This window comes from Natator depressus, chromosome 12, assembly GCF_965152275.1.
Source record: "Natator depressus isolate rNatDep1 chromosome 12, rNatDep2.hap1, whole genome shotgun sequence".
Classification (NCBI taxonomy): domain Eukaryota; kingdom Metazoa; phylum Chordata; order Testudines; family Cheloniidae; genus Natator; species Natator depressus.
Window position 1 is genome coordinate 3406432 of NC_134245.1, and position 241149 is coordinate 3647580.

The following is a 241149-nucleotide window of genomic DNA, read 5'->3' on the forward strand; positions in this document are numbered from 1 at the left end:
TCCTTGTCTGAGCGGAGCACTTCTGCAAATGGCCTGTTGGGAAGTGAAATGAACCCTCTAAAATAAAGAGCAAGACAGTGAAATGAAGAGCCAAGGGGTGCTCTTGCTTCCACTGTTTATGGGGCAAGGCTTAAGAAGCCTAAGGCCGGAATTACATGTTTCCAAAACAGGGCTGTAACCCGAAACTTCCTGACTTTCACCATGTGTGCAGTGTGAACAAAACAGCTGGAGAAGCAGTTTTTTCCAGCTGCAGCATTGGTGGTTCAGTGGTAGAATTCTCGCCTGCCACGCGGGAGGCCCGGGTTCGATTCCCGGCCAATGCAAGAGCAAGGCTTTTTTTCTTAATTAAAGTGATTGCCATGCACCAACCTAACCCTCTGTCTTGTTAGCCCTTTCCAGGGGACTGACTAAACAAATACGAAACCTGGTAAATCCCATTTCTAGCGCCATGGGGAGAGGAGCGTTCACTGACGTAGCAGCTTCAGTGTATGTGACAAGCAGTTCCTGGCCTGGGGCGTCCCTGGGACTCTGGGCCTGTCTGTGCTATGGAAGCATATCTGCAGCTCTGCCACCCGAGCGCCAGCGATGCCCCTGATGTCGATGGTGGGGGGTTTCCATCAGTGTCAATATCCCACTTCTCCAAGTGGCCTGAGCGAAGTCACTGGAAGAATTCCTTCGCTGACCTAACTGCACCTACAGCGGGGTCAGGCTGGCTTACGTACGGCGCTTGGGGTGTAAATTTTTCACACCCCTGAGTGCCGTGACTGGGTCGATCTAAATGTTGTGTAGACCAGGGCTCAGTCCTTAAACGACTGGTCCAGCCTTTCCTGCAGCCGGGATATTGGTGGCTCGGTGCAGAATTCTCGTTTGCCATGGGGGCCGCCAGCATTTGATTCCTGGCCAGTCTAGGAGCAGCCTTTTGAAATGTAAGCCAGTCTATCTGGAGGGGTGTGGGACTGCAGTGTGAAATGTACAGCCCCAGACTTCTCTTCCTAGGCTGAGGTTTTCAACCAGCTTTGCTGCTTCAGTTCATAGAATATCATAGAATATCAGGGTTGGAAGGGACCTCAGGAGGTCATCTAGTCCAACCCCCTGCTCAAAGCAGGGCCAATCCCCAACTAAATCATCCCAGCCAGGGCTTTGTCAAGCCTGACCTTGAAAACTTCTAAGGAAGGAGATTCCACCACCTCCCTAGGTAACGCATTCCAGTGTTTCACCACCCTCCTAGTGAAATAGTGTTTCCTAATATCCAACCTAAACCTCCCCCACTGCAACTTGAGACCATTACTCCTTGTCCTGTCATCTGCTACCACTGAGAACAGTCTAGATCCATCCTCTTTGGAACCCCCTTTCAGGTAGTTGAAAGCAGCCATCAAATCCCCTCGATTCTTCTCATCCGCAGACTAAACAATCCCAGTTCCCTCAGCCTCTCCTCATAAGTCATGTGTTCCAGTCCCCTATTCATTTTTGTTGCCCTCCACTGGATGTTTTCCAATTTTTCCACATCCTTCTTGTAGCATGGGGCCCAAAACTGGACACAGTACTCCAGATGAGGCCTCACCAATGTCGAATAGAGGGGAACAATCACCTCCCTCCATCTGCTGGCAATGCCCCTACGTATACATCCCAAAATGCCATTGGCCTTCTTGGCAACAAGGGCACACTGTTGACTCATATCCAGCTTCTCGTTCACTGTAACCCCTAGGTCCTTTTCTGCAGAACTGCTGCCGAGCCATTCGGTCCCTAGTCTGTAGCGGTGCATGGGATTCTTCCATGCTAAGCGCAGGACTCTGCACTTGTCCTTGTTGAACCTCATCAGATTTCTTTTGGCCCAATCCTCATATTGTCTAGGTCCCTCTGTATCCTATCCCTACCCTCCAGCGTATCTACCTCTCCTCCCAGTTTAGTGTCATCTGCAAACTTGCTGAGGGTGCAATCCACACCATCCTCCAGATCATTAATGAAGATATTGAACAAAACCGGCCCCAGGACCGACCCTTGGGGCACCCCACTTGATACCGGCTGCCAACTAGACATGGAGCCATTGATCACTACCCGTTGAACCTGACGATCTAGCCAGCTTTCTATCCACCTTATAGTCCATTCATCCAGCCCATACTTCCTTAACTTGCTGGCAAGAATACTGTGGGAGACCGTGTCAAAAGCATTGCTAAAGTCAAGGTATATCATGTCCACCACTTTCCCCATATCCACAGAGCCAGTTATCTCATCATAGAAGGCAATTATCTCATCATAGATATTAATTCATGGTGGCTGAATGCACACAAAATGGTTGCAGTTAGCTTGATCATATTCTGGGGTACACACACACTCCTCAAATCCAGGGCAACAAAATCATTGGTACCTGATCCATGGGCTGATTTTGTTTTGGACCAGGAGGGGAGAGGTCAGTGGTAAGAAGACATCACTAATCTCCTGTGATATCCCTGTGTGTTTACCTTCTATGCATCCTCACACCCCATTGGCCTCCTGCTCACTGTGTCTCTGCCCAGCGATGCCATCCCTTTAAATACCATTGAGGGGTAGTCAATGGATACCCTGAGGGAGCAGCCTGTGGGGAGGGGACCCTTACGAGTGACGTGCACTCGCTGACACACCTATCTGGCAGAATGCATTATGGGTGAGCATTTGCATAGGCAAATGAGAGCTATACTTTTTTGGAATTAATTGAGAAACTGAACAGTAACAAGTCACCAGGACCAGATGCCATTCACCCAAGAGTCCTTAAAGATTGCAAATGTGAATTTGCGGCACTATTAACTATGGTTTGTAACCTGTCCTTTAAATCAGCTACTGTACCCAGTGACTGGAAGATAGCGAATGTAACGCCAATATTTAAGAAGGGCTCTAGAGGTGATCCTGGCAATTACAGACCAGAAAGTCTAACGTCAGTATTGGGCAAATTAGTTGAAACAATAGTTGTGCAGGAGGTCGGACTAGATGATCATAATGGTCCCTTCTGACCTTAGTATCTATGAATCTATGAATAAAATTGTCAGACACATAGAAGAACATAAATTATTGCGCAAAAGTCAACATGGTTTCTGTAAAGCGAGATCGTTTCTTACTAATCTATTAGAGTTCTTTGACGGGGTCAACAAACATATGGACAAGGGGGATCCAATGGACATAGGGTACTTAGATTTCCAGAAAGCCTTTGACAAGGTCCCTCACCAAAGGCTCTTATGTAAATTAAGTTGTCATGGGATAAAAGGGAAGATCCTTTCATGGATCGAGAACTGGTTAAAAGACAGGGAACAAAGGGTCAGTCCTAGGACCAATCCTATTCAACTTATTCATAAATGATCTGGAGAAAGGGGTAAACAGTGAGGTGGCAAAGTTTGCAGATGATACTAAATTGCTCAAGATAGTCAAGACCAAAGCAGACTGTGAAGAACTTCAAAAAGATCTCACCAAACTAAGTGATTGGGCAACAAAATGGCAAATGAAATTTAATGTGGATAAATGTAAAGTAATGCACATTGGAAAAAATAACCCCAACTATACATACAATATGATGGGGGCTAATTTAGCTACAACTAATCAGGAGAAAGATCTTGGAGTCATCGTGGATAGTTCTCTGAAGACGTCCACGCAGTGTGCAGCGGCTGTCAAAAAACCAAACGGGATGTTAAGAATCATTAAAAAAGGGATCGAGAATAAGATGGAGAATATCTTATTGCCCTTATATAAATCCATGGTACGCCCACATCTTGAATACTGTGTACAGATGTGGTCCCCTCATCTCAAAAAAGTTATACTGGCAATAGAAAAGGTTCAGGAAAAGGGCAACTAAAATGATTAGGGGTTTGGAACGGGTCCCATATTGTTGGTGACACTGGGCACTACTCTAGGTAACTCGGGAGGGTGGAAGACCACGAGGGTCGATGAAGGCCTCTTGCTCTAGGCCCAGACAAACTGAGGCCCCTCTGCTCCTGGAGCTTTCTGTGACCCTGCACAACCGTGAGGAAGCTAGCACACAAACAGACAGGTTTGCACACGGCTCACCAGCCAAGGCCAGCTTCGGCCTGGGAAACATAGAGATGAGGCAGAAATGTTTAGCAAAAACCAGTAACAAATAGACCCGAATAAGGCAAGGCTCGGGCAATGCTACTGAGGAAAAACACAACCGGCTGCTTCAGCTGATTGGCTACGGTATTGTACAGGGCAACAGGGAATTGGTTGCATAAGCTTGTGTAGTGAAGTAGGCAAAGATAGAAAATGTATACTGGTATCTGCATGCGGGGCTGCAGGATTTGAGACAGCTCAGTCTCCCTGCGCCCTATTTGGAGCTCCAAATAAATCTCTCTGCTTCTCCACCCTGTTGTGGTCATTGGCGCGACGCACACCGGGCAATGAACCCAGCTGTTGCTTGCCTCGGGCACTCTGTGCCGGCAACAATATGAGAAGAGATTAAAGAGGCTAGGACTTTTCAGCTTGGAAAAGAGGAGACTAAGGGGGGGATATGATAGAGGTCTATAAAATCACGAGTGGTGTGGAGAAAGTGAATAAGGAAAAGTTATTTACTTGTTCCCATAATATAAGAACTAGGGGCCACCAAATGAAATTAATGGGCAGCAGGTTTAAAACAAATAAAAGGAAGTTCTTCTTCACTCAGCACACAGCCAACCTGTGGAACTCCTTGCCTGAGGAGGTTGTGAAGGCTAGGACTATAACAGGGTTCAAAAAAGAACGGGATAAGTTCATGGAGGTTAAGTCCATTAATGGCTATTAGCCAGCATGGGTAAGGAATGGTGTCCCTAGCCTCTGTTTGTCAGAGGGTGGAGATGGATGGCAGGAGAGAGATCACTTAGAATCATAGGATACCAGGGTTGGAAGGGACCTCAGGAGGTCATCTAGTCCAACCCTCTGCTCAAAGCAGGACCAATCCCCAATTTTTGCCCTGGATCCCTAAATGGCCCCCTCAAGGATTGAACTCACAACCCACTTGATCATTACCTGTTAGGTTCACTCCCTCTGGGGCACCTGGCATTGGCCACTGTCGGTAGACAGGATACTGGGCTGGCTGGACCTTTGGTCTGACCCCGTATGGCCATTCTTATGTTCTTATGTTCCCCCCGCCGAGGAAACTAGGTGGCTACAGCACTGGCCTCTCCAGATCTGATTGGAGATGATCTGTGTCTGATGGCGCCTGGCCCAATGACAGCGGCTACCCTCAGTGTAGCCAGCAAACCCAGACTGAAGAAAGAGAATACAATCCGGGCTTAACCTACAATGCGCCCAACACTCTGCCCAGCTCAGGCAGTGCGGTTTGGAGTGAGCTGAGAACAGAACAGGACAGAACAGGGAGGGATAGCTCAGTGATTTGAGCATTGGCCTGCTAAACCCAGGGTTGTGAGTTCAATCCTTGAGGGGGCCATTTAGGGATCTGGGGCAAAAATTAGAGATTGGTCCTGCTTTCAGTAGGGGGTTGGACTAGATGACCTCCTGAGGTCCCTTCCAACCCTGATAGTCTATGATTCTAAGACCCTGGACACGGTGAGCTGAAGACTGGGATTGCCAGACCAGTTAAAAACCCTGTTTTGTAAACCGTCTGCTTAGTGAGACAGTTTGTTGTTCCCTGTTTTCATACAAAGGTACTGGCAATGAGTTAATAACCTCAGACTAGCAGGGGGGGTGTTAAGGCTGTGAAGTTTAATTTAACTCTGGAGAGCACTGAAGACTGACATTCTTTCTTCTTCCTACATGGGTTGACAGGCAGCTCAGGAGTGAGTGAGAGTGAGACTTAGGTCTGCATCCAAGAGAGGTGACAGCTGAAAATAGTAAGTAGGTGCCCTTGAGAAAACACAGAGGGAGAATACAGCTGCAGCTACCCTTTAAAGCTGCACAGCTTCCTGTCTTGCACTGTTGTTACCCACACAATTTATGACTCCACCCCTACCCGTCTGCATGGGTACTCAGGGCGTAAGAGACCCAACATTACCCCTCCAGGGGCTCAGGGCTATACCCTTCTGTGGGTTCAGGGCTAACACAGTGGCATAGCCAGCATGGGATATTTGGGTGAGCCCCAACTTTGGGTTGGCAGGCAATTACGGGGGAGCTGGGAGGGCAAAAGGGATGGGGGGGGGGCGCACCTCCCCTCACCCCCTGCAGCCAGCCTTGCAGGAGGTGATGGATGGACCTTCTGGCCAGGGGCTCCCTGGGGCCCCAGGTGCACACCCAGCTCTGGGACGAGACACTGCTCTCTAGTGCGCATGGCTCCCAGCTCCCTTCCAGGTCCAACCGCCCCAAGCTGGGCCTGGCTCCCACAGGTGACGGCCTACCTTTTTTGAAGATCTCCTCTACCTCCGCTGCCCACCCACCCGCTCGCCCTCCTCCCAGTGGCGGATTAGCCACTGAGCCAACCCAGGGCCTGGAAAAACAGGCGCTCGTGTGCCCCAACCCAGCACTCCTGCCAGGGAGCAAGGTGGGAGCCTGGGAGCAGGGGAGTACCAGGCAGGTGGCAGAGCGGGGCAAGTGCTGGGGCCAGAGCAGAGAAGGGGTTGGGGTGGGCCTGGATGCTAAGCAGATGGGCCACAGCCTACCCAGGCCCACCCATAGCTATGCCCCGGGGCTAACACCCATTCTCGGTGGACTCAGAGCAAACATCCATTCCCAGTGGACTAGGTGCTCTACGGGTCTGCCGTGTCTTTTCTCAGTGAAAAAGTCTTCACAGTGAATATCCTTATACGCGTACAAGTATTTATTAACAATTAGCAACAAATCAACAGAATACACACGCCAAGCATCTTATGCTCATCACTCCCAACGAGACGGACATCTCTCAATGACCCGTCAGGGTCATGGCGTCTGGGCTCTGGCTTCTGCACAGTCTAGCCATGCAGGGGTTAAAAACCCTGGCAGCTTTGGTCATGCGCTGTATTCAGGAGTTAAGTTCTAACAAGCTTGTTTTCTGGCCCTCGTGATCTAGTTAACATGAGGCGCTTATCTATGCTTTAACCAATGATTTCACTAATTCATTATGTTCACTATACAGGGGTTCACATGCTGAAGACTGCCTACTCAGCAGCTTTGGTATTTTCCAAAGTTAGTAACAAGTTCTCCGAGTGTTTGTATCATGCTTCATCAGGGGGATACACTTGCAACAGCAACACCTCATCCTTTTATTGCCAGGGAAAAGCTGCAGAAACTCGTGGTTAGCGTCTCCGTTCCGGCCCATTCGCATGACTCTGTGAATTTACATCCATCCCCGTTAGTGATGCTGCAGCTGATACTTTCTATCTGTCCACCCTGTGGTACGGTCAAATTCTCTTGACTCTGTAGTTTTTGTTTCCAACTCACGGTGGCTGAGCACACAAGATGGCTGTGGGTTATGCTAAATCCATATATAAGAACGCTGTGGGTTACGTCAAGTCCAGGCCTCTCATTGCAACTGTGATCCCATCAGCAAGCCAGTCTGCCTAAAGCCCAGCATCTGTGCATTGCTTTCACCCCACAGGCTATGAACAGTGTATTACCAGCAGTTATAAGTTACTCTTTCTAGCAAGCACCTTTATTCTTAAAGTAAAAGAAATACAGGGGGGAAAAAGCAATAATCAGATAAACAACACACTGAACATACCAGGAGACATCCATCAGTCTTATTTGACCGTAGTGAGCCTGAGTCTTCCCAACCCTTCTGCAAGGGCTGGGGGCCCCCCAGGACAGAAGGTCCTGTCCATTTGCTGGGTCAGAAAGAAAGCCCTGTGCCACTTCAAGCTCATCTTTTTATACCAAAACCGCTTTGTCTCCTTGGCTCTGGAAAACCCAACTTGAACCAGTCTGTGCAAACCACTCCAGGTGCTGGTGCCTCTCTAGAGTTGTTCAGGCTCAGGGATTCACCTGAATCACCTCCTATTGTTTTTGGTTGGTTGTTTTGTTTTTCGTTCCTGGAGGAACTATGGTAACCCTGCCCCATAGCGCAGAACACAATTATACATAAACCCTTCATAGCCTTAGTACAATATGTACAATATGGTCCCCAAAGATAGTTCATGTGGCTGCAGTCTCTGTCACACCAAACACTGAGCAATGGGCATTATAAAGGCTTAGCCTATGAATTACCAAGTAACTATGATAAATACACAAAGTTAACTGCCTGGTAGCCACTTGTCATGAATATAGGGGGAAGGTAGCAACCTTTATGTATCCTTGGCAGCTGTACTGGATTGCCTTACCTGTAAAGGGTTAAACAGTTCAAATAACCTAGTTGGCACCTGACCAGAAGGACCAATGAGGAAAGAAGATACTTTCAAATCTGGGGGGGGGAAGGATTTGTTTTGTTGTTCTGTGGTTGTTCCCTCTCCGGATGGAGGGAGAAGCCAAACAGGTACAATAGTTCCTGAAATACATACCTGGAATAAAAAAACAAGGAGTATTTGTAGACCATTGGGGTGGAGGGATAGTTCAGTAGTTTGAGCATTGCCCTGCTAAACCTGGGGTTGTGAGTTCAATCCTTGAGGGGGCCATTTAGGGATCTGGGGTAAAAATTGGGGATTGGTCCTGCTTTGAGCAGGGAGTTGAACTAGATGACCTCCTAAGGTCCCTTCCAACCTTGATATTTTGTGACACCTTAGAGACTAACAAATTTATTTGGGCATAAGCTTTCATGGGCTAAAACCCACTTTGTTTTTTGGGTTTTTTTTTGCTGATACAGACTAACATGGCTACCACTCTGAAACCTGATACCTGGAATAATCCATCTAAAACCACAGAAACTGTGAGTAGGGCAAGGAAATGCATTAGGTGTTCTTTTGTTTTGGCTTGTGAATTTTCCTATGTTAAAGAGGTAGTTTCATTCCTGTTTATGTAACTGTGAAGCTGAGCCCAAAGGGAAATCCTCTGTGTTTTAAATCTTTTTATTACCCTGTAAAGTTACCTTCCATCCTGATTTTGCAGGTGTGATTCTTTTACTTTTTTCTTCATAATAAAGTTCTTTTAAGAACCTGATTGATTTCAGTGTCCTGAAGACAAAGGGTCTGGTCTGTGTTCACATTGCTAAGGCAACTGGTTGGTATATTATTCTCAAGCCGCCCCATGAAAGGGGGTGAAGGGTCTTGGGGGGGTATTTTGGGGGGATAGGGATTCCAAGGGACCCTTCCCTGAATATATTATGTAAATCACTTGGTGGTGGCAGCAATATACTGTCCAAGGACAATGAAAGGAATTTGTGTCTTGGAGAAGTTTTAACCTAAACTGGTAGAATGTAAGATTAGGGAGTCTTTCATGTGGGTCCCCACATCTGTATCCGAGTTCAGAGGTGAGGGGGAACCCTGACACCACTTCAGATTTGTATTGCATTATTCATTATTTAAAAGTGCCAGCGATGCGTTGTAATGTGCCGGCTAGGTCTGTGTAAAGCCATTATGCTATTAGTAATATGCACTGTAGGACCTGACCCTTCAAATCTTTACTCATTCACATGCATCGTCCCATGGAGATCAATGAAACTGCTCACCTGAGTAAGGTTTGCAGATTTAGGCTTCCAGTTCTCCATTCTGTGACTCCTTCATCCAAGGATCTCTATGTGTGTTCCAAATGTTAATGAATTAAACCCAACAGGCCCTCTGTGAAGTCAGTATCCTCCCCATTATCCAAATGGGAAACACTGAGCAGTTAAGGGCCCGATCCTGGTCCTATTGAAGTCAGTGGCAAAACTTCCATTGACATTAATGAGAACAGGATTGGGTCCTAAAAGTGAAATTTGTTCCTCCTACGTACGGCCCAGTTACTCCCCTCTACATTGGTGGAGTGCAAAGGGTTTAGGGAAGTGAAATCCACCCCTGCGTCCAACCTTGGAGCCAGTGAGCTGTGCTGGTGCAGAGACAGAATAGTACCCAAAGCTCCATTCAGTCACCTTCTGGGAGGTTTGGGGCTGCTGGGTGTGAGGCCCTGACCAAGCCAGTTAGTTATGCACATGTGTGAATGCTTTTCTCAATAGGGATTCACTTAACTCTGCTCCTGGTCACGGCCATTAGTTTTGTTTAGATGACTCTGACTTTAATCATTGCAACATTCTCTTGCAATTATGGGATGACCAAACAACTTTCCAAAGGAAACAGCAATAGGAGTGCCAGCCAGGAGCATGAGTGGAGATAATGAAGCAGTAAGAAGTGATTAATAAAGTGAGATGAAGTTCATTATATTTTAAAAAATCACTGCTTTGGCCTAGGGCTTTGGCTGGTGCTGAAATGTACAAATCCCTTGGAAATCTACAACTCTGGAATGTAATTACCATCGATTTCTTTAGACATCCTCTGTCTTCAGTACAGGTCTGTATTTTTTTCTTTTCCCTCCGAAGGTACAGAAGGTTTTTTAAAGCTGTTTTTTTAAAATCCACTACAATGGTCTTTTTCCAAAATGAAAGCGATGTAACAAGGCAGGATGACGAAATGGCTAAAATGGGATTTGCAGATACTGATGACAGGAAAGCCAAATATTGGGAGATTTGGTTCCTGTTAGAATAACCCACATAGCTTCAGCACTGTGAAAGACCCTTAAAGTGAGTACTAGCATAAATATAATTTACAAACATTTTAAGGGTCTTTCACACTGCCAGAGTACACAGGCCTTTCGTGTAAATGAAAATCAGCCCCAACTGAAAATAAAGACTAGCATAAACAAAGTGACAACAAAGTTAAACTATGTACCTGAGTAGGAAACAGTGCCAGTAGAAACTGATCTGTGTGTTTCAGGGCTGCAGAAGGATGCTTAAGAGCTGGTTGGCCCTGCTTACCTGAGTAAAACAATGGATCCTCCACAGCTGGAGCTTTGTCCTGCTTCTCCTTTTAAGAAAGAGTTTTAGGAGTGGGCCCTTAGATGTATGAAGACCATTCAAAACTGGGGGAAGTGGAAGAGGAGTCAAATGGATCCTCTGTTGTAACAGATCTATGGATCTTATTCATTTTAGCCCTGGATCCAGAAGCCAGTGTCAATTTAGGCACTTGGATAGGCTCTTTAGGCCCTAAGGATGGATTGGAAATAAATGAAAGATGGCCTCTTTGGGTCCTAGATAGAACATGAGGATTTAGCTGACAAGGCCTCTTGTAGGAAGAGTGCCTGCAGACAGTACTGCATCTCTTTCTTTGCCTTCCATCTGTTTAGCCAATATAACACCAGCGCACCAGAAATGTAGACAGATAAACCTGTGCATACATTTGTAAGCAGAGTCAGGATGAGCTCCACTCTGACATCTGGTGAGGAGCTGTGGCAAGTTGTGGAAAAGAACTTCAGGGGCTGATCTCATTTGCATAGGCACACCCACCCCACCTAGCATGAGCCCATAGCTGCCCAAATGGTCACTTTGGTTGCTGTGGGATCCACAGTTTCTCTGTTATTGGGGCAGGAAGAATAAATTGTTATTATCCTGATTATGTGAATCAAGGACAGTGGAACTGTATTTGGCCTTTTGTTTTGATGGAGGGACTTGCCATCAACTAAGTAGCACTCACTAGGCAAAGGACATGGGTTCCAAAACTGAGTGAATTGAGAGAGAGAGAGGTATTACTACCTGGTGGTATGGGCCCGATATGCTAATTGTGCCTCCTTTTCTCTCTCTCTCCATTGTGGAATATCAGAGCTAATTTTGATGCCATTAGGAGTCTAGTTACAGGCTGCTGAGCTGAATTCACTTCGGGCCAATGGTGCACCAGCACTGAGGTTTCCCTACTACAAGCTGAAATCATGACAGGGCTAAAATTAATTACTAAGAGCTGAAATCACGGAGTGTTGTGTTAAGCAGTGTGGGGGGCCTGAAGATACGGTGAAGAGCAGTTTGTGGGATGGCTGAGCAGAGTGATTTGTGGTACAGTTGCTAGAGTGGAGTGGGCAATTGGCTTCGGACCACGTAAGGTGCCCCTTAACCCTCCGATTTCCATCCAGGTTGGGAGGTAAGACTCTGCAGATAAACTTTCAAACTTTGGGGCTGCGCTGACCAGGGACAGAGACTTTTGGGTTGTTGGACTTTTGGGACTTCGGGTGACTTTTGGGTTGCTGGACTCAAGAACCAAAGGGAAAGAACACGGCCCAATTTGCTTGGGATAAGTTTTGCTCATGGGTTGTGTTATGAATCCCGTTGGTGGTGTTTCCCCAACATAATGCCACATTGTTTCTCTCTGTTATTAAAAGGCTTTTGCTACACTCAGACTCTATGCTTGCGAGAGGGGAAGTATTGCCTCTTAGAGGCACCCAGCGGGGGTGGTATGTATTTGTCCCAGGTCACTGGGTGGGGGCTCGAGCTGGTTTTGCATTGTGTTAGTGGAATGAAACCCCTAGATACTGAACCTGGCCCTTGTTGCTGCCAACTCTGATGGGCAGAAGGGTTACATATTCAGGTCAGCAGTATCTTTTTTCCTGTAGCAAATGCTAGTCAGGATGGAAAAAAAACCCTGCACCTCATTTGGTAATATTCAGCAGCCTGACACGTGGTTTCCAAAATTTTGTTTAATTCCTTTAAAAGATGTAAGAGTCATAATGAAAGGAAACCTTTGATAATATATTTTATCAATTAGCCCAATTTGTATAAAACTTAATGTAAGTCAGTGGAGATACACTAGGGATACATTTGACACTTACCTTTGTTATTATAGTACCTTAGATTATTAAAATCGAATAAGTTTTTAAAAATCTACTTAATTTTTACCATTTTTGCTGTATTTAATTTTTGCATTTTGTTAAGCTTGGTACAATGAAAGTAGCCAGGTTCAGTTTTGTTTCCAGCCAATACCACTTCGTCCTAATGCACTAGCATGATGTGCTGTTTGGATTCCACACACTTCAAGAGAATTTTAAAATGTAAAACAAATCTCTTTTTCAATCACAGTTAGGAGTAGGTGTAGAGTCACATTTTTTGTTTTTGTTATTTTAATGCCTTGCAGATCCATTTATGGATTGAAATAATACAACAGTATTTCAGTTCCTGCATGGTGGAAGTATCACAAGACCAGATCTTTTGTTATTTTGGCTCAAATAAAGAACTTCCTGAGGCACTTAATGTGGCTGTGAAAAATGTAAAATGCAAAGACCATGATATTCAGGTTTGCCCAAACACTGCTATTTCCAGTTTTAAGTTCCTGTGGCTTCCAAACTTTAATAAATAAATAAAATAATAAACTATTTTCTAAAAAAAATTCAGATTAGTGTAATGGGGCTATTCAATGAGTATGATTATGTTTGTTGCTGTGAGGACATGGATTTTCTATTGCCTTTTAATGGTTTGCAATTAAAGGATGTAACCTGTGCACAAGGCATTGTTTGCTGTGGCCTAGACCCCTCCTAGAAACAAGACTTTTAATCTAACAACTGGCACCTTAGACACTAACCAGTTTATTTGAGCATGAGCTTTCGTGAGCTACAGCTCACTTCATCGGATGCATAGCATATTGTGGTAACTGCAGAAGACATTATATACACACAGAGACCATGAAACAAAACTTCCTCCCACCCCACTGTCCTGCTCGTAACAGCTTATCTAAAGTGATCATCAAGGAGGGCCATTTCCAGCACAAATCCAGGTTCTCTCACCCTTCTCCCCCCCCCCCCCCCACAGACACACATACATCACTTGCCCCATAACCTCAGCCGTGCAGAACACAATGCCATCCACAGCCTCAGAAACAACTCTGACATCATAATCAAAAAGGCTGACAAAGGAGGTGCTGTTGTCATCATGAATAGGTCGGAATATGAACAAGAGGCTGCTCGGCAGCTCTCCAACACCACTTTCTACAAGCCATTACCCTCTGATCCCACTGAGAGTTACCAAAAGCATCTACAGCATTTGCTCAAGAAACTTCCTGAAAAAGCACAAGATCAAATCCGCACAGACACACCCCTGGAACCCCGACCTGGGATATTCTATCTACTACCCAAGATCCATAAACCTGGAAATCCTGGGCGCCCCATCATCTCAGGCATTGGCACCCTGACAGCAGGATTGTCCGGCTATGTAGACTCACTCCTCAGGCCCTACGCTACCAGCACTCCCAGCTACCTTCGAGACACCACTGACTTCCTGAGGAAACTACAATCCATTGGTGATCTTCCTGATAACACCATCCTGGCCACAATGGATGTAGAAGCCCTCTACACCAACATTCCACACAAAGATGGACTACAAGCCATCAAGAACACTATCCCCGATAATGTCACGGCTAACCTGGTGGCTGAACTTTGTGACTTTGTCCTTACCCATAACTATTTTACATTTGGGGACAATGTATACCTTCAGATCAGCGGCACTGCTATGGGTACCCGCATGGCCCCACAGTATGCCAACATTTTTATGGCTGATTTAGAACAACGCTTCCTCAGCTCTCGTCCCCTAACGCCCCTACTTTACTTGCGCTATATTGATGACATCTTCATCATCTGGACCCATGGAAAAGAAGCCCTTGAGGAATTCCACCATGATTTCAACAATTTCCATCCCACCATCAACCTCAGCCTGGTCCAGTCCACACATGAGATCCACTTCCTGGACACTACAGTGCTAATAAACGATGGTCACATCAACACCACCCTATACCGGAAACCTACTGACCACTATTCCTACCTACATGCCTCCAGCTTTCACCCTGACCACACCACACGATCCATCGTCTACAGCCAAGCTCTGCGATACAACCGCATTTGCTCCAACCCCTCAGACAGAGACAAACACCTACAAGATCTCTATCAAGCATTCTTACAACTACAATACCCACCTGCGGAAGTGAAGAAACAGATTGATAGAGCCAGAAGAGTTCCCAGAAGTCACCTACTACAGGACAGGCCTAACAAAGAAAATAACAGAACGCCACTAGCCGTCACCTTCAGCCCCCAACTAAAACCCCTCCAACGCATTATTAAGGATCTACAACCTATCCTGAAGGATGACCCAACACTCTCACAAATCTTGGGAGAAAGGCCAGTCCTTGCCTACAGACAGCCCCCCAACCTGAAGCGAATACTCACCAACAACCACATACCACACAACAGAACCACTAACCCAGGAACCTATCCTTGCAACAAAGCCCGTTGCCAACTGTGCCCACATATCTATTCAGGGAACACCATCACAGGGCCTAACAACATCAGCCACACTATCAGAGGCTCGTTCATCTGCACATCCACCAATGTGATATATGCCATCATGTGCCAGCAATGCCCCTCTGCCATGTACATTGGTCAAACTGGACAGTCTCTACATAAAAGAATAAATGGACACAAATCAGATGTTAAGAATTATGACATTCATAAACCAGTCGGAGAACACTTCAATCTCTCTGGTCACGCAATCACAGACATGAGGGTCGCTATCTTAAAGCAAAAAAACTTCAAATCCAGACTCCAGCGAGAAACTGCTGAATTGGAATTCATTTGCAAATTGGATACTATTAATTTGGGCTTGAATAGAGACTGGGAGTGGCTAAGTCATTATGCAAGGTAGCCTATCTCCCCTTGTTTTTTTTTCCTACAAACCCCCCCCCCAAGACGTTCTGGTTAAACTTGGATTATTGCTGTGCACATTGTAAGATGAGCTATTGCCAGCAGGAGAGTGAGTTTGTGTGTGTGGTTTTTGGAGGGGTGTGTGTGTGGGGGGGGGGGGTGAGAAAACCTGGATTAGTGCTGGAAATGACCCACCTTGATTATCATGCGCATTATAAAGAGAGGTTTCAAAGAGGGATGGGCTATTACCAGCAGGAGAGTGAGTTTGTATGTGTGTCTGTGGGGGGGGGGGGGGGGAGAAGGGTGAGAAAACCTGGATTTGTGCTGGAAATGGCCCTCCTTGATGATCACTTTAGATAAGCTGTTACGAGCAGGACAGTGGGGTGGGAGGAAGTTTTGTTTCATGGTCTCTGTGTGTATATAATGTCTTCTGCAGTTTCCACAATATGCTATGCATCCGATGAAGTGAGCTGTAGCTCACGAAAGCTCATGCTCAAATAAACTGGTTAGTCTCTAAGGTGCCACAAGTACTCCTTTTCTTTTTTCTTTTTACGAATACAGACTAACACGGCTGTTACTCTGAAACCAATCTAACAACTATTATCCTTTTATGACATTTTAAATAAGGGCTTGGCTACACTTGCGAGTTACAGCGCAATAAAGGAGCCCCAGCACACTAGCTCACTACCCGTTCATGCTGGCAAGGCAGTTAAAGCGCTCTGTCTCCACGGCTACAGGGCTGCTACTACTCCACCTCGGCGAGTGGAATAATGTTTGCTGCACCCTCGCTGGAGCGCCGCGGCGCCAGTGTGAATGAGGTGCTCTGATCAGCCTCCGGAAACATCCCATAATCCCCTTAAGTCAAGTGAAAAGGAGGACTTGTGGCACCTTAGAGACTAACCAATTTATCTGAGCATAAGCTTTCGTGAGCTACAGCTCACTTCATCGGATGCAGTACTCCTTTTCTTTTTGCGAATACAGACTAACAGGGCTGTTACTTTGAATTAAGTCAAGTGGCCACTCTTGTCATAGTTTTGAACTTGTTGTAAGAATGCGGATATGCCCTTTCAAAGCTCCATTTCTGACAACTCGCTGCTTATCTGCTCCGGGACAAAGGAACCATTACTGAGGAATGCTGCTTGCTTTGAGTGAGTGAGAGAGAGGTGGGGAGAGGGAGGTCTGCTGCTGTCTGAACTCACAAGACACTATGCTGACATGCTCTCAGTCCCATTCTCTCTCCTTCCACATACACACAACAGGTTTCAGAGTAACAGCCATGTTAGTCTGTATTCGCAAAAAGAAAAGGAGTACTTGTGGCACCTTAGAGACTAACCAATTTATTTGAGCATAAGCTTTTGTGAGCTACAGCTCATTTCATCGGATGCATACTGTGGAAAGTGTAGAAGATCTTTTTATACACACAACACACTCCCTGTCACACTCCACCCCATCCCCTACCTTTGAAAAGCATGTTGCAGCCACTTGCATGCTGGGATAGCTATCACAATGCACTGCTCTTTGTGATGATGCAAGAGTTGCTAATGTGGCCACGCCAGTGCACTTCCAGCTGAGAGTGTAAACACTCGGCAGCGTTTTCCCTGCTGTAGTCTCCGAAGGTCGATTTAACTCCCAGCGCTCTACAACTGCAAGTGTAGCCATGCCCTCAGTCATTCCAAAGGGAGTGATAAGGCTAAGATTGTCCCATTTTTCCAAAGCTGGATTTTTCAGTATTCATTCCTAAAATAAAACTCCACAAAAGAAGAAACCCAGATGTTGAAATGGGATGGAACCTGCTCCAAGTGAAGTCATTAGCTTTGACTTCTCTGGGAACAAAAATGGCTCTCTATCAGCACCGTAATGGACTAAGATGTATTCTAAGGGCACTTTTTGAGCAGGTGGGTACACAAAAGAGGGAGTGGATACACAGACTCCTTCCTTCCCTTTGTGCACCTGTTCAAGGGGCAGCCAGAACCCCACACTTCAGATTATGGGCCAGATTTACTGTGACATTTAGGCAGTCAGCAATAACATGGTCACCAGAAACGTTGGTGATAAGGTAATATTGCTGATAGAGACAGACTGATAGTCTTAGAAATCAATCTGTGTTGCACTCCATCTGCAAAGAGACTATACGCCCCCCCAGGGATTTGCTTTGACAATGATAATGATTGGGGGCCTAAAGATGCAGAGAGGCATTTTTGTAAACACCACTAAGCAGGTTAGGGGCCTAGCTCCCATGATACAATAGCAGCTTCTTTGGACTCCCACCACATTTAGTGAGTAAGCTCTTTGGAGCAAGAATTGTCTTCATTGGTGTGTCTTGTACAGCTCCAAATAAAGTTGGCACGAAAAGTAAATAACAGCAGTAAAAGACAAAACTGCAAGGGGTATGTAAAAGGGGCGCCATGACCTCCCAAGCTCTCCCTCATGAGTGAATGTGGCTCTGCAGTGTCCTGCCTCAGTTTCCCCCTGGATGAGGTAGTGAGGTCCCTGTAACAACTGGGTCAAAGAGAAGCCAAAAAGTCTACTTTACAGCAGTATGGTTCCCTTCAATAGCCTTCTGAAATGAAGACTATATATAGTAGTTTAAAGGCTCTTACCTCAGAGTCCAGAGAGAACTTCAAAGTCCCCAAAACAAAAGTATCCCGGTTCAAGCAGCAGGGGGTAGCCGTGTTAGTCTGTGTCCACAAAAACAGCGGGGAGTCCGGTGGCACCTTAAAGACTAACAGATTTATTTGGCCATAAGCTTTCGTGGGTAAAAACCCTCTTCTTGAGATGCATGTGAAGAAGAGGGGTTTTTACCCACGAAAGCTTATGGCCAAATAAATCTGTTAGTCTTTAAAGGGCCACCGGACTCCCCACTGTTTTTCAGGTTCAAGGAGCAGCTCCTTCTGCTGTAAGGCCTCAGGCTTGTCTGCTGCCTGGAGAGCTCCGCTGTCTTCCCTGCTTGCTCAGCGTCCTTCCCAGGCCCCCCCGCCGGAGAGCGAGGGACCCCCCCGAGCGCCCCCCCCCCGCCGCCGCCGCCGCCGCCGCCGGAGAGCGAGGGATCCCCGGGCGCCCCCCCCCCCACGCCGGAGAGCGAGGGACCCCCCCGAGCGCCCCCCCCCGCCGCCGCCGGAGAGCGAGGGATCCCCGGGCGCCCCCCCCCGCCGCCGGAGAGCGAGGGACCCCCGGGCGCCCCCCCACGCCGGAGAGCGAGGGACCCCCGGGCGCCCCCCCCGCCGCCGGAGAGCGAGGGACCCCCCAAAGCCCGGCTCGAGAACGGGGCTCGCGGGGCCGAGCTCCGGCGAGGCCGGGCGCGGGCCCAGAAGCCGCTTTAGAACGCGCGCGCGGCAGGACCGAGCCACTACGGAACGCCGCGGGGGGCGTGTCTCAGCGACAGGAGACGGGGCGAGCCATCCGACAGCGCGCAAGCGCGGCCGCGGCTCTGGGTGGGAGGGGCCAAGCTCCCAGGCCGGGGCGACGGGGGGGCTGAGAGCGCGGCCTCGACCGGAAGAGGCGGGGCAGGGGCTGGCTTGAGAGGGGCGGGGGCCGGTTGGGGAGCGCGACCGGAACCGGAACTGCGCGGAGTCACGTGCCCGAGCTAAGGTGGCTGCTGCCGTGTAGCGCCGCGCCCGCGACCCGCCGCCCGGGCTCCTGGGGCTCCTCCCGCTCCCGGCCGCGAGCCGACGGCGCCTGTCGGGCCCTGAGAGCCCCGTCCCCGGCGTGGAGCGGCGGCCGCCGGGCCGGGGCCGAGCCCGCTGGCGGCGGCGGGAGCATGAACCCGGAGAAGGATTTCTCGCCCCTGGCGCCCAGCGTGGTGCGGGCCCTGAACGACAAGCTCTACGAGAAGCGGAAGGTGGCGGCGCTGGAGATTGAGAAGTGAGAGCCGGGCGTGAGCGGGCCTGGGGCCGGGCTGGACCGCCGGCCTGCGCGGGGCTCCGGGGCAGCCGGGCCCTCGGGATCCGGCCCGCAGCCGGGGGAGGCGCGGGGGGGTCTGGGCGGCTAATCTTCAGGGCGCCAAGTGGCGGCAATAGCAGGAGTGAGGATTTCAGACCGCCTGGGGCTTTTGTTAAAGCCGGGTTCTCAAACTTCATTGTAGCTCAGCCCCCTTCTGACAGCAGCAATTACTTCATGTCCCCGGGGGCGGACGCCTGAGCCCAAGCCCCAGTGCTTGGGATGGAGGGGCCGAGGGCTTCAGTCCCCGGGGGGGGGGGGGTAACCTGAGCTCTGCCCCCCCGGGGCGGAAGGCAAAGCCCCAGGCCTTAGCAAGTCTAACACCAGCCCTGGCAAAACCATTAAAACGGGGTTGTGACCCACAGTTTGAGAACCACCGAGTTAAAGGACAGAGCTGTGTAAAACCTGACCCGGAAACTCCTTTCTTAAATGTATGTTCAGCATCCTCCTGAAATTCAGTGACTCTAAAGCGGGGGTTGGCAAGCCTTCAAAAGTGGGGTGCTGAGTCTTCATTTATTCACTCTCTAATTTAAGGTTTTGCATGCCAGTAATACATTTTAACGTTTTTAGAAGGTCTCTTTCTATAAGTCTATAACTAAACTATTGTATGTAAAGTAAATAAGGTTTTTAAAATGTTTAAGAAGCTTCATTTAAAATTAAATTAAAATGCAGAGCCCCTGGACCAGTGGCCAGGACCCGGGCAGGGTGAGTGCCACTGAAATCAGCTCGTGCGCTGCCGTTGGCATGCGTGCCATAGGTTGCCTACCCCTGCTCTAAACACAAAAGCATTTTCGGGAGCTTGAAACTAACCAAACAGTAATGCTCAAGTTTCGCTGTTGGAACATGGGTGGAGTGCTCAAATCAGAGCATCATGGGTGAAAAATCAGTTACATTACATAACTGGAGATTCAAAACCATAAAACCTCTAGTGATGCAATAAAGAATTTATTGCTCTGCTTGTCTTTAAATTGCTCATCAGTGTAAGGTGCTGTGCAGTGGAAACCAGAGGACACTTTTGCTTCTTGCATGGAAATGGAAATTTGTCTAGCTCTCTAAGTATTGATGTGTTCCTTTTCCATGGTGCACATTTGACAGGAAATTAAACTGTCTTAATCTTTAGGGTGCTGGGGGGTGTGTTATAGACATTTCTTATTGTGTTTTGGCTGAGATCTTATGGGGTGGTAACATGTTAAGTGCAGATGGTTACTTTGGTTCTCATTTTGTCCAGTCGTCTTTACTTCTCTGCCCACTCTACTTATTCCAGTATAAGCTTTCTTCGTGCTCTCACATATGCCTTCACTTCCCACCCCAAAGGCAGCATCATACCCTTTTCGCTTACTTTCTCAACCCTTCCAAGCAGTTGCAGTGTGTGTGGGATTTGATATCCCAGGCCTAGGTGGTAATCTTCCAAAGACTTGATTACAGTAGCATGCTTTATAATTCATGACCACCACAATTTCCACCAGTGGTGAAGTGCGGCTCTGAAGCCTGTATACTACAGAGGTAGCCAATGCTGGCAGGGCTGAGCATTGTCAATATCAAGTGTCTAGCAGCAACGCTGAAGAGAGCTCAGAAACCACATTAAGTGGGTTGTCAGAATCTAGCATGTTTAAGGACAGAAGGAGGCCTCAAAAGCTATGTCTTGCCGCTGGGGGAATGTTGCTCCACTGTACAATGCAGAAATTAATGTTGTGTGTGCAGAATTTCCTCTGCCCCAGAAATAGGCTGCAGAGCTGTTGGCTGCCACTAGGAGCTGCTGGACCCAGCAGAGCCCAACTCACAATAGAAGACAAGGCGAGGGGGAGGGAAACAGGAGGATTCCCAGCAGCTGCAGTTCCTAGTGTGGCCTGAAGGAAGGAGGTGGTGGCATGCAGGAAACTCTGGATCTCGGGGGGGGGGGTAGAAGGTGTGAGTGTCTGGGCTAGGCTGGGCTGTGGCTGGCCTCTGGGGGTGAGGGGGTATGAGTTTCTGTTCCTGCGGGGCTTCAGCTGGGCTCGGGGCGGGGGATGTGAGTGGCTGGGCTCAGGGGAAGGCCCCATGGCTGAGCTCTGGGAGGGGGTGAGAGTGGCTGGCCCACCGGTTGGGCTTGGGGGAGGGGGAAGGGCAGAGAAACAGGAACTGGGTTTTCACAGGGATTTCTTTAATTCTCTACTCCTGTTACAGACATACTTGCTGAGAGGTGTTTTGAAATAAATTACCAAAATAATTGAAACTGGTGTGATTATATAGTGTTATTGACCAATAACATTTTCAGAATTTTACAAGATTTTTAATTTTTTGATGCAAAATTCCCCCAGGAGTAAAATCTAGATCAGTCCTCCCTGCGATAGCATTTGTACTTCACAGGATGTTTTTAATGTATAAAATCGTGTCTGACTCACCTCTTTATCCCTTTTGATGATAGTTGCTACTAGCACTGCTCTGAGTATCTTAACTCTGCACTGGTCATCTCTGACACATGTTGAATTGGAGTTGTCATGAACTGGAGCTGGGGCTTTGTCTACACTGTCATTTACATCAGTGTAACTTATGTCGCTCAGGGGTGTGAATAAGCCACACCCCTTCCTCCCAGTGACCGACTTAAGTGTCGGTGTGGACAATGCTAAATGTCAATGGGAGAGCTCCAGCCGACCGAGCTACTGTTGCTCCTGCTCGTTGGGGGTGCATTAATTATGTTGACAGAGCTCAGCTTAGAGTGGCTACACCAGAGAACTAAGTGATGCAGTTGCATCTGTGCAAGTTGTAAGCTCTAGTGTAGCCATACTTAAGTGTAAGGTGGTTTCTTTTTTTTGTGCTGCTGTATTATGAATAAAGAATCAGGGGGTTGCCGTGTTAGTCTGTATCCACAAAAAGAACAAGGAGTCCAGTGGCACCTTAAAGGCTAATAGATATATTTGGCCATAAGCTTTCGTGGGTAAAAACCCACTTCCATGTATCTGAAGAAGTGGCTTTTTACCCACGAAAGCTTATGCCCAAATAAATCTGTTAGCCTTTAAGGTGCCACTGGACTCCTTGTTCTTTTTATGAATAAAGAAGGCCCTGCAAGGTTTGTAATCCTCCTCTTTCCCCACCGCCAAATATTTTCCCTTTTTTTATTAGAAATTCATGTTTTTTCTGCCACAAGGCTCTATCCTGAAAAGTAGTGAAACTGGCATTTCAAGTGTCGAGTAAAAGTTGAACTGAGAGGATGGGATTTCTAGACAGATTGCTTATTCAAACTATTTTATCAGGAATACTTATTTAATTGACAGGAAACCTTTAAGACTCTACTAAAGATTGAACAGCTCTGCCCCTTCAAATAAAAGGTCTCAATAAATCTGGCAGGGGGACCCAAAGAAATTCCATTAGCACAGCAGGGACAGCCCAGCTAATGGCTATTAACAGGCTTGGCAGAAATCAATTTTTAAAATAATTTTGACAGATCTGTTTATTTTTAGGCAGCTTTTTCCATTTTAGTTTATTTAAATGTTTATAGTTGTGGGAAATTATGGGGGATCAGAAAGTGGGGAGGGGCAGACAATAATTATTTAATGAGCGGAAACATTGAGATTCCAAAAGTTAAAGCTTTATAACCAATAAATCACAAACTTTCATAGATTCTTAGGTCAGAAGGAACCACTCTGATCACCTAGTCTGACCTGTATAGCACAGGCCAGTAAATTTCTCCAAAATATGCCCTAGCCATTATCTTTTTAGAAAAACATCCAATCTTGGTTTAAAAATTGTCAGTAATGGAGAATCCACCACGACCTTTGCTACATTGTTTCAATGGTTAATTACTCTCAGAGTTAAACATTTGTGCCTTGTTTCCAGTCTGAATTTGTCTAGCTTCAACTTCCAGCCATTGGATCATGTTAGATCTTTCCCTGCTAGATTGCAGAGCTCATTATTGAATATTCCTCATTTAGGTACTTTTAGGCTGTAATCAAATCACCCACGAACCTTCTGTTTGCTAAGCTAAATAGATTAAACTCCTTGAGTCTGTCACTATAAAAGTTGTTTTCTAATCCTTTAATCATTCTTGTGGCTCTTCACTGAACCCTGTCCAATTTGTCAACATCCTTTTTGAGCTGTGGACACCAGAACTGGACACAGTAGTCTAGTAGCGTTCGTACCAGTGCCAAATAGAGATTAATATAACCTCTCTACTTGCAGTTGAAATTCCCGTTTATGTATCATAAGATCGACTATACTGGGTCAGACCAGTGATCCATGTAGCCCACTACCCTGTCTTCTAACAGTGGCCAGTACCAGATGCTTCAGAGGGAATGAAGAAAACGGCAATTTCGAGTGATCCATTCCCTGTCATCCACTCCCAGCTTCTGGAGGTTTAGGGACACTGAGTGTGTGGAGTTGCATCCTTGATCATTAAAATATGATTTAGTCAGGGATTCTGTGACTTCACCGGATCCCTGTGACTGCTTCGGCTTCAGCTGTTAGCAGCAGGGCCTGGAGCTGTGCCCCCTCTCCCCCATGGCAGTGGGGCTCAGGCTTACAGTCCCCCGTCCCCCCGGGGGAGGGGCTCCAATTGTCATTCCTCCAGCCACTCTCCCAGCCCTGCCCCCTGGTTAAGTCACAAAGTCCACGGGCTCCTGTGAATTTTTGTTTGTTGCCCGTGACCTGTCCGTGACTTTTACTAAGAATAACCGTGACAAAAATGTAAGCTTTCTGATCATATTGGCTAATAGCCATTGATGGATCCATGAACTTATGTAACTCTTTTTTGAACCCAGTTGTACTTTGGATGAGTTCCACAGGTTGACTGTGCATTGTGTGAGGAAGTACTTACTTTGGTTTGTTTTTAAACCTGCTGCCTATTAATTTCATTGGGTGACCCCTAATTCATGTGTTATGTAAAGAGGTAAATAACACTTCCCTATTCACTTCCTCCACACAGTCATGATTTCATAGACCTCTGTCCTATCTCCCCCTTAGTCGTCTCTTTTCTAAACTGAACAGTCCCAGTCTTTTTAATCTCCCTTCATATGGAAGCTGTTCCACACCCCTAATGAATTTCATAGCCCTTCTCTGCACCTTTTCCAATTCTAATATCTTTCAGGTGAGGACAGCAGAACTGCATGCAGTATTTAACATGTGGGTGGATCATGGATTTATTTAATGGCATTATGATATTTTCCCTCCTCTACTGATTGTCGGGGACGGTTCCTGAGATTTGTCATCAAAAAAGAATGGCTCAAGTGTGGGGATCTCTCCTATGTCCTCTGCTCGGTGAAGACCAATGCAAATAATTCATTTAGCGTCTCTGCAACAGCCTCATTTTCCCTGAGTGCTCCTTTACCACCTTGATTTTCCAGTGGCTCCACTCACTGTTTGGCAGCCTTCCTTCTTCTATCTACTTACAAAAACTAACAGCTAAATTTTTTTTATCCTTGGGTAGTTGCTCTTCAAATTATTTTTTGGCCTGCCTAATTATACTTTTACACTTGACTTGCCAGAGTTTATGTTCCTTTCTATTTTCCTCAGTATGATATGAGTGTGATGGGTTATCACCCCTGGGATTCAGTCTGGGACTGGGGTCCACTGAGCCCCCTGACATACCAGCCTGGGCTCCCTCTTACACTTCACTGCTGTCACCAGCTGCAAAGCCCTCCAGCCTGCACTCTCACCACCATACATATCGGTAGGGACACACCCAGCTGCAGTTATATGCAGGCTCTCTGACCAGCCCCTGCATATGAAGGCTACAGCCAAGGCAACTCCCAGCTCCCTAAGTGCGCACCCCCTCTGGAGGGTAAACCCCAAATTATACCATCTTTTGCTGCACAGGGAACTGTACATCGTAAGCTCATAAAATTTGCCCCCTCCCTCAGTGTGGAGAGGAATATGCTACAGCCTCTTGTACGCTTCATTCCAACTCACTGGTTTAGATAAAGCAAAAACAAGTTTATTAGCTTGTTAACAAGTTTATTACCTAAAGATAGATTTTAAGTGATTACCTGGCAAATAAACAAAATGCAAACTTAGCTTAATAAATAGATTGGATATGAATAGCAGATTCTCACCCTAAGAGATGATGTGGGCAGGCTGCAGATTCTTAAGGGGCAAGACTGCACTTGCTTTAAGTTTAGAATCCGCAGGTGTTTCGTTTCACAGGCTAGAAATCCCTTTTAGCCTGGGTCCAGCACTTCCCCCAGTTCAGTCTTTGTTCCTCAGGTGTTTCTAGGAGTCTTCTTGAGTGACAAATGATGTCACTCCTTGCCTTATATAGCATGTGGCGGGAACACTTTGTTTCAAAGCTTGGTTCCCAGACTAGTCTGTGTCAAAATACTGACATCCAAAGATGGAGCCTCGAGACATGTGGTCTCATCATGTGTCCTTGAAGAGTCATAGCAGCCGTTACTTGGAGGCTGTCTGTAGCCTTCATAGGAAGGCTCACCAGGTAGGAGATAAGCTTCTAAGGCCTATTGTGTTTTCCTCATGGCCCATTGCCCTTAATAGGTCCTTCCCCACTCACTATCTAGCCTGAAAGCATCTTGTCTAGTGGGTGTTACCCAGGTGTAACTACATTTGAAAGACAGTTACATAGTCAACATTCATAACTTCAGGCACAAAAATGATACATGCATACAAATCTAATAGTCATATTAGGCAATTCATAACTTTTCCAATGATGCGTCACATGACTTATCTTGCATAAAATACATCATAATTTTGATGTATTTTACTCCTAATATCATCACTGTGAAGAATATGGGGTGCAGTGTCACAATGACTTCCAATTTTTACAGATTTCTTTTTTTCCTCTAACCATGTCTTTTACTTTGTTTAGCCAGGGCGGCATTTTTTTTTGGTCCTTGTGGTTTTTTGTTTCCGTGGGAGAAGGGGCATACATTTAGTTTGAGCCTTTTATTATGGTGGTTTTAAATAGTCTCCGTGCAGCTTGCAGACATTTCACCATTGACTGTTCCTTTTAGCTTCTCTTTAACTGGCTTCTTCATTTTTGTGTAGTTCCCCTTTTAGAAGTTAAATGCTACTACTGTGGGTTTATTTGGTATTGCCCCCCCCACAAGTGTGTCAAGTTTACTTTATAGTCTCTATTACTGAGTGGGTCAGCAATATTCACCTCTTAGCTCAGATCCTGTGTTACTCTTCGGACTAAATCGAGAATCATAGAATATCAGGGTTGGAAGGGACCTTAGGAGGTCATCTAGTCCAACCCCCTGCTCAAAGCAGGACCAATCCCCAATTTTTGCCCCAGATCCCTAAATGGCCCCCTCAAGGATTGAACTCACAACCCTGGGTTTAGCAGGCCAGTGCTCAAACCACTGAGCTATCCCTCTCCCCCCCCATCGCCTCAGCCCTTGTGGGTTCCAGGACAAGCTGCTCCAAGAAGCAATCTGACTTTAATAGCTTCTGTTTAACATTCTCCAGAGATACATTGATGGCAACTGATACTAGTGGAATGGAAACAGTGTTATCTTTTTTTCCCTAATATAGAACAGAAATGCTGAACACTTCTACCTTTTTTGCATTATTATTGATAAATCCACCATTTCTGTCTAGTAATGGACCAATACCATTGTCAGGATTCTTTGTCTTCCTAATATATTTTAAAAACTCCTTTTATTCTCTTTAAGTTTGCTCACCAGTGACTTCTCCTTATGTCCCTTTGCTTCCCTTATCAATTTTCTACAATTCCTAAATTCTGATTTATATTCATTACTATCAACTTCCCTTTCTTACATCTGATATATTATTCTTTTATGGATACTACTGTCTTCAATTGCTCTCAGAACCCAGTTGGTTTTTAACCAGCACAGCCGCCGCCTTCCATGCAGTAAGGTGCTCTTAAAAGATCCCCAATCATCATTTACATTTTTTCTGATTAAATACTTCCTCCCTGGTTATTTGTTTCATAATTGTTTTCAGCTCTTTCAAAGTCATGTCAAAATTTTGACCTTAAATCAAACTCCAAGAAGTTCTCAAGCAATATTTTTCTTTTGCCTATCTGTAAATTTGATTATTGTTGGAAATATTTTTTGTTGGTTTGTGCATGTACCATGAAATCTATGTTTATCGACATTTACCTATAAAAATCAAATGCTTCCAAGCCTGGATACGAACAAGCTCTGGGATCAAGGGTCTAATGTTCTGAGAGAAGCATGAAAAAGTGGGTATAGGGAATGCAGGCCATGGAAAATGATGCTTGGTAATGCCAACGCTCCCCCTCCTTGTTTAAATCAACATGACACTGATCTTTCTAAGCAGCTGACTTGGCTAGTGAAAGCAACTCCCCTAATTTCTCAAATATGAAATGCAGGGTGTAGGCTACTTCATGCTGGGTGTAGGCAACAAACATGAAAGCAGTCTTTTCCCCAAGGCTGTGTCTGTTGAGTGCCTGAGAAATCTTTATGGTTCCATCTTTTGAGAAGATGGACTGCATGTTTAGTCTCCGTTAAAATCCTCATTGCTTATGGTAGCTCTGTGGCCGAACTCCAGACCTTTCCTATAATTCTGCTTTTCTGCTGTCTACTGAATATCCCCTACAAGAATTGCTTATTAAAGGTAATCTATGACAAGTTTGTTTACATTTCTGGGAGATAATGCTGCTGGCTTCTTGTTTACAATGTCACCTGAAAGTGAGAACAGGTGTTCACGTGGCACTGTTGTAGCCAGCGTCATAAGATATTTACGTGCCAGATGCGTTAAAGATTCATATGTCCCTTCATGCTTCAGCCACCATTGCAAAGGACATGCGTCCGTGCTAATGAGGGGTTCTGCTCAATAATGATCCAAAGCAGTGCGGACCGATGCATGTTCCCTTTCATCATCTGAGTCAGATGCCACCAACAGAAGGCTGGTTTTCTTTTTTGGTGGTTTGGGTTCTGTAATTTCTGCATCGGAGTGTTGCTCTTAGAATCATAGAATATCAGGGTTGGAAGGGACCCCAGAAGGTCATCTAGTCCAACCCCCTGCTCGAAGCAGGACCAATTCCCAGTTAAATCATCCCAGCCAGGGCTTTGTCAAGCCTGACCTTAAAAACCTCTAAGGAAGGAGATTCTACCACCTCCCTAGGTAACGCATTCCAGTGTTTCACCACCCTCTTAGTGAAAAAGTTTTTCCTAATATCCAACCTAAACCTCCCCCATTGCAACTTGAGACCATTACTCCTCGTTCTGTCATCTGCTACCATTGAGAACAGTCTAGAGCCATCCTCTTTGGAACCCCCTTTCAGGTAGTTGAAAGCAGCTATCAAATCCCCCCTCATTCTTCTCTTCTGCAGACTAAACAATCCCAGCTCCCTCAGCCTCTCCTCATAAGTCATGTGCTCTAGATCCCTAATCATTTTTGTTGCCCTTCGCTGGACTCTCTCCAATTCATCCACATCCTTCTTGTAGTGTGGGGCCCAAAACTGGACACAGTACTCCAGATGAGGCCTCACCAGTGTCGAATAGAGGGGAACGATCACATCCCTCGATCTGCTCGCTATGCCCCTACTTATACATCCCAAAATGCCATTGGCCTTCTTGGCAACAAGGGCACACTGTTGACTCATATCCAGCTTCTCGTCCACTGTCACCCCTAGGTCCTTTTCCGCAGAACTGCTGCCTAGCCATTCGGTCCCTAGTCTGTAGCGGTGCATTGGATTCTTCCATCCTAAGTGCAGGACCCTGCACTTATCCTTATTGAACCTCATCAGATTTCTTTTGGCCCAATCCTCCAATTTGTCTAGGTCCTTCTGTATCCTATCCCTCCCCTCCAGCGTATCTACCACTCCTCCCAGTTTAGTATCATCTGCAAATTTGCTGAGAGTGCAATCCACACCATCCTCCAGATCATTTATGAAGATATTGAACAAAACCGGCCCCAGGACCGACCCCTGGGGCACTCCACTTGACACCGGCTGCCAACTAGACATGGAGCCATTGATCACTACCCGTTGAGCCCGACAATCTAGCCAGCTTTCTACCCACCTTATAGTGCATTCATCTAGCCCATACTTCCTTAACTTGCTGACAAGAATACTGTGGGAGACCGTGTCAAAAGCTTTGCTAAAGTCAAGAAACAATACATCCACTGCTTTCCCTTCATCCACAGAACCAGTAATCTCATCGTAAAAGGCGATTAGATTAGTCAGGCATGACCTTCCCTTGGTGAATCCATGCTGACTGTTCCTGATCACTTTCCTCTCGTGTAAGTGCTTCAGGATTGATTCTTTGAGGACCTGCTCCATGATTTTTCCAGGGACTGAGGTGAGGCTGACTGGCCTGTAGTTCCCAGGATCCTCCTTCTTCCCTTTTTTAAAGATTGGCACTACATTAGCCTTTTTCCAGTCATCCGGGACTTCCCCCGTTCGCCACGAGTTTTCAAAGATAATGGCCAAGGGCTCTGCAATCACAGCCGCCAATTCCTTCAGCACTCTCGGATGTAACTCGTCCGGCCCCATGGACTTGTGCACGTCCAGCTTTTCTAAATAGTCCCTAACCACCTCTGTCTCCACAGAGGGCTGGCCATCTCTTCCCCATTCTGTGATGCCCAGCGCAGCAGTCTGGGAGCTGACCTTGTTAGTGAAAACAGAGGCAAAAAAAGCATTGAGTACATTAGCTTTTTCCACATCCTCTGTCACTAGGTTGCCTCCCTCATTCAGTAAGGGGCCCACACTTTCCTTGGCTTTCTTCTTGTTGCCAACATACCTGAAGAAACCCTTCTTGTTACTCTTGACATCTCTTGCTAGCTGCAGCTCCAGGTGCGATTTGGCCCTCCTGATATCTTTCCTACATGCCCGAGCAATATTTTTATACTCTTCCCTGGTCATATGTCCAACCTTCCACTTCTTGTAAGCTTCTTTTTTATGTTTAAGATCCGCTAGGATTTCACCATTAAGCCAAGCTGGTCGCTTGCCATGTTTACTATTCTTTCGACTCATCGGGATGGTTTGTCCCTGTAACCTCAACAGGGATTCCTTGAAATACAGCCAGCTCTCCTGGACTCCCTTCCCCTTCATGTTAGTCCCCCAGGGGATCCTGGCCATCTGTTCCCTGAGGGAGTCGAAGTCTGCTTTCCTGAAGTCCAGGGTCCGTATCCTGCTGCTTACCTTTCTTCCCTGCGTCAGGATCCTGAACTCAACCAACTCATGGTCACTGCCTCCCAGATTCCCATCCACTTTTGCTTCTTCAAGAGTTCTGACAGCATGCTCCACACCCCGTCCCTACCAGATTTTGGAAGGCACTTCAGATTCTTAAACCTTGGGTCGAGCTCTAAAGAGAGGTGTGGCTCTCTTTAGAAATCTCTTGTTGGTGCCCTCTTTGCATTTTGTCAAATCTGCTGTGAAAGTGTTCTTAAAACAAACGTGCTGGGTCATCATCCGAGACTGCTCTAACATGAAATATATGGCAGCATGCAGGTAAAACAGAGCAGGAGACATACTAGTCTCCCCCAAGGAGTTCCGTCACAAATTTAATTAACACACTTCTTTTTTTAACAAGCATGGAAGCATGTCCTCTGGAATGGTGGCCAAAGCATGAAGGAGCATATGAATGTTTAGCATATCTGGCTTGTAAATACCTTGCAGTGCTGGCTACAAAAGTGCCATGCCTGTTCTCACTTTCGTACATAAGAAGCCGGCAGCATTATCACCCATAAATATAAACAAACTGATTTGTCTTAGTGACTGGCTGAACAAGACGTTGTACTGAGTGGACTTGTAGGCTCTAAAGTTTGACATTTTGTTTTTTGGGTGCAGTTACATAACAAAGTGCAATTTACGAATGTAGATTATTTTTTTTCACGAAAAATATTGCGTTATGGTACTTGTATGAGGTGAATTGAAAAATACTCTTTTTTTGTTTTTACAGTGCAAATATTTGTAATTAAAATAATATAAAGCAAGCACTGTACACTTTGTATTTGGCTAGGTTTCAGAGTAGCAGCCGTGTTAGTCTGTATCCGCAAAAAGAAAAGGAGTATATACACTATACAAAGGAGAATATAAAAAGAAAAGGAGTACTTGTGGCACCTTAGAGACTGACAAATTTGTTTGAGCATAAGCTTTAAGTGAGCCACAGCTCACTTAAAGCTTATGCTCAAATAATTTTGTTAGTCTCTAAGGTGCCACAAGTACTCCTTTTCTTTTTTATATTCTGTGTTGTAATTGAAGTCAATATATTTTAAAATACCCAAAATATTTAAATAAAAGGCATTCTATTGTTTAACAATGCAATTAATTGTGAAGCTTTAAATTCATCCAAAATATGCTAGTTAGAAGCTGGTCCCTAATCTGGAACCCTCAAGCATGGTTGGGAGACACCTGTCTGGTGGGTATTCCAGCAGGGTGGAGGTTTTTATGTGTTGATATCACACTTGCGTTGCTGATGGATACTGCGACCCAGGACCAGGTTTGACCCAGGACCAGGCTAGACTCCAAGATGGCTGTTTTTATGTATGCATTGACTGGGAATTGAACCCTGGCCTCCTGCATGGCAGGCAAGAATTCTACTACTGAGCCACCAGTGTGGCCTTGTGTCTGTTTAACTGTTCTTGCATAAACCCTTCCATGTCCTCTTTCCTATGGCAAAGACAACATGTGCAGTAACGTGACTGACAAGTGTATTTTTCTGTCCACGATCTCCACTGCATCACCATTACGCCATGCCAGCAGTACTTTTGGTATAATAGGAATTATAAGTGGAGTTGACTGAATCTACACTTGACTCTTACAAAAGAAGGGTAGGTGTCATGCTCTGAAATGGGATCTAACCCCTTCAGCTTGGCGTCAAACTGGAGGCTTCTCTGCATATAGGTCAGAGGTGGGCAAACTACAGCCCGTAGGCCACATCCAGCCCATGGGGCCATCCTGCCCGGCTCTTTACCTCCTGGCTGGGAAGGCTAGCCCCCGGCTCCTGCCCCGCTGTCCCCTCTCCCCCGCAGCCTCAGCACGCTGCGCCGTCAGCGCTCTGACCTGCCACTCCTGCCAGGCAGTGCAGTGGCGTGGCTGGGTCCAGCCGGGTGCAAGCTCCTGCTGCTCTGAGAGACATGGTAAGGGGGTGGGGAGCAGGGGGGTTGGATATGGGGCAGGGGTTCTGAGGGGGGCAGTCAGGGAGCGGGAAGTGGGAGGGGGTGGATAGGGGGCCGGGGCCAGGCTGTTAGGGGAGGCACAGCCTTCCCTACCCGGCCCTCCATACAGTTTTGCAACGCCAATGTGGCCCTCGGGCCAAAAAGTTTGCCTACACCTGATATAGGTGGTGGTGGTGAAGCCTGGAATAGCCAGTGCAGAATTCACTTCAGATGTGGATTAATCTAAAATCCATAAAGGCACACTTAGGCTATGTTTACACTTGCATTTTTGTTGGGGGTGGGGGGGGGGTGTTTTATTTCACACCCTGACCAACTAAAGTGCTAGTGTAGACAAAGCCACTAAGACACTCTACGCATGTCTACACTACGAAATAAGGTCGATTTTATAGAAGTCTATCTTTAGAAAACGATCTTATACAGTCGATCATGTATGTCCCCACTAAGCGCAGTAGGTTAGCAAAGTGTGTCCTCAATACTGTGGCTAGCACTGACTCACGGAGTGGTGCACTGTGGGTAGTTATCCCACAGTCCCTGTTTCCCACTGGAATTCTGGGTTAAGCTCCCAATGCCTGATAGGGCAGAAACATTGTCGCGGGTGATTTTGGGTACATGTCCTCAGTCTCCCCTCCCCTCCCTCCCTCCTTGAAAGCAACGGCAAACAATCATTTTGCCTCTTTTTTTTTTTTTTTTTTTTCCTGGGTTATCCATGCAGACACCATAGCACGCCAAGCATGGAGCCCCCTCAGCTGTGCACTGCTTTTGTGAGCATTGTAAATGCCTCGCGCATTATCATACAGTATGTGCAGAGCGTAGCTAGGAGCTGCCAGCACAAGGAACATTGTGAGGAGGACATGGACACAGATGTTCCTGAAAGCATGGGATGTGGCAATTGGGATATTATGGTGGCACTGGGGCAGGTTGATACATTTGAACACCAATTCTGGACCCGGCAAACAAGCACAGACTGGTGGGACCGCATAGCGTTGCAGGTATCTGATGATTCCCAGTGGCTGCGAAACTTTCGCATGCCTAAGGCCACTTTCATGGAACTTTGTGAGTCGCTTTCCCCCACCCTGAAGGTCAGGAATACCAAGATGAGACCTGCCCTGACAGTTGAGAAGCAAGTGGCAATAGCCCTGTGGAAGTTTGCAACACCTAACTGCTACCAGTCAGTCGGGAATCAATTTGGAGTGGGCAAATCTACTGGGGGGGCTGCTGTGATCCAAGGCAATCAATAACCTTCTGCTAACAAGGGTAGTGACTCTGGGAAATGTGCAGATCATAGAGGTTGGCTTTGCTGCAATGGGGTTCCCTAACTGGTGGGGCGATAGATGGAACACACATCCCTATCTTGGCACCGGACCACGTTGCCAAACGGTATGTAAACTGCAAGGGGTACTTCTCAGTGGTGTTGCAAGCGCTGGTGGATCACAAGGGATGTTTCACTGACATCAGCGTGGGATGGTCGGGAAAGGTGCATGACGCTTGGAACTCTGGGCTGTTAGAAAATCTGCAAGAAGAGACTTTCTTCCCAGACCAGAAAACTACTGTTGGATGTTGAAATGCCTATAGTTATCCTTGGGGACCCAGCCTGCCCATGGCTCATGAAGCCGTACACAGGCAGCCTGGACAGTAGTCAGGAGCAGTTCAACTACAGGCTGAGCAAGTGCAGAATGGTGGTAGACTGTGCCTTTGGATGTTTAAAAAGGCGCTGGTGCAGTTTACTGACTCGCTCAGACTTCATCACAACCAACCTTCCCATTGTTATTGCTGCTTGCTGTGTGCTCCACAATCTCCGTGAGAGTAAGGGGGAGACGTTTATGGCGGGGGGGGGGGGGCAGGTTGAGGCAAATCACCTGGCAGCCAGTTTTGAACAGCCAGACACCAGGGCAATCAGAAGAGCACACCGAGGTGTGCTGCGCATCAAAGAGGCTTTGAAAAACAGTTTCATGATTGACCAGGCTACGTGTGCCAGTTGTGTGTGTTTGTCCTTGATGCAAAACCGCCCCCTTTGGTGAATGTACTTCTCTGTAAGCCAATCCCCCTTCGACCACAGCTGGCAAAGGAAATAAAGTCCCTATTGTCTTGAAGCCATTCATTCTTTATTTAAAAAAAAAAAATCACTGACAGGGTAGCCCGGGAGGGGTTGGGGAGGAGGGAAGGACCAGACCACATTGCTTATTGTAGCCACATTACAAATCAGAGCTGTTTGAATGACAGCCTTCTGTTGCTTGGGCCATCCTCTGGAGTGGAGTGGCTGGGTGCCCGGAGCCTCCCCCCGTGTTCTTGGGTGTCTGGGTGAGGAGGATATGGAATTTGGCAAGGAGGGCAGGTGGCTATAAAATGGATGCAGCGGGGGTCTGTGCTCTTGTTGCCATTCCAGCAGCTCCACCAGATGCCTCATCATGTCTGTTTGCTCCCCCATTAGCCTCAGCATTTCCTCTCGCATGTTCTGATCATGCTCACTGTATGCTTTCTTGGCCTCTGCCACCGAATGCCTCCATGCATTCAGCTTTACCCCATCAGTTTGGGAGGACTGAATGAGCTCTGAAAACATGTCATTGCGAGTGTGGGGTGTTTTTCTTTTTTTGTTTTTGTTTCCCCCCCCCCCCCCCCAACCTTCTAATCTGCAATAACCTCAGGGATGGAGTTGATATGGGGAGAATAGAAACATTTGCACTTGCAGGGGAGATAAAAAAGGGAGAGTACAACTTAAGAAGCTACATTTCTGAGAACAAAAGAGAGACTCTTTCACAGTGAATCAAGCAAGTCACAGCAGACAGCACATGTGCTTTAGGTACAAGGTCGCATTTTGCCTTTTAAATTGAGCACCTGCCGGTATGGTGGCACATCACACATGGCTGGGCAGCAGAATTCGGTTTCCAGGCAGCCATGGTAAGCCAAAGAGTACACGGGGTTGGCTTCTTCCGCCTTCATAACATGTGGGAATGGTTTCAAACTGCAGCGCCCTCTTTTCCCAGAGCAAGCAATGCCGGTTGGGTTCGCCATTTAAAAGGAGGGGCTGCGGTTTGGGGTTGGATGTGCAGCACACCCCTCCCCCCACCGCGTGGCCATCCTCTTTTAGCCAAGCACAAACAGCCCAGCATGAACGGGGGTCCTTTTACTGTTCCCTTACAAAAATCCCCCTATTTCAACCAGGTGACCATGAATATCACTCTCCTGAGGCTGACACAGAAAGATAAAGATCAAATGTTGCTTGAATGCGACCAAAACCCAGGACCATTCGCTGCCATGCTTTGTGCTGCAGTGATTCCAGACTCCTTGCTACTGGCTTGGCATGGTAAAGTGTCCTACTGTGGAGGATGAAATAAGACAGCCCTCCCCAGAAACCTTCTGCAGAGGCTTTCAGAGTACCTCCAGGAGAGCTTCATGCAGATGTCCCTGGAGGATTCCTGCTCCATCCCAAGACACGTTAACAGACTTTTCCAGTAGCTGTACTGGCCACAAATGCATCCCAATTCTTCAGGGCAAATCAAACATTAAACAAAATTGCTTTTAACCCCTGTAGTGTAGTTACAAATGTGCACTCACCAGAGGTGCCTTCTCCGCCTTCAGGGTCTGGGAACGATACAACTTGGGAGGGTATTGGCTCCAGGGTGATGAAAAGGTCCTGGCTGCCGGGGAGAACGGATTCACCGCTTGCCTGCTGCACATTCTCCTCCTCCTCCACTTCCTCCTCCACAAAATCCTCCTCTGTGTTTCGTGAGACTCCCCCCTTGCAGGTGTCCATGGACAATGTTGGGGTAGTGGTAGGGTCCGTCCCCCCCCAGAATGGAAAGCAGCTGATCATAGAAGCGGCATGTATGGGGCTCTGACCTGGAGCGACCGTTTGCCTCTTTTGGTAGGCTTTCCTGAGCTCCTTAACTTTCATGTGGCACTGCTGTGTGTCCCTGGTGTAGCCTCTCTCCACCATGCCCTGTGTGGTTTTTGGCATATATAGCCGCATTTCCTCTGCTGGATCAGAGTTCTGCCTGCACAGAGTCTTCTCCCCATACAGCGATCAGATCCCATGTGTCCCGTTTGCTCCATGCTGGCGCTCGTTTGTGACTCTGGGACTGCAAGGTCACCTGTTCTGCTGAGTGCGCCATGCTGACCAAACAGGAAATGAAATTCAAAAATTCTCGGGGCTTTTCCTGTGTACCTGGCTAGTGCATCAGAGTCGAAAGTACTGTCCAGAGCGGTCACGTTGGAGCACGTGGAGCTCCCAGAGGCCAATACCATCGAATTGCACAGTGCTCTGTCTGCACTACCCCAAATTCGAACCAGGAAGTTCGATTTTTAGCACTGCTCCCCTCGCTGGGGAGGAGTACAGCAGTTGATTTTAAGAGCTCTTTACGTCCTTGGAGTTGCTTGTGTAGCTGCATTGCTTATAAAAGCGACCTAATGTGGCTAAATTCGACCTAACCTCATAATGTAGACCAGACCTTGGTTAGGGGAGTTTCCTTCTCAGCCAGCCAGCCAACCAAGATCAGTTCTGTAGAAATGGGTTTTATATCCATGCGGTAGACTGCAGGCTGGAGGGCATGGGGGAGTGCCAGTCTAGAAGGGGATTGGGGAGTATCTCCAGGTAATGTAAGCAAAGTACTGCTGCCTGGCCTGTAAAGTGGAGTTCACTTACTCTGGGGAGCATACATTCCACAAGTTTAAGGCACTGTATGCCTCTCTTGTTCTGCTTTGATCTATGCAGGGAGGGCAGATTAGACAGGGGCCAGCCATGTTCGCCCCTGTCCATTTCTGAATTGTAGGAATGAATGCTGGACCACTAAGCAATGGCAGTAAAATGTTGAGATGAAACCTCATACAGAGATCTGTGTACAACAGCTAGTAAAACTCTGGAGAGCTGTTGGTTTCTCTCTGGGTTTAGGATGGGGAAGCTTCACCTGTGGCCCATTTCCTCCTCCCCCAACCCCAATTTTGCCAAAACTAAGTTGCCTGAAATCCCACATGAGATCTTGCTTCAGTTTAGCATCCCCCTTGAAAGTTTAATGCAAAGCCATCAAGGAGTTTGGGAGATAGGAGGATGCTTACAGTGAGATGCATTTGAATGCTCTTCCTAATCTTTCTGGGTCATAACTCCCAGTCTCTGGTTTGTAAGTGCCACACGTGCTCCTCTGTTGGTTGGGAGGAGGAGGGTGACTTTTGCTCTTGGGAGGGCTGGGGGGTGATAACTGTAGAAAGCAGTTAATGCTTGTGCTGAGCCTTGCGGGTTTAAGGCTGCATAGACGTTGGGGATCTTTAGGGAGCCTGCCCCAGCCCAGTGCACAGGGGATTTTTGGGGTAGTTGAAGGACCAGAAGAGGGGATGAGCCAGCTGTCCTTAGATAAGTCACAGATAAAGAGGTTCCCCCTGAGGAAGTGAGTCCACACTGTCTCATGAAGTGATTGGACCAGTTCAAGGCGAGGCATGGGTAAATGATGGGGTGGGGTGAGGAGCAGCCCATTCATCTGCCTTGTTTTTTAGTTGCTGGCTTTCACCAGAGGGCTTGAGTTGAGGGTCTTTGTAATGAATATTCCCATCCTGTCCATGTTTCCGGAGGAGTCTGGTAGCCAGTGCACAAGACTCTAAACCATGCATTGTTGAAGCCAGGCCAAGATATTCTGTCATACCGTCTGTTCTCTGCTAGGTTGGTGCGAGAGTTTGTGGCTCAGAACAATGCAGCGCAGATCAAGCATGTCATCCAGATCCTGTCGCAAGAGTTCGCGCTCTCACAGCACCCTCACAGCAGGAAAGGGGGGCTCATCGGCCTGGCAGCCTGCTCCATTGCTCTCGGGAAGGTAGGGTTCCCAGTTGTTTGTTTTTTCTGCCTGTCACAAGTGAGCATCTGTTCCCTATGGTCTACAGGCTGCTGGAAAGTGTTCCCCTAGCAATCTCCTTGATGTCAACGGCCTGCTCCATGAGTTAGTGCTCACCAGTGCACTCAGGAGAGGGTATGCATCCTAGCCCTGTGTTAGGCCCAGACTGCTCTATGGAAACATTTAATTGTAATTGGCAAACTCCGGATGCTGGGGAGAGAATGAAAAATTAACACTGGTGTTGCGCTGGGGAAGGATGTGAACAGGAATGTTACAAGGCATGTCTAAGGAGAATGTGTTCTGTCCACCTCGGAAGAGGCAGCAGAAGTTACTCTGCTCCTTATGAGATGCTCAAGGCAAAAGCCGTGAACGCCACCAAACACTGGAGGTGTGGGATCAGGTCTGGGAGCTTAGTAGACATTTCAGCATTGCCTGGGCTTTGGAAGATACCGCAGGAAAACCATCTTTGTGTCTCAATTATATTAATGCCATGTGCTTATGATGAAACATAGCCCTGCACCACTCAGTCCCACAACATGGTAGTTTATTGTATCATACACAGGACCTTAACTAGGCTAAAGCATAGCTAGAATACAGGCTAGCCCCAGTCAGAGACTTACCCAAACCATGTTGGGCTGCACAGACAACGGTAAGCCATTACATCAATTTACACTTTATCTTTCCATTGGACTTTAGAATAAGACTTTAGACTACTTCTAGTAGTCACTAAAATAGACATGCATCCCAGTGTGGTGCTATTGCACTGACATCTTATTGTAACATTTATGTGCAAGGGGAAACGTAACTGGCTTCTGTTCAAATTAAGGGCTTGTTCCTCTTTCCGTAGGTCCTTTATGCCATTCTCCTCAATGAGAGCACTGAGTAATGGCTGCAGGATCCAGCTTTGTGCTCAGTAAAACAGGGAGGTTTGTGCATGAACAACCTGATCCACAGGCTGAAGTCACAATGGGCTTTGGATCAGATACACATTTAGTTATCAGAAATGTCTTGATGAGGGAGGAAGGAAAAAGTGAGGTGGTCTTTTTATAGCATTTCATTCTGCATTTCAGCCCAGCGCACTACTCTAGAGACAAGCTATCCCTGTATAAAATCACATGTGGTAGGATTTTAATTCCCCTTTAATGAGACCGTGAGTCACTAACCAGCTAAAATGGATACACTGTAAAGAAGGCCAGGGCTCAGAGTTAATGTTAAATTGCCTCTAAAATCGTCAGTTTCTGCTGCTGGGTGATACTCCAGATTCTTAATGCTTTTATTAAAATGCCTACCACTTTTGCTGCTGTCTTTTTAAAAAATGCTTATCCACAACACCACAATATCTTGATATTTTTTTTTCCCCATGTAGAGGACACAGATTTAACTACAAATCTTGTTTTTTGTTCTCTTCTGGGATAAGTGGCATCAATGCTGGATGGGAAAGTAACTTAAACAAATTATAATGTTCTCAAGTGTTATGGAAATCTTTTGTCGGATGCAGTTCAGAAACTTCTTAGGTATATAAAAACATTAATACAAACTTTCAGTTTACTTGTTTAGCCTGGAAATAACTTTCTGTACTGGGTTTTTTTCACTATCTATTTAGTGAACACTGAGACATTCTTCCTTACTCTAAAGGGGTGACATCAACTTAGAATTCCAGACAACTCTGATTTTTTCACCTACAATAATTAAAAGTAACATTTTGGATCGTTAGAGCTGATTAGATTAGAAGGAAAATCACATCTGAGGCTAGTCAGACAAATTTCTGTTTGTGTGGATATTTCATATAGCAACACAAGATAAAAAATAAAAATGGAAATCTGACTTTAAAGTCACACAAATTCCCAGGTGAACTCTGAGGCAGGTATAGTTCATGAAAGTACTTCTAATTCATCTGCTGAAGTTGACTAGATGCTAAACAAGTCCCGTGTTAATTTCCACTTCATTTAAAAGGACACTATCAACTTAACTCCTTTTTTTTTTTTTTTTTTTTTAAAGCTGGTATACCAACCTGGACGCGTTGTCTCTCATGACTGTTCAGTCCTAAGAAGGAGGTTTTGGTTGACTTGCTAATGCTGAGCCAGCAGAATAAGAACACCAGGGTGCTTTTAGTTTGTATAAGAAAAAACTTAAAAAATCCTTGAATAATTAGGATGACCCAAGGCCAGATTGTACCCCAAGACACCAGAAGCTCTCTCTGGTTGTGAGCATCTCACATGCACAACTGAGGTAACATGCAACTCCCCCTATCAGTATTTTGGAATAGGGGAAGACTTTTTTTCTCCATTGGATGGCTTGAATTCTAGCCCTAAACTTGATGAATTTCCATAGAAATCAAATGGCTTAAAGATGAGTGGATTGAAACCTTCTGCCGAACAATTGCAAGAAGACCTGGCAGGAGACTTGGCAGTCACTGTTGGCTTCAGTAGGACTATTGTCCCTGGTTCCTGGCTTAAACAGGAGGTTAGTAGCTTGAGTGTGAAAGGCCATCTCCATGGAAACTTGCTTCTCCTTTGCCCCAGCAGAGCCCAAATTTGTTGCCCTTCAAGGCATACTACAGTCTATTCCCAGGCGCTGCCTCAGAGGGTAAGATGAGTCCTTTGAAGTGGGTGGGTGGGTGGGTGGGGAGTTCCTATCTCGGGTGGGTGACAGCATCTTGGAGAAGCAGAATGGTGTGAGGGGATGGGTATTTGTGATGAGAGGAAGTCATTGGGTGGAAGTCATTATGCTTTGTGCTTTCCTGTTGAAAGGCCCTTAGAGCTTTTGAGGAGGTGCTTGGCCAATTGGGTGAAAACAAAAAACTGTCTTCAAAAACTTCTTATAAATCTAATAGCACTGGACCAGTCAAGTGCAATTTGAGTATTTAACTCGCTCCTGCAATAGACTCTTCACTTATGACCATCTCTCTGCTCATTCCAATGTACGTCATCCCATCTGGGAATAACGGGTCAAATCTCTGCAGGGACAAGGCCCTAGAAACCAGTGTGCTGTACTGTAACTGTGCCTTAATGGGTCACAACTGAGAGTGCCAAATTCAGGCCAAACTACTGAGAAATAGGGCAAACAGAACCCAAAAATGGTGGTTATTCTCTTAAAAGATTTACCAAACCAGCCACAAAAGTAAACTCCTGTTTCACTACACTTGCTAACAAGAAAACATAAAGGCAGTTTCCTTAGGCATTCCAGTTCTTATATCACCACCAAAACCACTGGATTCAGAGATGAGTGGTTCTCTGCAACCAGTCTCATTAAATAATAGGTTCTTCTAATCCCAAAGGACCAGCCACACACCCAGGTCAATATATAACTTAGATCTTACCCAAAAATCATGCTAATGCCAATCCCTTAGTATCTAAACTCTAAAGGTTTATTTATAGAAAGAAAGGAAAGAAGGAGAAAGGTAAGAGTTAAAATTGATTAAAGGAATCAATTACATACAGTAATGGCAAAGTTCTTGGTTCAGGCTTGTAGCAGTGATGGAATAAACCTGCTGTCTTAAGTCTCTGGAGTACATTCACAGCTTGGATGGGTCATTCAGTCCATTGTTCAGAGCTTCAGTTGGTAGCAAGGTTCCTCCAGAGGCTAGAAGTAGGATTGAAGACAAAATGGAGAAGATGGAGCTGCCTTTTATAGTCTCTTGCCCTGCGGCCTGTGCTGCCTTTGTTTTAAACACAAGCTGCCCAGCACATGGCTTGGAAGCCATAGAGTTCTCACCATAGGCATATCCCTGCATGCCTTGCTGAGTCATAAAGTGTATCTGCTGTCTCTCAATGGGTCAGTGGTATAGCTGATGGTCCTTAATGGTGTGATGGGTTCGGTCACAGAGACCCCCTTGGGACTGTCACCTGATGTGCTGAAATTACCTCTGAGTCCATTTTCCCTGATAGCTTGGGACTCCAGAACCCTGCCTTGTTGAGCCAGACACGCTAGCCTGCTGCAGCACAGGCCCAGGATCTGGGCCATGCCCCCCAAACCTGCAGACTTTAACTAAAAACAGCTCAGCAGGTTACCTGTCTCCAGCACCCAAACACCCAACTCCCAATGGGATCCAAACCCCAAATAAATCAGTTTTACTCTGTATAAAGCTTATACAAGGTAAATCATAAATGGTCCACCCTCTATAACCTTGATAGAGAGATGCATAGCTGTTTGCTCCCCCAGGTATTAATCACTTAGTCTGGGCTTATTAATAAACAAGTGATTTTTATTAAGTATAAAAAGTAGGAATTAAGTTGTTTCAAGTAATAACAGACAGAACAAAGTAAGTCACAAAGCAAAATAAAACAAAACGCGCAAGTCTAAGCCTAATACATTAAGAAACTGATTACAGGCAATATCTCACCCTCAGAGATGTTCCAATAAATTTCTTTCATAGACTAGACTCCTTCCTAGTCTGGGCCCAATCCTTTCCCCTGGTACAGTCTTTGTTAGATCCAGCAGACATCTCAGGTGGTAAGCAGGGGTTTTCTCATGACTGGCCACCCCTTTTGTCCTGCTCCACCCCCTTTTATAGCTTTGGCACAAGGTGGGGAATCTTTTGTCTCTGGGGCCCCACCCCTCCTTCTAAATGGAAAAGTACCAGATTTCAGATGAATTTCATTATCAGGTGGCATAGCCACATGTCACTGTAAGACCCCTAGTCTCCATTCCCCATGGGCTGGCCCACAAGTACACAGGAAGACTTTCAAGTAACTGTTTCTGGAGCACCCTTAATGGCCTCCACTTAATATGTTTGCATCAGTGATACAAGTTTATACCTTATTCTCCTAACTCCAGACATAGAAATCATACATGCAAACAAATAGGGTGAACACACTTAGTAGATTACAAGCTTTCTAATGACACCCTACAATGGGTATTTAGCATAAAGCATATTCCAGTTATGTCGTATTCATAAGCATATTTCCATAAAACACATGGCATGCAATGTCACAAATGGGCCATCAAGCAGGATAGACAGTGCTGATGCCAAACTGTGTAGGGGTATCATCCAGAAGCATAGCACAAGTTTGAAATACACACACATACATATCTATAACTCCTAATACAAAGGTGATCCAAACATATAAACAAGATGATCATATCTGGCAAATGATGATATTTTTGCAGATATCTTACGTGGTATAACTGGTTGTGACCAGTGTCTCAGTGGGGGATAGCTATGGTCATTTAATTAGGGTAAACCACAAAGAATGGGGCAGACAATCCCCATAAAGCTGATGGATATTCCAATACTTATAACTTCACATACAAAAATGATACATGCATACAGATAGCATAATCATAACCAGCAAAACATAACCTTTTCATAGACCTCACTCAACAACCTTTATACAAAATTTGCTGCAAATATATAACAGTGGTTGCAACAAGGATTCATACAGTCATATTTTAATCGGATAACGTCACACTATAGCTAATGCATGAGGGTCCGAGAGCTAGGGGGTAGTAACCCATCTGGTCATATTTCCCTCAGAAACCTAGTTTTGGCTACGAGCCTGGGCTCAGTCTAGGCTCAAACCTGATAGCGACGGTGTTTGGGACATGTGACCTCCTGTGATGGGACGAATGTGTTTTGAAGTCTCTGGTTTCAGGAATGGGACTATCGCTGTTCCAAAGAAGTCTTAATGACTTGTTGTCTCTCTATGGTTACGTCCAAATGGTGATCCTGGCATTATCAGGGAGCCAGAACGCAGTGATCTCCGTTCCTGTGCTGGAGCTTGCAGCACAAGGCCTGCAATCCTCCAGTGGTGTTCCCAATACTAATCTGATAGCTCCCTGTGAATCTGGAGCCATGGTGAGATGGTACAGGCTCGCTTGGTATGATCTGGTTGTACGAGCCAATGCTCGTGAAGGTGGCGATGCCTCGTGGCACTGCCACCCATGGCCATGTCCTAGTGCGCTGTTGTATGACATGCACTGCCAGAGGTCAGTCTGTTCCCACCCCAAGTGAGAACTGGCCCTAACCCCCAGTCTTGTTCTTCCATCAGGATTCTGGGCTGTACCTGAAAGAGCTGATTGAGCCGGTGCTGACTTGCTTCAACGATGCTGACAGCCGACTGCGGTACTATGCTTGCGAGGCCCTGTATAACATCGTCAAGGTGGCCAGGGGCTCTGTCCTCCCACACTTCAACGTGCTGTTTGATGGCCTGAGTAAGGTAAGTAGCTTTTCCCCTGTGTCTGCCTTCCCTCCCCCATGAAGGTGCAGAGTGGGAGCCCTCACCTGTCACCCTACTAAAGGGGCCACCGGTGCAGATCCCTCCTGCTGCAAGACAGGGTGTAGGCTACGCTTGGCTTTGGGGCCATTCGGCCCTGCTCTTATAGGAATGTCTGCAGAAGGCTTAGGCCACTACCTTCGCTGTGTCTGTCCCTTGCTCACTGTGGATGCAAGAAGAGAGCTGAGCTGAAGGTAGCCGCCGGGAAGTGGTGTTCAGGCATTTCAGATTAGGCTTAGTGTTTGTCCACCTTCTCTTGCCTGGGTCACACCTTCCATTCAGAGTTGTGAACCCAGCTCTGCCCCATGCAACCATCTCCCCAGGCCCTTCCTGGAAACTCATTCAACTTCTAGTCTGAAAGGAAACTGCTGGCAAGAAATGAAGTTGCATTAACCTGTACAAGTGTCAGGGATGTCTTCTCATGGCGAACAACCTTGGGCACTGCTAGGAACCCAGCACAAATACACTTGTGTGTGTCTTTTTCTCTGGAACCCTGGAACCTGTGATGGCATTTTTGTTTTTGTAACTTGCAGCTTGCCGCTGATCCAGACCCAAATGTGAAAAGCGGCTCTGAACTACTGGACCGACTTCTCAAGGTAATTCCCATTTCCTTTCTTTTAGCTGACTATCCTAGGGACCCATGTCAGAAGGCCCTTGGTGGGGGACGGGGGACAGAGTTATACATTTGTTACATTTCCAGGAGGCTGTACCAGCCAATACAATCACAACTTCATCCTGTGGCTGTGGAAATCGCTCCCTTTCCTGTAGGCTGCTGCTCTGATGGAATGAGATGTTGCTTCACTGACCATCTCCATGCTAAGGCTTCATACACCTGAAATATTACTGGGGGGAGGGAGGAGTTGCCTTTAACACAGCAACGGGTGAACGTTAATGAAAAGCTTATTGGAGTACCTGTCTCCACCATGCTGCCCCGGGGGAAGGCTGCACTGTGATTGGTAGGTTGCATCTCCCTCACCAGGCTACAGAGTGGGGTCTCTACCATTTTTTCTCTCTCATCTGGGTTCCTTGTTCCAGCAGGTGAGCTGGACTGCTCTGTCTGAAGAGTAGAAGCTGCTGTCTCTTGTAGGAGCCTTTAATTCCAGTTCCTGATCTATGTACAGTGTGGTTCTTACCTGCCCAAACCTCCATATTTCCTCCTCCTAACTCATAGGACTAACAGGGCCCTTGACCGCTCCCTTCCCTGCTCCCAAATACCAGCCCAGCGCTTGGCTTGGTGCAGAGTTCCCTGCTGGGGAGATAGCAGAGGGTCACTGTGGGAGAGTCCAGCCCTCCTTACACTCTCCTGTCCACTGTCCCATAAGACTGGAGCAAAGGGATTCACTGTTGCAGGAGATCTGTCATATAGTGTAGGTGAGCCCTAAAAAGGACTAGGGACACTTCTTATTACATATCAGGGTGGTTCAGTCACATGCTGTGGGGCATGAGTTGATTAGTGCGTGAGTCAAGGAAACTTCCCCCCACTTCCATGTTCAGGGTTGTGCAATTGGACTGGTGCATTGTGGGGAGCGAGTCTTCACCTGTTTCTGAAACCTCAGTACTGACCACTGCCAGAGGGAGGATGCCTGATTCACTGACCAGTTAGGACACACCCTGTGGTCCTTTGGCTCGAGGACCAATAGCTGAGAGTCATCGCCCATGCCTAGAATTGGCTGATTTGAGCCCCATCCACTGTGGGTGACTTCTCACTTTCTAAAATATGTTCAGCCCCTGACTCGCTAAAAATAGGAAGTGGCCAGCTGGTGTCTGCACTGGTGCGTAGGGTCTGAGCGCTGGGGGGCCAAGCCCCATCGCTGCCCTAACCTACCAATGGTGGTTGTTTCATAGGACATCGTGACTGAGAGTAACAAGTTTGACCTCGTGGGTTTCATCCCGCTGCTGCGGGAGAGGATTTATTCCAACAACCAGTACGCCCGGCAGTTCATCATATCCTGGGTAAGTGTGTATGGCACACCACTTGTGCCATCTGCTCCGCTGCTGAGGCTCTAGCAAGGGGTGATATGGCTGTAGCCCAGGGCTGTCGAGCTCTTGTCCTCCAAAAAGTTCTAACGAAAGCTATCAAACAGCTGTGGCTGCGCTGCAGCTGGGGTTCAGTGTGCCCATCATCATAGTGTCTAGGCACATGTCCTGCCCTAACTTAGTGGGTGCAGATGCATGATATTCACTTTGTCTTGTCCTCAGACTCACTCATTCCTTAAAAGGTTGAGTCACTCCTAACTTATTTCCTGCAGTTGGCCGAAGCTGTTGGCTGAGTAGCTCTCCACATTTCTGTTGCCATGGACTTGTAGAGTCCCAGAAGATAATGAAAACACGTAGCACATGCCTAACTTGCATAGCACTTTGTACTTTTAAAGTAAGAGCGCAAACAACCCTTCCAGTGCCTGGAGGGTAGATAAGTACCCTCTATTTTGCAGATGGGGCAGGTGTCGTGGATTGACTAGTGCGCAGGATGTGGTGACAGAGCTGGGATGAGAACTTCCATGTTCCCTGGTACTTAGGGCATGGCTACACTGAAAACTTCAAAGCTTTGTCATGGGATTAGCTCCATGAGGGGATTGGCTCCAAGCACTGGGAGCGCGGCTCCCAGCGCTTGGAGCCTGTTTCCACTTGTGCTTTAAAGTGCTCAGACTTGCTCCACTAAGGGGGGGTGATTTTTCACACCCCTGAGCCAGCAAGTTAGTGCTATAAAATGTAAGTGTAGCCAAGCCCTTAGTCCATTGGCCTGCACTGCCCCTTGCGATGGAGAGCCCATTAGGTCATCTAGTCCAGTACCCCCAGCTCAGACAACCGTGCTCTTTACAGTACCACCTACTATTACCAAGTTTACGTGCCCCTCCGTTTTTTCACTATTCCTGCACCAAAGCATCCTTCTGGGGTGGTTTGTTTGTTTTTTTAATTTCTAGTCTTTTCTCTGAAACTCACTAGACTCTTTCTTGTCTTCCTTGCTCCTTCCCTGAGTTAGATCCTGGTGCTTGAGTCGGTGCCTGACATTAATCTCCTGGGTTACCTGCCGGAGATCCTGGATGGACTCTTCCAGATCCTGGGAGATAACAGCAAAGAGATCCGGAAGATGTGAGTGTGGGGGGGGTGCGGAGCACTGGGTAAACACTCTGGGCGGGGGGGGCGGTGCTGGTGAGAGATGCACAGATTTCACGACCCCAGTTTGAGAACCCCTGATGTAGAGCATGGTTCTCCTGCTGCTCTGATCTAGGCAGAGATGGTGTCTGAGAGGCAAGATGCTGACTACTGGGTCAGTGAGGCAGCAGCTCACCATGGGTTTGTCTTCATGGCATAGTTAGCTTGAGGTGTAACTCGAGTGTAGCCCCTAACCCGACTCCTGTTCTCACACACATCTCGAGCTCAGGGGTGCTGTAAACTCAAGCTAGCTGGCCTGGCAGGGGATGTGGGTTGACGGTTAAATGCTGCTGATGCTCAAGCTCAATAACGTGGTGGGGACACAGCTGGTCTGTGCAGTGCTCACAGTTGCTCTGTGCAGCCAGTGTTGTTCTGTAGTGTGGCTGCTCTCTCTCAAGCTGGGCTAACTCAAGGGGAGTTAACTTGAGTGTGGATAACTCACAGGCATGTGCTTGATATTGGAAACGCTCAAGCCCCCTGTTAGGATGAGTGCTGACCACCACAGCTGGTGGGAGAAGATACGTGCTCAGATTCACTGCAGCTAACTGGTGATGCCTTGGCTCTTGATGTCAGTTCATATGTACACAGGAAGGTTGGTGTAAGGTCCCTGTGTTCTGTAGGCTGAGAATGAGTCTCTTAACTGGTTGTCCTTCCGCCCTGCAGGTGTGAGGTGGCCCTCGGGGAGTTCCTTAAAGAGATCAAGAAGAATCCTTCCAGCGTCAAGTTTGCAGAAATGGCCAATATTCTAGTGATTCACTGTCAGGCTTCTGGTGAGTGTGCAAAGCCCAGCATGCTGGATGGAGCCTGGGTGGCAGCCACGGTCCCTGTGACTGTGACCAAAACCTTTGATTCAGGATTGAAGTCTGTTGGTGTAGACGGCACAGTTCTCCTCTACAGCTCCCCTTCCCCTCCGAGAAAACAGGCTACAATCCCAGCACCAACACAGCACTTGTGTTGGATCACGGTTCGCTCATGGCTGAACCAGCACCAGGCCTTGGATGGGGTTGTGTTTTCAAAGGGAGGATGAGCTGCTTTGCATGGGGCTCTGAAAATCCTGTCTTGGGAAACTTCCCACCATGGAATATACTTGGAAAGCTCTTTGATTAAAGCTGACGGAGAATTGCATTCCTGGCCCAAGCATGGGATCCCAGTGTTAGAGTTCAGGAAGCCAGGCACCATACACAGTTAGTATCCGTTCACCTACCAGCATAGACAGGAATTAAAAATGTTGAGGGGTGGGGTTCACAAGCGCTCACCACTACCCCCACTCCTCTCCCATGGAAGTGGGTGAGTTTTACCAGTGCCTTCAGTGGGCACAGTGTGAAGCTGTCAGTGAGTGCATTTGCCAATCACCCTTCAGGTTGATTCACCACCGTAGTCTACTGGTTGTCAGTTTCTCCGCCAATAAAATGGAGCAGGATTCCAGGTTTCTATCGCCCCTTCTGCCTGAGTGTCAAGTGTTGTATAGCGACAGTAGCAGGGGCTTTGCCCCTGACACTGGGATCCCTCATATTGATGTCCCAAATGTCACTGCTCAGCCGGACAGTTTCCACCAGTGCTGTACCAGTGATATTAGAGTGACCGGAGACCTCGCCGCAAATCCAGGCCCTGGTTTGTCCCATGCTCAGAAATGCTTTTTCTCACTCTCAGCAGAATGTGCTTGGAAAGATGCCTTGGTTTAAACAGATTCCTCCTGACTTTATTAGGTAAAAGACCTTGGAGCTGCCCCTGCTGGAAGGTGGGCTCAGGCAATGGCCCGAGGGCTAGAAGCATTGCAAGCGTGGCCAGCAAGTCTGGGTCTCTGGGCATGCTGCTGTGCTCCGTAGCCTTTAATGCTGTCACCCCCGTGAATTACTACTGCTTGCATTACATCGCTCCAGAATTCCCTTCCACAAGAACTTGAAAGCCCTGAATCTGACTGTGGCCATGGGACACTTCTGCCAGACCCCAAACATGCATGGAGTTATCACTTTGTAAAACAAAATGGTGTCCTCCACGCAGTGTGACCTCACACGCCATTGTAGAATTGCATGCCTTGCTAAGTGTCATGGCACACCACTGGATTTTAGGTGTCCCAAGGACTGAAAAATTAGGCCCAAGTGCCTCAGGCTTTCTGTGGCATAGATAATTAATATGTTTAGGGTTTCTCATTTTTGGTTTTACCTGATAAACATGGATAATACACCCCATACAAAAACCACCAAAAATACTTATTTTGATTTGAAAGCGATTGTATCTATTTAAACTCTCTGAATTTACCCATGCCAGCTAAGCCTGTAAACTAGGTCTGCCTCAGTTTTAGAGTGCCAAGTTTCATTTCTGTCTAAATTGGTATTGATTATAAAATAACACCTCTAGCAAAACCGGTGTGACTTTGTGACACCCAGGCCTGAGCAACTGAATCGGGGTAAATCAGGTTATTGATGGAACAGTTTTAAAGGGTTTTATTTGGTTCCGTGCATCCTGCTATGTCTGTGGCCTCTTCACTGGGGTTTACCCCAGCTTCAGCCATCGGGGGGCTCCCCCTGCCTTAACTGCACTAATGCTGCAAGCCTTGGGTGGAGACAGCGTAAACTGCTATAAGCTAAAAGAAAAGGAGGACTTGTGGCACCTTAGAGACTAACCAATTTATTTGAGCATAAGCTTTCGTGAGCTTTCATTGCATCCGATGAAGTGAGCTGTAGCTCACGAAAGCTTATGCTCAAATAAATTGGTTAGTCTCTAAGGTGCCACAAGTCCTCCTTTTCTTTTTGCGAATACAGACTAACACGGCTGTTACTCTGAAACCTGCTATAAGCTGTGATCTGCATTTGTGCAGCTTACTCAGGTCTCAAGCAGGGGTTTGCACAATCTGTGCAAATAGAGGCTGTTCCTGCCTAGACTGGGTGTTCACACTGCTGGTGAGTGGGTCGCTGGATCAGGACAAACCCTCAGTGTGGAGGGGGCTGGAGGCCAAGTGGGAAGAAGGGGGCAGCTGGGTGTGCGGCCAGGCTGGTACCTCATACCAGCACTCACCCTTCTGCTGGCCCCATTAGTTTCTTCAGAATTTTCTTTAAAGCAATCTTCCTGCCCCTTGTGGTTCTGAAAGAGACCCCCTGAGTGGGAGCCAGTGCAATGCTGTCTGCCTGTGTTTGCAGACAGGCCTCTTCAACTGCTACTCTGCGGTAGAACCTGGAGACTTAGGCAGTAAATCCCCTAGCGGCCTCAGGGGAAGGAGGGAGGCATGTAGAGCATACTTGGGCCTCTATGTTGTGGTGGTGACTTAGGTGTACAATTCCTGTGGTGAGGAGCATGTTATAAATGCTTAACATTGATGTATGTACTTCCCTTATGAATGTCAGTGGGGGTTAACACTGAAGCCTAATGATTACCAGCACGTTTACATTTAGCACTTTCACTAAACATTTTTAACATCCAGCTACTCTTGGCTTTTGGGGATAGATCTTTGGGAGAGCACCCCTCACTATGACCCTGCCGATGAAACCAAAACCAGAAGCCAAGTGTCATCTCGTTGTGCATGTTGGGTAATTTGTTGAGTTTGATCCATTTGCGCCACCTGCCTCTTCCTCAGCTCTCCTTGGTCCCTGTTTTCCAGATGATCTGATTCAGCTGACAGCCATGTGCTGGATGAGGGAATTCATCCAGCTGGCTGGTCGGGTGATGCTGCCCTACTCCTCAGGGATCCTGACTGCTGTTCTGCCATGCCTATCCTATGATGACCGGAAGAAGAGTATCCTTGTTACCCAGATCAGGGGAAGCAGGCACTGCTGCCAGGCTCCAGTGTCTCTGCTTCCTCTCAGTCATGTAGTCATCACCAAGCATACGCAGCTATGAACGGGTATTCTGGGGGCATTGTTAAAGCTCCTCAGGGAGCTAATCCCAGTTCTCCTGGCCAGAGAGGGTTTGGTGGAAGGGGGGGAAAGAAACAAAGATTGTTACAATCTTACCTCTCCTTAGGCCCCTAGGTGGGTTTAAATGACCTGACCAGGCCTGGGAAGAAGGGGAACCCAAATAGGTAAGATCTCTGGGGAGGAGGGAAATCGCATGCTGCATGTGTAATGGGGCCACTGCTGGCCCTTGGTGTCCATCAGTGGTTAGCCTGGAAAAATCACCTTCTCTGGCGCATGAGGGTGTGAACTCAGGAATGGCCCCTTCCTATAATGGTGCTTGAGTCTCCTTGAAGCACTGCCTCCGAGCTGGATGAACTAACCCATCTCTGTGGAGGGTGAGCGCTGACGTCTGATCACTTAACAGGACATATCTGGTCACCTTAGCAGACCCTTCCAGCTGTGTACTCTGGTGTGATGTGGGAGCAGAGGATCGCTACTTGGATTCGGGGGTTGCTGAGGTGGGACACAAGGAATTAACCAACCCTCCTGCCACAAATATATAGTTCCCTCCACCCTTGCCCAAAAAAGGGTGGGGGGCAGTAATGAGAGGGCAGCTGTCAGAATGTACAGCTTACAGGGATGCTGTCATGGCTGGACAGGGGGTGTGAACTATGTGGGTTAGGGAATGGGAATGGCTCTGATGTATTCTTCTGGGTCCCTGCTGCATGGCTTGTCTAAGGTGTAAAGCATCTTGGATTAGATTGTTCCTTACATCCTCTCTGCTCAGGCATCAAAGAGGTAGCTAATGTGTGTAACCAGAGCCTGATGAAGCTGGTCATCCCAGAAGATGACGAAACGGATGAGGGCAAGCAATCCCTGAGCCTCCAGATGGAACCCAAGGAGGAATCCCTCTCCCAGCAGCAGGTGACCTCCAGCGGTGAGTCCCTTTTCATTGTGGCTTTGTCAGGATGGCACCCAAATAGTTAGCATTTTGGTGCTTCACCTGCATATCCCAGGGTTGCCTGTTCAGACATATTCCAGTCAAGGTCTTGGGGAGCTGATGGACAGAGCACCTGTGAGGCGCAACATGGGACCCATTTATTAGATGTGTGATTGGGCAGATCGGTCCATCAGAATCAACGAAGCTGACGCTTTCCCCATTGGCTTCCGTTCTTTTGCTGCAGTCCAGTCTGCTAAATGCATATAAAATGTTGCATTTCCTGGCACTTCAAATCCTATTTCACAACTGTGTCCTCAGTCAAGAGAGACCTTCTGATCTGTCTTTTGTTTGTACAGCATGCAGCACAGTGGATCTGCTCCTCCTGATTGGAGCCTGAGGCTGCATCTACACTGCAGGGACTAGCACCAAAGCTATGTCGGCATAATCACATAGTGTAGACACAGCCTATGCCAGCAGAAGGGGTTTTCCATCTGGTGTAGGAACACCGCCTCAACACTGGGGGCTAGGTCAGCATAGCTACAACACTCAGTGGTGTGGATTTTTCACACTCCTCAGCGATGCTGCTATGTCTAATGCAATTTTAAGTGTAGACCAGGCCTGAGTGCTTCCGTAATATTAAATCCTAGAAACCATTGAGCATTGTAACTTGGCATGCCCCTTTACATTGCGCAGTCTAGCCTCAATATAGCCCTTGCTCAGTCTAAAGTCAAATGGCTGCAATGCAGTGGTTGTCTGTGGAAGCTATTGTTTGAGCATTTACATCGTGGTAGTGAAATGATTTTTCCTTATTCCTGGTTGTGGGTTATGTCAGTACATAATTAACATGGAATCTAGGGACATGGCTCTTGCCTTTTGCATAGGTCCTTGTAAGCTTCATTATTTGGGATTGAGGAGAATTGTAATGACCTCACTCAAGTACCAGTACAGCCCAAGTAGTGTGCATGTGCATCCCTAAACTTTTTTTGCCACTTGCCAGCTACCAAAGTATTTAAAGGGACTTTGTCACCTGAAAAATCACATTTCTGTCTGAATTATTTTGCCTTCTACTATAATGTAAAACCCAAGGTCACTGTAATTGACAGACTTCTTTCTCCAGTTTACTTTATGTACTTGACAGTACCATGTGTATTTGTTAGGTGGTAATGCGCAGGAGCCCCTGTCAGAGACCAGGACTGCATTGTGCTAGGTGCAGAACAAAAAGAGGAAAAAAGACACAGTTTCTGCCTCAGAAAGTTTGTAATCTAGTCAGTTTCATGGCTCCCCTGTACAGTTTGTGAGTTTCTCTTGCAGAGCAGCGGTGGAAAATAAATCCTCTTTGAAGATAAGAAAAAGCCAACACTGAGTAGATTTCCCCCCAGTGTGCAGTCTGGGACTGTGATGGGGCCCACTGTGCACCCCTGCTTGCTGGGAGCCAATCAAAAAAACAAGGTTCAAGCCAAACAATGTACAAGCCTAACAAGTGGCAAGCGAAAAACTAGCCAACAAGCAACTCACAAACCAATTAAGCCAAAAAGAAGCCCAATTTCTGTGGTCCCCCCACGGGTTTGGCATGTCTGGTAACAACTAGGATAAATGAGGAAAGGTTAGAGAATAACCCTCCCTCCCTTTTTTCATTTTGTTGTCTTTGCCCACTTGACAGCAGTATGCATAGTCTGTCACTGTTTCTGCTGCATGGTCTTTTTCTCCTGTTTGTGTTGACATTTTAAAAACAGAGGAAAGAAACATTCAGAATACAAAGACTGTAGAACAAACTGCCCTGAAGAATCACAGCACAGGTGAAATACATTAAAACTGCATCTAAAGAATTGTTGAAACCAATTACAATCAAGTTGATGGAACCTACATACACTTACCAAATTTCAGGATCTATCAAACCTGTGTACTACCCATATTGCTATGCTGGTCAAAAACCTGTACCCTGCTACAGATAGACTTGGAGCAGCCAGCAGTGTTCTGTGTGTGCTGTCAGCACCAAATCCTGAGTAAAAAGTGGTTTGACCTTTGCGCAAAATGGCAATCTGGCAAAAACCCAGCTTACCTTCAGTCACTCCTCATATTCTGAAGTGGCATGGCATGCTTTTTCAGCCATGTCGCCAGGATGGACAAAAGCATCCCAGCACACTGTGCCCTCCAATCTCCATTGGCATGTGACGGGGTGCACACTCTGACCCTGCCTGGCATTGCCTGTGGGGCCACTCCAGAGAGACAACTGTCCTTAGTAGACTGTGTTGTGTCAGAGTGACCACAGGCAATGGCATCACACCTGGCATTGTGTAGCGAATTTCCCAGTTCTGTCTTAATCCTAGGAGTCAATGAGTCTTTGGGGCAGCATGTAAGAGGACATGTAAGTGATCACAATGGTAATAAGAGCAACAGTACTTCACAAGTCTCCTGTCAAGTCACTACATGGTAGGTCCTTAGGATCTTTTTAAATGTGGCTTGATCTTCACCCAAAAAGTTATTTATAGGGGCTATCCTACTTATAGCCAACAGTTGACACAGAAGTGTGTTTAGCAGTTAACTCCCCCTCACCTAGAGGTCTGGGGCAGTGACCATCTTTTTGTTGTGTTTGTGCAATGCATAGCAGAGTGGGGTCCATGACTAGGGCTCCTCACCACCACCACCAATTTGAATACTACTTGCTTTTAAGGTAGCATCTACATTAAGAAAATGACCTAATGTATTGCTGACAATGGCTATCGGCAACAGGTCCCCTATGATGTGCCTGTTTCCAAAACAGTTAGTCTTGATTGCACTCAAGAGCATGATCATCCACTGACTCTCAATCACATTTTCTGCAGGGGTGTTGAAAATAGGTTCACTTTACCTCTTTGCCATTGGCTCAGGACAGACTGATGCAGATGACTGCTGTCAGAAACAAATGACTTTTCTAGTGCATGCAGGGCTTTCAGGCCGCACATCCACAGCTGGCAACACCATTCTCCTAGTAGCCAAGATAACAAAATCCATGAAAGACATGGGAGTGCGATCACTCTTGTCTGGGATTTGGGGGCTGGCAGTTTCGTTTGTATATGGCAGGGGTGGGCAAATCGTGGATCGCGAGCTGCCTGTGGCTCTTTTTCAGTTAAAATGTGCACGGCTCACGGAGGCTGCACCCTGCCCTGGCACTGGAGGCCCAGGCTTGGCATATCCCAACGCTTCCTTCCCTGGCTGCAGCCCTGCTGGGAGGTTGCAGGGCTGCAGCCAGGGAAGGCACATCCCAGCACTTTCTTAGATGTTTCCAAAGCAGGACTGTAACCAGAAACTTCCTGACTTTCACCATGTGTGCAGCATGAACAAAACAGCTGGAGAAGCAGTTTTTTCCAGCTGTAGCATTGGTGGTTCAGTGGTAGAATTCTCGCCTGCCACGCGGGAGGCCCAGGTTCGATTCCCGGCCAATGCAAGAGCAAGGCTTTTTTTCTTAAAGTGATTGCCAGGCACCAACCTAACCCTCTGTCCTAGTTAGCCCTTTCCAGGGGACTGACTAAACAAATATGAAACCGAGTAAATCCCATTTCTAGCGCCATGGGGAGAGGAGCGTTCACATTAAATATAACCCCTGTGAATCACCCCTAGTTCTAGTGTTGCAATGTTGCGGTGTTCTCACTAGGTCACACTTTACCTGGTCTCTGTTCAGTTGCTGACGTAGCAGCTTCAGTGTATGTGACGAGCAGTTCCTGGCCCGGGGCGTCCCTGGGACTCTGGGCCTGTCTGCGCTATGGAAGCACATCTGCAGCTCTGCCACCCGAGCGCCAGCGATGCCCCCGACGTCGATGGTGGGGGGTTTCCATCAGTGTCAATATCCCACTTCTCCAAGTGGCCTGAGCGAAGTCACTGGAAGAATTCCTTCGCTGACCTAACTGCACCTACAGCGGGGTCAGGCTGGCTTACGTACGGCGCTTGGGGTGTAAATTTTTCACACTCCTGAGTGCCGTGACTGGGTCGATCTAAATGTTGTGTAGACCAGGGCTCAGTCCTTAAACGACTGGTCTAGCCTTTCCTGCAGCTGGGATATTGGTGGCTCGGTGCAGAATTCTCGCTTGCCATGGGGGCCGCCAGCATTTGATTCCTGGCCAGTCTAGGAGCAGCCTTTTGAAATGTAAGCCAGTCTATCTGGAGGGGTGTGGGACTGCAGTGTGAAATGTACAGCCCCAGACTTCTCTTCCTAGGCTGAGGTTTTCAACCAGCTTTGCTGCTTCAGTTGCTGGTTGACACACTGCCAGCCTTTTGTAACCATCGGAGAGCAGGTGCTGCTCTCTCCCTCCCTCAGGGTGCTGGCTTGGGCACTGCAGAATCTGCTCTCCAGGGACTCTGAGCTGAGCAGGAGCAGAATGAACAGTGTTCACGTCACCCGCTCCTTGTACAGAGGCAGATCTGGCCAGGGTGGGGAAGGCTCTGACTTGGATCTGGATTTCATGATGTAACCAGTATCTCGTAGCCTAAGGAATTGTATTACCAGGAGTAGATTCCAGGTAGCAGCTGGAGGGGTTCAGGAAGGGGGGGTGGGGCTGGAACATAAATCAGAAGGTGCGTAGGGAGGAAAATATTTCCCCTTCCCCACCTATTGTTGAATGGTTTAAAAACCAGTGCAATTCCCAGTGATATGTGCTGCTTCAAGAGCCCTGCAGCCAGAGGCTTTGTTCACCCCCAGACCAGCTACAGTATGAACTTTCCTATCATGCCTATTCCCTGACCCAAATGGACCAGTTCTGGGTCTGAGAAAGCCAGCCTGTGTGGCATTCAGGCCTTCCCTTGCCTGTCAATGGAGGGACTGGTCAGTGCCAGATGGGGTGGTATGGTTTGCGACTGGACACCCTGCCCCATTACTAATTGGACTGGGACCCAAGAGGTCCGTTCTCAGAGGTACCAGTCAGTCACTGGATGGGGAAATGACCAGATCGTCTAGTTCAGTTCCATTAACTTAATTTTGGGGCAAGGTTGGAATTTCTTCCTCTGAAGTTAGGAAACCAGTTTGCAAGCCTTGATGGTGCTAGCTGGGTTCCTTTTCTGTAAGGGCTGTGGCAAGATGGCCGATGTTAGTCTGGTGGGTCCTGCGCTTTTCTTGGCGGGGAGCTAAGATGCCACCCTTTGCCCCTGCTCTTGGGTGCCAAGGGCCCCACTACTAGCCCGGGAAGGTGTTAGAGGGGGGAAGTGGGGGAAGGGTCTGGGTTTGCTCTGAGTCCCAGCCCCTCTCAACCCCTGTGGGTTTCTTACCCTCGTCCCCCTTAGGTGGGGTTACCCTCGGTCCTTAAATGCTGGGGGGAAGGGAGTCTCCCTGCCCTGCTGGGGGAGGGTCTCCCTTCCTTCAGTTCTCAAGTCTTCCAAATCTCTCCACACACCTCCAAGCTCCAGTCCTTTTTCCTTCCTCCTCCTCCTATGCCTGCCTGATGCAGGGGGGTTTTATTAGGTTCCTAACAGGGCCTTAATTGACTGCAGGTGCTCCGATTAACCTGCAGCTACCTTCCCTAGTCTACAGGGAACCACGCCTTAATTAGCCTTGAGCTTGTATATTTCCCCTCTAGCAATCTCCCACTGCTCCTTGGCCCTCCTGTATCACACATCTCTTCTCCCCCCGCTCAGCACCACGGGGTTGGGTTACTTGGGACGAGAGACAGTGTTGTCGTGACAGGTTGTCCGCGTTGCCCTGTTGGCTTCCGGTACTATGCTGTATCCGGAAGTGGAAAGGTTGTAGGGATAGAAACCATCTAGTCACTCGTGCATTCTTCTCCTTGTTTGTGTGCATCCATTGGAGTGGGGCATGGTCTGTCACAAGGGTGAACCGCCGCCCAAGCAGGTAGTACCGTAGAATCTCCATGGTCCATTTAACTGATAAACATTCCTTTTCTACTACGGCGTACCGTTGTTCCCTGGGCTGGAGCTTTTGGCTAAGGTAAAGGATTGGGTGCTCCTCGTCCCCCACCATCTGTGAAAGGGCGGCCCCAAGTCCTACCTCCTGAGGCGTCTGTTTGTAGGATGAATTCCTTTTTGAAATCTGGTGCTATGAGCACCGGGTGGCTGCAAAGGGCCATCCTTAGGTCTGTGAAAGCTTCTTCTGCCGTTTCGGTCCACTTAACTATCTCCAGGCCCCGAGCTCTTATCAGGTCTGTCAGAGGTGCTGCCCTTGTGGCGAAGTGAGGGATGAACCGGTGATAGTACCCTACTATCCCTAAGAATGCTCTGACTTGCTTCTTGCGGCTTGGGCGAGGCTATTCCTGTATTGCCTCCCCTTTGTTCCATTGGGGCTTCACCAGGCCCCTTCCGACTACATACCCGAGGTTTCTGGCCTCAGCTAACCCTATTGCACATTTGGACGGGTTAGTGGTGAGGCCAGCCTATCTAAGAGCATCTAGTACTGCTTCCGCTTTCCCCAGGTGCATCTCCCAGTCAGGGCTATGTATTACCACATCATCTAAATAGGCGGCAGCATACTTGGTATGGGGTCGAAGTAATCTGTCCATAAGTCGCGGGGGGCCCCATGGAGCCCCAAAGGGAGGACGGTATATTGGGAAAGGCCATCAGGTGGAGAGACAGTGGTTTTTTCCTTGGCGTCCTCAGCCAGGGGAATCTGCCAGTAGCCTTTTGTCAAATCCAAGGTGGTTAAGTATTGGGCCTTACCCTAACTGATCCACCAGCTCATCAATATGTGGTATTGGGTAGGCATCGAATTGGGATACCTCATTTAACTTCCGGAAGTCGTTACAAAACCTCAGGCTGCCATCAGGCTTGGGGACCAAAACAATAGGGCTGGACCACTGGCTGTGAGATTCCTCAATCGCCCCAAGTTCCAGCATCTTCTTTACTTCTGCCCTAATTTCTTCTCTTTTTTTTGCCTCTGGTATGCGATAGGGTTTTATTGTCACCCTTGCTCCAGGACAGGTGACTATATGGTGCTGGATCAGCATTGTATGGCCTAGTTGTGTGGAGAACACGTCTTGGTTCCTCTGGATCATTTCAACAACCTCTGTTTGTTGTTCTGGGGCTAATTTGGGGATATCTTTACCTGCCCTTGTGGGCCATCTGCCTGGGATTGAACCGGCAGGACAGCCAGGAATGTCTCCCGATCATGCCAGGGTTTCAGTAAGTTGATATGGTATATCTGCTCTGGCCTTCGGCAGTCTGGCTGCTTCACCTTATAATTCACTTCCCCAACAGCTTCCACGATCTCATAGGGTCCATGCCAGCTGGCCAGGAGCTTACTTTCTGTTGTTGGTACCAGCACCCGTTCTCCTGGTTGAAGTTCTTGTGTTTTTGCCCGACGATTGTCGTAGGTTCGTTGGGACTCTCGTGCTTTTTCCAAATGCTCTTGTACTATGGGGGTCACTTGGGCTGTTCGTTCTCTCAGCTGAGCTACATGTGTAATGACGTTCTTCCCCAGGTTGGGTTGTTCCTCCCATTCCTCCTTCGCGATGTCTAATATGCCACATGGGTGGCGTCCATACAGTAACTCGAAGGGGGAGAATCCAGTAGATGCTTGGTGAACTTCTCGTATTGCAAACTTCAGGTATGGGAGGAGGGTATCCCAGTCTTTTCCGTCTTGGGCCACCACCTTTTGGATCATGCTCTTGAGAGTTCGGTTAAATCACTCAACCAGACCATCTGTTTGGGGATGACAGACCGAGGTTCGCAAGGTTTGGATGTGGAGCAGGGTACATAAGTCTTTCTTTACTCTCAACATGAAGGGAGTCCCTTGGTCTGTCAGGATCTCCTTAGGGATGCCTACCCTAATAAGGCCTTAATTGACTGTAGGTGCTCCAATTAACCTACAGCTACCTTCCCTAGTCTACAGGGAACCACGCCTTAATTAGCCTTGAGCTTGTATATTTCCCCTCTAGCACTCTCCCACTGCTCCCTGGCCCTCCTGTATCACAGGGCTAAAGGGGGAGGAAGGCTGGGCTGAGGTGGATGAGTAACATCTAAATGCTAGGTGGACTTGGAGAGCTATAGCTTGAGCTTGTCCTAGTGAAAATATCCTCATGGCCACCTTCCTTCACTAGAGGGCGCCAGGAGAGAGTCTAACATGGGTCCATACACAATGTAAAGTGCCTGCTGCAGTGTGGTGATGGACCTGAGGGTGAGCTCTTCCAGAGGCCTGAATGACTGTCTTCATTGCACAGATCTACAGGGTACTGCAGTGTTCTCCAGTCAGGGGGATGAGTAGGAGTCGCTGTCTCAATCTGCCCCATCAAAGCAGCTAACTAGTGCTCCTTTGATCTTCCTCTAGGCTGCCTGGAAGCCTCCAGCAATTCTAACCTCAGCAGCTCCAGTGTCTTCAATGCAAGCAGGTAAAGTAATGGTTATTGCTTGAGAATGGCATGCGTGGGATACAGGTCAGTGAGACCTCCTTTCCCTTTTGTTGAGGCGGGGAGAGACTTGGCTGGGATAAGGGTGCAGGTGAGGATGGAGGGGCGTTGTCAGGGCTGCGGTAAGGGCAGCAGGACCAATACAGGTGTGCTGACAAGGCTGTCAGAGGGAGGCCTGGCCATGCAGGCTCTGGCTCTAACCAGTGCCACTCCTTAGCTCTTATAGACTCCAAACTCCTTTTTGAGGGCCCCTAAAACAAGACACTTGGCCTTCTGGGAGCTGGCATGCCCAAGGGAGGGGTGGGCATTTGTGAGGCAGGAGCTCTCTGCAGGGGGTGAAGGAATCAGCGCTTCAAACGCACCAGGGACAGAACCGCGACCCCACCTGTCCCAGCCTTCTCTGCTCACCCCCTTCACTCTACCCAGCATGAGACCCTGATGACTGAAAAGGGGAGGCTCCCGGCACAATTCGCAGAGATCTCCCAGAGGAGGGGAGAAGGCGAAGTAAGTTCAGCTGTATCCCTGCCTGCTTGGGAAGCCAAGGAGATCACTGGCCTATTGCGAGTCTTGTTAGCTCAGCTCCATCCAGGAGGTCCCCCCAGCAATGGATGCTGCTCTAGGAATCTAGAGAGAGAGTGGGAATAGCTGCTGTACATTTCTGTCCTGCACAGCTGGGGTGAAGTTGCAGAAACTCTGCATGGGGTCAGGTTTCAGAGGGGCAGCCGTGTTAGTCTGTATCAGCAAAAAGAACGAGCAATCCTTGTGGGACCTTAGAGACTAACAAATTTATTTGGGCATAAGCTTTCGTGGGCTATGAAAAGCCCATGAAAGCTTATGCCCAAATAAATTTGTTAATTTCTAAGGTGCCACAAGGACTGCTCGTTGTTTCTCCATGGGGTGCCCATTTGGATATATTAACCATCAGCTCCATACTGTCCCACATTCCTTGCGCATGCACAGCTTAATGAAAGGCTTTGTTCTAAGCTTGGGTAAAACCTGAATAGACTGCAATACCACCAGCTCACCAGAGAGTGTCACTGTAACTCAGGTGTTAATATGCCTTTGCACTAGTTTAAAGGCACACAATCAAACTACAGTCCCATCTCATGGGTTACTGTACCTGCTGGAGTCCTCCTGTTAGGTTTTTGTGCTTTACAGTCCTAAGCCCTGAGTCAGACACACATGTGCTTAACCGTAAGTGCAACAACAGTGGCCATAGAAGTCACTGGCGACTTGTCACCTGCTTAAAGTGAAGTATTTATCAGTGTGTGCAGTTTTGAGTTATCTTCTCCCCTGTGTGTAACACAGCCTGGAAACTGACTAGCCAATGGGCTGTCAAATGCACCAAGTTAATGATAAAAGCCTTATACTGCAGTGTGTTAACTACTCACCAGTGGGCCAGTCCTGGAGTGTCCTGTCCCCCAGCGCACCACTGCCTTCCTTTGGAGTGTCAGGTATCTTTCCTGGAGAGGGGAATACCATCCCAGATTTGATGGGCTGATCTGCAGTGGGCCCCCCATCATTACTGGCATAATGGGAGACCCAAAGACCTCACCTGATATCAGAACCCCTTGTGCTAGGCGCTGTACAAATGTGGTAAGAGACAGTCCCTGCTCTGAAGCGTTTACAACCAAAGTCGACACAGAGGGTGGGCGGGGGGAAGAAGTGTAGCGAGGTTACATGACTTTTTTCCAAGGTCCCCCTACAGATTAGTAGCAGAGCTAGGATTAGAACCCACGTCTCTGGGTTTCCACGTGATCTCGAGCCACTAGACCAGGGGTGGGGAAGCTACGTCCACATCCGGCCCACCAGCCAATTTAATCTGACCCTCAAGCTCCCACTCAAGTGGGGTCAGGGGACGCTCCACGCATGCATGCTGCGGCTCCCGGAAGCAGCTTCATGTCCCCCCACTCCTGCTCCTACGTTTAAGGGCAGCCAGGTGGCTCCGTGCGCTGCCCCCCTCCCAAGTGCCGCCCCCGCAGCTCCCATTGGCTGTGGCCAATGGGAGCTTCAGGGGCAGCACCTGCGGATGGGCAGTGTGCAGAGCCGCCTGGCCGTGCCTCCGCGTAGGAGTTGGAGGAGGAACACGCTGCTGCTTCCAGGAGCTGCTTGAGGTAAGCGCTGCCTACAGCCTGCACCCCTGACCCTCACCCGTGTCCCAACCCCCTGCCCCAGTCCTGATCCCCCTCCCGCCCTCTGAACCTCTTGGTTCCAGCCCGGAGCACCCTTCTGCACCCCAAATACCTCATCCCCGGCCCCACCCCACAGCCTACACCCCCAGCCAGAGCCCTCACCCCTCCCGCCCCCCTCCAACCCGCTGCCCTAGCCTGGAGTCGCCTCCTGCACCTTGAACGCCTCATTTCTGGCCCCACCCCAGAGCCTGCACCCCCAGCCAGAGCCCTCACCCGCTCCTGCACCCCAACCCCAATTTCGTGAGCATTCATGGCCCGCCATCCAATTTCCATACCCAGATGTGGCCCTCGGGCCAAAAAGTTTCCCCACCCCTACACTAGGCCACCGAACTGTGTCCCTTTTAATAGTGCAGTGAATTTTTTATACCCAAGCTGTTGCTGATGCAAATTTCATCAGTGGACTTTACACGTAAGATGTTAAATAGAATTCGTTTAATGGCCTGTCGCTTCAGAGCCCACTCGCGCAGAGCATTCACTGCTGATGCGGACGGTCTGCCAAGCTGATTTCTCAGGAGCTTTTTTTTTTTTCCTTTAAATCGTGCTGGTGAAGTGTGCGGTGATACTGGAAATGAGCACCCTCTGCCCACAGGGCCAGTACAGCACAGGCGGTGCTGGGGCAAGTTTCCCCACACCCTGCCATTGCACCCCATCTACATTCTGAAGAGATGGATGCGAGCGTTGGTCAGTTTCTGTGCCAGAGGCCTCTGTGGCTCTCCAAAGTGAGCGTCGGTGTGGTGGCTGCTCTCGCACTGTCGACCTTTGTCCGTTAGGAAACGGACTGAGTCAGTGGCTGGATGTGAACTGTTGTTGGTCACTCTCCATCTGGGTTGGAGACAAGCTGATGACAGAGAGAGAGAGAGAAGGCTCCTTCAATCCCGTGAGCCATCCAGTCACGCATGTTCCAGTGAAGCATTGATGCTGATGGATCTGGAGCCTTAGCCCCCTACTCTGAAGAGCCTTGCAAAGGGATGCAGATCAGCTCAGGCAGATGGATGGGGTGATCTAACAGGGCTCCCCCATTCCTGACTTCTAGAATAGTGTAGCCAGATGTCTTTTTAAAATGCTGCCTAGGTTCTTATCCCACCTGCAGCCTCCTCGTATCTGAGCGCCGTGCAATCCATGCATTAAGTGACGTGACCATCACATGGGGCTTGCCCTTGCTCTCATCCTCTCCCCGGGGAGATAGATGTGTGTGTGTGTGTGTGTGTGTGTGCAGTGGCATGTTTTGTTTTGATAGGGTTTTGTTTGTTTTCGGATGTCCATGCTGCTCTTTGTTTGTTGAGAAGGCAGGTTACATTGGAGTACAAGGTGGGAAGGTTTCTCATGGTATTTAATTCCTGGGGGAGTCTGATCCATAGTCTGGGACTGGCCCCCTAGAATGTGCTCTGTCCTCTGCAGACGAGTTCAACCCACGTGCTAGGAAATTCTGTTGTACGAGGGGAGTGGAGATGTTGACCATTCTTTATCCTGGAGCTTTGAACACCCTGGGCCCAGGGTATTGAGCACCTTGAAGGGGACTCTCCACTGGCTTCCAATAGAGTGTAGGACAGGGGTGATGTGTTGCTGAGGCGAGATCCTGCAGTGTTTTCAGAAGGCGGATGGCTTCAGGCCCAGGTATGTAGCAAGTACTGGGCAGCTTTGACACAAACTAATTTACACTGCAGAGTGTTAACTACTCACCATTGGGCCAATCCTGGAGTGTCCCATCCCCCAGTACACCACTGCCTTCCTTGGGAGTGTCAGGTATTTCTTCTGGAGAGGGAAATACCATCCTATATTTGATGGGCCGATCCACAATAGCAATTCCTATGTAAAAGCCCACTTCTTGAGGTTAAAAGGTGACTCAAGATAGCAAAGGGGCAGAGCTACTTGGATTTTCCCCTGTTAGATGTTTTCAAGGACCTGAAGCTGGGGTGCACTGGGTGCTACAGATGCACAAAAAATCAAGGAAGGACATATTAACAGTGGGTGAGGAGGCCCCTTCCTGGCATTTAATGACTAGCTGGGGAAACTGAGGCCCTGAGGCAAAGCCAACTCAAAGGTAATCGTTGTTGTTATAACCCTAGTACAATGGCTTCCCCTGGGCATTTTCTTCTCTTGCATGCTGAGCTCTGTGCTGCTGCTCTCTGGTAGCAGTACTAGTCAGTCTGTTCTGGTTTTTTAGCCATTACTGGCATGGAAGAAGCAAAACTCCCTTGTTGGTGACACACAACAGCACTGAACTCATTCTGTTCTGCCCTTTCCCCCACTCTGGGTGTGTCTAGCTCCTTGTGGCAGGGACCATCCGCTATTGTGTGTGCACAGAACCTAGCACAGTGGGGCCCTGGTCCACAACTGTGGCTCCTAGGCACTACAGTACCACAAATAATTAACCTTCTGTACCAAGCAGATAACAACATCTGCCATTGGGGCTAGGGTTACTTCAGAGAGCGGAAGTAATGGGGCGGTGGATGTGTCTCAGCTGAGTGGAGGTTAGAGAGCAGAATTTGCAGGGAGCCTTGTTTCAGAGCTATCCTAAACCTTTTGAAACAGGAGACGCCAGGCAGGAATTAGCAGTGGGTTTGACGGTCATTGGACTAGCTTACCCCATCCCGCATGAGCGTGGCTCTGCCCCACAGCAGGAAATTCCAAGGGATTCATTTAGCTTCCAGGGATGCCAGTTCCAGGTGGCTATGGGTGTTTATACAGACGTAACTCAGCCACGTGCTCTTACAGGAGGGTTCAGTCTTGGACAGTCACAGAGCATCAATCACTACAGCTGCCAGATCTCCTCTGTTCATCCAACGCTGCCCCTCCCTCCTAGTGCATTGCCATCAAGCTGCTGTGCAGCTCCGGATTTTGAGGCCTCCTAGCAGTGAGAGCTGGGCAGTGCCCTGCCTCTGCAACAACACGAGATTGCTTGCAGCATTTGCTTTGCCAGGAATCTCAACTTGAATGCCTAGATTGTGGAAGGGAGTGATTGGCAGCACAGCACCCAGCCGTCTTGTTTGCACAGGTGTACGCAGACTGGGCTGTCAGGCAGCCTGGCTCTTGCCTAGTCCCTAGCTTGGACTGTGAGACAGGACCCCTGCCATCTGCCACAGAGCACTGAGTTGGACTCTGCTCACTCCTCATGCCAGCTCTGCTTGTGAGCAGTGACTCTAGCTCAGCAGAATGCAAGGCAGCATTGCAGCTATCCGCGTTCGAGGCCGTGCTGCCCAGTGCATCCGCTCGCTCTGCCAGAGGCTTAGTGACCCTCAGACTGGTGCTGGGCTGAAATACGCCTCCAATCATTGCTACTGCACTCCAGGCTCTCCCTTCCCCTCCCATCTGATAGGCAGGGGAAGGAATCCAGGAACCCAGAGACAAACAGCGAGTGAAACCCTCAATACACCCCACTTCTTGGGGCAGATGTCCACTGGCCCCAGTATTCTCTGTCCATGGCCTCTGTGGCAGGAAGATTTTAAAAAAATAAAATAAAAATTCCCATCCCCTAAACAGGGACTGGGGTGATCTCCTTCCAGGGGTGGATGGGGTCTTGTCTAATCTTGCTACAGAGTTCCATGGAGGTGGGGTTAGAAACTGAATGGATGGGGAGAGAGCAGGGGCTGGGGTTTGAGAGATGTGTACAGAGAAGGGAGAGTGAAAAACATGAAGGACTCCGCTCAAGGCAAGAAAGGAAGGGGAAAAGGTGACCTGAAATGAAAAAACTCTATTGTAAGACTAATCAAAGGAAACCCAGCAAGGTGGATACGCTGTTGAATAGAGCACAGTGCTTGTGTTCCTGTCTGTCACCCCGAGTTCCAGCTCAGGAGACCCATTGCAGTAGAATGGTGAGAGACTCAGTATTGCCCTGTGCCGGCGAATCCGGCCTGCACCCGCCAGAGCACAAACACTTTGATGGTGCTTATTGGAGCACTCTGAGCTGCAATGGCAGAGGCTCTTCAAGCCATCTGTGAGGAGCAGATAGTGGTGAGGCTGCTCTTAGAAAAGCTGCTTTCAGAATGGCCTGGGATGGAATGAATCCGTGAAAGCTGTTTCTGTAAGCCCTACTCGGTTTGCGTCTTCTCTGCGTTCGTGGAAGGCCGTTTCAACTTCTGCTCTGGTGAGGAGTGTGGTGGGGGGGAGCTGAATGATGCAGGCTTTACTACTCCTGAAGTCAGTAGCCGCTTGGCTTTATACAGGGAAGTGAAGCTCAGCTGAAAGTAATGAGGCTCAGTTCTTACTGCCTTCTGCTGGGTATAGGCCCTCCTCCCAAGAAAACAAAGTGAGAGGAAGAAAACAGACTCCTGATTCAATACCGGTGTTGCAAGCAGCTCCGTACTTTACTGTCTGATCTTGGCTTCAATGTTGCCCGCCCTCTCCCACCGCCAGGTGCAGATGCTGAAAGTCCATAACTTTTTAGAAGTGGGGGGAGCATGTTAGAAAGGTTCCTTCTCCCCCTTTGTGGGTGTCTGTATCAGGATGGTAAATCCGCACACGTGCGAGTAAGAGAGAGAATTGCACTTTAGAACAACTTGTTCAGAAAGTTTCAGCTGCCTTTTTCTTTGTCTTAGCATACCCTTCTTCTTTTCTTAGCATACCCTAGAATGAGCAATTAAGCGCTTTGCCCTGGCTATGCTTCTCTAGACACTTAACTTGCAGGTTCCCAGGCTGCAAATGGAGAAGCAAAATCAAAGTAGCAACTGAAAAACCAGTGTTGGCATTAATGGAATATGGTGAGCAGAATGTGAGAGATGGCCCTCCAATGGCTACAAGCATTAAGGCAGGGGGGAAGGTGTTCCTGCTTCCCACCGCCGGTTCTGTGTCTGAGAAACTGCACAGTATTGTGTCTAAGTTGCTGAAGATGTTGTTCAAGAACGCAGAGAAAAGGAGGTCTGCATGTTTGACCTATGGGCACTGGGTGTGTTGCCTTGTTGGGACAGAAAGTGATACCACTCTAAAGTGCATTGTGAACATTCAAAAACTCTTCCACAACAATCACCAGTCTCACTGACTGAAAAAGGACCGTGGGCCTTGGTAGAATCCCAGGAGGACCATCGCTATGTTCAGCTACATAAACATGTAGAAATGTGCACTGAATGCCAGGAGTACTCTAATGCAAACAGAACATGTCTTCCACAACCTTAGAATCTACTAAGCCACACCATCTGTAGGCTGGTCAAAGGACATTTAAGAGGGATTTTGTAGAGTCACTACCAGACTGGGACCCTACCTTCAGTCTTGGTGGAAATCTGGCTTGATCGAACAGAACTAGAGCCACGTTTCAGAGACACTGTGGAATCTGCCATAACTTAACAACAGAATTGATTCCAAAGGTCATAAGCTGAGCCTAGATCATGAAGGGGAGGTGCTTTTGGAATAAGGGGCTGAGATGACAAAAACAGCTTGCTTGGAACCGCCTTCATGCGGTTGGAGGGAATGAGTGCAGAAGCTGGTGAAGAAGACCAAGGAAACCCTTGAAAGGGCCTTTGGGGGAGTGTGAGGTGGGGACAGGCTGTAGGAGAAGTTATCCGGGGGTAGGAGGAGCAGGCTTTATGGAGCAGAGGAGAGTGCTGAAGGAACGTAGTAGTAGGCTGTCTGCTAGGTTCTCCTAATACAGAGGTGGGCAAACTATGTCCCGCAGGCCACATTTGGCTCACGGGACCGTCCTGCCCGGCCCTTGAGCTCCTGGCTGGGGAGGCTAGCCCCCATCCCCTCCCCGAGAACCTCAGCGCACCGCGCCGCCAGCGCTCTGACCCGCCACTCCTTCCAGGCAGTGTGGCCACATGGCTGGATCCAGCTGGGCAGTGGAGCTGCAAGCTCCTGCCGCTCTGAGAGGCATGGTAAGGGGGTGGGGAGCAGGGGGGTTGGATAAGGGGCAGGGAGTCCTGGGGGCAGTCGGGGTCGGGGCGGTTGGATGCGGCAGAGGTTCCGGGGGTGTGGTGGTCAGAGGACAGGGAGTAGGGGGCGGTTGGATAGGGGATGGGGCCCTGGGGGGGGAGGAGTTTGGATAGGGGTTGGGGCAGTCAGGGGACGGGGGGGGGGTTGGATGAGTCTGGGTTCTGGGAGGGGCAGTCAGGGGGCAGTTGGATGGGCAGAGGTTCTGTGTGGGGGGGACAGGGAACAGGGGGGTTGGATAGGAATGGGAGTCTCTGGGGGAGCTATCATGGGGTGGGGGTGTGGATAGGGGTTGGGGCAGTCAGGGGACAGGGAGCAGAGGAGATTGGATAGGGGGTAGGGTCCTTGGGGGGCGGTCAGGGGACAAGGAGCAGGGGGGTTAGATGGGTCGGTAGTTCTGAGGGGGGCAGTCAGGGGCAGGAAGTGGGAGGGGGTGGATAGGGGGCAGGGGCAAGGCTGTTTGGGGAGGCACAGCCTTCCTTACCCGACCCTCCGTACAGTTTTGCAACACCGATGTGGCCCTCGGGCCAAAAAGTTTGCCCAACCCTGTCCTAATGCACCTGTCATGATATCTAGGAATCCTCATTCTAGTGTTTAGATAGCTGGGCCTCTAGGTCATGGCAACAGGAGTATTTCCATGCCCTTTTCAGATGGGGATGGAACAGTTAGTGTATGCCAGGGAAGTGAAGAGCACTTCCCAGCACATCCGCTTCCTAGTGTGAAATCCCTCATTAGTAGGACTTTAGTAGGGTTGTGGCGCTATGGCTTTAAAAAAAAAAAGGGGGGGGGGGAGGGAGGAAAAGCTTTGGGTTTCTGCAGATGTGTTCCTCCAAGATTCTCCTCTGTCATCAAGGCCTTATGTACCTAGGTTAATGGGCCACGCTAACTGCTCAGAGAATAGCAGCTTTCCCTCAAGTGCAGTGTCCTGTCAGATGCTTTACAGGAAGGTTCAAGAAACTGTAATAGAGGCAGTTATGGGACAACCCACCCCCAGGAAAGCTTCCTCCTAACCCCCAGGAGATACAGGTTGGGGGTTTATATTACTTCCAATAAGACAGACCTAAGACTTGAACCAGTGTCTCTTAGCTCCTCAGCCAGTGCTTAACCCATCCAGCTGCAGTGCTGCCAAACCAGGCTTTTCTAGTGATGAGTGAGGGGCTGGGAGCTGGGCTGTCGGGCACACCTGATCCCCGGGGTCACAGTAAGTAGGAGGGGTAGCATGTTGCAGCGGGGCTGGGCAAGTGTGTGCTGCTCTGGCCTATGGAATTGCACTGTTCAGTCTTCCACTTCACGCCCAGAGTAGAAATACATGGAACGAGAGAAGAGCTGCAAACACTGACACAACAGCCCTAGGGAGGAGAGGACTTTGAGGAGCAGAATGATAAACCCAATACTAAAGCTTCTCTGGCCATCTGATTTGAGTGGTATATACAGGCTCTGCTTGTTCTATCCATCCATCCCTCTCTCTCTTCCCCCCCCCACCACCCCCCACTCCTCCATGCAGTGGGTTCCTGGTTAGCCAATCCATTAATTCAGCAGCTCTCGTCAGTTGTGGACACTAAAATTGTTCCTTCGCTCTTGTGTAGCTCTGAAAGACAGCAAGCCTAGGCAGCTGGGGTCACCTGCCAGTTGATTTGTGGAAGAGGGGGTGCTGGGGCCAAGCTTCTGGGCTGGAGCAGCGCAGGGACACGTGCGCACACAAACTGCTGTCTTTGTGCCCCTGGTTTTCTGTGCAGCACTGACCGGGTCCCGGTGACCCTCAACCTCGATGGGATAGTGCAGGTATTGGACAGCCACCTTCACGACACAGCCACCGGGATGATGACCAGAATTGCAGTCCTAAAATGGCTCTATCACTTGTACATCAAGACTCCACGGAAGGTAAGTCTGGCTTGTGAAACAATTGGTACAATACCCTGCTGTCTTTGTGGAGCTGGGTTGGAGCTCCTTGGTCTCAGCCTAGTTATCATTGACCACCTGCGTCTGTTGCAAAGTTAGTGTGTGGTCCTGGCTCAGTGCCTCAGCGACGTTCTGTGACCAGCAGGGGGCACTGCACGTAGGGAGGAGGTACATTGGCAGAGCTGTATGGTAGAGCCCTGGGCTGCAATAGCAAGGAACTGCTGCAGAGCTAGAATAACGGGGGTGCTGCAATTTAGCCCTGAGGTGCACTGGCAGACATGGGGATGAGCTGCAGGGCTGGAGCTAGTGGGGTGTTGTAACTCTGGCTGAGTGCTGCATACTTGGCTCTAGCTACAGTCTTTGTTCTCAGCGCCCATTAACCTGAGTCTTACAATCAGTTGGGGGCCTTTCTGCGCTCTTTCTAAAGGTGCCACTAGCCCAGCTGGGCTGCAGTGCATTGAAGGCGGATCTAACTGCAAAAAATGGTCCGTACAAACATGAGCAATACCCTGGCTTTCATCAAAATGAGCCCTTCTGACATTAGGGCCCTTAATAGCATGGGTAGGCAAACCACTGCTCCTGGTTGAGGGATAAAAACCAAGCTGAGCCTCTGCCCTGCTTCTGAATCAAACACCAAGCTTTGGGTTCATTCAGAAGTTACCTGTTCTGCTGACAGTTGTCACACCCTCCTAGCCCTTCAGACTCGTGTCCTTTGCCACCACCTTCCCTCTCAGGAGAAGGCTGCCGTAGACCTCCCATAGGCACCCCTGTAGATCCGTTGTGGGGCCTGGACTGCTAGCGAGAGGCCTCTGAAAACTCTGCTCTGCCCAGCGTCTCTGGGGTAGACCCGGGCTGGTTTCTCCCTTAAAGCTGCGTGTGGTTTCTGGGGCTCTTCCATCAGGGCTGAAACTTCCGACTGCCTTTGCAGGTGGTTATTCCCATTGGACGCTGTCTAGGACTCTGCAGGCAGGCCAGCCTAACGGGCATAGTGCTTGGCACAGGGGTTCTTCCTGTTAGACGGGCTGTCGGGGGGAAGAGCAAAATGTCAGTAGATTTGGAGAAGCACCTGGGAAGGACCTTTTTGATCAGTCGCTCCTGACTTGCTGTAGCTGAGCTTTTATCCGTAGACTCATTGCAAGGGGGGAGAGTACTTGGGAAGTGGTGCTGTAGATGAATTTAGGCTTCTGTGGTGGTAGGTGTCCAAGTCACCAGATACAGTCCCTATCCTGAACAGCTTGGCTGGCAGTTAAAGCACATCTGGGGTATGATCCATGCATGGGTATTAGTGCGCATCAGGTCTTGGCAAGGGTTTTCAATAATCCTCTGGAGGAGGAGAAGGGAACGAACTTGGCCTTTATAGATTGCGAGGCTCTTCCAAGAGAAGGTAGAGGGGAAGCTGCTCCCTCTTCCTTCCCCCAGGGTGCTGTCTACCATTCCCGAAACAGATCAATTCTTGTAGGACATGTCATAAGCTCTCTAGTGGGAGCAGCTGCCATCATTCACACTGCCTCTTGCACATCAGGTCTCATTAACCATGTGTGTAATCAAACAGGAGGTGGAATTTGAATTGATGCCATGGTGGCTGCAGCTCCACATAAAGAGGAGCCCAAAAATTCACCCCAAAACTACCCATGGTTTAAATAAGAAATTCTTCACTTGTAAGTCTCTTCTGGCCTTTCCTCTCTTGGGAAGGGTAGGAAAGTGACAGTGTCCCACACTAGAAATTTGCCTGCTCATTACATAGGTATGGAATCAGCTCAGCAAACAAACTGTATGCCTCCTGGGATTGTACTTATTGGCCTAATAAGTTTGCTACTGATACTTTCAGCAGAGCTACTGTTTTATTCCCTACTTCGAAGAGCTTGCCAGTTAGCTGGGAGGGGAATTTTCCAAGTACACTTGAAAAATGCGTGCAAAGCTGCACTAGCCTTTTGCACTGATGAGGATGGCTCCTGGTGTGTGGGAGGGGATATTCCAGACTCTGTGACTCTGAGGCCATGTGTCTTTCTGGTTTCAGATGTTCCGGCATACAGACAGCCTCTTTCCCATTTTGCTGCGAACCTTGTCGGATGAGTCAGACGAGGTGAGTATTACATCTCGTATAGAAACCCCCTTGGCTGTGCTTGCCAGCTCTCATGCTCTCATCTTAGCCTTTGGGCTAACCTGGATCAGCGTAACTAGGTTGGAACACACCAGTTTGCTGTATTAGCTCTTCTCTGGCTCTGCAGGATTGTCTAGCCCTTGCGGCTGCAGAGAGTTCCCTGCACGTGACCCAATCCAGTGCTGTCTCACTGAGTCTACTGACAAACCCATCTCTAGCTGTAATTTCACCGACTCCCACAGTCAAGCCTGGGATGAACCCCGTGACTCTAGTGTGTGAACTTCCCTACTCCCCTCAGTGGGCTGCTGAGCGCAAAGCCTGGTGATGTTAAGTCCAGCTTGATCTGTTACTGACTGGCCATTGTGGGTGGGGGCTTGAGCGCCCCTGCTGTCTCCTCTATTGACCTGTGTTTGGGGGAGAAGAACCAAGTCACCCAGCACAAGGCCAACCTTGGTGGAGGGGCCTCCACCTGATTTGCAGTTGGTTACTTTCTTGACTCTACTGGGCAGTGTGGAAACCAAATAAAGTGTTACAGTAGGATAACTCGTGTGCAGTAGCTAGCCCACCGCAATATCCTAGTGGAGACCAGGCCCTGCAGCTTTTACCACAAGGTAGCTAGGTGAAATCAACCCTATACTCTCTTGCCCATGGCTGACCTGGCCTGGCTGCCTTGCAGTCCCTTCTCTCCACCAGGGTTTTGCACCTGGACGGCTCGTGTGTTGTGCTGTGGTTAAACACACCTTTCATGGCAGTGCAGGTATAGGCTACATGCAGTACCTGGCTCTAGCTGGTGCAGCCAGTATTTCACCAATCTGTGTCAATCAGACTCAGTGTTACATTAAGCTGCTTTCAATATCCTTTCGCTCAGAAATCAGACACTACCTCGTTGTTTGTGCCTGAGGGGGGATCATGGGAGTGGGGCGATTAGGCCTGGCTGGTGTGCTGCAGCCAGTGTTGGGGTTGTGTTGGCCTGGTGTGCTGAGATTTTGACTAGCAACATGAGTTAGGAGGAGAGCTAAGGAGGGCCTTGCCCTGCCTTGGCAGGTGTCTCCACTTACCATGTTGCTTAATGGATAAGGCTCTAGGCGTAGAGCCATGTAATGCAGAGAACTACACCAAAATACCAGGGTAACCTGCTACTGCCAAGGGAATACAACAGCTGGCAGCACTGCCTGCAGTGGTAAGAACTGGGGCTTAGGTGTTGGACTCCTGGGTTCTATTTCTGACTCTGAAGCTGACACCCTGGGACATTGGGAAAGATGCTTTGCTTCACTTCGCTCTTGCCTGTAAAATTGAAATATTTACCTCAAGGCAGGGGGGGCTTGGATTTTAACCTGGGTGAGTGATGTGCTTTTGACATCTTTAGATGAATATTTTGTTCTTGTCTGCCAGCGATTCTTCTTGAGCTGCTCCTGCTGCAGAATTGATGACTCTGCACCTTGTAACAGGAGTGTGTGAGGTCTCTTCTTCCTGGCATTTGTTGGGTCTCTCTGATGATTGCTGGGGAAAGACAGGATTAGCCTCTCACTGGTCAGCAAGAGTGTCTCTGCCATGAGCAAAGTAGGTGTCAGTATTCTAAAAGGAACATGCATGCTCGAGTCTTTGCTCCCTGCCTTGGGCCCTGCCCATCAAAACCTTCCATCCTTAGAGGTTTTTAAGGCCTGGCTTGACAAAGCCCTGGCTGGGATGATTTAGTTGGTGTTGGTCCTGCTTTGAGCAGGGGATTGGACTAGGTGACCTCCTGAGGTCTCTTCCAACCCTGATATTCTATGATCGCTTCCTGGTGCTTGGCGTGGCATTCTGGAGGCACTTTGCTTCCTGTCTAACAAGATGTTCCCCCCTTTCCTGAGAGCACGTAGGCTTTTTCTTGTCTCGTCTCCATTTCCTCTTTCTTCTCTTTTCTCCGCATCACCCTTCCCTGGTCCATTCTCAGAGCCTCTAACATTCAACTCTTCCCCCTTACTACTTCATCAGGTGGCTCATCAAGCCCTTCCTGCATTAGACATTAGCAGATCTGGCAGTTACCATCAGAGGCCGATAGCATTCCTAACTTCTGATGCTAATGTTAGCTGTGTTAGAAGCCAGGAGTGCAGCCGGTGTTAAATGCCTAATGCACATAGCCCTACTAGTGGTCTTTGGTAGACTCATAGGCCAGACTTTCTCAGCGGACTGAAAATAATGAAATATTGGCTTTGGACTGCATGACTAGGAAGGCAAAGTCGCCAAGCCTGGAATAAATCCTTGGTTAAGGGGATTGTTGAGAGATGGGGAAAATAAGGAATATCAAGGGAATGATTTGTACTTGCAAATCCAAGTGACTGCATGGCCACATTCCATATCCTGCCGCTTACGATGCAAGCGTTTTCAAAGCATCCCATCTGCATTTGCAATGCTCTAGAAAGCCCACATCTTGCAGATAGACTCTGGCTTGGCAGGAAATTGCAATGAGTCATGTTACAATTATGTTTCTTTTTAATATTTAAAAATAAGCAATGCAGAAAGGACCCCGGTGATGCATTTCCTTCATGTGACGTAACTGGGATCAGCTCAAAAGTAATTTGAAGATTTATTTAATCCTGCCGATTTATGTAAATGTTTTTAACTCAGGAAATCTGTAGAAGATTCAGTCCATTAAATAACACTGCTCAGCTGGCTCCTAACCTGCTTTGTTCGCTTCCTGCTGCAGTGGAAACGGGAATGCCCGAAATAGCTTTTTTGGAGGGGGTGGGAAGAGGGAGGAGATTGCAAACGTGACTGCAGTGAGGACTGGAGGAAAGGGATTAGGATTCAGTTTCTGACACTGCCACAGGTAGCGCTATAGAGCCTCAGGGTAGCTTTTTCTTTAGGTCAGGGGGTCTCAAACTTCATTGCACTGCAACCCCCTTCTGACAACAAAAATTACTATACGACCCCAGGCCTGAGCCCGCGCAAGCCCCACTGCCCCAGGCTGTAGGGCCAAAGCTTAAGGACTTCAGCCCCAGGCAGGGGCGCCTGTAACCTTCGCCCCACCGCCCAGGACTGAAGCCCTCAGGCTTTGGCTTTGGCCCTGGTTTTGTGCCCCAGCAAGTCTAAGCCACCCCAGGTGACCCCATTAAAATGGGGTCACAGCCCCCTTTGGGGTCCCGACCCACGGTTTGAGAACCGCTGCTTCAGGTTTACTCCCTGCTCTAGACAATTTCACAGCAGCCATTTGTAAGCTATGACTTGTCTGTAGAGTATGGGTGATCTGGAGCAGATGCACAGAGCCTTACCAGGATATTCTTGGGGGTTTCTAAGTACGCCCGCATCGTAACATTCACTTTCACCTCTCCAGTGTGTTCTAAGGCCATGGGGGCAGGAATCTGGCACCTCTTGTTTATAAGGCTCTGCACACCCTGCAGTGCAACATCAAATGCACAGTCCAGCCTTGTACTGGCTAGAAGCTTGAGCATTCTTCCTGTTGCCCCACACGTCCCTGGGGAAGGTGGCCTGTTGTCCTGCAGTGTTCCCTCCCCTGGGGGTACTTGCCCCCTCGAAGAGGAAGCAGCAGCGCTAGCCGCTGATCCTCCAGGTGATTAGAGGATGCCCTACTAGCATAACCTCAAGCTGATTTGGAGCGAGCGTCCTATGCTGGGCTGGAGCTGAAGGGACGTCTGGCTTCCGAGGGTCAGCAAGTTCATGCTAGTGTGTCTCGATGCCAGCCTTAAACGCTACCTATCGTAGAGCAAGGTGTCCATACAGTATTTAATGCCTTACTGCAGCAGCCCAGTCCTCCTGAATCGCTCCCTGCACTGTTCCCAAATGAGCTGTCCCAGCGGAAGGGAAGAAATGCACTTGATGAGACAGTGAAGTAGGAGTTGATCATGTTATATGTTGTTCACCCCGCACAAGTTTGACTTACGAACCGGATTTGCCAGACCAGGTGTCCCCCCCAGGGCAGAGCCCAGTAACTGGGAATACACCTTAGCTTTCTGTGAATCGTCTTTGTGTCTCAACTCTTCTTTCCCTCTCCCAGCCCGACCGAGCTCTCAGGATCCTGCTGAAAGCAGTCAGTAGAACAGAGCCAGCCCGTGATGTTCAGAGACAGTGCAGCCCAGCGTAAGTGGCACTGTAACACAGAAGAATAACTTGGAATGAATTTGGAGCAGGTGATCTCCTTCCTGGAACTCCAGAGCAGCAGATACAGTAGCAAGCTGGGGAAACCACTGATCTAAAACCTTGCAGTTTTATCATTGTAGGTGTCACTAGTTCAGGGGTCTCAAACTCAAATGACCATGAGGGCCACATGAGGACTAGTACATTGGCCCGAGGGCCGCACCACTGACCAACCCCCCCACTCCACCCCTTCCCTGCCCCCATTCCAATCCCTTCCCTGAAATTGGGAACCACCGCCAACTCCCAGACATGGTTGGGGCCTGCAACATTTCCTGGCTCCCTCAAAGCCGGAGGCCTTTCAGGCTACAAGAGACTTGATGTCTCTCCCTGTGCCACCCACGCCTCGATACCCAGGCCCATCCTCGGCAGACTCTTCAAAGGTGGTTCCCTTGAAAGAGAAACCTGCAATGAGATCACTAGCTGCACCTCTGACATGGCACCGATTTCCCCAGCCCAGAACTCCCCATCACCATGTTGTTGCTCAGTCTCTGCCCTCCTGGTACCATGAAGTACATCTCTGGCACCGATACATCAGTCACTGACCCTGTGGTGCCGCTTTCTAGCCAGCCACAGCTATCAGCATGCACCCGCTTCAGCTCCACTTTGGTCTCCTAGGGAGGAGTCCTCCTAGGGGTCTGAGAGTGAGCCTTCCCCACCTCTGAGGCATCGCCGGCACTGGTCTTATGGGCTGGAGCCTGTGGCAGGCCTGACTTCTGGTCCCTAGCCCAGTGGCCACATCAGTGGGTGTATTGGACTTCTTGTGGGTGCCCTCGCATGCCGGGCTCATAGTCTATCCAGGCACCCTTGGTAGTTTCCAAGGGCCAAGCCTTGCCTCTGGCACCACCGGCACCGGGAACTGACTCGGAACCAGATCTCAGCACCGAGATTCCAGCAGCATCTGTGCAGTCAGCACCAGCGGTCGAGGAAGAATCAGCCGCACTGCCTGTGGCTGCCTCCTTGTCCTCTTCCCCCAGCCAGGCGGTGGCTGGACCAGCTAACATTTTGCTGCCTGATGATTTCCGTGTCCACCAGGAGCTCCTGGAGAGGGTGGCCTCCAACCTGGGTCTGGAGATCGAGGAGCTCAAGGAGCCGTCTGGCAGCCTGTCTGATATTTTGGCTGCGGTGACCCCATCAAAGGTGGCCCTACCAGTGTATGACTGGGTGCTGAAACTTGTCAGAGCACTGTGGCAAACGCCATCATCAAAGAGGGCAGAGAAAAAGTACCATGTCCCAGCCCAAGGGTTCAAGTACATGTGTTACCCCCCTCCCCTGGGTCACCGGTGGTCTCTGTTCATAGAATATCAGAGTTGGAAGGGACTTCAGGAGGTCATCTAGTCCAACCTCCTGCTCAAAGCAGGACCAATCCCCAACTAAATCAGTTGCCAATGAATGGGACAGATAAGCAATCTAGCGCAACCTCTAAAAACAAGGATGCTAAAAAACTTTTCGGAAGAAAAGTTTATTCTACAGCCAGTCCACAGTTACGTATCAGCAGGCACTGCTGGGATGGTACAGTTACAACGCTGGGACTCGATGGCCAAGTTCAGACTCTCTACCCCAGGAGGTAAGGCACGAATTCTCAGCAATCTTGGAAGAGGGCAGAGCGGTGGCCAGGGCCTCTCTCCAACCGGCGCTGGATGCAGCTGACTCTGCAGCACAGCCGGTGGTGTCTGCCATTGCTATGAGATGCAGTTCGTGGCTACAGTCCTGTAGGCTATTGAACGAGGTCCAACTGTTGATCCAGGAGCTCCCCTTCAAGGGCAACACCCTTTTTTAGCAGCAGAGAGAGATACTAGGCTGAAGGACTCGAGGGCCACCCTGCTCTTCCTCAGGTTGTACACACCTCAGGCCTCTAGGAGGCAGTTCCAGCCGCCTCTGCTATCGCCTGGATGCTCGGGCCTGTCTCGGCAGAGCACCTCTGGGAGAAGAGATGGGTTATAAACACCATCGCTCTGCCACATCTTCCTCGGCCCCTCAGCCGGGCCCCCTTCGCCACCAAAGTGGTCTGCAGCAGTCAAGTTGATGGTGCGCCTGAGGGCAACGCACTGGACTTGCACCTGGATCCAGCCCCCCTTTTATTTTTTGAACCAGTTATCCCCGTTCCTTGCTGCATGGGCCCAAATCACTTCAGACCACTGGGTGCTCCACACCATAGCATCTGGGGACACCCTATAGTTTTCCTCCCCCTCCCACCCCCTTCCCTGTCCCTCTTCAGGGACCCTTCTCATGAGTGACTTCTCATTAAGAAGGTGGAGACTCTCCTATGGATAGGGGCTGTAAAAAAAAGTTCCTCAAGATATGAGGGGGAAGGGATTTTATTCCTGATACTTCCTAACCCTAAAGGCCAAAGGAGGCTTCAGACCCATCCTAGACTTGCATCACCTCAACAAATATCTCAAGAAGTTGAAGTTCTGCATGGTCTTCCTGGCCTCCTCCATCCCCTTTCTGAATCCAGGAGACTAGTACGCCGCCCTCGATTTAAAGGACGCCTATTTTCACATATCTATTTTCCATGGACACAGGAGATTCCTCTGTTTCATAGTGGGCCAACATCATTACCAGTTTACAGCACTGCCCTTCGGCCTCTCTTCCTCCCCAAGGGTCTTCATAAAATGTATGGTGGTAATAGCCGCTTACCTGAGACCTAGAGATTTACCCATACCTGAATGACTGGCTCATCAGAGGCAGGTCACAGGCGCAGGTTTAGCACAGCCTCAGTCTGCTGTGGGCCACTTGTCAGGATCTGGGCCTATCCATAAATGAGCAAAAATTAACCCTTATTCTGGTTCAGTGGATAGAATTTATAGGGGCAGTGTTTGATTCTACCCAGGCCAGGGCCTTTCTGCCAGAGTCACGGTTCAAGGCCATGTCGGACCTTATCACCCATGTGAAAACCCACCTGCTCACAACTGCCTGGGTCTGCCTCAGGTTGCTGGGCCACATGGCAGCACGTACTTACGTGGTCCGACATGCTCACCACATCTTAGACACCTGCAGATGTGGCTGGCTTCGGTTTATGCTTCTGGCAGACGCTATCTGGATCTCGTGGTCACAGTTCCACTGCACATTGTCATCCCTGGTGTGCTGGAGACCCCCACGTGTGGTGTTGGAGGGGACCCCCCTTTGTCGCTCTTTGCTCGACAGTTACACTGGTCTCCGATGCTTTGGACTTAGGGTGGGGAGCCCACCTCAACAACCTCAGCACACAAGGTCTCTAGTTGTGGGAAGAACGTTCCCTACACACACACATCAGGGAGCTCAGGACGATACGCCTGGCCTGCAAGACATTCTTTCCCTACGTGAGAGGCGCGGTGGTCCAAATTCTAAGGGACAATGCCGCAGCGATGTTCTGCATCAACAAGCAGGGCGGGGCTTGCTCATCAGCCCTGTGTCAAGAGGCTCTCAGGTTGTGGGACTTCTGCATACAGCATACCATTCATCTTGTGGCTTCGCACCTCCCGGGGCCAGGCATGTCTTAGCAGATTTTCTCAGCAGGTCCTTCTCATCTTGCCACGGGTGGTTATTCCACCCAGAGGTGGGGGGTCACCCCAGGTGGATCTGTTTGTGTCCAGGCAGAACAGGAAGTGTCATCGATTCTCCTCGATCTGCAGGCTTGACAGATGTTTCCTGTCTGCCGCCGCCTTGTTCCCTTGGTTGGGGCACTGATGTACACTTTCCTACCAGTACCTCTAGTGCACAGGACCCTCTTGAAGAGCAAGTGGGACAGGGCGAAGGTGATCCTGATAGCTCTGGCATGGCTGCACAGCAGTGGTTCAGCACACTGTTAGAGCTCTCAAGGCAGTGCTGTTGGAACTCCCACTCTGGCTGGACTTGCTGTCCCAGAACCATGGCCGTCTGCTGCACCTGAACCTAGGATCCCCACACCTGACAGCACGGCTGCTGCATGGCTGAATGCAGAGGAGTAGGTATGCTCAGCACAAGTTCAGCAGGTCCTGATGGGTAGCAGAAAGCCCTCTGCTAGGGTGATCTACCTGGCCAAATGGAAGCACTTTACGTATTGGGACTCAGACCAGAATCCGTTTCCTAGACTACCTGTTGCATCTCAAGCACCAAGGTCTGGCACTCTTGTCAATCAAAGTTCACTTGGTGGCTATTTCAGCCTTCCATCCTCCAGTGCAGGGTAGATCTGTCTCTTCCCGTGATATGACCTTTTAGATTTTTGAAAGGTCTGGAGCGACTTGAGAATGAATTTCTTGACCCTATCCCACCTTGGGACAAGAACCTGGTACGGTCAAGGCTCACGGGCCCGCCTTTGAGCCATTAGCTTCATGTTCTCTGCTGCTTCTCTTGTGGAAGGTCTCCTTCCTGGTTGCAATCGCTCGGTTTGCAGTCTCTGAAATTTGAGCGCTCTTAGAGGAACGACCCCACCTGGGTTCTACGATGATAAGGTCCAGTTGCAGCCCCACCCAGCTTTCTCACCAAAGGTGGTGGTGCAGTTCCACAATAATCAGGACATATTCCTTCCGGTGTTCTTTCCAAAGCCTCATAAATCTGACGAAGAATGTAGGTTACATATTCTGGATGTTAGGCGGGCCTTAGCCTTCTACATTGAGAGAACCAGACTCTTCCGTAAGTTGACACAGCTCTTTGTTGCAGTGGCAGACAGGATGAAAGGTCACCCGGTCTCCTCTCAGAGAATCTCCTTGTGGATAACCGCCCACATCAAGTTTTGTAATCAACAGGCAAAAGTGCCACCGTCGGCGATTGTGACCGCCCCGAACACAAGCCTCATCAGCAGCCTTCCTGGCACAGGTCCCGATTCAAGGCATCTGTAGAGCCGCTACCTGGTCTTCTGTCCACACCTTTGCATCCCATTACCCAGCAGGCTCGGGACGATGCTGGCTTCGGCAGAGCAGTATTATATGCCACACGGTAGTTAACTCTGAGCCCACCTCCGGGGATACTGCTTGAGTCACCTAACATGAAATCGACATAAGGAAAAAACGGTTACCTACCTCTTGTAACTGTTCTTTGAGATGTGTTGCTCATGTCCATTTCATCACCCGCCCTGCTTCCCTGCTGTCAGAGTTGATGGCAAGAAGGAACTGAGCAGGCGTAAGGCCAGCGCTGCCCAGTATACCGGTGTATGAGCACAGGGCTCTAGGGGGCACCAGAGCCAGCCCTACAGATACCACTAAGGGAAAACTTTCCAATGACTGTGCATGCAGCGTGTACCCCTGACATGGAATGGACATGAGCAACACATCTCTAAGAACAGCAGCTACGTGACGTAGGTAATGTTTATTCCTGGCTCAAGAGTCAAAATACTCCTTCCCCCCCCCCCCCCCCCCCCACTGGTCTTAAATGACCTGTTCAGGTGAACGTGGCAGACTTAAAGTTCAGGGATAGTCTGAAAAACTCTGTGAAAATGGCATTGCTGAGTCTTGTTTCTCTCAGTGACTCGAGATCAAATTTGCTCACTTTACAAGTAAATTATCTATTTTTTTTTCTTCCCACATAACTAAAAACATTGCACCATCACTGTGGGGTGGGAGTCTGGCTGGGACACGTTCTTACTGCCTAGTTAGTGCATCTTCACTAGCAACAAAGGTTCTGAAATCTGGAACCTGGATGAATTAGTATGTTTGAGGTGTGAGTCTGGATAGAATCAGATGTCACATTGACTCACCCAAGGCCACAGAAGGAATGTGATAGAACAAGAATTTTGATTCCCACCCAGTCTCAGATGCCCACCCTTCTAACAGAAAATATTTCCTACTTCTACTTTGTTTTACTGCTGTTAAGAGCAAAGAGACTTCAAAAGGAAGCTGTGTAACGTGGTTAAGATCATAGAACAATAGAGTTGGAAGGGACCTCTGGAGGCCATCTAGTCCAACCCCCTGCCCAGGGCAGGACCAATCCCAACTAAATCATCCCAGCTAGGGCTTTGTCAAGCCTGACCTTAAAAACTTCCAAGGAAGGAGATTCTACCACCTCCCTAGGTAACGCATTCCAGTGTTTCACCACCCTCCTAGTGAAAAAGTTTTTTTCCTAATATCCAACCTAAGCCTCCCCCACTGCAACTTGAGACCATTACTCCTTGTTCTGTCATCTGCTATCACTGAGAATAGTCTAGATCCATCCTCTTTGGATCCACCTTTCAGGTAGTTAAAAGCAGCTATCAAATCCCCCCTCATTCTTTTCTTCCATAGACTAAACAATCCCAGTTCCCGCAGCCTCTCCTCATAACTCATATGTTCCAGTCCCCTAATCATTTTTGTTGCCCTTCGCTGGACTCTCTCCAATTTTTCCACATCCTTCTTGTAGTGTGGGGCCCAAAACTGGACACAGTACTCCAGATGAGGCCTCACCAATGTTGAATAGAGGGGAACGATCACGTCCCTCGATCTGCTGGCAATGCCCCTACTTATACACCCCAAAATGCCATTGGCCTTCTTGGCAACAAGGGCACACTGTTGACTCACATCCAGCTTCTCTTTCACTGTCACCCCTAGGTTCTTCTCTGCAGAACTGCTGCCTAGCCATAATCTGTAGCGGTGCATTGGATTCTTCCATCCTAAGTGCAGGACTCTGCACTTGTCCTTGCTGAACCTCATCAGATTTCTTTTGTCCCAATCCTCCAATTTGTCTAGGGCCCTCTGTATCCTATCCCTACCCTCCAGCGTATCTACCACTCCTCCCAGTTTAGTGTCATCCGCAAACTTGCTGAGGGTGCAATCCACACCATCCTCCAGATCATTAATGAAGATATTGAACAAAACCAGCCCCAGGACCGACCCTTGGGGCACTCCACTAGATACTGGCTGCCAACTAGGCGTGGAGCCATTGATCACTACCCGTTGAGCCCGACAATCTAGCCAACTTTCTACCCACCTTGTAGTGCATCCATCCAGCCCATACTTCTTAACTTGCTGACAAGAATACTGTGGGAGACCGTGTCAAAAGCTTTGCTAAAGTCGAGGAATAACACGTCCACTGCTTTCCCTTCATCCACAGAGCCAGTTATCTCATCATAGAAGGCAATTAGATTAGTCAGGCATGACTTTCCCTTGGTGAATCCATGCTGACTGTTCCTGATCACTTTCCTCTCCTCTAAGTGCTTCAGAATTGATTCCTTGAGGACATGCTCCATGATTTTTCCGGGGACTGAGGTGAGGCTGACCGGCCTGTAGTTCCCAGGATCCTCCTTCTTCCGTTTTTTAAAGATTGGCACTAATTAGCCTTTTTCCAGTCACCTGGGACTTCCCCTGATCGCCATGAGTTTTCAAAGATAATGGTCAATGGTTCTGCAATCACATCCGCCAATTCCTTTAGCACTCTCGGATGCAGCGCATCCGGCCCCATGGTCTTGTGCACGTCTAGTTTTTCTAAATAGTCCCGAACCACTTCTTTCTTCACAGAGGGCTGGCCACCTCCTCCCCATGCTGTGCTGCCCAGTGCGGTAGTCTGGGAGCTGACCTTGTTCGTGAAGACAGAGGCAAAAAAAGCATTGAGTACATTAGCTTTTTCCACATCCTGTCACTAGGTTGCCTCCCTCATTTAGTAAGGGGCCCACACTTTCCTTGGCTTTCTTCTTATTGCCAATATACCTGAAGAAACCCTTCTTGTTACTCTTAACATCCCTCGCTAGCTGCAACTCCAGGTGTGATTTAGCCTTCCTGATTCCATTCCTACATGCCCGAGCAATATTTATATACTCATCCCTGGTCATTTGTCCAATCTTCCACTTCTTGTAAGCCTCTCTTTTGTGTTCAAGTTCAGCAAGGATTTCATTGTTAAGCCAAGCTGGTCGCCTGCCATATTTACTATTCTTTCTACACATCCAGGATGGTTTGTCCTTGTAACCTCAATAAGGATTCTTTAAAATACAGCCAGCTCTCCTGGACTCCTTTCCCGCTCATGTTATTCTCCCAAGGGATCTTGCCCATCAGTTCCCTGAGAGAGTCAATGTCTGCTTTTCTGAAGTCCAGGGTCCGTATTCTGCTGCTTTCCTTTCTTCCTTGTGTCAGGATCCTGAACTCGACCATCTCATGGTCACTGCCTCCCAGATTCCCATCCACTTTTGCTTCCCCTACTAATTCTTCCCGGTTTGTGAGCAGCAGGTCAAGAAGAGCTCTGCCCTTAGTTGGTTCCTTAGTTGGTTGCACTTGCACCAGGAAATTGTCCCCTACAGTTTCCAAAAACTTCCTGGATTGTCTGTGCACCGCTGTATTGTTCTCCCAGCAGATATCAGGATGATTGAAGTCGCCCATGAGAACCAGGGCCTGCGATCTAGTAGCTTCTGCGACTTGCCGGAAGAAAGCCTCGTCCACCTCATCCCCCTGGTCCGGTGATCTATAGCAGAGTCCCACCACGACATCACCCTTGTTGCTCACACTTCTAAACTTAATCCATAGACTCTCAGGTTTTTCTGCAGTTTCATACATGAGCTCTGAGCAGTCATACTGCTCCCTTACATACAGTGCAACTCCCCCACCTTTTCTGCCCTGCCTGTCCTTCCTGAACAGTTTATACCCATCCATGACAGTACTCCAGTCATGTGAGTTATCCCACCAAGTCTCCGTTATTCCAATCACATCATAATTCCCTGACTTTGCCAGGACCTCCAGTTCTCCCTGCTTATTTCCCAGGCTTTGTGCATTTGCATATAGGCACTTGAGGTAACGCGCTGATCGCCCCTCATTCTCAGTATGAGGCAGGAGCCCTCCCCTCTCACACGCTCCTGCTCGTGCTTCCTCCCGGTATCCCGCTTCCCCACTTACCTCAGGGCTTTGGTCTCCTTCCCCCGGGGAACCTAGTTTAAAGCCCTCCTCACTAGCTTAGCCAGCCTGCTCGTGAAGATGCTCTTCCCTCTTCGTTAAGTGGAGCCCATCTCTGCCTAGCACTCCTCCTTCTTGGAACACCATCCCATGGTCAAAGAATCCAAAGCCTTCTGTCCGACACCACCTGCGTAGCCATTCATTGACTTCCACGATTCAACGATCCCTACCCCGGCCTTTTCCTTCCATGGGGAGGATGGATGAGAACACCACTTGCGCCTCATACTCCTTTATTCTCCTTCCCAGAGCCACGTAGTCTGCAGTGATCCGCTCAAGGTCATTCTTGGCAGTATCATTGGTGCCCACGTGGAAAAGCAGGAAGGGGTAGCGGTCCGAGGGCTTGATGAGTCTCAGCAGACTCTCCATCACATCGCGAATCTTAGCCCCTGGCAAGCAGCAGACTTCTCGGTTTTCCCGGTCGGGGCGGCAGATAGATGACTCAGTCCCCCTGAGGGGAGAGTCCCCGACCACCACCACCCGCCTCCTTCTCTTGGGAGTGGTGGTCGTGGAACCTGCAACCTTAGGACAGTGCATCTCATGCCTTTCCACTGGTGGAGTCTCCTTCTGCTCCCTTCCCCCAGACGTATCATCTGGGCCACTCCCCGCAATGGTACCTGTGGAGAGAACATGAAAACGGTTACTTCCCTGTATCCGCGTTGCTGGTACATGGACGTTCCCCCTTTTTCTTCTGGAGGTCGCGTGCTGCCAGATTTCTTCACCGTCCTCCTGTCCGCGCTGCGCAGCCTGCTCTGAATCTTCAGAACCTTGTGCCTGTAGAAGCATATCGTGACGTCTGTCCAGGAAATCTTCAGTTTCTCTTTTATGCATTGCAGGGTCGATACCTGTTGCTCCAGACCTTGAACCTTCTCTTCCAATATGGAGACCAGCTTGCACTTTGTACACACAAAGTCGCTTCTGACCTCTGGAGGAAAGACAAACATGGCACATCCAGTGCAGGTCACAACAGTTGAACACTCCCCATCCATATTACCTTCCTACTATGAGCTTCTTCAGGAGATGCAGTAATTACTCAGAAAAGTCGTTGGGGTGTAAGCCTCAGTGGGCTCACTCCAGGCGAACTCCCAGGCAAACTCCTGCTGTTTGCTGCTCTGCTGTCCCCCACTGCTCAGCTGGTTCCCCGCTGCTCAGCTGGTTCGCGGAGCGCCGGCTTGTTTAAAGAGCCACGCTCACCTGAAACAAAACACTTCCAACTCCCGCCCTTTTCAGCCAACCAATCAAGCACTCACTCAAACTTTCAAGCTGCCCTCAGTACAAACACTCCGATCCTCTCACCAAACACACTCAGATACCCAGATACTCACCAGCACAGATCCCAGGCAAACTCCAAAGATGACTTTGTAAAGACCACACCTCTCATTCAGATCTTCTCTCTGTGTATTCAGAGCCATAGCCAATCTTTGTGTGAACAAAGGCACACTTTTACACCGATCACTACAGATTCCCCAGCCATAAAATAGGGATGGTGCCCACCTCCTTCCTAGGCTGCTTTTAGGGCTAGTGCTTAGATCACTTGGAACATGAGAATTACTTTGTGCTAAATGGTTCTTTTAAAATTCATCAACCTAATGCAAGCCAATTGAGTGGGCATCAGAATTGAGGAGAAATCACAAAGTGAAATGATCCCAGTGTGGCATGAGGACTAACTTGCTCCAGTTCTCTTCCACTGAGGAGTAAGGAGAAGATACAGGTGTCGCAGGCAGTACCTACCTTTTGGGTCAATGAAGTCTGCTGTTTAACTGAAGTGCCAAGTCAGTAGATGAATTGTTACAGCCATTCTGAATGGCTCCCTCAGAAATCCCTCCCCCCCACCCCCCCCCGATGTGGGCATGAGTTTCCAAAAAATATCCATTCTTTCTCATGAAGAAACCAACCATTCTAAAGGAGGGAGGGCACTGGAAGCTCAAGGGGGAGAACAGAGTTACTTCTGACGAGCCAGCTGGTAGTCAGTTATTTGCATGGGTGGTGTGGTTGATTAACATTGCCCCCAATTTCCAACATTCACATCTGGGGAGGAAAGAATAAACCAGAGGACTTGTCATAAAACTTTCAGCCAGCTGTGAAAAGGGTGGTGGCTTTGTATTAAATATTTTGTCACTCGTGATGTTAGTGTTAAACCTGAGGGGAGCGGAATCCATGATGAGTGATAGAGAATTCTGGATTTTGCTAAAGTTTGTCACATCAGTTTCCCCTGGCCACACTCACCCTAACCATGACCCTGCTCCCCTGTGCTGCTAACCTCCCCACCACCAGCCACCCTCCCTGCATGCACCAGTACTGCAGGGGTACAAACCTGGGTGCACTGCCTGTCCTCTGGGATGAGCTTGGGCAGTAAAGCCCAGAGAACTCTTCTCAGTGCAGCATGGATTGCAAGCACAATGACGCTAAACAAAAACTTTCACCAAAGTGAATAGCTCTTTGTTCAGGTTGCTTTTTAGTTTTGCTCTGTTGGTTTTAGACCCATTGTGCTGTAGCTTTAAGCTTTCAACTTGCCATGGCCAAAATACGGGACCCCATGCGAAGCAAAGAGCATAAAATATAGGGCGCACCAAAAAGAGAGTACAGGGAACTTAACATGACCTGAGATTCACTTCCTTACTCCTTTGTTCTCACCTCAGGCCTTGGATTCAGCTTTATTTCTTAGAGCACCCAAAGGGCAATAGGAGCTTCACAAGCAAGTCTGCCAAACAGAATGCCTGCCCTAAGGCACTTAAATCTGTGGGGTGGGTTTGGGGTGTCGATGGGCCCCAATAGCAAGTGACTGATCAGTGAAGCTAGCACGTGGGGCATGTTAATTTCTCATTTGTATAGACAGCCTGTATGTAAATCCCTGGCTTTTTAAGTATGATAACGCCCAGTCTGTGTGAGAGGGAGATCAACATAAATACTGCTGGAGCGAGATGGCATAGCTGATACAGGTCTGTGATCTGCTCTTGGCTCCAGTCAGCTCTGTACAGTAGCTTCCTCCAGGCCTGGGGCTGAATGCTGACCACTTGGCATTCTAAACTGAACACTGTGGTGGTTACCAGCAAGGCGAGGAAGGGACACTTGTGTGTGTGAATTTTGTTTTAATTGTATTTAGTGGCAAAACTTTCCTGGGAGTATTGAGCTCATTAGGAACTGAATTTGGGAGGATATTTGCTTTCAAAGAGGCAGGGAGGCCAGCTTTGCTGTTTTTTAACAGGGGAGGATAAATGCAAAGAAATTCATTCAATCAAATAGAAGTTGGATCCTGGAAGATGTTTGCAATCCAATTTGACACGCCTGCAAGCAGCACTTCCGTATGGGATTCCTGATGGATGCGGTTGTGGTGATGGCCCTTTCCCAAGACCCCCTGCTCGTTGAGACTGAAGGACAAAGCAAGGGCACTGGCAAGAAACCTGTGCATGCACCTCTAATGATCACAGAGGAGTGGCCCGGGGGAAGACGGGACCAGGAAGCTGCCAGTTGGCCCAAGTCCTCTGTGCCAGTAGGGCTGCAGTTATTTGAACAGTAAGGCAGGCAGGCACCCTTCCCCCACACTACCCAGAAGCACCCTATGCTTTCCGTATCAAATTCTGGGGATGTTACCTCTGCCTGTGACTTGGGAGGTTTCAGCAGGTGCCGATCATTGCATGTCTTAAAACGAGTGGCTGCTGCAGCCTGGGGGGTTGCAAGTGATGTCCTTTGCTGGCACTTACCTAGTCATGGTGTCCCTGTGTTTTGGAGACCAGGCAGGGGCCGCTGGTTAAAGCGTGGCATTGGGACTCTGGCAACCCTTTTTCTGTTCGTCTACCACTGGCTCTGCGCTTTGAGGCGCAGAAAGGTGAGGCAGTTTCTCCACGTGTACAGTGAGGATGTGACTTGCCTATAACAAGTATGAATTCACTGGCTTGTCTAAACAGCCCTGAGATCCTAGGCTGGGGGGGGACGACGATGTAGAAGGGTCAAGTACTCTCAGTAGCTGGTGCTCCCGCCTTCCAGCTTCTTGCGGTCCCATCCTTGTGCCTCTGGGTTTTATGGTGCCTGCTGCCTAGCCCAGCACACGATTTCACTGGCCCGTCCTAAGATGGAAGTAGCCTTTGCTCAGTCCTAGTTGTACTGTGGTCTGTGGCAGGCTCCCTCTTGTGACTGGTCACTTGCTGCCCCTGTATCAGGAGGATGGATCTGGGAGAAAGACAGGTGTTTGCAGATGCAAAGTCAAAGTGGCTTTTAGCAAGTCTTGCTCTCTTGTCCCTCTGCTCCCCAGAGGTTACTCATGCTGATTGACATGTTGCTTATTCATGTGTCACTGCAGACAGGCATCATGCATCCTGCTGTCTCCTGCAGAGCAGTGCAGGGCGGGCAAGGTCTGACCCCTCCAGGTCACCCTACAGTTCAGATCTCTCTACTGTTTTAGAACCCAGACCTCAATGGGCCTCTGGTGCTTCATCCCTAGTGCTGGTGGTTGCAGTGCATTCGTACCTAGCGTCTGTGATGCTCTGTGCACCATCTGGCATCAGATGAGGTGTGAAACTCTGTGCACTAATTACACACATTTCTGAAAATCTGCCTCAAGTGATCTGGGCACCCATCCTGAGAGATGACAGGTCTGTCAGTGTTACAAAATGGCTTCAGTCCTGATCAGTTTGCCCTCAGCCAGCTACCATCATCACTCTCCTGAAGGGCTAAAGGCTGTTGCTGCTTGATGTTAAGTGAATGTATTGCCCGGATATAGCCTCACTGCTTAATGCATTTGACTTCCTTGCACATTCGCTGTCCTACTGTATAGCAGGCTTCAGTTTCAGAGAGTTTTGAGGGGAGCAAACTTGTGTGCATTTCTGCATCAGACTTTTCACATACAGCAACCACAGTCGTGTAGTCAAGTATTTGTGCACACAGGATCAGTTAGGTAATCCATGCCACACTTGTGTGCAGCTCTTGGGGGTGGGGGGGGGAGGGGCAGGCAGCTTAAGTGTACAGATTCTTTCAGGGATGGGGAGAAACTTCCCACTCCTATACTCTTCTCTCCCCCCCCCCCCCAATCCTCCCGTCTCCCATCCTCTTCATTATAAAAGAAATTTGGATCAGGGTTGAACTGAAGCAGAAATTTGGTAGCTGTGAAATTGTCTGTCGGAAGGCAAAGGTCGCCATCCCCTTTCTTCCCTGGTGATGGGGGCCTGAAAAGAGGTACAGTTAAATTGTCGTGGGAAGATTGATGGGGGTTTCTCTTTTAACACTGATGAGGAAGGAATGCAAGTTTACTTTTCACACTGCCTTGGTTTTGGGGCCTTGCCAGCAACGGGGCTCTCATTCTTGGCTCTGGTGCTGCCTTCCCTTGGTTTCTTCTCGCCTCCCACCCCTCTGGCGTGCATTTAGAAGAAAAATAAATTAAAAATCCCCCAAACCTCCAAATGTGTTGGGAAGAAACCTAGTTGTCCACTTCTATAGAATGAGGCTGCATTCAAGTCACAGCGCAGCCAGCCTTCGTGTGGGATGAATAACCCACTGCCCTCAACCAGTATGTGCCCTGATTCCTAACCACCCTGTGCCGAGCACAATGGAGCTCTGACAGGCATCTCACCACTAGGGGTCCTTGGAGGGCTTTGCTCTGTGGAGTGAGGCTCTGGCAGCCCTTCATTCACTGCAGGCTGAAGAGAGAATAAGATGGGTCTGGCGTGGGATGTCAAAGGGGAACGGAGGGTCTCTGAACCATCTCTTAACATGCTGCAGTTGCCTCTCTAAGGACAGGGCTTGCCCTTGGCACTGAGGCCTGCTTCCCAGGGGCTCCTGGGGAAATTGCAGCCCGGGACATAGTTATAGGCTGCAAGCAGGAAAGCATGGTGCTTAGGCCTGCACAAGGTGCTGTTGCCCACTAGCTGTGTTGGGCAGGAGCGTGAAGAGGAGCGATCGTGGAGTGACACAGTTGTGCTGGCAAAAGCCCCAAGTGGAGAGGGAATTACGCTAGGAAAGCCGCGGCTGTTCTTATAATTTCTCTTGCTGCAGGGGGATGGGATGTGTGTTCTGGAATACACGGTTTTGCCAATATAAGCGCTGCTAGTGTAGAACAGGCCTTCTGAGGGCTGTCTCAGCAATGCACTGCCGGCTTCTCTTCCTGGAGCTTGTGGAAAACAGCTGAATTTTGAGGACATCTTTTCTGAGTGGCTTTGCAGCGTTTTAATCTGTCCAGGAGAAGCCTGGTTACTTGTTGCATTTGCGTGCACGCTCTCTCTCTGGTAGTTGAGGTCCTTCTTACTGTAGCATCTGAGTACTTCAGTCTTTAATGTATTTATCTTCCCAACCCCCGTGTGAGCCAAGGCAGGGCTGCTTTCCCCATCTTACAGATGGGGAAACTGAGGCACAGAGGCTAAGTGACCCACCCAAGGTCACACATGGAGTCTGTGACAGAGCAGGGAATTGAACCCAGGTGTCCAGAATTCTAGACTAGCATCCTAACTAGTGGACACCCCTTGCCTTTATTTTTTCATTTGCTCTCTTATCTCCTCTCGGGATGCTGTCCAATTGACATGTCCTCCTTATTGCCTGACCAGAGCAGATGAAAGACTGGTGCCGTCCTGATGCCCTCTGCTTGGCTTCAGGCTTCACCATGTTGTCCTTATCCTCTTTAGTTGCTCCATTTACTCCCTGGTGATCTAGTGGGTCTAAAGATTCTTTCACTGCCTTCCTACTTCCGATGGATTAAATAATGTATCTGCCTTTACATGGCTGGCTAATTGTTCTTCAGATTCCCTCTTCGCCCTCCTGACTCTCTTACCTGTGTAGTTCTGATCCCTTCCGTTTTCTGGAGGATACTTGCAGAGCTTGAATAACCTCCTCAACCATGTGGTTGGCTTCATTAGCCCTCAAGGAATGCGCCTGCAGGCACACTTAAGGTTTCTTAAGTAGCCTACATGCTGAGGCAAGGATTTTCATCTCCTCACTTCTGGCTTTAGGGCCTTTCATAGTTAACTGTGCAAGGACAGAGTGTCTTTGGGCGTCTCTTTTCCCAACCCTTGTGCTCATCAGGTGGCTGCCACTGTAGCTTGTGAAATGCTTTGGCATCCTTGTGCTAGTTTTAAGGGTGTAACAAAATGCAGTATTGTGCTGCAGCGGCTATTTCACATGGCGCCCAGTGGCAGAGTCCACTTCCCAGCAATCTGCGGCATTACAGGGACCCTGACCCCTTTCCTTCTTGGTGGCAGCTTTCGCAGAGCAGGGATTGCTCATCACTGAATAACCTTGCGTAATCTTTAAACAGCCTAGTCAGTGGCTTGGGGGCCCTCTTTGAGCAATGTTGACTGGAGCTGGCTCTGGGGCATTTGCTGCTCCCCTCCCCCCCCAATCCCTTTAAGAGCGAGAGAGCAGATCTCTATTTGCTCTGGGGTATACCCTACACACTGGAACAATACCAGAGGCCTGGAGCACTTGTGCTGGTATTTGAAAGCTGAAACAACTATGAACTGCTCCTTTCCGCCAGCTCTTCCTGAAACATTAATCTTCCCACGTGTCCCAGCCCCGGGTATAGTGGAAAGGGGGTTCCCTGGGCGTGTTGTCAAGGATTATTCAGGTGAGGGAATATCTTTTATTGGACCAACTTCTGTTGGTGGAAGGCACCAGTTTTTGAGCTACACACAGCTCTTCTTCAGGTTACCCATTCTTGGTGCCACTCGCTGTGTGCTCTGCTCAATCCCCAGCTCTGGGCATGGCTCCCACTGTGCAGGATGTGGTTTGAGTGGTATCTGGCGTGGGGAGCCCTGATCTGAGTGGGGGTTTGTGCAGGGCCTGCCACAATGGGGTCCTGACTCAGTGGGATGCTGTTGGATTTCCTGAGCATGTGCTGAGAGGCACCAGGAATGGATAACCTGAGGAGGAGCGCTGGCAGCTCGAAAGCTTGTTACTTCCCCCAGGTGCAGTGAAAGTTATTACCTCACCCACATTATGTCTCCGATCGTGGGACCAACGCTGCAAATGAAGGCTTGTTCACTCCAGTGAATGCAGAGTTCACTCCCTAGCAGCTGACTAAGTGTTTGAATGGTAATTGCACTATTCTGATGATCTACATTCAAGGGGTGACTGGTGAGGTGACCTCCGATGTCCCAGACCATCAACCAGTAGTGACAGTTCTTCATAGCTGAAGTTTTTTTTTAAAAAACCTAAATGTGCAGGAGGGATGAGGGGCATCTCATCAGATAAAATGTGCTTTTATTACAGATTTTCAAAGGCATAAAACACGGGGCAGTTCTGACAGTTGCCGTTAGTCCTGATAACATCACAACCCACTGGAGCTTTGCACCTGTGGTTGCCATGTTGTTGGAACCCCTGGGGTGGGGATGCGTGTGAGTGAACTTAGCTCAGTTGCCTGTGTAGCAGCCTGTGCACAGTAAATATTGTGGTACATAATGCATCAAAAATACTTCTCCTCCTTGGATCTCAAAGCACTCTACAAAGATGGGCCTTAATCCTGATTCACAGCTGAAGAAACTGAGACCAAAGCTAAAGGTCACGCTGTGGGCTTGTCTGCACAGAGAGCTGCACTTGTTCACCTACAGATGTGAATTTAAACTGCTCTAGTTAAACTGCAAACTCCTCCATGGATGGTATTTGGTTTAAGAGCAGCTTATTTCAGTTCATCTTAAACCTGTTCCTAATAAACTTAAACAGAAATAAGAGTGGTGATGCCTGGGTTTGTACTGGTTGAGTTAAACCAGTTTAACTAAACTGGTGTAATTTTATGTGTAGGCAAAGTATGAGTTCGGGGCAGGGCCAACAGAATATAAATTCATCTGGGTCGTATCTCACCAAATCAGTTCCCTGCCATTGCAGGGGCATTGGTGCACCTCGGCCCCTCCTATTCTCTGCCTGTGGCATACTGTAGTTTGGACTCTGGAGGGCTATAATAATTTGGTCTAATCCAAGTTATTGGGCTCAGTGCAGGGGTAACTGGCTGGAGTGTAGTGGCCTCTGACATGCAGGAGGTCAGACTAGATCCGGTGGACCCTGTGACTCTATGCTAATATGTGGGGCTGTAATGCTGTCTGGATAATATGGAGGTCTGGCTAACCCAGGCCATTCCATAGGACTTACATTGTGTGGCGCAAGCTGTATCTGTGTGCGTTACTTAGGCAGATACAAAACGTGCTGGCAAAACTATCTTTATCCCTCCTCTTACCCTTTTTGGCTTCTTTATATCGTTCATTTAATAACACTCCTACTTCTGATCTCAGTGTAGTCCATCACCGGAGCGAGTGCCAGTGCTAGAATGAGCTTGTTACTGTGTGAGTGGGAGGAGAGTGGAGCTGTCGACAGCTAGATGGGAATGGGATCTCTCTTCTGAATCCCCTTAATGAGGGACATGGGGCTCTTCTCGTTCCAAGGTGATGAAAGCACTTCCAGCGTTGATAGAAGAGACACGCTCCTCTCTGATGTTCGCATGCTGCCTATAGAAGGAGACGGACTCTTTGCCACCAGGGCAAAGCCTGCGGAACTCCTTAATAAGAGGCTGCGCTCCCCAAAGGCACCTGCCTGCTGAGGGCTTCTGGGGAATCTGCTCAGCGCTTTTAGTGTGGGAAGGTGCCTGGGTCACGAGAACTGAGGCTTTCCGTCTGCCCCCTGCCATCCCGTCAGCAGCTGGGGACCTTTGCCAGGTGCCAAAGGGAGACCTGCTCACTAGCAGTGGGGCAGCACCCATCAAGTGTTTCAGCTTTCAGCACCTGTGGTCCTGCTGACTCTCTCCTCTCCTCCCGTTCTCCTTCCCGAATCAGCGTGTGAGCAGCAGGGCTGCCCCCCGGAGTGTACGCTCCCCCCATGAGCAGAGTTACTGGGTGGCAGCAGGATGCACTGCTGAGTTGCTAGGGAATGGCTCGCGTGTCATGGTACATTACTTCTAAGAGACGGGTGATGCCTTTGCAGAGGAAAATGAAAGGTGGGGGCTGCTTTCTCCGCCTTGCCCTGCCTGAAAGCCTGCTCAGAAGCCAGTGATGCTAGTATCAGATCAGTTCAGCCAGAACAAGAGGCAAATTAACTTGACCTAGATCTGGATAACAGAAGAGACCTACAAATCCACTGCATGCATCCGATGAAGTGAGCTGTCGCTCACGAAAGCTTATGCTCAAATAAATTGGTTAGTCTCTAAGGTGCCACAAGTACTCGTGTTCTTTTTGCGAATACAGACTAACACGGCTGTTACTCTGAAACCTACAAATCTCTGGTTTCTGTGCTTTTAAAACCATTGCTTGGGAGCAATGTAGAGAGAAATCTGTCCTCCCAACAAGGAAGGAAACCAGCTAGTTGTTTGTTACAACCTTCCTGTCTTTTTATAATTCCCTCTGTGTCTGTCCCCCCAGGCCCATCTGCAGCCATGCGGAGGGGTAACTTTCCTCTCCAGTACTCTGCAGCCCTGCCATTGCTAGCTCTGGCTAATTGGGGATACCAGTAACTATCAGTGAGAAGGTGCCCGCCGAATGCTTTGACCTGGTTACTATTCATTTTCCTAAGAGACATGTTCTCCTTTTTGAGGCTTGTTCCAATTAACACTAATAAGCTCCACTCGTTCCTACTGCAGAGAGCACCACCCAAATAGCCTCGCCTCCTGGAATCTAGGATACCCAGCTGACGAAAACTCTCTTGGCTGGGGAGATTGTGTAAGTGGCACTGGTTGCCCCTTGGTTCGGCTATATGGAGAATAGGCTAGCACACGAGGGGAGGAACAGAGGCAGGATGGTCTTGGGTTAAGGGCAGTGTACTGATAACCGGGAGATTGGGTTTCTGTTCCTTTCTGTGCCCACGTCCCATCCTCTGTAAAACAGCTGTCCCTGCCTTCTGCATGGGGAGGGGTAGAGTACATTAAAGCTTGTGAGCTGCTCAGTTTCGATAGTGGTGGGGAGAAACACACGTAGTGGAGGGGAGGCAAAGGAAATCTCTGCTTCGGCAGCCATTGTAGATGCGTGTGTGGTGGGGGAGAGGGGCACTTCATGCTGAATGGAGGTGAAATGCGTCAGAGCTCCATGTTCTCAAATAGTTTCAGCCCTTCTGCTAGTAGGGACTCTAGGTCTAAGTGAGCGACAGTCAAAGCCAGTGGTGCCAGCGGCTGTAGCCAAAGAGCTGTGCAGTGGCAGAATTTCTTTGCAGGAATTGTAGGATACAGATTTTTGCTACGTTCATCGCTTTTCTTGTTACCAGAATGAGCTCAGTTATTGACTGGGAGGTATAGCTGGCCTCTGCTAGTTTTGAGCCTGGGTTATAACTCTGTCTTAAATATGGCTAAGCATCCATCATCCAATTTACAGATGGGGAAACTGAGGCACGGTGACTTGCCCAAAGTCACCCAACCAGTCAGTGCAGACCTAAGAACAGAGCCCAGATCTCCAACATCTGGCCTTGAAGACTAAAGCCACTAATCCCTGTTCATTCCCCAAGTCGCACTGAAGAGAGCTTGCATTGCAGCCGCCAGTGCTTTCTGGGCCCTGTGGGTAAAGGCAGGGGGCAAGGTTATCCCAGCTGTGCTGCTCCATCCATCAGGAGTGGATCCCGAGTGATTACTCCTCCATCTGAAATGCCATTGGATCTATCTGTCCCACGCCCCCATGTAAGACCCCAGAGTCTTCACCCCCCACCTGGGAGGCTGATGGCTCCAGCCCTGTTCATTGCAAGTGCTGGAGGTTTTAATGGCAGCCGAGCTCCGGAATGATGGGACCCAGCTGATGTGCCTCTCTGGCACCCAGCCTGTTGCCATGGCAATGGCAGGCATTTGTGCTCCTGCAGGATATTGCTTTCCTGTAACCTCCCTGTTTCATTCTCTTGCTCACACAAAGAAAGCAAGTGCTTCAGCGGCGCTTTGCGGGAAGATGTGCTCTGCATACAAAACACTCCTCAGCCCGCCCGCCTGCCCTCCCCAGATGGATTCCTCTCGGGGTGAGTGACAGTGGAGAACATCAGTACTGTGCAGAAAGTGCATGCTGAGCCAATGCAGGAGAAGCAGGCTCCAAGAGCAAACGCAGGCGATCGTCATTGAGATGCAGGAGCACTGCATCACTGCAGCTCCTTTTCGTTAGCCAGTGCATAAGGCTATGATGTCGTCACAGAGGTTATAGAAGCCGCGGAATCCATGACATCCAGCGACCACTGTGACTTCAGTCTGTGGCGGTCGGGAGCTGCAGCGTCCCTGGCCGCCCCCAGGTAGGGAGCTGCGGGGTACCCCCACTGCCTCTGATGGCCCCTGGAGCTCCAAGCTGCCGCAGGTGGTGGGCGTACCCCACAGCTCCCGGCTGCCACAGGAAGCAGGGAACCCTGCAGCTCCTGGCTGCCATGGATCATTGGAACCTTTTGTGCTTAACTCCCCATGGAAGGTGGTGGTCTTTCTGGGCATGCACTGTAGGCTTTGGGACCAGGCCCTCAAGTCAATGGGAGAGCTAGCTAGAGGGCAGCTCTTGCTCACAAGCTCCTCATTCCGGGGGGCACCCATGCCGAGTTACTTTCCTGTTTTTAAACAAAGCCGTATCTGAGGGCTAGTCTACACTAGAAGCACTTCATCGGTGCAGCTGTAGCATGTGTGGTGAAGACGCTCTGTGCCGACAGGAGAGCGCTTTCCCGTCCACCTCCTAAAACCACCTCCGCAAGAGGCTCTTAGGTCGGAGTAGCTTGCGTTGCTTGGTGACAGAGGTTATACCGGCATAGGCGGTCGGGTAGGCAAGCCTGGAGTGATTTGAGCCCCAAATGTGGAGAGGCTGTTCCTGTGTGTGGATGACTCCAAAAGGACTGATTAGCTTTGAGCCCTGCAGCCAACCCCAAACAAATTGTTCCGGAGTTGGGCCAACACATGAGAAATCTCAGCCCCAAAAGGACATTGTTTTAAAATGGGATCAAAATGGCTGTGCTGTTCCAGCCTTGGCTCTATCATTACCAGGGTTTTGTGCTATATTCAAAGTAGTATTGACCACACATCTGTGTTGGGCCTTGCTTTTTCTCTCCTTCCGTGCAAGGTTATTGTCTCTAAGATTGTTGTTGTCCTTTATTTCCCCCCGGAGGGAGTTGCATGGAGTTACTTAACAATGTTTGTGCGTGCAGGGACCTCCCATGTGTATTGGAGCTTTTTGTTTTTCACAGTTTCCTAAGCTCCGGTCTCTGTAGGTTAATACGCTCTGTAGCTTTGCTCCATGTGGCCATGCTTCACAGCAGCGAAGGCTAAACCAAATGTAGATGGTTCTCCCCTCCCTCAGAGCCACTTGAACATCCTTCCTGATGAGCTAGAAATCCACCTGGTCCAGCAGGGATGGGAGTTGGTTGGAGGGGCAGCATCTGTTCAGTGAGATATGAGCCCAGAGGGTGCTCTGTTTTCTGGCCCCTATTCCTTCACAGCCCCTGGCAAGCGCTAAGTGGGAATGGTTTCCGCCAGGGTTTGTTTTGTAGACTGCTGTCTACTTCAGTGTGCAAGAGTGCTGGTGAGCAGAGCCGCTTCTGGTAGCGTTCGCCAATGACAAGTGGGTGAGAGGAGGGCTGTGCCTGTTCATCTGCGTACTTTCCTTAGGCTTTTGTAAAGGAAACAGAAGCTGTAATCAGGAGAGAGCTGCTATTTGCATTCCCCAAATCAGCTTGTTTTGTCTCCTGCATCTGCTCAGAGCAACTCTGGCTGAGACTTGGAGGGCTTGTCTGCATGGGACATTACTGTGCAGCAAGCTGATGAGCTGGAGATTCACCCCCGGCTTTCCACACACTAACTTACCGTGTAGACAAGCCCTGAGAACCATCCGATGAAGTGAGCTGTAGCTCACGAAAGCTCATGCTCAAATAAACTGGTTAGTCTCTAAGGTGCCACAAGTACTCCTTTTCTTTTTTTCTTTTTACGAATACAGACTAACACGGCTGTTACTCTGAAACCTGTCTGAGAAATGCTGTGTTGCGCAGGAAATTGGCCTGGAGGCTAAGGGAGATGGATGGCCTAGAAGAGAACAAAGCCCAGGACTGAAAATCAGAAGAGCTAGATTCTCTTCTTGACTCTTCATGCAAGTCACTTAACCTGAGAGTGCCTACAATGGCATATGGCCCATCCAGTACTTCTCTTAGCAGATATCTCCATCGGCTGGAGATAGGGCACTAGATGGGGAGGGCTCTGAGTTACTACAGAGAATTCTTTCCTAGATGTCTGGCTGGAGGGTCTTGCCCACATGGTCAGGGTCTAACTGATTGATTGCCAGAATTGGGATTGGGAAGGAATTTTCCCCTGGGTCAGATTGGCAGAGAACCGGGGGGGTGTTTGTCTTAGTTGCTGGTCTGAACTAGAGTGAATGGTAGATTCTCCGTAACTTGAAGCCTTTAACTCATGATTTGAGGATTGCTGGAAACTCAGCCAGAGGTTCTGGGTCTGTTACAGGAGTGGGTGGGTGAGATTCTGTGGCCTGCAATGTGCAGGAGATCAGACTAGATGATCATGATGGTCCCTTCTGGCCTTAAAACCTGAGTCTTGGCACCTAACTTTCCCCATCTGTGAAATGGGGGTAATGCTCACTGCCTGAGTGCCCTGTGACTTTATTGTCTAAGCACTCTGAGACACAGGATTGCCACCCCAAGACTTCAAAAATCACAAGTGGCTTAAAATTCATGGTTTAAAAAAAGAAATACATTGGGGGTCTTCATTTGCCTTCTGGCTTTTGAGCTTTTTTGGGTCACTTTTCAAGTTCTTCTCTGAAGCCATAAGGATGAGAAGGTTACTTTTCTTTTAATAATAATAAATAATAATTAATCATAATAAAAGCTGAAATTCCCAAATAATTACATGACTCCGTGAGCTATCAATATACAAGTAGAATGCCAAATAGTCCGAGACTTGCAATAGAATAGCAAGAGGTGGCAACACTCTGGAGGGTGTGTGGGAGACCCACTCTGCCCAGTGCCCGTGCGCTGGTTGGTGCAGCAGGGCTCCCCAAAGGTATCAGCCTGTGTGTCTAGTTGTTCCCATGCTTTACAAATCTCCAGTAAGTAGGAGGATGATGAGAGAGATGGTGGTGACCAATAAAACAGCTAGGGATAGAAAAAGATCCATTATTACTGATTGGGACATCAGGACAATTGTAGAAAACCATAATTATCCTCATAATCTTGTAAATGACCACTGTGGAGGTGTAGAGAGGAGAGCGGGTGATGGCGAAGTCCTGTGCAGAGAATGACCAGTGTTGGATAAAGCTGTTCAGCCTCAATCCAACGTAAACTCCTTTTCACATGAGTGAGGTGTCCAATGCTAGATAAGCCCATTAGCTAGAAGTTTCTTTTGAGTTGATCAGCACTGGATTAATGTTGCCATTTTAAACAGTCTTCGGAGTCGATCCAGTGAGATTAATTGGCACAATTCATAGCTCTCTAAGCTGTCATTCCACTCAGTGAGATGGCACTGCATTGGCTGGTGCCTGAAAGACTTTCCTTACAAACAAAATGGCTGCTAGCTCCTGTTTAAATGAAAACTACATTCAAGAATTGCAGAACTCTGTGACTGGCTGCAGAGTGCCTGGAAATCCCCAACACAGGTTTCCCATGCCTCCCTCCAGTAACGTTGCTGGCTGTCCAGGCTGGTTTGCAACATTCATTGCATGGTGGGAAAATGTCTCGTCCAATTACCTCCTTTACCTGAACTTTTCACTTCTCTTGTGAAGTGAAGCTGAGAAGTAAAACCACTGGCTTTTACCAGATATACTCTGGGTGGAGAGCAGCAAGTCCTGGTCTAGTTGGGGTGCTGACTGTATAAGTTTGGCCCAAGTTTAATGGTCACCTGCCCATTTCTGTGTCCCGCCCTTCTCCATGGGAGGTGTATGCCAGGAACTTCACTGTGATGACTTCACTGTAAGGAGGAGTCCTGGCCTCCCCACTTCTACCTCATCCATGTCAGTAGGGTTAGGGTTGGCTTTTTGGATCCCATTTCCTTTCAATCACTTCAAAAAGAAAAGGCTCAAAGTCTCTAGTCTCCTGCCACCTCTACAGGTTCGCCAGGCTGCACTGTCATTACTCACCTGTGTGCTGTCCGTGCCTCTTACCAGGTTATCCTGAAGGACCTAGAAGTTTTGGCTGAGATCGCCTCCTCTCCTGCAGGTCAAACAGAAGATCAGGGGCCATGTGATGGCTCTGATACGCGATTCAGCCAATCGGAGTTACACATTCCCGTCAAAGCCAGCCAGCTGAGCTCCTCTGGTAAGTGCCCTCCGTCCGTACCTTCCTGACAGTGATCTAAATTGTTAAGCATCCTCTCCCTTCCTAGCTGCTTCATTTCTCTTGAGGCAAAGTGGCACTTGTCAGATTTGGTCTGGCAAAGAGGGACTCTCTTGGAGTAATGAATCAATATACCAGTTCCAGCCCCCACATCACTTGGGTATTTTGGGATGCAGAAGAGTGTTCTCCAGCTGCTCCTATCTATCCATCTGTGGATTCAGCCACGAAAGCAATCCATGGTTCCTGCAATATTTTTATATCTGATACACTGATCACATTATTGCCACACTTAAATGGGACTGACTTTTTTCAGAACAATTAATAGTAAGTGCCCAAAATAGAACAAATTAAACTCTCCTGATCATAGAAAGGAGACCTGGGGAAGGAGGAGCTCTGAGCTGAGCCATTCATCAATCAGATGCCATATTTATATGGCGGCCACAAACTTTAAAAAGTATCTGTGCTTTTTGGGTGCCCAGTTTAAGCCACCTTGATTCCTTCCCCACCCCCAGTTTGAGCCTCACAGAAAATGCACTAGATGGGCAAGGTCCAGGATGTTAAGCTGGAGGCTTCCAAAAACTGACAGGTTTCAGAGTAGCAGCCGTGTTAGTCTATATTCGCAAAAAGAAAAGGAGGACTTGTGGCACCTTAGAGACTAACAAATTTATTTGAGCATAAGCTTTCGTGAGCTACAGCATCCGATGAAGTGAGCTGTAGCTCGTGAAAGCTTATGCTCAGATAAATTTGTTAGTCTCTAAGGTGCCACAAGTCCTCCTTTTCTTTTTCCAAAAACTGAGGCACCCAAAATGTAAAGGCCCCAACTGAAAATGTTTTGGTCTGTGTCCATAGTGTTACACAGATGAAGCCAAGGACACTTGGAACATATCTCTGTAAAATGAAGTTCCCAAGGGCAGGACCGGTGAAATGTTAAAACTGGAGGAGGGGAATCTTCGTACTTTGAGGTTTTATAGAAAATGTCATTTACAATTGGAATCCACCCACTTCCCCGAACAGCAGTTCAGCCATTGCAGCTGGCAATCCCGCTCTTCCAGACCTTCACATCTCACTCCCCTCTCGTGCTGCAGGTCTCTGTAGCTGTCTCAGTACTACAGGCTAGGGGTGTGGTTCCCCTGCGCCTGTACCCATCCTTGCGTTAGCTCTTATGGCACGAGAGCGAGTCTAAGTAGCGGTGTACAAGTCTGCCTGAAACTGGTGAGTCAGCCGTGCCTCCCTCCAAGCTACTGTGGCTACACTATTTATATCTGGGCTAGCGTGAGCATGTGTGAGCAGTGGAATCACACCCCTAGCTCATAGTATAGACATAGCCTGCATGAGCACATTCCTCAATCTTCAAAGCCAGGCATATCCTCCTGGGCAAACGGATCCATTTCCTGCTGGAGTTAGATTGTTAGCATCTCAGGGTAGGGGCTGTCTGGTCTCTCTGTAAATAGCCGTTCACATCAGTGGCACTTTGGACGAATGCTAATAAAAAGTGGTGCAGCCACCTACTTGCCCTCCTGCCTCCTCTTCCTTGATGCCCACAGTCTGCCTCACTGCTGGGAAAGTACTGGCCCAAAAGCCTACTCAGACCCTCTAGAATTGTTGCACTATTTCAGCTAACACAACCCTCCCTGCTTCCTGTGTGCAGGCCTGTAGCCTTAGAAGGACTGACGTGCCTAACGAGCTAGTCTGGTGAGAGCCAACACTGCCTCGTCAGAGGCTTTTGTAACTTTTGAAACCTAATGCAGTGCTTTGCAAGTGCTATTGATCCTCTCCATGTCCAAGATTGACACTGTGTGGGTAGAGTCACTTATGCAGCATTGGCCAAACAGCTGCAAAGCTGCATTTTAAATCATGCTGATGGCTGGCTGGCTGAGGTTTCCTTCCTTGTGGATTATCTAAAAATAGCCTGCAGTATGGCATGTATCCTGAAGACTGCACGGCCCCTTTAACTGGAACAGAAACTAGGCTTCAATTATTCAAGTATAGTACAAAAAAAATCAAGGGTTTGGAAGAATCTGGCTACATCCGTGTCTAGCTGTCTTCTGTACTTAGAGGGCCAGTCACTACAGTGTCAAGTGTGTGTAGGGTACGCAGGATGCATGTATAATGGTTGCTAATGGTGGGTGCTATAGTTCGGGTTGCAAAATGCTCTCCTTTTGAAAACCTGTTCTCACTTGCTTATAACTTTCTGGCAGATTACTCTTTAGGGGGCTGAAATTCTCATGATTTGGCTTTTTACCAGAAGTAAACTTTTTTGAAAGGAGTGTTTCCCTGGAGTTCTATGAGGGTGGCAATACCACCTTCTCCTTAGTATGACTGCCCGCATGTTTCACACACAGCTCCAATGACTATGATTTAGCACAGGATTAGTCCTTAGTGAGGTGAGGGGTTGCTTCTAGGCTAGGATGCGCCGGGGTTTGAATTTGTAACATTATGGCCTTTTGAAAAGGCCTTTTGGAGCGTGATTAATAGAAAATCTTTGGTCTATGTGCGTATGCTCCTTAGTGGCTGCATGGGTCCTATCTCACTGCTGGGCTTGTGTTGCTTCTGCTCAGATTTCCCTAGCACTCCGCTGGGATAGAGCACTGTGACACAGCCTCTGTCTGCAGGGTGTGCTGGTTCCCTGCTACTTGCCTGCACAAGCCAGTCAGAACAGAGGCAAATGTGATGCCCTGAGTGCTGGAAAATCAACCTAGCCCCCAAACCAAGAGAAGAGAACCACTTCCCCGAGGCGTGAAGCAGATGCCTGGAGGCGTGAAGCAGATGCCTGGACTGCAGCCATCTGCTCGGACTACTGAAGCAGCAGTGTCCTACCTGCAAAGCAGCTTCAGCAGTGGCGGTGGGGGCGAGTGGAACTCTAGCTGACGTTCTCCCTATGCGATTCGCTTGGATCGGGAAAGGGTAGACTGGAAAGCCATTAGAGTTGTGGGGATAGGAGAACAGGAGCTGCCTGCCCAGGGTAAGGAAGCCAAGGACTCCAGTGTCCCTGAGTGCTAGGATACCTGTTTGTGGGTGTAGGTCACTGAGTCAGGCATTCTTGCAAGCCCAGAAAGTCATAGCACATTTCCATTGTTCATGCAGTGTGGCTATTTTTGACCCAAGCTTGTCACCCATTCCTAAGAAAGTGGTGAGGGGTGTGGGGGAAGGGAAGGGGCCTGGGCTGTTCCACATTCGTGCCCTTACTTCCTCTTTCTCATGTTTTCCCAGGATGTGTTTATGCAGTTGTTTCCCTGCCATTGAGATTGGCTTCCTCCAACCATTCATTGGTTGCAATCAGGAAAGCAGCGTCCCTTTTCCTGAGTTCATTCCCAGATTGACTTTTATTTAGATGCTTTGTTCTCCCATGACATAAGGCTAGCTGTGCTCTTTCAGCGTCTCAAAATGTAATGAATTTGGAGCTGCGTTTTAAGGAGCTGCGTTTTAAGGACCTGCGCTGCGTGGGGCACATGACGTCCCATTTGTCGCTTGCATTGTATGCAGGAAGGCCAGCTCTCATTGGCATAGCAAAGATGAGAAGGGAATAAATTGTCTGAAGGACACCAGAATAAGAGCTGCCCTCTCTGTAGAGAAGTGATCCTGGGGGACCCGGTGTACCCCTTACAGCCATGGTTCATGAAACCTTACATGGGAAACCTGGACAGCAGTAAGGAGTGGTTCAACAGGTTGAGTAGGTGCCGGATGACAGTTGAATGTATCTTTGGCAGATTAAAGGCACGCTGGCGATGCCTTTATGGCAGTTTAGACCTTAATGAGGATAATATTCCCGTGGTCATAGCCGCGTGCTGTACATAGGTTCACAGAGATTATGCAAAGGGTGAAAGGTTTGCTCAGGGGTGGAGTGTTAAGGCAGACCACGTGGCTGTTGATTCTGAGCCGCTAGGTACCAGGGCTATCAGAGAGGCCCAGAGGGGTGCAATTCAAATCAGGAAGGCTTTGAGGCAACACTTTGAAAATGAGAACCAGTAATGTATAGCTCTGTGATTGGTGCTGCAATATTGCATTATATGTAGTTTTTCTAGGAAGTAATGGTGACATCTGGGGCCTAATATTCCAGCAAGCACATGAATAAACTGCCAGTGTAGGTATTGGAAGTGCTTGCTATCTCAATTTGTAGAAAACAAATAAAGATGAGTTACCATTCAAAAACTTTGCTTTTACTGCACAAGAAACAGCACACACACAAACACACAAAGGTGCTTGGTGGGAAAGGAGGAACCAGGGAAGGGCAGACTTTCACAGCTGTGTGTAGGTCCAGCTATCATTGTGAAAGCTGTCTGAGGGGGTGGAGTGAAGAGGAAACCGAGAAGTCCTGGAAAGTGGAAAGGACTGTGCAGGCGGAATTTGAGGGGTGTGTGGAAGAGAGTTCTGAATGTGCTGCAGGGGAGGGCAAGCATGGATCTGCTTAGTCTGCAGCATTAAGGACTTCAGCATCTACTTTAACCTTCTAATCAGTAGCATCCTTAACAAACTCCTGATTCTCTTTTCTGTCCTGCCGTTTGGCTTCCCAGCACTCCTTGTGTTCCCTTTTCTCTGCACTGCAATACCTCCCTGGAACATGATGTCTTTGCTGCGTCTTGGGCGCTTTCTTATCTGGCAGAGACGCTCGGCCAGGGTGTGTGGGGAGTTCCTGAAGGCCACAGTGGCCGAAGCACAAGGGACAATGCACAGAAGCAGGATTGTTAAATTCATGCACAGCATAGAAACATTTCAGTTAAATACATCTTTTGCAACATAACAATCACTTTCTCTCTTGGCAAGCACACATCTCCGCAAACACCCATAGCATGGTGAATGTTGGTGTGTGTGTGGGGGAAACACACTCCACATGGGGAAAAGAACACACACTCTGCAAGGGTCGTGGTGCAGCTACTAGGGAAAAAATTCTAAAATTCTCCCGCGCTTTTCCACAGGCGGAGGTCATTCTAGCAGACCTCTCACTGCGAAGGGTAAGGAGGGAAATGAGAGTACATCTACTCCATGCTTGTGGCTTCCGCCCAGCTCGCTATGCTGCTCACCTATGTGCCGCTTTGGTCCCTGCACAAATGATTGCCAAGTGGCGCAGGAAAGTTTCCTACGTTGGGGGAGGGAACAAAGCTGCTTTGTCAAGGAACCTTTAGCAGAGGATTACAGGGTACCTCCAGGAAACTTTTCTGGAGATCTCTCTGGAGGATTCCTGTGAGATCTCAGCATGCATCAACACCCTGTTCTGCCATATCGATTAGCTACACAGGGAAATGTCCAGCTCGCAGAAACACAGCCAGCCTCCCACATTTCTATACCCTGAACTCCTCTCCGCACTACACAAACTACAGCCACTTACCAGGAGTCTCATCTTCTGCTTCTTGCTCGCTGGAGAGCAGCTGCTGACGTTGGCTAGACGCTTCTGGAGCGGAGAACAGTTCCTGGCTGCCTGTCCCACCGGGAGCTCCACATCATCATCTAACTCCACCTCTTCATCAATAACTTCGTCCTCCAGGTTAGGTCCTCTTTCCACTGCCTCCAGGCCTGCCGAGGTATCCACGGGGCTCATGGAGGTGGGGTCACCATGGAGGATAGTGTCTAGCTCCTTTTAGAACCAACAGGTCTTAGGTGCAGCACCAGACCCACAGTTTGCCTCTCTCGCCTTATGGTAGGCCTGCCTCAGTTCTTTTATCTTCGCTCTGCTCTGCAGCATGTCCCGATCACAGCCCTTTTCGCACAAGCCTCAAGAAATGTGCCCGTAGGTATCCCAATTCTTACAGCTCAAGCACAGCTCCCCATATACTGATCAGATCCAACATAAGAACAGCCAGACTGGGTCAGACCAAAGGTCCATCCAGCCTAGTATCCTGTCTATCGACAGTGGCCAACGCCAGGTGCCCCAGAGGGAGTGAACCTATCAGGTAATGATCAGTGATCTCTCCCCTGCCGTCCATCTCCACCCTCTGACAAACACAGGCTAGGACACTATTCCTTACCCATCCTGGCTAATAGCCATTAATTGACTTAACCTCCATGAATTTATCCAGTTCTCTTTTAAACCCTGTTATAGGCCTAGCCTTCACAACCTCCTCAGGCAAGGAGTTCCACAGTTGACTGTGCGCTGAGTGAGAAAAACTTCTTATTTGTTTTAAACATGCTGCCCATCCAACAGCTCAGGAGTGGTACAAGCGGGAGAGTGTTTGATGCGATAACCTGCCATGGTCACCTGGCAAGATGTGATGAGACTTCTCTTCGCTGAGCCAGCAGGAAATGGAATTTCAGAAATTCCCGGGGCTTCTGCAGGGGAGAGGTGGATGGTTGTTTACCTGGCTGCAGAGCAGTGGAGTTCAAACTGCTGACCAGAGCGGTCACAATGGGCATTGTGAGACACTTCCTGGAGGCCAATTAAATCGATGAAGTCAAGCATGGTGTCTGTACTGGCACTTTGTTGACACAAATTTAGAGGAAAAAGACGTATGTCTCTCATTGGGGTGGATGTATTTTGTCACCAAAATGGCATTTTTCCCAACAAAAGTCGCATTGCAGTGTGTACGCATTTGCTGTTTTGTCAACAAAAGGCAGTTTTTGTCGACAAAATTTGGTAGTGTAGACAAGGCCTTAGACTCTGTCTCAGTTCCCCATCTGTACAATGGGGAAGTAGCACTGCCTTGCCTCACAGGAGTGTTGTGAGGGTAGATATATTAAAGATTGTGAAATGCTTTGAGATCTACTGATGAAGCTTCCTCTGGGGGAAGGTCCCGGCCCGGGGCCGAGGCTGGGGGCAAGGCCAGGAGCAGAGCTGCACCTGGCCGCAGGCCCAGCTACTGGTCCCCATGGTGGCCCAACTACCTTGGCCCCAGCCACGACTCTGCTTCTGCCCCTGGCCGCGGCCCCACTCCCAGACCCATCCCCAGCTGCGCCCCTAGCCTTGGCTCCCTTACTCCTATCCATGTATGTCCCGTTCCCCCCTCTTCCCCACCCCACCCCCGGCCTGAGCCACAGCCTGGCTCATGGGCGTGGGCAGGGAGCTGCAGACATGGGTAAGGGCGGGTGACCCTCAAAAGTTTGGGGACTGTTGGTGTAAATGCTACACCATATTTATTTCTTGACTGTTTCCTTTCCTTCAATAGAACTGTGTTTTGATGCAAAGTAGGTATAGATCTGAAATGTCCTGATAAAGTCTCACTTGTCTGTTTTCGATCCTTCTGTGGGTTCATTATATATCCTATGAATTATCGTTCTGTACTACGCTGCATCCCTCTGCTTCTCTGAAACCCCTTCCCATTTATTCCTAAAAGCATAAGAGGGAGGCAATATTAGCCACTGCCCTGCTCCAGGCTCTTTATCAAATTTGGCTGCTGGCCCTCCCACAGCTGTGCCAGATGTTTTCTTCTCGTGCAAATTATCTATGTATTCCTGCTGTGTTCCTGTTGTTGCTTATTGATTTATCTTCCAAAACAGAGTAAATCTCTGTGGTGGATTCACAAGGCTTTCCCAGATTAGATGGTCATTATCCTCGTGGGCCTCCTTTCTGCAGGTCAGGGATACAGCCCTCTACCTACTTTTAATCAGAGCCTTGGGCAATTATTCCCTGCCCCCACCCTCACTGCATGGCTTGCCTTTGAAAGGGCCACTGCTGCATTAGTGATCTTTAACACTGAATTAAAATACTACTAAACCCCTCTAGATGAGCCTGTAGAAAATGCCCTCCCTGCTCTTTTCCAAGATGTGTCCAAGCCAAAAAAACCTCCCGTGCACTCTGCTTCATCCTGTCCAACTCATCTTGTGATGCTGCAGCATCCCCATTGGGTCCATGGCTGGGCTCTCCCAATATCCTGAGCTTGGCCTGATGATATTGCGGGGAGGCTGTAGAATAACTAGTTAGACATGTTAAAGTCTTGATGATCAGAGCATTTGGGGAAGGAAATGCAGAGGAGAAAGCTGAGGGGAATACTGGTTATTGCACGGATTCGGTAGCTGCCTTGCCAGTGCTCGTTTGCAAAAGCGTAGCAGTGCATATAAAGCCCAGTGCTTAAGGGGACAGCTACCCAGTGTTGGTTTTCTTACATATCCATATGGTTCTGGATGGACAGCTCTGGAGCCTGAGGCCTGGTTTGTGCTGAAAAGCTGGATCTACATAGTTGTCTCGTTCGTGGGGGGAGGGGACCTGAAAAACCACACCCCAAACAACATAGCTGTGCCAACCTGGATGTGTCTACACTGGGCTTCTGTGAACATAGCTAATGTCGTTAGGGGAGCTGGTGTTCCTATGCCAATGGATAAACTGCTTTCAGCAGTGTAGGCTGGATCTACACTGTGGGGCTATGCCGGTAGAGGCTTTGACAGCACCCCCTGCCAGCATGCCTCAACCTTGACCGGGGAGGACTTAGTCTGGGGTGAGGAGGTAAGTTAGCACTCATGCTCCTTGGTGTGTCTGTTGTGGCTTCTGAGAGAGACGGTGGCTTTTGTGATGGGAGGACCCAGGCTGAGACCACCCGTAGGCTACCAAATAGTGCTGTGAGAATTTGCAGTCACCAGTGATCTAGGCTAGGATTTGATGTAGACATTCTAGCCTATGGCCAGTCCCCTGAGTCATTTTGTCTCTGGGAACCCAGTGGTGTATTCTGAGTCTAAGGAATCACAAATGAAATTAGTTTGGTCTCGACATAGTTTCGTTAGGTTCTCAAACACACCGCAGAAACCACTCTTCAGTTCTTGAGGCCAATTAGATACACTGGGGATATTTGATCGCTTTAGAGGGGCAGAGCAGGGGGATAGGGCTCCCCATGACTCCTTTCTGTATGGGAAGCTCGTTAAGCAACAACAATGTGTGTGCCCTTGTGACAACGAAAGGGTACAGCTATAGTTCAGATGTTTGCATAGGCACTAGCTTCCCTCACTAATATCCTGTCCCCCGCAGAAGGGAGAGGAGCCGCCTGGCACAGCTGAGTGGCTGACATCTTAGCATCTGTTTTGCTGAACTGCAAGTTGCGTTTGTTTTTGAATGGATCTATTTTTATCCTGCCACATGAGGCTCCTCCATGTCATATTTACAAAGCTAAAACCCAAAACATCCTAGCGAAGCTCTCTGGAGAGACATTTTGCAGATTCTCATGCTGCCACATCAGGTTTCGCTTAACGACGTCTGCTGATGCTGGCTCCTATGCCTTCAGCAGCGCTTGACCTGGGCCTTGTGCATGTGAAGTGCTCCTGACGAAGTTTCCCTCTGCTTGAGCTGTTGCACTAGTTGTCCAGGTGTGACCAAAAGGAGATTCATGTTTTCAGCTTGACCGAGATCAGACAAGCCAAGGAGAGTGCTCGGCTATTCAGTTCTCTGTTCTGCTGCAGGCTTCCTGGGACCTTGGGCCAGTCCCTGTCCGTGCCTCAGTTTCCCCATCCGTAAAATGGGGATAATAGTACCTCCTGGGCTATTGGGAGGATATATGAATTAAAGATTAGGAGGGGCTCAGATACTGCAGTCATAGGAGCCAGATAAGTACCTGAGAGATCTTGTCTGATACAAAGGTAATGGGCGCCATAAGCACCTAAATAACTGACCTGTGTCTGTTTATCCTGTGCCCATCAGCATTGCATCCCTGTTCCTCTATCAGTCATAAATAAGCAGACTTGTATGTTCACAGCTCTTCCTTTTTTCCAGTAACAGGAAGAGTTCTCAGGAACTCCCTGATCTTATCCTGCTAGTCTCCTCTTCTCCATCTGAGAGCAGGCTCTCAGTTTTGGCATTATAAAGTATCCCAGTCTCTGCACGCCTACTCCACTTTTAACAAACTGGCAGCTGTTGTCAACTTCAAATCTCGCCAATTTTAAAGAGGTAACTTAGTTTCAGGAACTGCCCCCTCCTACCAGTGACTGCCATGGTTTTAGAATCACCTTGACTTGTAAATGTCTCCCTCACTTTCTGTCTGCTGTGAATGGCCCACACAAAATGAGGAAAGGGGCTGACTGCTCAAGGGAAGGAGTGTGACAGACTAGACAAATGCATAAAGTAAATTGGAAAACAGAATTATTCCTCTGGTCTGTCAGGCCTGGTGCATGCATTCACCTGCACCAGTTCAACTAAGGCGTGTTTACACTGTTTTTGTTAAACCTCACTGCAAATGCCTGTGTGGACATTCTTAAACTGATTTTAAACCTGGCTTATGTTGATTTAAATATTTATTGATATTCATTAAGGAATCAACTGAAGCTAAATTGAAATAACCCTGGTTTAAACCAATTTTAAAGGGTCCATGCCAGTTTAACTAAACTGGTTTTAAACTGATTTTGGTTAAACTAGTGCAACTTCATGTGTAGACTGAGCTTCCAGGGGTGTTTGAGACAATGGCAAGCTTTCAAAAACACTCCTTTCAGATCTCCCCACTATATTTTCCACTGTATGAATCCGATGAAGTGAGCTGTAGCTCACGAAAGCTTATGCTCTAATAAATTTGTTAGTCTCTAAGGTGCCACAAGTCCTCCTTTTCTTTTTACAGATACAGACTAACACGGCTGCTACTCTGAAACCTTTCAAAGTCCATATCCTTTTAACTTTTTGAGAAGTCTCAAGTAATTTGAGGGCATTTCCTTCCCAGCCAGAGCTATGGAGATTTCTCAGTCCATCAAGTGATCTGATTACCTGCACATTCGGGGTTGCTATATAATATATATTTATAAGGACTTTAATATAGATTCCTAATTGCTTGTCTCTTTTGATTTATAATACGCCCTCATGAGTGATTGGCTCATAGCACTGATATGCTCCACCGTTTGAATGTTTTGAATTGCCCAGGCAGCAGGAGGCATTTTTATAATTCCAGAAAGAGACGAGTAGCTGACCAAGCGCTGAAACACAAGATATGCTGTACTGTAGCTGAATACGATAGGGGAGGTTTGGTCTGGTTGCAGAGGATTCAGAAGCACTCTTATGTTCCTGGCTCTACCTCCAACTCAGCGTGGCCTTAAGTATCAGAGGGGTTGCCGTGTTAGTCTGTATCCACAAAAACACAATGAGGAATCTGGTGGCACCTTAAAGACTAACTGATTTATTTGGGCATAAGCTTTCGTGGGTAAAAAAAAAAAAAAAAACCCACTTCAGATGCATGGAGTGAAAATTTCAGATACAGCCATAAATATACTGGCACATGAAGAGAAGGGAGTTACCTTACAAGTGGAGAACCAGTGCTGACAAAGCCAGTTCAGTCAGGTCCACTCCTGATAATAGAGAAACTGCAGAGCTACAATTCATTTGCAAACTTAATTTGCACACCATTGAGTTGGGCTTGAATAGGGACTGGGCGTGGCTGGCTCACTACAAAAGCAATTTTCCCTCTCTTGGTATTAACACCTCCTCATCAGTTATTGGGAATCCCGTTTTCTGACTATGGGTGCCATCATATAGCACCTAAGGTGATACCCCACTACTACAGCACGAGGTTGCCTGAAGCTGCTCGGTCATATGGTTGCTTACACAAAGACTTTGGCTCTGACCTCTTCACACCTGGCTGGCCTCAGTGTACAGGCCCACCTGAGACCACCTAGACAAGTTCAGTTACACTTCCTCCTCCGATCACCTCCTGTGGTGGCTCAATCCTCAAGCAGTGTGCACGGGAGTGCCCTTCTCCAGGCCCCAACCCTCGATGTCTCTAGTCATGGATGCGTCGATGATGGGATGGGGGGGCGCACTTAGGAAGACTCAGGACTCTGCCTCTGATCCCAGGCAGAACTTCCACTTCACATCAATGTCAGGGAGCTAAGAGCAGTCCACCTTTCTTGACAGACGTTCCAAGCCCATCTGGAGGGCAGATGTGTATCGGTATTGACCAACAACATGACAGTGATATTCTATATAAACAGACAGGGTGGTGCTCGCTCCTCTTCTCTGTGCCAGGAAGCCCTCAAGCTGTAGGACTTCTGCATTGCCCATTTGATACATCTAGAGGCATCGTACCTTCCAAGTTCCCAGAACAAACTGGTCAATCATCTCAGCAGATCATTTCACAATCACGAGTGGTCCCTCCATCTCCAACGATGGGGGTTTCCCCAAATAGATTTGTTTGCAACAAAGTACAACAGGAAGTGTCACCAGCTTTGCTCCTTCCTGAATCACAGCCTGGGCTCACTCGCAGACGCCTTTCTCCTCCCCTGGAAGGACCATTTGCTTTATGCATTCCTGCCCTTCCCACTTGTACACGAGGTCCTGCTGAAGGTGAGAAGGGAGTGAGCATCAATGATCTTAATAGCAGCGTGGCCCGCCAGTATTGGTTCACCACACTTCTAGATCTGTCGTTGGACATGTCGATAACCGTGCCCCTGGTCCCGGACTTGATCACCCAGGACCACGGCCACCTCCAGCATCCCAATCTGTAGTCTTTCCATCTCTCAGCATGGAAACTCCATGGCTAAACCCCTCAGGGCTCACATGCTCAGACCCTGTTAGAGAGGTCCTCCTTAGCAGCAGGAAACCATCCACTAGGGCCACCTGTTTGGCCAAGTGGAAAAGATTCCCCATTTGGGCATTACAAAAAGACACTCCACCCTTACAGTCATCGATTCCCTTTATCCTGGACTATTTGCTGCATTTGAAACAGCAAGGTCTGTCAGGTATCATCAGTAAAGGAGCAGCTGGCCGCTGTCTCAGCTTTCCACCCCGGTTCGGCTGGTCACTCTGGTTTTGCGAACCCCATGGTGGGCCGCTTTCTCAAAGGATTAGATAGGCTGTACCCTGAAGTAAGACAGCCAATTCCCCTATGGGTTCTCAACCTGGTGCTTTCTAGACTAATGGGACCTCCTTTCGAGCCCTTAGCAACATGTTCTGTTCTCTACTTTTCCTGGAAAGAAACGTTCTTGGTGGCTATAACTTCAGCCAGGAGGGTGTCTGAGCTTAAGGCCTCAAGGTCGGAGCCCCCAGACATGGTCTTCTATAAGGACAAGGTGCAGATGCGACCGCAGCCAGCCTTTCTCCCAAAGGTAGTTTCGCAATTCCACATGAAGCAGGACATTTGTCTTCCTGTGTGTGTGTTTTTTTCCCCTAAGCTGCATGCTAGCAACAGGGAACAAATGCTCCCCTCCCAGGATGCCAGACCAGCATTAACCTTCTACATTGAAAGAACGAAGCCATTTCGGAAATCATCCACTCCACAGTTGCAATGAAGAGCTGTGTTGAAGGGGCTTCCAGTTTTGTCTCAAAGGATCTCTTCTTGGATCACATCCTGTATCCGGGCGTGCAATGATTTAGCAAAGATACCTGTTCCCGCGCTGACAGCACACTGCACAAGGGCGCAGGCATCCTCAGCGGCTGTCAAGGCTGATTCCCCACTCTGGCACTTCGAGTGCAGAAGGTGGGGGCCTGCAAGGATTCTAAAAATTTAATACTGGCCACTCCAGGCTTGTATTAAACTCCCAAGGTTACAGCTTCTCTCTGACTTTGGATGAATAGATGCTGCCACCACCCAAGTGTAAACACACACACCCCTTTTGAGAACCCAGGAAGGAACACTTGGGAATTCCTTCCTGTGGGGTACCCTCAAGCCCTTTCACCCCCCCGCCCCCGCCTTTGTGGAAAGAGCTGAGGAGGAAGGAAAAAAAAAAGGAAATCAGCTGTTGCCTCCAGCTAACTAAACATGCACAAACCTCTAAGATGCACAAACCCAATTCTGTTCTTAAAAAAGGTAAATTTTATTAAAACCAAAACCCATGAAAATGCATCTGGAATTTAGGCATTTGCCAGATTTAAAAAACCCACTTACAAAATTTAAACATCAAGAATAACCTTTTTGAGGTCCAGCTTAAAGGTTACAAGCAAAACAAAGGCATCTGAGGTTAGCACAGAGGAGTCCACAAGCCATAAAGAAATAAACCTAATCGTGTCTTGCTAGACATTTCCTGATCTGTTTACATATTTGGGTAGTTCTAGGTATAATCTGATTTCCATACCTGGCAGAAAGCTTTTTACAGCATAGTAATAGCCCTGACTTTTCCCTGTTCCCTCTCTCCGGAGAACAACCACAGAACACAAAGGGAAAGCTTTTTTCCCAATTTTAAAAAGTTCTAGCCCTCCCATTGGCTCTTCTGGTCAGGTGCCCACTCCCTTCCTTTTACCTGTGGGCTTGTTAACCCTTTACGGGTAAAGCAAGTAGAGAACAACCACCAAAAGGGATTCCATAGCCGGCTGGCTGGGTGTCCACAAAAGGGAGCTATCTCCCCTCTCATTTGTCACAGCTGCATTACTGGCACAAGTCCCCATTCAAGACATCTGCAGGACAGCGACGTGGTCATCAATCCACACCTTTACATCATACTATGCCATTACACAGCAGGCCAGAGATGATGCCACATTTGGCAGAGCGGTGCTACAATCTGGTCCGCTGAACTCCAACCCCTCCTCCTAGGAGATGCTTGGGAGTCACCTACTTGGAATTGACAGGAGCAAGTACTCAAAGAAAAAACTGTTACCTACCTTCTTGTAACTGGTGTTCTTAGAGATGTGGTGGTCATGTCTATTCCAAAACCCACCCTCCTTCCCGTCTGTTGGAGTATCTGGCAAGAAGGAACTGAAAAGGTGGCGGGTCAGCAGGGCCCTACATACACTGCCATGAAGGTGTGATTCCAGGGGCTCCACAGCTGACCTGATGAGTACCGCAAGGGGAAAAGCCTTCCAACGACTGTGCACGCAGCATGCACACACCTAAAATGGAATGGACATGAGCAACACATCTTGAAGAACAACAGCTACAAGAAGGTAGGTAACCATTTTTCTTCTTCTCGAGACATGTTGCTCATGTTGATTCCATTCTAGGTGTGTGCATGCCCCAGGCACTGTTGTCGGAATTTTTTGCTTTAGAGTTATCTGTAGGGCCGGTTCTGACGTCCTCTGGAGCCCCGCGCTCATGCGTCGGTATATGAGGCGCCGTCAACCCTACGCGCTCTCAGTTCCTTCTTACCGCTCATGACGGTTGGTCGGAGCGCCTTCCTCTTGCTTTGCAAGTGTGATAGCGGTTTCTATTAACCTACTGACTGTTCTTTTTGTATAAAGTTGACAATAGTTAGTTAGTTAGTAATTAGTTGTTAGGTCTTAATTGAGTTAGTCCCAGCAGGGACTTTGCCCTGGGCAGGGCATGCCCTGGTCCCCCGGCTTCAAACTGTGCTCAGCTTGTAGTAAGTTTGCAGGTTAGTGACCCCCACAGCAGTTGCCTAAAGTGTTTGGGGGAGTTGCACATGAAAGATAAGTGCAGAATCTGCAAAAACTTTAGGCCGAGGACCCAAAAAGAGCAGGACATTTGTCTTCAAGCCCTCCTCATGGAGGCTGCACTTTGGCTGATGTTGGAACTGTCCCGCTTCAATTCAACACCTAGTACATTGGCGTTGGTCCAGAGCACCCTGCCGGCACAGAATTCTTCCCGGCGCTGCTCCCCCTCACCGGTGCCCGAGAAGCGCCAGAGAAAGCAGCATGGCTCCCCAGCACAGTGTAAAGACGGGGGGTGTTGAGCAAAGGACCCTGTTTGGGCCTCTTGCTCACCCCAGAGCTCCAAGGTGGTATCTCTCCAGCTGGACCCCTCAGCCCGCCCAGAGATCCACCTCCAACTCCTGGGAGCGGTAGGGGACCTCAGCACTTGTTAGTACCTTTTGACACCTGAGACTTTCCAAGCGGCTAGGGACCTTATGGCCCTTCCAGCACCACCTATGCTGCGTCCAGCAGTAGATACAGCTAAGGCTCCCCAGTCCAAGGGCAAGCTAGCCATCAGTCCGCCTCAAAGGGCAGTGGACAGTCATCGGTCTCTGGAGCAGAGGAGTTGGTCCCCAGCCAAACGTCCCAGGTCTCCAATACTGCGTTCGCGGTCCCCGCTGATGCAGCGCGGGTCACCCGCATCAGGGCACCGGTCTCCACGCTCCCAGTACCCGCCCTCCTCCTGTCAACCAACACCCCGGTGAAGGTCTCCATCCCCCAGGTGGCCTTTGGTGCATCAGTCACCACTGATGCAAAACCACTCTTCACCAGTCTCTGCTGCCCCAGCACCAGTCACCACCTGTTAGGCACCGGTCCCCCATTCCTAGAGTCAGTAGCCAAACACAAGCTTCCACGCCCCACCCTCCTTAGGCTCCGGAGACCAGCATGGCACCTGCAGCGAACGCTTGGCAACAGGGGTCTGCCACTGATGCCAGTGCCGTATTCGCACCACTCCTCCCTTGCCGTGAGAAGCAACTGCCAGTACCAGGTTCAGAACATGGCATGGATTCTGACGCAGGGTGCTAGGACAGGTGCTGACGCCAAAGGAGCCCTTCCCAATGAGGAAAAGTGCCCCAAACCCTCCCCCCATGGTGACATCATCGTCCTCGTAGTGGGGCCCTGGCACTCTAGCCGTCTGGGTGACTTCAGGGCGCACCAAGCCCTGTGCAGGAGGGTGGCTTCCAACCTGGGTTGGAGGTTGGAGCTGGTGGAACCATTGTGCGCTCTTTTTGACATTTTAATGGAGGCAGCCTTGGCGGGTCGCGCTGCCAGCCCATGAAGGGGTGTTAAGGATTGCTAAGGCATTTTGGCAAACCCCTTCATCTCTTCCACCCACGTCCAAGTGGGCTGAAAAGAAATACTATGTCCCTGCCAAAGGGTTTGAATACCTGTGCACCCATCTGCTCCCTGGGTCGCTAGTGGTATCAGTGGCTAACAAGAGGGATAGGCAGGGGCAGGCTAGTGCCACGCCGTAACACAAGGATCCTAAGAGGCTGGACCTTTCTGGAAGAAAAATGTATTCAACGGCCAGTCTCCGGTTCCGGGTGTCAAACTATCAGGCCTCGTGGGGGAGATACAACTTTAACTTATGGGATTTCCTCAGTAAGTTCAAGGACTCCCTGCCTCAAGACCTCTGCCAGGAGTTTGCAGCCATTCAGAAGGAGGGCAAGATGGTCGCGAGGGGCTGACTCAGCAGCCCGAGTCGTTGACTCGGCCATGGTGATGAGGCAAAGTTCCTGGCTGCAATCCTTGGGTCTATCCCAGGAAATGCAGTCCTCCATCCAGGACCTTCTGTTTGAAGGGAATGCTCTCTTCTGATTGCGAGGCTGCCTGGCCTGAAGGATTCTTGAGCCCCTTTGCACTCGCTTGGCCTCTGCCACCCAGGTCCTGGGGGCCTCCTTGGCAATGTGCCTTTTAAGAGAGAGAAAGACAGGGTTTAAATGCAGTCGCCCCTTTTCCTCCCATTCGCCTGCCCAGTCCAGTCCAGCTAGACATTCAGGGGGCTCGAGACATGGGTTTTGGTGATGTGCACGAGGACGGCGCCCCAGTCAGACTCCAGGATCCACCCTCCATGGTCAGCATGGTCTCAAATAATCTCAGACCTTTGGGTACTCAGCATAGTATCCCTGGGCTACACCCTGCAGTTCTCGACCGCTCCTCCCTCCCACCCCCCTTCCCTGTCCCTCTTCAGGGACCCTTCTCACGAACAACTCCTGGTTCAGGAGGTGGAGACCCTCCTATGGCTGGGGGCAGTAGAGGAGTTCCCTTGATATTTGAAGGGGAAAGCGTTCTACTCCCAATATTTCATAATCCCGAAAGCAAAAGGAGGGCTAAGACCCATTCTGAACCTATGCCGCCTCAACGAATATTTCAAGAAGTTGAAGTTTCGCATCCTCTCCCTGGCCTCCATCATCAATGGATCCTGGAGACTGGTATGCTGCCCTTTGCTTGAAGGACCCATATTTCCATTTTCCAAGGGCACAGACGGTTCCTCCGTTTCGTGGTTGGCCAGCGCCATTTCCAAGTCCCTGCACTATCCTGCGGCCTCTTGTCTGCCCCGAATGTGTTCACAAAGTGTATGACACTAGTGGCCGCTTACCTGAGGTGTCGAGTGTTCAGGTTTATCCATATCTCAACGACTGGCTCCTCAAGGGAATGTCTCAGGCCCAGGTGCATAAGATCCTCGATCTGGTGCACTCCACCTGTCACGATCTGGGTCTGTCGATAAATGAGCAGAAATCATCTCTGACCCCTGTGCAGTGTATAAAGTTCATAGGAGCGATACTCAATGCTACACAGCCAGAGCCCATTTCCAGACTATGTCCGACCTAATTTCTCACGTGAGGGCCCACCCATTCACTACTGCCCATATGTGCCTGAAGTTGTTGGGCCACATGGTAGCTTGTACTTACGTGGTGGGGCACACACAGCTTTAGCTCAGACCCCTGCAAGCATGGCTGGCATTGGTCTATGTCCCCAATAGACACGATCTGAACTGGGTAGTCATGGTACGGATCACATCTGGTCACCCTTGAAGTGATGGTCGGCCCCCAGCTCATTGTCAGAGGGAGTTCCCTGCCCGGTCCCGGCCCCGTCAGTGACCCTGGTCTCTGATGCTTCAGACGTGGGTTGGGGAGCTCACCTGTGAGTCGTTGGTCACAAGATGACCCTGAGCTCTCCCCACAAACATCGGAGAGCTCAGGGTGGTGTGCTTGGCATTCCAGGCATTCCTGCCTCACCTGAGGGGCAAGGTGGTCCAAATCCTGACGAATAATACCACTGCAATATTTATTATCAAGCAAGGCGGAGCCCACTCATCAGTCCTTTGCCGAGAAACTCTCTGGTTGTGGGACTTTTGTGTGCTGCATGCCATCCATCTCATGGCCTCGCACCTTCTAGGGGCGAGGAACGTGTTAGCAGATCGCCTCAGCAGGACCTTCTCATCTCGCCACGAATGCTCACTCCATCCAGAAGTGGTCAGTGTGATCTTCAGAGATGTGGGACATATTTGTGTCCAGGCAAAATAGGAAGTGTCACATCTTCTGCTCTTTGTGGGATTGACAGAGGCTCCCTGTCCGACGCCGCCTTGCTCCCATGGTTGGGGGATCCGCTATACGCTTTTCTGCCAGTGCTTCTAATCCAGAGTCCTCATGAAGATCAAGCAGAGAAAGGCGAAGGTAATCCTGATAGCTCCAACTTGGCCTCACCAGCACTGTTTCAGCACACTGCTGGACCTCTAGGTGGCTGCTCTGCTGCTGCTCTGGTCGGACCTGCTGTCCCAGAACCACAGCCAACTACTGCACCCGAATCTAGAAGTTCTGCACCTGATGGCTTGGTTACTGCACGGTTGAATGTGGAAAAGCAGGCATGCTTGGCCAGCCTTCAGCAGATCCTGATGGGCAGCAGAAAGCCCTCCACTAGAGCGACCAACCTGGCCAAGTGAAAACTGTTCACACATTGGGCTTGGACCAAAATCTTTGGCCCAAACAGGCCTCACTCCAGTCAATCCTGGAGTATCTTTTGCATCTCAAGCTCCAGGGCCTGCCTCTTTTGTTGGTTAAGGTCCCCTTGGCTGCTATTTCAGCCTTCCAGTACAGGGCAGGTCAGTCTTTGCTCATGACATGACGGTCCGGTTTCTAAAAGGTCTGGAGAGGCTGTACCCTCAAGTCCGTGACCCTGTCCCACCTTGGGACCTGAACCTCGTGCTATCAAGGTTCCTGGGTCTTCCCTTTTGAGTGATTGGCTTCTGTTCCCTTCTGCTGCTCTCATCGAAGGTCTCCTTTCTGGTGGCGATATCATCAGCCTGTAGTGTCTCTGAAATTAGAGTACTCACCTCAGAATCTCTATACCCAGTGTTCTATAAGGACAAAGTTCAACTGCGGCCACATCCAGCCTTTCTGCCCAAGGTCGTTTCGCAGTTTCATACTAACCAGGACGTGTATTTACCTGTCGTCTTTCTGAAACCTTATAAATCAAATGAGGAGTGTAGACTGCACTCTCTCAATGTCAGGAGATCACTAGCCTTTTATATTGAAAGGACTAAGCTGTTTCATATGTCGATGCAGCTCTTCGTCACAGTGGCAGACAGAATGAAGGGCCTTTCTGCTCTGCTCAGAGAATTTCATCGTGGATAACCGCCTGCATCAAGTTTTGCTATGAACAGGCAATCGTAACCAATCCTTCAACCAGAGCACAAGCCTCGTCTGCAGGCTTTTTGGCCCAGGTGACGATTCAAGATATCTGTAGGTCCTCTACCTGGTCATCCATCCATACATTCATGTCCCATTACATGATCACCCAGCTGGCCTGGGACAATGCTGGCTTCGGTAGAGCAGTGTTGCAAGCTGCACAACCCTGAACTCTGAGCCCACCTCCAGGGATACTGCTTGTGAGTTGCCTAAAATGGAATCGACATGAGCAAGCACTCGAAGAAGAAAAACAGTTACCTACCTTTCGTAACTTGTTCTTTGAGATGTGGTGTTTATGTCTATTCCATGACCCGCCCTCCTTTCCTGCTGACAAATTGCTGGCAAAAAGAACTGAGAGGGCCCAGGGCCAGCAGTGCCTGATATACTGGCACAGGATCACGGGGTTCAAGAGGGTGCCAGAGCCAGCCCTACGGATACCACTAAGGCAAAAAATTCCGACAGTGGTGCACACACCTAGAATGGAATGGACATGAGCAACACGTCTCAAAGAACAATAGTTACGAAAGGTGGGTAACCATTTTTTCTCCCAAATAACTGACCATTGCAAATACCATGTGTCTTTTGTCAGTGCCTTTTCTTTTATTTGCATGCATAGATCAGCGGGGGGAAGAAGCGCTTTAAAGCTGGTGTGGCCTTTGTGGCCGTTGTTGCAGTGAGTTTTGCAGCTTTACAGTTCAAATGAGCTGTTTGACATTATGTACCGAGAATCTGGAAAGTGAGCTTAGAGCCTCATCTGGGCTGGGTATCTCTAGATACTTTCTGGAGAGCCAAGAATGGGCACTCTGCCTGCAATTCTAATTCTGTGTTCTTCAGGTCCTTTCAAGGGGAGGCTGTGCTTTCCGCACCTCTTCATTCTGTTGCTTATACAATGGAGGAACTGTGTTCCCCATCACTCCTACTTTCCTTCTAACCATCAGCACTTATCTGAACAGTGGTTATAAGGATCACATCTGGTCATGAACTCTTCAGAGCTGCAACTTCCTTTTCCAGCTTACACTACTCCATCCTGTGTTGCGTGTGCAGATGCTTCAGCTCTCTGGTGAAAGGTCTGGCATTTTTCTTGGATCCCATTCAGGAACTGTTGAAAGAAGACTTAAGATTGTACTGTGTCCCAGGGAGACTTCTCTGCCAAGCTTTGGGAGAGAGGAGGTGAAGAGTACAGGGTCTGCACCCAGGTTAAATGCCTACACTGTTCATTTTGGTCCACAAGAACATTGGATGTTCCCGTTTGCTCTAATTAATGCCACTGAAGCCAAGCTCTGGGATTGGTGTTTGCAGCACGTATGAGCGGAGATGGTTCTTCGCACAGCTACCCACACTCCAACCAAAGAGCAGCGAAGCACTCGTGTTCTTTGTTTTCAGCATCATGCTTAGTAAGTTAGCAGCCGATCTGGCAAGCTACAAATCTGCAAAGTCTAAGCTTAATTGAAGTTTACACTTTTTTTAATTAATCCACAGTTTTCTTAACGCCTCTTCCCACCTGTGTCTTACACATCTTCATATAAATACTGGAGTGCTGATCCTAAGATTTTATTGCTCTAGAATGTGCAAGCACCTTGCAGTGACAGAAGGTGAGTGGGAAGGCCATGGAGTTAGAATAGCATTGAAATCATAATATGAATGAGATCTTGGGCGGTGGGTGGGTAGTTCTGAGTGGAGATATGGCTTTGCCTTCTCTAACCTTGTTAGCTCACATCTTCTTTCCATTTAGCTTATAGATCCATGAAGCTCTCCATATACAAAATATGTGAACTCTGTCATGGTGGGGTGTCATGCAAAACAGATGCCCAGAGGGTTTGGGAACCATTCAAGAGAAGTGTCGTCATCTTCCTCCAAACATACCTCTGTGAAAACACTATCCAATCTGCTTTAATTGCAGCGCTTCTAAACTGATGCGTAATTCCAGGCTGGAAAGTGTTTGATCTTCGATCTGCAGGATGAAGGAACATACCTGAAAGTAAATGAAATCTCATGGCAAGTAGGTTGTTTTCAGTTCTGTGGGATGTCTTCTCTGGCTGTGGAGCTTTGGCCATCTTGTAGTCCACTTAGATTGTAAGGCCCTTGGGGCAGGGACTGTCCTCTTGTTTGTTTTGTGCAGCGCCTAGCACAGTGGGGCCTGATCCGTGACTAGGGTGCTCTGGAAATACAAATAATAAACATATATAGGCTGCTCCATGTTTGGGGTTTGATGTAGAGCACAGCAAGGTGACCTGGGGAGGGGACTAAAAATTACGGAGGCAGGGCAGCTAATGAAATAAGTAGCTGGCAAGAAGAGCTCCAATAGTTAACTTTATGGTAGTATTTGAAGACATCCCAGAGAGGCGTGTGGCTGATTGCTGGCTGGGAATGCTTAAGATGCAATGAAGCTCCACCGCAAAGGAGGTGGAAGAGCCAGCTGAACGTGTAAGTCTCTGAAATCTAATTGTGAAAATGACCTTCGTGTACAGAGCTTAAACAATGCCTGTCAAAAGCCCTGCAATGCCTCCATGACTATAACGTTCAGCTACCTTGGACAGGCTTCGACAAGGAAAGAGAAACCTAACCGTTGGGAACTTTCCAAACGAAGCCCTCCAGAGAGGGCTACCAAGAATTAAAGGGAGCATGGGGGGAAGGCATTGATCCAACAGTGCTCTACCCCAGTAAGCTTAGGATATACTCTGATGGGAATGTGCTGTTGTTCAGTACCCATCTATTCCACCAGTGTGTAAAGCGAGAGTGCTCTTCCCTTTCTGTTTTAGGCACAGTACTCCTAGACACAAGTGGACTCTTGCTATTTATTGAAATATGGACCTTTTTCATTGAAAAGCTCCACGAGATGAATAATGAGGTCTTCTCAGCTGTTTGATCATGTACAGCCGTAATACTACATTTTTCAAAGTTTGCCTTTATTCCCAACCTGGCATCTTCATCTTTCTCCCTCTGCAAGAAAGAAGGTGAAGCTGGGACAGCTCTTTTTGTTCAGAATTTTGGTTGATATATTCTAGATCTATTGAAATTTTTTTGCATAGATTTATGTTGCTGAGAAAAATCCAGTGCAGTTTTGGATAAACACATAATTAAACACTGAAAGACCTTGATAGCTGGCAAGGTACCAAGGTACCTCTGCTTCCCCACCCCCAAAATGGGAGATGACTTCCCCTTTTTCTCCATGTTGTCATGGACTTCCTGCAGCAACAGATTGCTCTTTAAAGTGATATGTTTAGCCTAACTGCACATAGGTGCTTCTTCCCTTCTCCCTCCTGATCAGCATTTCAGATGCTCTTCCCCTGGAGGCACTGGTAGACCCGACGTTACTTGGATTCCAAGGGGAAAAACTGGACCAATATTTGGATCGCAGTGGCTCTGCAGAACACAGATAGAGGGCAAATGCTTGATGGGATGTTTGCATGCATAAGGCTGAGCTGATTGTCGGTATGCCATGAGAGAACCATTCCTCCTTGACCTCAAATTTTGCTGAGACATGGAGAGTGAGTTTCTCAGTCACTAGGAAAGCTATGAAACCAAGTCCTGAAATCCCACAACAGAACCCTCTCAACAAAATAAAATATTACAATGCTTCTGTGCTCACAGCTGTGAGACCTGGACACCATACAAATGGCATATGAAACTGCTAGAGCCCTTCCATATGCCGTCTCTGCGCCATTATGGGGAGCCTCTGGCAAGACAAAGTTACCAACCTGGAGGTTCTCCAAAATTCAAATGCCACAAGCATCAAGACCATGCTGATAAAGCCCAACTACGGTGGGTTGGACACATCATTTGGATGCCTGAACATGGACTCCCCAGAAAAATTTTCTGTGAAGAATTGGACATCGGAGTCAAGGCCGCCCCAGAAAGCACTACAAGGACAGCATGAAGAACAGCACACTTGTTGGTGCATAAAATGGGATAATCTCAAGAAGGCTGCGTTAAATAGATCAGCCTGGTGACACACAACACTCATATATAGGTGGGCCTTGCACTGAGAGTCAAAGATCAGATCGTAGTTTGTTCCTTTCTTGTGGAAGGGAGTCCTATAGCTAGACCAATTCCCAGCACGGGCTCGTTGTGTCCTTGACACTGTCAGTTCCGGAGTGCGGGAGGAACGCAGCAGACGTGGTCATGAGGAGAGAGAGCGGCCTCCTTTAAGAAGGGTCTGACTTTTAGGTCCAAATTTCTGCCTGCGCAATTGAAGAGATGAGCGCCTGATGCGGATGGACTGTGGTTGGGGAAAGTCCTGCCTCGAGGGGTGGAGCTGGCGATGGCGTTCAGCTGGGGTTTCTCCTAGGGTTATGCTGCTGGTTTGTTTTTGTTGTATTGTGTAGATTGTGAGCAGTACATTATTCCAACAGATAAATTAAAAATCAGCTGATGTGGTGCATCAGCTCTGGATGACATCATATCCCCCTCAGTGTCCACCAAGGGCATCCACTTTCAAGCTTCCGGATCCCCAGCTGTCAACCCCTCTGGTGCTGAAACGTGTCTGTCTCCGTCCTAACTGGGGCTTTTCCAGACTGCACAGCTCCCTGCGCCTCTGTGGTTTTCCAGCAGGTGAACCTGTCTCAGCAGGCCTGCTTTGCCTTCTCTTTGGAGGCTATAAACAGCATAATTTCCCATAGGTATAAGGTACCACACAGATTTCTTAAGCAAGCACATTTATTTTTAAGGTGAAAGCGTTAGACAAAAGATATTACAACAATAAAAGAATTTACATACATGTTAATTAGCTTACCAGAAATCACCCCAAGTCCAGCAAGGGCTCTGGCAGGTGATCAGTCCTTCAAACCCCACCAAGGCGTCTTCTGGGGCCACAAGTTCATGACCGCTCTTAATTCAGAACAAGCGCCCCGATGAATAGGTCAAGTCCTTCCATCCCCTCCCAGGAAAGATTGGGGCCCCTTTGGACAGAAGGTCTGGTCTGTTTGATGGATCTTAAAGCTGGCCCTGAATCAGTTAAAACTCATGCTAATTATCCAAAAGTCCTTTCTTTGCTGGTCTCTGAGAATCCACTCTTAACCAGTATATGTAGTCTCTCCAGAGGTGTTGCATCCTGAGTGAATTTGCCCAGCCACCTCAACCCCACTGTCCTTAGCTCCTGGAGGATTGCAGTCCCCCTGCCCCATGAAATTACATACAATCCCTGGCCCATAATGATATGCAAGCATCATTCAATAAGGCTTGTCTAGGATAGTGCAGGGAATTGCCATGCCTGTCATAGCTTTGGCGACTTCTGCTAGGACTCTAATTTGAATCCGGTAATGAACAGCTACTCTGCGGTCTGCAGAGCACTAGGGTGACACGCTGTGTTTAAAGATGGGCTGCTGCATATGGTGTCATCTGCAGTGTTTCTATTTTGAATCTCCTGTGAACAATGAGGAACAACTGTGCTGGCTATATGGAGGGTATGGATATATTTCAGCTCTGGTTACTGTATTCACTTGAGCACGTGCACCTTTGTATTGGAATATTTTGTTTTGGCAGTCTAGTATTTTTTATTTATTTATTTTTAAAATCTGGGTCATCTTGCCTGCAGCTGAGAGGGAATACACTACTGTGGTTAACACTCGCTTTCTGGGAGCTGGCCATTAAAGGTTATTCAAGAGCATAGACTGGGATCTCAAAGGCCCCTAAGGGAATGGGTGAAATTCAATGGGAATAGATGCCTGATTCCCCTAGTTTCCTCTGCACATCCCAGCCATGTTGGTGTCTCATTTCATTTCCCCCTGGGATTTGTACGTGTTTAGCTCTTGCCGGCTGGGAGACTGAGCATTACCCAACTTGTGCCAAAATCTGGATCACTGGCATGGAGACCATGCTGACCCTACAAGAAATCATTCTGTAGATTTGCAGTCTTACTTTTCACTATGCTTTTAATTGTGTACCCAGCTCAATACAAATGGATTAAAAAAATCATATTCTAAGTTATCATTTGATCTGTTGAGAAGTACCAAAGACTTTGCTTCTCTCTGGCTGGGCTCTTTGGTAGTGCCCTAGCTGTATCATTATGGCCGTCGCACTCGCATGCATGCACTCACTCACTCACACTCGCGCGCGGGGACACACACACACACACACACACACACACACACACACAGAGCAATCCTCTTGCTGGAGTATTAGGGGTGTTCTGTTTTTTAAGCAGCTCCTTCATTAACTTATTTTAAAATGTCCATTTAAACCATTGGCTTTGATGGCGTGTTCCAGTAACTGAATAAATTAAGTAAATACCATAGTTCCATCACTTGAAAGCAATCGTTATTGGACAACTTCTCTGAACTTCAAAGGTTGAAGTTTCTGGGGTGAAATTGTCTGGGTATCCTGAACTAGGAAGTGCATTTTTCATGCCTCTCCAGCTAACTGGCCTGCCAACACCCTTACACAGTTCAATTAACATGCAAATAGTATCTTATCAAGTTATCACTTGTCTCTCAGTGAATTGGCTATGTGAATTAAGGCTTCTAGTTCTCTTAAGTGAGTAAAATAACTCTCAGATCCATAGGGTTGTAAAGTGATAGTGCCCATGGTAATAACTATAATACTAATAAATTATACTAGTAACACCTAAAGCCCCAAATAGAGATCGGGGCCCAATGTGTAAAGTGCTGTACAAACACACAGTAAAAGACACTACTTGCCCTGGAGAGCCTGCCGTCTCAAAGGGTGGGAGAGGAAAACAGAGATTAAATGACTTGCCTAAAGTGTCTCAGCAGGTTAGAGAGAGAGCATGACGTGAGGTGCCCTATCCACTAGGCCGCACTGCCTCTGTGCTCACCACTGACCTCTGTTTTTGATCACCAAGTGAAAGTATCTTTCTGATGCACGTTTCCCCACACACCTGCCTTGTCTCCCAACAAATTCCCTGTAAAGAGGGAAAGGAAAAGTCCTTAATAAAGGCACTTGTAAGTCAGTGTTCAATTTGGGCTGTCCAGTTAGTAGTTCTTAGGATTACACTTTGTGATCACCAAATGCTGCAACTTGAGCTGTGTTTGCTACTGCCAGACACCAGGCTGTTCAGTCGCGGCGTGAAACTTCCTGAAGGAGAACAGAAAGAAATGAAATCAGCAGCACAAGGAATACCTTCATTAATTCAGTTCCTGCACTAAGCTCTGGCTCAGCTACTTGAATGAACTATCTATTCAAAGTGGCAGTCGTGTGGGTGGGTGGCAGAGGGGTGTGTGTAGAATCACAGTAAAAATAGAGCTTAGACTACATGGAGCGCTGGTCTGTGAATAGTTTTTGCATTGATTTAACTATCTCTATTTAGAAACTGACACGAATAAATCTGTGTAACCTCCCATGTGAATGTGGTTATCTTGGTATAAAGGTGCCAGATATATTTATGGAAATAAGCTACATAGATATAAGTACCTCAAAGGAAAGACCATTGGATCATGCCTTAAATCCTCTACCTGACTCTCATTGCCTTCCCCCACCCTGACAGGTTCATGCCATAAGAGTAAATGCATGTCATGTGGAGAGAATTCCAAGACAGCTGCGCTTGTGACTGTGTTCTGTAACTTGCTCTCCTTCCCCGTCCAGGTATGAAAGGCATGGAGTGCTCCCCCTCAACCCCCACCATGAACTCCTACTTCTACAAATTCATGATTAACCTACTCAAGAGATTCAGCAGTGAGCGGAAGCTGCTGGAGACCAGAGGAGCATTCATCATCAGGTCAGAACACCATCTTTCTCCATCTCTTTCTCATACCACAACTTATGATAAGAACATCTTCCTTCTAGGTGGTATGTGGCATTTTAGCCTAACGCTTGCCTGGTTCTTTGTGGCCAAAGACCTCTCTGCAAGCCATCTTTGTTTGCCAGTCATTGCAGTTGATATTTTTAGAGCAAATGAATTAATTTTTCACATGTTAAGACACCATATTTTTCACTTCTATCCCCTGAGGTTAAATATTTCCTAATTAAACACTGTTTTCAGATCCTATCTTGCTGAGACGCTAACAAAACAGTGGGAGTGTGAAACAGGCTATTCTGTGGGTGTGTGGACCCTCTTTCTTTAGCTGGTGCGGGGTACAGTGTGGTGTAGTACTTGTGTGCATTGACAATCTGTTCAGAGCATTGTCATTGTGAGATGTATACACTCAACAGTTGGCACTGCCTGGTAAAACTGGTCACTTTAAGAGAGCGCTTTTAAATGGGAAGGCGAACGGAACTGTGGAATCAGTGTCGTGGTCTCTTGTGTGGTTTGATTTCTGTTTCCAGGGACCTGTAATTAGGTGGTGGATACTGGGAAAACGTGCGTTGCGACAGACAGCTGGCAGTGTGTAATCCTTAACACACCAGATCTGGGGCAAGGGCAGCAAATTCTGCTGTGCTTTCTCAGAAATCAACTTGAAGGTCACAGGCGAGGCAGAGGGGGTATTGAGTGGGAGCAGAGCCCAATTGTGTCTCTTTCCTTCCTTGCCTATATCAGAAGGCATCATTGAAGTATGCTCGAACTCAGAACCAAATGAGCATGGAGATTTGAATTCCATGGAACTCCCTCTTCCAGGGCAAGAGGAGGTCAGAGGCAGGATGGATGGATGGAATAATTGCGAAAGGTACACGGTTAAGTATTAACCGTATCGCTTACAAGGAGTGTAGTGATCAGAGGTTGCAATACTGGTTAGCATGCTGCTCATGCACGCCTAACCCTTATGTTTGCAAAGAAAACCTTCAAGGTGTGTCTAACGGCAGTGATGTCTGCCTGAGTCTGCAGACGACCTGAAACAACAGAGGAGAGAGTTGCCCCATTCATTTCAAGGGGAAGTTAGGGTTTGAAGCTGCCATTAGATCTCGGTGTTAAATATTCGTGCTAAAACAATTAGCAGTGAAACATCTGTGTACACTAAGATTGTGTATGGGGCATGAGTGCCACCGCTCTTTCCCCAGCAGGGGGAAGGTCTGCAAGGTATTTTTTTCACCTCTCCCAGGATATCCCACACTCCACGCTTATATTACACCTCAGTTCCACTAGATGTCGGATCTCAAGAATCACGGGAGAAACCAATTTCCCAAAGCCTAGATTGGCATGTGCTAATGGCCTTCTCCTGTCGAAGTTTATGCTATGTGGGATTTTTATAACAGCAAGTGCTTTCTCTCTTCCCTGCCTTCTGCAAAAGGGAACACATGGCCATGGTCTGCATGCACTGTGCTTGAGAGGGAGTGGTAGAATGGTCCTTTTTCTGATTAGAGGGCCAAGGCCCACACTGCACATTAGAGAACTATACCTGGGTCTCATTCTGGTTTGGAGACTGTACAATTTCCTGTCAGACATTCCTCTGAACTATAGTCAGCTGGACTCTTTTACATGGGGAAAATGGCATGGGGACCAAAGGTTCCTGCATCTGGGCTTGCTGTGCCATTTCCCAACGCGTAGCAGAAATGAAATTGGGCCAGGTCATGGCAGCTTAATATGCCAGTGCTTTTCTTGGTGACTTGTGCTCCAGAATCCAACCTTCCAATTAACAGAGAAATTAAGGCTCCAGCCGTTATGGCTGCAAAGAGACTCTTGTAACCGATACAATGACGACTTCCTGAGTCTGCACACAGCATGATGCAATAGCTTGGAGAGGTATGAACTGCCCCATTGATCTCCGGAGGTGTTAATTCTTGAGCTTAATATATGCAGTTTCAATGCCAGTTTTAACTTTCACTGATTTAAAGCAAGTGAGAAAGGAGGAGGAGAGAGAGTTTGCTGTATTGTCAGTATTTGAATTTGATCTGTTGTCACCAAGACCCATTGATCATGGGAGCCACTGGCACTATCTTCAGTGCAATCTTTTCAGATTGTCTTCAGTGTATTTGTTCTTACTGTTTTCTTAAGTAGAGCCAGTTGCTTGACTATAATTGTGGTTTGATATTAAAAATGTTCAAGAAACCAAATAACCAAGCCTTTGCCCAGTGGTTTTCAATCTTTTTTTCATTTGCAGACCCCTACAAAATTTCAAATGGAGGTGAGGACCCTTTGGAAATCTTCAGTGTAGTCTGCGGACCTGCAGGGGTCCGTGGACCACAGGTCGAAAATCACTGCCTTAGCCAATTTTATTGTCCAACGACAAATCTTTACAATACATAAAGCAACAAGTTAATACTTTTCCAATCCTTGTAGGAAGCTGTTCTCTTGTCGTGTTCAGTTCGTCCTGCACAGAAGGTGTGCTCCGAATTAAGCGTTCAAACTAGCAATATCTGTAGTGGAGAGCTCTCTCTTTGTCACCTAAGACTGAAATCCACCAATCAGCTCTTTATCTTGTTTTCCTTTATCCACCTACTCCTTCCTTTTCTCTTTGTTTTGGATTCCACGTTCCAAGTACTAGTTGTGCTGTCGAGGCACATCCCAGCCTGTCCTGGGACATAGAATTAATGGATCTTGTCTTGACTGGTTTTATATTTACTAGTGCCAAAGCTGAGTTCAGTTTTGCAAAGTGTTGTGGGATGCTTAGCATGGGTGAATAGAATTGTGGGAAAAGCATAATACAATTCTGTTAGCATAACGTCCCAGCACTTGCATGGAATGTATACCAAGATTAATATCGGATGCACAATGCATGGTAAGCTGGTGTGTGCCATACATATTAATGTGCTGTGCACTACATATGTGTTGGCTAATACCACAGTCCAGTTCTGCACTCTCCTTGAGTGAGTCTGCCTGCTACTGCATAACGTGCTGATGTCCTGCAGATGCCAGGCTGATTCTGGGGTGAAGGCAGGGTGGTAAGTTGGTACCAGAGCACGTGATGTGCAGGTGTTGGACAATCACTAATGTCCTAACAGTTTCTCTTCCTTGCTAGTTGGCACTGAGTTATAAGGATAAACAAAGTAGTTCCCACAAGTGAATCCTTAATAGAAGAACACAGAATGGTTTCCCCATTAATAGCTTGTTGACCTGTAACCCATGGCATGAACTCAGGTGATTGGCAAAATAATCATACCTTAGAGTTAAGATGCTTTCTAAACCAGTGAAAATGTAACTAATGTTCTGATGCAAGTAGGAATAAGCAAAGAAACTTAGATTATTTTAAAGTGGGCTTAGCTGTGAGCTTGAAGCGTAGTATTCAGCTTGAGGCCCAGTGGTAGCAATGGTTAGCAGAAAGCCACATTAGGCTTAATGAAAGTTTAGCATTAGCAAGTAACCTGGGGTCAGAAGATTTAGCAGTATCTATCTTGTGATACGCTGTAAGGCTGTAAAGCCTTTATTTTGCCTGAGTTCCCAAACCGCATTGTATAGAGAACCTTCTGTCTGCACAAATGCTTACAGCAATTGTCAGAACCCAACCATGGGTAGCAGGAACGGCAAGTATGAACAAGAGGCCAAGACTTAGAGTGTGGTCTCAGAAATAGGTCGCTGTAAGGGAATAAGTGCATAAATGGGGACTCAATCCCAAGCCGTGACGAGACCCCGGGATAGCAGGATGGTGGCAACCTTAATGCTTACTCCCCCTTTCAGGGGAACCCTCAGCCCATGGATTGGAGAGTATACATCATGCAGATTCTGCTGCTATCTTCTAGTTCTAAGATTTTGTTTATATTGATTGTAGTATTAATAAAATGTAGTGTGTCTCACCAATCGGCTTCTTAATTAATCTCCAAGTAGCCACCAAAGCACAAACACATTATTAGTGACAAGTGCATGTTGCACCCCAAATTAATTGAAAGGCCTTTTTCCTTTATTTTAATTCCTTATCCCCCACATGTGGCACAGATTCTGTCTGTTTTGATTGCCTGCAGCCCCAAGTACAGCTAAAACTAAGGAAAACTGGGAACAAGCTGCATTTCAGTGACTTGTTGTACACCCTTGGAACCTGGCTTGGGAGCAGATAATGAGAACAAAATGGTTAAATTTAGAAGACTATTTTGGGATGAAGGAATAACATGAGATGAAAAGGAATTGTGGGATAGAAAGCTCCAAAAAACAAAGCAGTGACTCTCTCTAGTGTTGCCAGTGTTGTCTGATTTTTGGCAAAGAGGGAGGTCCAGAGGGTCAGATGGAGGCTGCCAGGCAATGTCTGGAATGATCATGGTTTATTTCCTAACCCCCTCTGGTGCTCGGCAATGGCCCCTTGTAGTTGATGATTATGAAAGACTTTCACCTCTTTTCTACTAAGTCTTCATTTGACCCTGGAGGCTGAAGGTATGTTGTGTGTATGAAGTTCAGGGAATATGACTCAGGTGGGTAGTTCTTCAGTGATCCTAGAGGCAAATGAATTTCTGGCAAGTCACATGTGCAAAGCATCTTCTGTAGGACAGTCTCTGGAGTGATGTTGGCATCTACTCCTGACAGAGGGTCTTTCCTTTTTTCTGGCCAGAGGACGGGTATCATGCCTGGGTCATAGTCCTAGCACCAAAACAGGATGGTTAGTGCTCAGTCACATTATGCCCTGGCTTCCCGTAACCTTGGGAGACTGAGGAAATCAGCCCTGGAGAACTGAGCAGTCACCACGGACACAGAATAGTAACATTGCTGACCTTTTCATTTCTGCAGTGCATAGCTCCACTCCCCCATCCTTCTGCTAATGGCTTTCCCTCTATGGGTAACTTACAGGCCCATAGCTAAATCCACCTCCTGACCAAAGGGGGCATTGCTGCGGGGATATACAGAACCCAGTTTCCACTCCCCCTCAGTGCAGCTGTTGATGCACAGCTCTCCTTAGGGGCCTGCTTTCTTCAGAAGGTGCCTGGGAAAATAAAGTTCAGTAAGAGGAGCTTCATCTCCTGCTCCTTGTCTTCCAGGACCCCTGTGTGCCTGAAAGGCATGAGGTCAGATCGGCAGGCTGCAGTTTAGTAAAGCCTCTTGTCTTACAACCAGGAGGTTCCCTGCTCACTTCTGGCAGGAGCCACAGAAATACCTTCCATGTTGGGCACTTCCCACTACACCGAGTGCTGGTGGGCTCAGACATCCCCTCTTCTGCCACCTGAGTATGCCCTGCTTTGTCCTGTGCCGCCTCAAGTCCAAGGCAGGCCGGCTGCCACAAGGCCTTCAAGGAAGCCCAAGCCTCCCACTGCTGCTCAGCCCTACTCCAGAGGCTAATACCCCAGTTAAACACTGCCAGACGGGTCTTGCCCAGGCTTGTGCTAGCCACCATGAGAGAGGTGCCTATCCTGAGGGGCCAGAGACAACCTGGAGGCGGAGCTGGCTGAAAATGAAAACTGGCCCACAGGACACTTCGGAACAGTTTGTTCCCAAATTGTCTGTACTTTTTTTTTTTTTTTAACTAAACCCCAAACATTTCCCCCTTGCCTTCCTCTCCCTCCCTCCAGTGACCAAAGGGAAAAGAGGCAGGGGGAAGGCCAGTTTTCATCCAAATGTTCGTGAATGAGAACTCTCGGCTGGCTCCACCAGGGAGGAAATCCCAAGCACATAGTCCCCTTAGTAGATGTGTGATTAAAATGTAGGTCGTTACACGGCACCCTGTCGACACGAGCAGTACCGGTCATTACCAGTGCTGGGGCTGGGCCAGTCACAGCAAAGGCGGGAACTCGCCAGTGGGAAGAAGTCTAGTGTAGGCCCTGCCTGCGCTGACTGTAGAGTTAGTGAAATTGACGCTAGCAGAGAAGGGAATGAAAGCCAAGCATTTGGGAGAGGCAAGGGGGCTGTAATCAGTGTTAGCACATGCTTGTCTCCAAGGTCAAAAGAACACGTAGGAGAGCAACCATCTTTATTAAAGATTCAGCACCCCCACTGCTTCCCTGAAGGACTGGCTGCTCCCAGTAACCACTCATCTTCCTCCAGGGAATACCTGAGCTGAAATTCCTGATATTTCTTTATACAGCCCCATCTTTGGGGAAGGCAAGCCCTTTCAGGCAGCCTTTTTAACCCTAAAGAAGCAAAAGGGCACACACCGAACTTCGAGTCTTTGGTGGGGCACCTTTTCACCTGGACAGGCGTCTGTCTCAGCAGGTGGATGGCTTCCTTGTGCGATCTCGTCCCTCATCCAGATGTTTTCTGCTGGCACTTGAGCACCCTAAGCCCAAACCCTGTGAGGTGACTGCACCTCAGAAACACAGTCTAGTGCTCAAGACACTGCCTCTCTCCCTTTGAACCCACAGACGCTCTTCTCCCAGACGTTCTTGCATTCAAAGGGGCTGCTTTTGTTGGCCCAGACAGAGAGGTAGGAATCACAGCAGCCTTTTGCTCACTACTGCTCATTGCCTTCCACTGTGTCAGTGGCCCTGAGAAATACCAACCTTCACGCTAACCAGGAGAGATAGACCCTGCCTCCCTCTGCCCTAGCCTGACATGTGGCAAGGAAAGAATCCTGTACTCACTAGCTGTGGGCTGTGCCATTAAGCAAGAACAAAATATTAATATTCAACTACTGGCTTGCTGAGATGGTTTGTAGCAGCACAAAAATGCAAAGCAGCTTCCAAAGCATCGCATTTCCCCCTGGATCCATCCAGCTGTCCTTGAAGCATTGAAAACAAGATGAAATCCCTTGCCACTAAAGCTCATCAGACCAGGAGTCAGGTGGGCTTCTGGGCAGCAAATGGCCCCTGGAAGTTCATCTGTGCTTTCACTAAAGCATCATAGGTAGGACGTTGTTCTAATGGGCAGCCCTTAGGACACCATGTTCTCAGGGCTGCAGTCATCTGCTCCAGTAAAAACCTCAGGGGCAAGTCTTACCCCACGTACACAGTGGTTCTTTTGCTGAGCCCATCTGGGGGCTGTGTGGAGAAGTGAACCCTTTTTCTACATTTCAGGAGGTTTTGGAGTAAGCATAAGAATCCATGTGCTTGTCCTGTTCTGTTTGGCATGCTTGATGTTAACCAGGTTTGTTAGTGTGTTAAATCTAGACACTCTAGTAGGTCCTATGTACTTTATCTGCTGTAACCCCCTAGGCCAAGAGATGGCTCCTGATTTAGCATTTTGCCTGCCTGTGGGGAAAGGGCCCATTTACCCGCATTGTTGGAGCTCTTCACAGATGCCAGTTTTGCAGGTTCGGTAAAATTCCCCTCTGCAACGCACCTCTGCTCCCAAAGGAGCCCAAAGCACTTTCCAAGCTTCAGCTCGGTGCACTCTCCTCGGGGATGACTGCCTTCCTCCAGCCTGGGCTGCAGCAGCTGTGACAGCAGTGCCAGGCAGCAGCTGAGGACAGGAAGTGAAGATACCAATAGTAATTCAGGGTATGTCTGTATTACCCGCTGGATCGGGGGGCAGCAGTCGATCCAGCAGGGGTCAATTTATTATGTCTAGTCTAAGCGTGATAAATCGACCCCCGAGTGCTCTCCCGTCGACTCAAGTACTCCACCGCTGCGAGAAGCACAGGCAGCGTCGACGGGGGAGTGGCAGCAGTCGACTAACCTCAGTGAAGACACCGTGGTGAGTAGGTCTAAGTACGTCGACTTCAGCTACTTTATTCACCTAGCTGAAGTTGCGTAACTTAGATCGGTTTCCGCCCCCCAGTGTAGACCAGGCCTCAAATCCCAGCCATCACCTCTTGGGTAGAGACATACATCTCTCTCCGTCCTGATGGAGGTTTTTCTAGGCTGCAAAGCTCCCTGTCTATACTGCAAGTTCCCCAGCAAGTCAGACTGCTTAGACCCCTTCCTCAGAGGCTATAAACGGTGTAATTGCCTATAGATATAAGGTAGCACACTGCTTTTCCTAAGCAAGCACACTTATTCTTATTGTGAAAGCAGTACAGAGAAAACAAATTACAACAATAAAATAACCTACATGCATGCGAATAAGCTTGCCAGAGATCACCCCAACTCCAGCAAGGGCTCTGGCAGGTGATCAGTCCTTCAGACCTCACTGAGGTTTTTTCTGTGGCCACAAGTTTGTTCCTAACAGCTGTAAGTCACTCTTTTATCCAGTTTGGGCCTCTGGGAACACATAATCAGCAGACAAAGGTCCCCTCCTAAGGGCAAAGCATCAGAAGACTGCGTTCTTGCATAGTGGGGGGGGGAGGGGTCACATTTGTATGCAGTTCCCCCAGAGACTTCCTGGGAAAACTACCTCACTTTAAAAGTTCATTCTTGTCTGGCCCGTTGTCAGGGTTGCCAACCCTCCAGGATTGGCCTGGCGTCTCCAGGAATTAAAGATTAATATTTAATTAAAGGTTGTCATGTGATGAAATCTCCAGCAATACATCCTACCAAAACTGCCAACCCTACCCATTGTCTCAGTCCTTTGAAGCTCATAACGCTTCCCAGAATCCACATTAGTCATGTCTCTGTCCTAGAGACAATCCCCCAATTGTACATAAATATTTGCCTTTTTAATACAATGAACTCCTGCGATACTTAAATGTATTCATTAAGTTAAACCTTATTGAATTCAGGTTTGTCCAGCATATTGCAGGAAATTGCCAGGTCTGTCACAAGCACCTTGGTATCCCCAGTGGTTAGGACCTTCAGCTTTGTCTGAGCTAGAAGATGGACCCTACAGCAGATAAGGAGAGTCCAGTGGCTCTGGGGCTAGCCTGGGAGACCTGGGTTCAATTTCTTGCTCTGTCACACTTGCTGTGTAACCTTGGGCAAGTCACTTAGGGCTAGATGCACAAAGGGGGTTAAGCCGCACGTGTGCTGGGGTTTGGGGGATCAAAATGTTGGCTGTAGACACCTAACGTCCTTAGGTTTCTGCTGGTAGAACCCTCTTAGTACCAAAATGTGCTGCTGGGTGTGGACACCTGGGCACTTAGCTCACACCTGAACACCAGCAGGATCCTCAAACTAGGTGTTGCCTTGCCTGGTGCACCCGGGGGTGTGAGCCAGTAGGTGTGCTCAGAAGCTGTCCCTTGGGTTGAGCCCCACACAAGCCAGAGAAAGAGGTGTGGTGGGCACTTGCCTGCGATGTGGGACACCCAGCTTCCGTGTAGACCAGACTTTAGACTGACAAGTTGACCAAACCTGTTAACCAAGATGCTGTGTTCAGAAAGTGGGGTGGCGGGGGGAGGGGTCAGGGGTGTTCAAAAGCAACTGGCTTCCACGGTAGAAAACCATCTGGTGCTTGCTGGGCGGAGGCAGGATGGAGCAGACAAGGTTTTCCCTCTAAGCCGCACATTACGTTGGTTTCGCTCTGTCTGCAGAGCTTCCCCATGGCCGCGCTCTCTGCGCTCTGGTGAGCATGGCCAGGACACGAGCCCCTGAAAACCTGCTGGCAAAGGGAGGAGCTTTTGTTTGAGTTCGAGGCTCTTGCTGTCTCTTCAGGCTGGAGAATTCCCCTGGGATTTTCTTGTGCCATTGTAACAGACTGCATCCCCTTGTTTTTAAGGAACTCGAGCGGTCATTAGCCCCACAGCTCAGGGAAGGGCAGGCAGTTATGTCACAGTATAACTCGGTATGTAGCAAGCTCAGAATCTTAGCATGACCCACGCGTAGAGCCGGGGCCCAGATCCAAGCTCCTCAGCCTTCTGAGGAAACAGATCTGCATTGGACAGTTGAGGTTGGGGCCCTTCTATGATACTGGAAAGAATGCAGAATCCTCATGCACTGGAATGAATGGGGGTCTAGGGATGAATATTACTGCCAGTGCTTCCTCGTGGGTGGGCTAGGCAGTCTCTCTCTAGCACTGAATTCATGCAGAACGAGTGACAAGGGAATGGCGAGAGCCCAGGGCAATTCTGGAAGGAGCTGTGCAAATTCCCCTGTTGCTTTGCCCGGTGCATCTACACTTACCCTGTCACGCCATCTGCTTTTCCAGCTTTGGCACCTACCCAGCTCTGCAGGTATACTGCCTCCTGACCTGAAACATCCTCTGTTGTTCCAGTCCTAGGTTCTCGTCCCCAGCTCTGCCAGTGCCCTTCAGACCTGCAGCCCCGCCTGCTGTTCCGGTCCTCTCGCCCTCATGCAACTCTCCCAGCTCACCTCGCCCTTGCAGCAGCCATGGGCCTACGCAGCTCTCCCCAGGCATATCTGCTCTGTCCCACCAGTGCTCCCTGCCTTTGCAGCTCTGGGCCCCTTCTGAATGCTCTGCCACTTGTTGATTTGTTTGGCCATTTTGGGATGCACTCCAAATCCCACTGGGATTTTAGGTTGAGAACATCAAACTCATGACATGCTATAGATTTCCAGAGATGTGACCTGCTGTAACCTAGTCTTCTGAGTTAAGCTATGTCAACCCACCCCTTCCAGCCCTGTGCATAGCAACTCCCTTTCCAGAGACCCCAGGAACCCTTTCACTGAAAATCCCCTCCAATGAGGCTGGTGTGCGTTTCTTCCTCCTCTTTCCCACCCTCCATGGTAATGCATGCAGAACAAAACCCTGGTTTGTTTTCATGTGAACTGTTCCACTTGTACTGGGCAAAGCGGGAGGGGAAAAAAAACCCTGGCCTCTTTGATAAACTGTGTTATGAACTCAGGCATAATCCAAACAGCTGTGATCTTTACAAGGGATGCTTCTGTGCTGGGAAGCAGGAAAGTCTGTGAAAATGCCCTGCGCTGCCTGCCAAGATGGCTCTCTGGCCGACTGCCCTTTTTGCTTTAATGAACTGTGCATTCTCCCCCACCGCCCCCGTTGCCTTGCAGAAAGGAGTAACTGGAGCATTTTACTTTTATCTTTTTTCCTTTTAAAAAAAAAATCCCCAACTTCCGTGTAATTTAGTTCAGTGAACTGTGGGGCTCCGAATGGTGCAATGTGCAGCCAGAAATGTACTTTGAGCTCTGACTTCCCTACAGGACAGGACGGGGCAGCGTGATGGACAAAGTCTAAGCTAGGAATGTGCAATCTGAATTCAGAGCAGTTGAAAATTGTGAGTGCATTGGGGCAGAGGCAATGGAGTCAACTTAAAGGGCCAAGCCACCAAGTTCAGACCTGAACGTTCCCATAGGTCCTGGGGTGTTCGGATGCAGAGTCTTGGTCCAGGCCCACCTCTAGTTTAGACCTGCATGGTGGTAAATTCAGCTGCCAAGTCAGTCGTCTTTCCTCCACATTCTTCTTCTCCTTTGGTCAGCATGACACTAATTTTCATAAGTGCAGTTTATGTAAGAGTCATTAGTGCACTCGGTGGCCTGCGCCGTTTCTGTTGACGTGGCGGGGGAATTGGTGGTAATCCGTGCGTTGCACTGATGTAGTTGAAAGTTGGATTCATTTTTAATTGCTCTGCAAGATGACATGAAAAAAACCTGCCTTTCATGCAATAATTGGGGGACTACAGCTTTGCTAAACTGGTCAGTTCTAGTGATGAATGGATGTTCCTGTTAATCGTCATGTCCAATTTATTATGGTAGCTGGTCAGGAGTCAGTTGGCTGATATCTTTCCATCCCCCTTGCCCCCCATCTCCACAAATTATCCTGCCATACTTCTCTCCTCCAGTGGCCCCCAGCCCAGCTCCCCATCTCTAGCTCTTACCTTTGCATCCACTGAATTCTAGCACTGGTGACCGAAGATAAAGAGCAATGTTTATTAAGTGGCGCTGCAAGGATTGGGCTATTCCTGCCGGGGCACGTGCTGCAAGGAGGTGTCTTTGATGGATTATGTTAATTTGTGGCCGGAATTAATTTCTATGAGAATGATCCCACTTCCCATGATGCAATGGGCTCAGCAGCTGAAGGCACAGGTGATCTGGTGTCTTGGCAGTTTTATGTATCAAATCCTTTGCATGTAGGGGCAGCGGTGCTTACTATGGGGGGGGTTAATGTGTGGCATGGATGCTGCCAGATTATTTCTGGAGAACCCTGAGAAGGCTTTGGCTTCTGTCGGGTCACGAGGAACCCCAAAGTGCCGTTGTGTTCTCATCTCTGCAATATCCTACGTGGCCACATGGAACTCAGAGTGCATTGTTACTCAGGACCTGACTGCAGCTGAGTATGGTTGCTTATACACAGCAAAAGCCTCATGAGCATAGGGGGGCAGCTCAGTAGGGCTTGACCATAGCATAAGAAATTTACTGTGTAAGTGAAGCCAACCAGACCTGCAAGCCGCGGGTGAGGAGAGAGATTTCTACAGGGGTTAGAGCTTGCACCAGGGGCCTGTATTTAGGAAGCTGGAAACAAGCAGTGACTCTCAAACCTTCCTGCCCCAGGAGCCCAGCATCACTGCAGAGCAGAACTTCGTTGTAGGGCTCCCCCAGTCCATGGCAATGCATGAAACTTGGAGACCTCCATGCCCACCCTCTGGAGCCTTGGGACAGGTGCCACCACTGGCAGACTCCGAGAGGAGTGTAAGTAGGGAACGAAAGCCGAGCTGTCTGAGAATTCCTCCAACTCCCCCTCTCTCAACAGTGCCCAGGGAACTGTGCCTGTGTCCTTTTAAAAATACCTCCAGAGTGCTGTTGAAATTAGCTAACTGTCCTACATGCTCAAGTTGCTCTGTGACCCAGATTACTCCTAGCTGCCTGTAAGAACTGGATATCTTTTCCTTGAGAAAAATGGAAAACACATGTGATCAACATCATTGGAATGGGCTGGGATTAATTAAATTTGGTGAGTGTGTGGAGGAGAGGAAGAGGAAGTGCTGGCTAGGGGAAAAAACAACAAAACCTTTCAAACTATGCAAGAAGTTCTGTACAGGGCAGCATTCCTATTTGCATGGTTTTGGTGAGGGGGTGGAGGGGCAGTTCTTCCCACTAGTTTTCCTAGCCCCCGGGGAACGCTGCATGGACTGCAGGAGCAGGTTGGGGAATTGGGATTCTTAGCCTGGAGAATTGAGAAGGGGGAGAGAGCGAATTTTACTTGTCCCTAGGGACTAGAACACAGTTTCTGAACAACTGTTCTAACATGGTTCTTTGTCCCCATGCATCCTGTCTGGATAAACTGTGTTTGATTCACCTCTTGTTCACACCAGTGTAACTCCGTTTGATTCAGTGGAGTCACTGCAGTTTATACCAGTGCAGGGAGAGAACTGGGTCTATTGTAAAACAGTAGGATTGCTGGCTGCAGGGTCTACTCATAGCTACCATGTATGATTTAAAGCTACCTTGCAAAATTCTGCTCACCCAGGGCAAGTAAAATGATTGAATAAGAAAAGGCTTCTTTGATCCTCCCTTGTGTTAAGTGTGGGGGACCCAGTTGGCTTTGGTTAGCTTGGAAAATGTGCATGGCGGTTGGGGATTGCAGCAGTGCTGAAAAGTCAGGATAGGTGGGGCCGAAGAAGTGAGGCATTAACTATTAAAGTACCAGAGACTAGTATAACCTGCGTCAGTCCTGACTATGCCAGTCATGTCATCCTCTGAGTTGCTGCAAATCTCAGGCACTTCCTGGCTGTGTACTGCCATCAGTGGAACGTCTAGTTATGGGGCAGCAGAGTGTACTGGGGAGGGGAGGGGAAATCAGTTTGGGAATGAGTTTGTCTTGCCTTGCTCTTGCATGAGGCTCCTGACTCACTGACCACGCTTTGTTCCAGGCCTCTAGGGCGAGGCTGTGCATCTTGGTACCTCTGGAATCCTCGCTGACGACTTGCCCCCAAGGCGTCAGCGTATCATCTGGTTTCTCACTCTGCCTCTTCAGCTCGGGAGGCTGCCAAGTGCGCACTCGCTCTTGGCATTGCGGGGAGCGAGCCAGCAGCGCACAGGAAAGAGGCTGCTGTTGTGAGAGTGCAGCAGCATCCCCATTAGTCGTATTTTCTGCGGGTTAGGGCTAGACTCCGGAGCTTTGCTTTGGGCCAGAACACAGCGCAGGAAAGTCTCGTTGCGACCGCAGACTTCAAACCTTAGTGCAGATCGTTCTGCCCCGACTCCCTGATCTTGTTTTGCTCCCCTCCTGCTCCTCCCACTCATCCAGCAGGGACCTCCTTTCTGTCCCTCTTCTCAATAGGTTGGCTTGTTGGTACAAGAGCCGTCCCTTCTCCTCTGCTGCTCCTGTCTCATCTAGCCTGCATGGCTGTGCCGCACTGACTCTCCCCCAGCTGGAACAGCATCTCTGCCCCAGTGCAGTTTCCTGTTGAACTCTGATGTGTTCGTGCGGTTGTATGAGACAGCCTGGGGCAAATCAAATGGACCCTTCAGGCCATTGAAGCAGGGTTTGTGGGTAGAGCAGCCATGCTTGGGCAGGGGGGGTGCATCAACTGCACTGTCTGAGGGGGTCCATGTTGCCCTGATCAGGCTCACAGGGAGGGTGATATTGAGGGCAGAAGGGCTCAGCTCAATGAGCACAGTGGTGCTGGGAGAGGGCTGGGTTGGCTGAGGAAGGATGGCTGGGCTGCAGGCTGGTCCTAGGTGGATTTCACACACTTCAGCTGTATAAAGTAATCATCAGGCTTCGTGCATAAAGCTGCACTGTGTGATAAGCTACAGATGAGCTCAGCAGTATTGTGCTTGCAATAATGTTTGTTGCTTCTAAACCTCAATACTTTTCTTCAGCTGAACCTGTGGCTGGAGTCTGAAATGTGGTCTGGGGTCTCCTAGAAAAATCTCTTAAGTCTTGTTTTCTGATCTTTTAGAGAAGCTGTTCTAATCCTTGGCTCAGTTTTCTTCCCACCCCAGCCCTGCAAAAGTGTGTACAGATTTATAACATAAAAGGTATGTGTGCGTGCATAGCAGTCTCTCAAAAATAATAATCTGCTGGTTAAGGGGTCTCTGAGTAGTCATTGACGTGATTAGATCTTAACCAGGCTGTTGGGTTGAAAAACCCCTTGCTGTAGATTTACAGGGCAGCTCGTAACCACTCTCAAAGCAGCTGGTGTGGTCTACGGGGAAAATGTGCGCGGGCCAAATACCTATTTCCAGCAAAGAGTGTAATGGCTGCACTGGAGCTGTTAGCCTGGGTAAATAAAGTTCTTTAAAAAATGACAGGTTTCAGAGTAGCAGCCGTGTTAGTCTGTATCCGCAAAAAGAAAAGGAGGACTTGTGGCACCTTAGAGACTAACAAATTTATTGAAGTGAGCTGTAGCTCACAAAAGCTTATGCCAAAATAAATTTGTTAGTCTCTAAGGTGCCACAAGTCCTCCTTTTCTTTTTAAAAAATGACACGCACTCCTTTTCATGAGTGTGGGAGCAATTTTGATAATTCAACTAACATTATAGAACATGAGAAATTCATATTTGCAAGGCTTGGTAACAAGGATCTGTCATTCAGGGAAACTCAAACCTGCCCACCCTGTCATTCTAAGCGACATGTGGGTCCTCAAGCTGGGGAGACAAGAACCCAAACTCCCTAGTGTCATGAAGAACAAGCCCCAGTTCTTCTCAGAGTGCTTGCTCATGTCGATTCTGCCCACTGCGCCCTCTGTTCCTTCTTACCACCTGTGACGGTTGGTGGGGAGCACCTTGTCTTGCCTTGCAAGAGCAGCAGCGGTTTATCCATTGACTTGTTTAGTAGTTGTTGTTCATAGTTTCATAGGTAGTTAGTTGATAGTCAGGGGCGTCCCAGTTGGGACTTTGCCCCGAGCAGGGCATGCCCCACTCCCCTGGCTTCAAGCCACGTGTGTCATGCAGCAGGCTAATGCCGATCAGCGATCCGCACGACAGCTGTCTTAAGTGTCTGGGAGAAAGCCATAGGAAAAACTGGTGCCACATCTGTAGAAACTTTTGCCGGTGGACTCGGAAGGAGTGGGATATCCGCTTGAGGCCGCTCTTCGTCCAGCGTTGGAACCCTCCACTGCGGCACCCACGCCCAGCACTTTGGCCTTGGCGTGCAGCACACCGCCGGAGCTGGACTTGGCCCGGCATCATTCCGTCTTGCCTACGCCAAAGAGGCGGCAAAAGAAAAGAAGCCCCTCAGCACTGAAGGACTGAGGGACCTCAGGCAAAGGACCTGTGTCAGGCTATGCTCCTGCTACAGGGCTTCAAGGGGGTACCGCGGAGGTCAGACCCCCCCCAGCCCAGCCAGGGACCTGCCCTCAGCCGCAGGCAGCAGCAGGGGTTCCCAGCCAGTGATGGGGCCTTCAGTGCTCAAAACGGTCCCGGCGGCTAAGGCGCAAAGCTGACCGGTTCTGCAGGTGCCACGCGAGGTGACAGATATGGCTCTGCTCGTGGAACCGAAGGGGAAAGCCATCGGGGTGCTGCAGCATAGACTGGTGGAACACCCCAGGAACACCTTGGGCACATCACTTGGGGTCTCTGGGCCTCAGCTTCCCATCTGCACAATAAGGAGAGTAGCACTGCCCTGCCTGCAGGCAGTGTGAGGGGCTCAGGGCAGAGGAGTACTTACAAGCTACATTGGCAGGGGTGGGAAGGCTGAGGCTGGTCCTTTCGTCACCCAAGCAGTGTCCCTCCCGTGTTCACTCTGTCTGAGCTGAGGAACTGACAGGGAGGAGGAGTGTGTGACTGAGATGCACTGGGCACAGCCAGCCTGCTCTCCATCTTGCTGGCTTAGGTGCCCAGTTGACAGGGCTTTGTAAAAGTCACCACGCAACACTGATGTTTGTCCCCAAGGCCAGGGCCCAGGAGAATCAATGTGCTGCCTTCCAGGACACGTGGTCACCCCACAAGTAAAGCCCCAAGTGCAGTGAAACCCTAGTTAACCACTCCAGCCCTGTCCCTTATGGCTTGACTGTACTCCAGCTTCCCTAGTTCATTGGCAGGTTAGCGAGGCCAGAAGCCTGGTAATGGCTGTTGCAGCTGGAGAGGATTCCGCAAAAACAAGCACTTATTTCTAGCCGCAGGGCAGGGTTGTTTTCTAGTCAGGTCAGCGGTAGCGGTGGGCCTAGTGGCCGAGCACGAGCCAAATAACAGGAGCCTGTTGAATCTCACGAGCAGGCCAGTGTGTTTGAATAATTGGAAGACTAAAGGCGAGAGGAAGCCGCACCCCATCTTGCTTTGACGCTCGGAAGGCGGATTTCTGAAGGGAAGCTACGTTCTCCAGACCCCTGATCGGCGCGCGAGGGCTGTGAGGCTCGGGACGTGCCTGGCACACCGATGAGAGTGACCTCAGTAAGCTGGGTGCAAGATTTACCCCACTTCAGTCTGAGCTGGGGAAAGGGCAGCGGAGGCTGCTGTGGCTAAGCACAGGGATTTGAGGCGCCAGCATTGAATCAGAAGGGTTTTAACGCATTGAAACCTTAAGGCTTTTGAGCGGCAGGATGGGAGCTGAGTAAACTCCACTCCCTTCCCTGATCCTGTTCCACCTCCCCTGTAAACACCTGTTGCACCAGCTGACTGCTTGGGTTCTCAGGGAGCCAGCCTGATCAGCGGGCCAGCTGGCTCTGGAATGGGACATGCTGTAGTCAAGTGCATCCCCTTTCAGAGCCGGTCAGCCAGCCTGCTCATCACTGCACTTTGGACTTGGGGAAACTTAGAGCCCAGCTGGCCTCTTTTTGGATGGGCTCTAGGGCTGGGAAGCCAGAAAGCAGCCTGCCCCCAGTGCTAGCTCTTCTTGAAGACGTTGGGCTGCAGCAAGCTGCAGTGCTGGGGGTTTCTGAGCCTTCTCCCCTGGCTGGTATCCAAGACACAGCTTTGTCAGCTCAGTCGTCTCCAGTCAGCTGGTTCTGACTTAACTTGGTCTATCCCTTTAGCAATCTATCCCCTCTGGTTTTGTATCCCATGCCATTTTCCTGGTCCATCTATGCGTTGTCCAGTAATGTGTCTTAGTCCTTGAAAGCATGTAATGCCCTTCTCCCCCACCTCCACCAGCTGCCTTCTGTACGTCACTGGCATTTGCACAGAAGAGTTTCCTTGGCTCTTCAGTTTCCTGATCCCCTCGTTCTCTCCTTCAGTGCAGCCATTACCTTAAAAACTAGGCTTGCTTCCTTCTAAACTGCTGTTCACTCCTCAGACTTGAAAATCTGACCAGGCTAACTGTCCACATTAGCAGCCGAGCTCTGAGAGAAGGGGAAGCCTGGGTCTTGAGAGACCTGGATTCAATTCCCTGCTCTCTCTGATTTCCTGGGTCACCCTGGGCAAGTCACTTAGTCTCACTGGGCCTCAGATCCCCACCTGTACAATGGGGATATTTCCCTATGGAGAAAGCAAATAAGGAAGTGTTGTTCACTCCTTCTCATAACACAAGAACTAGGGGTCACCAAAGGAAATTGATGGGCAGCAGGTTTAAAACCAACAGAAGGACGTATTTCTTCACACGGTGCAGTCAGCCTGTGGAACTCCTTGCCAGAGGATGATGTGAAGGCCACGATACTAACAGAGTTCAAAAAAGAACTAGCTAAGTTCATGGAGGATGGGTCCATCAATGGCTATTAGCCAGGATGGGGAGGGATGTTGTCCCTAGCCTCTGTTTGCCAGAAGCTGGGAATGGGCAACCGAGGATGGATCACTTGATGATACCTGTTCTGTTCATTCCTTCTGGGACACCTGGCATTGGCCAGGATACTGGGCTAGATGGACCTTTGGTCTGATCCAGTATGGCCGTTCTTATGTATTTCACAGGGGTGCTACAGAGATAAATATTGAAAGAGTGTGATGTGCTCACATATTATGGTAATAAGGCCCAAACGAGCTTATGATAGCTAGCTTTTGGCTCCCCAGTGGGTGAGTTGGAGAATCTCTCTTGCGACCGGAGGGAGGGATAGCTCAGTGGTTTGAGTATTGGCCTGCTAAACCCAGGGTTGTGAGTTCAATCCTTGAGGGGGCCATTTAGGGATCTGGGGCAAAAATTGGGGATTGGTCCTGCTTTGAGCAGGGGGTTGAACTAGATGACCTCCTGAGGTCCCTTCCAACCCTGATACTCTATGATTCTATGACACTAAGGCCTTGTCTACACTAGTGGGGGCATGTAGGGTCCACTTAGGTACCCCGTAGGCTGTGACCACGCTGCGATGTGTAGCTCTGCACAGCAGTGAAAGGCTCTGGTGGGGGAGGCCGTGGGAAAAGACTTAAGCAGTAGGGAGCTGTGCTGGAGCCTTTCCCTGCACTGGAGAGAGGCAAAGGAGGCAGCGGCACACACCACTGCTAAAGATAGTAGTGTAGATGTGAGAGACTCTGGTTGGGCATGTAAAGCCCCATCTACCCTAATGTGCTGCCACGTCTGAGCCGTGCCTCACTGGCTACACTGCTCTTTATACCTGCGCTGGGGGCATGCGGTGTGTATGCGCTAGGTGCCATAAATGCAGACGTAGCCTCGCTCTACTCCACAAATCCTGGTTGCTCAATAAAAATCCCCCAATTTTTGGCCAGTGCCAACTGTTTCCTCACATATCCCACTTGGGTCCTGCTCACTTCTGCCACTGCTTGGTAAGGAACTAAAATGTACCAACTTTACACCTCCTTTTTCTTTCAAGTACAGCCTCGTCCCTTATCCCAGTCTGCACAGTGGCTGATGTCCAATCTCCTGACTAACTCTCCCCTCCTGAGGTCCCTTCCAACCCTGATAGTCTATCTGTCCAGTCCTTGGAAGGCCAATTGCTGCTGCTAGCCACCACAAGGGAGTTGGGCAGACTTAGTGTATAGCTGAGTGCACCACTAAACGGTATTCTCTTCTCCCATCAAAGTGCTTCACCCTCCTTTGCCTGGGCTCCCCTTGTTTACCAGCTCTTCTTCCGTGATTTCCCAGTAGCTGGAATCTCCTGGAAACTGCCTCTCATTCATCAGCTCTCTGCACTCCCTCCCCTTGGTTGCTGCCCTCTGTCGTGCTATTCTCTGCTGTATCTGACATGCTCCCCTGCAGCTCACGCGGATGGTGGGCCTGGCACTGGCAGTGACCCTCGCAGCCACTGATATTTGAGGGTTATTAGTTCCCCCTCGATCCTGCTGTAAGATCTCTGCAACCCACAAGGATGATGCACTCCGTCGTCTTCCTGGCTAACGCCAGCACTAGCCATTGAATGCATTGCACTGTTCCTATTGCCAAAGTCCACAGCCTCGGTTAGAACTGATAACTGATTCTCTTGACAGTTTTCTTCATTTTCCAATTCCCTGAATACTTTGTGTCAGATTTCTTCCTGCCACTCTGAATCTCTCTCTCCCCTCCCATAATTTCCTTCGCTGGCTTCCTCTTTCCTCATCAACATTAAATTCGCCTCCTCCCTTCAAGCTGGCGTAAGAGATGGACCTGAGCCAGAACCCCACATCCCCCAAACTTAGGGGAAGTTTGGAGCCAGATCAGAGCTGTGCATCTCAGGCCTGAGGCTGCTCTGTCCCACCCCTGTTTCCAAATCTGCTTTCATTCCTCTCCTGTGCGTCAAGTCCTTAGCTCTGTCCAACCCTGTCATAGTGGTTCCTTTGTCTATCTCCTGCCCTCTTCTTCGTGTCATTCATGCCTTTCTCTTTGCCTTCTGAGGTCATCACTCTAGAGTACGTCTGCACGGCCTGCGGCAGCCAGCCTCTGGGCCCGGGTCGCTAAAAATAGCTGTGCAGACAGCACTTTTCAATGGTGGTCAAGGCTCTGATGCCCATCCCCATCCCTAGGCTTCAGAGCCGGAGCTCCAGGCCTAGCAGCAGCATCTGCACAGCCAATGTTGGAGCGCGAGGCCTGGGCACAAGGCTCACTGCCGGGGCGGGGTAGCCACACCCTTAGGGTAGCAGGTGGCCTCTCTCCTCAAATCCCTCCTTAAAACTCTCTCCCCTGGCTTCACCTTCCAACACATCTCCCCTCCCCAGCACGATCTGCTTCCAGTCTGACCTCTTCCAGCGCTGGGCTCCCATGCTGTCCCTACGGCCCTTTTCCAGCGAGTAGCCAGCATGGCGCCACCATGCACCTCTCCTGAACTTTAACATCAAGGGCATTTCAGTTCCTTCACGCTGATCAGTGCCTCTGGCCGCTTGAACTTTAATACTGCTGGGCTAAGCAGAACATGGGCAATTCCCCTTGAACTGGAGTTAACTGGCTTAAAAGCCAGCCCAGACACAAGGTTACTACAGGAGCAGGCCTTAGGGAGTGTTACTGAAAATGAAGGAGATGGTCTTCATGTTAGCCCCTTTGCAGATGTGGGGGAGCCCCCATTATTTCCCTGCTGGGCTCAAGATGAGAAACTGGAACTCTTTCACAGCCGTGTGAATACACTGTTTCTTGGCCCATGCTGCCCTAGGATAGCAATCTGCTCCTCGCTCAGCAACGGCAGTGGGGCGTTCTCTTAAAAACCAGGACAGCCCCAAGATTTTGCTGAGTGCATTGGAGCTGTTTGGTGATGACAGCTCACTTAAAGCTCACTTAATAGCTAGACTGTGGCCCCTTCCTTCTGTGAAATTCTTAAGTCATTGGCCCTTCTCATGCTGCATCCAGCAACCCCCTTTCAGACACACCCCTAAAACTGGATAAACATCCGAGTATGAGCTGTTGTTACACTGGCTTGCAGCCAGCTCCTAACTGATTTTATTTGTAATGAAAGAAATTGTATGAGTGGAAATAAGGAGCTTGTCATTTTCCTTGAAAATTAGGCCATAGCTATCAGCCTGAAAGGAGAGCATCCATCTCAAAGGAGAAATCTACCAAGAGCTGCTGCTGCCTAACCCTCTGAAATATCGGTAACAACCTCGTGCCTTGGAGCGGAAAAAGAAATGTGGCGCGAGGGAGGAGCTTGCACGGTGATTGCAGCACTAACTTGAGTTAAAAGGTATATGGAGGGTGATGCTTCATTGAAGCCATCCCTGTTAGCAGGGATGGCCCAAGGCGTTCGGGATGTTATGAGCACTCAGGGAGCTGAATTGCATGCGAGTCAGGGGCCTCTGGGCATGTTGTTGTGTGCCTAGGATTCACCCTCAAAGGCACATGCTGTAATGTTGTGCGTCTGTTCTTCCCTCTTGAGGCTAGACTGCTGAAAAGCACAGGGTGGCATGTCCTGCTCTGTGGAACCTGCAGCCCCTCTGAATTACAGCGCAAGCTGAAAAGTGCCTCTCCTTTTTCAGTGATAAGATTGGCATGGATTGGCTTTCCCTAGCTGTGTGTTGTGGCCATGACACCTGCAGACCTTTCATCTTTTTCCCTTCACCGTGACCTTGTAAGAACACAGAGGGGTTCTCAGTAACATAAAGTCTGAAATCCTGTCCCCTGGGTCAGGGACAGATATTGCTGAGTTAAGACCCCTGGCTTGCTGCGTGAAGACATATGGTTAAAAAGCAGGGTGGTTGACTCAAGCTCCCAACAGGGCTTAGAGGTAGCAATTGTTTAGTTGTTGTTCTCTTTCAGATGAGTCTCCTGTAGAAACAGGTTTCAGAGTGGTAGCCATGTTAGTCTGTACCAGCAAAAAGAACGAGGAGGACTTGTGGCACCTTAGAGGCTAACAAATTTATTTGAGCATAAGCTTTTGTGGGCTAAAACAGTGGGTTTTAGCCCACGAAAGCTTATGCTCAAACAAATTTGTTAGCCTCTAAGGTGCCACAAGTCCTCCTCGTTCTTTTTCCTGTAGAAACGTAGCCATTCCTACTGCTGCTTGCATGATCCCTAATTGTTGGTCATGATGCACTTCTGCCTTGGGTAACTTTGGTCATGTACCATTTCTAGTTTATCCTTATTTTTGGATGGTGTGGGGAGATTTGGGGCACAGCACTCCTGGGCGGCAGGAGGCAGATTTTGAACGCATTTTCAATGTACTTAAATCTCAAGGCACCTCCATGCCTGAGACTGTGCAAGGCTGCTCTAGCAGCTCATCAGTGCATTGGCCCTGATGGCCCCTCATTGTATTTTAGCTTTTCTTGGTTTCCCTCCACTAATCCCTGAGTGCATCAGTGGCAGACTTTCTTCTCAGTTCCCTCTCCTTAATACGATGTGCTCGCTCCCTTTTCTGGGGAGTACTTAGCTGTGGTTGTTTTGCTGGTCTTGTAATTATCTAGAGGTGTTGAATATCCAAAACCTTGTTTCACGGTAACTTCTTGGGAGAGAGCTGCTGCGTGTTAGAGACTAACAAAGTGCCTACTTGGGTGTCCGTAAGGAATGGCGAACACTCAAACATAGGAAGGGCTTCCACAAGGACTTGGGGTGGCTCAGCAGGCTAGCCAGCTTCCAGAGAACTTTCAAGCCAACACTTGTTAGCAGCCTGATACAGCATCTTCTCTGATCCCTGGCTCTTTTAGCCAAGAGGAACACAGCGACTTGCCTGAACTCCACTTAGCTGGTGTGCATACGCTGCTAGGAATTGTCCCTGAGGTGTTGGACTGACACTGCAAAGCACATGTTCAACAAGATCTTCCATGAAGGAATGCCTAATTCTTCTTTCTCAAATACTCACTAAAACAAGCTGCTGCCTCCTTTGAGCTTTGACTCTCATTGGAGCCTGGTCCTGGGCAATCAATTTGCAAAGGCAAAAAAGCTGTGCTTTGAGCCCCAGCTCTGCCACGTAGTTCATTCCGATGCACGCAGAATCACATCCGTTCCATAGGTGATTGCTGTCAGGCGGTCACAGTTTTAATTTATCTGGCATTTTACAAAGTCTCAAAGCAGTTTCCCAAGAGATCATCCTGCAGGTTAAAAATCTAGATGCACAGTCATGGGGTTGCCAGAGGGGTCGGAAACAGCTACAATGCCCTCCAGCCCCAAAACATTAAAATGGGCCCATCGGCTGGCTCCCTGGGTGAAGATGGCAAGAGTGAAGAGTGCCCCGTAACGAGGAACCACATGCTGATGCAGGCAGCAATCGAACTGAGCACTGGGATGCGGTAAAAGCTATCCTGTGTAGGAGGTGCCGTGTTACGCAGTGTGTGCAGCAGGTTCCCTCTCATTTTCCCCACCTGTGTGCGGAATCAATTTTGTTATGTGCACCAAAATGGAGGTGGTGTGTGACACGTCACTTTCACAGTGGTGCACATAAAATTCATGGGGTGGGGCTGAAAGGTTCAGAGGATGCTCTGGGGCTACAGCGGGGAGAGAGGACTCACCTCAGCTCTCTCTCCCCACAGCAGCACCTGGACTGGTGGGGAGAAGCACCTCTCCCGCCACGCAGCTCCGGGGCTGGGGCCACAGGATAGGCGCCCCTCCCCCAGCTGCCGGGGCTGGTCCGGCCAGGGCTGTGTTCTGGCCGCCCCTCCCCCGGTCCAGTAGCACTTGGGAATCTGTCATGCTTTGTGGTATCGTAGAATATCAGGGTTGGAAGGGACCTCAGGAGATAATCTTGTCCAACCCCACCAATCCCCAATTTTTGCCCTAGATCCCTAAATGGCCCCCTCAAGGATTGAACTCACAACCCTGGGTTTAGCAGGCCAATGCTCAAACCACTGAGCTATCCCTCCCCCAGTGAAGCTATCCTTCATTCTGCAGCCAGCAAGTATGTCCTGGAGCATTGAACTCCCTGTCTCCGCAGCGCTCCCATCTCCTAGCACTCAATGTGCAGGGTCCCTGAACTCCAGCTCCCTTCAGTGCTTTACTTTTTGCGTTGACACTGCAAGTGGTGAGCTTGGGAGCAGTGCGCTTTTAAGCAGACTCAGCAAGGATAAATTGCAAAATAACAAACATCCGAACAAAGCTATTTTGCAATTGTAGTCCTACTCCCGCTGTTCCCCTCCCCAGTATGCAGTGCATACCTCTGCCTTCCACCTTAGCTCAACTCCGTGGCTGTATATAGGCTTGGAAGGGTCAGATTTTTATTGGCAAACATCTGTAAATGTTGGTTTCACTGTACACAAGCAAACCTGTGGAAAAATATTTCCATGGACAATGATCAAATTTACAGAGGCAAAGTAAGTTCTTAAGATACATTTTTCTTATTGCAGTTTAGGAATATTTACTTTGTGTATTTTGACATGTGATGTTGACAATTTGTTTTAATAGTTATAAAGCTTTAATTTTTTGAATCTCAACGTTGGCTGTCATTAAATAATGGTCTGACCCTCCCCCCTCGTAATTTCATGCAATTGTGAAAATTTAAATTGATCTAAAAAAGCTTAAAAATAAACATGGATATTATCCATCAAAATTTGAGAAAAATAAACATTGAGTTCTGCCAAGCCTGTCTGTCTGCTGCAGATAGGTGTTCTCTCTGAATCCCTAACTCTGGTGTAGCACTTTTTATCAGTAGATCTCAAAGCACTTTAAAAAAAGGTCAGTATCATTATCCCCATTTTACAGTTGGGGAAACTGAGGCACGGGGAGCAGAGAAGGGTTGTCCAAGGTCACTCAGCAGGCTAGTGGTGGAGTCGGGAATAGAATCCATGTTTCTTGAGTCCAGGCCAGTGCTCTGTCCACTAGGCCCACACTGCCTCCTTTACAAGCTATCAAACACAAGCAGGCATTGTCATGAATCCTTTAAAGTGTGTGTGTTGCATTTCTGTAGCTCCCAAAGTGTTTTACAAGCAATGTGCAGCACCACTGACTTGCAGCCCCAACCCAGCTGGCCGGGGTAACGAGCTGCTTCAGAACATGTTGCTTAGCAGTGTGCGAAGGTTGTTGGATTAAAAACTCTGGGATAAACATAAACATACTCCTGTCAAGTGCCATCTAGTATCTGCATCTAGCAGACAGGACCTTGGTTTTTAAAGAAGATGCCCAAAAGACCATAGATGGAATTCGGTTTCCGACATGGAAGAATTAAGAGCTAACTGGATCTGTCAGGATTTGAACTTATAGTTCTCTGATCTGGGTATTTCAAATGTTACATAGTACTAGGATCTCTAATCTATCCCCCTCTGGTCTTAAACTTTAATCAGTGCAAGCAAACTTGACACTGAGTATCTCATATAAACGATATGAGGTAGTCAGCTCTGCATACCAGAGGTTCTCAATTGGGCTCTACGGAACATTTGGTTGATAGCAAAGAGGAGCTTGGATGCCTGTAAAAGCAGCTAGAAATAAGGAGGAACCAAATTAGCTGCCTCCATCCACTGACTAGAGGCTGGTGCTATGAAGAAACAGAAGGTGCTTTCAGGGACTGGCACTGCCATCTGGAGCATCCATGGGAGCAGGAGACCGGAGTTGCCAGCAGAAGAGGAATGTCTAGGGGAGAAGGAGCAGCATGTGCAGTGGAAAGGAGGAGGTCTGAATGCAAGGACTGGGAGCTGCAGGGGAACAGAGAGGAGACTCAGCAAAAGGAGGTGATGTAGCCACTTGGTGCACTATGTCGTGAAATCATTAACCTTTTCCTAGAGTCATTTACCTTGAAGCAATTGCCAAAGGGTTGTTCTGGCCAGGAAGAGGAGATGATCCTGAAGAGGGAGTACCCAGGCACTGTCCCTATATAAACTCAGCTCCCCGAGTCACTAGAGTCTCTGTGAAAGTGCTTTGAGGGGAGAGCAGCAGCCCTCCTCGGTGGTGATTCTCTCCTCCTCATTGTTCTCTTTTGGTCCTGGGGATCCCGGGTAGGGCGGCTTGTTCAGCAGTTCTTAAGTTAATTCTTCCTCACAAGCAGACATGGTGTAGGAGGGTTCTTTCATGTGTAGCAAACCCACCCCCAGCCCCTGTGGAATGAGTTGAGCCACCTAGGAGAACATCTCTTCCCTGAGCCATTGGGGCTCTGTCTCTCGTGGGTGCAAGTAGGGCTCTTCAGTGCTTACAGGGTCTCTGCCCCCCATCAGGGAGTCCCACTCCTCTCCACATCTGCCTGGCAGCTCCTGGCCTGAGCCCACAGTGGAAAGACTCCCACAGATTTAGCTGTGGATTGCTTCCAGGCCCATCCGTCCCCCTTCCATTTGACACTGATGGCATAAATATTACAGAACTGAACGGGGCCCATGGAGAGGCAAAGCTCTTTACATGCAAGCGAGGGCTGATGTATGGGCCTGCCATTAAGGGGCAGCTGGCTGGACAAGTCCCCTCTCTGCTAAGGATCTAAACCACCTCAGCAGCAGGCAGGCAGTAGTTGCTGCTGAAGAAGATGGGCAACTGCTTCGCAAAGCACCAGCCCTAAGATCCCCACCCAACAGACAGGGAGGACAAGCCACAGCTTGCTTCTTGCCCTCCTCCAGCCTGGTCAGGAGCCAGGACAGATGCCCACAGCATCCTCCTGCCTCCAAAGGGATGCCAGGCTGGGGCAAAACTTTTGTGGCCATGTGAGACCTTGAGCTAGGAGTGGCTAGCCCAGCATGGAGTCTCACTGGCCTGCTGAGCTGCCATGTAGAGCCACTGGGGAGTGCCTCTCTGCTCCCTGCCAGCCCCTTCCCCCAAATCGGGGAGAGACGAGGAGACTGTCCTGAGGGCTGGGGAGGGGGTGGAGTCTGGAGAGACTCAGCCGGTTTCTTTTCCTTTCTGCTCTGTATTGGAAAACCAGCTTCCTCTAAACCATCGACTTATCACTGCTCCAGCCATGAATATTGCCCTGGGTGCGTCTCTGACCAGCACGGTTCATTCTCTTTCAGGCAGGGGGAGGCAGGAGGAAGTGCACTTCTGCATGTGTCTTTCTGCTGTCGGTGGCAGCTGTTGTGGGCGGCTCGGAACTGGCCCACCGGCAGCACTCCTGTTGGACGCGATCCTGAGCAGGGTGTTGGTGAGGCTCATCCAAGGTGCATAAACTTCAGCCGCCCTGTGATAAATGGCCATTTCTGCAAGGACGTTGGCCACGTGCTGGGGTGGTCAGGGTTCCAGGGCCCCAGGGAAAGGAGGTGCTGTGTATGCTGGAAGGGAAGGAGTTTCACTACAGGCCCCAGTTCTCTGATGGCAAGTGGGTTATGGACAGTGAGCGCGTGCTGGAGGGGAAAGTTAATCTTTCCTTCCTGAGTTCAACTACCCACCTCTGAACTAGGTCTCCAAAGGAGCTACTCACTGTTGCCATTGAGCATCCGCCTTTAATCAAACGCTTTTATTCTTAGTTAACCTGACACTGCAAAGAGTGAGGCGTAAGCTGTTAGAAGCCCAAGGGCTTAAATATCAAGGCATCAAAATGCTGTCCAAGAGCTGCATTAAGGAACAGAGACACTGCCATGGTCCTGGATTTGGTCACTGCCTGGCATCTAGTTTGATTTCTGTCCATTCTGGGAAGTCCACAATTACTTCATGTTCCTGGGGCCCCCCAGTGCCTCCTTAGCAAGGGCCCATTCATCCAGAGCATGTTGCTCCTTTTGGGTGGCTCACACTGTTAATCTTCCCATGCCCATTGCGTGTAGCACCTCTCTTCTGGATACTGTGCTGTGGGAGCTGGTGGTTCTTGTCCTGCCCTCTCGCTGGGGTCCTGTCCTTGCCTCTCTTCCTGCTGCCCATTCACCTCCTGTCCATTCCTGCTCACTGTCTAATTCTTCTGTTTATCTGCCTGTCTGTAAGGGGGTAACAGTGCAGCAACGTCAGAGGATCTGGCCGCTAGGAACCTGAGCATGGTCTGCTCAGCACGTGGCACCCAGCTTGAACTCGGCATCTGTGCTCATATGGGGAAGTATCTAACGGGAGACTCTTTAAAATGCAGATCAGTGCATGTTCCCCAAGATGAGGGTGGGAAATAGAAAGCTTCCCCAAACCCAGTTTGTGGTAAAAGCACTAAAACGATATCCCGTTCTCTTTTCCTGGAACTTTAAAAGTGCACCTGGAAATCTACTGTATTGAGCACGATGAATTTTTAAAGTGGGAGCTGGCAGGGTTGCCATGGTTTCCTTTGCCCCAAAGGGTGCGCTTCTGAGGATTGATGGAAATAAATAAAATAAAATGGAGAATTACAATTTTCCTACTTTAGTGGGGTGGGAAAAATCCTCTCTCCAGCTTCAGAGCTCTCTTGACTTCTGACTTCTTCTCTCTCTCTTCCCCTCAGTGTCCTAGTTTTATCCTTGCTCACAGAGCTGCTTCCTCTTCAAATTCCTAAAGGACCACAGCTGTGGTTTGAGCATTGGCCTGCTAAACCCAGGGTTGTGAGTTCAATCCTTGAGGGGGCCATTTAGGGATCTGGGGCAAAAATTGGGGATTGGTCCTGCTTTGAGCAGGGGGTTGGACTAGATGACCTCCTGAGGTCCCTTCCAACCCTGATACTCTATGATTCTAAGGCATGGATGCAGCATGATTCTAAGGCATGGATTCCAGGTCAGCTAGCCCAGGCTTTGAAGAGACTCCAAAACTGTGTCATGCTTTTCTGTGTAAACCTAGGGGGGTTAGGCTAAAGCCCAGTGAGGAGCCTGGGATAACTGTGCAATGGAGACAGGCCCATAGATGCACCACTCTGCTGATTGATCCCCAGAACTTGCTGTACCTCAGTGCAGTGCATCTCCCTGAGGTCTGCAGGACGGTATGTGCACAAACCCCAAGCTTGGGTAGTGCGTTCCTCCCCCACGCCGAGAGGACAGGCCAGGAACTCCCAGTCTAATGGTCATGGCTTGCCGCTGTAGCAGGGAGTCCTGAGGAAGGACGCTGAATGTGAGTTTCAGATTTGACTCCTAGGTGCATCCGTCAGAGGAGGGTCAGGTGAGAGCACCCAAGAGAAGAGTGTTCTGAGCTGCTGGTCCTGTAGGGGCAGTGCATCACCCCAGTAGAGCTGCTCTTGCAGCCAGATAGTTTAGTTAGCCCCAAATAGACTTATTCCCTAACCTCTCCCTGCTCCGCTCTCTCTGTCTGCCCTGACTACCCTGCACAGCTCACTTTCAGTCCTGCTCCCACTGGAGGAAATGGCTTCTGTGCTGGCAGCGTCAGCTGAACCTTTGCCCTGTCTCGTTTGGTGTGTGCGTGCACCTCACTGCTAGCGGGGGTCGCGCTGTGACGGGAGAGGGGGTGGCATGAACTGGGGAGGTGCATGTCAGAATGCAAGACGGGAGCCTTGCAATGAGGGAAGGAGGGTGCACTGCACGCAGCAGCCGCAGCGTGGGCCCTTCTGATTGGTTCTGCCTGGCAGCCAGCTGCTGAGTTGTTATCCGCCGTGGCTGGCTGCCCGCATGTTTGCCCTGTGAAAACGTAACCACTGCAGCTGCGTTTCTCCCTGCTGTGCAGCCGTTCCAGCATCCTCGCAGGGCTGGGCCGGGGGAGGGAAGAAGAAACCATTTGCCCTCTCTTGAGCACTGGGTCCAGAACAGCAGTGGGGAGCTAGACGATGCCAGTCAGCACAAACAACTCACCTGTTGGGCTCCAAACTTCCTGGCCACTGCCCTGTGCTCTGCTGGGGCACCTAACTCTTGCCAGCGCTGCGCCTGGCTCTCCTGCTGCTCCCCTGGACTCGGGGCTGCTGGGCCACTGCGTGCAGTAGGGAGGCAGATGGTGCTTCCGGCTAGCATGGAGATGTGCTCATCCCTACGCTTGCTTCCTGGCCAGGCTGCAAAGCCTAGAGTCAACCCTGCGTGCTGTTCTTTCAACCAGTCCCGCCCCACACCTGCCCCCTTGCTGAAAGGGTTTCCTGCAGGGGGTCTGCATCCTATTGAATTCCACCTGCCACCTCCAACACAGACAATCCCTACCCCCTAATTATTGGGCAAGGTTGGGGTGGCATTTCCAGGTGGATTCCGCTTGCAAAGCGAAGGAAACAACCCTCCTGTGAGTGACTTACAGCCCCTCCTGCCCCACTGGGAATTGATTCATGGTAATCAACCAACAGCTGACTGGGAGGACAGCCCACCCTTTCCCTGCGCCCTGGGCTCTGCAGGCGGCCGCAGAATCCTCTGTGCTGGAGGGAGCTCCCATCTGGGTTTCAGGGTCCCTTTGTGGGAGGCGAGAGGTAGGTGTCCTACTGCAGGCTGGCCTTCCCATGGAGGGCTGGCTGCCCTGTTCAGCCCTGGCCTGCTGTGTGAGATGCACCTCAGCATTTGCCCCCGCCCTCCTCCGACACACACAGGCAAAAGGTGCTGAGCTCCCAGCAGGCAGGTGCTTTCACCATTACTCAGCCAGAAGTGCTGCTGCCACCCCCTCTTCCCTGCTCTGTGTAAAAGGAGGGCTAACCCTCTGAATTGAGAGAGGTAATTTTTAATGACCTAAGGCCTGTCTTTCGCTGCTGCTGCTGCGTGCCTGTGAGCTCTGCATAGCTGCTGGCAGCTAGCACACGCGGCTGCTTCGTAACAGGGGGATGCAGCATGAGGAGCCTTTTACGTGCTGGCTGCACACTGGAAATGGAGCAACTTTCCTCTTCCCCTCTCTTCCAAGAACCTGGCGTGAGACTGGCTGGCCCTTCTCCATGAGGAGAGACCTTCCCCATAACGCTCTTCAGGGGGAGTTCTTGAGCTCCAAGTGTGTCTCCTGTAGGCTGCAGTATCCCCTTCCCCTCCATGCAGGCTGCATGTTGTTTCCTTGAGATCTACCTGCTGCTTGTCTGGCTTTCTCCTCACTACCGTCATAAAATAGGTATAACAGTTCAGAGTGAGCACTCCCTTTCCCAGCGTTCCCAGGACCAACCCCACTACAACTCGGCAGGAGCTGCAGTGTCTCTGACCCATCTCTCAGCCAGGTATTGGCATGATGGGGTGGTGAGCATTGGGTCACTGCGTTAAGAGAGCTGAGTCGTAAGGCATGGAGCATGTCTGGAATGTCCAGTTTCCTGGGCCCAAATGCAGTGTTTGACAGCAGTGGATTGTAGCTCTGCAGTTGAAGTACAGAGGCCTGCTGGTATTGATGTGGGAAGGTGTCAAGGTTCCTTCCCCACTCTGAACTCTAGGGTACAGATGTGGGGACCTGCATGAAAACCTCCTAAGCTTTTTTTTATGAGCTTAGGTTAAAACTTCCCCAAGGTACAAATTATTTTACCCTTTGCCCTTGGATTTCCACTGCCACCACCAAACTTTATCTGGGTTCCTGAAAAAACAGAGTTTGGACACGTCTTTCCCCCAAAATCCTCCCAACCCTTGCACCCCACTTCCTGGGGAAGGTTTGGTAAAAATCCTCACCAATTTGCATAGGTGACCACAGACCCAAACCCTTGGATCTTAGAACAATGAAAAAGCATTCAGTTTCCTTACGAAAAGACTTTTAATAGAAATAAAAAAAAAAGAATCACCTCTGTAAAATCAGGATGGTGAATACCTTACAGGGTAATTAGATTCAAAACATAGAGAATCCCTCTAGGCAAAACCTTAAGTTAAAAAAAGACACACAGACAGGAATAGTCATTCTATTCAGCACAGCTATTTTCTCAGCCATTTAAAGAAATCATAATCTAACACATACCTAGCTAGATTACTTACTAAGTTCTAAGACTCCATTCCTGTTCTGTCTCCAGCAAAAGCATCACACAGACAGACACAGACCCTTTGTTTTTCTCCCTCCTCCCAGCTTTAGAAAGTATCTTGTCTCCTCATTGGTCATCTTGGTCAGGTGCCAGCGAGGTTACCTTTAGCTTCTTAACCCTTTAGAGATGAGAGGATTTTTCCTCTGGCCAGGAGGGATTTTAAAGGGGTTTACCCTTCCCTTTATATTTATGAAACGCCCCCCAAATCTCAGCTAGGGTGAAACGCTGGCTGGGATTTCTTCCTGGAGCTCTAGGAAAAACAGAGTTAGTAAGACACATGCACCTCTAAATATACCACCAAGTACATAAAGACTAACAATATTTTCCACATCTCAAGGACTATTTTAACCAGTTGATTCTGGGAAACTCTCACGGGAGAGTGCATCAGCCACTTTGTTAGAAGCTTCTGAGATGTGTTGGATGTCGAAATCAAAATCTTGGAGAGTTAAACTCCACCGAAGAAGTTTTTTGTTATTTCCCGTGGCGGTATGAAGCCACCGTAGCGCAGCATGGTCGGTTTGCAGGTGGAAACGCCGTCCCCAAGCATATGGGCGTAGCTTTTCCAGAGCGTAGACAATGGTGTAACATTCTTTTTCACTGACTGACCAGTTGCTTTCCCTCTCAGACAGTTTTTTGCTGAGAAACACTACAGGGTGGAATTCTTGATCCGGTCCTTCCTGCATTAAAACTGCTCCCACACCACGCTTGGATGCATCTGTGGTTACAAGGAATGGTTTGGCAAAGTCTGGGGCCCTTAGTACAGGATCAGACATGAGTGTCACTTTAAGCTGGTTAAAGGCCTTCTGACACTCTTCGATCCACTGAAAGGCATTTGGCTGTTTCTTTTTGCTTAGGTCTGTCAGTGGGGTGGCGATTTGGCTGTATTGCGGTACAAATGGTCTGTAATAACTGGCCAAGCCTAAGAAGGATTGGACCAGTTTTTTTGACTTTGGGACAGGCCACTTTTGGATAGCATCTACTTTGGCCTCTAGGGGGCTGATAGTTCCTTGACCCACCTGGTGTCCAAGGTAAGTCACTCTGTTTAGGCCTATTTGACACTTCTTAGCCTTAACAGTTAGTCCTGCCTCCCTTATGCGCTCAAGGACTTTTTGTAGATGTTCCAGGTGTTCTGCCCAGGAATCCGAAAATATGGCCACATCGTCAAGGTAGGCAACAGCATATTCTCCTAATCCCGCTAAGAGACCATCTACAAGTCTTTGGAAGGTGGCGGGGGCATTTCGCAGCCCAAAAGGGAGTACATTAAATTCATACAGCCCGACGTGTGGTGAAGGCTGACCTTTCCTTGGCGGATTCATCTAGCGGTACCTGCCAGTACCCCTTGATTAAGTCCAAGGTAGAGATGAACTGGGCCCTTCCCAGTTTCTCCAATAGTTCATCTGTGCGTGGCATTGGATAGTTGTCTGGGCGCGTTACAGCATTTAGCTTACGTTTTTCCGTGGACTACCGTATCTCCCCATCTGGTTTGGGAACTAGAACCCCTGGAGATGCCCATGCACTTCCAGAGGGGCTGATTACACCCATCTGTAACATATCCTGGATCTCCCATTCTATAGCAGTTTTAGCTTGAGGAGACATCTGTTAAGGCTGGACTTTAATTGGGTGAGCATTACCTGTGTGAATGGAATGGTATGCCCGTTCAGTCAGTCCTGGGGCGGCTGAGAACGTCGGCGCGTAGCTAGTGCACAGCTCCTTGATCTGCTGTCGCTGCATACGCCCAAGGGTCATGGAGAGGTTCACCTCTTCCACACCACCAGCACTTTTCCCTTCGTAGTAGACACCTTCAGGCAACTCAGCGTCATCTCCTCCCTGGGCTGTAAACTGACAAACCTTTAATTCTCTGGAATAAAAGGGCTTTAGAGAATTAATATGGTACACCTTAGGCTTTCAGTTGGAGGTGGGGAATGCTATGAGATAATTAACGGCTCCTGGACCGTGAATGGCCCTTCCCACGATGCTTCCATTTTATGGGCCTGCAGCACCTTTAAGACCATGACCTGGTCCCCTCCTTTGAAGGAGAGCTCTCTGGCATGTTTATCATACCAGGCTTTTTGCTCTTTTTGAGCATCCTGCAAGTTTTCTTTAGCAAGGGCTAAAGATGTTTGGAGGGTGTTTTGTAGGTTGGTTACAAAGTCTAGAATGTTAGTTCCTAGAGAAGGTGTAAATCCCTCCCATTGCTGCTTCACCAACTGTAATGGCCCCTTAACCTCGCGGCCATATACAAAGTCAAATGGTGAAAACCCTAAACTGGGATGTGGTACAACTCTGTAGGCAAAGAGCAACTGCTGCAACACTAGGTCCCAATCATTGGAGTGCTCATTTATGAATTTACGTATCATGGCCCCCAAAGTTCCATTAAACTTCTCCACCATGCCATTTGTTTGATGGTGGTAAGGAGTGGCAACCAAGCGATTTACTCCATGAGCTTCCCAGAGGTTTTCCATAGTTCCTGCCAGGAAATTAGTCCCCGCATCTGTGAGGATGTCGGAGGGCCAACCTACCCTGGCAAAAATGTCTGCTAGTGCCTGGCACACACTTTTAGCCCTGGTGTTGCTTAGAGCTCCTGCTTCCAGCCATCGGATGGCAAAATCCATGAAAGTCAGTATGTACTGCTTTCCTCTGGGTGTCTTTTTCGGAAAAGGACCCAGAATATCCACAGCTACTCGCTGAAATGGAACTTCAATGATGGGGAGTGGCTGGAGAGGGGCTTTGACCTGGTCTTGGGATATTCCCACTCTTTGGCATACTTCACAAGACCGGACATAGGTAGAAACATCCTTGCCCATTCCCTCCCAGTGGAATGACCCCCCCCAAACGGTCTTTGGTCCTGTTCACCCCAGCATGGCCACTAGGATGATCGTGAGCTAAGCTCAAGAGCTTGGCCCGGTATTTAGTTGGAACTACCAACTGTCTCTGAGAATGCCAGCCTGCCTGGTGTCCACCAGAAAGAGTTTCCTTGTATAAAAGTCCTCTTTCTACAACAAACCTGGATCGATTAGAAGAGCTGAGAGGCGGTGGGTTGCTCCGTGCCGCCGTCCAAGCTCTCTGGAGGCTTTCATCTGCTTCCTGTTCGGTCTGGAACTGTTCCCTTGATGCTGGAGACATCAGTTCCTCATTGGATTGTGGACCTATGCTTGGTCCCTCTGGAAGCGATGTAGGGGATGGGGCTGTTTCTGTTGACTGTGAACCGCTCTCCGCTGGGACACTATGTTGGGGTTCAGGCTCCGGCTGAGCCTCTTGTGTAGGGTTACGGGCTGCTGCCGGTTCAGGTTCGGTGGGGCCCTCTGGTGTTGAGGTTGCAGGTACTGGATTCAGTGCTGGCAATGGGTCTGGTGCTGGTTGTTCCGCTGGTTCCAGTTCTGGGACTGGTTCCATCTGGGTCTCTGGGACTGGATCCACTACTGCTGTTGCAGACATTGGCCTGGGGTCCGGGTCCATCACCTCTGACCGGGTCCTGGTAGAAGTTTCTGGAACAGAGCTAGGCGTCACGGCTTGTTTAGCCTGGCTGCGGGTGACTATTCCCACCCTCTTGGCCCTCTTCACATGATTGGCCAAGTCTTCCCCCAACAGCATGGGGACGGGATAATCATCATAGACTGCAAAAGTCCACGTTCCTGACCAGCCCTGGTACTGGACAGGCAACTTGGCTGTAGGCAAATTGAAAGAGTTGGACTTGAAAGGTTGAATTGTCACTTGGATCTCTGGGTTGATTAAATTGGGGTCCACTAAGGAAGCATGGATAGCTGACACTTGTGCTCCGGTGTCCCTCCACGCGGTGACCTTCTTCCCGCCCACACTCACAGTTTCCCTCCGCTCCAAGGGTATCTGGGAGGTATCTGGGCCTGTGGATCCCTGGTGTGATTCCGGTGCAATGAACTGTAATCTGTTGGGGTTCTTGGGGCAGTTGGCCTTTACATGCTCCAGCTCGTTACATTTAAAACATCGTCCAGCTGACGGGTCACTGGGGCAAGGTGGGTTGCTGGAGAATGGGGTGGTGGGATGATAAGGTGTCTGGAGGGTTCTTTGGGAGGTAGGTGGGGCCTTGGTCGGCCCCCAATAATAGGGTGTGGTCTGGGGTTGTCCCTTCTGGTCTCCGCTCCAACTGCGACCAGTTTTCTTCTTCTGCCACCTCTACCCATCTGACTCCAATCTCCCCTGCCTCAATTACAGTTTTGGGCTTCCCATCTAGGATGTATCTTTCTATTTCCTCAGGAACACCCTCTAAGAGCTGCTCCATTTGCATTAGGAAGGGCAAATTTACTGGAGATTCAACACTTGCTCCTGATATCCAGGCATCCCAATGTTTCACAATGTGGTAGGCATGTCGGGTAAATGACACGTCTGGTTTCCACCTTAGGGCTCTGAACCTCCGACGAGAATGCTCGGGTGTTATCCCCATTCTGACTCTCGCCTTGGATTTAAACAGTTCATACTTGTTCATGTGTTCTTTAGGCATTTCAGCTGCCACCTCAGCTAAGGTCCACTGAGCTACGGCCTCAGCTCTACCATGTATTGGTCGGTAGAGATGCTGTACCCAAGGCAGGCCCTTTCGAAGTTTTCTAAGAAGGCCTCGGTATCATCGCCTGCCTTGTAGGTAGGGAACTTTCTGGGATAGGAAGTGGTACCTGGAGAAGGATTGCTAGGGTTTGTTGGTATATTCTTCTGAGCCTTTATTTTCTCCATCTCCTCCACATGCTTCCTCTCTTTTTCCTTCTTCTCCATTTCTTTGTCCCTTGCTTCCATAGCTCTCCTGTGAGCAGCTGCTTGGTGTTGTTCTGCCTCCCTTTCTTTGTCCCTTGCCTCCATCTCTTTGTCCCTTGCCTCCATTTCCCTCCTGTACCTCCTTCTCCATCCGCAGGAGTTCTATCTGTCTTTCTTGTTCCTTTTGTTTTTCAGCAGCCTCAAATCTGGCTAATTCCAGCTTTTGTTGAGTCGTGGAGTCTGTCATCCTAACCTCTCTGTTTTTAACTAACTTTACACCCGAGGTTTAGAAATAAAACAAACAAAACTTGGCTTGTAAAATTTTGCTGTGCTGGAATAGGATACCTATTCTCTGATAGTGATTGTCAGCCTACAGAAAAATCCAAAAAAAAAAAACCCCTAACACCCCCCTATTTACTTTTAGGGAAAAAAAAAAACCTCAGGTTTGTGAAGACTCTGAATTTCCCTGCAGGAGGTTAACTACTCTGCCTCCAGGCAAAGAAAACCTGCAATTCACAAAGATAATCCCCCTTTGTCTCTGCTCTGGCCCCAAAGCAGAGAAAAAACTAGCTGCTTTCAGTTGGACCTCCTTTCCAGCAGCCGCAAAGGAAAAAAAAATTTCCTTTTTAAAATCTGTATTTCTGGTTCAAAAAATCTCAAATTGATCTCAAAATGATTTCAGGTTAATCCCACCACTCTGCCACCATGTCAAGGTTCCTCCCCCACTCTGAACTCTAGGGTACAGATGTGGGGACCTGCATGAAAACCTCCTAAGCTTTTTTTTATGAGCTTAGGTTAAAACTTCCCCAAGGTACAAATTATTTTACCCTTTGCCCTTGGATTTCCACTGCCACCACCAAACTTTATCTGGGTTCCTGAAAAAACAGAGTTTGGACACGTCTTTCCCCCAAAATCCTCCCAACCCTTGCACCCCACTTCCTGGGGAAGGTTTGGTAAAAATCCTCACCAATTTGCATAGGTGACCACAGACCCAAACCCTTGGATCTTAGAACAATGAAAAAGCATTCAGTTTCCTTACGAAAAGACTTTTTTAATAGAAGTAAAAAAGAAGAATCGCCTCTGTAAAATCAGGATGGTGAATACCTTACAGAGTAATTAGATTCAAAACATAGAGAATCCCTCTAGGCAAAACCTTAAGTTACAAAAAAGACACACAGACAGGAATAGTCATTCTATTCAGCACAGCTATTTTCTCAGCCATTTAAAGAAATCATAATCTAACACATACCTAGCTAGATTACTTACTAAGTTCTAAGACTCCATTCCTGTTCTGTCTCCAGCAAAAGCATCACACAGACAGACACAGACCCTTTGTTTTTCTCCCTCCTCCCAGCTTTAGAAAGTATCTTGTCTCCTCATTGGTCATTTTGGTCAGGTGCCAGCGAGGTTAACTTTAGCTTCTTAACCCTTTAGAGATGAGAGGATTTTTCCTCTGGCCAGGAGGGATTTTAAAGGGGTTTACCCTTCCCTTTATATTTATGACAGAAGGGTTCTGGCCGGATCTCGGCATGGCTTTGACAGTAGTGATCTCCCAGTGCCGGAGAAGTACGGTGAGGCTTGCGGTGTCCCGGAGGGCAAGAATACATCGGGGAAGCTATCTGTTGTGATTCACCGAAAGCATTGTCAGAAGTTAAAGTAGCACTCCAGGAAAGGGGTAAAGAGGCTGCAGGGAAACGCAACAGACCTTCAATCTTCTCATCAAAGGGCCTGCAGTTTCTCATTCCAATGCCGGTGAAGCAATCAGTGCTGAACAAAGAGGGTTGATCAGCAGCCAGAGAATTTTAATAAAGGGTTGAAATAAAACCTGTGCAGGCCCATTTTGCTCCTGCCAGCACTTGCGTCTTTTCTTGTAACGTTGGTAGAACGCACATGCAAACTGAACCTTCCCGGGGAATTGGCATGATAGAGACTAGTTCATATGCATAGCTAGGAATCTCTGAGACCGGCCCTGCTGGATTGCTTGTTGAGCTGGTGTATGGTAAGCGCTGCAGCCTTGACTTTTGGCTGAATAAAGCTTAGCGCAGCATCCAGGCCCACTGACCGAAATTCTGGGGGCCAGGGCCATCCCTGGGGTGGGCAGGACCTGAGGCAGAAGTGATGAATCTGTCACTTATGGGACTGCCCGTACTGACCAATCACGCCGGCCTGTGGGTCCCAGAGCGGTCTCGCACACCTAGGAGCCCTGCAGGCCGCCCGGGCAATTTAAAAGGGCCCAGGCCCCTGGGCAGTTGCACCCCTTTGCTGCCGCGCCCCCGTCAGCAGGCCTGGTAGCATCTACCAGCTTGGCCAGAGAGAGGAGACACTCAGCTGATGTTGCTAATTTGGGTTCTGTAGACAGTGGGCACAGTTGTATAAATCACATATCCCTGGGGAACTGGGACTAGAACCTTGGATCATTGAGTCCAAGCCTCGACTACTTCAGCTAAAGGAGACCTGTGCTAGCTGGTGGTAACAGGTGCCTAATCCTTTTGGGGGGCAGCCAGCCAGTATATTACAGGCCAACTCCATGCAAGCCGTATCCATTGGGCCAGATAGATTTCCTCTGTTTCACCTGGCTTAAAATTGGCTGGCTGCCTGGGGCCAAAGATGGATTGCAATAGCACTTTGAGGTAGGCTATGTAAATGGGAGGGCTTGGTCTCTTGGTGAGATAGGAGACGGCCAAGCAGGGAGCATGGCAGTGGCCACTCCCCACCCAGGGCTATTTCCCTAGCTACCCCCTCTTCTTCTCATGATACAATGCTAGCTCTGCCAGTGACACAGGGTCATCAACAATCCCTCAAGGTTGATTTTTCACGGGTCCTTTGGTGACTGAGGAGTCTGATCCTTGAGTCCACAGGCTCGCTGGCAGACATTGCAGGTGGTGTGGGAAGACGGAGTTAGGCCACAATTGCTGCATGACAGTTGTCTTTCCTTTCTTTTCTGGTGTGTTTCTGCAACCAGGGCAAGGCAATTTTCCTCAAAAGTGGATGTTCCCTCTCTGACAAGTCTTCGCCAGTTACCCCTATCCTGGGCTGCTGTCTCCCAGTGTGTAGTATCAATGCCACATCTCTTGATGTTTATCTTGAGGGTGTCTTTAAAGCGTTTCTTTTGGCCTCCCCATTTCCTTTCTCCTTTGGTGAGTTGGGCATACAGCAATTGTGCTGGTAAGTGCATATCAGGCATGCGCACACAGTGCCCACTCCCCCTCAGCTGGTGCTGGATAATAGGGGCCTCAATGCTGAAGATGTTGGTCTCTGAGGGCACTGACTTTAGTGCGATGATCCTCCCACTTTATGTTGATGATCTTCCAAAGAAAGTGCTGGGGTTGGCATTCCAGGTTTTTCAGGTGTTTTCTATAAGTCACCCAAGTCTCTCAGCCGTAGAGGAGAGTTGGGATTACCACCGCTTTATAAACTAAAAGTTGAGTGTGTGTTCTGATGTTGAACACGTGATTGCTGAGCAAGGCCGGCACAGCGAATTCTGTGCTGAATCTCGACACCTATGTCTGCCCTCTTTGAGAGATGGCTGCCAAGACAGGTAAAGAATTCTACATTTTCTAGTTCTTCTTTGTCAATGTATTTGTAGATCTTCCTTGCTGGGTCTGGTGATGGACCGGGGACTGGCTGATGGAGAACTTTTGTTTTGCCGATGTTCAGAGTTAGCCCTAGGCTTTTGTAAGCTTCAGAGAAGCAATTAAGTACTGTTTGTAGATCCTCCTTTGAGTGTGCAACTACAGCACAATCATCTTCGTACTGGAGTTCAGTTATTGTTGCTGATATTACTTTAGTTCTGGCACGGAGACGAGAGAGGTTGAAGAGGTTGCCGTCAGTCCAATGTTGGATGCCAATACCCTGTGGTAGACAGTCTTGGGTTAGTGTTTTCGTAGCTGCTAAGAAAATGGAGAAAAGGGTGGGTGCCGGTACACAGCCTTGTTTTACACCAATCCGGATGACAAAGGGTTCAGAGGCAGAGCCACTGCACAGGATGGAGATAGTCATCTGGTCGTGGAGGAGTCTTACAATGGTCAGAAATTTGCCTGGGCAGCCAAACTTTGACACGATTTTCCACAGAGCCACACAGCTGACAGTCAGAGGCTTTGGTCAGATCAATAAAGGCCATATACAGCTGCTGGTGTTCTTCACATTTTTCCTGGATCTGCCTGGCTGTGGAAATCACCTCTGTTGTGCCTTGTGATGGTCTGAAGCCACACTGGGACTCTGGAAGTACTTCCTCTGCAAGAGGGAGCAGGCGATTCAGTGAGATTCTAGCAAGAATATTCCCAGCGATGGAGAGGAGGGCAATGCCCCGATAGTTGCCACAGTCGGCCCTGTCTCCCTTTTTGAAAATGGTGATGGTATTAGCGTTACGTAAGTCAGCAGGGATTTCTTCGGTGCCCCAGATTTTGAGGAGCAGCAAGTGAACCTTGTTAGTCAGTTTTTCTCCCTCCACTTTCAGTACTTCAGCTGGTATGCCATCAGGTCCTGGTGCTTCATTGTTCGTCTTTTGTTTAATTGCTTTGCAGACCACCTCAGGGGTTGGTGGGCTGGTGAGAGTTTCCCAGATTGGGTGCTGAGCGATGGAGTTGATGGTGTCGTCCGTCACAGTTGATTTCTTGATTTAGAAGCTTTTGGTGGTGTTCCTTCCAGTGTTCTTTGATGGATTCATTATCTTTAAGAAGGGCACTACCATCTTTGGAGCTCAGAGGTGTGAGGCCACATGAGCTTGGTCCATACAAGATCTTTGACTCACCAAAAAAGCTCTGCATATCATGTCTGTCAGCGAATGTTTGGATTTCTTTTGCTTTGTCCTCTCACCATTTGTTTTTGATTTCTTGGGTCCTCCTTTAAACTTCAGATTTGAACTTGATGGAAAGAGCTCTGCTTCTGACTGGGTAGTGGTTGATTTTGCCAGTCATAGAAAGCTTTTCTCTTCTGGTCCAAAAGGGCTGTAATCTCAATAATGTTGTTGTCAAACCAGTCCTGATGGCGGCAGGTAGCAAGGCCAATGGATTCCTTGCAAGCCTCATAGATGGTCTGTTTTAGGGCTTCCCACTCTTCTTCGACACTTGTGTTGTCATTTCCTGGTGTTCATATGACCAGTTTTTCACTGAGGAGTGTTTGGAAGTCTCTTGGTGCCCTGAGGATTGAAGTCTGTGGATGCTGTATTGCTGTCTGTGTGATTTGGACTGCTTTCTATGTTTCGGTGCAATCCTGATGGAGATGACTGACCTCACCAGGCAGAGGTCAGTCCAGCAATGGTCAGCTCCTCTCATGACACGAGTGATTTGGACATCTCTTAGATCCTGTGTTCTTACAATGACATAGTCTAGGAGGTGCCACTATTTTGAGCGGGGGTGTTGCCAAGTTGTTTTGTACTTGTTGCTTTGTCTGTAGATTGTATTTGTGATCACAAGGTCGTGCTCTGCACATTTGCTGAGTAGAAGGATGCCCACTCCTTCCTTCCCAGTGGTGCTACTCCATACGTTAGAATCTTGTCCAACTGTTGCGTTGAAGTTCCCGAGGAGGATTATCTATCTGTTTTTGGAGTGAATGACAACATTATATCAAGGTCAGTGTAGAAGGATTCTTTCTGTTCTTCAGAGTCAAGAGTTGGTGCATATGCACTGATGATAGTGGCAAATGACTTATTGACCAATTGGATGCGGAGGGTCATAAGGCGCTTGTTGATGCCGACAGGAAGCTCAGTCAGGTGGTTGACTAGAAGGTTTTGATTGCAAAACCAACACAGTGTATTCGCCTGTCACTTGCTGGTTTTCCTTTCCAGAAGAAAGTGTAACCACCGCCCTCTTCCCTCAAGTGGCCTTCATCTGCACGTCTTGTTTCACAGAGAGCAGTGATGTTGAAGTTGTACCTCGAGAGTTCTCGGTCAACAATTGCTGGTCTGCGTTTGGGTCTTTCACTTTTTAATTCATCTAGTAGAGTACGGATGTTCCAAGTTGCAACAAACATTTTTGTTTTTTGACTGCATTGGGAGTGATCCCTCTGGGCACGGTTCTCCAGTCAGGTATGGTGGGACAGCCTAAGTTTGGGGCACCTTTTCTAGCCCCTTCCCCATATGGGGTGAGCAGGGAGGTTCCTAAAAAGGCTTGCTCCGTCGTGACCTCTGCTGCCGAAAATGCCCCCCTATCCCAGTCCAGGGGCATGTGACGACCATCTTGCAGTCAACGCCTGCATGTGGGTCTGTGATTAAAGACTCCTGGTGATCACTTCACTTATCCCCATCGCCACTCGCCCATCACCGCAGGACTTTATGGGTAGGGATGGGGGGAAAAGTTCTTCCTGTGAAAGAAGCCTGCGCATGAGTAGTTTAATGTAGGGGGAGCCGATGCGCACTGGCAGCCATGCAAATCTTGGCAGACGAGGCACCTGTGTCTGGTGGCAAGGAGGTCCAAGACGACTGGGGGTTTCTCCTCCTTTGCAGCCGTTGAGAGCTGATCCTGCTTCATCCACCTGTTCTGCTGTTGAGGTCTTGTACTGGGTTGTGTTGTGCTGGGCTGCACTTTGTCTAGTACCTCACCTTCAACCTTACCAGTCGGGTGACCCTACCAGGAGTACAGGTTCCAGACGGCATCGCTCTTAAGGTCTTAAGTATGCGCAAGCTTCTCCACCGTGTCAAGGTGGCAGCCCAAGGACGAGGAGACAAAATGCTGGCTCTACCAGTGACACTGGCAATGGGGCCCTGTGCACAGGGATGCCCCTCACTTACTTTGGTTCACCTTACAATTTCTTTTAATGCTTGTATTGGGCGGTCCTGCCTCTTGCCAGCTACGAGGCACTGCCTCGATGCACTCCGCTGCATCCTGTCCCCGGCCAGCCTCTGGCTGTCACGGCATGCCCCAGTCAGCAATTTCACATCATTTCACCTTGTGCTGCTTCTGTCGAGCCCTTCTCTGCCCCTTCCTCAGAACAGGAACAGGTTTGCTGAACTAGCTTTGGAGGCAAAAAGTTCCCTCCTCCAGGAACAGCCTCTGCCCGACAAAGCTACAAGATGACGAGCAGCTGTAGCTCTACAGCCGAACCTGCTGAATAGATTTATTTTCTGAAAACTTGTCGTAAGGGCTCACAGACTTGAAATCTAGTCACTTCCACACCCCCAAAACAGTTCAGCTGCTACACCTGCCCTCAGTGGCCCTGCCACTTCTTATGTCTTTACCAACACATTTTCCGATATTTTTTTAATGGCTTTTCTCTCCGCCATTGCTGGATGAAAGACCCAGACAAACCAACAGAGTGACTGGCACTGGGTCAATGCAGAGTGCTGTAGAACCCACAAGCAACTAAATGGCTTATAACAAAGGAGAGAGAACCAAACTGTTGGATCTTGGTGCTCCTTGTCACAACAGTAAATTTGAAATCACATCTGGGGTTTTTTTTAAGTTGATGCTCCTTTTGAAAAAGACCGGCTTCCTCTGCACAAACAGCTTCAACCCAAAAAGACCTTCTAAGGCTTGAGGCAGAAGCCAGCAAGTTCCTGGCTTATCATTGGTTATTTAGTGCCTAGTACAGTTCTAAAATGTGCCAGTCCCGAAGGAGACAATCAGCAAGACTCAGTCCCTAACCCGAAGAGCTGCAGCCCTAAGGGTACGTGTCCATTGCAGCCAGGGATGTGAACGGCAGCTCCTGGAAACATGCCTGCACTAGCTGTAGTCTAGCTAGCTTGCTAAGATTAGAAGTGAGGATGCAGTACAAGCCCACCTGTCCCCCTTGCATATGTACTTGCTTGTGCAGCCTGCTCCAAAGCCACACGAGCTGCCCTTCACAGCCCCAGCTGCCATGTAGGTGCACCCGAAGGGTCTTGCAAAAACTACCAAATGGGGCACTTACTACCGTGCCTTGTCAGTCCAGCTGTAGTCACTGCATCTCGTTGTGGTGGTGGGATCGACACCTGGGAATCAATGTTAGCAGAATCCGGGCCCTGACTGCAGGGAAGGGAGGGATTAGGGCGTCTGCTGGAATCTACTCCTAGACCTTCCCAGTGCCAACAAGTGCAGCTGCTTCTGCTATGGATCCTATATTGCACGATCTTACAGTGCCCTTCTGCTTCTGCTCTCCGTCCCTCAGCACTTGGGGACCTGGAAGCCATTGAGATTTCCATCCATCTTCCTGCATGACATGCCCCCCCGCCCCCTCCCACCGGGAGATGTACCTGGCTCCTCTTCCTGTGGCACTGCTCCTGCACCAAGGCAGTTTGGGGGCAAGGTGAGGTGGCTGGAAGACCCCCACCCCTTTCACTTTGGGTGTGTGACTGCGCCATTGAACTCTCAAATTCTCAGACAAGGCCCTGAATGGATTCCAATGTTGATGGAAAACAAGGAGCAGAGAGTATCAGCTGGAACCAGACAGGGTGACCAGATGACAAGAACAAAATATCAGGACACATGGGGGGCAGCCACAGGCTCACCCCCCCCCCCCCCGGGCGGGCTCTAGGTTTTTTGCCACCCCAAGCAAAAAAAAAAAGGCGGAGTGCCTTCAAAGCAAAATACTGGGACACGTGTACCATCGGGACGTGGGACAAACAACTAAATCCTAGAATCATAGACTTTAAGGTCAGAAGGGACCATTATGATCATCTAGTCTGACCTCCTGCACAACGCAGGCCACAGAATCTCACCCACCAACTCCTGTAACAAACCCCTAACTTATGAGTGAGCTATTGAAGTCCTCAAATCGTGGTTTAAAGACTTTGAGGTGCAGAGAATCCTCCAGCAAGTGACCCGTGCCCCACACTGCAGAGGAAGGTGAAAAAACCCCAGGGCCTCTGCCAATCTGCCGTGGAGGAAAATTCCCGACCCTGTCACGGAGTCCCCGGGCAATGCTCTGGAACTTCTCCCTACGAAGCCAGTCAGGACTCTGGTGAGGTCTCCTCTCTGTGAGCAGACTGTCTGCAGGACACACAGCTTCTACCTTCCTGGGGCTGACCTCGGAGCATTCAGCATCCTCTGCCCCTCCGTGCACTTCCCACAGCGAGTCCACCTACGCGGGGTCCTGGGGAAGCCAGAGGGTCCTGCACCCCAACTTCGCAGTCAGATGGGACTCTCAGCCAGCCAGTAAAACAGAGGTTTATTAGATGACAGGAACATGGTCTAACACAGAGCTTGTAGGTACAGAGAACAGGACCCCTCAGCCGGGTGCATTTTGGGGGGCAGTGAGCCAGGCAACCACGTCTGCACTTCACTCCATGTCCCCAGCCAGTCCCAAACTGAAACATTGGGACAGTCTCGATTTTATCGGGACATCTGGTCACCCTAGAACCAGATGTAGTGCAGATGGAACCAGTGTGATCTCCTCCCACCCCCAAGCTCTGCCGCCTGGACCTGACTTGGGCTTCTATACTCACAAGGCAGCTCACTGCACTGCTCTGCCAGGCCATTTAGGAGGCTGTGATAGGGATAAATAGACCAGATTACAGTCTCCATCTCATTTCCACTTGAAGACCAACGTGCAGGAGCTTAACCCAGTCTGCAGAGATGCAAGGCCTGCTGTGCCACCTCACCCCTAGCTATGCAGATACTCCATGGCTGATTGCATCAAGCCTGCTTCATTGTAAGCTGCAGTAGTAGCAAATCCAAAATGCTGTGCGCTGGCCTGCTGTGCCAAGGTGAGGAGAGGGAATGGCAGAGCAGGTGACGTACAGCAAAGAGAACGTGCATGGAAGGATGGCCATGCTCTCCTTTTTCCTGCCCTCCTGCCAAGAGTTTCTCTAGACCCGCTCCCAGAAGCTCTCTGGAATCTCCAGTATTGCTTGGTTAGTTAAAGCCACCTGTTTTCCCATGCTCCTTCCCCTCCCACCATGTGACAGACTCCTGTTCTACGCTGTCCTTCACTCAGTGGAAACCCTTCAACAGCGGAGATCTGCTCTGGGTTTCCCATGTCCCTGGCATGTGATCTGCGAGTCATTGTGCTGATGGCTTCAGCTGTTGTTATGGAGGCTAGCAGCTGCACTTGGTTGATGTGCTTTGGCCGGTTGTTCTCTCCTCTTCCCTGCCCCTCCCACAGTATTGTCTTCAGAAGCTTTCAAGAACTGGAGCAGGGCCGAAATTGCTGTGCCTGAAGCATGGGCTGCGATCCTGGTGAAAAGGGAGGGCGGAACACTGCTGCTGCTTCTCTACGGCTTGTGCTCCCTGAGGCTCTCCCCTGAGTTCTGCAGCAGGCAGTGTGTCCCTGTCGTGTCTCCCCCCGGCCTCCCCATGCAGAGATTAGACATGGGTATTTAAGGTGAAGAGGACCCAGGCTTTGTCTGTAAACAGTATATTAGTGCCTATAAATGGACTGGAATGCAAAGCAATCCCTCCACCAATTGAGGTGGAAAGCAATGAAGCACCCGTTTGCCTCTCACAGGGGGGTGATGTGTGTGTTGTTCCTTTAATGCAAAATGTTTCCAGATTTCCCAGTGCTAGCACACACAAAAGCAACAACAAAATCCCATCCTTGCTAATCAAAACCAGGCTTGCTATTGGCCAGCAGTTTGCTTCAGACTCCTGCTCGAGGGAACAAGGCGTTGGCCAGCAAAATGTCAGCTTCTATTTATGGAAAATGAGCTCTTGGTTTTGATCGAGGGTCAGGGGAGGGAGCGAGAACCAGAATTATACTGGCCTTAAAATGCCTGCTCCAGCGCGTAGGCGTGTGAGGGGAGTGTCAGAGGTCACCAGGCTCGTCACAGCTGCCTTTCTGGCTCCCTACACAGGGTTTCCCAGGAAGCTTTCCAGGGCAGTTCTTGCTTCTGCACCACTGGCTACTTGATGTGTGTCCTAGCCTGCAGCCAGGGAAACTGGCTCCTCGCTGCCCCGAGAGCTTTGCTCAACTGACCCAACCTTGCCAGGTTCTTTTGAGGCGGGGAGGGAGGCTTTTGTCTAAGGGCCAAGGCAGTGCTGAGCGGCACAGCGGGGGGCTCAGGCAGAACAGACCTGGTTAGAGGGTAATGAAGGGCTCGTCTCTTCTTCCCCCAGGACTGACTGGATCATGGCATTTGGGCCCTGACTGGCTGTAATTGCCCCCAGAGGCACTCCAGCCAGGGAGTTAGCCTCCCCTCCGCCCCCATCCCCAGGGCTGATCTCTCTCTCGCATGGTTCAGGTGGGGATCTGTGCCCAGAGGCAACTCCGTTGTGAGTGGTGATGGGCATGGGGTCACCTGCCCTGTGCAACTGCATGTGGAGGAGCCACTTCCATGCTGCGTTAGCTGTGGATGGGAAGCTGGGAGGATCCGTTCGGTGTGCCGGCTGGGAGTTCGGGGGGTGGGGAGCTGGGGGGATCCCTTCGGTGTGCCGGCTGGGAGTTCGGGGGGTGGGGAGCTGGGGGGATCCCTTCGGTGTGCCGGCTGGGAGTTCGGGGGGTGGGGAGCTGGGGGGATCCCTTCGGCGTGCCGGCTGAGAGTTCGGGGGGTGGGGAGCTGGGGGGATCCCTTCGGCGTGCCGGCTGGGAGTTCGGGGGGTGGGGAGCTGGGGGGATCCCTTCGGCGTGCCGGCTGGGAGTTCGGGGGGTGGGGAGCTGGAGGATCCCTTCGGCATGCCGGCTGGGAGTTTGGGGGGTGGGGAGCTGGGGGATCCCTTCGGCATGCCGGCTGGGAGTTCATGGCAGGGGTGGGATGGACCGTCAGGAAGGCTGAAGGATGGGGTGTCCTTTCTCTCCTGGTTGACACTGTAGGGCCCTTTTGGAGGCTGTTCTCCCCTGCCCCATCCAGCGTTTCTCCTTGAGGAATTGTAGCCAGGGAGGGCTTGTATAGCCTGGAAAACATGCTCCCCTGCACTTGCAGAAGTAATAGGTACAGGAGAACCTGGTCTCTCTGCCTTTGAGACATGGTCAGAGCCCATCTGTGCTCCTGGCTTTCCCCGAGGGAGGGAGTGGGTTTGAGCGCTCATGCAGGTCAGACTGGATCCCCAGTGTGGTCCCTTGTGGCCTGGAATGGGGTGTGGGGACAGATGCTCAGTGGATGCTGATCTAGCTGAAGTTCGTGTATTTTCAAGGTGCCTAGAGGGTGGGCCCAGACCCTGGAAGGAATGCTCTTGGCACTGATGTTTCTCTGCCAGAGGAAGAGCCTCCTTGCATACTTTGTCCCTGGATATCCTAGGCGCCTGGTTGTGAACTGGTACCTGTGTCAGCCATGGCCATTTCCTGCAACGTTCTGGACAAACCTGAGTGAATTAAGTTTAAGTATCTTAGTTCATCGTATTAAAAATGCGAATATTTGTATTACTGTGGGATCGTCTATAGCGGCTCTAGGACATTGTAAACCCTGGGAGGAGTCATGAGCTTCAAGGAACCAGCAGGTGTGCAGGACAAGAAGGAACTTGAAGTTGAGTGAATTTCCTGGAAAATGCTTCAGAGGTGGGCAATACAGATGACCATCGCCTGACCCTTCCTTTTGAAACTGCCTTAAGAAGAAACCCATGGCCTGCTGATCACCTGCTTCCAGGGTCCCAAGATCAAAGACCCAAACTGTATAAAGGGGTAACTCTCAGATCTAGGGTGGTGCTTGTTCTGAGCCAAAGCTTTTATGAACATGTGCCCACAGAAAAACCTGTGTAGGGTTTGAAGGACTGACTCCTACCGGAGTCCTAGCTGGAGTGATCTCTGGGAAGCTTATTAGCGGACATGTGGGTTCTCGGATCAGTTAATATGTTTTCTCTGTAATGCTTTCACCTTGAGAATAAATGTGTTTTGTAGGAAAAGCTCTGTGCTACCTTTATAACTCTAAGGAGAGGTCCCAGCCCTCTCCCGAAGGTTGTTGGGGTGATTCTGGCTCCCTGCAATGCCGTGTTTCCTCCCTGGCCGTTCGCTGTGGCACTAAGGTTTGTTTTCTGCTGCACTGCATCAGGTTTGACTTGAAATAAGCAAGCGACTTGTTCCCATGGCTGTCTCCCTTCCTTCTCCGCAACCTCCACTAGCTCCTGTTTGAGGCTGCCACTTGCCATGGTGTGCCATCAGGGGCAGCGTCTTGACCCAAGCGGCCTTCTGTATCTCATGTCCCCTGCTTCCTGGCCTGTTTATTGTGGTGCTGATCTCTGCCTCCGCTCCACTGAGGGGGGAAGTGTTTAATTCCAAAAGCACATGTCTGCAGCCAGTTATGTAAGAATAATTGATATAAATGGGCTTATTTATTGCTGCCCGTTCCATTTGAACACAGTCCATAAAGAATGTTAGATTAGGTTACGTAAAGCTCTGCACAGGGAATCCAATTGTCGGCCAGCACTGTGTCACTAATTGTACCGGCGGCGCCTTGAGCTGCTCCTGCTGCCTTTGAGTCCCAGCCACCCTGCTCCTAGCATGGAAAATCCACGTGGGTAGAGGGATTCTGCTGTGCATGCTGAGCTTAGCAGGACCCAGGGTAGAAAGTTGCCATGAAAGTACCGCTGTCCTCCTGTTTAGGAGAGTGCGGAGGATGCTGTGGCACTGGTTTTCAAAAATACTGCAGGGAATTGTGTGCTGGTGAAACCTGTTGGGCTGACTGCCCTGCAGATGGAGAGTGGCAGGGCTGACATCTCCACTTCACCCCCACTGGTATTTCTCCACTCCTCCCTGCAGAGAGCTTTCAGCCCTTTGAATCCTGCCAGCAAGGTGGGCACTTGTGAGGATACTTTAGTGATGTGGGAGCCCATCCTTCACAAACTGGACTGAGCCTTCTCTTCCTCCCTCTGAATTCATAGAATCATAGACTATCAGGGTTGGAAGGGACCTCAGGAGGTCATCTAGTCCAACCCCCTGCTCAAAGCAGGACCAACCCCAACTAAATCATCCAAATAATCTAAAAAAGAAAAGGAGTACTTGTGGCACCTTAGAGACTAACCAATTTATTTGAGCATAAGCTTTCGTGAGCTACAGCTCATGCATCCGATGAGGTGAGCTGTAGCTCACAAAAGCTTATGCTCAAATAAATTGGTTAGTCTCTAAGGTGCCACAAGTACTCCTTTTCTTTTTGCGAATACAGACTAACATGGCTGTTACTCTGAAACAAATAATCTAAATCATTCATAGCAGAAATGAAAGTTTTGTTTTGTTTTTTTAAGTAAGATGCTGGTATGCAGTAGAGGGACAAAAGTAAAATTGTCTGGGGGTTCAGCTGCCTAATTGCTAAACAAAACTTGAAGAATTACACTTCACTATCCCATCTTCCACCCTTCCGGGGTTCCTCCAGCCCTGAGCTCACACAACCCTGCTGTAAATACCTCTGTCATCAGAGATGTTCTCACCTACTGCCCACTTACTCCTCTAGATCAGTAATGTATTAAATGCTGCTCCCTGCAGTACCCTGTTGTTAGCCTCCCTGGACTCTCAGTAGCAGCTGTTCATTACAGTGTTTCCTGTGTGTTTTGATCCACCTTGGGGCACTTCCGCATTGCCCCTTGGCTATTTATTGTCTTTAATAGTCTCTTGTGAGGGATCTTGTCAAAAGCATTTTAAAAATCCAAGCAAATTATGTTCAACAGGGTCTCCTTCATCCAAAGCTTTACTGACTCTTTCAGAGACTCCAGAGCAGATTAGAAAGGCAGGGTTTACCCTCCTAGAAGCCGTACTGCTGCTTTGACTTCATTGTGTACTCATCCCAAGTCTTGCCTTACTATGTCCTCAGTCTGACTTGTCAACAGTTTTCTTGGTCCTGTGGCAGTAGTAACTCAGCCTTCTGCTTAAAGAATTTGTTTTAAAACTGTATTAACAAATCTGCTTTTCACCTGCCAAGAGGTGTAACTTCAGTAGGACCTTTCTACAATGAACGATCTTCATGGATTTTTCAGGCCAGAAGGGCCTGATCAAATCTAATGTGGATTGTCCTAAAATAAGCAGTATCACAAGGAAGGACCAAAGCAAGTCATAGTTATATCCTGTAGCTAGGAGTACAGCAGTACCATAAGCTGTCTTTTATTCAGGGAAATTCTAACCACAGCCAGGATTGTAGTTGAAACAGTCACGTTAGTGTAGCAACACATAAGCATGCCCTAGATCAAGTAACTTGTGTCAACATAGGTGTGCTGGAGGTTTAATGAAGGAGCAGACAGCCCAACCAAGCAGTGATAGCAATCCTGCATCTCTGGGTTGCCTTTCAGCCAGGAGAGATCCTGAAGCACTTTTTGCCTGCCATCACGAACTGAAATCCCTTTGCCCAGTACAGAAGTGCAGCCTCCCTGAAGTGGAATGGGACCGCTCTCCAGAAGGGGATGAATGACTGACTGCACAACATTAGGACAAGAAGTGAAGGATGGCGTTCAACCGAAACTACAAGAAGGGAATCTAGGCAGAGCATATTTGGCCAAGACACTAGGACTGTCATCCTTAGCTCATGCAAAAAGTGCCATAAGATGGTTTAAAATCTCATTCAAAAGATGAGCGCTCCAGCAGCACAGCCCCCCACCACAACCAAGCGGGGGCACTGGTTCTCCAGGGACATTAGAGAGAAGATGTGCCACCTATTTAGTCACCAGCACCACTTCCTACTGCCCAGGAGTTTTCCAATGAAATCACTGCTCTAGTTTGACTGTGTTTCGTTTATGGGATGTAATGAGATCACAGCTTGAAACCATGTGCAACGGAGGATGCTTATTGTTCTCTAAGGCAGAGCCTTCAGCCACGCATCCAGCATGTGCTATCAGAAGTCACCATATGCTGCCACTGCTGCCTCGGAGAGCACAGGCACAGCACTGGCAAGAAGGAGAACGAGCCTTGTGATCTTCCTCCGAGCTCCTGCAGCAGCGCCTGTCTGGCATGTTTAATCGGTGCGTGCTGGGAGTGTTCCATCAGCATACCGACCCCCCCAGCCAGTCACAGCAAAGATTCACCAAACAGCTTGCTGACACGCCCAGCCCCTTCAGGAAGGCTCATGCTGCTGCTTTTGCCTTCATAAATGTCCATCGGATGCCTCCAGGGGATATTTCCAGTTGCTGGTTTGGTTTACCTGATGGTGAGTATCACTTCCTGGGTACTGGGGTGCAAACACGGAGATGGCCGGCGTGCTGAACGCTGTCATACAATCAGCTGGACAACGTGTCAATCTTTCTCCATCCGATTAAATCTTCATGAGGAATTTGCCCCCTACTTTAATGGGGAAAGAAAGGGGTTTTATGAATGCAACCGAGACAACCCCTGTATCGCGGAGCACCCCACTGTTAAGTGCTAAGTGCCCGGTTATGGCATGAGTGCTTGGAAGAGTCCCAGTGGTGCACTAGGGGATGTTGTTTATAGGTAGCCTTGGAAGCCCTCTCAGACTGTGTCCTTCCCCTCCCTCCCCATGTCCTTGGGTTCTGTCAACCTAAGGATAAGAAAGGAGACACATTTCCAGCACTCAGCACTACCCTGGAGCATGCTATATAAATAGGCGATAAGTAGTATCCTTGGTACCCAAGCCCACTTAGCACCCAGAGCTCTTACCTGAATAGGATTCTGGTGAGAACCGGATCTAGTGAAGTAAGTCAAGGTAGAGAACCCAGCACCAGACAGGATTGGGTCTATTAAGAATCAGCCCAGCCAGCAGGTTGCTAGTGGCTGTGTCTACAGTAGGGTATTTTCTGTACTGGTCAAGTTGAGCCCATGATCCAGTGAGAAATGTTGGTGAAAAACACTAGTGTAGACAAGGGGAAAGCATCACTTTGCTGACTCAACTAGCTGACCTCTGCTAGTGTGGTCCTCAGACATGGGGGACATTTCTGCACTGAAATGTCTCCCTGTAATTTTAATGAACTTGGACAAGAAATTCTTAATGTCATGCACGTTGGGGGAAGTCCCATCCCCTTGCCCCCACACACACACAACCCAAAAGTCTCTGCATGGCATGGAGTGGGCTCCAGGAGAAAGCGCATTGTATGGATTATTCTACATTGAAAATAAAATGAGAGTTTAAGTTTTTAAGCCTGTGTTTTGCCCAGTGACAAAAAGGGAATGGATCAAGTCCTTCTCCAGGTACTGAAGGCTGTTGGATCGGGGCTTCTGCTAGTACAGAATAGCAAAGCCAGTGTTGGGCAGCATTTCAGGTGTCCTTGAACAAACCGTCCAGAACCGCAGCGAGCTAGAGAGACATGGAGGCTTCGCAGACCAAACAGAAAATCCTAAAATCCAAACAAACACTGAGGAAAATCTGGGGTTTGGTTTTTAGTGAAAAATGTTAAAAACCTGGAGAATGCTGCAGTTTGCTAAGCAGAACATTCTGGCTGTGACCAGTTGAGCCCCCGTGATACAGCTTATGAAGCACCCTGTATCAGCAGAACTGTGCAGAGCTGGGCTGTTATAAAAGAAATAGTGGCAGAAAGTGTATTTGTAGGAGCATGTCCATTATAACCCCCAGATCACTGTGTTCAAGTGGACTGGGAGTCAGGAGACCTGGGTTTGACTCTTGACTCTGCCACATATTTGTTGGGTGTCCTTGCAGAACTCTCACAACCTGTTTGTGCCTCAGTTTCCCTGTCTGTAACATGGAGACAGTTCTTACCTGCCTCTGTGAAGTGTTCTGGGAGCTGGGTGGGAGGCACTGCTCCATGGGAATCAAGGTAGCGGAACTAGTCCTCAGTTAGAGCACTAACCTAGGTCTGCACGCAGGCACCTTGAACAGCTGTCAAGAAATGCTCCCTCCAGGTCACACAAAGCCAAAAGCGATCTAGAGGGAGCAGTGGAAAACCCATGTGATATTTGAGTTGCTTGAGGGGGAGGGCAGAGAACGCTGTTCTGCACATCTAGAATACTGTGTTCCATTCTGAGCATCTTTGCTCCACAGGAGTATGGCCAAAACAGAGGAGTCAGAGAAAGGCAACAAAAATGAGTGCGCTAGAGAGGCTGACTTACTGTCTGGGGAAGGGTGAAGTGCTTGATACGAGTAACTTGGGCAAACAGCCCCTAAGGATTGTGGGCATCACTGTCTCTGCAAGTATCTGAGGGTCCCAGCACCTTTCCGCATGGTGAGGTCTGTCTACAGGACTTTGGACTGTTCTCCCAAGGGAGTGGTGGAAACTCCATTGGTTGGAACACTGGGCTGGTTCTGAACACAGTACTGGAGGGGGCAGTGCTGTAATGGCCCTTGGGGAGCACTTGGATGTGACCAAATAGGTCTTTTCCATCCCCTATGTCTCTACACCACACAGGGGCACCTTCCGAGAGGGGTGTGGTGTATGGATCTGCTATTGTGGTCACAGACTGGAGTAAATAACCTTCTTTCTCCCTTTGTTTCTCTCTTTGACATACAGGCAGCTTTGTCTGCTTCTCAATGCAGAAAACATCTTCCACTCCATGGCAGACATCCTGCTGCGGGAAGAGGACCTCAAGTTTGCCTCGACTATGGTCCACACTCTCAACACAATATTGCTGACTTCCTCCGAGCTCTTCCAGCTGAGAAACCAGCTGAAGGACCTGAAGACCCCGGTATGTTGAACAGGAACGCTTCCTCATTAAACAGGCTCTCTCCACCTCTTACCCTCTGTGTGTGCACGTGACTGAGGCTGTCATGTACCCAGGGCCCCTACCAACCTTTGGGCAGAGTTGTCCCCTCAGGATGTAGGCTGGCATCGGACAGGTTTCTCGTGGAATGAATTAAGGGGCAAGACTAACTTTGGCTTTGGGGAAGGAGATACTGAGCCTTTTTCTCTGGCCAGTACGTAACCTCCGAGCCCCTTCGCTTCTCCTGTGTGTCTCGCTTGCTTGCCTCTTGGTGCCCTAAACAGAAGCCCCATCTTAAGACTTGCTGGTAAGGAGCTGCTCAGTATTTTGTCTGGTGTCTACCTTACACTCATGTTCCCCACAAGGTACGGTTGCAGGGCTAGTATTCAAGGAGGAAGAGAGCATCATACAAGGGTTAGGATTTGGGTCCGATTCTTCGTTTTACCATTGACAGTGTGGCCTTGGGAGTCCTCTAGCCCAGTGCTTCTCAAGCTATCTGATGCGGGGGACCGGCAACTTTTTTTCCCAATGTGCGCGCAGACCAGCAGCCGATGGCTCGCGGACCGGCACCGGTCCGTGGACCACCACTTGGAGTAGCACTGCTCTAATCTGCTCCTGACTCAGTTGATTTACTCTTGACTTGAGATTTCCGTGGTAGATGTTGAGGCTTAACAGTTGTACGGTGCTTTGAGGTCATAAGAACAGCGATAATGGGTCAGACCAATGGTCCATTTAGGCCAGTTTCCTGTCTTCCAACAGTGGCCAATGCCAGATGCCCCAGAGGCAATGAACAGAACAGGCAATCATCAGGCGATCTAGCCCTTGTTGTCCATTCCCAACTTCTGGCAGTCGGAGGCTTGGGGACGCCCAGAGCATGGGGTTGCATCCATGACCATCTTAGCTAATAGCCACTGATGGACCTAACCTCCATGAACTTGTCTAGTTCTTTTTTGAACTCATTCATGCTTTGGTCCTTCACAACCTCTCTTGGTAATGAGTTCCACAGGTTGACTGTGTGTTGTGTGAAGAAGTGCTTCCTTATGTTTGTATTAAACCTTCTGCCTATTAATTTCATTGGGTGACCTCTGGTTCTTGTGTTGTTTACCCCTTTACATAACTCTTATTTACTTTCTCCACACCAGTCATGATTTTATAGACCTCTATCATATCCCCCCTTAGTCGTCTGTTTTCTAAGGTGAACAGTCCCAGTCTTCTTAATCTCTCTTCACATGGAAGCTGTTCCATACCCTAATGATTTTTGTTGCCCCGCTCTGTACCATTTCCAGTTGTAATGTATCTTTTTCTGAGATGGGGACCAGAACTGCACTCAGTGTTCAAGGTGTGGGTGTACTACAGATTTATATAGTGGCATTATGATATTTTCTGTCGTCTTATCTATCCCCTTCCTAATGGTTCCTAACAGGCTGTTAACCCCTTCCAACCAAGGACAGAAAAGCTATCTGTGTGCAAAATGTAACCATTGTTCTTTGTTATTGCTTGAAAGAAAGATGGGTCCAAGAGCAGTGTGTGACTAGACCTGATTAATGTAGGGTCCGTATACTCATTTCCTCTCTCATTGGAAGCCATAATCCTCAGTAATGTGACAAACTGTTGCCAAGAAAGATGCTGATATCTCAGGGAAAAAATGGTCACTTGGTTTGGGACTGAGCAGTTAGGGGTAGTGTGTACCTGTCTTTGTACACTGCATCAGTGACGCCGGAAGAGAAAAGCAGGTTACTATGTCAAGGAAGCAGTGAATCCAGATTGAACATTGCAAGTTCCACTGAAGTCCAGTTTTGGACCTGCCCCAGTCTCCTGTGACTGGAATCTCTGTATTCAGTCTCTCCGCGGAGGAGTGGTTTTTCTTTTGGAATTCGATCTGTTTCCCCTTGCACACAACTTGTTCTGTATTCGGGTACTGCCTAGAGGCCTGAAACGAGATCAGGGCCCCGTTGTGCTGGTGCTGTGCAGACAGATACAGTACCTGTCCCAAAGAGCTTAGGATCTAAATAAATGACAATGGTGGGGAGAAATGGAGGTGCACTGAGACCAGCTGAGGTCCCATAGGAAGAATTGCAGAGCTCAATCGAATCTAGATCTCCCAAGCTCCAGACCAGTGCCTGGCTGTGGGACCCCCTCCCTCCCTAGGCTGGGTATTAAAGTTTCCCCAGTGGAAACTGGTGCCAGGGCCCTCTCTGCCAAGCTGGAGTGTGAATGTTTTTAATCGCTGGAGGCAAACGCCAATAGTGGTGCCTGGGGGGGCTTGGAGGCAGTTCCAAGTTTTGCAGCCCCCTCTTCTGAGGGGGTTTCTGGTGCACTCTGCTGAGCAGAGAGCAGCCTTTGTTGTGTAAGCTGATCCCATGGCACACGAGCCTTTCTCTCATGGATCCCCACAGCCGCTGGCACTCCTTAGCAGCTGACGTCTGCCCCCCAGCTCCCAAACCAGGCACGCTAGGAAGGGGACAGGTGATGGTGGTAGCATCACCCCATCACATTCCCTTCAAAGGCCTCTGCTTCAGCTGTTCATCCCTGAGAAGTTTGCAGTGCTCCCTGGGTCCCAAAGCAGCTGCTGCTGCCTGGGGAAATGAAGGCCCTGTGAGGCAGGGTGCAGAGATGATCTCTCCGGAAGCAGTTCTGGGGACTGAAAGGTGGAGAGCCTCCCCCAGTGCCAGCTGGAGACTCGACCCTGCACGGTCCCTATGTCCAGGACAGTGCCCCTAGCCTCAGCATTGGCTCCAGAGGCGGTGGGAGTGGGCGCTGCTGTGTGGTGGGGTCTGAGCAATAGCAAGGCCTGCCTGTGAGCGCGCTGAGCCTCTGCCCTTTGTGGAGGAAGCGTTAACGCTCTAACACAGCCGTAACGTTGCTCTGAAAGGAGACAGTTGCCCTGTAGCTCCCTGGGGGTGGGCTGCCTGGGAAGCTGACATCAGTTGAATTCTTTTCTAGACATCATCTGTTTTCCCAAGACTGCCCTGATTTCTTCAGCACTCCTGTTTTCTTGGTGTCTGAAGGGGCTGGCTAGCTCTAGCCTGGCAGCTCTCCATTCAGAGCCCTCCCCCCCCACCTTCTTGTTTGCCATTGGTCAGGTGAATGCACCTCCGAGACCTAGGTAAATAACCAGCACCTCTGCAGGGGGCATCAGTTCTGGGGACCTCGGTGTCACCCCTTCCCATTCCGAGGGCATCCTGCATACAGCGCTGGCATCCCCCTTTCTGTCCCGCTGCCAGTCTGGGGTGAGGTCTGTGTCTTGTCTCCCTGGCACTCAGTTCAGAGTTCTCCTTTGTAATCAGGCCTGTGTTGGTAGCCTTCAGATCCAGTCCTTGGGTGCGTCTTGCAGCTCGCCGCCCACACGCAGGAGCGCAGCAGGCTCTGTCAGCAGCCACTGTGCTCCTGCCTTTCATGTCTTTCAGTCTGTGTCAAGATGGTGCAGGCTTCTGCCATGCGCTCTGCTGCTCCAAGGGGTTCAGACGACTCCTCTGTGGGCCAGGGCAGAGAAGGAGCCGGCATGCCTCAACTTGTCTGCTGCAATAGGCAGCCTTCCCAAACCACTAACTGCTGAGGAGGACTATTGGCTATTTCTGCAGGGGGAAACACCCAAACAGATGTCTGCCCCTCCTTTCTACCCCTTGCTGTGCCTGTGGTCCCCACCTCACAGAGCTCTCCGGTTCCGCACAGAATAGCATCCACATGATGATGATACCAGAGTTAAGGGTCTGTCAGTTTCCTTCACAACCTCTTATTAGTTAGCTGTACAAATTCTCCCTGGCTTGAAACTTGGCAGAGAAGATCCCAGCCCAGGGGGGATTTCTTCCACTCCACCACAATTTTGGATAATACTGGGTAACTTGCACTGATATTTTACAGTCATAGAGCTCCCCTTACCCCAAAGAGCTTTCATATAACACAATTGAAATGCAGCCAGTGCTGGTGTGGAGGGCAGCAACCTAGTGCCACAATGCACAACAGTCTGCCAGCCATCCAGAGCAGGCCCTGTGTTCTTATAACAGCTGTATGAGGCCTGATTTCCAGTGTGCTCCACAAATGCTTGCATGAAAATGTATGAACAGTTGTGCATGAGTTTCACTGGCATTGACCACAGCTGTGCACAGTTATGGTAATTGCACATGCAAATAGCCAGGGAGCTGGAGATTGTCATTTGCATTTATAAATACCACAGCTTCATGCACTATTGCACAACTTAGGAGTTTATTGGTATGTTCAGAAGTCTGGAAATCTAGCCCTTACTATTGTTCCAGGGGAGCCGCAGAATCCAGATTTGGATGGATGCAGGGTTGAGTTGGCCTTGCTGAGCAGTGACCTTCTGGCTGCAGGCACTCTGTGTTTGGAACCTGAGGCTCTGCACACTATGCCACCCCTCCACCCATGGGTGTAACTCCTGATTGCTTTCTCTTCCCCCAGGAGAGTCGTAACCTGTTCTGCTGTCTCTACCGCTCCTGGTGCCACAACCCTGTGACGACCGTGTCCCTCTGCTTCCTCACCCAGAACTACAAACATGCTTACGACCTCATCCAGAAGTTGTATCCTTTTCAGAGCTGCCAGGGGTCTCTGAGGGAGTGGGCAGGGGAAGAGCAGGAGGGCAGCAGTGGTAACGTTATGTAGCCTAAACAGGGCAGCAGACCTGCCAAGCTGACTCTCCCTGGCTCACAAGGTCAGAGCTGAGGAGCCAGCCTTGCCTCTGTTTTCATAACAAACAGTGGTAGAGTTAAACAGCTGATTAAGGATGGTCCCTAACCAAGCCATTTGCTATCCCCTGGGCCAGGAGGGAACCTCGGTATATTGTATGCTTCATTGTGTAAGGGAACTGCCTCAAGGGCCTGAGTTCATTGCCTGCACCCACTCTTGCAAGAAGCCCAAATAATTCTGAAAAAGTCTGAAACTCTCCCCTCTGGTGTGGTACCCGCCACTGGGGCTTTTCAGACAAATAAAGGGGCATCTGCAAGTTGAGAGAGCAGCCAGTGCAATGAATTGGTTCAAAATTGCTCTGTGCTCATGACTAGGACAGCAGATAATTTTCTCCTTAGTCTTCCTGCTGTTGCCTGCTTGTGAAACCAGTTCTCTGTTCAACAGAGCACAGAGAAAGCAGTGAACTAACACCCCAGGCTCTCCCCTTTGGAGAGGAAGGATGGGCCTGTGGCTAGGGGACTAGCATGGGATTTTGGAGTTCTGAGTTGGACCAGCATCTTTCAGAATCTGTTGGAGATGGCCAGTGTCATGACAAGTAGTCTCCTGGACATGATGTGCACACATCACAACGACAGCCACTCTCTCCTTCATCCATCAGCTGTCTTTGCATGGCTCTCCCCAGGAAACAGGATGTGCTTTAAGAGCAGCCTCTAAGAAGGTGGCAGTCAGGGTTGGGTCAGCAGCACCATTTCCCTGTAAGCCGGGTGCAGAGAACGTCAGCTATTTGACTAGACGCTTCCAGCCAGGGGCCTCTGTTTGCCAGGACAGGTTGCTGTGAAGGACACGGCTCATGAGAGTTGTTCACACGGGCATACACTTGGCATCTCCTTTGAAGTCATCCACCGTTTCACCTTTTCTGGCTGCCATTATTTTCCCCTCCCTTCAGATGAGCTGGGAGCTCTAGCGAACAGCATTTTTGCCCTGTTCCATAATGGTTCTGAGCAGGGAGTTGTATGATGTGGCTATGAACTGCATTTTTCTTCCTGCTCCACAGTGGAGTGAATGACCTGATTGGTGACAGACTGCAGCAAAGATGTTGCTTCTGGGACAGCGGCTATGATGCCCCGGTAACCTCACCGTGAACAGGAAGCCAGTCTTCCACAGTTCCCAGTGACCCTAGTCTTTCTGGCTTACGTGGGACAGTGAGTGGAGTTGTGGGTCTGGGATCATCCCGAGGGGTGAGCGCCCGCTCTGAGGGGATGGCAGCACACACTACTGCACTTCTTGCTCTAAATGCAGCAGAAAGCACAAGCCCAAGCTCCTCTAGCCAGCAGGAGCTGGGAGCACAATGGTGAGCGCTCAAACCCTGCAGAGGGTGGGAACGTAGGGTTGCTAACTTTCTAATTGCACAAAACCGAACACCCTTGCCCCACCCCTTCTCTGAGGCCCCGTCACCCATTCACTCTAGTCCCCTCCCTCTGGGCTCGCTCTCCCGTGCCCTCACTCACTTTCACTGGGCAGGGGGTTCAGGTGCGGGAGGGGGTGGAGGCTCCAGCTGGAGGTGTGGGCTCTAGGGCGGAGCCAGGGATGAGGGGTTCAGGGTGCAAGAGGGGTCTTTGGGCTGGGGCCGGGAGTTGGGGTGCAGGAGGGATGAGGGCTCCAGCTGGGGGTGTGGGCTCTAGGGCAGAGCCAGGGATGAGGGGTTTGGGGTGCAGGAGGGGACTCTGGTCTGGGACCAAGGGGTTTGGAGTGTGGGAGGGAGCTCTGCTGGGATTGGGGTGTGGGCTCCGGGAGGGGTCTCAGGGCTGGAGCAGGGATGTGGGGTGCAGGCTCTGGGAGGGAGTTAGGGTGCGGGAGAGGGTTCTGACCTGGGGCAGGGGGTTGGAGTGTGGGGTACGGGAGGGGGCTCAGGGTTGGGGTATGGGTAGGGGTTCAGGGTCTGGGAGAGAATTACGGTGTGTGAGGGGGTTCCGACCTGGGGCAGGGAGTTCGCTTACCTCAGGCAGCTCCCCGTCAGTGGCGCAGTGGGGCTAAGGCAGGCTCCCTGCCCTGGCTCAGCACCGCTCCTGGCAGTGGCCTGCCTGTCCAGCTCCTAGGCAGAGGTTCACTCTCTGCACCCGCAGGCGCCGCCCCCACATCTCCCATTGGCCGCAGTTCCCAGCCTACGGGAGCTGCAGAGCCGGCGCTGTGGGAGGGGGCAGCATGCAGAGCTTCCCTGATGGCCCCTGCGGCCGCTTCCGGGGAGCTTGTGCAGAGCCAGGGTAGGGAGCCTGCCTTAGCCTCGCTGCGCCAGTCGGCCCCCCACCAGCTCAACCCTCATTACACAGGAGGCATCCCTTGCTGAGGGAGTGAGTGTAAAGGCCTTGGAAGCGTTTCCTTGACTGGGGCTGGATAGTTTCTCCCTTTGGTCTGTTTTTGTGGGTGCAGAGAGGAAAGTGCCTCAGGGCTGAGTACTGACCTTTATCTCCCCAGCAAGGAGCGCAGTGGCTGGGGAAGAGAAGGGTCCCTCCTCCTGTATCATTTGCGCTTCCATGCACCCACTCTGTAGGGTCCGTTTCTGCAGCTCATGCAGCTCTCAGAGGGGTCACCATTGTGACCTTAAAGCTCCACCATGCAATTCCCCACTGTTTCTTTTTCTATACCGGGGTATGAAGCTCAGTCCTGGGGGCCACCTAGGGAGGGCGAGGGCGAAGGCAGGAGTCTCCGGTCCCAGGCCCTTTGCTTGGAGGAGCCCCACACGGTGAGCAGCTGATGGCCTTGTGCCAGCTGGCTGATGTCACTGACCCTCCTCTCTCCTGCTCCTGATCCCACATGCACCCTGGGAGCCATGTGCCCCCCCCCCCCCCCCCCCCAGCTGCTGCTATGACAGATGGCTTGTGGCTCGTGCGCTGCGTTCCTAGTGCTGATGCTTGCAATGCTATTAATTAATATTACAGTAGCACCTATTGCTAGGTGTCGTATAAAGAGTCACTGCCCTAAAGAGTGTTTACGCCAAGCAGTGGAGACCCCGACACATCCCCAGGGCAGCCTGTCTGTCCTTAGAGCGTTGGCTGTGCCATAGAAACACCCTGTGGCAGCTTGGGGGTTGGTCCATTTGTGTTATAACGTGCGGGAGGGGGAGTCTCCCTCCATGCGGACAGAAAACAAGCATTGTCCTGGTTGGATCTGAACCAGGGTTAATCATGGCCGTTCCTGCAGTAGAGGTGGGGCCTATGGGCTCATGCTCTGTCTGCTGCTTTATTTCCGTTTTCAGCACAAGTGTGATCCAGCTGTCCCCCTTCCTCTGAGATTCTCGGCTCGCCTTGGCCTCTGTTGTTAGTGAAGCTGAGTGTTTCTGCGCTTGATTCCTTGGTTTATTTGGCCGGCTCATCCAGAGCCTCAAAAATGCTTCCTTGTTTAGCAAGCCCAGGGCAGAGACAGCAGCTGAGGGCTCTGCTGGCGGGACCCAGACCAGTTTTCTGTGGTTCTCCGGTAGTTCCATTGACATCACTGTTTATGTTGAGCATAATGATTATTTCCATGTGCCAGCAAAACATGAAACTCCCGAAGTACATTTCCCTAAGCACTGGCTTGATAGTGATCTATGTGATCCCCTCTGCTGTGCACTAGAATTCATCTTAGGAGATGGGAACGTTTTGGATTGGTGCCGCGAGAGCCCTGCGCTGGCTGCAAGGGGAGGCTGTGTCACAGTGCTAATGGTAACACTCGCTCTCCTTATGGAGAGCGTCTCGCAGCTGCCTCTGTGGCCCACATTTGATAAACCCACCGCTGGCTTGAAGGGCAGCCTGACTCTCTGAGGTCTTGGAAAGACTCTTGGTTTAAAGAGCTGAGACTCTTAAATTCTAGGCCACCTCCTTGCAGCTTCCTTCAGCCTCCTACTTTGAGCCACTGCCTAATCATGTACCCTCCCCTCCCCCAGGATACATTTCTCATTTGTTGTGCAGCTTCCTGAAGGAACCAGCTGTTTGCAGCTTGCTGGTATGGGTGGATAGGCGGTGAACGGAGCAGTTACATTGAAGTAGGAGCTCAGGGAGGGGTTGTTAGAGCAGAAACCCAAATAAGCCAGAGAGAGAGAGAGAGAGAGAGAGACACACAGACACAGTAATATTTTACTGCCCATATGTGGAAAACACTCGGTCACATTTCCAGATCAGCACTTACATGCACCCAGCCTGGTAATTCTGTGCACACACTGGTTGCTGGGCAGTGATTTCCCAGCTGCCTCTGCAGATGCATGTGTGATGGGTACAGCTCCACGTCGTTTTGGAAACCTGACTCTGATGTGCAGTGCCACCCCAGCAGATATGCAGTAATTGGTCGCATGGAAGAGAGAAGCGGGGGGTAATCTGCACTGCATCTTATCTGCTGGCTACTTAAACTGTGGTCAGCGGTGACCAAGGATGCTCCTCTTTTTTCAGTGGAATTTCCTTAACAGACATGTCCAGCGGGGACCTGGAGGTCACAGTGGATTTCCTAACTGAGGTAGACAAGCTGGTGCAGCTCATCGAGTGTCCAATTTTCACGTGTAAGGATCATATGGAGCCCTTCCATAATTTGCTTTCTAGTAGCAGAGCATGTGTACATGTGTGGGGGAAGGAGCGCCCGGTGCATGTGGTGTGTTTGCTTGCTCAGGCTCCCTGGGCATGTCCCCTCCCTGCTGCTTCATCACAAGTGGCAGCTCTACACAAATAAATAGAGCAGAAGTTATGAGACTTTTTGCTGTGAGCGGTGTGAGACCTCCAGTAGAACAGTCCATCAGGGACACGCTGGATCACTGCAGCGCAGAGGGAGGGTGCTCCGAATGTAGGTTAACAGTACTAAGCGCATTGGCACTGAACAAAGAGATGGAAAGAACAGAGGGAACCCATTTCAAAGGAGCCTCTTAGATTCACGTGTGTGGCTTCTGCACGTAGTCTGTGTATATGTGATGCTGCTCAGGGCAGTGGCATGGGAAAGCTGCTCCCTGTCTCTGCGCGAAGATACATGGATGGAGAGATTGAGAACATTATAGTGCAGTGGCAGCTCTGCTGTTGTGTTTGTCTCTTCTAAGCGCTCTAAATCCACTTGCTGATGCAGGTAGTCTCAAAATTTGCTGTGCCTCGTGGGAACGTGGGGTAAGGTTAATGGTCCAAATTTGGAGTCATCTAAGCAAGGGGTTCCTGGGATCCACCCCCCCCCCCCCCCCCAAAATCATGTTACTAAAATCACCTGGTTTTTGTGTTTTGTGCACACCTGGGGCTCAGACTATGACTCTGATTATCTCCAAACTGATCTCAGCCACACAGGATTGAGTTTGGCTAGTGCATGGCCCCCACTGCTCCTTGGGGAGGATGGCAGATTTATATTGAAGGTATTCAGGGTTAAGTTAATGGACTCCAGGTTGGCATGTTGGTAGCTTGAGCCAAAGACAATGAAATGTTCATGTACAGCAAGCCGAGGGCTCGGTTCAGAGCCAAAGGATTTCCAGGTAGTGTATTGTCATGAGAACTGTGTGGCTCAAGAAGACGTGCTGCGGTCATTGAACCTCAGCTGTGCCCGTGTACTGTGGGTTCGTGCCCTACCTTTAGCAGCTTCCACAGAATGTAAGTTATGCGTGTCCCTTGCTGTCCGCCTGCTCCTAGGAGAAGTTTTGCTCAGAGACCAAAATTTCTGGTTTGAGCGATATTTTAAAGGGCTCTAAAATCCACATGCAGACTCTGATTGACAAGTGTTGTCGAGGAAACGAGCATTAATAGAATAAAGAAAAGATACGACTCTAGGAATTGTGTAGTCATCCTGATCAATGGGACCGAGTGTGATCAGAGGAAAGCAAATAGCTGGTGTTCTTCGAGTTGTGTTGCTTATGTCCATTCCATTGTAGGTGTGTGCGCTCGCCACATGCATCGGTGCTGGAAGTTTTTCCCTCAGTGGTATCTGTAGGGGACCAGCTCTGGTGCCCTCTGGAGCGGCACACGAATGCCATGGAATAAGGGGCACTGCCAGCTCTCTTTTTCCCCCCCCCACCCCCCCCAGTTCATTCTTGCCAGAAACTCAGACACTGGGGAAGGAGGTCATGGAATGGACATGAGCAACACATCCCAAAGAACACCAGTTACGGAAACGGGTAACTGTCTTTTCCAGTCAGATGGACTGGCTCAGCCAGCAGATTTCTTTTGCCCCTCCTGTCTAAGAGACCCAGAGAGCAGAAGGCTGCTGAGTTACTCCAACTGCTTTCTGCAGCCCTTGGACCAACCTGATACTGCTTAACTTCCAAGTTGTGTTGTGATCTCAGCACAAGGGGATGTGGCTGCAAGGCGCAACATGTAACAGCCTCACTAGGATGGGAAGCCCCTGAGGTGATGGACAAAGTTACTCACTGCAGAAAACAGCTGTCACAGTGGACGCAGAGTGAGGGCTCAGCTTCGCAGAGTACCTATCTGAAATTCAAGCTGGCCCAAGGCACAGTATTACACATTCCTGCTTGGGACCTCCTGGGCTGCTGGAGTCATGCGGGTACACTGGAATCTCCGCTTTCATTTAAAAACCAAGACAGTTTCTAGCCCTCATGAGTGGGAAGAAAAGCTTGAAAATGTGACCTGAGTGTAACCAATGCAGCAACGTCTGCCTGCGTCTGCAGAGAGCCTGAAAGAATTGCTCAGAGAATGATGAACTGTCCCATACTTCTCAGTGGGGTGCCAACTCCAAGGCCTACTGCTCTGAGAGCAGTCCCACTTACCCCACCCCAGAAGAGGACTCCATATGTGGCAGGAGACGAGTGCAGCAGACCTGCCCTTGTCCCCCCTCATCAGATACACTTGGCTGCTCAGGTGAGTGTGGGGGGTGCTCGGTACTGCTCCTAATGGGAAGGATGCCCAGCAGCTTCTGCTGCCCCAGTAGTCGGTAAGGAGACCCCATGCAGCTGCTGCTGAGTGAGGGGTGGGGCTGTAGCGGTGGCATGGTGGGCTTTAGTCCAGCCCTGCTCCAGAGAGGATGACAATGTCCCGGAGCATGTGCACATATGGTATCGCCAACCCCCAACTTACACAGATCTGGAGTCAGGCCCCCAAAGATCATGAGGTTGGCTTAAAATCGTGACATGTAAAAGCAGGTAATTTGGGCTTGGTCCTTCCTTTTGTGGTCCGAGCTGGTCAGGTGCACGTGAGACTCATGGTCAAGCTTTTCTCTGCAACCATGAGGCTAGAAACTTTTCTTTTAATTGAAAACTGAGTCTTGCATAATCACGACTCCAGGAGCTGGGACTCCGAGTGGAACCTTGGATACCACCTGAATTGGCAACACTGCAATGCTGGAGCTGTGACCACGCTCCTGACACACCCAGCAGCAGCTGCTCAGGAAGGGTGGCAGGCAGCGTAAAGGGACCAGAGAGCCTGTGTGGCAAACTTCAGTGGTGGTAAGTTTGGGGGGGGGGGGAGGATAGTGAATTGGGTGATGGGCAAGGGGCCTGTGCCAAGCTGCAGTTACCGACGCCCTGTGGGGCACAGGAGTTGAGCTGTCGGTGCCCTCTCCATGTCCTGGTGTTCATGTGTGTCAAGCAGCAGTGGCTGTCGGTTTGGAGGATCCCTGTCCCGATTCTGGGTGGTGCTATCACATGATCCCAGTGCCATGTAGGAGACAGGCTCTTGACCATGTTAAATCTTGTGACACTTCACACAGCAACTGCAGACGGCAACTTGACCAGGGCATGCTCATCCGTCCGGGGTGAGTGGGAGCCCCCAGCCATGGGCCTTCCCTGCTTTTGGCGCACTCGCTTGGAATGCTTACCCCGGCTGACTCGTACCCCGCTGCTCCGCTCCATCGCTCAAGCCGTGCAGCAGCATGAGCGGCCCTCTGATTTCAGCTGCCTGTGCCATTGGTCCAGTTCCGCCTAGATCAGTGGGACAGGTCAGCAGGATCTGCAGAGTGAGGAACATGTGACTTGTGACAGGCACTTTCCTTAGGTGCTCAGAGCCGAGAGGCAGGACTGCCTGATGTAGCTATGCTTGTGATGTGAGATGGGAGAGAAGGAAACCTGTCCCAAAGGGCCTAGCTTGACCCAGTCCCTAGCATCTCGGGCTGCACCTTACAAGGGTTGGTAGCACAGTGCATCTGCTTCTCTCTCAAGCAGTGCGTGCAGATTCATTGCACGGAGCTGTCGTGCACTAGGAGAGTGCCTTAAAATGAGCTGGGCTGAGGTCCCCCCGACCACCTCATCACAGCTGGCACCGGGTTGGCTGCCCTGTTCTGTGGGTAGTGATTGCTTTGAGCTTGTTCTCCTGCCCACTTCTCTCCTTGAGCAGCGAATGGAGTCAAACTTTAAGCTCCATTTCACGTCCCTAGTGCGACTGTTGGCTCGTGGTGCTGCATGATGAGAGGGTGCAAATGAGGCGAAGTTGCTGGCTCTCCACAGGAGAGTTTGGTGTTCTTGGGACATGGATGCTCTTTTACCAGCTCCATTGAACAGCCAGGGTCGGGCGTCACAGCTGAATACACCTCCCTTCATAGAAGGCAATTAGATTAGTCAGGCATGACTTTCCCTTGGTGAATCCATGCTGACTGTTCCTGATCCCTTTCCTCTCGTCTAAGTGCTTCAGAACTGATTCCTTGAGGACATGCTCCATGATTTTTCCGGGGACTGAGGTGAGGCTGACAGGCCTGTAGTTCCCAGGATCCTCCTTCTTCCCTTTTTTAAAGATTGGCACTACATTAGCCTTTTTCCAGTGTTCCGGGACTTCCCCGATCGCCACGAGTTTTCAGAAATAATGGCCAATGGCTCTGCAATCACATCCGCCAGTTCCTTTAGCACTCTCGGATGCAGAGCATCTAGCCCCATGGACTTGTGCATGTCCAGTTTTTCTAAATAGTCCCGAACCACTTCTTCCTTCACAGAGGGCTGGCCACCTCCTCCCCATGCTGTGCTGCCCAGTGCAGTAGTCTGGGAGCTGACCTTGTTCGTGAAGACAGAGGCAAAAAAAGCATTGAGTACGTTAGCTTTTTCCACATCCTCTGTCACTAGGTTGCCTACCTCATTCAGTAAGGGGCCCACACTTTCCTTGGCTTTCTTCTTATTGCCAACATACCTGTCCCAGTGTTGGGTGGCCTTCAAGATGATCTCCTGCCGGAGCCCCTGGGTCCATCTCCTCCTTTATCCCTGTCTCTCACGGTCTTTGTTCTGAAATCTTGCAGCATCCCAGCCTGTTACCATGGAAATTCCTGAAATGCTACAAGCCCAGGACTGCAGGGCTGGCATAGAGTGAGGAGGGGGAAGAGGTGGTCTTGGTTGGTTCTCTGGTAACTGGGCAGAGTAATTGAGATGGGAATGGGTTAAATTAAAGGTGGAAAGTACATGCACTTCTGTAAGCCCTCCCGCTACAGTGAGCCTTGCTGATGTTGCCTGAGCTCTGGGGTCACCAGGTGGCTGCCTGCCCCTGAGATGTCAGCTCAGATGTACTGCTGGGGAACCAGCTAACATCAGGTGGGAAATGCCTGGCCCTGGGCTGGGAGGGGAGGGACTCTCCAGCCCTCCCTCCCTTGGGTCTCTCTCCAAGAGCAGTTTTCCAAGAGCTCTGAGAGCCTGCACATGAGCACTGCGGAGAGCTGGCAGGGCTGGGCAGGGAGAGTCCATTTCCATGAGGCAGACACAGAAATGTTAGTGCCATAGCTCTGACCCCTTTCAGGAGGGAGGCTCATTAACAGAGTAGGTGGGTGGGGAGAGATGATTGGAAGGGCTTCCCATGCAGAGATCTCAAAGCACTTTACAAAGGTGGGTCTGTGTCCTCATCATTTTACCAATGGGGAAGCAGGGGCCTGGAAGGGCAGTGATTTAGCCAGTTCAGCAGGGGAGCCAGGACTACGACTAGCATAGATATACTGCAGGGAGTGACGTGCAAGAAATACAGTGGGCAGCAGGTCTCCAACTCGCATTCACGCTCATGAGTAAGGATTGCTCTTCAGATCCAACTCTCTTCCTGCCTGTAGCTAGATCTGTAGGTCAGAAAAAGGTTAGTGACAGGAAAACCAATCAGCATTGGACATGGGTGGTGTTCATTGTGATGCTGGCAGGGCAGGTGCTGGCTCATGCCCAGGTCCCCATGTCTCATCTGAACAATGACAAATACAGAGCTGTGACCGATCTGGCTCGCTTGTGTGTTAGTGTTGTTGAAATAGGTGCTGGAATTCTAAGTATGTTTTAGTGTTTATGGAATGATTGTAAATTGCTGCCTGCGTTAATCTCACTTCTAGCATCCGTATCCCATACTGCAAGGTAATGCGTGTGCATTGTAAGCGTCTGTGACTGTAGCTCACCAGACGGGGGAGAGCCACTAACGAGTGTGGCGTGCTGGTCTCCAGCAGAAGGTGTTAGCTCCTGCCCAGCGACACCAGGGGGACTAGTGTGGAATCTTAAAGAGGGCAAAAGACTGTTGTTTACTTTCCCCAGCCCGTGAAGATGGGAGGAATTCACTTGCATGAGTCATCAGTTGAGTTTGCAGTTCTGAGCAGAAAGGGGGAAGGGAATAAAAACCCCTGTCAAGGAGGAAAGGTATCTTTATGCTGCTTGGACTCCGGGGGTGCAAGGATTACCAGGCATAAGCAAAAGATCCCCCGTGCTTAGTCTGGGTCATCCCTAAAGGACAGGTAGCATTTCCTTAGTATAGAAGCATCTGTTTCATTTTGAAACTTAAGATTGGAACTCATTGGTGTATATGGTAGCCTGCTTTAACCTTGTCAATAACTCTTCTTTCTGTTTCTTAGTTAGTACATCTTTAGAGAGTTTGTTATAGGACTGGCTACAGTGTTGTCTTTGTGTGAAATCTAAGGTGCAATTGAGCTGGGGTAAGTGGCTGGTCCTTTAGACCTGGGAGTAACCTGAATATTGCTGTGATCCTGGTGTAAGGGGCCATCTATGGCAAAGGCAGGCTTGCCTAGTGGCAGGACAGATCGGAGTGCCCGAGGGGCTGTCTGTGGCTCCCTGTTGGGACAGTTATCGTGCCCGAGGAGTATGAACGTGACAAGTGGCTGGTGAAATCTAAGGCTAGAACTCCCCGCCAGCGGGGCTGTGGCCACAGCCCAGGACTCTGCCCAGAGGTTGGTACTCGGGCTCTTGAGTCGCTGCAGCACAGCGTGGCACTCAGAAATGCTGCTCACATTCTTGTTGTTGTTGAAGAATCGAAGTGCTGGTTTCTTCTTCACTCCGCCGCTGTTCTGTCTGTGTCTTGTAGCTTGTGCTATGCAGTAACTAGGAAGGGCTGTGCCATGTTCACAGCTGGCGAGGCTTTGGGGTAGGCCTGGAGGTGTTTCTTCCATTCCAAAAGAATCTGTGTTGATGGCACAAGCCACCTAGCCCTCTGCAGGATTTCTGCACTCAATTTTTTCTAATGCAGGTGGTGGCAGTTGTAATCCCTGCAGGGGTTGCTTGATTTCGACACGTGTGCGTGCTGTTCCTCTTCAGCACCCGCTCTGGGAAATCCAGGGTGCCGTGCTATTCAGAAAAGCGCTACGGCAAATGGCATCATGCAGTACCGTGTCTGGGGTGTCTCGCTGCCTCCCGATCAAATCAGACGTGCCCAGTGTATAAGAAGGATGGCTTTCCCTAAGTGCTGGAGCTGCAATCTGGGCTGGAATCTGAGAGTCAAGCTAAGTGCGTAGAGCTTCTCTACACATGCAGTTATTCTGGAACAGCTATTGCACCTTTAAATTCACAGCATATCTGAAGGATAGACAAGCCCTTAGTCTGGTGCCTCATACATGGCTGCAAGCTTACCTTCCTGTCACCTGTGCTCCTGCTTCCGGCCATCGGATGGCAAAATCCATGAAAGTTCGTATGTACTGCTTTCCTTTGGGTGTCTTTTTCGGAAAAGGACTCAGAATATCCACAGCTACTCGCTGAAATGGAACCTCAGTGGTGGGGAGTGGCTGGAGAGGGGCTTTGACCTGGTCTTGGGGTTTTCCCATTCTTTGGCATTCCTCACAAGACTGGACATAGGTAGAAACATCCTTGCCCATTCCCTCCCAGTGGAATGACCCCCCCAAACGGTCTTTGGTCCTGTTCACCCCAGCATGGCCACTAGGATGATCGTGGGCTAAGCTCAAGAGCTTGACCCGGTACTTAGTTGGAACTACCAACTGTCTCTGAGGATCCCAGTCTTCCTGGTGTCCATCAGAAAGAGTTTCCTTGTATAAAAGTCCTCTTTCTACAACAAACCTGGATCGATTAGAAGAGCTGAGAGGCGGTGGGTTGCTCCATGCCGCCGTCCAAGCTCTCTGGAGGCTTTCGTCTGCTTCCTGTTCGATCTGGAACTGTTCCCTTGATGCTGAAGACATCAGTTCCTCATTGGATTGTGGACCTAGGCTTGGTCCCTCTGGAAGCGATGCAGATGATAGCGCTGTTTCTGTTGACTGTGAACCGCTCTCTGCTGGTGCACTATGTTGGGGTTCAGGCTCCGGCTGAGTCTCTTATGTAGGGTTATCTGCTGGTGCAGGTTCGGTGGGGCCCTCTGGTGTTGGGGTTGCAAGTACTGGATTCAGTGCTGGCAATGGGTCTGGTGCTGGTTGTTCCGCTGGTTCCAGTTCTGGGACTGGCTCTGTCTGGGTCTCTGGGACTGGATCCACTACTGCTGTTGCTGACGTTGGCCTGGGGTCCGGGTCCATCACCTCTGACCGGGTCCTGGTAGAAGTCTCCAGAACAGAGCTAGGCGTGACGGCTTGTTTAGCCTGGCTGCGGGTGACCATTCCCACCCGCTTGGCTAGCTTCACATGATTGGCCAAGTCTTCCCCCAACAGCATGGGGATGGGATAATCATCATAGACTGCAAAAGTCCACGTTCCTGACCAGCCCTTGTACTAAACCAGCAACTTGGCTGTAGGCAAGTCAAAAGAGTTTGACTTGAAGGGTTGAATCATCACTTGGATCTCTGGGTCGATTAAATTGGGGTCCGCTAAGGAAGCATGGATAGCCCTCACTTGTGCTCCGGTGTCCCTCCACGCGGTGACCTTCTTCCTGCCCACACTCAGTTTCCCTCCGCTCCGAGGGTATCTGGGAGGCATCTGGGCCTGAAGACCTCTGGTGTGATTCCAGTGCAATGAACTGTAATCTGTTGGGGTTCTTGGGGCAGTTGGCCTTTACATGCCCTGGCTCATTACATTTAAAACATCGTCCAGCTGACGGGTCACTGGGGCGAGGTGGGTTGCTGGAGAACGGTGTGGCGGGACGATAAGGTGTCTGGACTGTTCCTTGGGGGTGTAGTTGGGGCCTTGGGCTGCCCCCGGTAGTAGGGTGTGGTCTAAGGTTGTCCCTTCTGGTCTCCGCTCCAACTGCGACCAGGATTGTTCCTCTCTCCTCCCTCCACCCGTTTTGTTCCATTTTGCCCCTTCTGATATTCGCCCCAACTGCTACTAGTTTTTTTCTTTTCTGCCACCTCCACCCATTTGGCTCCAATCTCCCCTGCCTCGATTACAGTTGTGGGCTTCCCATCTAGGATGTATCTTTCTATTTCCTCAGGAATACCCTGTAAGAGCTGTTCCATTTGCATTAGGAAGGGCAACTCTTCTGGAGATTTAACACTTGCTTCTGATATCCAGGAATCCCAATGTTTCACAATGCGGTAGGCATGTCGGGTAAATGACACGTCTGGTTTCCACCTTAGGGCTCTGAACCACCGACGGGAATGCTCGGGTGTTAGCCCCATTCTGACTCTCGCCTGGGTTTTAAACAGTTCATACTGGTTCATGTATTCCTTAGGCATTTCAGCCGCCACCTCAGCTAAGGGTCCACTGAGCTGCAGCCTCAGCTCTACCATGTATTGGTCTGTAGAGATGCTGTACCCAAGGCAGGCCCTTTCAAAGTTTTCTAAGAAGGCCCCGGTATCATCGCCTGCCTTGTAGGTGGGGAACTTCCTGGGATGTGAAGCGGTACCTGGAGAAGGATTGCTAGGGTTTGTTGGTATATTCTGCTGAGCCTTTATCTTCTCCATCTCCAGTGCATGATTCCTCTCTTTTTCCTTTTCCTCCAGTTCTTTTTTCCTTGCCTCCATAGCTCTCCTGTGGGCAGCCTCTTGGGTTTTTTCTGCCTCTTTCGCTGCCTCCAGTTTTCTCCTCGGCATGCTTCCTTTCAGGTGAGGCCACGCCTGGAGTATTGCATTCAGTTTTGGTCCCTCCACTACAGAAGTGATGTGAACAAATTAGAGAGTCCAGTAGAGAGCAACGCAAATGATTAGGGGGCTGGAGCACATGACTTATGAGGAGCGGCTGAGGGAACTGGGGTTATTTAGTCTGCAGAAGAGAAGAGTGAGGGAGGATTTGATAGCAGCCTTCGACTACCTGAAGGGGGGTTCCAAAGAGGAAGGAGCTAGGCTGTTCTCAGTGGTGGCAGATGACTGACAACAAGAAGCAATGGTCTCAAGTTGCAGTGGGGGAGGTCTAGGTTGGATATTAGGAAACACTATTCACTAGGAGGGTGGTGAAGCACGGGAATGGGTTACCTAGGGAGGGGGTGGAATCTCCATCCTTAGAGGTTTTTAAGGCCCGGCTTGACAAAGGCCTGGCTGGGATGATTTAGTTGGGGATTGGTCCTGCTTTGAGCAGGGGGTTGGACTAGATACCTCCTGAGGTCCCTTCCAACCCTGATATTCTGTGATTCTGACTGAATACAGCAAGGAGTAAATCTGTGGAATAGAAAAGAGCTGCTTTGCAATGTAGAACTACATCTTAAACTGGATATTTTGTGAGCAACCTGTTGGCAAGGTGGTGAAGGGATGTGCAGCCAGGGGTGGCCTAGAAAGGAAATGGCAAAGGGAAACCATCCAATCAACTGACTCTGGTAGATTTTGCTTCCCAAAGCAAAAAGGAGAGGGGTCTGTGAGCTGCAGACCCCCATCCTTGGCCTGGGTTCATTGGCAGGGCTGTGGCAGGACTCCTTCTGCAGTTGGTGCAGGAATCCAAATTCAGGCTGTGCCTGAGAAATGCCATCACATCCATGCAGAGACACTGCAGCAGGAGCTGGGGAAGGTGGCAGGCCTGCAGGTCAGGGACAAAAGCAGTGGATTAGAGGGGTGCCATTGTGCCAGCCCAGTGACCTAGAAAGGAGCATGTCTTCCTGACTCAGATCAGGTGTACTGCTTCTGGAAGCACAGATGCTTAGCAGTGGGGGAGGGTGGGTAGCGCACAAAGCCTCTGACCGAAGTTGCCGTGGCATTAGGGGTGTTGGAAGGGGACTCCCGCCCATCACCCCTGGGTGTTGAAAGCAGTCTTTGGGGTAGAGAATAATGGGACCTTGCGGGGTTGTGCTTGCCAGGCCCTCTGAAAGCAGATGAGTGCATGGCACCCAGGAGGTGCTTTCCTGGGCCAGCTGGGAAAAGTTTGGGGTGGTTTGTAAAGAACGACCCGGATCTCTCTCTGAACCCATGCAGAGGGTTTGGTGGGGGGATCTGGCTGCCAGATGGACTGATTGTTTTCACCTCCATTGATTGCCTGTCTATTCTGGCCACAGATCTGCGTCTGCAGCTGCTGGATGTGAAGAATAACCCCTACTTGATCAAGGCTCTCTACGGGCTGCTGATGCTTCTGCCTCAGAGCAGTGCCTTCCAGCTCCTCTCCCACCGTCTGCAGTGCGTGCCCAACCCCGAGCTCCTGCAGACCACGTGAGTGACACCAGCTGGGGGAGTAACTCCTTCCCCTTTCAGTGCGGCCCTGATACCGTCACAGGGAGGCTGGGACTCCAGCCCCCTGCAGAGACTGCCCTGACCTACAGTGCCTGAAGCACTAGAGGCACTGGGAGCACATGCTGTCCTCTTGCGTTCCTGCCAGCCATGTATGCGGTATCCTCAGGGAACGGGCACAGCCCATGTTGGTCCTAACCCTAGAACTCCCAATATGATATGCGCCTGGCTTGGCGGTGTCCCTTATGAAGGCCCAGTCCTGCAGGTGCTGAGCCGCCTCCACTCCTTCAGTGATGCAGCATGGGCTTGGGCCCTCGCAAGTGTAGGGTGTAGGGTGCGGGGAGGTCGAAGGGCAATCCTGATGAGGAAGAATAGTGACATCGGGGGGGGGGAGTGAACTGTGCTCCGTTGTGGAGTGGTGACCTATGCACGGGACACAGCTAATTGTATTTAGCGTGGCTGCCCTTATCTTTATTACAAAGCCATGACCTGTCGGGATCGAAGGGCCTGAGACTTGGCTGCTTGCATCAAGATGGAGCAATGCATGCTGGGACTTCATGGGCTCAAGATGCCACCTCTGCAGTCGTAGTTGGAGAGAGACATGGGCAGGGGTTCGTAGCAGAGCAGTGGCTGCGACTCTCACCCTCCGGTAACATCACTGAGGTGCCAGGGCACCTCTGCCTTCTGCAGCAGTCGAGGGCTGCAGAGCAGCCTGCAGAGCATATACGTGCAGGGCTCTGGAGCATTAAGGCCTATGAGCCGTTTGGCAGGCCAGGCCGGACCCCTTCTCTGTGCGAGCAGCAGCAGGGCCTTGCTCTGAGGCACCTGCCCGCGGAGCTGGGTGTCAGGCCTGAGGCTTCCTCCTGCGCGCGCTCCTTGCCCTGCGCTGTGGAGCACTCGCTCAGCTTTTGTCTATATTTGGTAACCCTTGGAGGGCTGTGCCTCATCCACAGGCATTTGGCATCCGGGATGGAAAATTTCACTTGCAGGGTCTCCATGGAAACAAGCAGAGCCCTGGAGAAGATTTACACTGAATGGAGACTGGCGGATCTCCCATCAGCTGCCCCAGCTTGTTAGAAACAGCCCCTAGGAGCCTACCCTGGGGCTGCCTGCCCCAGGCTTGCCTGGTGTGCGCCAGCACCGGGCGTCGTGGGGAGCCAGTGCGTCTCGCACTCAGCCTCCTACGCTGAGAGCTGCTTCAGTCCTTTTCCCGCCTGCAGCTGAACTAGCCGGCCACTGCAGTGCACACACCTCGCTAGCAGCCCTGCGAGTCTGATGGGCTGCTAGGCCTGGGCTACTCTGGCCTTTGAGAGCCATTGATCGCCCTTGCCTGCTCTGCCTCTTCTTTGCTGTCTCGCCAACAGTCACCTGCCCGGGATGTATCTGCTGCTCTTGGCCCCTATGCCGCTGGGCACCACAGCCCCTCGGTGCACCTGATTCTGGTTACGCAGGAGCTCGGGCTACATGATTATAATGGGCCCCTTCTGGCTTTAACTCTACGGACTGGCTGGGATGCTGCTTAGGGGGCAGGGACCTAGACATCAGCTGTGCAGACTGGGCCAGGAACCTTAGCAGTGCCCAGCCCGGGAAGCCCATCTAATGTATACCGAGCCAGCTCTGCATCCTGCTGCAGGCAGCGAGCTCTCCAACCGGAGTGTGTATCTCTCCAGCTGGGCACAAGGCTCAGCAAGGGGGTGCTGACCCAGTGATCTAGTGGCTGGTGCCCTCCAGCTTGGAGCCAGAGATCAGGGCTTGCCTTACTGCTTCGCTCTTCAGGATGGCCAGGTTCTGATCCTTGCTGGACATCTGTCCATCATGGTATGAAATCTCTGGAGCAGAATGCAGCTAGGGCTGAGGGTGGCCAGTCAGGCAAGGCCTCCTAGGAGAGGGAGGGTGTGGCATGCCAGGGTCTCCAGCCAGTGCTGTTAATTCTTCGCTACCATAAACCGGTACCAGGCATAAAATGTCCCAGTGTATGTGGCTCTCCTCTTCTCTTGGCAGTGATGAGGCATCTCTTGGCTGTGGAGGGCAAGGCTCCTAGGGACATCTTCACCCTGGCCCAGGTCAGCCCACCCCATCTCCGTTCAGCTGGGCGGCCCCACTTGGTGGGGAAGTAGCTCTTTCAAAGTCCAGGCTAATGAGGTGGGAGGGGTGCTCCTCAGTGGCAGCACATCCCTCCTGGAGACATGAAAGGCTTATCCCTCCTCTGCAAAGCCATGGGGACAAAGTTCCAAGATGTGCAGGAAGCAGATCCTTGCCTTTTAACTAGTCCCTAGGCAGGCTGCATCACGCTCCCCAGCCTGTGCGCTCAGGAGCATTGGCCTCTGTTCTCAGCCTCTGTTTTTTCGAGTGTGAGCAGTTATATTTGTGTGTATGTTCAGGGGGAGGGGTTTCCTCCCTTCGCCCCTGACTACCGGGCTTTTGGAGCAATCAGAGCTGCCAGACGGACTGAGCATCTGATTAACTGTGACCTACATTCCATTAAACATTGAAGCCCGCTTTCATAACAGACCAAGCTGCCCCTCCTTGGGGGAAGCCAGCTGGGGCAGAAGCAAGCCGGGAAAGTTGTCGACCCACTGGCTGGGCAGAGATGCCTAGCGGGTTTTCCATCCCCATCAAGGTGGCCCATCTCCTTTGTCTGCACTCCTTGTACGGATCAGATCTCTTCTTAAACATTTCTCTGCAGAGAAGACTGTTGCATTTATCCCTGGATGTGAATTTCCCTGGGTTCCCCAGTCTGACCCCCATCACTGAGCCTTGGGTTAATCTCTTAATCCAAGAGTGGGGGTCGGCACAGGAGAGTTGCACGTCCGTTCTTCTAGTCTGTTACGGTTATACATCCATTGCACTAGACACAAAGTGAGAGGCCATTCCTGCCCCCACAGCTTTACAGTCTGAATAGACAAGACAAAGTGTGTGTGCGGGTGGGGGGAAACTCGGGCACCGAGGTGTGCCTCTCACTAGCTCACCCAGCAGGCCAATGGCACATCTCAAATTAGAACCCAGGACTGCCAATCTAGTGTCCTACCTGTTAGGCCATGCTGACTCTCGTGGTTCCTGAGGTTTCAACTACCATGTGGCAGTCTTCGTCAGAGAAACACCCAAATCCAGAGAGAGCAAGCCAGAACCGTGCCTGAAACAGACTTTTTGCAGCATTTAAAACAGCCACAGCCTGGTGGCTTAGCATGCTGGCCATCCTGCTCTGGGGGGCCAGGTTTGCAAGTGCCATCGTCCATGTGAAAGGAAGCTGGGTGTTGTCACTCCCTGTAGGCTTTACATCTCCAAACTGCAGCACAACTGGCCATCCCGAACAAATGTATCCCGGCCTCCAGCATGTCCTTCCTCCCATGGAGGGTCTCGCTGCTGGGGGGGATTCTGTGCCCCATTCCTCGTCTCGGCCTGTCTGCTGAGGGGCCAGCAGTGATGGAAGTGGCCACCTATCCCCTATGAACAAGACTGAGGCCATCAATTCTTCTTACATGAGCCTCCAAGGAGCTGGTAATGCACTTTGGTCACTAGGATCAGAGGCCAAACCTCGTGGCAAAAGGCTCGTTGCAGGTGCCCTGAGTTCTCCAGTCCCCCTGGCCATCCCTTCACAGGACTGGAGCAGCAGTGATGGTGCTGCAGGGGTGCGGCGTTCCCGTTGGCATCTACCGGCAGTACTCGGTGCCTGCCCAGATGACACTTGTCTCAGGCTAGTGCTCTTTGCACTTCGGCTTCACGGACGCTTGCCCACAAGTAAATGCCAGCGGCAGCCCAGTGCAGTGTGCTGGAGGTGACCAGCTGGCATTGTGGGGCTGTACTCTGCTGGGCGCTTTGCCTGTGACCCTAGCCGTGCTCCTCTGTCCTCCAGGTAGGAACACGTCTCTCTTTGCCTTGCGCTCTTCCCCTCAGCCTCTGAGCAGTGCAGGTGGAAAGCCAGGGACAAGGAACTCCCCCAACCTCAAAGCATTTGTTTTACGGTCCTGCCCCATGGCACTAACCAAGGTGGACACATACTTGGCCAGTGGGACTGGGCTTGTGGGGATACTGTACCTACCAAGGGAGTAGCAGGGGCCTGTTGCCCCACACTTCGCTAGTGATCTCAGTGGAGCAAAGGGCTTAGCAGAACCTCATCCCCTGAGTTCAGTGGAGCAGTGTGGGGTTGGGGGATCAGGAAGTGTTACTTCTCAGCGCGTGGTCTTGGCAGCCTGCTCTGTTACGTCGCATCCACACTGGAGTGGGAGCAGAGCCAGCCAAACCAAGTAGATCTATGGCTTTAGAGAAAATAAATAGTATGTTGTGGATGTGATAGGCACCCAGTAATCACATGGCTTCGGCCCATGAGCCCTGCCTGCTCTGACAGCCCAAGCACCAGGTGCCGGATCAGCTTGGCCACATGTTTCCCACCACTGTCCCAGCCCAGTGTAGACGGGACCTTGGACAGGCACGCTCGCCTTCAGCTGGCCAGCATGGCTTCCTTGGAACAAGGAGGCCAGGAGGGAGAATCAGACGGGGCCCTAGGGACCCTGTGAGACGAAAGCCATGGCAGGAGCTTCCCCAAGAACTGCATGGCACTGGCAGGCAGAGCAGAGCCTAGGTCAGTCACTTGGCTCAGCATGCCTGACTCTGAAGGGAGCGTTAGTCGCTTGCTAAGCAGAATAGTAGTGTCTGTTCCCGCCCCCTCCCGGGGGACCCCAGTCAGTGCTGACCTCCCAGCAAACTGGCCCCTCGCTGCTTGCAACCTCCTCGCCCAGCGGTTCTGTCTTCCCAGCCATGGAGCAGGTCCCGAAAGCTGAGTGGAGATGCCCCAGCCATCAGCTGGAAACAGGAACTCAAGCAGCATCTGATTCAGCAGGAGAAACTGGGCCATTGAGCGCAGTCTGTCTAAGCATTTCGGAGATATTCTCTGCGGCATGTAGTGAGTGACTGAAGGGTTAATCCTTCAGCGTGGGGTTGTTTTTTCTTCCCCTTCTAAGCTCCTCAAAGCTAAACAAACAGGCCCTGTCTCTTTCTGCCCCTCCTCCGTGAATCACCTTGTGTGTGTAGGTGGGGGTTGTTGATTTCCCAAATGTCAAGCTCTGCAGATTGTCCTTCCTCCCCAAAATATCCAGGCCAGGGGAAACCCCTCCTCCTGGCAGTGTCTCAGCACGGCGGAGGGTGGGAAGCCCTACCTCAGACACACATGCACCCGGCCCGCAGACCGTGTCTCAGGTTTGCTCCTAATTCCAATTAATCTCGAGGAGGCAAATGCTCTTTATTATCTGGCCAAGTACAGCTTCCTAAGCAGTGCAGCCAGAGGCAGAACTCAGCCAGCAGGAGCCGGGAGGCGGGGTTCCCGTACTGCTGTGGGAAAGGATTAAACGCTTGCGTTTGAGTGCCTTGTGCTTTTCCCCTCCTGGAAGAGCAGGGCTGGTGCACAGCATGAGGAGCCTTGGCGGAGCTGTGTGGGAGGAGACGCGGGCTGGAAAGCCGTGTGCGCGTGCATTATCCTCCTCTCATCTGTGCTCTTACACTTGGATGGCAAGTTCTTCAGAGCAGGACTGTCTGTCTGTACCGCACCCAGCACAGTGGGGCCTTACCATAGCACAAGTGTGGAGGGACTTTGGCAGAGCTTGGGGAATGGGGGACTAGGAGTGGAATAGCAGGGGGTGCCTGTCTGGATGGAGGGGCATCAGAAGAGCTCGGGGGGGACTAAGTGGCATAGCGGGGGTCAGGTCTGTGTTTAGGGTATTGGCGGAGCTGTAGGAGGGGTGCTCTCAGGTTGGAATTACTCAGGGGGCTGCAGGTCTGGATTGAGGGGCATCGGTAGAATCATAGGACTGGAAGGGACCTCTAGAGATCATCTAGTCCCGTCCCCTGCACTCCTGGCAGGACTGAGTATTATCTAGAAGACCATTGCTGACAGGTGTTTGTCTAACCTGCTCTTAAAAATCCCCAATGATGGAGATTCCACAACCTCCCTAGGCAATTTATTCCAGTGCTTAACCACCCTGACCATTAGGAAGTTTTCCTAATGTCCAGCCTAAACCGCCCTTGCTGCAATTTAAGCCCATTGCTTCTTGTCCTGTCCTCAGAGGTTAAGAAGAACAATTCTTTTCCCTCCTTCTTGTAACAATCTTTCATGTACTTGAAAACTGTTACCAGGTCCCCTCTGTCTTCTCTTCTCCAGACTAAACAAACTTAATTTTTTCAGTCTTCCCTCATAGCTGCTTTCTAGACCTTTAATCATTTTTGTTGCTCTTCTCTGGACTTTCTCCAGTTTGTCCCCATCTTTCCTGAAAGGTGGCGCCCAGAACTGGACACGATGCTCCAGCTGAGGCCTCATCAGTGCAGAGTAGAGTGGAAGAATCACTTCTCGTGTCTTGCACTGAGGCAGGTCACTCAGCGCCTGTTTGTGCTTTTGGGTCCCTCCCTTTCCCAAGCACCACACTCGCCATCCCCGTAAATCAGTTTAAGCCTGAGGGAGCTCACTCTGCCAGCCTTGACGCACAGTGCCATATTGCCAACGCGCGATCCCTGGCCCTCCTTCGTCCAGCAGTACATACAGCCGTGGAGCCAGCACTCGGGGCTGGTCTCCCTGCAGCGTCGCCCTGGTTTAACTTCAGGTGTGAATCTAAACAAGCTTTAGGGCTGGTCTACACTATAAACGTACATCGGTATAACTGTTGCTCCGGGGTGTGAAAAAGCCACCAGGTACCCCAGTCTAACCCCCAGTGTAGACAGCGCTGTATTGGCAGGAGAGCTTCCCCACTGACATAGCTACCGCCACTTGCGAGGGAGGCGGGAGGAGTTCTCCTGCTGGTGTGGTAGCTTCTTCCCTGAAGCGCGACGGGGGTAGCCACGCCACTGCAGCATCGGAAGTGGACACCTGCCCTCAGTCAGACCAGTCCAAGCCCATGGGTGGGGGGAGGCTCTTATTTCTGTTTGGCGTAAATTGCTTAGAACTGGGTTGAAATAAAACCCCATTAAACCAGAACCAGCATGTGCCCAGCGCCTTTTGCACTGGCTCCACTAACCCAAGGAATTTGGGTGTAGCCAGGGCCTCAGAATTGCAAAGCAGATGCTGCTAAGTCGGCTCCTTCGTGATCCACGCAGCTTATTGGCAGTTGAAATGCACAGGGCTTGGTCTCCCTGAAGGGGAAGGGAGTCCAGGAGAGCTGGCTGTATTTCAAGGAATCCCTGTTGAGGTTACAGGGACAAACCATCCCGATGAGTCGAAAGAATAGTAAACATGGCAGGCGACCAGCTTGGCTTAATGGTGAAATCCTAGCGGATCTTAAACATAAAAAAGAAGCTTACAAGAAGTGGAAGGTTGGACATATGACCAGGGAAGAGTATAAAAATATTGCTCGGGCATGTAGGAAAGATATCAGGAGGGCCAAATCGCACCTGGAGCTGCAGCTAGCAAGAGATGTCAAGAGTAACAAGAAGGGTTTCTTCAGGTATGTTGGCAACAAGAAGAAAGCCAAGGAAAGTGTGGGCCCCTTACTGAATGAGGGAGGCAACCTAGTGACAGAGGATGTGGAAAAAGCTAATGTACTCAATGCTTTTTTTGCCTCTGTTTTCACTAACAAGGTCAGCTCCCAGACTGCTGCGCTGGGCATCACAGAATGGGGAAGAGATGGCCAGCCCTCTGTGGAGATAGAGGTGGTTAGGGACTATTTAGAAAAGCTGGACGTGCACAAGTCCATGGGGCCGGACGAGTTGCATCCGAGAGTGCTGAAGGAATTGGCGGCTGTGATTGCAGAGCCCTTGGCCATTATCTTTGAAAACTCGTGGCGAACGGGGGAAGTCCCGGATGACTGGAAAAAGGCTAATGTAGTGCCAATCTTTAAAAAAGGGAAGAAGGAGGATCCTGGGAACTACAGGCCAGTCAGCCTCACCTCAGTCCCTGGAAAAATCATGGAGCAGGTCCTCAAAGAATCAATCCTGAAGCACTTACATGAGAGGAAAGTGATCAGGAACAGTCAGCATGGGTTCACCAAGGGAAGGTCATGCCTGACTAATCTAATCGCCTTTTATGATGAGATTACTGGTTCTGTGGATGAAGGGAAAGCAGTGGATGTATTGTTTCTTGACTTTAGCAAAGCTTTTGACACGGTCTCCCACAGTATTCTTGTCAGCAAGTTAAGGAAGTATGGGCTAGATGAATGCACTATAAGGTGGGTAGAAAGCTGGCTAGATTGTCGGGCTCAACGGGTAGTGATCAATGGCTCCATGTCTAGTTGGCAGGCGGTGTCAAGTGGTGTGCCCCAGGGGTCGGTCCTGGGGCCGGTTTTGTTCAATATCTTCATAAATGATCTGGAGGATGGTGTGGATTGCACTCTCAGCAAATTTGCGGATGATACTAAACTGGGAGGAGTGGTAGATACGCTGGAGGGGAGGGATAGGATACAGAAGGACCTAGACAAATTGGAGGATTGGGCCAAAAGAAATCTGATGAGGTTCAATAAGGATAAGTGCAGGGTCCTGCACTTAGGATGGAAGAATCCAATGCACCGCTACAGACTAGGGACCGAATGGCTAGGCAGCAGTTCTGCAGAAAAGGACCTAGGGGTGACAGTGGACGAGAAGCTGGATATGAGTCAACAGTGTGCCCTTGTTGCCAAGAAGGCCAATGGCATTTTGGGATGTATAAGTAGGGGCATAGCGAGCAGATCGAGGGACGTGATCGTTCCCCTCTATTCGACACTGGTGAGGCCTCATCTGGAGTACTGTGTCCAGTTTTGGGCCCCACACTACAAGAAGGATGTGGATAAATTGGAGAGAGTCCAGCGAAGGGCAACAAAAATGATTAGGGGTCTAGAGCACATGACTTATGAGGAGAGGCTGAGGGAGCTGGGATTGTTTAGTCTGCAGAAGAGAAGAATGAGGGGGGATTTGATAGCTGCTTTCAACTACCTGAAAGGGGGTTCCAAAGAGGATGGCTCTAGACTGTTCTCAATGGTAGCAGATGACAGAACGAGGAGTAATGGTCTCAAGTTGCAATGGGGGAGGTTTAGATTGGATATTAGGAAAAACTTTTTCACTAAGAGGGTGGTGAAACACTGGAATGCGTTACCTAGGGAGGTGGTAGAATCTCCTTCCTTAGAGGTTTTTAAGGTTAGGCTTGACAAAGCCCTGGCTGGGATGATTTAACTGGGAATTGGTCCTGCTTCGAGCAGGGGGTTGGACTAGATGACCTTCTGGGGTCCCTTCCAACCCTGATATTCTATGATTCTATGATTCCTCCTGGCATGTCCTGGGATTTGTACCTGAGAACTGGGGTCTCCCACCCGGGATCATCTGGTGAGCGTTGCCATGTACTGCTGCAGTCACTGCTTGGCTGCCCTCACAGCAAGGCAGCTTGGCCTGTGGTTAGAGCTGCTGGCTGACGGTCAAGGCTCCAGGCTCTATTTCCAGTGCTGCCGCTGAACCACCCAGCCTGCCACTGGTTTTAGCAGAGCACACGTGGCTTTTGTGGGCGCTGGCGGCAGGAGATCAAGTGCTTTGACCCTCTTTGTCCGGAGTCCCCTTGAGCCATCCCACGCTAGCTTGGATCTGTGCGCCCTTAGATCAGTGCCCGCGAGAACCCCAGGGGAGAGTTCATGTGCTCCCACCGAGCACTAGGGCAGGATCTCTCCCCCAGCAGGGGAGGGTGGTGGCCGCTGAGTTCAGCCCATGGCTCCAACCCGGCAGAGCTGCTTGGAGCCTCAGACCACTTCCCCCTCCAGCAACTCGTTTTCTCCTGCTCAGGGACAGGTCCCGGGTCCATCAGCACTCCCAGCCCTGGGCAGACTGTCCCACCCTCCTGGCTCTGTCCCAGACAGACTCGCTGCTCGCGTGCTCTTCCCACAGGACAGTCCCATCTCTCCTGCTCTGCGTCATGGGCTGCAGCTGGGGTCCATCTGAGCCATAGGGCCCAAGTCCCAGCCTGCCCGGATCCCCCTTCCCAGGCAGCGTGTCTGGCTCCAAGCCACATGTTCCTGCATGTACGTTTGTCTCCTCTTCTTGTACCCTCACCTACCCCAGCCCCGCGGGGAGTTGGGAGGGGCTGGGGTTGAGCTTCCCCCAGGAACCCTGACACTATTGGCCCCCTTTGTTGTGATGTCAGCTGCAGCTGGGCCAGGCACTGGGCGTGGGGGATAACATCGGACTGGGCCGTCCCTCCCCCTTCCTCCCCCCCCTTCTGGGAAATGATGGGAGCTGGGGTGGGGCGAGAGCCTGTCTCATTGTGCTGATCAGCAGGGTGGGGCACACGGGCGAGGGCAGCATGCTCTGTGGGGCCAGGGGGATGGGCACATGTGGCAGAGGGGGGCTGGTGCATGCACCGTCCAAGTCAGGGTTTGGCCGGCCCTGCTGGAGAGGAAGGGGAGGTGCAGTCGGACAGGAGTGAAGAGCCAGATGGGCTTGGGGGGCAGCCAGCAGGGTTGTAGGGCAGTGGCCTTGGTGGGGGTGTGGGGCTAGCTTTGGAAGGACATGAGGCCACAGCCCGGCTGGGTGCTCTGGTCCTTGGTTCCACTGGGGCAGGAACTTCCCTGGCGCTGCGCAGCAATGAAGCCTGCGTGCTTCCTCGGCGTCTGGCTGCAGCACCTTAACCTGGTGTGACCTTCCCGCTCAGGCGGGCTGGCCTGCGCTGTTGTCCCAGGGCGCTGACCTGCTGAGCAGCTGCCTGCCGCACTGTCTGCTCCGCTGGGGCACAGCCTCCCAAACAGGAAATGCCTCGCAGTGTGTGGCGGAGCTGGGGCTTTGCACTGTGTCCCCACATAACCCTGGGATTGAAAACCAGCCTGGTGCCCACAGCTTGCTAGGCCCCCTGCCCTGGGAGGGCACGTCACATGCCGCGAATGGCTCCTGAGTAACCGGACACGCAGGGCAGCAGCTCTGTCTAATGCTGCTGGTGTCAGCCCCACCTTCAATTTGAGACCAGTGCTAGGGCCAGACCAGGCCTCTGCAGCTGCCTCCTGTGCTCCAGCTGGGCTCTGCCAAACTCCTCCTGCCTGGCCTGGAGGGCATCCCTGGTTCCAGTTTGGGATCCCTCTGATACAGACCCAGCCAGGCCCCGCTGTTTGTATCCCATGGAGGCTCCTGTTGCCAGGTGAACCCAGCTCTCAGGCAGTGAGGTGCCAGGGCACTGAACTCCCCACCAGGCTTGTCACTCCCCACCAGGCTCCTCCTGGCAGGCATAGAGCAGAGGACAAGCCTGGAGCACACTGTCCCCGGGAAACGCCCGGCACGTCTACCCCCTGAGGATGGCAACACCAGCAGGTGCAGGTACTGAGCATTACTCCACAGGGCGCTCCAGCTCCTCCCAGTCTCTGGACAGTGAGCAGTGCAGTTTCTGGAGTCCAGAACGCCAGCCAGCCTCCTGGGGCCTAGCTCTGCTGAGAGCGGGAGTGGCTCATAGCACGGGGTGCTGTCAGTAGTGGGGGCAGTGCTCTCCAGCTTTCAGGAGAGATTCGCACCACCCCTCTACTCCAAGCCTCTTGCTGCTTGGGCCAGTTAGCTTGGCCCAGCATCACGCTGGGCGCTCTGATCCGTGGTGATAGATCGGTTCACCAGGGTCTTCACTTACCCCGTGCACTTGGCTGGTTCACTAGAAACGTAGGGGATGGACAGCAGCATCACTGCCGTGATACCCAGTTTCCTCCTCCCTGACCCCTTCTCAGCTGCTTAGCAGCCCTTGGCCTGCTCCTAGCTGTAGGCTCTTCCACAGTCGTTGCCCAGGCGTCTCCCTGCCACCCAGTCTGAGGGGGGCGTGTTTTGTAGTGGAAAGCACAAGTGTCTGGCCCCTGGGGCAGGGAGCTTCAGTATGTGGTGTCTGTGTGGGGGTGGTAACAGACTGGGTGCTTGGCACACACCATGCCCTCTCATCTCTCTCTCTCTCTCTCTCTCTCTCTGCTTCCTCTCCCCAGGGACAGCACTAAGACAACCCTGGGCTTCAAGAAAGCGACCACCACCAACATCGACTACCTGGAGCTGCTGCAGCACTTCGAGCGAGTCCAGAACAAGCACCTGGAAGTGAGACACCAGCGGGTTGGCCGGGGAGAGCCCCCAGACCGAAGGGTCGTCCTCTGAGCACCAGCCCCACTGGCGTGCATGGAGACAGTGACCTGGGGAGGGGAGCTGGAGAGACTTGGCAGCTGCCATGGGTTCCAGGGTGTCTGATCCAGCGGGGGTGCTTGTTCCAGGGGAGAGGCGGTGGAGGTGGCCACAGCGCTCAACTGGGGAGGATCTCCAGAGACCAAGCCGGAGCCCAGCACCCCAGCTGCACAAACTTCCAGAGCATCACAAGCAAGCATGTGGGGAAGTTGTAGGAGGGGACTAAAGGGACAAATGAAGCTACACGCTTCCCCCACCCCACATTCTGCCTTATAAGCCCTCCCTGGCAACAGTCAGCTGACGGCACAGCGGGGCCAGTAAGGCCTGAGGGAAGACACGTAAAAAGCATTTTCTGCTACGTCCAGCCTCAAACAAGCATGAGTGTCTGTGGGCATGTGACTGGACTGGCCTCACCTCCCTGTTTCTCTCCCCCCCCCCCCCCCCCCACCACCACCACCACCAGGCAGGCAGGCAGGCATGTGCTGCAGTCCCGAAAGGAAAGCCGGCCTCTGGTAGCTGGCTTCTTGGATCTCAGCCGTCCACTGCCCTTAGTTCCCTGTGGCAACAGCACTATCTAATCCTCCAGTGCTCTTGGTCCTGTGGACGTGCATTCCTGTGTGTGCGCGTCACTCAGCTGCCTCTTGTCACCCTCGTTGGACCCACCTCCCTCTTGTACGTATGGCAGTGCAGCCTTAATTTATAGCCCCCTGAAAGCATCATGTATGTGTATATAGAGGAGGGGTTCAGTCCAAGTCAGAGTTCTAGCCTGAAAATAGATTTGTACCAGTGTAAAAACTTCCCACATTGAAATAAAAGAATTATGGCAAAGTCCCTGCCTGGTATCTGCTGCTCCTTGGGGGAAGGCCCCCAGGATGGTCATCACCTGGACTGAGGCTACCCTCCACACCCACTGAGCCCTTTGGGGCCCTCTCCCCTGGCTGGTTCTGCATCCCCCAAACTTCCTACGTGGGTTTGAGATTTGACCCATGTCTGCCATTTGTTTCCCAGGCAAAAGAAGTGCCCCTTCTGCATGACAGAGTCTGGGAGGGATGATACACATCAGCGATGCTGAAATCCTAGGAGGTAACTGCAGGTCCAGTAGACGTGCTCAGGTCCCAGAGCAGGGCAGGCATGGGTTCATGACCCACACTGCCGCAGCTTCTCTGCTCTGGGGCCAGAGCTAGCCAGAGTAAGGCCATGTCTGCACTGTTGGCACTGCTCAGCACCTGAGCTATGATGCTATCGCACCTGGCGTGTAGATGCAGGCTACAGGGCCAGAAATGGGTTTTCCATCGCTCTAGGAACTCCGCCTCCCCAAGCAACAGTAGCTGGGTCACTGGAAGCTGCTTCTACAGGGCGGGTGAGGTTGGCAAAGTTACGGGGCCCAGGGATTGGACTTCTCACACTCTGTAGCTGTGTCAGCCTAAATGTTCAGTGTCGAGCAGGCCGAAGGAGCTGCAGTCGCATCCTGAGATTGCAGGACCAACGTACCCTGAGTGATGAGCTGCTGCAAACGGCCACTGAGAAGCCCTGGCGGAGTTGCTCAGAGCAAGCTGTGAAGTGTGAGGCTATTGCAGGGCTGAGTGTGTTTATTCCTCAGGCACGCCAAGAGCCCAGGGGTCTGTCTGCTCCAATGGTGGCCAGTGTCTGAGGAAGGGGAAGGAGCCCCTGGGGGCAGGCTATTCCGTTACAGGGAAGTCTCTTTCCAGCTCCTCTCTGCCAGTGCTTGACCTGGGTGTGAAGTAGGAGAACGTATAATCAGATGGTCTCATTACCCATAGAAACATTTAATCCTCATGCTGCCCACTTCCTTCCCCACCCCACCCTGCACCCACCCGCTCGCTCCCTTCTTGGTTGGGTTGGTCACAAGTGCAGCAGAAATGCGTCTTTCCCCTGGGCAGCCTGCTGCTCTGCTGGGCTTAACTTCCTGCCAGTTGCTGGGTGAGTGGCATTTCCTCACCCCTTCCCAGCAATATCCAGGGCTCCTCAGCACCAGGATCCAGCTTGTGGTCTAATCTCCCGAATTCCCACCCTCCTCCTTGTGTGACACAAGCTAGCAAGAAGCAGCAGGGCCACTGGGGGTTATGTCTTGGGTCCCCCCTTGCTACGCCCTCCAGAATTGGAGAGGATTCTGGGCAGCCCAAATCAGAAGACCGAACAGGGTGCAGACAGTGTTCCGGGTTCCAAGGATCTATTTTTGGTAGGGCCTGTATCGGTGTCTCCCAGCACGGCATGACCTTGTAGCTCAAAGCAAGTGGGAGGGCGTTGGTGCTTGCTCTGCAGCAGGAGTTAACCACAGATGGCCCTTCCCAGAGCAGTGCTGAGAGCTGATGCACGGAGATGGAACAAGGCCAGGTGTGGTTAGGGGGACTCTGTTAAGGTGGCAGCTCCTCTAGAAATGACCCTGCTCTGGATGACTTGGAGTTGTCCTGGGGTAGGTGGGAGGCTGAGGAATACCATCTCCCTCTGCTTTTATGGCTGCTGCTTTCTTTAGAGTGGGGCTGGCTCATCTTAATAGCCCTGTGCTGAGGATTGGCTTGCATAAAATGAATCCATTCCTCTCAGTCCTGAGGAAAGATCTTCAAAAACCTGTCCTGGTGGGCTAGTGTCAAGAGTCTAACCTCCAGGAGCTGAGTATCTGCTGATGGGAAGGGCTCCTTTAACCCCCACTGCAACCAGTGGGAGCCGAACTCAGCACCATGCAGAGTCAGGCCAACCACCCACTCCAGAGCCCGTTGAAGTGAGTGGGAACGATCCTGTGGCCTTTAGATAAGACCGTAAGCTTCAAAGGGCTTTGCAGATGCCCAGAGCCTGTGTGTCGGAGCGGGCTCTGTCCGCACACATGGCCCTCCTATGGGTAGAGGGTCAGGATCTGTCCACCAGTTGGAGAGCGGGGATCAATTTTGCACACCAGCCCTTAGAACCACCTGTTCCTGTAACCTGGAGAAAGCTCAGTGAGCCCCCACCCCCGAATGGGACAGGCTCTCAACCTGCCTGCAAAATCCAGATGGGCATCAGCCAAGCTCAGACCCAGAACCGAGCTGCCCCTCCCTGGAAGGGGTCAAACCCAACATGGGATCAACCCAGAGCTTTGCACAGGCCCCCCCCCAAGCTCCAGGTGTGTCCCGCTCCAGGTGTGTCCCACTCCAGCTCTGACCATGGCCACTTGGGCCGACCACTGCATAAAGCCCTATCCAAAAGCAGGGCTGAGGCGAGAGTGGTGGAACTGGGCAGGCAGCGGGCAAGGGCCTTCACATTGTGTGTCACAGGGATGCAACAGGGCCAGGCCCCCACCATAGGCTGTGCTGATGAGTGTAATGAAGGGCTGCCCACTAGGCAGAGCACCCCAGGGTCAATGGCACAGCCGTGTCCCTTCGTGGTGGGGACAGGCAGATGTCAGGCGTGGTTTGCCATCTGCAGTTTTGATGAGCGTGATTGTGTGACAGGCCTGGCTGGGGGAGAGGGGACAGGGACCTAGGCTGGCTGTCTGCCATCCCCGCAGCCCCATTTCCAATAGGTCTGTAAGCCAGGGAGTGTGTCTGAGCAGGAAGAGTGGGCGAGCGCTACTGGGCATTGGATACGCTATGGGCTGGCCGTTCGGCCTGCCGGAGCCCCTCCTCCTGTCTCAGTGGTGCAGTGAGGAAGGCTGGGGATTATGGAGCGAGAGCCTGTCCCAGGGCATGGAGCCAGGGTCCTGCGTATTCTGAGATGGAGTGTTTGGGGCCATTGCTGTGGCCACCTGTCCTGGGCTTTAGACCTCTTGAGATCTGCATTTCAAGTGACTTCCCACAAGCCTTTGGCTAGAGCAGCGGCTGGCCCCTTGTGTCACAGTTCAAGGCAGCTCTAGGCTCCCGGCCCTCACCTCTTGTGGGCAGAGACCTGTTCTTTCTCCTCTGACCGGGGTGTTTGCAGGTCGCACAGCTCCGTCTACACTGTTATCCCCAGCAGGCCGGGCTGCCTGAGCAGGCTAAGGGTTGCTCGTTGCTTTCTACTCAGAGGCTGTAAACAGCATAATTGCCTGTGCGTATAAGGTACCATGCAGCTCTCTCTAAGCAAGCACGTTCTTCTTCAAGTGCTTGCTCATATTGATTCCAATTTGATGTGCGCACACTGCGTGCACGGCCGTCGGAAATGTTTACCCTAGCAACACTCGCCGGGTCGGCTGTGGAGTATTCCAGAGTGGCGCCTTCATGGCACTCGATATGTACCGCATCCGACCCAGCGCTGCCTCAGTTCCTGCTTACCGCCCATGATGGTCGTTGGAACTGTGGAGTCCTGCTTCGCTTGCTCTCCATGCTCCCTAGCATTGTAGTTAATAGTTTAGTTTGGTTTTTACTTAGTGTTAGTTGGGTTGGGGGGCTTTCCCCTCCTCTCCGATTCTTCTTCTTGGGCTCATGCCCAAAGCTCCGGGATTCAAGCCCTACAGTTCCTGCTCTAAGCCCATGCCAACGGGCAACCCCCATGACTTTTGTTTGAAGTGTCTGGGGGAGGCTCATCAATCCGAAAAGTGCAGGATCTGTGAAGGATTTCGTCCTCGGGCTAAAAAGGAGCAGGACTTTCTTTTAAAGCAGCTCCTCATGGAGACGGCTCTTAGCCCTTAGCCTCCTGCAGTGTGCCAAGACCCAGCACCAAGTGCCTCGGTGCACAGCGCCCCAGCGGTGGGGGTTGCTCCTCAGTTGGACTCCGACCAAGACCCCTGGCACCAACATTCCCTGGCACCACAACAAGTGACATCGTCCCAGCACCTCTCCCATTCTGGGCAGAAGCAGCACCAGAAGCCGGAAAAGGGTAGCTCGCCTTTCCGGAGACCAGTCATGAAGGACACGTATTTCCACATAGCGATTCATCCGGCGCACAGACGCTTGCTCCGCTTTGTGGTCAACTGCAAACACTACCAGTTCACTGCCCTTCCCTTCAGACTTTCCACAGCCCCCCGGGTGTTCACCAAATGTATGTTGGTCGTGGCGGCCTTCCTCCATCGATGATGGATGCAAGTATACCCTTACCTCGACTGGCTAATCCGGGGTCGCACCAGAGAACAGGTGCAGTCCCACCTCCACCTGGTCACGGACACGTTTCTTCGGCTGGGCCTCTTCCTCAACATAGCAAAATCGACCCTAGAACCGACCCAGAGAACAGAATTCACCGGGGCAGTTCTGGGCTCCGTTCAGGCATGAGCCCTGCTATTGGATGCTCATTTCCAAGCTATCGTGGGCCTCGTCCAGAACCTTCAGAGCTTCCCAACCTCGTCGGCAAAAAGTGGCCTGAGTCTTCTTGGCCACGTGGCTTCCTGCACATATGTGACCAGGCACGCCAGGCTCCAACTCCGCCCGTTGCAAGCCTGGCTCGCTTCAGTCTTTCGCCCAGGTCGAGACAGCCTGAACTTGGTGGTCACCGTTCCGGAGCAGGTCCTTGGTGGCTAGATCCCCGGGTGGTATGCAAAGGAGTCCCTTTTCACAGTCCACAGCCCTCCTTGTCCCTGGTCACAGATATGTCAGCACTGGGATGGGGCGCCCACCTCGGAGACCTTCAGACACACGGCCTGTGGCCTCTATCCGTGCTCTCCCTTCATATCAACATCCGGGAGCTCATGGCAGTGCACCTTGCCTGTCAGGCCTTCCAGGAATGGCTACAGGGTTGTTGTGTGGTGGTCCTCACGGACAACACCACAGCCTTGTTTACATCAACAAGCGGGGGGGCCCGCCCCGCCCCCGCCCCTTTCCCCTCTGTCGGGAGGCCATTCGACTGATAATTCTGTATAGCCCACTCCATTCACCCGGTGGTGTCCTTTCTCCCCGGGGTCCAGAACATGTTGGCGGACCGCTTGAGCAGGTCCTTCCGCTCCCACGAGTGGTCGCTCTGACTGGATGTCATCCACCCCTGGTTCCGAAGGTGGGGGTTTCCCCAAGTCGACCTGTTTGCCTCCTGCAGCAATCGGAAATGCCCAGCTTTCTTCTCCCTCCAGGGTCACTGCCCTGGCTCCCTCACAGACGGGTTCCTGCTTCCGTGGACTGGTCACCTGTTTTACGCTTTCCCTCCGTTTTCCCTTGTGCACAAGGTCCTGCTCAGGGTTCTCAGGGACACTGTGCAGGTGATTCTGGTGGCTCCGGCGTGGCCCAGACAGCAGTGGTACGCTGTGCTGTTGGATCTGTCCATGGATGCTCCAGTCCCATTGCCTCTGCCATCCCGACCTGCTCACTCAGGATCACGGTCGCCTCTGCCATCCCACGCTGCAGTCTCTCCACCTCACGGCATGGATGCTGCGTGGCTGAACCCTTCAGAGCTTTTGTGTTCAGAATCCATATAAGTACTGATGGGCAGCGGGCAGCCCTCCACTCGAGCCACGCATCTGGCGAAGTGGAAGTGGTTTTTGTGTTGGTGTGACCAGCAACGCACATCACCTCTCCAAGCACCAGTGCCTCTCATTTTGGAGTACCTCCTAGACCTGAAGCAGCAGGGCCTGGTGGCATCCTCCGTGAGGGTTCACCTCATGGCCATCTCGGCCTTTCACCCGGGCGTGTCTGGCCGCTCTGTCTTCGTCAGTCCGATGGTTAGTCAGTTTCTCAAGGGCTTAGACCACCTCTACCATCAAGTCCGGCAGCCAGTCCCCATGTGGGACCTTAACCTGGTCCTTTCAAGACTCATGGGGCCCCTGTTCGAGCCGCTGGCCACATGCTCCCTCTTTTATCACTCTTGGAAGACAGCTTTCCTTGTCGCTATCACGTCAGTGCAGCATGTCTCCGAGCTGAGGGGCCTTACCTCGGAACTGGCTTACATGATCTTCCATAAGGGTAAGGTGCAACTTGGACCTCACCAGGCTTTTCTTCCCAAGGTGATGTCGGCCTTCCATACCAACCAGGACATTTTCCTGCCAGTTTTTTATCCAAAACCACACACTGGTCCCCAGGAACGGTGGCTGCACTCCCTCAACATCCATAGGCCCTTGCCCTTCTACATCGAGTGCACAAAGCAGTTCAGGAAGTTGGCCCAGCTTTTCGTTGTGGTGGCAGACCAGATGAAAGGACTCCGGTCTCCTCTCAACAGATCTCTTCATGGATCACATCCTGCATCCACGCTTGCTATGAGCTGGCCGGTGTACTGACCCCAGCCCTCTCCGCTCACTCCACGAGGGCCCAGGCCTCATCTGCGGCTTTTCTGGCCCAGGTGCTGATCCAGGAGATCTGCAGAGCAGCGACTTGGTCCTCGGTGCATGCTTTCGCCTCGCACTACACCATCGTCCGGCACGCCAGAGACCACGCGGCATTTGGTAGAGTGGTACTGCAGTACACGTTACTTCACTCCAACCCCACCGCCTAGGTAAGGCTTGGGAGTCACCTAATTGGAATAGATATGAGCAAGCACTCGAAGAAAAAAGTTTACTCACTCACCTTTGTAACTGTTGTTCTTCGAGATGTGTTGCTCATATCCGTTCCAAACCCTCCCCCCTTCCCCTCTGTCGGAGTAGCCGGCAAGAAGGAACTGAGGAGGCACCAGGTCAGCTGGGGTATATATCGAGCACCATGAAGGCGCCTCTCTAGGGGCTCCACCGCTGACCCGCCGGGTGTTGCTAGGGTAAAACTTTCCAATGGCCATGCACGCAATGCGCGCACACCTAATTGGAATGGACATGAGCAACAATCTCGAAGAACAACAGTTACGAAGGTGAGTAACCGTCTTTCTCTTTCGGACTGTTTGTATTCCCTAGTTGATTAATTCATAGCTAGTTCTTAGTTATTGTAGTTCTACTTAGTTAGCTAGCTGTTGGGCTGGGGGTTTTACCTCCCTGGGGGATTTACATGCCTAAATCCCAGGGGTTCACATCCTGCAACAAGCCCATGCCGACGGGCAACCCTCATGACGCTTGTTTAAAGTGTCTGGGGGAAGCTCATCAATCAGAAAAGTGGAGGATTTGTAAGGTCTTTCACCTGCGAACCAAGAAGGAGCGGTACTTTGGAATGAAGCAGCTCCTTATGGAGCCAGCACTTAGACCGCAACCCACATCAGTGCAGCAGGACCCGGCACAGAGTTCCTCGGTGTGCAGTGCCCCGGCAGCAGTGGTAGAGATGGCATGACGGAAGGACTCTGCTCAAGACCCACGGCACTGCTGCTCCCCAGCACCGAAGCTGGTGGGAACGACCCGGCACAGATCCCATTCACCAGTGCAGAAGCAGCAACGGAAGCAGGGGAGGAGTGGTTCCCCCATTTCGGGACCAAGCCCCTCGTGCCAAAATTTTGGAGCCTGCAACGTCGACTTCGGCCCCATGACGGGGACCGTCGAGTCCAGTACAGTTGGACTCCCCGTGTCAGGTGGTGGAGGACGGAGAACTGCCTTCCACCCCAGACACCTTCGAGGCTGCGAGAGAACTCATTGCCGTGATGGCACTGAGGTCCCCAACCCTCCATGCTAAGCCTCCGATACCGTAACGGGCAGCACCGTCTCGAGGGAAGCCGGCGATGTTCTGCCCCTTGACTCAAACTGCAGAAGCGAGGCACCGCTCAGAGTCTCGGCACTGGTCCCACTCGCAGCACCGCTCCAGGTCCTGCCAGAGCTCCTGCTCATGGCGCAGATCGCCTTCGCGCAGTAGGTCCCGATCCCTGGACCATTCATATCGGCACAGATCCAGCTCTCTGCATGGACCCCGCTCGTGGTACCAATGCAGGTCGCGGCACCGCTCCCCAGCCTCATGGCACCACTCCCCGGCACGGCTGCACTCGGCACCGCTTTGGCCATCGCGGTCTCGATCCACATCTTCAGGCTCGGAGACGGGGTCCAGACATTCACAGCAGCCCTGGCACAAGGTGCAGGACATGGGTGCAGGGCCATGGCCTATGCAGTGCAACCAGCCAGCGCAGTGGCTATTTTGGACCCCGTGGGCAGACCACTGAGTCCAGGGCACCCAGTCCCAGGCCTCACACTCGGTGGCATCCAAACCTAGATGACTGGAGGCAGCAGCCAGTCACACCACCCCTAGGGGTGCAGAGGAGTCGGCAGTCGCACCACCTCCTCTGGAACACACCCCTGTTCCTGAGCCAGACCCTGGAGCGGCTTGCAGTGAACTAGAGGCAGGGCAGGAGGTCCCTGAGGACCAAGAGGGTCAGGAGAACCCAGGTCCCCCACTAGTCTCTTCCTCATCCTCCCCGGACGAGGCGCTGGCGGGCACCTCCGCCTTGGGGCCACCCCCGATAGAGAGCCATGCCCACCAGGAACTCCTGCGCAGGAGGGCACGGAATATGAACCTGCAGCTGAGGAGGTGGTAGAGTCGAAGGACCCTATGGTGGACATCCCGGCACCAGAAGGACCATCCAGGGTCGCTCTACCCCCATCAAAACTATACAAGCCAATGCAAGGACCATTTGGCAGACTCAGGCCTCCATCCCTCCCACCACTAAAGGTGTGGAGAGGAAGTACTTCGTACCCTCCAAAGGGTTTGAGTACCTGTTCACACACCTGCAGCCTTGTTTGTTAATAGTGGCTGCAGTGAATGAAAAGGAAAGGCAGGGACAGCAAGCCCCAGTGCCTAAGTCGAAGGTCGCCAAGCACCTGGATTTATTCGGACGCAAAGTTTACACCATGGAGAGCTTGCAACTCAGGATTGCCAACCAGCAGGCAATCCTGAGCAAGTACCTTTAACTCCTGGAACTCAATGCTGAAGTTTAGGGAGCTGGTACCAGCAGAGTCCAGGAAGGCGTTTAGGGCTGTTGTCAAGGAGGGCAAGGCGGTGGCACGGACCTCTTTACAGGCCTCACTGGATGCTGTGGACTCGGTAGCACGCACCTTGTCCTCAGGGATAGCTATGCAGTGTAGCTTATGGCTGCAGGCCTCGGGGCTCCCGCCTGAGGTTCAGCAAACTATACAAGACCTACCCTTTGACGGGATGGGCCTGTTTGCTGAACACACTGACTCCATGCTGCATAGCCTGAAAGATTCCAGGGCGACAATAAAATCTTTGGCTATGCACATACCCCAGCAACCCAACAAAAGCCCTTTAAGCCCCAGCCACCGCAACAGTGCCCGTATCCTCCTCAGGCGAGGCAGGAATTCTGCAGGCGCAGGGGTAAGAATCGCAGCCGTAAGCCTTCCCATCCCCTGTCCAGACAGGGCCAGGGCCCAACTAAACCTTTGTCAGGCTCAAAACAGACATTTTGAAGGTGCACCCGAGAATGGAGCACCTGTCTCAACGCCGGATCCTTCCCCGTGTTTTTTGAAACATCTATCCCACTTCTGCCGTGCTTGGTCCCAAATAACATCAGACTGCTGGGTTCTCCATAAGGTAGAAGTGGGATATTCTCTCCAATTCTGCTCCTCCCCTCCCTCCCACCCCCCTTCCCCATCCCTCTTCAGGGACCCCTCTCACGAGCAACTCCTTATCCAGGAGGTGCAGGCTCTCCTTGCCATGGGAGTGGTGGAGGAGGAGGTTCCTCAGGGGCAGGGGATTCTATTCCTGCTATTTCCTAATCCCCAAAACCAAGAGGGGTCTCAGACCAATTCTAGATCTGCGAGGACTAAACAAGTTCATGGTGAAGCTGAAGTTCCACATGGTCTCCCTCAATACAATTATCCCTTCCCTGGAGCCTGGAGACTCGTTCGCCACCTTGACATGAAAGACACGTACTTTCACGTAGCCATTCACCCTGCACACAGATGCTTTTTAAGGTACGTGATCAATCAAAAACATTATCCGTTTACAGTCCTTCCCTTCAGCCTGTCAACAGCCCCACAAGTGTTCACCAAGTGCATGTCGGTGGTAGCAGTCTTCCTCTGAAGGAGGCAGGTGCAGGTATACCCCTACCTCGATGACTGGCTGCTCAGGGGGTGCTCCAGAGAGCAGATGGAGTCTCAGGTCTGTCTGGCCACATCCACATTCGAGAGACTGGATCTCCTCCTCAACGTGAACAAGTCAACCTTGTCTCCGACCCAGAGGATTGAGTTTATCGGAGCAGTGTTGGACTCGGTCCAGGCGAGAGCAAGTCTGCCGGAGTCCCGATTCCAAGCCATGACAAGCATCATTCGAGGCCTGAGGAAGTACCTGACCACTACAGTGAGGAGTTGTCCGAGTCTCCTCGGTCACATGGCAGCCTGCACATACATGGTCAGGCATGCCAGGCTGAGGCTCAGGCCTCTGCAGATGTGGCTCACTTTGACATACCGCCCTGGGCACGACAGCCTGAACCTAGTGGTCACAGTGCCAGAGCAGGCGCTAGAGTCATTCCAGTGGTGGCTCCATGCTCAAATAGCCCTCAACTTTCCCTGTCTCTAGCTATGGATGCGTCAGCTCTAGGTTGGGGCGCATATCTGGGAGATCTCCAAACGACGGGCCTCTGGGCACAGGACGAGCTCTCTCTCCAGATCAATATCAAGGAGCTGAGAGCGGTGCGACTCGCATGCCAGGCCTTTCAGTCTCGTCTGCAAGGCCAGCACGTGGCAGTCATGACGGACAACACCACTGCAATGTTTTACATCAACAAGCAGGGTGGAACCCAGTCCTCGTCCCTCTTGTCAGGAGGTTCTCAGGCTCTGGGAATTCTGTATGGCCCACTTCATTCACCTGGAAGAATCACATCTGCCAGGAGTCCAGAATGTACTGGCGGACCACCTCAGCGGGTCCTTCCATAGCCACAAGTGGTCCATCCGGCTGGACATCATTCACTCCATCTTCCAGAGGTGGGGTTTCCCCAGGTCGACCTGTTCACCACTGGGAGCAACAGGAAGTGCCCAGTGTTTTGCTTCTTCCAGAAAAGCAGCCCAGGCTCAATCGCAGACATATTCCTGCTACCCCTGGGGAGGCCGTCTGCTCTATGCTTTTTCCCCCGGTCCCTCTCGTGCATAGGGTCCTACTCAAGGTCCGCAGGGATGAGGTGGAGATAATTCTGGTGGCACCAGCGTGGCCTCGACAACACTGGTACACCACATTTCTGGATCTGTCAGTCGATACAACAATCATGTTGCCACTCCTCCCCAAGCTGATCACTTAGGACCACGGTCGTTTTCATCACCCAGACCTACAGTTCCTCCACCTCATGGCCTGAACTCTATGGAACTGCTGTGCTCAGAGCAGGTGAGGGAGGTCTTACTCTGCAGCTGAAAGCCCTCCATATCTGGCAAAGTGGAAGAGGTTCACCTGCTGGTGTGACCAGCATCATATGCCCCCACTTCAGGCTACGTTACCTCTTATTCTGGAGTACTTCTGCACCTGAAACAGCAAGGCCTGGCAGCATCGTCCATAAAGGTACATGTAGTGGCTATCTTGGCTTTCCACCCCGGAGTCTTGGGACGCTCCATTTTCGCCAAACCCATGGTTGGCCAGTTTCTCAAGGGCTTGGACCAGCTACATCCCCAGATTAGACAGTCTGTCCCTGCATGGGACCTTAATTTGGTCCTCTCCAAATTAATGGGGCCCCCATTTGGGCCACTGGTGTCTTGCTCCCTCCTCTACCTGTCATGGAAGGTAGCCTTCCTGGTCGCCATTACATCAACAAGGAGGGTGTCTGAGTTAAAGACCCTTACCTCAGGTCCACCTTAAACAGTTTTCCACAAAGATAAGGTGCAGCTGAGACCTCACCCGGCTTTTCTGCCTAAGGTGGTCTCTCATTTCCATACCAGCAAGACACATTCCTGCCGGATTTTTTATCCAAAGCCGCATACCGGTAGCCATGAGCAGAGGCTGCACGCCTTGGATGTTCGGCAAACGTTGGCCTTCTATATTGAATGCACCAAGCCGTTCAGGAAATCGAACTAGCTATTAGTTGCGGTAGCGGACCGGATGAAAGGCCTACCGGTCTCATCTCAAATATCTTCCTGGATCGTGTCCTGCATCTGCACATGCTACGAACTGGCTGAGACACCAGCCCTGGCACTTACAGCACACTCCACAAGGGCACAGTCACTGATTCCATAACGCCGACCCCACCACCTAGGTAGGGCTTGGGAGTCACCTAATTGGAATTTATATGAGCAAGCACTCGAAGAAGAAAAAACAGTTACTCACCTTCTCGTAACTGTTGTTCACGTCCATTCCAAAACCACCCGCGTTCCCCTCTGTCGGCGTAACCGGCAAGAAGGAACTGAGGAGTCACCGGGGTCAGCCGGGGCATATATTGAGTGCCATGGAGGCTCCACGGCCGACCTTATGGGTGCTGCTGGGGGAGAAGCTTTCCAGCGACTGTCAGGCACACACCTGACATGGAATGGACATGAGCAACACAACTCTAAGAACAACAGCTACAAGAAGGTGAGTAACCACTTTTATTGGTTTTCTGCACAGCTTTTACCCTAAGAAAAAGAACCTACAGTCATGCTGAGACGTTTCCCAGAGGTCACCTCAGACTCTGGCTGCTGTCAGTCCTTCCAGGATTGGGCTCCCCCTTGGACAGACAGTCCTGTCCATTTGCTAGATCCGAAAGCAACCTCTGAGTCCGTTCAAACTCAGGCTATTTATCCCAAAGGCCTTTCTTTGTCTCTTGGTCTCTGGAGAATCCACTCTGAACCAGTGTATGCAGCATCTCTGAAGGTGTTACACGCTGAGTGAATTTGCCCAATCACCTCCACCCCCACTGTCCTTATCTCCTGGAGGATTGCAGTCCCCTTGCCCCATGGAATTACATACAATCCCTGACCGACAATGATCTGCAAATGTCATTCAATAAGGCTTGTCCAGGATAGTGCAGGAAATTACCATATCTGAACATAAGAATGGCCATACCGGGTCAGACCAAAGGTTCATCTAGCCCAGTATCCTGTCTTCCTACAGTGGCCAATGCCAGGTGCCCCTGAGGGAATGAACAGAACAGGTCATCATCAAGTGATCCATCCCCTGTCGCCCATTCCCAGCTTCTGGCAAACAGGCTTAAGGACACCCAGAGCATGGGGTTGCATCCCTGCCCATCCTGGCTAATAGCCATTGATGGACTGGTCCGCCATGAACTTACCTAGTTCTTTTTTGAACCTGCTTGTACTTTTGGCCTTCCCAACATCCCCTGGCAACGAGTTCCACTAGTTGACTGTGCGTTGTGTAAAGAAATGCTTCCTAGTGTTTCTTTTAAACCTGCTGCCTATTAATTGCATTGAGTGACCTCTGGTTCTTGTGTTACGTGAAGGGGTAAATAACACTTCCCTATTCACTTTCTTCACACCCGTCATGATTTTATCAGAACTCTGTTGTATCCCCTTCAGTCATCTCTTTTCTCAGCTGAGCACTTCCAGGCTTTTTAATCTCTCATTGTACAGATGCTGTGCCATGCCCCTAATCATTTTTGTTGCTTTTCTTAGTACCTTTTCCAATTCGAATATATCTTGTCTGAGATGGTGTGACTAGAGCTGGATGCAGTATTTGAGGTGTGGGCATACCATGGATTTATATAGTAGCATTCAGATATTTTCTGGTTATCTATCCCTTTCCTAATGATTCCAACATTCTGTTCGCTTTTTTGACTGCCGCTGCCCATTGAATGGACGTTTTCAGAGAACTCTCCACAATGACTCCAAGATCTCTTTTAGACCCCATCACTTTGTATGTATAGTTGGAGATTGTTTTCCGGTGTGGATTACTTTACATTTCTTCTTCGAATGCTTGCTCATGTTGATTCCAAGTAGGTGTGCGCATGCCGCATGCACAGTCGCTGGAAGGCTTTTCCCCTAGCGGTACCTGTCGGGTCAGCTGTGGAGCCCCCTGGAGTCACGCCTTCGTGGCGATGTATATCAGGTCCCTGCTGACCCCCCGGCTCTTCAGTTCCTTCTCATCACCAGTGGTGGTCATTGGAGCTGCATGTCCCTCTTGCCTCAGCAAGCATTTCCCATAGGGATCCGACTTTTGATTATCCTGTAAATGGTTCATTAGTTAGTGTTAGTCTTAGTAGTTAGTTAGTTAGTTAGAAGCGGGAGACTTCCCCCCTCAACCCGAATTCCCTCCCCTCTTGGGTTCATGCCTCAATCCCCAGGGTTTAAGCCGTGCGGGACCTACCACAAGCCCATGCCAACAGGTGACTCCTGCCTTAAGTGTCATGGGGAGGCACATCAGACCAGATTGCTGAAAGATCTGCAAAAGAAAGGGACTTCAGGCTCAAACAACTCCATATGGAGGAAGCCCTCCGTCCCCAGCCAGCCCCGGGCCAGGACTCAGCACTGAGCATCCCCATGCAGAGCACTCCGGCCTCCGTGAGAGAAAGGGCACCGAGGAAGGACTCTGGGCATAGAGACCCTCGGCACCGTCACTCCCCAGCGCTGAAGCCTGTGGAGGCAACAGCACCGCTCGCACTCACTGGTGCCGCATAAGCAGCACAAGATGACGGGGGCACTTGGCCACAGTGAGAGCAGCCGGGTCTAACAGTGCCAGCAGTGTGCATCCCACACAGGGGCACCCGGTCTCACAGGAGCTGGCACCATCTCACTCAAGTCCGGCGTCATTGGATTCTCCTGCTCGAGAGTGCCAGGTGGAGGAGCTGGAGCTCCCTTCTACCCTGGACACACTCAGGGTGACCAGGGACTTGATTGCCAGCCTGGATAGACTTCCGGCATCCGTCCAGAGGCAAGCCCGCGATGATGAGGCACTGCTCGCCTTCTCCGTGGCACCGTCCCGCTCGGCGGCACCACGGCCTCCGTGCTTGGAGTCCCGGTCATCGGACTCGGAGGCGGAGTCCTGCTGTTCCAGGCGCAGTCGGCACTGATCAGAGCAGCGCTGACACCGGCAGGAGGCAGGGATGGTGCCATGATGGGCGCGGTTGCATGGGCCCGTGCAGTGGCCGTTCTGTACCCTGCGGGCATACCACCAAGCCCAGGGCACTTACTTCAGGGACTCCCAGTCCGTAATTTCAGAAGGATGCACCCCTTTACCACCTTGAGTCAGTCCCCCACCTCGAAGCACCGAGACGGCTTCAGTCTACAGCACAGAGCCCCGTCTGGGTCCCAGCTCCCCCACTGGCACTGAGGCCACTACCGGCACCAACCAGCAGGGCCCAGAGTAGGACGCGTCCAGGGAGCCAGAGGGACAGGAGGGCTTCCGCCTCGGGCTTCGTCATTGTCCTTGCCGGATGAGGCAGTGGCGGGATCGTCGTCCTTTGAGCCGCCCCCCATTGACAATACAGTGCCCCAGGAGCTGTTGAGCAGGGTGGCCCATAACATGGGGCTACCAGCTGAGGAGATAGTCGAGTCTGAGGACCCCATGGTGGACATATTAACCCCTGAAGGGCCATCCAGGGTGGCATTGCCTCTCATTAAAACAATTCAAGCCACTACGAAAACCTTGTGGCAGACTCCTGCCTCCATTCCCCCTACAGCTAAGGGGGTGGAGAGGAAGTATTTAATCGCCTCTAAGGGGTACGAATACTTATTTACTTATCCACAGCTGGGTTCGCTGGTCATATCGTTGGCGAATGAAAGAGAGAGACAGGCAACAGGGCTCAACTCCAAAATCCAAAGACTCAAAGAAACTGGACCTCTTCAGTAGGAAAGTGTACTCCACGGCGGGGCTCCAGCTTCGGATGCTAACCAGCAAGCAATCCTCAGTAGATACAGGTTTCAGAGTAGCAGCCATGTTAGTCTGTATTCGCAAAAAGAAAAGGAGGACTTGTGGCACCTTAGAGACTAACAAATTTATTTGAGCATAAGCTTTCGTGAGCTACAGCTGAATGCATCTGATGAAGTGAGCTGTAGCTCATGAAAGCTTATGCTCAAATAAATTTGTTAGTCTCTAAGGTGCCACAAGTACTCCTTTTCAGTAGATACAATTTCAATTCATGGGTCTCCGGAATAGACACACCAGTCTATTCAACAGATCCTTCTCCCTGTTTTCTGAACTGTCTGTCCCACTTCTACGGTACTTGGTCCCAGATAATCTCATACTGTTGGGGTCCTGCTCACAGTGGATGTGGGATATCTCTCCAATTCTGCTCCTCCCCTCCCTGCTAGCCTCCTTCCCTGTCCCTCTTCAGGGACCCTTCTCATGAGCATCTCCTCATGCAGGAGGTTCAAAGGCTCTGCGCCGCAGGAGCAGTGGAGGAGGTTCCTCAGGAACTATGGGGCAAGGGATTCTACTCCCGATATTTCCTAATCCCCAAAGCCAAAGGGGGTCTCAGACCCATCCTTGATTTACGAGGCCTCAACAGGTTCATGAAGAAGTTGACGTTCCACATGATCTCTGTAAATGCAATTATCCCATCTCTGGATCCGGGAGACTGGTACGGGAGATGAGGGCAGCGTGCCCTCGCCCTCAAGGACATGGACTTCCACATATCGATAATTCCAGCCCACAGACGCTTTCTCAGGTTCGTAGTGAACCACAACCATTACCAGTTTATGGTCCTCCCCTTTGGTCTGTCAGTGGCCCTTGAGTTTATACCAAGTGCATGGCAGTCATAGCCACCTTCCCGAGAAGAAGGCAGGTGCAGGTCTTCCCGTACCTCGATGACTGGCTGGTCGGGGGCGCTCCAGGTCACAAGTGGAGCAGCACGTCAACTTGATGAGATCCACCTTCGACAGGCTAGGTGTCCTTCTGAATGTACACAAATCAACTCTATCCCCCACTCAGAGAATAGAGTTCATTTGGGGAGTGTTGGACTCTGGCAGGAAGATTCTGGCCTGACCAGGGTCTCGTTTTTGGACAATGCAAGTCATCATACAAGGCTTCGGACAATACCCCACCGCCACAGCAAGGAATTGCTTGAAGGTCCTTAGACGAATGGCAGCTTGTACATATGCGGTACAACATGCGATGCTGAGGCTCAGACCTCTCCAGGCCTGGCTGGCTTCAATTTACCGGCCAGGGCACGACAACCTGGACAAGGTGGTTACACTCCCACCACCAGTTCTCAGATCTCTCCAGTGGTGGCTCAACCCACAGGCGGTGTGCGCAGGGGTCCCCTTCGCCAAACTGCAGTCCTCACTGTCCCTGGTCACAGACGCGTCAGTGTTGGGGTGGGGAGCTCATCTGGGAGAATTCAAAATCCAGGGCCTCTGGTCCCAAGACCGCAGCTGAATTATCCATCCCCTTAGATACAGCTCTAAGCAGCTTGTGCTGCTTGTGGAAACTGCCCTTGCCCTAAAACACTGCTTTCCTCCTTCACTTGCTGCATGCTGTCCTGCAGCCTCCGCCGGCTGGGTTATAACCTCTTCCATTTATACAGCACCTGGAACTATGCTATTAGGAATTGCTTTGCTTCTCCCACTCAAATGCAGTCACTCCTGGTGCGGAAGGTGATGGACGTTTAACTACAAAGGGCAACAGGTTAAGCCAGGAGCAGTTCAGGAGAGAAAGTCACGAGCCAGGAGGGAATTAGCCCTGGCACTGAGTTAATGCCCCTGCTCTTGGAAAGAGTACTGTGAAACTTTGAAGGGCCAGTTCCTAGAACCATTTCTTACATCTCCTGGAGCACCAGTTTCCCCAGCCCCATGCTGGTGCATTGGCCCAGTGTTGAGTCAGGGGGAAGAGTATCATATACTAAATAATCCTAGCGGGTGTCTCAGCCAGGCAGGCATCAGCCACCAGTGATTACTTAAGAGAAACGGATGCAGGTGAGACCATCAGTCCAGCCCCTCCCCCCATGGACGGGTGACGACCTTATTTAAAAAACAAAATGTGCCTCTGGTGATGTACGTGGGCCCCCGTTTCCACAGTGTCTGAGCTGCTCCCACTCTTTAATGCACTTATTGTCACAGCCCCCATGGGGCAGGGCTGTTGTGCCCATTGTACAGAGGAGGAACTGACGCCCTGAGGCCCAGCCTCTCAAAGGTATTTAGATGCCTAGCTCCCCTTGAACTCAGTGGGTGTTCAGTGTCAAATGCCTTTCAGGAGCTGAGCCCGAGTGAGTGACTGCCTAATGATCAGTCTAGGGCAGAGCAGGGAGTTGAACCCACATCCCAGACTCACTCCCTAACCACCAGGCCATCCTCTCTCTTCTGTGCCTGGGAGTTGGCCCTTGGCACCTGTAAGAAAAGGAGCCTTATTCCCCTCAGGGAGCTGGTTAAGTAGCTTCCCCCTCAGCTGTGAGTCCGGCTGTTCCAGCCCTGTGCTTGGAGGCTGGACTGCGTAGGGGGATGGTGTGTATCGCCGTTGGGGCGTTGACCCAAGCAAAATCCTCAGGGCCCCCAAGGTGTTTAGCCAAGCCGCTGCTTTGTGACGCTGTTGGCTGGAGATGGCCTTTTGGGAGCCCATCCAGCTCAACAAGGTGCCCTTTGCCTTCTCTGGCACCGGCTCCAGCTCCCAGCGTTTGCATTATAGGACCTGACCTGGGTGCATTTCAAGTTGCTATAGCGACTGAATGGACAGACGGTCTGGGCAGATTTAAGAGAGGGGAATTCACTCAACTTGCCCTCCTCAGTCTTCAGCCCATGGTTTGGAGGGGGGAATCCCGCAGTTGGAGCTCAAGCTGCCTACTCAGCTACCCCACTAAGGACAGCAAGAGCTACCCAGGTACAGCGGGAGTGTGACTCACGGTCAGCCCCAGCCCTGGAGGAGAGTTTGTTCCTTGGTTGCACCTCCCCAGGGCCAGATTAACTATTCAGCTAATAAGGTTCTAGCCTTAGGCCCTCCTGGTCAGGCAGGGGGCGCGGCTGGGGCGGGGGAGAGGGAGCGAGTTTGCTCACGCAGCCCTGCCGGGGTGCTCCTGCGGCTTGGCAGGAGCTCAGCCGGCACCGCGCTGCGGGAACACGCTGCCAGGGATCCGGTTCACACTGGTGACCAGGCACTAAAAATCCAGTTACCACGGGAATCCGTGCCAGCCGTGGGTGTCGTTTGAGCAGGCATTGCACCCTCCCCACCCCCCGATTTCTCTAGAGCTCTGCTTAGCTGTCAGGGAGGGAAGAGCCTCCCTCTGTCCCTCTCCTCTGCTGAGGCTGGCAGGCAGCTCCAGGATGCTGCCCCCTGGGTCCTAATGCCCATCAACATCATCATCATCATCTGTGTGTGCTGGGTCCCGTTTGTGGACACTGGTGAGTGACACAGGGCAAGGTGGGGGCAGGGGGAAGGGGCAGTACCAAAGCGGTAGGGTGGGAAGCTTGCACAAAACCTGCACACACTCTATCCAGCTTCAGCCAGAATGATTGCCCCTCCCATGTATAAGGAACAAATTCCCACAGATCTGTAGGAAAAACAAAACAAACCATCCCATTCTGGATCCCAGTCCTTTAACTTTTACAGAACCTTCCATCGAGGGCTTCAGATGCATGATGCGCTGTGTTCAATACTGCATTGAACTGTACTAAAAATCAAAGAAATGCCATTTTTTTTCTTTGATGTATTTTTCTGTACTGGGATGCACGGGCAACCAAGTTCTTTCCTTATGCTCAGCCTAGCTCCCCAGGCCAACGCATCTTTGTACTTTTAAGGGGTTGCAAAAGCACTGGAGGAAGCTCAACACACAATGTTGTAGAAAGAAAAGGAGGACTTGTGGCACCTTAGAGACTAACCAATTTATTTGAGCATAAGCTTTTGTGAGCTACAGCTCACTTCATCAGATGCAATGTTGTAGGTTTCTCCTTCCCCTCTGCCGCAAGGATTTTAAATCCACTTCTTAGCAGGCTATGATAGAAAGACTGGCTGATTAGGCCAAAGGCAGGTTCTGTCCATTTGCTGGTTCTCTAGCTGTTCAATCCATCATAAAAGTACCTCACATTTGATTTATTTTGAGTTTTATTCCAAAAACTTAAAGCTAAATAACCCTGAAGTTAGTCCTCATTTTTCTGCCCCAATTCCAACTAACTTCTTTCCCAAGTGGAAAACATTGGGTAAGTGTGGGGTGTGATTCGAGATGGGAAGGTGAACAGAGGCCAATTCCTGCTGACAGTTACACCTGTGCAGCCTTATTGACTTCAGGGAGAACAGATTTTTGCACAAGAATAGATTTTGGTCCCTTCTGCTTTTTCACACCTGCTATAAGCAAAATCTCATTCACTTTCCTCCCCTAACCTCTGAGCACTTCAAGGGGAAAAATAAGCAAGGTCTGCTTGATTTACACATGCAAACGAAACGGGAAGCTCTCCCTTCATTCTACACCAGCCTTAAACACCAGACCTGATGTAACAAGGGTGTCACTACAGCAGCCTTGGCTGGACTGTTCTTTTGGAAGATCCTTAATTGTTCTTTTAAGATGCTGATTTTCAGTGAAGTCTTCTTGTTCTTGGGGGCAGAGAACACAACAGGGAATAGCTCTGTTTTGTCACCTCCTAGTCATTCAAAAGCTGAAAGGCTTTGGATTGTTTGTTTTAATGTTTGTACAGTGATTTTGAAGAGCTAACATAGTACAGAAGTGCTAAATATTATGACTGGGCAACCATCTAAAGATCTGTGTCACTTCTAGCTGTTACCTTTTTCTTACAGAAAGCTTAAAACAAACAAATGTAAACCATAGGGAGCTGGTGCACACAGAACTCATGCTTAAAAAACCTCATGTCAGAGCTGCTGATCACACATTGTAGAATACTTAGTCCTGCCATGAGTGCAGGGGACCAGACCAGATGACCTCTTGAGGTCCCTTCCAGTCCTGAGAGTCTATTCTATGATTCTAATTGTGCAAGAGCTTGGTGACAGAATGGCCTGATGCGGTGAATCACTGGAGATTAAGTACACAAACTGGGTATGGTCCCACAAATAATATTTGGGTTCAATGTGAAAATTCATTGTTCTCAGCTAGTGCAACACTGGGAGGCAGCTTTCAGAGCAAGATCACCTAAAATACAATGCCACCCACTGTAACTTTCCCTGGTCTACACCAGGAGGTAGGGGTGAGCTAAGTCGGCCTGGTCTACACCAGGAGGTAGGGGTGAGCTAAGTCGGTCTAATTACACAACTTCAGCTACGAAAATAGCGTAGCTGAAGTTGAGGTACTTAGGGCTACTCAGCACGGTGTCTTCACTGTGGTAAGTCGACAGCTGCTGCTCCCCCATCAACTCCACCTGCGCTTCTTGCTCCGGTGGAGTACCGGAGTCGACAGGAGAGTGCTCGGTGGTTAATTTATCGCGTCTAGAAGACTATCGCTCTGGGTGCATCGCTCGGGGGTAAGTGTAGACATGCCCTCTACTTCAGTGGATTTTACACCTGCGTGGTTTCCTTTTACATAATAAAAGCTGGATGCGTCCCAGAGTGCAGTCAGAGTGAGACAGGGTGTGTGGTGTAGAGGCCATAGCTTGGGGGGAAACACCTGCAGGGCTTGGCTTTGCACTGTGCCAGGTGGAGAGCTGAGGGTAGAAGCACACGGCTGAAAGAGGTGAGCAGCTTGCAGCGTTCATCCTCATACAGATTGCGGTGTTCAATCTCCACGAGCTAGGAGGAAGGAGTCTCAGGAGAAGGCCAGCACAGTATCCCTCATGCCACCTCTTACTCAGAAGTATCTGTTTGGAGACATGAGTGTCGTGAGAGTAGAATAAACTTGTTAATTTTCCATAAATAAATAAATATGTAAATGTGTATGTAGGTTGATGACTTAATAAATTTTTTTGCAATATGTCATTCATACTTCGGCCCTTCCCTCCCATTAGCCTTGGGCCCCTCGTAACCTTCATCTGGCCCTGGCACCTCCCCATTGTTCCCTGCAATGCCAGAACTTTCCCATCTCTCCCTAGAATAGCTGACCACAGCTGCTCCCAGGACACTTTTTGGAGGAGTGAGAAGGTTGAGCCAGGTGGCCTGGCCTAATTCCTGTTCTGGAATCTAACCAAGAGGGGAGAAGAGAAAAGAGATTGACAAGGCCACATGTATCTTCATTCTTAGGGCTTGGAAATCTACCTCCCCCTAGCCTAGAATGAAGATAGCATCTCTCTGAGTGGACGGACTAGCTGATTACCTCCCAGCTTTTCATTTAATTAGAATTAGAGTTGCAGCCAATAGATCCTGAGCCAGACTTCCCCAAAGTTTGAAGAAGAGACAATGATCTGCTCTGGTGTTGGAGAAGTAGCAGCCCAGTGTGATGTTGGGCTTTGAATTTCCCTGGGGCTTGGGAGTTGGTCTCTTCTGGTCTGTTGGGTCAGACTGTTGTAGACCTGGGAGCCAGGTGGGGAGCTGACCCCTAAACTTGGATCTGGGCCTATGGCAAGTGAGGAGAATACAAACAGATGCCACCTTTCAGTCCTGAATTTGCTCTCTCTCTTTCTCTGTAGGTACCAGTGGGTGGCTGGAATCTCTGTGGTCAGTGTTTCTGGTTTGAGAGGTACCATCAATGGGAACCCTTTCCCCTCTCCAGTTGATTTGAGGCCTGGGCCACCCAAGGGCTTGCATGTTCTCAGGCATGTGTATTAGCAGAGGATCTTCATGCCTACACAATGCCCCAGTGATTGGTACAAGCTGTCGCACAATCGGGCTTGTTTCCTCTTGGTGAGTCAGCAGTATGCCCTCGTTGCCAAGAAGGCTAAGGGCATTTTGGGCATTAGTAGGAGCATTGCTAGCAGATCGAGGGAAGTGATTATTCCCCTCTATTCAGCACTGGTGAGGCCACATCTGGAGTATTGTGTCCAGTTTTGGGCCCCCTATGACAGGATGTGGACAAATTGGAGAGTCCAGTGGGAGGCAATGAAAATGATTAGGGGACTGGAGCATATGACGTATGAGGAGAGGCTGAGGGAACTGGGATTGTTTAGTCTGCAGAAGAGAAGAATGAGGGAGGATTTGATAGCTGCTTTCAACTACCTGAAGGGGGGGTTCCAAAGAGGATGGCTCTAGACTGTTCTCAGTGGTAGTGGATGACAGAACAAGGAATAATGGTCTCAAGTTGCAGTGGGGGAGGTTTAGGTTGGCTATTAGGAAACACTATTTCACTAGGAGGGTGGTGAAACACTGGAATGGGTTACCTAGGGAAGTGGTGGAATCTCCTTCCTTAGATATTTTTAAGGTCAAGCTTGACAAAGCCCTGGCTGGGATGATTTAATTGGGGATTGGTCCTGCTTTGAGCAGGGGGTTGGACTAGATGGCCTCCTGAGGTCCCTTCCAACCCTGATCTTCTATGATTCTGTAACTGAGTGGAGGAGGAATCATGGAATCATAGAATACCTTGCCCTTGTTGCCAAGAAGGCCAATGGCATTTTGGGATGTATAAGTAGGGGCATAGCGAGCAGATCGAGGGACGTGATCGTTCCCCTCTATTCGACATTGGTGAGGCCTCATCTGGAGTACTGTGTCCAGTTTTGGGCCCCACACTACAAGAAGGATGTGGATAAATTGGAGAGAGTCCAGCGAAGGGCAACAAAAATGATTAGGGGTCTAGAGCACATGACTTATGAGGAGAGGCTGAGGGAGCTGGGATTGTTTAGTCTGCAGAAGAGAAGAATGAGGGGGAGTAGGGAGAGGGAGTAGTCCTGAGGCA

The 241149-nt window shown here is 50.2% G+C and overlaps 1 protein-coding gene, 1 long non-coding RNA gene and 2 other non-coding genes across 8 annotated transcripts; 3 read left to right on the plus strand and 1 right to left on the minus strand.

Annotated features, from left to right (window-relative positions):
* Positions 1-252: 252 nt before the first annotated feature.
* Positions 253-323, plus strand: TRNAG-GCC (transfer RNA glycine (anticodon GCC)). Its single transcript has one exon. It is a non-coding gene; the product is annotated as a tRNA-Gly (tRNA).
* A 3140-nt stretch (positions 324-3463) lies between these two features.
* On the minus strand, positions 3464-18178 carry LOC141996760 (uncharacterized). Of its 3 annotated transcripts, none has more exons than XR_012641602.1 (4): positions 18048-18178; positions 16906-17195; positions 8199-8375; positions 3464-3629 (listed from the first exon to the last, which is right to left on the minus strand). It is a non-coding gene; the product is annotated as an uncharacterized LOC141996760 (long non-coding RNA). The 3 variants fall into 3 exon arrangements; XR_012641600.1 differs by lacking the exon at positions 3464-3629 and adding an exon at positions 6671-7211; XR_012641601.1 differs by lacking the exons at positions 3464-3629; positions 8199-8375 and adding an exon at positions 6671-7539.
* A 992-nt stretch (positions 18179-19170) lies between these two features.
* Positions 19171-217309, plus strand: VAC14 (VAC14 component of PIKFYVE complex). Of its 3 annotated transcripts, XM_074968345.1 has the most exons (19): positions 19172-19308; positions 38063-38213; positions 44222-44389; positions 44980-45042; positions 46292-46399; positions 47427-47536; positions 48263-48369; positions 51195-51329; positions 52217-52366; positions 60612-60672; positions 70478-70622; positions 72658-72723; positions 101672-101822; positions 129255-129387; positions 184348-184522; positions 188954-189072; positions 193624-193703; positions 204639-204789; positions 216684-217309. In XM_074968345.1, the coding sequence occupies exons 1-19, from the start codon at positions 19205-19207 to the stop codon at positions 216844-216846; spliced, it is 2340 nt and encodes a 779-aa protein (XP_074824446.1). In that variant the 5' UTR covers positions 19172-19204; the 3' UTR covers positions 216847-217309. The 3 variants fall into 3 exon arrangements, with proteins under 3 accessions (XP_074824448.1, XP_074824446.1, XP_074824447.1); XM_074968347.1 differs by lacking the exon at positions 204639-204789 and having other exon boundaries at positions 19171-19308; XM_074968346.1 differs by lacking the exons at positions 19172-19308; positions 38063-38213 and adding an exon at positions 40557-40694.
* Positions 55723-55793, plus strand: TRNAG-GCC (transfer RNA glycine (anticodon GCC)). Its single transcript has one exon. It is a non-coding gene; the product is annotated as a tRNA-Gly (tRNA).
* Positions 217310-241149: the final 23840 nt, after the last annotated feature.

Excerpts from the sequence above, each read along its gene's own strand:
- VAC14 (XM_074968345.1), top strand. The coding sequence starts at position 19,205 with ATGAACCCGGAGAAGGATTTCTCGCCCCTGGCGCCCAGCGTGGTGCGG. Across the intron at positions 47,537-48,262 it reads AGCAAAGAGATCCGGAAGAT|GTGTGAGGTGGCCCTCGGGG; the intron begins GTGAGTGTGGGG and ends TCCGCCCTGCAG. Across the intron at positions 204,790-216,683 it reads CCCGAGCTCCTGCAGACCAC|GGACAGCACTAAGACAACCC; the intron begins GTGAGTGACACC and ends TCCTCTCCCCAG.